At 62.1% G+C, this 271,550-nt stretch overlaps 11 protein-coding genes and 2 long non-coding RNA genes across 32 annotated transcripts; 6 read left to right on the forward strand and 7 right to left on the reverse strand.

The window, feature by feature from the left end:
* The first annotated feature begins 2 nt into the window (after positions 1-2).
* PIEZO1 (piezo type mechanosensitive ion channel component 1 (Er blood group)) lies at positions 3-16,272 on the forward strand. The gene is made up of 38 exons (XM_064477649.1): positions 3-38; positions 130-278; positions 350-532; positions 890-999; positions 1,088-1,242; positions 1,396-1,572; positions 2,116-2,241; positions 2,331-2,531; positions 2,978-3,182; positions 6,197-6,301; positions 6,862-7,015; positions 7,235-7,478; positions 7,563-7,659; positions 7,739-7,910; positions 8,330-8,419; positions 8,492-8,586; positions 8,902-8,973; positions 9,560-9,660; positions 9,968-10,049; positions 10,119-10,175; positions 10,255-10,427; positions 10,513-10,619; positions 10,787-10,981; positions 11,064-11,322; positions 11,391-11,579; positions 11,855-12,107; positions 12,270-12,396; positions 12,485-12,632; positions 12,721-12,935; positions 13,027-13,185; positions 13,264-13,411; positions 14,420-14,608; positions 14,729-14,821; positions 14,909-15,081; positions 15,159-15,281; positions 15,356-15,435; positions 15,521-15,710; positions 15,793-16,272. The coding sequence occupies exons 1-38, from the start codon at positions 3-5 to the stop codon at positions 16,040-16,042; spliced, it is 5,682 nt and encodes a 1,893-aa protein (XP_064333719.1). The 3' UTR covers positions 16,043-16,272.
* CTU2 (cytosolic thiouridylase subunit 2) lies at positions 16,245-23,796 on the reverse strand. Of its 6 annotated transcripts, XM_031436665.2 has the most exons (15): positions 23,359-23,516; positions 22,644-22,718; positions 20,378-20,456; positions 20,139-20,198; positions 19,101-19,161; positions 18,618-18,727; positions 18,228-18,499; positions 17,968-18,103; positions 17,659-17,790; positions 17,313-17,404; positions 17,089-17,192; positions 16,849-16,987; positions 16,651-16,717; positions 16,511-16,569; positions 16,245-16,424 (listed from the first exon to the last, which is right to left on the reverse strand). In XM_031436665.2, exons 1-15 carry the CDS (start codon positions 23,421-23,423, stop codon positions 16,349-16,351), a joined length of 1,527 nt encoding a protein of 508 aa, XP_031292525.1. In that variant the 5' UTR covers positions 23,424-23,516; the 3' UTR covers positions 16,245-16,348. The 6 variants fall into 6 exon arrangements, with proteins under 6 accessions (XP_031292525.1, XP_064333723.1, XP_064333720.1 ...); XM_064477653.1 differs by lacking the exons at positions 16,651-16,717; positions 23,359-23,516 and adding an exon at positions 23,686-23,796; XM_064477650.1 differs by lacking the exon at positions 16,651-16,717 and having other exon boundaries at positions 18,058-18,103.
* A 75-nt stretch (positions 23,797-23,871) lies between these two features.
* RNF166 (ring finger protein 166) lies at positions 23,872-31,826 on the forward strand. Of its 3 annotated transcripts, XM_031436672.2 has the most exons (7): positions 23,872-24,224; positions 25,534-25,632; positions 27,778-27,934; positions 29,303-29,415; positions 29,798-29,912; positions 30,001-30,108; positions 30,904-31,826. In XM_031436672.2, exons 1-7 carry the CDS (start codon positions 24,070-24,072, stop codon positions 30,967-30,969), a joined length of 813 nt encoding a protein of 270 aa, XP_031292532.1. In that variant the 5' UTR covers positions 23,872-24,069; the 3' UTR covers positions 30,970-31,826. The 3 variants fall into 3 exon arrangements, with proteins under 3 accessions (XP_031292532.1, XP_031292533.1, XP_031292534.1); XM_031436673.2 differs by lacking the exon at positions 25,534-25,632; XM_031436674.2 differs by lacking the exons at positions 23,872-24,224; positions 25,534-25,632 and having other exon boundaries at positions 25,641-28,018.
* On the reverse strand, positions 31,660-36,632 carry LOC135318954 (uncharacterized). 2 transcript variants are annotated; one of them, XR_010377423.1, is made up of 4 exons: positions 36,397-36,632; positions 35,091-35,201; positions 32,032-34,662; positions 31,660-31,791 (listed from the first exon to the last, which is right to left on the reverse strand). It is a non-coding gene; the product is annotated as an uncharacterized LOC135318954 (long non-coding RNA). The 2 variants fall into 2 exon arrangements; XR_010377422.1 differs by having other exon boundaries at positions 32,032-35,201.
* Positions 36,633-36,817: 185 nt separating this feature from the next.
* SNAI3 (snail family transcriptional repressor 3) lies at positions 36,818-42,392 on the forward strand. The gene is made up of 3 exons (XM_031436671.2): positions 36,818-36,902; positions 39,669-40,259; positions 42,050-42,392. The coding sequence occupies exons 1-3, from the start codon at positions 36,827-36,829 to the stop codon at positions 42,229-42,231; spliced, it is 849 nt and encodes a 282-aa protein (XP_031292531.1). The 5' UTR covers positions 36,818-36,826; the 3' UTR covers positions 42,232-42,392.
* A 9,026-nt stretch (positions 42,393-51,418) lies between these two features.
* LOC116148183 (uncharacterized) lies at positions 51,419-56,567 on the reverse strand. The gene is made up of 2 exons (XR_004131721.2): positions 56,450-56,567; positions 51,419-52,238 (listed from the first exon to the last, which is right to left on the reverse strand). It is a non-coding gene; the product is annotated as an uncharacterized LOC116148183 (long non-coding RNA).
* Positions 56,568-56,735: 168 nt separating this feature from the next.
* On the forward strand, positions 56,736-61,738 carry MVD (mevalonate diphosphate decarboxylase). Its single transcript, XM_031436667.2, has 10 exons — positions 56,736-56,879; positions 57,046-57,116; positions 57,512-57,626; positions 57,877-58,023; positions 58,626-58,825; positions 58,946-59,020; positions 59,131-59,349; positions 59,508-59,623; positions 60,458-60,566; positions 61,083-61,738. The coding sequence occupies exons 1-10, from the start codon at positions 56,810-56,812 to the stop codon at positions 61,161-61,163; spliced, it is 1,203 nt and encodes a 400-aa protein (XP_031292527.2). The 5' UTR covers positions 56,736-56,809; the 3' UTR covers positions 61,164-61,738.
* An 862-nt stretch (positions 61,739-62,600) lies between these two features.
* On the forward strand, positions 62,601-67,737 carry LOC105104683 (cytochrome b-245 light chain). Of its 2 annotated transcripts, XM_010998437.3 has the most exons (6): positions 62,601-62,760; positions 65,225-65,294; positions 65,826-65,900; positions 66,097-66,180; positions 66,752-66,833; positions 67,372-67,737. In XM_010998437.3, the coding sequence occupies exons 1-6, from the start codon at positions 62,703-62,705 to the stop codon at positions 67,585-67,587; spliced, it is 585 nt and encodes a 194-aa protein (XP_010996739.2). In that variant the 5' UTR covers positions 62,601-62,702; the 3' UTR covers positions 67,588-67,737. The 2 variants fall into 2 exon arrangements, with proteins under 2 accessions (XP_010996739.2, XP_064333724.1); XM_064477654.1 differs by lacking the exon at positions 65,225-65,294 and having other exon boundaries at positions 62,610-62,760; positions 65,768-65,900.
* A 2,094-nt stretch (positions 67,738-69,831) lies between these two features.
* IL17C (interleukin 17C) lies at positions 69,832-75,489 on the reverse strand. The gene is made up of 3 exons (XM_064478138.1): positions 75,352-75,489; positions 70,974-71,392; positions 69,832-70,571 (listed from the first exon to the last, which is right to left on the reverse strand). Exons 1-3 carry the CDS (start codon positions 75,487-75,489, stop codon positions 70,310-70,312), a joined length of 819 nt encoding a protein of 272 aa, XP_064334208.1. The 3' UTR covers positions 69,832-70,309.
* An 887-nt stretch (positions 75,490-76,376) lies between these two features.
* On the reverse strand, positions 76,377-122,937 carry ZC3H18 (zinc finger CCCH-type containing 18). 4 transcript variants are annotated; one of them, XM_031436645.2, is made up of 19 exons: positions 122,759-122,936; positions 115,929-116,521; positions 110,017-110,101; positions 109,285-109,353; positions 102,022-102,170; positions 101,605-101,697; positions 100,608-100,765; positions 96,112-96,229; positions 94,903-95,171; positions 85,754-85,945; positions 84,872-84,997; positions 82,479-82,580; positions 81,159-81,305; positions 80,793-80,852; positions 79,767-79,891; positions 79,402-79,601; positions 78,999-79,095; positions 77,876-77,972; positions 76,377-77,193 (listed from the first exon to the last, which is right to left on the reverse strand). In XM_031436645.2, the coding sequence occupies exons 2-19, from the start codon at positions 116,505-116,507 to the stop codon at positions 76,983-76,985; spliced, it is 2,877 nt and encodes a 958-aa protein (XP_031292505.1). In that variant the 5' UTR covers positions 116,508-116,521; positions 122,759-122,936; the 3' UTR covers positions 76,377-76,982. The 4 variants fall into 4 exon arrangements, with proteins under 4 accessions (XP_031292505.1, XP_031292504.1, XP_031292506.1 ...); XM_031436644.2 differs by having other exon boundaries at positions 79,767-79,927; XM_031436646.2 differs by lacking the exon at positions 109,285-109,353 and having other exon boundaries at positions 79,767-79,927.
* Positions 122,938-128,666: 5,729 nt separating this feature from the next.
* On the forward strand, positions 128,667-135,439 carry LOC116148182 (uncharacterized). Of its 7 annotated transcripts, none has more exons than XM_031436643.2 (2): positions 128,667-128,792; positions 130,723-135,439. In XM_031436643.2, exon 2 carries the CDS (start codon positions 131,731-131,733, stop codon positions 133,087-133,089), a length of 1,359 nt encoding a protein of 452 aa, XP_031292503.1. In that variant the 5' UTR covers positions 128,667-128,792; positions 130,723-131,730; the 3' UTR covers positions 133,090-135,439. The 7 variants fall into 7 exon arrangements, with proteins under 7 accessions (XP_031292503.1, XP_064333725.1, XP_064333729.1 ...); XM_064477655.1 differs by having other exon boundaries at positions 128,678-128,792; positions 130,249-135,439; XM_064477659.1 differs by having other exon boundaries at positions 128,678-128,792; positions 131,699-135,439.
* A 16,074-nt stretch (positions 135,440-151,513) lies between these two features.
* On the reverse strand, positions 151,514-217,638 carry ZFPM1 (zinc finger protein, FOG family member 1). 2 transcript variants are annotated; one of them, XM_064477662.1, is made up of 10 exons: positions 217,191-217,638; positions 191,570-191,686; positions 188,930-189,064; positions 168,472-168,605; positions 159,479-159,581; positions 157,426-157,635; positions 154,262-154,495; positions 153,891-153,986; positions 153,659-153,805; positions 151,514-153,459 (listed from the first exon to the last, which is right to left on the reverse strand). In XM_064477662.1, the coding sequence occupies exons 2-10, from the start codon at positions 191,670-191,672 to the stop codon at positions 151,688-151,690; spliced, it is 2,934 nt and encodes a 977-aa protein (XP_064333732.1). In that variant the 5' UTR covers positions 191,673-191,686; positions 217,191-217,638; the 3' UTR covers positions 151,514-151,687. The 2 variants fall into 2 exon arrangements, with proteins under 2 accessions (XP_064333732.1, XP_064333731.1); XM_064477661.1 differs by lacking the exon at positions 217,191-217,638 and adding an exon at positions 216,584-216,716.
* A 7,418-nt stretch (positions 217,639-225,056) lies between these two features.
* Positions 225,057-240,199, reverse strand: ZNF469 (zinc finger protein 469). The gene is made up of 2 exons (XM_031436641.2): positions 240,137-240,199; positions 225,057-237,981 (listed from the first exon to the last, which is right to left on the reverse strand). Exon 2 carries the CDS (start codon positions 237,852-237,854, stop codon positions 226,329-226,331), a length of 11,526 nt encoding a protein of 3,841 aa, XP_031292501.1. The 5' UTR covers positions 237,855-237,981; positions 240,137-240,199; the 3' UTR covers positions 225,057-226,328.
* Positions 240,200-271,550: the final 31,351 nt, after the last annotated feature.

The raw sequence follows: 271,550 nt of genomic DNA on the forward strand, positions 1-271,550 counted from the left end.
ACATGTTCCTCTTCCTGCTCTGCCTCACCCTCTTCCAGGTGCGTGGGCGCGGGGCGGTGCGCGGGCGGTGCGGGCCGTGTGGGGCAGCCTGGGCCTTGCCGGCCGGCCTCACCACACCCTGTCTGGCAGGTCTACTACAGCCTGTGGCGGAAGCTGCTGCAGCTCTTCTGGTGGCTGGTGGTGGCCTACACCATGCTGGTGCTGGTCGCCGTCTACACCTTCCAGTTCCAGGACTTCCCCGCCTACTGGCGCAACCTGACCGGCCTCACGGATGAGCAGTGAGTCTGGGGCGGGGCGGGGCGGCGGGGCGGGGCTCCCCGTGTGCTGACACTGCCCCTCGCCTCACCAGGCTGGGGGACCTGGGCCTGGAGCAGTTCAGCGTGTCGGAGCTCTTCTCCAGCATCCTCATCCCCGGCTTCTTCCTGCTCGCCTGCATCCTGCAGCTGCACTACTTCCACCGGCCCTTCATGCGCCTCACCGACCTGGAGCGCCGCCCCCTGCCCGGCGCCCGCGCCCCACACTGGGCCCGCAGGTGCGCCCCCCGCCGCCTCTGAGAGGCGCGTGCTGCAGTCCCCGCTCCTGAGGGACCGGGGGTCTGCAGGGTGTTCCCCCCGCTTCCCCAAACCAGCACAGAGGACAGCCTGTCTGGTGGGATTTGGATGGGGGACGTGGAACAGGGTGACAGCCTGGGCTGCTGCCTTCAGATGAGGGGCTTCAGGCACTGGATGTCCTCTCTGACCCGCAGGGGTCACGGGGCCACAGGCTCATCTGGTAGCTGCAGCACCGACAGCAGGAGTCCCACAGATGGGGGGTGGGGCAGGAATGGGAGGGGCCTGCGGGGCCACCCCATAAGTACAGGTGGGAAGGACACTTTGGGGCCCTGTCCTAGGCAGGACGCGGTGAGTGGGACCCCACTGCTGCAACAGGAGGAAGAGGAGGCCCCCAGGGACGAGGGGCTGGGCACAGCAGGCCCCTCCCAGGCCTCGCAGGCCCCAGAGGGTAAGTACAGGACGCAGACACACCCCCCGTGCCGTGAACCCTGAGAGTCTCCGTCCCCCTCCTCACTGTCCTCCCCAACCCACCCCAGCCAGCAAGTGGGGCCTGGTGGCAGAGAGGCTGCTGGACCTGGCCGCCGGCTTCTCAGACGTCCTCGCCCGTGTGCAGATGTTCACGCAGCGCCTGCTGGAGCTGCATGTCGTAAAGCTGGTCGCACTGTACGCTGTCTGGGTGGCCCTGAAGGAGGTGAGTGTGGACACGCACCTTCCTTGTCCATAGCAGGGTCACTCAGGGACCCTCGCTGGCCTCCCTGCAGCCTGGGCTGCAGGTCGCAGGCACCACGGGGAGGGTGGGGCGCCGCTCCGCCCGCCCCCAGCCCAGCCACCCGCCTGCCGGCAGGTGTCAGTGATGAACTTCCTGCTGGTGGCGCTCTGGGCCTTCGCCCTGCCCTACCCACGCTTCCGGCCCACGGCCTCCTGCCTGTCCACTGTGTGGACCTGCGTCATCATCGTGTGCAAGATGCTGTACCAGCTCAAGGTCGTCAACCCGCACGAGTACTCCAGCAACTGCACCGAGGTACAGCTGCCGCCTCGTGGCGCCTGAGTCACACGGAGTCTCCCGCGCCCCTAAGGGCCGCCACTCCAGCCCAGGGCGGAGGACAGGTGCAGAGGGCCTGTCCCTGGGGCCAGGGGCTTCCCGGAGGAGGTGACCTTCCACCTGGTCTGCGGGGGACCACCCCCAGTACCGGGGCGTCTGGGTTCAGAGGAGTGTACTGACCTGGCTGGCTCCCTGATGGACATGCGTGTCATGGCGTGAGGGGCACAGAGGCCCAAGGTCTCCTGGAGAGAAGGGGGAGCCCTGGGGAAGGAGGGGGTCGCCCAGGGAAGCCCCACCCATCACTTTGTCTTCACTCCCCCCAGCTCCTGCAGGTGGCCTCCCTGTCCCCAGATACCCTGTCCCCTTCCCCATTAAGGTGGATTGGAGGCAGCACCTCACGTCCCTGGCTGGGGACAGCTGTTCTCTGGCCCAGACCAGTCCCGGAGCTGTGGCTGGGGTCAGGGAGTGAGGCAGGGTCCAGTTCCTGGCGGGGAACAGGTGCTGACGCCAGCCCTCCCTCAGCCCTTCCCCAACAGCACGAACCTGCAGAAGACGGAGGTCCATGACTCTCTGCTGTACCGGGGCCCCATTGACCCTGCCAACTGGTTTGGGGTGCGGAAGGGCTTCCCAAACCTGGGCTACATCCAGGTGAGCATGCGGCAGGCAGGCGAGGTGGTCCGGTGCCTGGGGCATGGGGCGAGGGGGCAGGGCAGGGCCTGACTGCTCGTGCTCCCCAGAACCACCTGCAGATCCTGCTGCTGCTGGTGTTCGAGGCCATGGTCTACCGGCGCCAGGAGCACCACCGCCGCTGGCACCAGCTGGGCCCACTGCCCGCCCAGGCCGTCTGCGCTGACGGCACCCGCCAGCAGCTGGACCGGGACCTTCCCAGCTGCCTCAAGTACTTCGTCAACTTCTTCTTCTATAAATTTGGGCTGGAGGTGAGACTGGGCATCGACCCTTACCCACCCCCAACCCCCCCCCGCCGGACAAGGCTCAGCCACTGGGGTCCTTGCTGCCCTGAGGGGCCTTCGCTGAGCATCTGGGATGAGCAGGCCCAGGGGGCCGCTGGGGTGTGGTGACGGGGTGGGACCACCGAGGGTGCCAGGTTCTCCTGGGCTGAGTGTCAGGCTGTGCTTGGAGAGTGGCCTGCAGAGGCAGGGTGGGGGGCTGGGACTCAGGCTGGAGATGGGGTTGGTCTCGACTCTGCCATGGAACCCCCACCACGGTCCCCACCACCATGGTCCCCCCCTACAGTAGAGACAAGTCCAGCCTCGCCGTCCCTCCAGGAGAGGGGCCTGGGCTGCAGGCCCCCACCCCATGCACGACACCCGCCAGAGGCATTCTAGGCCACCCCCCAGCTCCTGCCTGACTCTGCCACCCCCAGATCTGCTTCCTGATGGCTGTGACTGTGATCGGGCAGCGCATGAACTTCATGGTCATCCTGCACGGCTGCTGGCTGGTGGCCATCCTCACGCGCCGGCGCCGTGTGGCCATCGCCCGCCTCTGGCCCAACTACTGCCTCTTCCTGGCACTCTTTCTGCTGTACCAGTACCTGCTGTGCCTGGGCGTGCCCCCTGCCCTGTGCATCGGTGAGCAGGCACCGGGGTGTGCCGAGCACTGGGGGGGGCACCTACCCTGGGGCCCCTCCCCCATCTGCTGGCCGCGGCCGTGCTGCCGCTCATGGCGGCGGTTGCCCCCTCCGTGGTCACTGCATTCGTTGCTTTCTTTCTGCCCAGCATACTATGTTGAAAAATCTCAGTGGGAAGTTGGGGAAGCGGTGTCTGGACCAGGGGGCAGGACCGAGTCCGTCGGGGTCCGTGCCCAGTTCCCCCGGGGGCCAGTGCCCTCTGTGCTCGGGACGGTGACCCCACACGGCCATCCATTCCTGGATGGTACCCCGGTCTGATACACCGTCCGTGCTCACGGCCTCGTCCTCAGGGCGGTGTCCTGCTGATGGTCTGCTTTGACGGGACCTGACAGGAGGGCTTGGCCGACCTCTTCTCGCAGCTCCTTTGGTCGAGTCCATGCCAGCCCATCTGTGTCCTTCCCACAGTCAGGCCGGGGGGTCTGCAGAAAGCTCTGAATCTGGATTCGCGGGTTGTGCCCCAACACTTAGATGTCAGTGGACACTTCAGCAGGAACGTCCCACGACTGGGGAGCCAGGTGGCCACGGGGCGTCCAGGGCCCCCGATGGCCCCGCCGCGGGGCTGCCGCTCTGCTGGGTGTCCGTGCCCTGCTCTCTCCCTGTGGCCGGTGGGCCTTCGTGAACGGGGTGTTCCCCGTTCGCCATCACTGCTGGTTGGTCGGTTAGTTGGCTTTTCTGCGAAGGGGGACTTTGATTTCTCCCCCTTTTCTGTTTCTTGCTGTCAGTGGAGCCCAGCTGTCCTTGGAGCGGGGGAGGAGCTGGGGGATGAACCCAGGACCTCATGCCTGCTAAGGACGCGCTCTGCCATGGCGCCGCCCCCTCCCCGAGCCCCAGTGGTGCTTTCTGAGCGCGCTGTGACCTGTCCGGGGCTCCCTTGGACGTGCCAAGGCGGCCCCTGGAGCCCTCCCAGACGGCACTTCAGACGCCCTCCACCACTGTCTTCACGTCAGGCTCACAGAGGCTGCAGTCACCCAGGGAAACGCCCTGTTGGGTGTACAGTCTGAGTTTTGAAGAAGGCACGGGCGCGTGACCACTGCGGTCAGACCCCGTGGCCCAAGTCCCTGCCCCTTTGCAGCAACCCCTCCCTGGCTGCCTGCCTAGCGACCTCTGACTTGACCTTTCCCAAAGTGTCCTAGGGACGGACCCACACGGGGTCGCCTTCAGCCAGGCTTCTTCGGCAGAATAGGCTCGAGACGCCCCGTGTTGTCCCATGTTGGTCTTGTTTAATTTTCTAACTTTTCCATAGACTTACAGATATTTACAAAAGCAGAACAGAGCTCCGAATCTCTTCACCCATTTTCCCAGGGTTGGTGTCAGCCTCTGACATACCCGGAGCCGCAGTGGCTGCCAGGCCACCACCTACGGCCGGAGCCCCGGGCCGCGTGGCTCTCCCTGGTCTCGCTCGCCCCTGCCGCTGGGGGTCCCAGGCCCCCGACACCCCTGCTGTGGTCCTCAGGCTGCTCCACTCGCCTCGGGCCGGGGTGGTGCCTCTGTCTGCCTGCCTCTTCATCACTCTGGGACTCCTGGGAGCACCAGGCTGCCGTTCCTCCCCCGGCATCATCCAGTGCTGCTGCTTTAGACCAGGTTACGCACTTTTGGCAAGAGCATGGTGTCACGTGGGGCCAGTGTATCACCCCAGGGGACACGCCTTTGTCACCCGGTTACAGCGTCATCGTCTGCTGCTTGTCACTGGTGCAGGCTTGTTGGGGGACAGGCCTGGAGACCAGGCAGGGGTCTTGTTTCTGTGTGAACTCCTGCCTACTAGCGTCGGCGCCCGAGGCGGGCCCGCCCACAGGGGCGCTCGGGGCTCTCACGGGGACTTCCTGTCTCTGCATTTCTCCGACGGCCGTTGACTGGTGTCTTCCGTGAGCGAGGAGCTGCCCCGTCGCCCACCCTGCTCTGTCCAGTTTTCATTTGCCTGTATGGACTCCGGGCACTTAGGCCTGGGGCTCTGCTCCAGTCCTGTCCCTGGGGCCTTGTCCTTGGCACCGTCCCAGCACTGGCCCTGGAAGTCCCCCCGCCCCTGCCCGGTGGACCCTGCTTTCTTCCCTCCACTGGCGGGTGAAATTCAGACGCCCAGCCCCAGCTCTTGCGGTGTGTGTTGCTCTGGGGAGATGCTGCTTCTCTGACCTCTCGGCAGACAGTGTCTTTCTTCAATCAAAACAGTTTCCAACGTCACTCGGGGTGGCTCCGTTCTTCCCCGAGACCTCTGGAAGGTGCGATGTACATGCACCATCTGGTTCGATTGCTTGTCAGTCTGTGCTCCGCCCTGGGCCCCCCAGCGTCCAGGATGGCTTCGATTTTTAATATAGTAATGTTCTCTGTGTGGTGCCAACCAGCGCGTGGAGGCGTGTCCACCCCAGTTCTCTGCCCCCCGCCCCGTGACTCCCGCCCTGTGGTTTCCCTTTGCCAGGAGTCACCTAAGTAGGGTCACACAGCCCTGGGGTCTGGCTTCCCTCAATCACGAGCCACAGCCAAGGGCTCCGGGCTGCTGCCCACGTTCACCCTTGGACGACATCTGGCCGCTGGGGACCAGGTGTTGCGGACACCAGTCTGTCTGCCACTGCGCACGTGTCTGTGTGGCCGTGGCTTCCGTCTCTCGGGGATGAGCGCCCTGGGAGGCTGTGTCGTCTCTTGTCTGTGCCAGCGTTTTGCGTTGACACCATTTTATTTTAGCTCTTCTGTCAGGTGCGCGATGAAGTCTCATTCTGGCCCATGCCGACCGTGGCCCTCACACAGGGAGGCCTGCCCACCACCCTCCCCAGGCGACCCTTGATTCCTCCCCCAAGGGCTGGGGCACAGTTCGTGTCTGAGACACGCGTCCACGAGAAGCGGGCTTTGGGCCCGGATGCTTGGAGACACGGGTGGCAGGGGTGTGAGGGAGGCTCCCAGTGGGCGCTGGGGACAGGGGTGGGGACGGGCCTGGACACACAGGTGACGCACACCCTCCCCCCGCAGACTACCCGTGGCGTTGGAGCCGGGCCGTCCCCATGAACTCCGCCCTCATCCAGTGGCTGTACCTGCCCGACTTCTTCAGAGCCCCCAACTCCACCAACCTCATCAGTGAGCACCTGCTGCTGGAGCCCCGCCACACGGGGGGCTGGGTTCCCTTGTGGACGGGCAGTGTGCGAGCGGGGACCCTCCTCTCCAGCCCGCGAGGGACGAGGCCCAGGCCTCACCGGCTGGTCCAGCCCTGTAGCTCCCTAGCAGGGATCTTTGTTCCATGAGTGTGCCCAGTCCTGCAGACAGATCCCTTGAGACTGGGGGGCCCACATCACGTGCACCCCTGCACAGAGACACGTGCCTGCTCGCAGGTGTGGACGCGGGTGTGCAGACGGAGGCCGTGAGGCGTGCAGTCAGGCTCCTGTGGGTCTTGTTTGCTGACATGTGTGCAGTGTGTGCGGAGCCACACGTGCACATGCAGAATGTGTACAGCAGGCGTGTTCTCTGATGTCTGTGTGCCTGTCCACACTGTGTGTAGGTGCTGGTGTCCACATAGGTGGATGCTTGCACCACTCCCCCCACACACTGCAACCTCTCTCTGGCCAGGGGCCTGAGGGCAGTGCCGGACGTGCCTGGCACTCCCCAGGGTGCAGCCCAGCAGTGCCCCCGTGTGCCCGCAGGTGACTTCCTCCTGCTGCTCTGCGCCTCCCAGCAGTGGCAGGTGTTCCTGGCTGAGCGCACGGAGGAGTGGCAGCACATGGCTGGCATCAACACTGACCACCTGGAGCCGCTGCGGGGGGAGCCCAACCCCGTGCCCAACTTCATCCACTGCAGGTGGGTGTCACAGCGGCCAGGACCGGGGCCCCTGGGGCTGCAGAGGCGGCAGTTGGCAGGGCGGACGGACGTGCCTGGGCTCCAGCAGGACTGAGCCGGGCAGGCCCTGCCAGCGGCGTCCCCGTGGCCAGGACGAGGGGTGGTCGCTGACCCTGCCGAGGAGGGGGCCTGCAGGGGAGGCCGTAGTGCCCGGGCCCTGCAGTGACGCCCTGCCCACAGGTCCTACCTCGACATGCTGAAGGTGGCCGTCTTCCGCTACCTCTTCTGGCTGGTGCTGGTGGTGGTGTTCGTCACGGGCGCCACGCGCATCAGCGTCTTCGGGCTGGGCTACTTGCTGGCCTGTTTCTACCTGCTGCTGTTCGGGACCAGCTTGCTGCAGAAAGACACGCACTCCCGCCTCGTGCTGTGGGACTGCCTCATCCTCTACAATGTCACCGTCATCATCTCCAAGAACATGCTCTCGGTGAGCCCCGCCCCACCCCCACCCCCGCCCTCGCCTCGCCTCGCCTCGCCTCGCCGCCCAGGCTGACCCTCCTGCCACCCCCAGCTCCTGTCCTGTGTCTTCGTGGAGCAGATGCAGAGCAGCTTCTGCTGGGTCATCCAGCTCTTCAGCCTCGTGTGCACTGTCAAAGGCTACCACGACCGTGAGTGGGCGGGGCGGGTGTCCAGGGGCGCAGGGGCGAGCGGCTCCCAGGCCTGACCTGGGCCACTGTCTGTCTGCAGCCAAGGAGATGCTGGGCCGGGACCAGGACTGCCTGCTGCCCGTGGAGGAGGCCGGCGTCCTGTGGGATAGCATCTGCTTCCTGTTCCTGCTGCTGCAGCGCCGCGTCTTCCTCAGCCGCTACTTCCTGCACGTCAGGGCCGAGCTCCAGGCCACTGCCCTGCAGGCCTCCAGGTGGGCCCCTGCCTTGTGTCCCCTCGTCACCACTCTGCAACATGACACGCCACCCACGGGAGGCCTGAGGACCTTGTCACGAGTGTGGTGGTGCGTGGCGTCAGCCCGGATCTGCCACTGGCTGACATTTAGGCCCCATGTGGCTGCCACGTGGGCCCAAGGGTTCACTCCTCCCTGACTCTGCGCTTTGGTCAAGGAGCCAGCTAACCTCCTGTCCCCCGATTTCGACCCCATGAGGCTGGGGGCTGCTGGAGGGTCTCCCTCTGACTACTGCACCTGGTGGCAGGGGGTGTCGAGTGGGGGCCGGCACCATGGCATGAGCAGCAGGCCTGGGCAGCTGGGCTGAGCGTGGCTGGTGGGGCGGGGAGGGTCGGGGATCGAGCAGCCGGCACTGAGTGCCCCATCCTCTCCCCTCACAGGGGTTTCGCCCTCTACAATGCTGCCAATCTCAAGACCATCGAGCTTCACCGCAGGGCGGAGGAGAAGTCCCTGGCCCAGCTGAAAAGACAGTAGGTGCCGTCCGGGCGGGGCCCTGCGGGCTCTCTGGGCAGCCCAGCACTGAGCCGCCTCCCGGCCCGCAGGATGGAGCGCATCCGGGCCAAACAGGAGAAGCACAGGCAAGGCCGGGCCGGCCGCAGCCGCCTGCAGGACTCGCCAGGCCCCGGGCAGGAGCCAGGTGAGCGTGGATGGAGCCTCGGAGGGCCCCGCACCCCCTGTGTCCCCGCCCGCCGGAGCCTGCCCGCGTCTGTGCCGTGAGCTGTCCCACGGGGCTTCCAGCCCGTCCGCCCTGTGCTGTGTGGTTGCTCTGGCCCTGCAGGCCACATAGCTGGCCGTCAGTGTCTGTGCGCACTTGTGGGCTCTCCTCTGCTCCCCAGGGTCTATATGTGGCCCCTTCGACGCCTCACGGGCTCTGCGTCTGTCTCTGCTGAGGGGCCACCTCCCCGGCCCTGCCCCTCCCTGCTGGCTCACGCTCCCCCCTGCCCTCCCACAGGGCCCGGCAGTCCAGGGGGCTCCTCCCCGCCACAGCGACAGTGGTGGCGGCCCTGGCTGGACCACGCCACAGGTACTGCCCCAACCTGGCCTGCCCTGCCCACCCTCTCAGAGCCGCTGTGTGCCAGGCAGCCCCCTCTTGGCTGCCAGCTACCCTCGGGCAGAGGGAGCTGACCTGGCCAGTGCACGCCATCCCTCCCTGCACCTTCTATGAGCCCTCCATGCGAGCTCTCAGCCTCACATGGTGAGGGGCCCGGCCCAACCACAGACTCTTTTCTTCCTCCTGTGCTTTTCTGACTCAAGTTGGAGTTTTTGTTGCTAATCGGCAGTGTCCCCCTTTTCCTGGCCCCACCCTATACGTCCCCTCGTCCGGTCTGGTCTCGTCCCAGCTCTGGCCTGTGTACTGTGCATGTGCCACCGCCCCTGCCCACCACTCTCTGCCGCCCGCCACTGTGGCTGTCTCTCGGGTGAGGGTGGCATGTGGGCCTTGGCCCCGGGGGCCACGGGCTGCTGGGGACATCCAAGCTGGACAGCACAGCCAGGCCTGTTCCTGGACCCACCCCAAACTGAAGAGATGGTCTAGGGGTCTGGGGGGAGGAGGAGGGGACACAGAGCCCCATCCGTGTCGGGGGCCGGCTCTCACTCCACCATGCCCACAGTCATCCACTCCGGGGACTACTTCCTGTTCGAGTCCGACAGCGAGGAGGAGGAGGAGGCCCAGCCCGAGGACCTCAGGTCGTCAGAACAGAGTGCCTTCCAGGTGAGTGCCTGCTCCCCTGCTGCTGCGGAGGCCTGGGCCTGGGCAGGGTGGCAGGAGGAGTCACACCCAGCACCCTCGAGCCAGGTGGGCAGTCCCAGGCAGCAGGGAGCCCTTTGCCCAGCGCCTCCCAGGGACCCAACCCTGGCCCCCCAGGCCTGTGGTGGCCTGGCCTCCGAGAAGGACACACAGTGGCTGGACACCTGTCATCTTGTCTGCCTCTGGGCCCTTGGTTCTCAGCGTGGGGCGTGGGGCTGAGTGACTGCCCAGGACAGTCGGGGCCCTGGTGCTCACTCGGCATCCCCTGCAGATGGCCTACCAGGCGTGGGTGACCAGCGCCCAAACGGTGCTGAGGCAGCAGCGGCAGGAGCAGACGAGGCAGCTGCCCACGGGTGAGTCTGGCTGCATGGGGTATGGGGGCCCTCAGGGTGCAAGGCGCTGACCAGCACTCCTGTGCCCAGGAGGCGGCCCAGGCCAAGAGGCGGCACCGGCGGAGGGCCTGCAGGACCAGATGGCAGGTGCGTGGGCCCCGGGGCAGGGGGCCGGGGTCAGGGTGCCCACGGGCCGCCCTCCAGCACCGCCCTCCCACCCTCGTAGGCCGCAGGCATGTGGTACAGCGGGTGCTGAGCGCCGTGCAGTTCCTGTGGGTGCTGGGGCAGGCACTGGTGGACGGGCTGACACGCTGGCTGCTCACCTTCACACGGCACCACAGCGCCATAAGTGACGTGCTGCGTGCCGAGCGCTACCTGCTCACGCAGGAGCTGCTCAGGGTGAGTGGGCTGTCCCCGCGCCCCCCTGTACCCTACCCCTGTGCCTGCCCCGCCTCAGCTGCCCTGAGCCCCCGGTGCCCTGCAGGGCGGAGAGGTGCGCCGGGACGTGCTGGACCAGCTGTACATCAGCGAAGTGGAGGCCACGCTGCCAGGCCACTTGGAGGCCCGCGATGCTCTGAGCACAGCATCAAGGTAGAAGTGAGGGTGGGGGCTCAGGCACCCCCCCCCCGAGCCCCACCTGGCCTATTTCCAGGCCCAAAGTGAGGTCCAGCCCAGCCGCCCAGCCCCTCGTCCACCAGGGACCTCGAGGTCCTACCCTGCTGCCCCAGAGCCCCCTGGTGACCAGCCCCCTCCCACAGTGGGCTGGGGGCCGAGGAGCCACTGAGCAGTGCGACTGAGGACACCAGCAGCCCCCAGAGCACCGGCTACCACACCCGCAGCAGCGGCAGCGAGGACACGGTTGTTGAGCCTGGGACGTCCCTACTCGGCTCCCGGGAGCTTGCCACCGGCGGCCGCGCCCAAACACGCACGGCCAGTGAGCTGCTCCTGGCCAGGTGGGCGGCGACGGGGCTGGCGGAGGGCCCGGGGCCCCGGGGCGCCCCCAGTGGGCGGCGCCTGAGCCTTGTGCCCCCACAGACGCCTGCACGTCCCGGAGCTGGAGGCGGCCGAGCAGTTTGCGGCACGGCAGGGCCGGGCGCTGCGCCTGCTGCGGGCCGGGTACCAGTGCCTGGCCGCCCACTCGGAGCTGCTCTGCTACTTCGTCATTGTCCTCAACCACATGGTCACGGCCTCAGCCGCCTCGCTCGTGCTGCCCGTGCTGGTCTTCCTGTGGGCCATGCTGTCCATCCCGCGGCCCAGCAAGCGCTTCTGGATGACGGCCATCGTCTTCACGGAGGTGGGCGTTGGCCAGGCGGGGCCGGGTGGGGCCGGGGGCCGCGCCCTGCTGACTGCTGTCCCCTGCAGGTCACCGTGGTCACCAAGTACCTGTTCCAGTTCGGCTTCTTCCCCTGGAACAGCCACGCGGTGCTCCAGCGCCACGAGAACAAGCCCTACTTCCCACCGCGCATCCTGGGGCTGGAGAAGCGCGACGGCTACGTCAGGGGGGATCTGGCGCAGCTCATGGCGCTCTTCTTCCACCGCTCCCAGCTGCTGGTGAGCCCGGCAGAGTGCTCGCGCAGGGCACACATGCACTCACACGCACGCATGCACACTCGTGCACTCACATACACACTCATGCGTACACACAGTACACTCACACACAATGTATGCATATACACACACAAAAACACACTCAAGTCGTTTTGTTCCAGGAGGCAGATTGGACATCTTACAGCCCAGGATGCACCTGGCCATCTTCTTGGTCTGAGCTCAGCCCAGCGGCACTACGTGGCCTCCTCACCCACCTCCCTCCCTCTGTCCCTCCACAGTGCTACGGCCTCTGGGACCACGAGGACGACCCGCTCTCCAAGGAGCACGACAGAGGCAGTAGGAAGAAGGGGGCTGAGGAGGAGCTGGCCCCACTAGGACCCCAGGAGGAGCCAGGGGTGGCCAGGACTGAGGGCGACATCCAGCTAGAAGTAAGGGACGGGCCCCCTGAGCCCCAAGACAAGAGGCGTATCAGCCTGCGTTTCCGGAGGAGCAGGAGGGAGAGCACAGAACCCAGAGGACAGGCAGCCGTGGGTACGAGGGCCCCCCTGCTGCCCCCCGACCCCGGACACCTGGTGACCCTCTGCTGGTCTAAAAAGTGAGGCAGTGGCAGCCCTTTGGGAGGTCTCAGGAGGGTCAGGAGTCCGAGCCTGGCCCCACCCCGTGGGCTCTGTTAGCAGCAGTTGCTCCCCACAGACGCTGAGGACCAGGAGGAGGACGAGGCGGAGGCAGCGGCAGCCTCGAGGAGGAGGAAGCAGCGGAGTCGCCCCCGGGAAAGAGTGAGGGAGGCGGGGGCCCAGCTGCGGAGCTGCTGCCTGTCCCTGTGAGTGACCCAGCTGGGAGCCCCGGGCCGGGGGGGGGGGGCGGGAGGCAGCAGGGCTGCACTGAGCCGGGCCTGCCCACCCGCCCAGGGCCCAGGGCGTCTACCGGCCCCTGCGGAGGTTCTTCCAGGACATTCTGCACACCAAGTACCGCGCGGCCACCGACGTCTACGCCCTCATGTTCCTGGCCGACGTGGTCGATTTCATCATCATCATCTTCGGCTTCTGGGCCTTTGGGGTGAGCCGGGTCTCAGTGCCCCCGGTGAGCGCGGGGCCCGGGGGCCACCCCAACCCAGCACCCCTGACCTCTGCTCTCCTGGCCACAGAAGCACTCAGCGGCCACGGACATCACGTCCTCCCTGTCAGATGACCAGGTGCCTGAGGCCTTCCTCGTCATGCTGCTGGTCCAGTTCAGCACCATGGTCATCGACCGCGCCCTGTACCTGCGCAAGACCGTGCTGGGCAAGCTGGCCTTCCAGGTTGTGCTGGTCCTGGCCATCCACGTCTGGATGTTCTTCGTCCTGCCCGCCGTCACCGAGCGGTGGGTGTGGGCTCGGGAGTGGCCTGGACGCGCGTGCTGTGCGGAGCTCAGGGCTCTGCGGGCGCCCTGACCTGGCTCCCCACCCGTGCAGGATGTTCAACCAGAATGCCGTGGCCCAGCTGTGGTACTTCGTCAAGTGCGTCTACTTCGCCCTGTCGGCCTACCAGATCCGCTGCGGCTACCCCACCCGCATCCTCGGCAACTTCCTCACCAAGAAGTACAACCACCTCAACCTGTTCCTCTTCCAGGGGTGAGCGTGGCCGGCCCGGGCACCAGGGGCAGGGCGGCCCTCCCTCGGGCCCTCCTGACGGTCCCTGGCCTCGCACAGGTTCCGGCTGGTGCCCTTCCTGGTGGAGCTGCGGGCCGTGATGGACTGGGTGTGGACGGACACCACGCTGTCCCTGTCCAGCTGGATGTGCGTGGAGGACATTTATGCCAATATCTTCATCATCAAGTGCAGCCGCGAGACAGAGAAGGTGAGGGCCGGCTGCTGCCCACGCCAGCATGCGTCCAGTGCGCGCCTCTGAAACTTCCTGATGGCCAGAAGGGGCTTTCTCGAGGGGACGGTGGGCTCAGCCATGTCAGGGCGGCCACCCACAGAGAGGGCCCCCAGCCACAGGCATGGGGAGCAGGCTGCGTGGTAGAACATGAACCAAGTGTTTCTTCTTAGCAGCTACTGATGTAATTCACGCAGCTGCCCCTGTACCGCGCGCAGCTGGGTGGTTCCTGGTGCACCCAGGGCTGCAAGCCCGCTGCACAGAAAGAAGCCCCACTCGCACGGGCAGCCACCCCCTCCCACGCGGACTTGCCCCTTCCTGGTGTCTCACGTGCACAGCAGCACACGGCACGTGGCCTTTGGTGACCATTTCCCTCTCACAGCACGGCGCTCTCCAGGCGCACCCACCTGTCAGTTGTGTCAGAATTCTCTTCACAGCTGAGTAGCTTTCCATTGTGACAAGTCTCAGTTGTGAGATGCTGCTGTGGCCATTCCATCCAGAGCCGTGGCCATAGGTCCCCATGGCTCCTGGGTACACAGCTCAGAGTGGCTGTGGTGCCAGGCCCCTCCACCCCGGGCTCGGCGTCCGGGGATGGGCGGGGCCCTGCGGGGGCTCCAGTCTTGGCGCCAGGCCCCTTCCTGTGCTTGGCCGCTTGCGTAGCTTGTCTGGAGAAGCATCTGTTGATGTTTTCGCCAGGTCTTCACCGGGTGGTGTCTCACCGTTGTGAGAGTTCTTTCTGGATCTTGCACACTAGGTTCTTTCAGATAGATTTGCCGTGAAGAGTTTCACCGTTTTATGGTCTTCTGTTTGAGTTCACTTTGGTCGAGGGTTAAGGGCCCAACTTCACTCTTCGGCGTGTGGGTGTCCGGCCATCCTTCCCTCTGGGTGGCCTGGGCACCTGGTCCCCACGTGGGTCTGGCTCTGCAGGGCCATGTGAGGACAGAGGCCCACTTGGCGGGTGACCTGCATCCCCCCTCTGCCCCCCAGAGATACCCGCAGCCCAAGGGGCAGAAGAAGAAGAAGGTGGTCAAGTATGGCATGGGTGGCCTGATCATCCTGTTCCTGGTGGCCATCATCTGGTTCCCGCTGCTCTTCATGTCCCTGGTGCGCTCTGTGGTCGGGGTCGTCAACCAGCCCATCGACGTCACCGTCACCCTCAAGCTGGGCGGTTATGAGGTGAGCAGCCTCACCCCCACCTCAGGTGCCCTCCCCTCGAGATCGTGAGGGGCTCTGTGTGACGCTGGTGGCCTGGGGTCCAGAGGCCCCGGCGCCACATCACTGCATCCCCACCACCAGCCCCTGTTCACCATGAGCGCCCAGCAGCCATCCATCGTGCCCTTCACCGCCCAGGCCTATGAGGAACTGTCCCGGCAGTTTGACCGCGACCCAGTGAGTGCCCCTGCCACATGCGGCTGCCGGGGGTGGGGGTTGGGGGGACCGGGCTGCCCCGCTGAGGTGGCTGCCCCCCACATCCAGCTGGCCATGCAGTTCATCAGCCAGTACAGCCCCGAGGACATCGTCACAGCGCACATCGAGGGCAGTTCCGGGGCACTGTGGCGCATCAGCCCACCGAGCCGGGCGCAGATGAAGCGTGAGCTGCACAATGGCACCGCCGATATCACCCTGCGCCTCACCTGGAACTTCCAGAGGTGCGTCCAGGCCCCAGGGGAGGGGGGATCGGGGGCCACCCAGCTGCACTGAGGGTCACACAGCACCCCTGCCCCAGGGACCTGGCCAAGGGCGGCACCGTGGAGTACACCAACGAGAAGCATACCCTGGACCTAGCCCCCAACAGCACCGCCCGGCGGCAGCTGGCCAGCCTGCTGGAGGGCACCTCCGACCATTCCGTGTGAGTAGGGGGTGGACGGGGGGGCCATGGTGGGGGGCAGGGCCAGGCCTGACCCTCTGGCCTCCTCCCTACAGGGTCATCCCCCACCTCTTCCCTAAGTACATCCGTGCCCCCAACGGACCTGAAGCCAACCCTGTGAAACAGCTACAGCCCAGTGAGTGAGGTGGGGACATGGGGTGGGGGTGCTGGCCTCAGCCTGGGATGGGTGGGGACTGTGACACCTCCTGGTTCCCACCCAGAGGAGGAGGCTGACTACCTCAGTGTGCGCGTCCAGCTGCGCAGGGAGCGTGTGGGCTCGGGGGCAGCTGGCTTCCTCGAGTGGTGGGTCATCGAGCTGCAAGACTGCCGAGCCAGATGCAACCTGCTGCCCATGGTCATCTTCAGTGACAAGGTCAGCCCACCCAGCCTGGGCTTCCTGGCCGGCTACGGGTGAGTGCGGCGTGCAGCGGGCCAGGCCGGGGCGGGGCCAGGGAGGAGAACGGACTCTCACTGCCCACCCGCCCGCCCGCAGCATCATGGGTCTCTACGTGTCCATCGTGCTGGTCATCGGCAAGTTCGTGCGTGGCTTCTTCAGCGAGATCTCGCACTCCATCATGTTCGAGGAGTTGCCATGCGTGGACCGCATCCTTAAGCTCTGCCAGGACATCTTCCTGGTGCGGGAGACGCAGGAGCTGGAGCTGGAGGAGGAGCTGTACGCCAAGCTCATTTTCCTGTACCGCTCACCCGAGACCATGATCAAGTGGACCCGTGAGAAGGAGTAGGGCCACCCCTCCGGCCAAGGCCACCAGCTGACCTGCTCCCGGCCCACGAGCGCTGCTACTGTGCTGTCGGGAGCGAAGCCGCGGCTCCCCCGGCCTGGCGCAGGACTGCCGCCCCTGCCAGCCGTCCCTGCGGGGCCCGGCGCTGCCCAGCACCACACACGGCCAGAGGCCCGGCCCTCCCTGCCCCATGCGTACTGTAGAGTTTTCTAATTAAAACGTTTTTATTTATACATGTGGACAACCACAGGCAGCCTGCCTGTCCTTGCCTGCCCGTTCCGTGTAGGGTGAGGCCCAAGCGCTCGCACCTCAGCTCCCACCGGGCAGCGCCTCATCATCGCGGTCCCCCAGCAGATACGCTTGGATCTCCTGCTCGCCCCCGGCCCTGGGGGAAGCCACACGGGAGGAAGTCCCACAGGTTCACACACCCAGAAGCCCCCCCTCGGGGCTCCCCAGCAGAGCAAACAGTACCTCTGGCTGCGGAGCTGGGCCTCGGCCAGGATGTAGGGCGGCAGGGAGTCCAGGGAGGGCTGTAACAGAGAGCCGGGATGGGTGTGGGCCGCGTGGGGCAGGGGGGGGCTGGTCCAGGAGCTGGGCAGGCGTCCACTCACCAGGTCCCTCGCGTTCACACGGCAGCCATAGCACAGCTGCCCCACCACACGGGCTCGGGGGTCCTCCCTGCAGGCAGAGCTGGACCTGGGTGCCTGCTCTCGCCCTCAGCGAGTGTCCTGGGGGCCACCCCCACCCCGTGCGGCTGCCAGGTGCTGACCACGGTGGGGACAGGAGGACAGGACGAGGCAGGGACTCACCTCGCACAGCAGCCTTGGGCACCGCCCAGCCCTGGACAACAGCAGAGGGTGGTGGGCGTCCCGGCCTCAGCTTGTGGGCCGGGGGCCTGCATCTGGCAGAGATGTGATGAGGTCTGAGCCCCAAAAGCCGTGGCACTGTCTGGAAGCAGAGAGAAGCTAAGGGGGCCTCGAGGGCTACAGAACCCTAACACACACCCGTGCGTGGCCCTCCCCCGAGCGCCCATGGAGGCCAGGACAGACCAGCACTGTCGACGTCCAGGGTGCACAGGCAGAGCAGGCAGCGGGGGCCAGGGGGGCTGGCAGCACAGCCGTCCCTGGGGGCCTTGACCAGCTTCTCACTTGTCCTGGGGGGGGGGCAGGGGGGCAGGGCACTGAGGCACAGCTGGCTGGGGGCCTCCACTCTCAGCTCCTGTCCCAAGTACCAGGATGGAGGGCTTGGAGCCCACACACCCACACACACACACCTGTACACGGTGCTGACGGTGGAGGGGAACTGGGCCTGCAGCCTGAGCAGGAAGGCCTCCATCAGCCGGTGGATGCTGGCCTTCTCGGGGGCCTGGAGCAGACGGGTTGGGGGCCTCAGTCAGAGGGGCAGCCCCCGGGCCTGCTCAGGGGCCACCACTTCTAGAGACCCCTCACTGTCAAGCACAGATGCTGTTAAATAAAGCACCCAACACAGGTCATCCTGTCCCACTGTCCCCTCGCCCACCTGTGTGACGCCCAACGGGCACCCCCTTCCTCAAGTCTGTACCCCTAGTGTGCGCTCCACTGGGGCACCAGGCAGAGCCCACCCCGCCGACCCCAGCCCACCTTGGTGTCGACGGCCGGTGTAAAGACAGATGGGACGGCAAACAGGCGGTTGTAGAAGGCGACCTCCTTCAGCGTGTGCTCACGCATTGGCCGCACCACCACCACGTCACCATGCCGCTCGTCCGAGAAGCCCTGGGGGAACAGGCGTTCCTCAGGACACTCAGCTGACTGGCTCACAGTTCCTGTCCTTCCCTGCCAGCTGGCGGGGGGTCTTTGGCCCCACCCCGTGGGAGACCCCAGGACCAATTCATGAATCAAGTGACAGGGGACAGAAGGGTGAGGGTGGGGCCAGAGCAGCCGTGTGCACACCGTGTCCCAGGCGAGGAAGGCCCCTCTCCCAAGTGCCAGGCTGGTCATGAGCTTCACGGCCAGGCGGGTGCAGCTGTCCCCTGCCATCACCTTAGAGTAGCCATGAGTCCGGGCCACGTGCAGGATCAAGTGGGTCCTGCAGAGCACGGCAGGAATCTCAGGGTGGGCAGGACCAGGACCCCGGGGGTAGGGAAGAGAAGGTCTCAGGAACTTGGTGGGGGCGATCAGGCAGGGACCCTGGGGCAGTGGAGGGGGCTCACCGCAGTGTCTGCAGAAGCTCCTCCTTGGCCGTCAGCGTCTTCACTGAATCGAACAGTCCGGACAGAGCTTCGGTCTGCACAGCTGTGGGGGGCCCGGCCAGGCTCTGGGGGCCCTGGGGGCGGGGCTGGCTCCAGGGCTCCTCCCCCGCTGCCCCCAGCACACACTGTTGCTGGAGGAAACTGTCCACGGCCGCCTTGTAGGCACCCTCGGTCCCCACCGACTCTGGCTCCTGGGCAAAGCAGCGTAGCACAGACGGTGGCAAGCCAAACACCTGGCGGGTGGGTGGGGAGAGCGTGAAGCCCGGCCCTCCACGTGGGGAAGCAGGCCTTTGGCCCTGTGGACACTGAGCAGGCACCTCCAGGGCCCTTGAGTGGGGACGGGCCGCCCACCTCTTCCAGGGCGATCACATGGCTCGGGAAGCCGACTCTCTGCAGGACCTGCTCCACCTCCACCAGAGTTCTGGCTCTGTCTTCGGGGCTCCGGCCACAGGCTGCTCCCTCTGGAAAATGCGGAATGACCACTTTACAGAAGAGGCGCACGCGGGCAGTCAGGGCCACCACCACTGCGCCTGTGGAGGGGTGTGCAGCAAGTCCTCTGGAGGCCGCTGGGGGCCAAGCCGTCTCCTTGGGGGCGTTTTCAGGGTGGTGGGTTCTCTGACAGTGGGGTGGGAAGGCCCCCTCTGGCCGTGCATTCGGAGTTCTCACCAAGTGCCCCTGATCCCGTGGAGAGACCTCAGACAACAGCAGGGCCGTCCGCTGAACCCGGGCGCTATCTCCAGGGGAACGCCCCCACCAGGGCCCTGCACAAGCCCAGTGCCAGCTGTTGGAGGGGTCGCCCCGAGCGCCAGGGCCTGGGGACAGACAGACACGTACCGTCGACGTAGATGACTCCTGGCACAAAACGCAGCCTCTTGGCAGAATCTCGACTCAGGCCCTGGAGGGGACAGGACAGGACTTCAGCTCTGCGGCCAGAAGCCACAAGACGCTGCTGATGGTCTGCTCCCCGTCTCGAACAAGTACCCTCCTGGACTGCACTGGTCAGGCCGCTCAGCCCGGGTGCCAGGCAGGCCCGGGGGGGAGAGCGCACAGGACGACATGCTTCAGAGCAGCCCCGCCGGGAGCGCAGGAGCCCCACAAGTGGACCCTGCCCTTGACAGCCTCCCAGCAACATCCCCAGAGAGACAGCTGGGTGCACATGCCCCCCAGGCCCCTGCCCGAGCCCCTCAGACCGCTCAGGGGACGGGCAGTACGGCAGAAACGAGGTGTCTCTGGTTGAGGGACGAGCAACGCACAGGGCGAGGAGCCAGGGAGGGGTGCCGGCCTCACACCGCAGGCCAGGCTCAGGGCGCATGAGGTGAGAGCAGAAACCCAGCCACAGAAGCACTGCACTGCCCGGAACCCCTGGTACAGACCGGCACCGCAGCCCCACACCAGGAGTCAGTGCCGGGGTCTGTGTGCCACACCCTGGGCAAGGCCTCGTAAGCAGGAGCCCCCTTGCCTCCAGGGCCCTGAGCTGGGCCTGGGGACACACTGGGCACAGCCCCATGCTCCCCACCAGCCTAGACCTGAGCTGTGCTCCCGGCTCATACCCCTGCACCCCACCCAGCAGCGCCCCTGCGCACGCGGGCCTCCCCTGTATCTTCTCAAGGAAGCCACGTGACCCGCACCAGGGCCCATCCCCTTGACGCCCCCAAAACACCTCAAGCAGCACTCTGCCAAGGTTCCACACCCATTTTCCAGCCACTCATAGTCAAGCAAAGGGACGGCGCCGAGCTGGGACACAGCTTCCAGGTCGTGTGCCTCCTGCATGACCCTTGGGCTCCCAGCTGGGGAGTGGGCCGTCAGTGCCAGCCCCCGACCCTGGAACTTGGCCGGATGGCATCCTGGGTGCAGGAGGAGGTAGAGACTCACCTCCAGGACCTGCCAGACCATGGAGCTGGACGAAGGCCCCCCAGACCATGCCAGGAGCACCTGGGGGAGACAGAACATCACTGGAGACGCTGCACCCACAACATGAAGGCCCACGCTGCCCGTGGACATCCCTCCCAGACATGAGTCCACCCCCATAACCCACAGGTGTGCGCAGGGGAGGGGCTGGAGGGGTGTGGCTGGGGCAGGCCACGTGCAGGAAGAGATGCCCCATACCCTACCTTTTCTCCCGGAAAGATCAGTCGGTTCTTTCCAAGCATGGCCCTGAACTTGTGGACGTAAAACACCTTGAAACAGTCCCTGTAATACAGGCCACCAGCAGCTGTGGCAACAGGGCCTCGACCACCAGCCACCACCAGGACAGGGAAGCGCTGGGCCCCACGTGTGGGGCTGCAGCCCGAGGCTCCACCAAGCAATGTTTTCTTTCAGCAAAGTCAGCTGTAAAAGCAGTGTCTCGGGGGGAGTGTGCAGCTCAGTGGCAGAGTGCCTGCCTAGCGCGCATGAGGTTCTGGGCTCAATTCCCAGTGTACCTCCACTGAGTAAGTAAGCAAAAGCACTGTCTCAGCCCTGAGGAGATCTGGAGCTGAGGGGCTCTCACCAGCTGTGGCTGCCCCACAAGGAGCCTCACGCTATACAGGGAGGCCCGCTTAGGTCCCCGCCCCCCCACTTATCACCAGTGTGAACCACTGCCTGAGGGGCCGGGGGCCCAGGCACCACTTGCACTGCAGCCCTGGGGAAGGGCCAGCTAGTGGGAGAGATGGGCGGATGGACACAGGCTCGTGCAGGGCAAGGCCACCCCGACCCTTCCCTAAGCAGAGCGGGTGACCCCTTCCCAGAGCCCCAGAGGGAAGCACACCACCTTTGGGGGTACAGGGCAAGCACTGAGCAGGCTGTGGGGTCAGGGGACGAGTGTCCTAAAGCCTCACACTGGCCTCTCATGTGGTGAGCCCATCTGGACCAGAAATGCCTGGGAGGCTCCCACAAACACAGAGAATGACAACTTCCAGGGCAGGGCCTGGGACTCTGCATTCTTGGTAAACCTTCTAGCTGACTAGGTCAGAGGCTGTTGGCCTTGGCCCCACATCAGAATTACTCAGGCCGGCAACATCAGGGTGTGTCGGGTGAGGCCCAGGATCCCACAGGTTTAAGTTTCCCAGCAACCCCAACAGGCAGCCAAGGCGGAGAACGTTGCCCAGGACCCCCAAGTCTACTTCCTGCTTCCTGTCCATACATGCTGTCCCCCAACACCAAACACCCCACAGGCCTTTGTGCGCAGTAACTCAATTCAGTGCCTAACAGCAAAATGCCAAGGCCCCAGGTGACCAGCCACAGGAGTGACTCCCAGGTCAGGGCCGGGCAGGCTCCTTCAGCAGACACAGGTGCTCCCAGCAGGCACAGGGGGCCCTGGGGCTGCTGCATCGGCATCCTCCCTGCCCTACCGGACTCCTGAAACCACTCTCTCCCGCAAGTCAGGCGAGACCAGGACCCTCACTTTCACTGAGAAAACCTGCTCAAAACCTAGATTCCTGCTGCCCAGAAGATCAGGTTCCCACCTTTTCTCTGGACCAAGCAAGCGTGGGCAGGGGGGCTGTGGACCCAGAAACAGACTGCAAAGATCGACATTTCTAGATGCTCTTAAGTGGTTAAAGCAGTGACTTTCTTGCTTAAAACGTATCCTGGAGACACACACCAAGCTCACTGGACACCTAAGAGGTGGGCAGAGACCAGAACGTTTTGGGAAAACAACTTACTCAGTCCTTTCAGTTTTTCTTCGGGAAACATCCACAAAACAGAATCCCATACTCTTGAAGACCAATTTAAAACGTGAGCCAGTTGCTCACGCAGGAAGCACTCAATGCTGTAACAGAGCCTGCAGTGCCACCAGGAACAGGGGTAAAACCGGAGACGGGCCCTGCCCTCGGGGAGCTATGAGCCAGTGAACGTGCTCAGACACTGGCCGAGTTAGGATTCAAAGGCATGTCACAGCGCCACGAGAGCGCTTCAGATATAATGCAACACACTCACGCCCAGGCATCTCTGGGAACAGGCCTCTGCTCCTGTCCAGAGGCCCCCAGAGCGAGGGGAGGCTGGGGCCCTCCTTCCACCCCGCCATCTCTCACAAGTAAAACAGGTATCAACTGGAGCGCCTGCCAGAGACACCAGGACGCTCTAATCTGCCCTTGATGTGTTCCAGCTGCCCCAGAAAAGCTCACCTCGCCTGCACCACAGACCACTTTCACTCCCAACTCTCCCCATGAGCTTCGTCAGTGTCTTCCTGTCACCTGTGGCACAGCTCGACGATGTAGTGGTACTCAGAAAGCCGATCAGGAAACCAATCCCCCTCCACACACACAGCACCAGAACGTTACAAGCAAGGGCAAAGTGACGAGACACTTTCAAAGGCAACAAACAAAGCCACAGAAACCGTGGCAGTTGTGGCGGCTGAGTGAGGCTGCATTTGCCGGGTCTCCTCATGCCAGGCCTCACCTGCAGAAGGCGTCTCCTGCTCGAATCACCACCACAGGTGGGCCTTCCTTGCACTTCACACACTTCTGCTCACGGCTTTGGAGACATGCGGGGAAGAGAACAAGAACACAGATTACACCCCCTCCCAGGGGCGTCAGGCACACGGTGGCCTGTTTTTCACCCCACGCTGGCGTACTAGAGAGGTCACGTGGCAGGCTGCACCACACAAACCAGGGCTTGTAGCTTATCTACACTACCACCCTGAGGAAAAGCCAAGGCCCTAGAAAGACCACAGCCTGTTAAAGTTGGCTCAGCGGGCACGTAAAGACCAACTCAGTTTCCCAAGGGCTGAGACAACGAGAGAGAACTTGCTCTGTGCGACCCTGGAGGGGAATGGAGCCAGCGAGTGGAAGCGACAAAAAGGCCTACTTTCCTGTAAGAGTAACGACAGCTTGGTCAGCGGCGGACCTGCCCCACTGGCTACACGAATCGGAGGTGCAAGCGCGCAGATGGAGCTCCTTCCTGGGGCTTCACCGCTGGCTTGACAGACACTCCCCGGGTGCTGCGGAGCGAGGTCCAGCCCCCGCCTTGACTCCAGCGCTGCTGGGCCCCGCCCTCGGCGTTACCCGGGCTTCCCGGAGCGCGGCCCCCGTGACTGACGGAAAAGCGCGGGCTGGACCCTCGAGACAGGGCTCGCCGCCGGCGGGAGCGGCGGGAACGGCCGCCCAGCTCTTACCCGGGTCGTGTCAGCGGCGGCCCCCCAGGCGCGGACTCACGGTAGTCCTCGCCCACCTCGCACATGGTTGCGCCGGCTTGCTCTGTACGCGGCGGCGGGGCGCACCCTGACTACGTCACTGAGGCGCCGGCGCCGGCGTCACGTGAGGCACGGGCCAGGGGCGGGCGCTCCCTGACTACGTCACCGAATCGCCGGAGCCCCGTGACGCACGGCCGGGGATGGACGGCCGCTGACTACGTCACAGAGGTACTGGCGCTCCCTGATTGCGTCACAGAGGCGCCGGCACGCCGTGACGCACGGACCGGGGGACGGGTGCTTCCAGGCTACCTGACAGGGACACCAGCGCTGCCTGATTACATCACCGAAGCGCCGGAGACTCATGCACGGGCCGGGGCGGACGCTCCCTGATTACGTCACAGAGGCTCCGGAATTCTGTGACGCTTCGGCCGCCGGCGAGCGCTCGCTGGCAACATCACAGATGCGCCGGTACTCAGTGACATAAGGGCCAGAGGCGGGAGCTTCTTGACTACGTCACATAGATACCAGCGCTTCCTGACTACGTCACCGAGGCGCCGGCGCGGCCGTGACGCGCGGGCCGGGGGCGGGCGCTCGTTACGTCAACCCCGCGCCGTCGCGGCCGTTACGCGCAGGCCGGGCCGGGCCGGGCCGGGCCGGGACAGGACAGGGGCGGCGCCGCGGACCGGGCCCGGGATGGCGATGTTCCGCAGCCTGGTGGCCTCGGCTCAGCAGCGGCAGCCGCCTGGCGGGCCCGCGGGCGGTGACAGCGGCCTGGAGGCGCAGTACAGCTGCCCCATCTGCCTGGAGGTCTACCACCGGCCGGTGGCCATCGGCAGCTGCGGCCACACGTGAGTGCGCCGGCCTCCGGGAGGCCGCGGGGTCGGGCGCCGCCGCGGGGAGGGCTCTGCAGACTCCCCGCGCAGCGCCTTTTCTGCATCCATCCGCCTCAGCCCAGCCTCCTGCCCGCCCGCCCCGGGTGCTCGATCCGACCCCCAGGTCGGCATATGGGGCCCACCTGCAGCCTTGCCTGGTCTCCGGTGCCCGGGGGTCGTTGACGGCCTCGGTGGGCCTCCCTGGGGACTCAGAGGGCAGCGGGCGCGACCTCTGCGCCGGTTGCTTTCGATCTGATTTCGTGGAGACTGGGGTGGGCAGAGGTAAATAAATAACTTGTGACTTCTGCTGTCAACTCTTTTTCGAATCCGCTGTCTGCTTGTCTTGACTGCAGAGGAGAGAAGTTCCCTAAAGTTTAGGCATCGGCTTGTTTGAAGTCTGGCGCTATTTTGTTTTGATGGAGAACTTGGGTCACATCGGTCACTGAGCAAGCAGGCAGGCTGGCCCTCGGGATACCAGAAGCCACACACTTTGCTAGGGTTTCCATCTGTGCCATGGCCGAGTTGTTTCAGGAACAGACTCATGAGGATGTGGCTCTTCTAGCCAAGAGCTTCACTCAAGTCTGGGAGCTGCCAGCCTGGTTGGGAGGAGGCTGAGATCAGAGTGTCTGCTCTGCAACTCTCCCTAGTGCTGAATAATACAGCTCTTGAGTGAAATTAGCAGGGTGGAGAGAGGGGGCAGGAGGGCTTGGCTGCCAGCAGCTGCTGCGGAGGAGGTGGGGCCGAGGTGCACCCAGGCTGGTAGGAGGCCCTGGAACATTTTGCAAACAGAGGCATCTGACCTACGAGGTTCCTGATACAAAGAGGGAGCAGGGAGTTGGAACTGCTTGGGTGTGTGTGTAACTCTCATCACCCAGGGAGGCAGCAGGGATGGTGTCCGGAGCCAGGAAGGGCACACACGCGTGCACACATACACACACGTGCCGACAAGCAGCCCAGGCACCTGCCCACACCGGGAGACTTGCCTCAAAGGTGCTTTGCCTGCTTTTTCGTGCTGTTCGTGACCTTTCGGTAGGGGTGGCCTCTGAACAACACTTGTCTCTTGTAAGTGGGTGTTTTAAGGTATGTTTAGCATCTTCCAGCCTATCATTGAGAGACGTGTAGGGCATGTCCCAGGCCTACTTTTAGAAAGCCTTTCCTAGGCTTTGGGTTGGTACCAACACTACCCCAGCCCCAGAATGTGGTGTTTCGGGTCTCCTGGTCAGCACAAATCTGTTTTCTCTCCCTTTTTTTCCAAATCAGTCTTTTCTTAAAAGGTGGTTTTCAGATTACAGAACTACAGAAGTTGTGGAGAAAGCTTGATCTACACACCCCCCGCCCCATGCTTTTCTTGGCAGAATCTGACACCTCTCTTTCCGGTTCTAAGGTTAGTTCTGGAGGAACCTCTTCAGCTTCTCCCTTAAAAAGACTTTCTCCCTGGTTCTACCTGCAGGCGTAAACAAACCTCCTGCCTGCTCTGTCTCTGCCTTGCACTTTCCCTAAGTTTCTTGTCCAGTGTTTCAAAGGCATGTGCACAGATGAACAAAAATGACTCCGAGGGTCGTGCCTCTCCTTTTACAAGGTTTGCTGGTGGCCTGATTCTGTCCCTCCGTGGCTCTCTGACTGGAAGCAGTTTCTTTCCACAAGATATGTTTTCTGATGGTGAGAGCAGCCCTGTCTGTGACCGGCACTTCTGCTCCAGCACCAGGCAGAGGGGCCAGGTTGTAGGGAGGGCTTTCGGGCAGGAGGCCGCTGGTAGGTATTGTGAAAGCGCTCCCAGGAACTCCCCAGGGCCCCAGAGGGAGCCAGTTAACTGTCACAGTCAGGGGACACCCTGGGCAGTGAGCCACATCCAGAACCAGACGCTACCCAGCTGTTTTTGACCCTCTGAGGAAGCCTCCCCCGAGGGCCAGTGTACGTTTGGGGTGGGGCTCTGTCCTGGCTGCCTCCGGCTTCTGTACCTCTTGTGTCATTCTCTCTGGTCAGCGTGTCACATCTGTCTCCCCGCCTGAGTGTCCCCTCGTGCTGTCTGTTAATGAACAGAGGTTGAAGAACATTAAGATGCTCATGTTTAAGGGAACCTGTTGGGAACAGTGATAACGGACGTTTTCGGAATCCTCCCTGTTCAGAGGTCCTGGGAGGCAGATGCTACATTATTCTTTTTGTACAAGGAAAATGGGATCAGAGAGGCTGAGTGGAGTTCCCACGCATCCTGGCAAGGCTGCCAGGCCCTGGCCAGTCTCCCCTCGCCACCTTTAGCAGCTGTGCCCACCCCTCAGCTCCCCACGCTCCTGCAACAGAGCGTTTCCAGCCCCCTGCCGGGCTGCAGTCAGGCCAGTGAGCTGGCTTCTGTGCTCAGGGTCACAGGCCTCTGTCACTGCGCTCTGCTTCCTGAGAGGCCTGGGCCCATGGGCGGCTCACCTGCGTCTGTGCCTGAGTGAGCCGAGTCAGGGGGCCAGGACATGAGCGATTAGAAGCCCTTCCAGAAAAGGCTCAGGATGGCTCCAGGCACTGCCCAGCCTGCCAGCTTTCCCAGGTCACTGGTGCAGCTGCGCATGTAGGAGGCTGGGCCAAGAGTGAGGTGCGTTGGCGGTGCCCATGGGCCTCCAGATAAAAAGCTGCTCCGCGCCAGCCCCTGGGGCCGGCGGGCGTTGGGGGCCAGCGAGGTGGTGCTGGAAACTAGGCCGCAGGCCAGGTGCTGTGTGGACACCTGATTCCGCCTCCATCTCCTCAGGGAGGGACACGAGACCTGCGGGCGGGCCAGGAGGCTAGGTCAGGCAGGGCTGTCTTGCTTCTCGAGACATCAGGCTTTTCTGTCTCCTCCCGCTGGGGGCACCCTGCGCCCCGACCCGAGGCCCACGATGGCTTGTCCCAAGTGCACTCCTGGGCCTCACCGAACGGCTTTAGGGAGATCCTGTTCCCTCATTTACCCTCGTCCCTCATGACACAACATCTCCAGGCACAGGGCCAAGAGGAGCCGGGGCAGGGGGGCCCGGGCACCGCCCCTTCTGTCACCATGCCTCTGCTCTGGCCAAGCCAGAGCCCTTCTTGAGTGGGGCGAGGGCACTGTCCCCAGGTTGGTGGCACTCACCTGGCCAACTTTGGCCCTGCCCCATCCAATGAGTCCGCAGCCCTGGGACCCTGCGGTTTCCTCTCTTGCCACTGTTAGCGATTTTACTCGCCAGAGCTTAGTAGGTGGGGGGTCTCCAGGGTCCCCCATGCTGTCCTGGAGCCCCCTGAGGTGTTGGCATCACCACGTGGCAGTGAGACTGGTAGGCTGAGCCCTGGGCCACCTTCTGCAGCGAGAGCTGCTGCTGGGACCAGGGCTGTGGGGCCAGCTCGGGACCTGGGGAGCCACAGCCACAGCTCGGCCTGCATCGCAGGGTCCAGCAGGGGTCTCAAAGCCCACAGCTCGGTGGGTACCTGGGGTCATCTTTTAGCCAGATGGCGTCTGACCGGCCAGCAGGACTCAGGCAGAGTGACCGCTGCCAGAGTGAGCCGCAGCCCTCAGGCCCACGTCCCGCCCCTGCAGGTTCTGCGGGGAGTGCCTCCAGCCCTGCCTGCAGGTGCCGTCCCCTCTGTGCCCGCTCTGCCGCCTGCCCTTCGACCCCAAGAAGGTGGACAAGGCCACCCACGTGGAGAAGCAGCTCTCATCCTGCAAGGCGCCCTGCCGGGGCTGCAGTAAGAAGGTACCCCCCAGCCCCAGGCCCCTGGCGGGAAGGGCTGGATGGGGCAGCTCTGACCGGGTTCCGCTCACCAGCACGAGGAACTAGGTGCGTGCCTCCCTTCCCGTTGAGCAACTGGCCACTCCCCTGGCTTCTGGCGGGCCTTCCCCCACACTGGGTGGGCCTAGCCTAGGCGCTGAGCTGAAGCCCACCCTGGACACCCCAGTGACCTGCCCCCTGCAGGTGATGCCAGAGGGGAGGGCGGTGGGGACAGCAGACGGGGCCGCGGGCAGAACTGGGAGCTGAGGGCTGTTCCCTCCGGCAGCAGAGCCCCCCCGCCTCACTGCTCCCTCCGGGTGGATGCAGTGCCTCCCGCTGGACCCAGCCCAGGAACAGAGTTTGAACTTAGCTTTCAGATTTCACCATCTCTCGGGTTAACGAGTTCTACCATCTTACCACATAGGAAGCAGCCCCTGGTTGCTCAGTCCTCAAGGTCAAAGATCTGATTGTCCAGGGGCTGCCCTGGGCCTCCTTTGAGCTCCGGTGCTGCCCCCTCCTGGTGGGAGAACAGAGCAGGTCCCTGTGTGAGGCGGCCCTGCCCACAGCCTCAGTGCTGTGGGTCTGCCCGGGTGTGCAGGCCCAGAGGGGCAGGCCTCACTTGGTGCCCAGCCCTGTGCCAGCAGGACCTCCTCCTGTAGCCCAGACGCCTGGCTCAGCCCCTCACTGCTTCCTTGGTTCTATGAAGCGGCTTCCTGCTAGTGAGGTGTCTGCCCCCGGCCTCTCAGCACCTTCACCTGGCAGGATCAGTGGCGCCCATCCCCAGGGTGGGCTGACCGGGCCTGTCCTACCTCCTGGCTCCCTGTCTGCTCACGGGAGCCAGTGCCTCTTCCCTGTGCTGCTCTGAGATGGTCCCACCTTCAGCCAGAGTGGCAGCCGAGAAGGTCCTGTTTTATTTGGTTTTCTACTTCTTGGTAAGGAGTTTGACTGTCTACAAGGACCTTGCCTGTTGGCTCCCGTTACTAGGGTATTTTTTCCCAAATAAACACTCTTCCTGGTCCCTCGTGAGCTGCCCCTCCCTTCCGCAGCTCCCCAGGGACCACAGCAGGGCTGCTCCCATCCAGTGGCTGGTGGCCGACTGCCCCCTGCATGGCTGCAGCTGAGAACCGTGAGCACCAGCTTCTGGTGCAGCTCAGTGGTGCGTCTGGGATCCGGAGTCCCCTTCTCCTGGTGTGTCTTCTCCAACAGGGGTGCTCGGCCCCCAAGGGAGCCTCCGGAACCCGCTCACGCAGCACTGCTGGCTCAGGCGTCAGGAGCTGGACCAGCCCAGCTCGCTGCCAGCGGCCCTTGTCCTCCACTGCCTGACCCCTTCTCTCCTCCGCATCCTCATCCTAGGTGACGCTGGCGAAGATGAGGGTGCACATTTCCTCCTGCGTGAAGGTCCAGGAGCAGATGGCCAACTGTCCCAAGTTCGTCCCCGTGGTGCCCACGTCCCAGCCCATTCCCAGGTAGGCCGCCTTGCCTGGCGCCCAGAGTCCCCACCCTTTGTGGGGCAGCTCCTGGCCAACGTCAAGGGGAAGATGGGAGGGCTGCCATGTCCCCTCTGTGGGGGGGATCACCGCCTGCACATAGGAGACCCAGGAGGGCCCAGGCCAGGCCCACGGTCACCTCCCAGCAGGGGAGTGTGGTCCGCAGACAGGCCGGGACTGGATAGACACTCCCTCTCAGGGCAGGAGGCAGGAGGGCCGGTCTCTGCCACTGGCTCAGCCATGTCTGGGAAGGAGAGGGGCCAGGAGGTGACTAGGTGGGAGCTGCAGTGGGGTGCACCGAGGAGGGCGGGCCGGCCGGGCTGTTGGAGGGCGGCACTGCGCTGACCCCGCCCCGCCCCAGTGCCGTGCCCAACAGGTCCACCTTCGCCTGCCCGTACTGCGGCGCCCGCAACCTGGACCAGCAGGAGCTGGTGAAGCACTGTGTGGACAACCACCGCAGCGACCCCAACCGCGTGGTGAGCCCCCACCCCGACCCCTGCTGGGGTGCAGGGAGCCATGCCCGCCGCAGGCCCTCGGGGCTCACCCTTGCCCGCTGCGTTGCAGGTGTGCCCCGTCTGCTCGGCCATGCCCTGGGGCGACCCCAGCTACAAGAGTGCCAACTTCCTACAGCACCTGCTCCACCGGCACAAGTTCTCCTACGACACTTTCGTGGTGGGTGCCCCCCCCGCCCTCTGCGGTGTCTGTGGCAGCCGCCTGCAGGGGGGTGCTGGTGGCAGTCAGATCCGTGTGGCCACTAGGGGCCCCGGGGCTCTGGGTCTGTTCACAGCAGGCCCACGGGGGACCCCTCTGTCCTGCGGTCCCTCAGCGCCAGGCCAGCGAGCTCACCTCACCTGGGCCCATTCTCTGGGAGAGGCACCATCACAGGGGCCCCATCTCCCCAGCTGTGCATGGGGCCTCAGGACAGAGACCCCTCTAGAGGGGATGCGTTCCCTCTGGGGCCTGGTAGAGAAGGTTCCACCAGACTCCCGTTGCCTTGAAAACCTCGGCTCTTCCTCCGCGCCCATGGCCTCTGGCCCACAGACCTGCCCTGGCTGTACGGCCTGGCCTGACTCCCACCCCAACCAGCCTCCGGGCCCCGTAGGGTCAGCACCCCCCCCCCCAATCTGTGCCTGGTCCTGATGGCTGGAGGCCACGGGGAGCTCTGGCTTCTCGACTTGCCTCAAGACCCTGTTCCTGAGTCTCTCATTCCATGTGTCCACCCCACACCGTCCGCTCAGCCCTCAGTCACTGGGCATGGTATCTGTGGGCAGCTCACTGCACAGACCTCGGCGGAAGCCAGACACCGTCCCCACAGAGAGGCTGCCTGGTGGTGCCGGGACCCCGTGACCATGCAGGGCTGGAAGGGAGCCGGGGACCTGGATGTGGCAGTGCTGGTCTGTTGGAGGTGACGGGACAGGGAGGAAGCCCTGAGAGGCCACTAGCACAGCCTGGCTCCTTGCCTTCCAGGACTATAGCATCGATGAGGAAGCCGCCTTCCAGGCTGCCCTGGCCCTGTCCCTCTCCGAGAACTGAGGGCGCAGCCCTGGACGAGCCCTCCTGCTGGAGGGACAGGGCCCTGCCCGCTCGAGGGAAGGAGCCTCGAGGGCCGGGGGAGCCTCACTGTGGCAGGAAGGGAGGCCGCCGTCCGGCTGCCAGGGCTCTGCTAAGCGTCGCTGGCTCTGCGGTGCTTTGAGCTGAGCAGGTGGCCTCGCGGGACCGGCCGCGGGACCGAGCACAGCCAGCCGTCTGCGTCTCAAAGCCATGCCGTCCTCTGCTGCCGGGAGGACTGTTGGGGCCCTGCCGCTGAGCAGGGACGCGCAGAGGGGCACCCAGCCCAGCCCCGGCCTGCTCCCCCCCTGCACTCGGTACTGGCCTCTGCGGTCCCTCGAGATCCTGGCACTTTTCTACATTATCCAGCGCGATGACCTTTTCACGTTTTTAGAACAAAGATAAAGCAGTCACTCTTCATGCTGCAATCTCTGTGTTTGACTAGGAACAATAGTATTTTTATGGAACATTTACAAAATTATATTTTTTAAAAAACAAAAGTGAACAATCGCAGGAATGAGCAGGGTCTCGCTGTGTGTGGGGCCAAGGCGGCCACGAGCCTCGGTCACTGCGACGTCTCCCTGTGGTAACAACCAGAAGAAAGCCCAGCGCCCAGCCACTGGGGGTGGAGCTGGTCTGCTCCTGGCCTCGGCCCCGCTGTCACTGTCCCAAAGTGGACCACGTGTCCCCCTCCCTCGGCAGGCCCGCCTCCGTGGTGGCGGGGCGCAGCGGCCTGGGCAGCGGCGGGTCGGGCCAGAAAACGCTCGTCAGTGCTCCCGTTTCGTTCATGGCATAAGTTATTTCTGTCTTTCAAAAAAATTTAAATAAAACGTTTCAAAGCATCTCTTGTGTCCCGGACCCATGCGTTTCTTCAGCCAGTATTCAGAGCAGAGGGCTGGAGTCCTGCTCAAGGCCCACGGGTGTGCATCCATCCCTGGCGGCCCCGCCCAGGAGGAGCTGAGCCGCCTCCCCCAGGCCCTCTCACCCGCCCTTCGGCCCCTCCCTGTGACAAGCTCAGGCCCAGGTTTGCTGGACAGCAGCTCTCACCTCCTTCCTTGTCTGGAGACGGGGTCCGCCTGAGGCCGGCAGGCAGGGTACCTTCCCACACCTCCCGTTGTCCAGGACCTGTCCCTTCTTCCCCCGGAGCCAGCAGCACGTAGGTCTGGGACACGCAGCGGCTGTGGTTCTGGGCTGTCACTCAGGCTGCATCCCACCCCCACTCCCGTTCCCACTGGGACAGCCCCACCTGCAGGGGTTCAACCTGGGCCTTGAGCCCTCAGAGCGGGGCTGCCAGCCACGCCTGTCCACCCCGAGGGCCGCCTGCCACCTGCCCACCACCTTGGGAAAGGACAGCACTGTTACCACATGCCCTCGTGGCCCTTGCTGCCCTGGAGGAGGCTCCAGGGCTGTCCGGGCAGGTCCTGACCTCACCAGTGCCCTCGGGGAGGTGATGCTCCAGTGACTGTCCTCACCCTGTGGGGCCCTGGCAGCCATCACATCACCACAGCGGGGCCCCAGGAGGGAGTGGGAGGAGCCAGGTGCACCTTTACGTTGTCTGACACAGGAACAGGCTGTGGCAAGTCCCTGCCTCTGCGCGAGGGTGCCTGCCAAGCTCGGCCCCTCCAGGCAGCTCAGTGTGGCCACAGAGGCCAGAGCCACAGGCAGCATCCATGCATGTTCTCCATCTCGTCCCTTCCACCCTGGCACACGGGCACACGCCGCTCGGTGACCAGGGGTCCAGGACAGATGACCCAGGTGGCGGCCATCAGAGTGAACCCGGTGCAGGGGTTGTCCACAGGGGAGCTGGGTCTGGGCAGACCCCACCGCGTCAGGTGGGGATGCCTCTGGCTGAACCAGCAGGAAGCTGCTTTCAGTTTGGATGAAACTGCAGCTGGAGCCCAAGGTTGAGCCCCTGTGGGTGGGGCTGTCCCAGTGGGAACGGGAGGCCGGCACCACTGCTGGTCGGCGCTCCCCACTCCACAGCTCAGGTCACGGGCCACTAGCTCCAGGCTGCCGCTCCTGGAGCCAAGGTCTCCCTCTCACCAGACACGTGCGAGGACAGACCATCCTCCATAGCGCATCTTCGCAGCACAAAGCCAGAAGGCCCTCACGCCCACAAGGCCCAGGCCCCGACACCTGGGTGGCCCTGAGTGAGGGCCACACGCCCTCTCCTCCCAAGTCACACAGCAGCAGGGGGAGTCCGCACACAGCATGCTGCCCAGAAGGCGCCTCTGTGTCCCCGGGGACCTGTGACCTTCACCGTTGGGAAGAGGACAGGCGGGCAGCTCTCCTGGAGGCAGGATGCCTGGAGCAAAGAGCGCCTCCCCCAGGCCGACCAGCTCCCTCCACTAGCCCCAGGACTCCCGAGAACGGGCCACAGTTGTCAATCTGGGTCTTGCAGAGCCACTGACCCAAGCTCTTGGGGCCCCTCTTTCAGGCTCATGCACCCTGGGGGGTGGGCCGAAGTCCCGGCTCCTGTTTCACAGGTGAAGAAAGAGATTCTGAAGCCTGCTGACGTGGCCCACGGCCCACTCATGCTTCCTACTCGCTGACACAGCTGGGGTCAGGGCCCCGGGCACCCCTCCCACGGTGCAGACACCAGGCCTGGCACCTCCTTCCATGAGACACCAGGGTGCCCCCAGCCCTGCCCGCTCGGGGGAAGGAGCCTTCACTCACTCACCTCGAGGCACCAGGAGCTGACAGGCCCGAAGGAGAAGAGGGAGCCCGCAGGGCGGGATGGGCTTCGCGGGGTGAGAGGAAAGACTGCGTCCGGCCTCCCCCACCCCAAGCCTGAGGCAAAGGGCCAGCGACTGGGGTGGGAAGGAGGCCCTCACGGCTGAGGTGCGGGCAGCGGGGCGCTGAGGCTGGGCTTCTCCTGAGCGAAGGGCAGAGGAGGCAGGAGCCTGGAGACCCACGTGGACGCACGTCTCTCGGGTGGAGTCTGCCCCCTGGGACCTCGGGAGGCACTGGGGCGGGGGCGAGCACAGGAGCAGGCAGCTGGGGAGCAATCAGCACCCACGCGGTGTTTTGCTAGAAACTCTTAGCACATTTGGTGCGTGGATTTGAAGGGCTGTGGTCAGTCTTGAACTGACAGCCTCACCCCAAATCACACCCTCTCCTCAGGGCATCCTGCACCCAGAGACAACTGACACGAGGGAGGAAAGCCGTGGACCCTCGCCACAACCCAAGACGACTCTGAAGGTCTGCCCCGGCCCCTGCAGCCTCGGGGGCCTTGGCCGGCAGGGAGAAGCACGGACCTGACCCCCCGAGGAGCCCAAGCTCCAGGGAGGGCAGGTGGCGACGTGGGACCGTCAGGTATCCCATGGTGACAGGCAGCCGGCCTTGCTGCCTGTCAGCAGTTCCCACCTGCTGGGAACGAGGGAGGGCCCGGCTCCACGTGAGGACGGGTAAGAGGCTTGGAGAGGGCGCCGCGGGGTTCGGAGCACATCCTCCCCTCCAGGCCCTGGGCTCACCCGCTGAAGCCTCACTTCTGTGTCACTCAGGAATAGCTCCTGTGACCTCACACACACAGACGTGCGTGGACACACACGTGTGTGCGTGCACACCAGGGTGCAGGCCTGCACGCACGCTGACGCACATGCACACACAGTGTGTCCCTCCTTGGCCCTCAGGTCACCTTCCGCAGCTCAGCGTCTGGGACTCTGCTGTGCGTCACGGCTGCAGGTGAAGTGCCAGTGTCAGAGGCCCCACATCGCACAGGGTGTGCCCACTGAACCCCAGTTTGAGAATAAGTGTCGCCTCTAACAACCGGGCGCCAAACGGGACCAGGCAGCTGTAAGCGGTAATGAATCCCCCTTCTGGGAGTGACCAAGCACACACTGGCCACCAGTCTGGCCACATGTTGGGGGCTGGAGCACTGGGTCCGAGCTTCCAGAAGTCCATGACCTTGGACAGCCACGGAGATGCCCAGGTCAGGCTGTCCCAGCCACGCTCACCCTCCCTCGGCGACCACTCCACACCCTGACACGGGGGCCATGGTAACTGGCGCCGGACCCCGGGACAGCTGAGCCCCACTGGCAAGGCGTGGCACTGAGCACTGTTCCAAGAGTCCCAGGTCAGGCTCACCCAGGGTCTTGTTCTCTCACCCGCACGTCTGCTCCTGAGACACCCCAGGGAAGGGTGTGCCTGGGGCCGTGCTGTCGGGGGGATCCCCATGTCCTCCACGGGTCCTGCTCTGGTCTGGCCTGGACACAGCCCTGTGAGGCACATCCAATAGTGAGTCTATGCGACCACAGGAGGGCAGTTCTGAGAAGTCGGCAGGGACCTCAGACTCCCCTCCAGTGGCTGGCTGAGGCAGCCCTCCGCAAGGAGCGCACCACCCCAAAGGTGCCTCAAGGCCCCTGGAGGCCACAGGGGTGCTTCCAGGGTGACAGAGCAGGCTCTCCTCAGCAGTGCTCGGGCACCCCGCTACACCATGTGTGTCTCTCTGGGGATTAAGGAGGGCACCTTGGCCGGAGGCCCGGCCAGCTATCTGCAAACGTTATCTACATCTCGGGGGGAGAGAAGGGAGAGAGGGTATAAATGGAAAGTATGTGAGGCCACGGAACAGGTGAACAAGCAGAAGCCAGCCACATGGCCTCTGACATCCACACGCATGGCAGCGTGGTGCCAGGCCTCGCCCACGAGAGACATGCGCCTTCTCGTCTGTGTACCGCCTGTCTGTCCCTCCACGCGCCCTGACCAAGCGGCGGGTGGGGTTCACCCAGCAGCCGATGCCTTGTGTGAGGCTGGAAGCGCCCGCCCGGCTCCCACTCCCACCACTTTCCAACCTCTCCAAGCCTGTCTTCTCTTTGGCAAAACCATGGGAACGTAAGACACTGTGACACAGGCCCCCCTCCATCGCTCCACAGCTCTTCTGCCCCCAGGCCCACGGTGGCAAAGGGCACCAGGCTGTCACGTGGCTTCTGGGCCGCAAAAGGCAGGTCTGCTGCACAGCCATGGGCGCTCCTGGCGGCTCTCGGGGGTGGCACTGTGCCCCCTAGCCCAGAGGCTGACCTCACAAAATGGCCACATCAGAGGGAACAGACCCCCAGGCTTGGCTCAGTCTTTACAGCACTGAGGACTCCAAGGGACATCGAAAGAGGGACAAGGCTGCTCCAGGTCACAGACCAGGCTGCTGCAGCCAGAACACACGCTGCCCTCTGTGACTAAACGTGTCTGAACCCCTCCGAATTCCAGAATTCCAGGCCATGCCTTTCTCCTGCCAAACGAGCTTTCTGGAGACCTGGGGCCAACTCCCAAAGCACCTTCTCCTCCTGGCCTTCATCCCACCAGGAGAGGCCACTCTCCTCCAGGCCGGCGGACCGCCCCCGTCCCCCCCGCACCCCGGGCCACTCTGGCTCGTCAACTGGGTCAGCTCTGGAGTTCAGAGCTTGTGCTCAGCAATCCTACCTTTGCGGGTCTGCGCTGGAGGCGGGGAGGGTGCCACGGGCTGGAGCAGGGTTCTCCGTGGCTGGGCTCCGCGCACGCTCCCACCGCTGGATGGACTGCGCCGGGCTGGGCTTCTGCCCAGCCCTGACCTCCGCCCTTCAGTCCACGGCGAGTGGGTGCGCCAGGCCCTGGGGTAGGTGTGACTCGCGGCGCGCGCCAAGGAAGTCCCGTGGGTTGGACACGCGGCCACGCGCTCCCTCCCCCGCGGCCCGCGCACCTGTCCTGGGCGTGGCCCGAAACCCCGCCCCGCGGCCCCACCCCTCCCCGGCCGCGCCGGGCGCTGGTTGGCCGAGGCGGCGCGCTATGCTAATGACCCGACCCTCCAGGCACCTGCGGGCGGCTCTGCCCGCGGGCGCCGGCGGATTCGCCGCGGGACCCGCGCGAGGGCACCATGCCGCGCTCCTTCCTGGTGAAGACGCACTCCAGTCACAGGGTCCCCAATTACGGGCAGCTGGAGACGCAAAGAGGTAGGTGCTGCGGGCTCCCCGCCACCCAGGGCTCCACTCCTGAGCGGCAGGAGGGGCGAGTTCCTAGGGAGCGAGGACACCTGTCCAGGTGGGAGGCGGGTCCAGAGATCCTGGAGCTAGAGGCAGGAATGTGGCCCGCGGGCACCTTGTCCACTTTGGGGATCGGGGCCTCGAATCGGGGCAGACTGGGTAAGGTTTCTCTCTCCACTTAGAGAAATTTCCAGGCCCCCAGTCACCCTGGGGGCTCTCCCCCTATGGCCTCGTGCTCCCATCCCAGCAAAGGGGACATCAGAGTCATTCCTGGTGCAAGAGGTTTGATAGGGTCCCATGGATGTTGGGGAGAGAGACAAAGGGTGACCACCAGGCTGTCCTCCAAGGGCCCACCAGAGCATCCTGGCTTGAGCGGTGAGCAGAGGGGACAGGAAGAGTGACCCTGGGGCCCTGTGGTGCCCAGGCCCAGCTTGTGTTCCACTGGGCTCCTCCAGAGCCTCCTCACACCTTCCCTCCCTTCTCCCCTCACCCCAGTGGAGGTTGCTCAAGGCAGGCTGGGCTACGGGGCTGCAGCTCTCACCCAGGTGGGGAGACGGGCGTCCAGGAACCAGGACTGTCCACTCATTCCCATTCCCTGCTAGGCACAGGGACATGGGAAGGTCCCAGGGCAAAGGCCTCTCTAGAGTGGTCGAGCCGTCCCCCAGCTCTGCAGCTCCTTGGGGTGAAGCCCTTCTGGGGGACTGCCTGGGGACTCGGAGGGGAGGAACATTAGGGAGGCCAGGGCCCCCAGTTGATGCCCGCTCAGAGCCCTTCAGCCCTCTCAGGACTGGGGGGGGGGGGGCGCAGGTGGTGGGGGAGTCCTGGCTGGTGGGTCCCTGAGTCTGGGCTGCCACCAGGGGGCACATTCTAGGGCCAGGATCCTCAGCCACACTTTGAGATCCAGTTAGAGTCACCACCAGCAATCTTATAAAATGAAAAAGAACAGAAGCCATCAGAGCACAGTGCTCATGGTAAAGGAAAATTTTGTTTCAGATATATATGTGTGATGAAAATTAAATTTACACAAGTCATAGTTTTAAAAGTTCAGAAACCATTGTCTGGAAACTGGTCCCGCAGTGTACCCTGCCTTACCCCGAACGTGCTCGTCTAGGCGGCGTGCAAAGCCCAGTGGCTAGAGGAGAGCAGCCTCAGAGCTGCCAGTGCTCCTGCCCCGCTCCCCTCCCTTACCCCCCCACTAGTCGCACCAGCTCTCTTTCTGCCCAGCAGTTACCGCAGGTAGACCTGAGATGCTGGATTTGGGCTTCCCTAGTCTTCACTCTTAAATAAGGGCCTTTTTAGGCCTCCCCAGGGAACCCCTGAAGCCAGAGGGGAACTTTAAAGTCTCTTCCCCCATGGATCTGAGCTGCAGAATGAATTAAAAATCTAGCTAACCCAGGTATCCCCTGGGGAAGCATTTAAAGTACCGGGAGGAGCACGCTGCCCCTGCCCCCGCCTCCTGCTGCAGTCGGCACGGGCCCCCCAGACAGGGGCTTTCTCCATGGTGATGCCTGGGGCCAGGCAGAACCTCAGAGACCTGAGGAAGGTGACTTTTTTTCTCCATAGAGGGGCCTGTTGTGAAGCTTCTCTGTGGAGTGGGGGGTCCTAGACTCTCCAGGAACCCCAGCGCTGTCTCTCCAGAACCTCCTTGAACATCATCTCTCAGCCAGTCACTGTCCAGCCCCCACTTCTGGGAGGACAGAAACCTGGCGTGTTGACTTTGTAGTTGGGAAGACTGGGGTGGAGGACGACGAGTCAGGAGAGTGGAGTGTGAGGACCTTCCTTAACTTTCCCGCTTCTCTGCATCCTCATCAGCGCTTGTAACCGCCTGTTTTCAACCCTACCCGTGCTGGGGGTGTGACGTGGAACCTCCCCGCAGCTCTACGCTGCGGCCCTGACGGCTAGTGGTGTCGAGCGTCGGCTTCTTCCCGCACTTGTTGGCTGCGTGTGTATCTTCTTTGGAGAAACGTCTGTTCACGTCGTTTGCCCACTTAGAACTTGGATCATCTGTCTTTTTATCGCTCAGTTGTGAGAGTTCTTTGTCTGTTTCTGGACACTAACCCTCCCCAGATGTCTGATTTGCAAGTATTTTCTCCATTTTGTGGGTTGTCTTCCTCCACGCAAAGCCTTGGCATGGTTGTAGAAACGGCCAGGGATTGATGTCAACACATGAAGGACAAGAGACGAGCTGAGGGATGTTTGGAGAGCTGGGCTTTGGGGAAACACAGAACTCAGCTCTGACCTGCTAGCCTCTTTGCTTTGGGGGCTCCTGCCACCTGGGTCCAGCATGAGGCGTGCTGGACCACAAATATGGGAGCGAGGCCGGGAGACAGGGGTCCGGGACAGGCCGTCTTGACCTGGGAGTATCCGCAGGAGCTGTGTCCACCCACATCACGACGGGCGAGTGGTGACCAGGAGGTGACTGGAGGCTAGTTAGTTATTGCACACGTTGCCAAGCCCCGTGAGTTAACGCTGCGTGGGCGCCCAGAGGACGCGGCCCGAGCTGGTCCTGAGGTGGGCGGAGGCTTCCTTCCTTGGCCCCTGAGGGCTGCTGCGAGGTGCTTCTCTTTCCCTGTTTTTAAAGGGGAACTGAAATTCCTGCTCTGGGCTGCAGCCCACACCCTCACACGGGGCTGCCCAGGGCTTAAACGGCGGGTGTGGGGGTTCGCTGGGAATGCCAGTTGGGAACACGCAGCACGGGGACTCAGGGCTCACCTGTGTTGTCCCCTCCCCTCCCAGACATCAGTGGTGCCTGTTCTGCCTGCGGGGGGCCGGTGGTGCCCCTCATCTTCCCAGACAAGGTGGCCCCGTCCTCGCCTGGTGACCCTCCCCAGCCCTGGGACCACGCCTCTGTCATCGCTCACACCTCCCTGCCCCTGCTGTGCAACGAGGAAGCTCTGGGGGCTTCAGGGCCAGAAGCCCTGGACGTCAGCCGGGCGGACCCCCGGGCCAGCCGGGCCCTCAGCGCACCCCTCAGAGACAGCCTGAACCACCTCAACCTGCCCCCGCTGCCGGCCCTGCCCATGCGCTGGCCCCCGCTCCTGGGCACAGACGGGGCCCAGACCCCAGGCCGCCTGCTGGGGGCTGAGCGGGCCCTCCATGGCCACAGGCCCGCCCACGCGCCAGCCGGGCTGGCCAGGCGCCGGCAGCTGCGGTGCCCCTTGCAGGCCCAGCGCTGTTTCACCTGCCAGTTCTGCGACAAGGAGTACGGCAGCCTGGGCGCCCTCAAGATGCACATCCGGACACACACGCTGCCCTGCCTCTGCGCCGTCTGCGGCAAGGCCTTCTCCAGGCCCTGGCTGCTGCAAGGCCACCTCCGGACCCACACGGGTAGGCGCCAGGGCACGCGAGGGGCTGGTGGGGCCGGGGCTGGGCCTAGAAAGGAGGGAGGGCCGGGCAGCCAGCCACACAGGGCTTCTGCTTCCCAGTGTCCTAAGGCTGCGGCACAGAGGCCCACACACCGGGGTCTCCCTCGCAGTCTGCAGCCAGGAGTCCACGATCGAGCTGTCGCAGGGCCACAGTCCCTCCAGGTCTTGTGGGGAGGTTCTTCCTGTCTCTCCCAGCCCCTGTGGCCCCAGGTGTTCCTTGTGGCCAAGTCACTCCAGTCTCTGCCTCTGTCCCCACACAGCCTGTGTCCACACTGACCTCTTGTCATAACACCACCAGGCACATGGCATTCAGGGCCCATGTACTCCAGTGTGACCTCATCTCAACCTGACAACATCTGCAAAACCCCAGCTTCCAAATAAGGCCACACTCACAGGTACCCAGGTTGAGGACGTGAACGTATTTTTCTGGAGACATGACTTGGCTCACAACACCTGGCTAAGCACAGGATGGACACAGCTCTTGTGGGGGCTGACTGCTCACAGGCCACGGCCTTCCAGAATTCTGGAGCAGCCGGAGAGGCGAGGAGGCAGAAAGGCCTGGCTTGGGGGTGAGGACCCCAGGGGCCACACAGCAGACGAGGAGAGCGGGGTGGTTGTGGAAGAGTCAAGCAGGGGGTGGAGGGCACATCCTTCACCCTGCAGATTACCAGCAGTGTCCTGGAAGAGCGCAGGGCCCGGCGGTGCCCAAGGGCAGCCAGTGGCTGAGCTGGACCTCAACCCAGGCCACCGTCTTGAGTCCAGGACTTTGTCAAGCACACAGCGAAAGAGTGAGAGACAGGAACAGAGACTCAGCTCTGGGCCTGGCGCTGACGACACACACGCCTTGTCACTGGAGCCTCCCTGACCCTCAGGTCATGGGTCCATGAGTCATACCCTGGCAGATGACAGAAAGAGGGGTTTTGCAGGAGTCTTTTTCCAGGTTGGAAATCCATCCGGTTTTCCTCGACCCCTCGCAGAGGGTGTCCCCAAGCACCCTGCCACACTGTCAGGGCTCCGTGCCCTGGGCTGGGATGCAGGAGTCAGGCAGCAAGGACGCAGAGACTGCAGGCTGGTGCCTCCCGGGACCCTCTAGGGCTGCAGAACCGGAGGCCACTCCACACTGGCAGAGCTGGACAGATGACGGTCAACAACCCTTCCTTTTAGACCTGTCAGGGTCAGCCTGGGGGCCAAGGTCCCAACAGAAGGACCGTGTGCAAATCCCTGGTCGCCCTCATGGAGGCGGCCTGGAGGACACGGGACTCCCCCTGGCCCCGAGTGCCTGGCTCTTGTGCAGGGCCCACTTGGAGATGCACTCGGACCCGGGGTCACTCCTTCCAACTACCTGAGTGGCAGATTCTGTGCAAGCCCCACAGGTCCCCTCCACTGGCCTTCAAGGGGCAGGGCAGCTGCCAGGAGGCTCCCAGAGCACCTGCCGCCCAGGGCTGGTGGCAGAGGCCCCAGGAGGGCTCTAGCAGAAGCCGGGTGCCCCAGCCAAGGTCTGTGCAAGCCCTTCACTCTTGCACGACCCCTCGGCCCCAGCATCTCCCCCTGCGGCAAGTGCCAAGGCCCCCACCCCTTATCTCCGAGGGAGGGGCAAGGAGATAAAGGCATTACAACCTCCACGAGGGACTGAGCGAGCCTCTGCGGTGGGGGATGGGTTCTCACCCGTGAGTCTGGGTGGCCTTCTGCAGTGTTGTCCTGGCCGCTGCAACAGGCCGCTCCAATGGTCACCGGTCCCCTCCCCTCCCACAGGTGAGAAGCCCTACGCCTGCCCTCACTGCAGCAGGGCCTTCGCCGACCGCTCCAACCTGCGGGCCCACCTGCAGACGCACTCGGAAACCAAGAAGTACCAGTGCAAGCGCTGCGCCAAGACCTTCTCCCGCATGGCACTCCTGGCGCGGCACGAGGAGTCTGGCGGCTGCCCCGGCCCCTAGAGACGCGAGGGTTTGTGCAGGCAGGGGCAGGGCCTCGCCCCCAGAGCCCACTGCCCCTGGAGAAGCCAAGCGTCCTGGGGGGTCGGGGCCCTCGCGCAGGAGGGGCTCTCTCCCGGGGAGACTTTCACTGAGATGGGAGCCTCCATTCTGCTCCTCCCACTTACGGCTGCTGGGAGACAGGTCTCCGGCACCAGGATGCCTGCCGTCAGGCTGACGGGCAGGGCTGCCCTGGATCCCTCTACTGCAGATGAGCAGTCTAGCCGTCCAGTCCACCTTCATGGGCAGAGCCGCCTGGAGGCTCACCTCCATCTGCCTCATGTCACGCGTGCACAGACGCACCCCCCACCTCACGAGGCTGTCCCAAAGATGGAGCAGCGGGAGAACTCACAGCGGGGGGGGGACTTGGGCTATAAAAGGAGTCCCCACAGCCTGCTGTGCCGCCCCGTGGAGGTGCCTGAGCGCCGACAGAGGCCCACCCCCGGCAGGACTCGCGGATAATCAAGGCTCTTCTGGCCAGTCAGGGAGCACTGCGCTGTGCAGTGGTTATGGGACAGGGGCCTAGGCGAGCCAGGTGCCTCCTCTGGAAGAAAAGGTGAGGACGAGAACGGGGCATGAACCGGCACTGGGCGTCGAGGGCGCGAGTGTCTGCAGAGGGAGTCACCTCCCCAAAGTCTAATGCAGAGTCCATCCCGCACCTGCAGCCCCTCTGCTAAACACCACACACACGTCTTCACTGCAGCCACCTCCGCGAGGTGCCAAGCCCACGCCGCCTGCCCACAGTGACCCAGCCTCCCGCCTGCCTGGCCGAGGCCGTGTCGTCCCCCAGTCAAGCGAGCAGCTGGCCTTTGACCCTGCCTGAGATCCACGCCTTCCCAAGCTGACTCACATACCAACACGAGACCCCATTTCTTTCTCGCAGGTGGCCTCCCCTCACCCGCAGCCCCCGGGCGGTCACCCAGTGGGCTGCCCCTTCCCCTTGCCAGCAGGTCTGAGCCGCCTGGAGGGTGGGATTCAGGAATGAGGAAGGAGCCCTGAGTCTAACAGAGATGACCGAGTCCTTGATGCCGACAGGGGACACCTGCTCCTCTCTGCAGGAGGGCTGGCCTACAGTCAGCAGCTCCACGCTGGCCCCAGCCAAGTGACAGAGTTAAGCACCCTGGTCCTGGTCCAGGATGGAGCCACATGGCAAGCAGCAGAGGCCCCCTCTCTCCACTCCGGGCCTCCAGACCTGCTGAGCCCACCAGGACCACGCCGGGCCATGGCATCCACTGCTCTGCAGCCCCAGCCCTGGGCCCCCCACCTGACATGTCGGGGCTGAAGCCCTGATGGCTGGCGTGATGACAGCCACTGAAGGGGCGTGGACAAAGCCCAGAGCAAACTTGGCCTCGTCATTGGGCTTCTCTGGACCAAGGGTGACCTTGATGAAACTGTCCACCCCGGAGAGCCCCTGCTCCAGCCTGCATCAGACTGTATCTGCCGGTGAAACAAAGACCCTCTGTGAGGAAGTCTCCCTCACATTCCCAGACCTGCTGCCTTCCCCTTACAGGGGTCAGCCTCCCTCGAGGGACAGAGGGCAGGGACCAGAGGCTGGAAATGTGCCGTGTAGCTAACGTGTCAGTCTGCTGGGGCGGCCATAACAAATCCCACCAACTAAGTGCCTTAAACCACAAAAATTCACTCTCCCGCAGTCCTGAAGGCCAGAAGCCCGAGGCCGAGGTGCCGGCCGGGCTGGCTCCTTCTGAGACCGAGGGGTCCTGTCCCGGCCTCTCCCAGCTCCTGCTGGTTCGCTGGCAGCTCTGATGTTCTGTGTCTCGTAGAAGCATCACCCCCATCGCTGCCCCGTCATGTGGGCAAATTTCCCCTTTCTGTAAGGACACTGGTCGTGCTGGGTGAGACCCACCTGCATAATCTCATCTGACTGACTACAGCCACAAAGACCGTCTCCAAATAAGGCCAGCTTCTGAGGCACTTGGGGGTTAGGGTTTCAATATGTGAATGAAGGGCACCGTTCACCCTGTAACAGCTGATAAGAACACAGTTTGCCAAGAGATGCCTGGTGGGTCCCTGTACTTGGACTGAAGGAGAAGAATGAATCCTTTGCCCCCAGGCTGCAAAGGGTGGGGAGGGGAGAAAGGGGGCAGTCGGCTTCACGATGCATTTGCTAGAGCGCCTCCTCTGCAAGCACCGTGAGCCCCACTCCCTCCCGAGCACGCCGGTGCCTGCCCCCCACCTCCTCCGCCGTCCTGGTCAGGAGCCCAGGTGAGAACGGGCCTCTGCCCTGCACCGTCTCCTGAGGCGCCCGGCCCTCTGCTGTGTGGGGGCGGCCTCTCCGGCCTCTGTAGAAGGCGAGACTCCAACCACGTCTGTGTTGTGCCCGCCCGAGCATCTCACTGGACTTTTTTTTTCTTTTTAATGGCATCCAGATGCCTGAAGGAAGCTATATTGTAAATTGTGTTCTATTTCCGAGCCCCAATATCTAAATGAGGCAATGCACCTGTTGGGGACGGAGGAAAGGAATTTCACAGGCTTAAAATAAAGTCCACGTCTGCACTTCTGTGCCGGCCCATGGAAAATGCTCTTATATTTATATCTGGGCTGGTGGAGGACAGGGTGGCGGAGGATGGGTTGGCAGATGGGGTGAGGGGAGGTCCAGGCACCTGCCAGGGTGCCGACATGGAGTGACGGCGGAGACGCTTCCCTCCGAGCAGGGCGGCTGCACTCAGCATGCCATGTCCCTCCACAGGGCCACTTCCCCACTGGCCACTCAGGCCTCGTTGCTTCCCGCTTCACTGTCCTCGTGATTTTGTCTAATCACCAGCACTGACCCAGGAGGCTCACTTAAAATTCAGGTTTCTGAACCCCCTCTCAACACCCACAGATGGGAATTGAGAGGGGGCCTAACCCCTGCTCACATTCGTCCCAGGTGAGGTGGGCACGGCCAGCTCTTTTCTCAGGGACCACCGTCTGGGTCCCCCACGTACAGGCTTGCTTTTCTCAACCCATTTTCACACATTACATTTCCACTTTTCTCCCAAAAGAAGGCCTTCTGACTGCGATGCCCCAGGCATGCTGCTGGCACCTCTCCGAGGTGGGAGCAGGGCGGAGACAGGAGCCTCAGGACCAGGAGTTGGAAGCAGGCGTTTTGGTGGCAGCCCAGCTACATCTGGGTGACAGCAGGAGCCTAAGAAACCTGCATGATTCTGGACAAGAGGAGAACCACGTAAGGAGCTGAGGGTGGGGACGGCGTCTCCACCATGTGAACAGTGCTCCCAGGAGGCGTGTGATGGGCAGTGGACAGAAACCCGCCGGGTGCCGCCTGTGCCCGGGGCGCGAGCGCCTGGCCCCGGGGCGCAGGTCCAGGAACAGGTGTGAGAGGGACGCCCAGGGTCTCAGAGGCCTGGCTCTCTGCCCCGCTCCCCAGGGAGAGAGACCTCCCCACTGAAGCTGCAGGTGCGCTAAGGTTATGGCTTCCCTTCCAAGACCCAGAGTCTTCTATAAATACCGTTTTGGCCCAGAATATTCTGGGGGTTCTCTGGGAGTTTGAAAATAGCCCACTGGTTACTATCTATACTCGGAGAGCCCACTCCTGGCCTCCACTGGGTGGCTAAGTATAGTTCCCTGGCAAAGTTCAGTGGAACAAAAGTTTCCAACCTCCATCACCTTGTGGACGAGAAGCCCTGCGGGGAGGGCGCCCGGCTGCTGAGGCTCAGGGGCACGTGGGAGAGGCTGGAGCTGACGGGGGTCTGTCCGGGGCCCTGCAAGCAAACGCAGTGACCTTGCCCGATCCGGACGGAGGCCTCTGGCCCCAGCCCGCGGCTCTGCTGGGCAGGACCCGCCACAAAGCCCTGGTTTCTGCTCTGGCCTCTGTTCTAGGATTCAGGAGGGACCTGGGAGACTGAACAGCAGCAGAAATAAGACGTAACTGTTAACTCTAGGGAGACCTGTAACCTTTAACCCCCTAGGCCCACGTCCGACCGCCAAGCACACCTCTCCTCCCAGCTGCCCCTGCCCGACCCGCTGAGCTGCCCGAGAGCCAGCCTGGCCAGCAGAGCGCTGGGGAGGGCAGAAGGGGCGGAGCAGAGCCGGGTCACGCTCACCGACGGCACAGCTGAGCTCGCAGGGATGGCGCGGCCAAGACTCGGCACATTTCCAAAGAGCCACTTGATCCAAAAGCGGTCACAGCATGTCCCTCCCACACAGCGGTCCCCTTCCCACGCAGCCACCAAAGCCCCACATGGAGCAGAGGCAGCAGGGCCGGGCGCCGGCACCGCAGGGCCACGCTGAGGAGGCTCGCGAAGACGCAGCACAGTCCTCACCAAAACCGTTCCAGGAAACAGCCATTGTCACAAGACGCTAACGTGGGATGGGCTCGTTACTGCCTTTAGGTGAGTTTAATAAACATCCTTAAGAAACACCAAGTTTAACTTCTGAAATGGGCACGACGGGTGGAAGCCCCCGCACGAGGTCCTCGGCCGTGCGTCAGGGGTCCTGAGACGCACAGCAACGGCCCCCGAGCTGCACACCTGACCGGCATGTGTGGACGGGAGCCCCGGGGCCAAAGCAGCGGGTCGGGCGGAGGGAGGAGGGGCTGCCCGGGCCCAGCAGGAGACGGTCCTGTGCTCCTCTGGTGCCAACGGTCAGTTATTCAGGGCAACTCTGCCCGCCTGTTTTCTGCTTTCCCCACTGACTCTGGAAACGAGTCCCTCACAGGCGCGTCAGTGAGAGGATGGCCTGGAGCACACGACTCGGAGCCCCATGTTCGCGGCCCCATGTCCAGTCAGCTCCACCTCCGGGGTCTCTCTCAGACCAGCGTCTTCACCTCAACCCTCACGGCCACTGCCAGAGAGCCCACGTCCTCACGATTTCCCAGCCAGACAACGGAAGACCCCTCCCAGCCCCATCTCCATCTGCAGTTCAGCCTCCACTCTGCACCCCAAGCAGCCCCACAACCCACTCCCCCACCCCGTTCCGGCCTCAGACAGGCAGTCTGCCCTGCAGACCCAAGTTCAAGCCCATAAACCTTGGCACCCACACGAGGCCACTTTCTCCCACGAGCCCCCACTGTGTGGTGGCCGCCTCTGTCTCCCACGTGCCAAACTCTGTCTGACCTGGGACAGGCCCCCCACCAGCATCGAAGGAAGGAGGGAACTGACAGGGAACACGTTAGACGTGGCTCAGTCTGAACAGGCCCCCCCCCCATGCCTGGGGTCATCTCACAGTCGTGGCTCCTCCCACCGCTCGAGAGGGGTCCGCTCTCCTGAGCCCATCACCAGCCCCCAGAGGCCCGCAGGCAGCCTCTGGGGGTCTATCCAGGCCACGTGAACCAAGCCCCAGACCTATTCACTGGCACAGCGTGTGCAATGTCTGAAAGCAGGTGAGCTGGCTTCAGGCATCCACCGGCGAGGGAGATGCTTCCTGCGCTGAGCGGCTCCAGCAGGGACTCCAGGGAGCGGCGGGGACTCCAGGGAGCGGCGGGGCCTCCCAGCCACGTGCAGGCAGTAAGCGCCAGCGTGTCCGGGGCCCTTGTTTGAGAAAGCTGGAAGCACAGGGGCTGTGTTCTGAACTCCCGATTTCGCCAGATGCACACATTCCTCTGAAAGGGAGTTGCTCTCACCTGAGCGCTTCCCTGGGGACGGTAACAAGCAGCAGCCACCGTGGACGGACGTGGGCGTGGCTCCAACACAACCCCTTTGCAGCTCTACCCTCCGTGGGGGAAGACAACCTCACCTCTCCCCTACAGGCAGGGGGCTGACACAGAGAGCTGCAGCCCCTCGTCCGCAGCCACACAGCAGGGCCGCGGTAGAGCAGGGATCCAAGCCCTGGCACTCGGGCCCCAGCCTGTAGCCTTGGTCTCTAAACCGCGTCCCTGCTGAGAAAGCGATTCTGAGCTTTCCTTTCTCTTGGAAATCATAAACAGGGCACCAGATCTGGATGGCAGGTACTGTCACTGCCCCAGGGGCCGGGGGTGAGGTGAGGTGGTCAGAGGATGGGCAGGAAAGGGAAGCCGAGGGAGATGGGCTGGAGGAAGGACAGCAGGACCCACCCAGCGCCTCAGCGGTGACCTGGGTCTGGGAAGCCAGACAGAAAGGCACAGCAAAAAGAGGAAAAGGGAGATCAGAGCGACAGGTACAGGGGAGGGTTTGGACAGGCTTCTTGGGAGCCAGCCAGGCTCAGGGACTAAACGGGGTGGCAGTCACCAGCCTCACACCTGACACATGGCAGGTGCTGTCAGTGCTCAGCCTCGCAGCTCTGGTCTCTGGAACCACAAACCTCCAAGGGAAGTTAGGGAGCGGGGTGCTGGCAGATGTGGCTGGAAGGCCCCTTGGGGATGCCCACCACCCACAGTGCCCACACAGGGGCTCTGTGCCCACTGTGGTCACACACACACGATCATGCCTGCTCTGCTCCCAAGACCTGGGGAGACGGTGTGCTACAACCCACGACAAAGCGCCACGACCCAGCGGTCGGAGTCACAGACATTCCTGTCTCACAGTCCTGGAGACGGGCCGTCCAGGTTCAGGTGTCAGAGGCCAGCTCCTCCTGAGGCCTCCCTGGCAGTGGGTAGATGGCCAACTCCTGCCTGGTCCTCCAGTGGTCATCCCTCTGGGCGCCTGGGTCTCCTTTTCTTAGCTCTCCCGTCATCGGGGCCACCCTGCTGGCTTCAGCTTCATCTCCTCAGTAAAGACCCTGCCTCCAAACGCAGTCCGTTCTGAGGTCGTCTCTCTACCGGCCCCTCCTCTGCATCAGCAGTGCCCCCAGGTGACCCTGGCTCCCTGCCAGCCATGCCACCTCCAACAGGCTCTGACAGAAAGGGTTCTGGGGCAAATGGAAGGGTGCTTGGAGGCCAGGACCCAAGAGAGGCCCGGACCCGAGAGAGGCCCATCAGCCCACGGCAGAGAGCAGACCCAAACGCGGTGGGACCTGGCAGCTGGGAGTGGACAAGGGTGGGGTGAGCCACCACAGGAGAATGTCAGGCCCGCGCACCAGTGAACGCGACTCACGCATCAAATACGAGCAGGCCAGGAGGGGCCTCAGCAGCCCCCAGACCGTCTTCACCCTCCTGCCCCGTGTCACCGCCGTGCTCCCACCTCTTCTGGGAAACAAGCTGCTGGACAACAAGCGGCTAGAAAAGAAGCCACTCCTAAATTTCCACGAGCTTAATATATTATATTCACACATGCTTGCTTTGTTTTAGTGTCTGGCGCAATAGATGACCTGTAGCACGTGTCACACTAAAGAAAATGTGTGGCGAGCGATCCTGACGTTGACCGTAAGGGCACGAAGGAGGGCAGATACTTCCTTAGGGTGAAACAGATGGCCCTGGACAGCCAGATCGTCCATTAACAGAACTTTGTTCCGGCATGAAAGCTGCTGCTGAACCCAGGGGAAGTCCTCGCTATCTCGAGATGTCCCGGAGGCAGCGACAGGATAGACTCAGAAATTCTGCACACCCCCAGGAGGGTGACTGTTCCTGGAAGGGATGGCCTGAAGTTCATCAGTGAACCCACAAGCAGAACTTAGCGCTTACCACAGGGATGTCTAAAGCCCCCCCTCTTTGATCGCATTTTTTTCTGAGCTGTGTACCCATAATAAATATGACGTCGACACGGCTTTGGGGCTCTGGGTCCACGAGATCAAGTCCCCTGGTCCCACCTTCGCTCTCTGTCTCTTTGTTTCTTAGGTCTTGCATCACCCGTCCTCAGACACGATCCCGAGCTGCGCTGGACGCAGCTCACCTCAGTTCCAAAAACGAAGGCAGATACTTTCGCAGAAGCGGTCGGCAAAGACAGTGCCTCTGACGCCCAGAGCCAGCCACCCTCAGACAACAACAAGGACCCGGCTCCCGCCCTCCCTGGGCCCTCAGTTCAAACCAGCCACCCACCTGGGCGTCAGACACAACGTCCGCACCGTCCGGCCACAGCCCCTCCATGTCCATCGGCGTCCGTGCTGGATGAGCACCAGTGACACTGTCGCCCCGAGCAACGGGCCAGACGCTTCTCCTGCCCCTTCCTAGTCCAATGACCCCTCCCCAGGAACCGCTGACCTGCCTTCTGCCACTACGGATCAGGCGGCATCTCCCAGAATTCTTACGAGTGGAATCCGTCAGGACCTCTCTCCCTCCATCTCTTGCCCTGGGCCCTCAACGTGCCCCACGCTCTGTTCCCATCTCACTCTTCCGGGCCTCAGACTCCGGTCACTGCCTTCTGCTGCGGGTCCCCATCTTCCGCACAGACCACCACAGTCCACAGACAACACATCACAACAGATAACCAGCGCTACAGACCGTCAGCTCTACAGACGATCACTGACACAGACTGAGTCTGTAGATGGCCGACACCATGAGCTTCCCTAACAGACAACCGGTGAGACTACACACGACCGCCGACAGTGCCGCAGTCTACCCCAGCCCACACCACAGCAGAGGGCAGGGTCACAGACCACCGCGGCGGCCTGTCGGAGGTCCCCCCACGTGCAGACAGTCCTTGCTCCAACTCGTCCTCGTCACTGATGACCTCTGCTCTCCAGACACAGTGACATCGTGTCATTCTCCAAACAGCCCCCACGCTGGGGGGACCTCAGCCTGTCAGCATCTTCAGACGACTTGCTACTGACAGCTGTGCACTCTGCGCGCTCCCTGCTGTGCTGCAGTCCCAGCTCCACGAGGAGTTTGCCCCGACACAGTGCCTGCTGGAGGGGTTCCCAAAAAAGGTCTGGGAATGGGCAGAGGGGCACACACAACTTCAGCAAAATTTAGGGCTTAGAAGGCTCCAGAACCTTCCACTGGGTGATTACAGAGAGTGACTTGGCTCCTCCCTGAAGAGGGAGCCAGGGGGAGTGACCCTGAAGGCTGAAAGGACGCAGGCCAAGCTGACCTCCCCCAGAGCCCAACACGGAGCAGGAACGTCTGTCTCTCCACTCCTGCTACCAACCCCGCTCCCCTCCCCTCCTCACTCTCCCAGACACTCGCAGGTCCTCTGCAGCTGTGTCGCCTCGATGCCAAATCCATCCTGTGAAGAAGAGTCGGCGTGAGAAGGGCGACGCTCGGATGCGTGCAGGGCTGGGCAGGGACAAGGCCACAGACAACAGGCCCATCCATCTCCGAGCCCCGCGAGTGGATGCCGGGGGAGGGTGCCCTGGGGATGGGGGGCTGGTCCGAGTTCTCCAAATGAGGGTCAGGGGCTGGGGCTTCATTTTCTGGTGCTCCAAGTGACCACATGAACCTGTATTCTTTTACGTGCATTAAGCATTTCTTAATAAAAAGGAAGACTTTTGCACAGAAACTATCGCCCTGGAGAAGAAAAGGTCAAGAAGAAAGTGGGAGGGGGGCGCCCCTTGCAGCTACGCCTGGGACGTGGTCCAGCCCAACTGGGGACTGGACTGTCCTCCCTGCGAACACAGCCAGCCCTCAGCTTGGGGTCACTCCACCCAGATCCAGTCTCTCTAGATGGGGATGACTGGGCAGCCTGGGCAGTTCCTGGGTCCTGAGAGGCCAAGCAAGGTGATGCAAAGCTGGGCTCAGGATGTGACTTGGGACCATTATGTTTCAGAGCATGGTCTACAAGCCAGGGCCCAGACCTAGCCCTGCACACCTGTGTTTGGCAGCTCAAGAGCTGAGAGTGATTGTCTGATAAGAAAATCCAACTGCATGGCAGCGTTATTCACAATGGTCAAAAGGCAGAAGCAACCCAGTGTCCATCGATGGATGAAACGTGGTCCATCCATGGAACAGAACATCACTTAGCCGCGAAAGTCCTGATATGCTGAGTGGATGACCCACGAGGACGTGATGCTCAGGGCGGTGCCAGACACAGACAAACCCCGTGATTCCACTTATATGGGGACCTGGAGGAGTCAGGTTCACAGACACAGGAAGCAGACGGTGGGGGCGGGGCTGGGGGCGTCTGTGTTCAGTGGGGACAGTCTCAGTGTAAGAAGATGAGAAGGTTCCAGAGGCTTGGTGGTGACGGCGGCACAACACCAGGAACGCTGTTACGGATGCTTCACCTCTGAAAAAAAACACCAAAAAATCAAAGTCCTGCAAACTCCACGGCGCTCACACCTCCGAGCCTCTCCCTTGTCCTGCGGCTGCTCTCCATGCACTGCCACACAGGCGAGCCTTCCCACTGCCTCTCCAGGTGGTGGTCCACGCCCGCCAGGTTCCAGAAAAGCCTCACTGCTGAGGGTCTCCGGGGGGAGTGAACTGAAACAGAAGGGAAAGAAAGGGGAAAAAAGAACATCTCCAAACGAGCGCATGCCGTTTTTTCAAGGATCTCCTGTCTTGACACCTGGTAGGTCGCACACGCAGGCCAGGCAGCTGAAGGCACCGAGGACCACCACCCAGTGTCCCTGGTCCCCTCTGTGGGTGGGAGGGGCAGGCGGCTCTGATCCTGCTTCACCGCCCTCGGTGCCCCCCAATGCTCGTGCACCCGCACCCGGCTGGGCAAGCAGGAGGCTCCCCCACGTTTGCCTGCCCGCTGCTGCGGGGCACAAATGGCGGTACCAGTGGGGAAGGGATCCCTCGCCTGGAGGTGACCGTCGGCCCCACACCCGGCTCATACACTGTGCACTGGGCTTCCTTCTTTCCACCCTGGGCAGCTCATTCTCATCTCCACCCCCGCATGAGGGGCCAAGCTGCCACCATCAAGGGAGGGGTTGTTTATTCCCTGCCCTTGGCAGTCTGCTGCAGGGACAACTGCTCTGCTGCGGGGAAGAAAGTCACTGCACCACCAGGTCCGCCTGACCCCAGAGCCCCTGGGCTTCCTAGCATCTGTCTTTGCAGCTCAGCGGCCCTGGCCCAGCAACTCCTGTTGGCGGCGCCCAGGGCGCCAGCTGCACAGGCGGGGTCTCAGGACCCCTGACCTGACTCAGACCTGCTCCTAGCAGCCAGCATTTGAGAAACACCATCCCATGTACTCTCTCATCAACACTGGGAAACCACCGCAAATAAAAGGAAATCTGGGAACGCACATCAAAGTCACAACTGGCACTGCACACCCTTTAGGGTGGCAACCGTTAAAAAAAAAGATGTGGAGAAACTAGAAGATAACCACGTGCTGTTGGGGATGTAAGACGGTGCAGCTGCTGCAGAGAACAGTCTGGAGGTTCCTCAAAAAGTTAACCAGTCACCATACGACCCAGCAATTCCGCCGCCACACATTCACCCAAAAGGACAGAAAACAGGAACGTGGAGGCCTGAAACCTGTGCTCACAGCAGCACTGCTCCCAGGGGCCAGACGATGGACCCACACGGTAGAGTAATACTCAGCCTCAAAAAGGAGACTCTGAAAGGTGCCAGTGTGGACTAACCTCAAAAACACGCTCAGTGAAATAAGGCAGACACAAAAGGACAAATCCTGCAGGACTCCACTTCCATGAGGCCCCCCGAATAGACAAACTCAGAGACAGACAGCAGAAAGGTGGCTGCCAGGGGCTGGGGGAGTCAGCATTTGACAGGGACAGAGTCTCACAGTGTGAAGGTGCTTAATGCCACCGAGTGGCACACTTAAAATGGTTAAGATGGTAAACTTCATGTTATGCGTATTTTACCACAGTAAAAAAAATGCTTTGAAATCACGACGGAAATCTGAGGGAACCGTGGGAGGGGCTCCAGGCGGAGGCAGGAGCGGCCCCTGGTTTTCAGCCTGCATCTCAGCCTGGATACCTGGATCCTGACCCCTGGGCGTCCCACACCTCCCACCGCCCCCCAAAACACTGGGACAAATCCGGAAGTGTGAGTGCATGTCTTAAAGTTTCTGTCCTTGGTTTATCACACCCATAGTTATTACTCACATCAATTTGACAAAAAAACAGGAAATAGAAAAAAACATTGACTTCACAGTTATTCACCCCAGACACCCTGTGATGAGTCTTGCACACGTGTATAGGCTGACCATTCTGGAGAACTGGGGTGATGGTGTCCACCCTCTTCTATTCAAGGTTCCCTATCAAACGAGGGAGCCTTTGCCCACATGCAAACGGTCAGGCGTTTACACCCACATGGCTCACCCAAGTGCATGGCTCACAAGATCGTAACAATGAAAACATTTCACTGCATGGGGGAGGGAGGACTGTGGTCCTGATAGAAGAGAATTCCTCATGTCTACTTGGTGGTATGAACAGATACCTGTCTTAACAGGAAAAAAGGAAGGAGAGAAAGGAAGAGAAAAAATAAGCTGTTTACTTAGAAACATGGAGGGAAGTGAGAGATTTGAAAGTGGCTGCCTTTGATAACCTGGAGGTGGGTGGGTGTGTGTGGGGGTCCTTGTAATTGCCCCCTTAAATCACATGCAAGGGGGAGGGTCTAGCTGAGTAGCCCTGGGTTCAATCCCCAGGACTGCTGTTAAAAAATAAATAAACCTAATTACCTCCCCCCAAAACAAAACTAATAAATAAATCGTGTGCATGCAACTCGGTCTTCGCCTGTTCCGGTCGCTATAATGAACAATACCCCAGACGAGGGGGCTTCAACAACCACCAGCGAGTTCTCTCAGTTCTGGGGCTGGACGTCCAGGATCAAGGCGGCGGCAGGTGCGGTGTCTGGTGAGCGCCCCTTCCTGATTCACGGACGGCGTCTTCTCGCTGTGTCCTCACATGGGGAAGGGGCGAGGGAGCCGTGGGGTCTCTTTAGGAGGGCTCCAATCCCATTCACGACGCTCCACCCTCATGACCCCATCACACTGGGGCGTTAAGTTTCAACGTATGAATTTCAGGGGGGACACGTTACTTATAAACAGTAAAGCTGAAGTTACCAAGGGGCTGCAGGGTGACGCACCTAGCACACCATCTGCCACCAAACAGGTGCAAAATGAACGTGTGTGCTGGCCCTGCCATCATCACCACGGCAGGACACAGATCACCGAGGTTCACGGGCGACCCAGCCTCTGTAGCTCAGAAAATACACGATGACGCAGTCCAGAGCAATCTACCAGCAGCTCTTCAAAAGAAGTTTCAGTGTCTTTGCATGAAACAGAAAAGTGATTCCAAGAAAAACTTGAAACAATAACCATCAGAAATGCAACTGTAAACAGTGAGATGCCATCTTTCAGGCATCAGACAGACGAGGTCTGCTGTGCGAGGAAGGTTCGCACGCCTGTGCTTTGGTGGCTAGACTTCAAGCATCCAACGAACTTGCGCAGATGGGACTTGCTCAGCTATCAAAATTACCTCAGGCACATCCTGCAGGGCCCACAACTCCAGGAGTTTCACCTGCAGAAGGACTCATACTTGCACAAAACAGCAGCTTGTGCCAAAAAATTGGTAACAACCCAGGTGTCCACCAACAGGGGATGTGTTGGACAAGTTACAGCAAGTCTAGATCATCAGAAATGACTTCCAAGAAACCAGTAAGTGGGAAAAAAGCTATTTGCTCCTATGACATATAAAACATTGATGAAAATACACAGAATTCATAACACTAGTCCTTCCAGGAACAGAACTGGGGGGGCTAGGCCCAAAGTGGGAGACCTTATGTTGCATACTTTTACCTTGACTGAAATCTGAACCATTTTAAAGCTAAAAATAGGGAGAGAGGGTACAGCTCAGGAGTAGAGTGTATGCTCAGCATGCCTAAGGTCATGGGTTCAATCCCCAGTATCTCCACCAGAAAAAAAAAAAAAAAGATGGCAAAAAAAAGTGCGCTTGTGAAAAAAAAATAAAGCTGAAAATAAATTTTTATAAAAGGAAGAGAAAATTGGGCGTTACTGTTCATCGGGTTTTGCGGTTTAGGATACTGGATGAGTTCTGGAGACCGAGGGTGGTGATGGCTGCACAACACTGTCAGTACTTAATGCCACATAATTGTTTGCTTAAAAGTGGTTGAAATGGTACATTTTATGACAATAAAAGAGTCAATATAAACGTGGCAACCCGCATTTCAACCGTGAAAAAGTAACTCTTGCTTATAGGCGCTTCAAAAACGAGAGTGGGGCTTTAAAGCATCTATCTCGGAAGCAGTTCATCCCTTAGCAGCCCCCCACCCAGGCACTGTTCGGCTCCAGGACTAAGACCTCAGGCTGCGGGGGGACCTCGGGGGGAGAGGAAGGTGGGGACTTCGGGCCGCGGGGCCCGCGTCCAGCCGCGCTGGGAGCGCCTGCCCTTCGGCCGGGCAGGTCACGACGTCTCCGGAGCTGCCGGCCCCGCCCAGTCCGCTCGGGCGGTCGGCCACCCCCTCCCTCGGCCCAGGACGGACCTCGGAGCCCACGGCGCTTACTGCGCTTACCGCGTCCGCCCGGCCGGAGCTCCCCTCAGCTGCGCGAGCGGCGCGGTCCCAAAAAAAACCCCACGCTCCTGCGCCCACCCCGCGCCTGCGCAGAGCGACGCCTGCGCGGGCTCCGCGTACGGCCCGATCCCGCGCCTGCGCAGAACCGGAGCGCCGCCGCGGGCTAGCGGGGGCGGGCTCAGCGTCAGCAGCCCGTCGTCCGATCCAGTTCATTGGCTGTAAAGTGGAGTGTGGGCCAGGCCCGCCGCTGATTGGGCGGCGCGCGGACAGATGGGGCGGTGCCGACCAATTGCTCGGCCGGCTGCGGCGCGGGTTGGAAAGGCCCGCGGTCGTGGGCTGGGGTCGCGCGGTTCCTCGGCCATGGCCGCAGAGAAGCCGGTCGTGGCGGTGACCTGCACTGCGCCGGTCAACATCGCGGTCATCAAGTACTGTGAGTATGCGGGCCTGGGGGCGCGGTGTTGGGGGGCCTGCGGACGGGGAAACTGGGATTCAGAGGGGCCGGTTTGGGCGGTGGACCCGCCCGCGGGGCGGGTGGGCTGGGCCCCGCTGGCCCCTCGGGTGGACTGACTGGCTTTGCCTCGGGTTGTCTGTTCCAGGGGGAAAGCGGGATGAGAAGCTGATCCTGCCCATCAACTCCTCTCTGAGCGTCACTTTGCACCAGGATCAGGTTAGCGTGGACTGGCAGCAAACACCAAAAATATTTACAGAACCTTTGTTTCCGAATGGTAGCAACAAACCCGCCGCCAATGAACGGTGTCCGTTCCACCCGCCGCTGTTAGGAATGCTCATCGTGCGCACACGCCTGGTCCTCCTCTGGGGGTCCCTGTCCTTCATTCCCTGTGCCCGGTCCAGTGGCCCTGATGTGGAACGTGGAAACAGGCCGTCCCCTGTGTAGTGGACGCCTGTGTGGCATCCCCACCGACCGAGCCTGGCCCGCCTGGGCCTCCACCTCCCTGCTTTCCAGCAAGGCCACTGTCCTGGTTGGGTGACCAGGAGGGACCCTCAGAGAGGAGTGCTTGGCGGGCACCCGCTCCTGAGGTGGCCTTGCGTTTCCCTTCCTAGTTAAAAACCACCACGACGGCCGCCATCAGCAGAGACTTCACGGAGGACCGGATTTGGCTGAACGGCCGCGAGGAGGACATTGGGCAGCCGCGCCTCCAGGCCTGCCTGAAGGAGAGTGAGTGGGGGCCCGGAGCTGCTGGGTCTTCAGGCCGCAGGGGTCCAGGGCACAGATGGTGCTGCTGCCACTTTGCCCGCCACGTCCCATGCCCCAGGGACCACGGTCGCCTGTCAGCGTGGCCAAGTCCGGGCCTGGGGCCTCCCAAGAAGGAAGTCACGGGGAGAGGTTCGGGTGGAGACCAGTCCCAAGGGTGCTGGCCCACGACAGGCGGGCGGCTCTGCCCAGCGCCGACTCCTTCTCCCTGTAGTCCGCCGTCTGGCCTGCAAGCGCAGGAGCGGCAGCCCGGAAGACCCACTGCCCCTCAGCCACAGCTGCAAGGTTCACATCGCCTCGGAGAACAACTTCCCCACGGCTGCGGGCCTGGCCTCCTCAGCGGCCGGCTATGCCTGCCTAGGTGGGTGCCCCTCACACCCGCCGTGGCCTGGGTGATCTCGCATGTCTGAGTGCCGAGATCTCCCAGGGACCCGTGGATGGGACCCTGCACATGGCAGAAACCCCCCAAACCGGCTTAAACTGAGTAGGGGGATTCTGTGGCTTACGTAGTGGGATTCCAAGGGGGTACGGCTGGCTCCAGGTTCTGGTCCTCCCACCGGGAGTCCATCCCTCTTGCTCTACACCCCAGCTCTGCCCTCCCTGTTTTGGCTCACCCTCCAGCAGGGCCCCTGGCCCCTGCCTGGGGGCAAAGCTGGTCACCACAGCGATGGGCGGTAGGGGTCACGTTCTCAGAGTCCTGAGACCAGTGACCCAGCAAACCCCCTACACCACCACCCCTCAGAGCTCCTCAGAGAGCTCTGCCTGCCCAGGCCCCCGGGCACGGGCCCCCAGGTCCCTAGCAGGCTTCCGGGGCAGCTGCTCCTTTTAAGTCCTGAGTGCCTGAGCCCACCGTGGGGGATGCCCACCTTGGGAGCTGGGATTCCTTCTCTCCCATGGCTCTGAGCCCAGGACGGACCCCAGCCTGTCTGAGCCTCTCTGCCCTGCCTGCTCCTGTGCCTGCAGCCTACACCCTGGCCCGCGTCTATGGGGTGGAGAGTGACCTCTCGGAAGTGGCCCGCAGGGGCTCGGGCAGCGCTTGCCGCAGCCTGTACGGCGGCTTCGTGGAGTGGCAGATGGGAGAGCGGGCTGACGGGAAGGACAGCATCGCCCGGCAGGTGGCCCCTGAGTCACACTGGCCCGAACTCCGAGTCCTCATCCTCGTGGTGAGTGAGACGGCTGTGGAGCGAGGGGCCCCCTCTGGCTGGCCCGGCTGAGCTGGGGGTGCAGGAGTGGGGAGGGCGGGGCTTCAGGGCGCGGTCCAGGCCATCTCTCCCTTGGGGCAGGTGAGCGCCGGGAAGAAGCTGACGGGCAGCACCGTGGGCATGCAGACCAGCGTGGAGACTAGCCCCCTGCTCAGGGTGAGGCCGCGCTCAGCGGGCGGGCCGCTCCCTGGGGGCCCTGGGAGCCCAGCCCCTCAGCCCCGTAGCCCCAGTGGGCCCACGCCATTAGGAGACTGTCTGCCTTGCAGTTCCGCGCCGAGGCGGTGGTGCCGGCCCGCATGGTGGAGATGGCCCGCTGTGTCCGGGAGCGGGACTTCCAGGCCTTCGGCCGGCTGACCATGCAGGACAGCAACCAGTTCCACGCCACCTGCCTGGACACCTTCCCGCCCATCTCCTACCTCAATGACACGTCTCGGCGCATCATCCACCTGGTGCACCGCTTCAATGCCCTCCACGGGCACACCAAGGCAGGCTGGCCGGCACGGGTGGGCTCTGTCTCACTGCGGTTCATTCGGCTGCGTGGCCCCACGTCCAAGCCCCCTGTCCCGAGTGGGTGGGAGCTCGCCTGGCACCTGGGAGCGGGTCTGAGCTGTGGTGCCTGGTCACGCTGAACGCATGGTTCCAGGTGGCCTACACATTTGACGCGGGTCCCAATGCTGTAATCTTCACTCTGGACGAGACCGTGGCTGAGTTTGTGGCTGCCGTGAGGCACAGCTTCCCACCTGAGTCGAATGGAGACAAGTGAGTTGTGGGCCGCTGTCCGGGAGGCAGGGGTGGGAGGCGTGGGTTCTCCTCCTCAGGCTGTGGTGGGGGTTGACCCGTGGAGACCTCAGGCGGTGTATCCTCAAGGACGCCTCCGTGTGACCTGGACGCTTCTCCGCCCAGCCCAGCCCACCCACACCCACACCCACGTGCACGCACGCCGCCAGCGGCTTCTGTGCAGAGTGTCTGCATTTCTTCTCTCCAGCTGTTCTGAGGGGCCCTGTTCTCAGCATGGGGACACCTGCCCCCTGGGGGTGTGGGGGGCATGTGGGGTCCTTGTGTCCATCACTGTGAGGGGGCAGTGCCCCTTCTAGTGGGAGGGGCTGGATACTACATCCCCACCAGATGGGACAGACCACAGGACCGAGGACAGACCGGCTGGTGTGCCCTCTGGGGGCTCATTGCCCTGGTCACCCTGTGGGTGGTTTGTAGGTTTGTGCTTGAACTGAGGTGTTTTCTTAAGCTCTGCTACCCAACGTGCGTGGCAGTAGCCACAGGCCAGGGCAAGGGGGCAGCACCGAAACCTCCCCTCAGGGACCCCACCAGGCCCCTGGCGTTCCTGCACAGTGCTTAGCACACGTGGTGAGACACAGGTGACATGAAGCGTACCACCAACCACTTGGGGTGGACAGCCTGGTGGCACTAAGAATATTCAGGGCGGGGCAAGCAGCACTTGTGCGTCAGCCCACAAGAGCCCATCCTGGTGGCAGTCACAGCCCAAGCCGCGCAGCCACTCTGGGGCTTCCGTCCTGGAGCCACCTGTCCGCACACCTGCGTCTGCGGACCCCGGGCCAGCCTGCCGTTCTCTCCCAGGTTTCTGCAGGGGCTGCCTGTGGAGCCTGCCCTGCTCTCGGACGAGCTTAAAGCTGTGCTGGGCGTGGACCCCGCTCCTGGCGGCATCAAGTACATCATTGCCACCCAGGTGAGCCCCGGCTGCACCCGTCACAGGCCTGTGGGCTCGGCCAGGTGGGGGGCCACCTTGCTGAGGGTCAGTCAGGTAGCAGGAACCCTGCTCCTCGGGTTTCAAAGCACCCAGCGTTTCCCTCGCTCACTCACAGTGGACTTGTGAGGGCCCTGGGGTGCGTGGGGCAGCGTTCCCGTGCTGGGGAATGTGGGGGCCTCCAGGTCACCCCACCAGACCAGGTCAGGGTCCTGCTCAGTGGTGGGGCTGGGATTTCCCTTAGATCTGTCTGATTCCAAGACCCGTGACCTTGTGCCCCCGGACACAGCCCCTATCTTCCATCCCAGAACCTGCTCTCCACCCCAAGTCTGGGCTGTGGAGGCAAGTGCCCGCGGGACCCCAGCTCTGCCTGAGGCTTGGGCCCAGGGCCAGCGTCACCATGGGGTTGTCATCTTCTGATCTGCACTTACCCGGGAGGGCAGGTGCATTCTGCCCCTCCCTGTCACCTGCCCTGACATTAATTTCTGTGCCCGCCAGGTAGGGCCTGGGCCTCAAGTCCTGGACGACCCTGGTGCTCGCCTGCTGGGCCCTGATGGTCTGCCGAAGCCAGCCGCCTGAGCACCTTAGTGGAGCCCCAGCTGCCACTGGGTGAAGGGGCCACTTCACTGGGACTGGGGAGCCGGGTGTGGTGGTCGGCCCACCCTGCTTGTTGGGATTGTGGGTGGCTGCCTCACTCTGGGCCCGGCAATGTGCCGTGGCAGAGTTGGGGCAGTGGAGAAACACCTGCAGGCACCCAGGCGGTCAGGAGCCCCCCAGTACCTCATCTTCCCCACCTGCACCTACACTTTGCTGAGATGGGAGCCCAGATCAGGAGACAGACGTGGGGGACCAGCCAGCCAGGTGGAGCTGCCAGTGCCTCTACCAGTGAAGTGCTCTCTGTCCCTGAACTTGGGCCACCCCCACTGCCCCAAGGAGAAGATGGCCAATCAGTGTCCCCCCTGGAGGACAAGTCACCGTGCAGGGAGCAGCCTCAGGACACCTCCGTGAAGTGTTCCTCCAGACCCTGAGCTTAGGCCCATGTGCCTGCAGTTTATTCACAGAAAGACCAGCGGTGTGTCTGGAGCGGGGCGGGGAGCAGCACTGAGAGGTGAACGGGACTCTGTCTGGCCCCAGAGTAAAGGCAGTGAGCTGACTCTGCCTGGTGTGCTTTCTCTGGGCCCTTGCGGTCATTCTGCAGTGAGGACTGGGAAGGGGCTGCCGTGGGCTTGGCAGGAGGGGCTGAGGACTCACCTTCCCCCCAGCTCGCCCTCTTGCTCAGCTTGCCACCCCCCACAGCCCCGGCCACACTGTGACAGACCTGGTCACTAAGGCTCATGGCCTGGGATGTGGTTTGGGTCCAGGAAGGAAGGCGGGCAGTGCTGATTGAGAAGCTGTGGGTCTGTGGGTCTGAAAGCACTGGGTCGCTCCCTCCTTTGCGTGACCTACTCCATCCGTGTTCCTAGTCCCTCCCCACTGTCCCAACCAGGCTGGGAGGAGAGGGGGTGGGCACTTGCGCCCTCTGACCTACCTCCTGGCTCCCCTCATTGTCCCAAAAGGGTCAGCTTCCTGCTGCTGGAGAGTCCTGACCTTGACCCAAAGGTAGGGTAGAGGAGGGAGGTGACAGGACAGGACCCTGCCCTCCTACACGCTGGGTTTTCCCAGAAGCTGCACCCTGGGGGCCCCCCAAGACAGTGCTGGTGAGCAAAGGGGCTGCAGCTGCCCACACCTGCACTAGCCCAAGGCCAGATGAGGCGGAGCTGGGCCTGCTCTGACTGCCAGGGAGGGATCCCCATGAGGCCTTAGGGGTTCCTGGCCTGAGGCCCTGCTCCCTCTGCAGGGGGGCACCACTGAAGCCAGGGTGGCTGGGTCTCTCCCTGAGCTCCCGGGGGCCCAGGCTCTCGTGGAAGGGGTAGGGGGCAAGGCTCCTGGGAGCATGGGCCCGCCTGCCTGCTGGTCTGGCCAGTCACCTGGAGCCAGGGTGGGGCGGAGCGAGCAGCAAGGCGGCCCCGGAACTTGGGAAACTCTGGGCGGGGCTGGCAGGAGGCAGGCGGAGCTCGGGCCGCGGGGTCCGAAGGGTCTGAGCCAGTCGGAGGAGCCCTGGGGAGACGTGCGGCCGCCATGGGGCAGATCGAGTGGGCCATGTGGGCCAACGAGCAGGCGCTGGCATCTGGCCTGAGTGAGTGGGCACCAGGGCTCTGGCACTTGGGGTGGGGGACACAGGGACGGCTGAACCTGGGGTGAGGGGCGCCGAAACTTAAACCCTCAGGATTGGCCAGGGCCCAGCAGAGCAAAGCTGAGGGCCAGGAGTCAGCCACCCTAGGCTGCGTGCCGGGGAAGGGGGAAAGGAGCAGGCTGGAGACGGGGGTGGGGAGCAGGGTCCTGACCAGCCAGAGACCCCAGACTGCAGGTCAGGAAGTGGGAACTGAAGCCTGGGGGTGGGGGCCGAGTCTGGAGCCTTCTGCCAGGGACCTGCAGCCCCGTGGGAAAGGGCCTGGGGCCAGTGTCAGGACAGGCTGCAGCCCTCAGGTTGAGGAGATGGATTCATTGCCCTCCTGCCCTGCAGACACATGCACCCCACCTCCCATCCTCTGTCCCGCTGCCACAGCTGTTCCTACTTCACTCCTCCACTCACCCCCTGAAAAGAGGAAGTTGCAGCCAGGGGAAGAGGCGTTTCGCCCCTGGTGGTTTCCGGAGAGTCACCACCCATCGGGTTGGAAAAACCCGGCCTGACCCGCCCCTGTGGCCCCTCCTGTCCTGGTGTGGAGGCTCCTTCCCAGGGGCCCTGGGGTGCAGAGGTGGGCTCCTCCTGCCTCCTGGCCAGGCGCTTGGCCCACGGAGGGGTGACCCTCTCTCTGGGGCCCAGCCCTGGGTCTGCTGAGAAGGGCCCTGTGCACAGTGCTGTAAATGGCCCCCACTGCCCCTCCCTCCCAGCTCCCCAGGTGCTCCTCGGAGGGACGGCAGGGCCCCATCACCCAGCCTTGCTCTGGTCAAGGAGCAGTGGGGTCTGCACTGTACACTTGGAAGCGAGACCCAGACACGCCCACCTCACCCACCAATGCCAGCTGGGGGCAGAGGAGCTGGCCAAGCTGGGACGGGTAGGGGAGCAGAGACGGGTGAGGTATCCGGCCTGCCCACAGGGCAAGGTCACATTTTGGAGGGTGGTCTCTCCTGGGTCTGGAGTGGCTGAGAACCCAGAAGGTCAGTAGATGGCTCTCCTCATCTCATTTCTGCCCAGAGCTGTCCTTGGCAGACCCCCAGCCCCCAGCAGGAGAGGGTGACTGCAGGCTCTGAGCGTGGGGCTGAGAGGCCTGGATTCCTGTCCCAAGGGCGCAGATGGTACCCCCGTGGTGGCTTCCCTGTCCTCAGCCAACACCCGGGGGGCAGGGCTGTTCTGTGTCTTCTTTACAGTGATGCCCCGACATCCACCATCAGATGGGGCGGCTTGTGGGAAGGTCCCCCTTCCGACCGGGGCTGCCCTCCCCGACCCTGTGTCGCAAGGACCACTGACCAGGAAGTTCTGGTCCCGGGAAAGGACCACAGAGGGGTGAGCTTCGGCCAGAGCGAAGCTGGGTCCAGGGGGAGGGGCAGCAGCACCAGAGGGAGGACACAGCGAGTCCGTGTTGGCTGTAAAGAATGAATATCACTGGTAACCTGGGGTGAGATCGAAGTGAAACATTCTCAAGTCCATACGTGGTTCAGGAAGAGGGATTTTAAAGTTCCATCAAGTCAGCAAAAGGCAGGCGAAGCAACAAAAGTGCTCATTAAAGAGAAAACATAAAATTAGGTAAGTTTCTCTCTGCAGCCACAGTCAACAAATAAATTAAATTCAATACCATTCATGGTAGCCCCAAACCGGAAGCAACTGACACGTCCCCGAGGTCACAGAACAGGTCACCTGTGGACGATTCAGTCGAAAACTAGTCAGCAAGAGTGACCCACACGAAGGGCCGGGATGACCGCTGACCCCAGAAGAGCCGAGAGAGACTTCCGGGGTGACGGGGACCTTGACTGGGCGAGGTCACATCGGGGGAGTCACACGAGAAGTAAAGTTCTCAAGCGTACGTGTGCGCCCGTCACGTAGTAATTAAACCTCCGTGAACGGCTGGGGATGTGAGACGCGGGGACAGTGGCGCAGCGATGTGAATGCGCTTCCTGAGCCACCCGCTGTGAAACGGCTAAAACGCGGCATTGTGTGTCGTGCTCGTGTTACTGCCCAAACTGCATTACTGGGGAGGAAAGACCGAGACCCTCGTGTCCCTGCAGCGACCAGGAGCACAGATCTGAGCAGAGGGCTGGGAGAGACAAACTCCATCCGAAACAGGATGTCAGCACCAGACAGGGCACGGGGGGGAGGGGCGCCCACGGAGCGGGCCCAGGCCCCGCCCCCCACCCTGCCTTGGCAGCTCCTTCCGCCCACACGCTGCTCCCAGGGGAAGGCATCCTGACCCCATGCCTACGCCCCATCACCTGCCAGGGTCTGCATCCGCCTGGGCCCCTTGCCCAGCAAACACGGTGACAGACTCAAGCACAGCTCCGCGGTGGGCTGACAGCCCCACTGTGGGGGGGAAGCCCGTGGGAGGTGGCCAGGGCCCCTGCAGGGATGGGGGGCACCTACTGACCTGCTTCTCCTCTGCCCACAGTCCTCATCACGGGGGGCATCGTGGCCACAGCGGGCCAGTTCACCCAGTGGTACCTGGGCACGTACTCCATGTATCCTCCTGCTGCAGACCCCAGGCGGGGCTGGGGGCAGACACACCTCACAGTTTGCAGAGGGCTGCTCACACCTCTGCTCCTCTGCACTCCCAGCGGCGATGGGGAAGGCAGGAGGGGCTCAGAGCAGGAAATGACAGATTTGCCCGGGCCGGGTTCTGGCAAGGATGGGAGGTGTCAGTGGCCCCCAAGGGCTGACACTGAGGCCTCGGGGATGCTCAGATCCCCCTGCACCCCCTTCTATAAGCCACCCTCCCCACCCTGCCCAGGCCTGTCCATGAGTGGATGGGCCTCACTGTCCTCTGCCGGCCAAGCGGTTCCAGGTCCTTGGGAAGCCAAGGCAGGTGTAGGGGAGGGAGGGGCCGGGACAGGGAAGGAGGCAGCAAAGTGGCCAGACCTGCTCGAATCCCTCCTGGCTGCTTCCTGGCTGTGTGACTTCAGGCAGCGGCTGCACCTCTCTGTTTTTCTATCAGCAAAGGGGGCTCCCTGTGGCCCGTTAGTCAGCGGGCTCTTCCTTAACTGCAGCTTCAGTGCGGCAGGAGTTCTCATCTGCCTGCTGGAGTACCCCCGGGGGAAGCGGAGCAAGGGCTCCACCATGGAGAGGTGGTAAGTCTCCCCGGCCTGCTCTGGGGTCCTTCTGGGAGCTGGGCAGAGCTCACAGGGCTGGGTGCCTGGCCAGCCACCATGGAGGAGCCTGGTCCCGTCCCTCTGGTGCCCGCTCAGCGGGGGTGCTCTGGGCTGGGCGGGTGGTGCTGTGTGCCGAGTAGGACACGGTCTGTCTGCTTCCCTTCTCTTGGCCTAGTGGACAGAAGTACATGACCAGAGTGGTGAAGCTGTTCGGGCCCCTCACCAGGAATTACTACATCCGGGCCTTCCTGCACCTTGGGTGAGTCCCCGCGCCCTCTCAGGGTCAGGAGGCCCCACCTGCGGGCTGCCTGCGCCGCACTGCTTGGGTGGACTGAGGCCCCTCCCGGTCCAGATGCTGTTCCAAACAAGAACCCAGGGCCCAGGTTCTGCCAGAGGTTCCCCAGCCCTGTATCCACTATAACTTGCGGGGTCACCATTCACCCCAACCTCAGTAGCTTAGACCCGGAACCTCAGGGTCCCAGGTTCACTGGGCTCAGCCGGGCAGCTCTGCTCAGCTGCGTCGTATGTACGCAGCTGGGTCGCTGCTGGGGAGGTCGTGGCACCCAGCCATTGGCAGCTGCCTGGGTGTCTTCCCAGCGTGCCGGCTGGGGGCCAAGAGCCAGTGTCCCCAGGCTTGTCAACAGACCTGGCTGAGAACAGCTCGGGGGCCCCGAAGTGAGAAGACCAGTCTTTGGCAGGTCAGGGGCCCCCCTGAACACGCTTACAGTCTGCTTCGTCCTGCAATTCTGTGGTCTCTGACCAAGGCCTGGGGCTGTGGACCCTCTTCTGACCGCCCTTCTGTCCCCTGCATCCACCCTCGCCCCCGCCAGGCTGTCGGTACCTGCCGGCTTCCTGCTTGCCACCATCCTGGGGACAGCCTGCTTGGTCATCGCCAGTGGCATCTACCTGCTGGTGAGTAGTGTCCCCGTGGTCAGCCCCATTGGTCCTCAGCAGCCTCGGCCTCGAGGCCGGCCGTGTCCTTGCTCAGGTTGTGGTGGGGACAGTGATGGTGTGGCCTCCGTTGATGGCCCATGCAATGTGCTGGCTGGTCCCCTACACGCCTCCCGTAATCCACGCCATGGCCCTGTAATGGGGGGGTGGCAGGGTCCCAACCTTACACAAGGAAGCGGAGGCTCAGAGGGGCCTGGCCTGGCCTGGGAGTCGTTGATCAGACTTCCCTCTTCCAGTCCAAGGTGCTGTCAGGGGCACTTCTCGGAGCCTGTTAGCCAGGCAGATGCCTCGAGAATGCTCTCCAAGACCTGGGGCTGGGTTTGCCTGGAGCAGAGCTGCAGCAGACGGCCCTTGAGAGGCCTCAGTCACTTACCCTCTCTGAGCTGCAGTCCCTTCAGTCCTGTCCTGCCCCTCTCAGCTGTGGGGAGTGCGGGGATGGTGAGATGGGGCGGAGGCTGCCCGGGAGGACCCTGTGGCCCAGCCCCTCCGTGTCCTGCAGGCGGCCATCCGTGGCGAGCAGTGGACCCCGATCGAGCCCAAGCCCAAGGAGCGGCCGCAGGTGGGGGGCACCATCAAGCAGCCGCCCAGCAACCCCCCGCCCCGGCCCCCGGCCGAGGCCCGCAAGAAGCCAGGAGAGGAGGCGGCGGCAGCTGCGGGGGCCCCCACGGGTGGCCCCCAGGAAAACCCTGTGCCAGTGACAGACGAGGTGGTGTGACCAGGGCCGGAGCTCCGGCAGCCCCTACGCCCGGGCACGCCTGTGGCTGCGGCCCCTTCCCCGTTCACCCCTGGCTGCGCGGTCGTCTCCTGAGCTGCACTGGAGCCTCAGTGCCTCGCCTGTTCCCTGAAACACGTATCTGGAACCCCTCGTGCCTGAGTTTCTCCTCTGGAAATGAACGTCCAGGCCTGGGGGAAGGGAGTGTGCGTCCCACGAGCCCCTCGACCTGACCTGCTAGGGCTCTCCTGCTGGAGGACTCCCGGGGGCCAGTGTGCCACGGGCATGTGCCCACTCAGGTCCCCATCCCACCTGGGCACCAGAATTGTTACCAAACCAAACCTGGGTCTGCCCGCCTGTGCGCAGAAAGCCAGCCTACTGGCACTGGGCTGCGGTCCAGGCGAGTGCAGTGCTCATTGCAGGCGCCAAGTAAGGAGCCAGACGGCTCATGCTCAGCAGACCCCAACTCCCCAGTGGGTTTCAGGGACTGGTTTTTATTTAATTTTTTGTTGTTTTTTGGGGGGTGATTAGATTTATTAACTTATTTTAATGGAGGTCCTGGGGATGGAACCCAGGACCTCGAACACACTAAGCACACGCTCTACCACTGAGCTACACCCTCCCCCTACCTGGAGGGGTTTTTAGACAGTGAGGGAGGGGGGCTGTGGGATGTGTGATCAGCAGGCCAACAGACCAAATGTGGTTCGGTAACACATACACACCGCCCCTTACAACCCCCCCCAGCACACACCGCACACACTCACCAGCCACGGCAGGCCCAGGCGTGGGCCTCCTGGCTCCCGCCTGTCCCACCCCAGCCTGGGAAGCCCCCTCCTCCCCAGGCACCCACTGCCCCCAAGTCTGGAGAAGTCCTGAAGCGGCTCACCTGCTGCTTACCCCGCTCTGCTTCTTCCAGAGCCGGGGGTCCTAGCCCTTCAGCCTCTGGCCTGGCGTACACCCTGCCCAGGCAGCCAGCACTCAACACTGTACCAGCATCTCAGTCTGGCCCCACCCCAGGGATGGCCACTCCGGCCTTCCAGAAAGTCAGCTAAACTTCAAGCCCCCCTGACTGCCCCTCACGCACCTCCCGCCCAATCCTGGCTCCACCATCAGCATAAATCCAGTCGTCCCACTGTTTCTCCCCCACCCCCAGGCCCAGCACTGCCCTGTCCCGTCCGGTGCCCAGCTTAGGGCCCACAAGCTCCCACAGCCCGGGACAGACACCATCTCCACCCCGGCTCCTACTGGGCTGGCCCCCATCACCCCTCTCCCAGGGCTCCAGCCACACGGGCCTCCCTCCACCCCTGAGCACAGGCTCCCCTCTGCCTGGAACACCAGGCCCCGGATGGCCACCATGGCCGTTCTCAGGGGCCACCTCTTCCCTGCCTGCATCACTGCCCCTGGTTCCTTCACCAGCAGGCCAAGTGCTTTGCTGCCTGCCTTGGGCTGCCGGTCACCCTCAGGGCGGGTGGGGCTGTCTGTTTTGTTCACTGCTCTCCTCCCAGTGCTGGACACACGGCACCCACTCAGCAAGTAAGTGCAGAGTGAAGAGCCCTCCAGGCTCATGACAAAGGCCACCTCCTCCGGGAAGCCTTCTCTGAGACCCTTCCCCTCTTCCCAGGCACTTCCACACAGTGAGTGTCAGTCAGTGGGTGAGACCGGCGAGGGGTGCAGACCACTGCCCTGCAGCGCCCCAGCCCCACATCAGCCCTGAGTCTCGCCGGGCCTGGGCGCACTGGGGACATGGGGGCTCCACGGAGGGTGGTAGCAAAGCTGGAGCTGCTGAGGCCACACGCTCTGGGCCCCTGAACCAGATGCCCCAAAATGCATTCGGCCTCAGGACACTCTGGTGAGGGCAGGCTGGGCCCCCGCTGCCCCTGCTCTGGCAGGTCACAGTGGTGGATGGAAACCCGAGGGGGCATCCAGAGCTGCCTGGGCCTCTCTGCTGGGGCTGTGGGAGTGTGACTCAGCCAGGATGCAGACGGGCCCCCTGAGCCGACCACCTGGGAAGTCACCCTCAGGGCGCCCGTCCACGGGGCAGGGGGGTGCATCCCCGGGGCCACACCCATGCCCATCAGGAGAGGGCTGGGCTTTGAGAGCAGGGCCCACCCCCTGGCCCCGGAGCCGCTGCATGGCCAAGGGCGTGTCTGGGTTCATGCACAGAACCTTCTGGTGTGGCCCACACCAGACTCTGGGTCAGTAGCTGCCGCTGGGGGACCAGCTGGGTGTGGAGGACCAGGAAGGGGTGAGGGCGAGGGGTGTGTCCTCACCCACTGCCCCCTGCCATCCAGCACTGTGCTCGGGGGCTGCTCCTCAGTTTAATAACACGGACTCATATATAAAATAATCACTTTAAGAAATACAGGGTACTTGTGTCTCCCGGGGGCTGGGGAGAGGGAGGCTGAGACCAGGGAGGGGTGGGGGCGAGGGGAGCCCAGGGGGCTACCGAGGTGGAAGCAGCCATCAGGACACCTTTTCTGTTGTTGTTTTAAGAAGTTCTAGAAGAGCAAAAATATTCCAGGGTAAACCGTGTCTCCAGGTGGGGACTGGCCAGCGCAGAGTCCCTTCTGGGCCCCATCTCCACTGTCACCTCAGAGCAGAGGCCTGGAGCCTGGGGACCTGCCCAGGAGCCCCAGGGGCACATAAATAACCAATAAATACACATAAATAGGAGGGGCCTCTTGGGGAGAGGTCCCGCTGGCCAGTCCGGGAGCCGAGCCGGCGGTCACCTCGCTGACCTGGGCAGGACGCAGGTGCAGCCCACGGGCACGCGGATGAACTCCGCGTGGAAGGCGAAGGCCCCGGGCGTGGGCGGCCCCGCGGCGGCCGGCGGGCAGGGCCGGCGGCGCAGCACAAGCAGGCTCTGGTGCAGCAGCACAGAGTTGAGTGCCGCCGTCTCGTGGCCCGTCTTGGCGTTGATGCAGCCCCTGCACAGGCACTCGGCGAAGGCCAGCTTCTGCGGGTAGCGGCTCTCATCCATGTCCACGCTGTCGGGGCGGACGGGGTGTCAGGGAGCCTGGGGCGCCCTGGGCTGTGGGGTGGGTGGTGTGGGGTCCCCAGGGGGCTGGGCACACAGCCAATGCTCAGTGGGTGACTGCCCGTGTCGCCTGCGGCTCTCCCAGGGCACAGGAGACCCCCCTCTCCACACCAGGCCCAGCCCAGCCCCTGTAGGGGCTCAGTAGGGGCTCCCAAATTTCCCCAGGGGAACCTGGTGGCCGAGGGCTGGGGAGGAGCTGGCCGGAGGAGCCCTGCCCCCTGGGTGGGGGGCTGGCCGGACCAAGGTCTGAGGTCCGATGCTGAGCCTATTCAGCAGGTGAAAGCACTGAGGCCCAGAGAGGGGAGGGAGGGGCCCAACGCCACACAGTGCCCAGGGAGCCCCCAGCTCTCACCGGTATCTCCAGGGAGAGATGGAGCGCTGGTGGAGGTCAGCTTCCAGCACCTCCTCTGGCTGCAGCACTGGGCACTGGGCACCAGCCGGGGGCCCCGAACGCCGCCTCCTGCGGGCTGCCGCCTCCAGGCTGGACACGAGGGCTACTGGCAAAGCCTGCTCCCACCTGGCAGCTCGAGCCAGCAGGTGGGGAGGGGCATGGCCCAGGGGCAGCTCCTCCGGCAAGTAGCAGCGCGGGGTCCTGTGGGCGTGGGCGTGGGCCCCTGCCCAGAGCGGGGGGCTGTGGCGAGCCAGGCTGGCGGGCAGCCAGACCAGAAGCAGGAGGCCAGGGATGAGCTGGTGGAGTAGGTGGTGGGTGGTCAGGGGGTGCCCAAGGAAGGGGGCTCTGCTCCCTGTGGAAAGGCAGGGGACAGCCCCCCGCTACAGTGGGGGAACTAAGGCTCAGAGGGACTAGCCCCTCAGCCCACCCGGGCTCCTTGACCCCCTTTTGCCCCCAGATTTGGGGGTTCCCGGGACCCTATCCCAACATCTTCAGCCTGGGGTCAGTGAGCCACCAACCATCCAGGGCCAGGAGGCTCCAGCTCAGTGGGCACGTGGGGGAGGCAGCGGCTCAGGCTCACCATCGAACAGCGTCGACTGGGCTCCGGGCTTCGAGCGGCAGTGCACCTGCCCAGGGTTCCAGGCGTAGCTGCAGGCTGACCTGGTGTGGCGGCTCTGGGTGCTCACACGACACCTTTATACCTCAGGCCACACCTGGGGAAAATCCGGGCGCCGCTTCCTCCTGGGGGAAGCGCCTGGGCCGGCTTCCTCCTTCCCTCCTGCCGCTGTCCCCTCTGCCCAGCCCAGGGTGGGCCATACCCACATCCCTTGCCCTCTCCTCACCCCCACCTCCCTCCCCCTCCTCACCCCCACCTCCCTCCCCCTCCTCACCCCCACCTCCCTCCCCCTCCTCACCCCCACCCCCCTCCCTTCCCTTCTTACCCCATCCCTACCCAGAGGGACCCTACCCCAGGCAAATGGAGCTGAGAAGGGGTCCTGCCCATTCTATAGAAGGGTTTCAGGCTGAGTATCCTTCTGCAGCCTGCTTCTTTGATTGTTGCTTCTGATTCAGCTTGTATGTTTTTGCTGCTCAGACCTGGTGACCTGGGGCAAGGGGCTCGCCCTCGTTAGGCGGCTGACTAGTCCTCCACCAGGGTTGATTCTCTGTCCCTGTTGGTGGACATGAGGCTGGGTCCAGTTTTCATCCGGTGCACCTTGGTGCCTGCCTCCTCTCGCCCACCAGCAGCGGGTGGTTCCAGAAGACTTGGGGGCTGAGGGCCAGAGAGTGTCTTCAGGATTCTACTTTGGGCTTCTGTGGTTTTAGTCAACAGAAGCGCAAGTCTGAGACGGAAGGCTTGGCAATGCCTTGGAAACTTTGAAGTGCCGTGCCCCCTAAGAAGCGTTACAAGGAGACCCCAGGAGCCCACCTGTGCCAACTCAGTGCTGCCAGCTGGGGATGCTGGAGGTGCCTTCGTTAATCTGAAAAGGAGAGAGTTTGGATCAGATCTTGCAAAGTTTTGAATGCCTGAGGTTTGGACACCATCCTGGGGAGGGTCCACTGGTTCCCAGCCACCCTCCAAGGCTGAAGGCCCTGTCTGCCCTGGTCCTCTCAGATCAGTCAAACAATCAAATACATGTCCAGCTGAGGAGGGTCTGGGGTGGGGAAGGTGGAGTCAACCCGCCTACTGGTCTCTCCTCACCGGCTGGCAGGAGCCAGAGCATACACCATTAAGGCCCCAGTCTCCATGGACAGGGAGACCTGAGATGGGGCTGGAGAAGGTGGTGGGACGCCTGGGCCCTCCCAGTGCCTCGGCTCAGCAGTGTGACTCTGGCCTCAAGCCTGCACCTGTATGGGGGGCTGCCCTGCCCTCCCGGGGCCCAGGTGAGGCAGAAGATGGTTCCCGGCCTCAGTCTGGAGGAAATGTTCCCGCAGCAGGTGCTGTGTCCTGACGGATGGATGAACAGACAGATGGATGAGTCCCCAGGGCTGCTCCTGCCCACAAGGTGCCTGCCCACCGCCATCCGCCCTCTGCTCGCACACCTCCTGCAACAGGGAGCTCACCACCTGTATTCGCTTCCTGGGGCGGCCATAGCACAGTACCACAGACTGGGGGGCTTAAAACAACACAAGTTCGATGTTCCCCAGCTCTGGAAGCCAGAGGCCCCAAATCAAAGGGTCAGTCGGGTTGGCTCCTCCTGGGGCCACTGAGAGAGGGTCCTTCTGCCTCTCCCCCAGCTCGCGGTGGCTCCTGGTGACTCTTGGGGGGTCCCTGGCTTGTAAACGCATCAGTCCAACCTCTGCCTCCATCTTCACGTGGCCTCTTCCCCCGCGTGTCTCCTTTTCTGTATCTTCTAAAGACACACACCGAAAGCCAGGATGACATCAAGGCCCTGGCCCTGATCACACCTGCAGAGGCCCTTTTCCCAAGTGAAGGCACACTCTTCACAGGCACCAGGGCTAGGACAGCAACATGTTTTGGGGGACACAGCCTAGCCCCTCACCCCCTACCAGGACAGATGCTCAGGTTGAGGAACACCCTCCTCAGGCTGAGCAGAGGCCTGCCCTCCTGCAGGAGCACCCCTGGCTCTAAGAATTCTCAGCCCCTCCTGCCTTGGCCCAGAAGGCCATGAGCCCCCAGGGAGGAGGGAGGGAGTGTGTGCCTGCCTCACCCCGTCCCAGGTGCGGAGCTGCCTCACAGTGGAGGGAAGAGGGCCACCTGGACACCCATTCCATGCCTGGCACCCGTGCCTGGGACAGAAGCCAACGAGAAGGAAGAACCTGCAGGCTGGGGAGGCGGCCCTCAGCCACACATTTGCCTCCCTTGGGGCTGGGGTCCCGGCACAATCTTCAGGATTGAAAGACTGCAGAGCTCCCTTGCAGGGGGTCCCCACTCAAGGGGCAGGGCCTCAGGTGTCCTGTGTCTGTTCTGAACAGCCCAAAGCAAGTGGGCACACTGGGGACGAATCCAGGGGCTGGTCTCGCGCCCCTTCCTTACCGCTGCCCTGAGCTGCTAGGCGGAGTCGTGGCAGCCACTCTGGAGGACAAATTTCCGGAGGGCACTGGCGCCCTAGCGGAGGTAGAGGGTCCCGCACTGACAGGAAGGACACAGGGTGGGGCCCAGGTAGTGCCTCATTCCTTCTGGCAGCCGAGGCAAGTACCAGCCCAGGGTTGAGCAAGACTGGAAAGGTGGCTGCAGGAGGAAGGCTGGAGGGTGTCCTGGAGGAGGTGTCATGGAAGACTCCACCCCTCAAGCCACACCCACTGCATCCCTGCCCATACAGACCACACCCATTGGCCACACTCCCAAATCCCCGCCTGGGGAGATGCTGGAGGGGGATGGAGGTGGGTGGAGGTGGGGTAGGAGGGATGGGTGGAGGCCAGACCTCAGGGATTGGGGCACAGGGCTGGTGTAGAGGCAGGGTGAGGGGACTGCGGCTGCTGTAGATCACCAGGGGGCGGGTGTGACCCCCACCACAAGAAACCCACAGGAACTTAATCTTCATACGGAACTGAGCTGTCTCGTTGGTGCAAGGCATTCATTAATGACACTGAGTGAGAAAAATTGTGAGTTGAAACAATGGTCTTTTTTTATCCATTCAAGAGCGAGAGGAGAAGAGGCTGAGATGGCTGCAGACTTGAGCACACACGGCTGGAGAGAGGCCGGGCTTGGGGAGGACACCGTGATGGCCCAAGTGCCCGGGCCCTGCTCTCGGCCAGCAGGATTTGCCGACACCATGACCACGGGCTGGACTGTGGAAGACCTGGCCCCTTCCTTCATGAGGAGGAAACACAGAAAGGGTGGGGCCAGGTGCTGGGTGCTGGGTCAGGCACCACTGGTTCTCACCTGAGGAAGGCCCACTGGAGGTCTGCACTGCGGGGGCCACTCCAGGAGCACTGGGGCAGCTCACAGCTGAGGGCCGGAGCGGACGGGGCAGCCCTGGCCTGAGCTTGGAGAATAAATATAGGGCTCAGCTGGGTCAGAGTTCCAGGAACAGGAAAGGGCAAGTGCAAAGGCCCTGGGGTGGGAGGAAGGCAAGCAGGCCTGTGCCCTGGAGGAGGAGGGGGAGGAGGAGGACTGGAGGGGCAGGGGGTCTGGGAGCAGTCTGTAAGCAGAGGTGTGGGACTTGAGGAACTCTGATCATTCCCAACCTTTGCATGTGACCCCCTTGCCAGGACCTCAGCCCTCCCAGGTCAGGTGCCTGCCCCTGGATGGAGAGCTGCTAGTTTAAACTCAGCTCGGGTCCAGGGACCCAGGACTGGAGCTCCCACCCAGGCGTCAGAGGCCCAGTCAGGCCAGCAGGGAATGGGCTGAGTGCAGAGACCTGCGAGGTGGACTCACCTGTGGGCTCCCGGCTTCAGAGGCCGTCACTGCCTGGCTGGCAGATGGGGCCCAGTGGCCAGGGGGTGCAGAAGGCAGGGACAGGCTGTCACCCGAGGTGTCCTGGATTCTGACTCCATGTCCATGAAGGCCACCCATTCAGAGAATGGGCATTCCCTTAGCACCTGGCTTTGACCCGATGGCAAATCAGATTTGAAAAATTGCTCAGCACACGCGAGGTGGGTGAGGCAAGAGGCATTGCGTGCCAGGCCAAGGGACCGGCGAGGCTGGGCCCTGGAGACCGTCCCTACAGGAGGCCCCTTGGCACGGCCACCTCAGCGGCACTCCCTCCCACTCCCTTCTCCTGTCCCACATTTTACTGGCCACGCAGCCTTGGGACAGAGCGCCTCAGAATGCATCCCGTAACTGGACACAGCTCCTCGGGCTACAGCACCAGGCCAGGACCCGGGCTGCTGCCTCCTGACACGGCCTGGCTAGGCTCTGGGGGGACCACCCGTCTGCAAGTCAAGTCACCCAAGGGCAGAGGAGCTCCGAGGCCCCTGGCCCCACTCTGCAAGTTCAGTCCCCAAGGAAGGGATCTCCTGGTAGTCCTGTCCTGCTGGGGCTCTCTGGGGTGGAAAGAAGGGGCTGTGGTGGGCGCCTGCTCCTGCCCTGCAGCGAGACAGCAGAGTGGCCCAGCCAGGGTGTCTCACGTCCACATGTGGTCGAACCGTCCGCTGAGGCGCTGAGTGTTGAACTGGGCTTTAGGGCTGTGTGGGGGGGTCCTTGCTCAAACGCAGGCACCCGGCATTCACGAAGCCCCGCCAGACCAGGGCTGGGGGCAGAGGCCCCACACCGGGTTAGGGGAGCTGCGCCGGGCTGGCGGCTCCAGGGAACCTCACAGGGGTCTCCCAGCAGGAGCCCCATCCTCAGGCTCCGTCAGCCAGGGCCCAGGGGCTGTCATGGGGTGGCCTGGCCCTCGCCAAGGGGAGGGTGGAGGTGGGGGGCCCAGGCCCGGGCAAACATCACCACGAGGGCAAAACCGCTGCTTATCAAAATATTTTATTTTAGGAGACCCCTCAAAAAAAGACCCTCCACATCTGAGACGCCCAACAATACTCTTGGCCTTTTTTTTTCCTTTTCTGTATTTTTTTTCCTTTTTAAATCAACTAAAACAATTTGATGCTTAAAATAAAAGACAGGAAGTATTTCCCAATCAGACTTCAGTCAAGAATATATATATTTTTTGATCCTGGGGTGGCAGGGACAGGCAGGACGCTCAGCAGCACTGGTGTTCCTGGTGACGGTGGGGGTGGTGCGTCGGGGCCCCACATGGCAGTGGGCACCCTGACGAGCAGAGGGAGGAAAAGAGGGTGGGGCTCACGTGGGCGCCCTGGACTCGTAAATTACGTAAAGTCGGCGCCAGTCTGGCAGGACTCCACTCTGGGAGGGGCTGGTTCAGTCTGGGGCTCAGCGTCCTCTTCATTCCGTGTGTGTGGCTTCTCTTCCAGCTGAGGAACTTTTTTTTTTCTTTTTCAATTTTTAAAAAGAATCACAGCCAAAATAAGACATAAACTGCAAAATCCAAAATGGCTGTGCTTACCCTATTTATAAAAACAGGAGCGTCTGTGCCCCAGGAGCAGAGCACGGGCCTACACCTTCCCGGGGATCTTGGCCCGCTTGCGGGCGATGGCGTCCTCCACGGCCTTCAGCTGCTTGAGCAGCTCCTCCCGCCGGGACAGCGTGCTGGCCTTCCCTGACTTGGTGCCGGCGGAGGCGGAGGCAGCGCTGGAGTCCGAGGCTTTGCCAGGCACACTGGTGACCTTGCCAGAGCTCTTGGACTGGGGTGACAATGGGCGCTTCCTGCAGGGGCCGGGAGGCCGTCAAGAGGGCGCGGAGGGCGGCCAGCCCAGGGGCCTGGACCCCAGAAGCTGTGCCCAGGTGGAGGGCACCCCTCCCCAGTGAATGGAGGCCCCCAAGGTGGAGAGCACTGCCTCCTGACTGCAGCCCTGGTTCTGGCCATGGGGGGTGTGGCCTCCCCACACTCCCTCCCACTCCCCGGTCTGTGGTGCACAGACCGGGGAGGGTGAGGGGGGCGTAGCGTCCAGGCTCAGCTGGGGCTCCGCTAACTCATCCCCGGCTGCAGTCCTCATCTGCGCCCTACACTGTGGCGAGCTGAAACCCCACACTGCTGTGGGCCAAGGGCCAGGGATGTGTGGGGGGCGCTTTGCCCGCCGGCCTGATGTCCCCTTCAACCCGGCCCTCAACCCAGAGCTGCAGGTGGCAGGGACTCCGAGCCCACTTCCTGGGAAAAGGAGATCTAGGCTCTACTTCCCATGCCCTGCCCTGCCCTGCCCTGCCCCTCTCCCGGCCCTGAGCCGTGTGTTCCAAGACCCACATGGGGGCAGAATAAGACATGAGCTGGGCCATACTCTTGCCTCTGGATCAGAGCCAAGAGCAACAACCCGGCGGCCTCTAGGCCTGCCTGTCTGGCGGCAAAGAAGCCAACGTGGTTTGTGTGGGGCGCAGGGTGGGGGGCACTCACCTGTCTGGCGGGGCCACGGGTGCCTTGGAATTCTGGCCCCTCTGCCGCTCTGGCTTTGGGGAGCTAAGCCTCCCACCTGACTTCCGGTCCCGAGAACCTGGGTGACACAGGACGAAGGAAGACCAGGGTCCCAGTTACACGTGACGCCAGCAGCACAGGGGCTGGTGTGGGCCGACAGGGATGGGGTGGCCTCACCGGGACCAGCGACCCCACCCCAGAGGACTGTGCCAGCTCAGTTCAGTGCCCTTGTTGTCACAGAAAGAGGAAAACGGCAGAGCCAGTAAGAAGGAGGGGAAGGGGAGAACTAACTACGTCAGAAAACACTGGAGCTGAGGCCCAGTGTGGGTGCTGGTTTCTGGAGCAAGAGTCCGAACAGGCTGTGGGGCTCTCACCAGCCAACAGCAGGCAGACTAAACCCTCCTTCCCTGCCTCGAAGGAACTCGCTGTGATCCTCAAACAGGGAACAAAAAGGTGTGAGGGCTTGAAAAATACAAGCAAAACTAAGAAACAGGAGTGTCTGCCGCAGCACCATCCTGCGAGCGTGGCGTCCTGCGTGAGGGCAGATGGGGCTCGGGACCACAGTGCCTGGGGGCAGTGGCGCCCTCCTGCTCCTGACGGCCCAGGACCTGCACCCCACCTGCCCCCGCTCTGCTGGGCCCTCGCCCTCTGTCTTAGAAAGTAAAGACAGCTTGGCTGAGTCAGATTTTTGCTGGACTCGTGAGAGCCAGACAGAAAGATGCTGCCTGGGGCTGGGCCAGTGCTTCTGCAGGGGTCGGCACCGCCTCCGCGGCACAGGCTCACGGGCTGGCCTGGGGTTTCCCAGAGGGCGTGTGCTTTGAGAAATGGGATCCCAGCCGCATCGGGTTGTGGAAAAAAAAAAAAACTAGTGCCGCTTCTGCTAACTTCTATTTCGGAAAACAGTTATTTCCCATAAAAGATGTTATTTGTGTCAAAACCCAACAGTTCATCACTGTCTCTTCCTTAGTTTGAGCCTCTCACGGATGGCGGCGGGCGTGGATGGACACGCCCCACCTTATCGGAAGCCCCCCAGGGCCTCAGCACTTCTCAGGGGTGGACGGGGTCCTGGCGCCTGTGCCCTGTCGCCCGGCTCGGGGCGGCTCACCTCGGTCCGGGGACAGGTTAGCCCGCTTGGCGGGAGGGGGGCTCTGCCGGTCCTTGTCTGAGGGCTCGTAGCGCTTCCTGCTTGCTTTGTCAGCAGCCTGCAGCAGCGGGGAGGGTGGCGGTGAGGATGGCCGAGGGAAGTTGGGCCCATGGGGCGGGACCCCAGCAGACTTTGTCTCCTGCCTCCCCGTCCCTCAGGGCATTGTGGACACCAACTCAGAGAGACCAAGCCTGTGGCGCCCCGGCCCAGGGCTGCCGTGGCCAGACCCAGGGCAGGGAGCGCTCCCACCACCCCGGCACTCACTGTCTACTTGTGCCCACGCGCTACTGCCCACGAGGCTGCCCGCCAGGGCAGGACCAGCCATGGGGTCCCTGGGGCCCTGCACCACCACCTGCGGCCTCACCTTGTTGAGCAGGGTCAGCTTGATCTCTTTGTGGGCAATGAATGTGCCCTGCTGGGGCTGCCCGGGAGGTGCCTGCTGGGGGGCCGTGGGCTGCTGGGAGGGTCTGCTGCCTGCGCTGGGCCTCGAGGGTTTGGGCGGCTGTGTGGACGGATCCCGTTTCCGCTTATCTGCTTTCACACCATCTTCCTTTTTAGATTTTCCTGCCAAAGAGAAACACCCCATCACAGCCTCTGTTCCGGTGAGGCGGCCTCCATGTGCCATTTCGGGGGGCAGGATGGGCAGCACGTGGTCACTGCACATGGACACCAGCCGCACTACCACGCACCCTCCTCTGGATCCATGACGCCCAAGACACAGACGCGTACCTTTCTCCTTCTTCGTCTGGGCTGGGGTTGGGGACCGCGAGCTGGCTGAGGACACGGGGCTGGCCAGGTCCGCGTACATGTCATCCGAGTCCACGCTGTGCGCTGAGCTGCTGCTCGACGTGGCACTGGACACCGAGGAGACGCTGCTCACGCTCAGGGACCTGGACACACACGCACGTCTGCGCCCCATGGCCCTGACCCCAGACTCCCTAAGTCCTGTTCCTGGGGGGTGTGCGCCCACCGAGCCTGAAATCTGGGGAGCTTTGGGTGGTTCCCGGGTGCCGTGTGGTGAGGGGACACCCATACAGCCGAGCTGAGGCCCCTCGCACTCTTGAGGACTGTGCTGTGTGCCGGGCAGGGACACGTGATGGGAGTGTGACCCAGGGCCGGACACAGAACGGAGTCCTGGCCCAGGGGAGGACGACTGCCTGCATCCACACAGCTCAGGGCGGGACAGACACGGCAGCCAGGCCCCAGGCCATCACAGCCCATGCTACACAAGGACTTGAGACAAACCGCCGAGCCAGCCTCTGCCGTGTCCAGTGACCCGCCCTCCGAGAAGACACCCGTCACCGGGTCCCGAGGTGGGCAGACGCTGGAACGGGGAGGGAACAGTCCAGTTTTTTTAAGGTTCAGTCTGTAACGCATCCCAGACCTACTTACAAGGACACGGGCAAGTGTATGAACTACCTGCTGCACGAAAATGAGAGGAAGCTGGATTCGAGGGACCTAGAGCCTGAGCCCAGTCTTCTTTCTAAACAACTAAACAGCAGAGCTTTCTTCTATCTTTCACAGACTTTTTCCATCGGCTGTTCCCCACGTGCCTGTGCTGGACAGGCCGGGACAGGACCCAGCCCTCTGGCCGGGCTGTGAGCATCGGCCCGGCCTCTTCTCGTCGGGGCTGCTCCGGACCAGCGCCTGGGACCAGTGAGGCGGCCGCGGTGGGCCACAGGCGCCCGAGGGTGGAGGCCACTCACACCCGAGGAGGCCTCTCCTGGCCCGACGGGGGGCAGAGTGGATAATGACCTGGATCTGGAACTGGAGCCGCTGTAGCTGCTGCCGCTGCCGCTGCCGCTGACAGTCCGCCTGCAACACAAGCAGAGCCCCGCTCTGCTTCCATGGTCTTGGCACACGGCGTTCCTCAGAGCCAGCACACTCGCTGGCTCGGGACGAACGCTTCACCAGCAACTGGCCACCAGCTGGGCCACGAGCAGGGCTGCTCTCTTCTAAGTGCCACTTTCCCAAGACTGGCACCCCCAGTCGGCTCCCCACTCCACCGCCACCCTCCCATGGAGCTCCCAGGGAAACCGAGGCTTGGTGGTGAAGGGTCAAGCCTCGGCTGCCCGGGAGCCTCTCCCCAGCTCTGGAAGGGCCTGACATCAGTGTGCTCACCTCCTGGGGGGGGTCCTGGCCTGCCGCTCCCTCCTCCTGGCTTCCCGAGGGTCTCCGGGCTTGGCGGGCTCAGGGACAGGAGCAGCAGTGGTTTTGGGGGCCTGTGGTGGGGCTGGAGCTGGGGCTGGCTTCTTCACCGATTTCTCCCTGTGGTGTGAGGGGGAGGTCAGACCAGCCGGGCAGATCTTAGGACGTGCAGTGCACGCACACGCTCCCCGTGAGACCCCACACCTCACGGAGCTCACGGCATCATGCTACCTCCTCACCAAAGGCAGGGCTGGGAGGAAGATGGGCATCTGAAGAGCCCTGGAGGGTCAAGGAGAGCCGGGCAAGCTCCCTCAGCAAGGGCCACACCCCACGGCAGATGCGCACTCCTGGCCAGCCCAGACCTCCCAGCCCATGTGCAGCGGGGTCCTTGGGGGGGCCAGGCACACTCTCACACGGCACAGTCAGGAAAACGGCCACCTAAGCCGCCTGCAGTGGGTAGGTGTTCGGGTTCCCTGACCACTTGGTGTAGATGGGTCACAGCAGGGCTGACACCAGCAGGAAACAGCGTCTTGGGCGAAAGTAAGCTGCTCAGCACAGCCTCAGGGCTGAGTCGAAGTCTGTGCTGACCAAGACACAGACGCGCGGGCACCCACGTGACACCACCCACGTAAAGCCTGCGTAGGGCGCAGCCCCGAGGGCTTGAGCGTCCGGGGTGGTGGCAGCCCACCCGGAAGTACAATTCAGACGGCTGCGGCGCCTGGGATGTTAACACGTCAGCACTGGTAACTCTATCAGTGACCTGCTCAAGGTTCTCTAGGCCTGAAGCCTGGAGGCCGACTCCCTCAGGACAGAGACCTGCAGCAGGGCCGCGCGAGACCTGTGCAGGGACGGCCACTATCAGGCCGGCCCTCGCGCTCGGCAGAGCTTCAGGAGTGGGGCCCACTGTCACCCCGGGGGATTGGGGTGGAGGCTGCACCTCGACACTGCTCACAGGTGTCGTAAAGTTTGTGTGCTAAGTTCTAGACGATTCTGATTCTTCATGTCGTCACATCTGTTGAAAAGGATCAAGGTGACCAACTCCAGGGGCAGCAAAGAAGATGAAAGACGAGGAGGCTGGCAGGGCCGCTGCCGCCGTGCCCTCCCCGACTGGGCAAAGCACCGCTGGCCCATGACCCAAGGGGCTCCTACCTCCGGGAGCAGGCTATCCCCACAGCCACGCAGGGCTGCTGAAGCACAGACACGGCACGTGGCCCACAGCCTCCAGAGCCCAACCCTGGCACCCTGCCCACCTTCTGGGGCCCGACTGGCGGTGGCACTGGCGGGAGCACTTACCCTGCCTTGGCGGGAGGCGGAGCTGGCTCCCCCTTGGCTCTCACAGGTCTGTGCGGGGAGGGCGTCGGGGACGGGGATGGGGATGAGGAGAAAGACCGGGACCTGCGGAGTGGATGGAGGCGTGAGGGGGCCCGAGCGTGGCTCCCAGAGAAGGCCACTGCGGGCGGCCTCTCGTATGCCTCAGCCAGTGTCTGGTCATCTTCTGAAACGCACTCCCAGAGGGGAAAGGAGGTGCTGAGGGACAAACAGGAACGATGCGCCTGCGAGGCTCCAGCAGGCGCGCCAGCAGCCGGGCCTGGCTGCGGGCCGAGGAGAGCGGGACCAGCAGCGGCCTCCGCAGCCCTGGGACGCGCCGCCACATCGCACAGGGGGCCGCCTCCCGGGGCTCCGGGGCTCGCTGGGCTTTCCCCGCTTAGAGCCGCCTGCAGGGTCTGCAGCAGCTTCAGCGGAGCAGCATCAGCAGCTGAGATCAGCACAGGCCTCCTCCTGCAGCCACACCGCTGTGACTGCCACGGACGGAGCCGCACAGGAGAGACGCCCGTTCCCTCTCCTGCCCTCACGTCGCCTCAAGTGGCCACGCTGCCTGTGCGGAGGCAGGAAGGCAGACCCGAGGCCCTCCCCGCAGGCTCGGGCGGGGCTGCCCTCGGAGAGCGTGGGGTGGGGCTGGTCCCGGGCATCAGCAGGGAGGTTAGGCAGGGACGCAAGTGCACCCAACTCTGAGAACACTGGGGACGCCTACACGCAGACGGATGCGGTTCTGGAGCGCAGGGCTGGGTCCCGGGGGACTTACCAGCTGCTTCCCTCAGCAGGGACGGCCCGACCACGCTGGGATGCGGACCCCCTGGGGCTGCAGCCCGGGCCCTGACCCCAGGGCCCGCTTCCTGGTCTTTCCCGGTCTCATCAACCGCTCACTCAGAAGGACGACCGCAGGTAAGCCCTGCCACACCCTGGGATTTCCAGAATCCCCGGATTTCTCAGCTTGGCTCCAGGCTTCTTCCCCATAGCTCACCAGCCTTGTTTCTCACGCGAGACCAGACACGGTTTCTCCTGACCTCAACGCTCTGATCAACGTCTTTCCCGTCTTCCACCCTGCCTCCTACCGGCAGCCTTCCTGGATTGCCCCTGAACCCCCGGGCAACTGTGTAAACACTAGGCAGGAAGGCTGTGAGGCTCTGGGCCCCAGCTGGCCCTCGAGACGTCCCTAGAAAGTGGCCCACCTGCCATCTGACCCTGCAAGACAGAGGCGTGGCCACCAGACTCAACAGCTTCAATGGTACCATCCTGCTGTCCCAACGCCCTCTACGCTGTCCTAGAGGGGTGCTGCTGTGGGCCACAGCCTCGCAGGAGGACCCATCGCTTTACCCCAAGAGTGCTGGCGAGGCGCTCCCCAGGGAAGCAGGTGCGTGTGTTGTGTGCAGTTCTGTCCTGTGACAGGATGTGAACGCCTCCTGTCCACACCCCGCCGCAGCCCTCTGGGGCAGTAGCGCCCGATCCGGGACGTGGGGCCAGGGCCGAGGCAACAATGGAGCTGGAGGGGCGCAGCCCGGGCAGAAGCTCTGGAGTGTCTCCGGGCTGTCGAAGGGAAACAGCTGCACAAGAGGCCCCCCTCTGGCCTTGGGCCTCCCCTGGGTGGGGTCCCCACATGGCGTCTCAGGCTGGCAGGAGGCAGAAAGGGTGAGCAGGATAGGGGATGTGGGTGGGAGTGGGGCAGGGGTGTGGCTCTAGGTCTGTGCCGGTGGAGTGCGTGTGGAAGCGGAGGTGTGGCGGGAAGGGCCAAAGCAGCCACTAGCCGTCAGGACTTCTCCCCTCCTCACACAGACCAGGGCTTGTCCTCCCTCCCAAATGACAACCAGAAATTCTCTAAAATTCCCAGCAGAGTTTGCCCATTTTCAGGGGGGAAAATGTACACATTCTGTGATCTTCCTAGAACGGAGCAGCAGCACTTTCTGCAAAGATGGAGATGTTCCGTACCTGAGCACGCCAACCAGGGCTGGTGCACCCTCCCACCCCTCCACTGTGCTGGGATGTGAACTGCCACATGTGGTCGGCGGCCCGCGGTGGACAGTGCAGGGCCGCAGGGGTCACCAGGGCTGGCGCTGACCCCATAGCTGCCTCCTTCATTTCAGCACACACACCTCCTGAGCCAGGCGAGGGCAGAGTGGCTCCTGGGCCCCCTGATGTGTGGCCCTGTGTCAACAACCCCAGCGCCTGCTGCTGGCGACTCGGCCCCTTGTTGTGTATCCTCCAGAATTCACCACTCGACCCCGTAACCCAACGACTGTTCTGCAAACAACTGAGGACCCAGAAGGGCCCTGTCAAGGCAGACCTCCCATCACGCAGGCAACTATGGATGAGCCCATGCTCCCTGCACCTGCAGGACCTCAGGGACGTACCTGGACCGGCTGCCTGAGAACGAGCTGTGTCTGGAAGAGCGGCTGGAGTAGGAGCTGTAGGACGAGGACCGGGACCGGGACCGGGACGAGCCAGAGCCAGAGTAGGATGAGGACCGCGAGGACGACCTGCAGCCCCGAGGGGACAAGAGAGGACAGAGGCCGGTTGTCCGCTGCCCGTCCCACCCCCGGCACCAGCCCTGCTGCCCTGTGCCCAGGCACAGGCCTGGAAGGCACAGCCACACACACAGACCCTCGGGGCAGCTTGTGGACACACTGCAGGCCAGTCCCCTGGTCGTGGGAACGGTGTTTAGAAACCAAGATCTGGGTGGCAGGTGTGCTCACTCTTGCTGGTGACGGTTCCTCAGCCCTCAGGGGCAGCGCCAGGACACCTGTGCCCACACGTGTAGGCGGGTGTGTCTGACGCGGGCAGGGAGTGAACACTCTGAGTCCACAGACACCTGCAGTTCCCGTCCAACTCGGCAGGCTCCTCCCGGCCCTCTTCTGGGCGAGACCCAGCCCTCATCACTCACGGCATTCCCGCTAATTTGTGCAGACCCAGTGCACTCCCAGATTTCAGAGCTGCTGACCCAAACCCGCAGGAGAAGCAGGTGGACTGACGAGATGCCAGGGTCACGCTGGTTCTGGCCTCCTACCTTGCAGTGTCTCTCCCCTGCCCAGGTCTGGGGTCCGTTCTGGGTGGCCCGCATCCTGGCTGACCTCACCGTTTATTCTGGGGGTATGTGAGCCTCACCAACGTGCTCAGCATCAGACCTGTTTATGCCGACACTGCCACCCAGCTACCCCACACCCCCGCTGAGCAGACAGACGCCCGCTCTGTCCTGCTGACCCCATCTTTGGGCAGCGGCCGCCAGCGCTCCTCACCTGGAGGAATTGGAGGCAGAGGCCGACGAGGCTGACGTTTTCCGGCGCCGTCGTGCCCGGCTAGGGGAGACCGACACTCCGAGTTTCTTCTTGGGGGACTTGGACCGGCGCCAGGGGTCCTTCCACTCGTCAGCTCTCTTCACCTGGGGCCCCGTGGAGGCCGCCTCCTTCTTTGGCAGCTCAGCTTGACGGCTGAAATCACAGAAAGGTGAGTGGCCTCAGGCCACCTCCTGCCAGACAGCACTGCTGTTTGGTTAGAAAAACTGAGGAGAGACCTGGAGCTCAGTGGCCTGCCCAGGGGCACCGATGGACGGCAGAGCCCACCACGAACAAGATGGGCAGGCCTGCTCCACGAGGGGCGTCTTTCCATGGGAACACGGCCCCTGACCACGCTGGCACCAGTCCTGCCGGTGCCCGAGTCCCACCTTCCCCGCGGCACATGCTCTGGGAGGGACAGGGACAGGGACAGGGCAGCCTTCTCTCCGGGGTGGCACCCAGTGGGTGCACAATCAGCGTTCAGCAAGTTCAAGGTACTGAACAACTACTTGTTTTCAAAAGAGTTAAATACACAATCCAAGCCTTTGACATTTCTTTTGTTCTCTGAAGTTCTCAAACTCACCCCAAGAACATTCCGATTAGACCCCAGGCCAGAGAGACCAGCGCGGCCCAGGGCGTCAGTCACTGCATGAAGAGTGTGTGCAGGCTGAGGGCCAGCGGGTCAGACCCTGCTGGGCCTCCCAACCAACCTGCCCCCACATCGGCTGCCTCCGTGGTGGTCACCAGTGGGGCTGCACCCACCAAGGCCCACACAGGAAAGCCTCTGTGGTGCCCGCCCCCGCGCTGCGGAGCGGGAGCCCCCAGGCCCGAGGGTGCGAGCGGGGACTGGGCCCGGCAGCAGCTCGCAGCACAGCTCTGGGGACGAGGCTCTGCTCCGAGCCACGGTGGCACCCCGCCCCTCAACACCCCTGCTTTACAAGCCAGAGCACAGGGCCCCACAACCACCACACAGCTCAGCACCAAGGTACCTAAGGTACCTGCTGGCCTTGTGCCATATTTGTCATCAATTAAAAATCACACACAAAGTAAAAAGGAAGTAAAAGCTTGTCATCTTGCTCTCCGGGGACAGCCGCTGTTTAGCACCTCCGCATCTCCTTCCCGCCTTCTCTCTTTCCTCGATGAACACTTTGAGCACAGCTGGGCGCCCTCCGGGACTCGTGGGCCTCCCGACGGTGCAGCACCCCACTGTCAGGGGCTACACCGTCCGGACATTGCTCTACTGCTAGCTGTTTCTAACTCTGTGTTTAGAAAACACAGAGATTAAAGCGACCCCTTACATATGTCTTTATGGACTTTTTTTTAAGGGCCAATTTTTAAGATGTGGAATCAGTGTGTGGAAGGAGGTGAGCATTTTACAGGTTCTTGCTACTGTCGAATTTTTTCCCTGAGAGTGAAGCCGACTGACACTCAGCACGGCACGGGGCTGGTTTCTGTCCCTCTAACAATTCTGGGTGTCGCGCAGGGTCTGAGGGGAAGCCGTGTTCCCGCCCCGCCTCCGTTTCCTGAAAGGCTTGTGGGCGATGCCTCTGGGGTAGGTATGTTCTGAGGGGCCGGGCTCTCCCGTTCCTGTCTTATCTCACGCCAAGAGTCCTGTCTGCAGGCAAGACCCCAGAGAGTCACAATTGCCAGTGCAGAGGCCTCAGAGGCGTCTGGGCGCAGCCTGGCCGCCCGACCGCAGGGCAGCTCCAGCCGCTCGGCCGCCCGGCTTGCGAGGAACAGTGTCCTGTGTTTACTCACCTCTTCTCTGACGGGTGTCAGCAAAAGATCAGTTTTCTTCGTAAAAAATCCTGTTGCTTGGGGGTAGGTTTTTAGTTACTCTAAGTTCTCCAAGACCACCATCTAGTTACGTTACATCATAACTCATAAAAATCAACGCCTACTGACATTTTCAGACCTATTCAATCAATCCACCAACTAGCAGCCTCCATGCCTACCATCTGTTAAGGGCCCCACACCAGGAGCAACACTCAACATTTAAAGTCACCCTAAGGACACACTAAGTGAGGCACAAAGTCCCTGACACTTCAGCCCTCAGCCCCGAGAGTCACGGCCCCTCCGCTCATAAGCGTGTCCTGCTGGAGGCGCTGTCCAGGAAGGAAGGAACCCTCCTGATGACTCCAGGTGTCCTAGCCAGCCACGCTGCTTCCACCTTTGCACTTCCTGAGCTGTTCTCATTCTAAACATGCAACAAGAAACGGAACACCTGGGTCACTAGCTTCTCTTCATGAGTCATCAGAACGGCCCAGTTCTGTCGACCTGCTGCCCTTCCAGCACAGCACCGAGACCCCGCTGCCGTGGTGGTGGGCAGGACAGAGCCCTGGCCCCTGGCCCCATGACAGCCAGGGAACGAGCACCACTCGTGGCCACAGAGAGGCGGCCACAGCAGGCCTCCACCAGCCTTGAGAGCCAAGGTTTCCACGCTCACTCTGGGGCTCAAATGAACTGGCGGTCTTAAGAGCTCCAGGACGAGGCCAGGAGACGGCTCCTCTGGGCTGGGGCCGCGGGCGGACCTAGAGCTCCCATTGCCCCTCGGGAGGGCTGGCGCCAGCCTGGTGGTGACCGTGGTCAACAAGGGACCCCACGCAGCAAGTCTGTGTTCCCCAAAACGTAGCCAACTGGGCTCCTGATTTTAATTAGTACAAAGAAAACCGGTTTTGTTTTTGACTCTGTTTCTACTGTGATTTACTAGGACAAAGCACCTGCGCTTGCCTTGCTGTGCAACAAGGATGTCAAATTGCCTTTTAAGACGGATTTAAGGTTAAAAGGTGGAAACGTTTTTAAAGTATATAAATGAATGGTACAAGTGGTCCTGATGTAGAATCACACGGCGGTACAGGAAAAAAGTGGGGTTGGGGGGTCACTGTGTGAAACAAGACGCTCCTGCAGACAGCCAGAGCTTGGTGTTAATGAGTTTGCTGAGCCCGGAAGGGCTCCCCCAGATGTGGGGCCCAAACCAGGAAGAAATGGTTTCAAACTTGGAGGCAAAATGTGACCCATCAGTTTTAGATGGCAGCTGTCTGGGAAGGATGACTGAATGAACAGGCAACGGCAACAGAGTTCACTAAACACCACTTGGGAAACCTGTTCCTATACTCCTGGGGAGGTGGGAAGAGGCAAGGTCGGGGCGCTCCCAGGTCACTCAAAGGACCAGGCAGGAGCCCCACTCTGCCGACTGACCCCACGAAGGGCTCACTCGCTGCCACTGTCCTCACCACCCCCAGCTCAGCACCCTTGGGGGCAGCAGGAGAAGGTGTCCTGCGCCAACCAGTAAATTGAACACGACCCAGCAGGAGGGGGGCAGTGACAGAGGACACCTCTGGCCTCGGTGCCCACGGCCTGGGTCAGTGGGCTGGCGCCTGGCGGCCGCAGAGAACCAGAACTGTCCCTCTGCTGTCTCACCCCACTCGGGAGAGCCTAAAGGGACTTGGAGTACCTGGGAGACAGACAAGCCAGCAACCACACTGAGACGTAAAGCCGCAGGGGCGCCACGCTGTCCCCACAGGCCTCCCACTGAAGCCTGGTGCGCAGGCCGGCCACTTCACAACGGGAAGCTGGAGAAGGGCGGGAGGAAACCTGTGTGAGTGGGACAGCTGGGAGGGAGGGCCTCGGTCAGCCAGGAATGCTGGCATCAAAGCTGGCAGACAGATTTGGAATTTGCATAAGCCCTTGTGAACAGAAAGGGGAAAACCCCGATCATCTCCGAGCAGAGCCTTGCAGCACACCAGTAACAGAGCCTTATCTTCCTGGCCCCTGTTCCTTTGTTCAAGGCCACAGGAGGCAGACTCCACGGAGCAAAGGTCAGCTGTGCTGGCCAGGCAGGCGCAGTCAGAGCAAACACGAGAAAGGGCCCCAGTCCCCGCACAGCACCAGGGCAGCGGCGTGAGGCAGCCACGGGCAGGGCGTCTTCAAACTCTGCCCTGAGCAGCTGCCTAGTTTGGGGTTAAAGATAAGAAGAGATAAAAAGGAGGAAGGTTCTCTCCTGAAACGGAAGGATGACATGTCCCGCAGGGGGACAGGGAGCAGACCTGGCAGCATGGGGCTTCCCTCCGCCAGGCCCTCCCACGACTTCGCTGGGAGTGGACCTGCTTCTCCTTCCCACTGCTGCATCAGGTTGCCCACAGGTCCCCACGCCCAGTGGCCCTGGGCAGCCTTCATGACCTGCCAGCTGTGAGCAGCCCCTTCCAGTCCCCTGCACACCAGGGATTCTCCCCAGGAGGCCACGCAGACCCGGGCGAGGGGCACCAGTGCGACAGACCTGTCTGTTTATTCCTTGGATTTGAAAACACATTTGCACTTTATCACAAGTGGCTACAGCTTAGAGAAATGTCACTGCCAACAAAGCTGATATGTAAGTGCCACCTACTAAGACTTTAACTTCCGAGTGAAGAGAAGAAAAAGCCTCAAGTGGTGGGTGGGGCCATCCAGGCGCTGTTCCCCTGGGAGGGCCTGACACCCCTGAGAACCACCGCGGCCTCAGCCTTCTGCGCCCCACAGCCGAGACTGACCTCCCGCCGGCTCAGCAGAGCTCCCTGATCCAGGACGGCTTCTGTGAGGCCTACTGCACGGCACTACTTAGAGCTGAGCAGGAGGGAGACCAGTGTTATCCTCTCATCTTTGTCAAACAGTCAGGCAACTTCTGGACAATTCAGTGGGTAAAGAGTCAAGAAGCTCAAAAACAGGATACACCTTTCCTTGAAAACACCCTGGGCACAGTGACTTTCACAGAGCTGGGCAAGCCATGACCAGGACAGATTAGAACGAAGATGAAAAAGAGAAAATAAGGTTTATTAAGTTCCTAGGGGGTGAGTTCTTCGCTAACAGATGAGTGAGTGTTTTAAAGTGGCACCTCACTGCTGGGGCTCCGACCCTCGGTGACCGCTGCCAGGAGCACTAAGTGTGGGGGTAGAGCTCTGCTGCTGGGAGAGGAGGGGCCAGGCTCCGCAGCCGCCCAGGTGTGATCGTCCAACACACTTGGGGTCAGCGGAAGCGGCAACGCCACCATGGGGGTCGAGATGGAGCACAACTCGTGGTGGTCAAATTCATGAAATCCCTGAATTCCACACAGAAGGTGTGCACATCACCGGATGGCACTGAAGGTGGTGGCGAGCCACTGCGGCTGGAGGTGAGGCCGAGGGAGGGGCAGCCGCACTCAAGGAAATGGGGAGGAAAAAAGTCTCCAAAAGCAGAGGGAAACCTAACACATATTTTTTGGCAAAAAGACAGCAGAGTCCCACAGACCCGCCAAAGCAGGCCTGAGTGACCATCACTCTCCTCTCCAGGGCAGCAGAAGGCCACACAGCAATCAGTCCTCCGCGGGCCACTGGGAACAGTGGTTCCTCCCTGCTGAGGGACACACAGCCCTCTGAAGAGGGCCCCTAACCTGCCAAGACCCCAGCATGTCTCCAAAAGGAGACCCCCAGGTTAGCACACTTGAGCAGGGCAACTCCCATGGCCCTGGAAGTGACAGTTCCCCAGGCTCCCCATCAACAGGCACCCTGAGACGCTGGGCAAAGGCCAGGCTTGGACGAGGGTGAGGAAATGGGGAGCAAGTGCTCCCTTAGGAGGGTTAACTGATCTCCAAGGAGGAGAGAAGTCTGCTGGACCCGCCCCAGGAGGCACCGAACCTCACACTGCCTCTGAACGCTTAGTAAACAGCTTTAAAGATAACAAGCAGTCTGGACAATTCCTGCAGAAAGGCCCCAATTACTATTTATATCTGGAATGAGGTTCATTTGCCTGCGCTGAGGAACAGCCTGATCACTGCCCCAGCTCCACCCGGGAACGCACACCCACTGGCCTGGCTGTAAAGACAAGAGGGAGTTCCCCTATGACGCAGAAGCATTCCTCTACAGAACTGGCTGAAAGGTTTGACTCTAGCCTAAAAATAGCCCAGATCTAGGAGCAGGCAAAATGTCTCAAAAGGTGTAATTACGAAAGGAAAACCTGGACCAGGGAGTGATGCAGTTCCTACAGAAGCACGGCACCTAGCCTCGAGGTGTAGGGAGGAGCTGACATTCCACCTACTACCGGCCTGAGTGCGCCCAGCGCTGCGGGTGAGAGCGCGAGGTGGGGGGGTGCCTGCTGTCCCGCCAGCACCGCGCAGCCAGCGCCCACCCTGCTGCCTGCCGCGCCTCCCTCACCCTCTCCCGGGGAACAGGCGGGTTTCAGGAGCTCTTGCTAACTGCGGATGACACGGGAGACCACCCACATGCCCACTCCCAGCACGTCCGCTGGACCCTGCAAGTGCTGTTTCCGGCAGGGCGCTCACAGACGGATGGCAGACAGAAGTCTCCCAGGTGACTCCTTCCGGATGCAGTTAAGCCCATCTCTTACTTCAGGTGAGCGGTTCTCTCCGTCAGGCTGCTGATGAAAAACTCCCAACCCGTCAAAGGCTAAGTAAACAAACTCTGCTATAAAAGGGCGATGGTATAAAGGGAGCACTGCGGAGACTGAGCCGCCTCCTGCGGAAGTGGCCACACCAGCTCTGCTGGTCAGAGGGAAGGAGGTAGGAGGCCCTGCTGGAAGCTCTGCCCTGGCGAGACCTGACCCTTCAGGCTGGTGCTGGGGGGGGGTGGGGCGGGCGGCGGGGCTCCAGCCAGGACCGCACATGGACTGCAAGACTCCCGAGGCCAGTGAGACAGGCTGAACCCAGACTGAGGGACGAGAGCTCCTCTCTGCTGACGGCAGGAGGTGCCGGGGATAGAGGCGCATAGGAGACAAACCAGGCCAGTGGCCAGCGGAGCAGACGGCCCGGTGTGGTGAGCAAAGCTGCACCCGATTTTAGGAAGAACACAGGAAGTTGAGCTTCCGGCGTCCCGGCCTGCAAGTGCAGCCATGTTCTCAGTGACTCTCCTTCACTTGAGGATCTGTGGTTGTGCAGACACAGTGATCTGCCGCTTAGGGGGCCGAGCCAAGACATGCCACAGCCTTGAAGAAAACCCTCCTTTGGAATTTGTATGTACTTCCCTCTAGAGAGGCCAGGCAGCCCTAGAACTGTGAACACAGGCCTCCGTCCCATGAGACAGATTGGTGCATGGCTTACGATGGCGCAACTCTGAGTTTTTGACTTTATGATGGTGGAAAAGTCACATGCATTAAGCAGAAGCCACTTTTCGAATTTTGCCCTTTCCTGGGCAGCAAGCCATAGCGCCTGTCAGCCATGTGACCAGGAGGGCAAACAACCAGTACGCTTAACAATCCTTCTGGACCCAGACAACCACTGTCTTGTACCTTCAGTACAGTATTCAGCAAATCGCACGAGAGGCTCCACACCTGATGATGCCCAGTACCTTAGGAGTATTAGATGCATTTTCCATGTACGATAGGTTTATTGGGAGGTGACCCCTCGAAAGTTGGGGAGGATCTGCGGTGACACACAGAGACACAGCTAGCCTATCCTCCACCAGTCTCTAAAAACACACTTGTGGACAGAAGGGGGCCTGCAGCCAGAGTAAGCATGCTCATAAACCCCAAAACCACAGAAATGGACGTGCTGATGTGACTCAGGAATCCACGCGTTTACCCGCAGGGACATCTTAGCTGTCACCTGTCCAACCAGGCATCTGGATACACATGGAAACAGAGCCAGTTTATGACTCTGGAAAGCAGAGCACCCAGTTATGTCACCTGAGGTAAAAATGCAGGCTGCCACTAAAGCCAAAACTCACTGATGGCATCTGTCAAATGTTCATGAACGCCCTCTGTGCGGGGCTCTGGGACTGCAGTGCCCTCGGGGCGGGGATTCGATTCTACAAGGGAAAGAGATGATGACGGACAAATGAACACCAGAGGGCTGGGGATGATGAGAGCTGTGAGGAAGGAGTGTGGGAACCTCTCTGAGCAGCGAGACAGCCCTGGAGGCAGAGGGAATGGCAGAGCAAAGGCTGGGGCCCACACAGGGACACACAGTCCGTGAGCAGTGAGGAGGCGCAGTGAGGAGGCAGTGTGGCTGGCTGGTGTGAACAGAAAGGCGCTGAGTCTCCTCCTCCTGGCAGTGCGCCCCCAGGACTGAGCCTAACTGGAGAGGCGGTGTATCTTAGGGGAAAGGGCTTCTATCAAAAAGGGGCTTCAAAGGGACCAGACCAGATCAAAATCCACTCAAATGAATGTATAATTTCAAGATAACTTAAAGTGTGACTACTATAATATAAAAAGACTCATCGAAGTAATCTTTTAAAAACTGAACTAAGAGTTTCACTTTGCCCAGTGCTAGGAAAAAATACAGCAACTTCAGGGAGGTCATTTCACTGCCATCCAGAGGACAGAGAGTCAACACTGGCGCTGACCACAAACTAAAATGGAAGCCTGTGGTCCTGACATTCACTCTCAGAAACACAACGGCACACGGGACAGGAGCCTGTCTGATGAAAAGGACAAGAATTAGGGATGAGAGCCTGGTTTCGTCAGAACTAACACACGTGTCCAGCACAACTGCAGGATACAAGGTAAGCATACAGAGACCAGCTGTGTTTTTAGACACTAACAACAAGTTATCTGAAAAAGAAATAAAACAATCCTATTTATAATAAAAATAATCAATGGCTTAGGAATAAATTTCCAAAGTGGTGAAAGACCAGTACATTGAAAATTGTAAGACGCTGATGAAAGAAACTGAAGACACAAAAAAAGGAAAGATATTCCACGCTCATGACCAGGAAGAACTAACACTGCTATTAGAGCATCGTCCGCACTACCCAGGCCAACCGGCAGAGCCACCGCAATGACGCAGTCCCGACCCTGATCCCACAGGCGCCTCTCACAGACACAGAGAACACAACCCTGAAGTCTGTACAGAACCGCGAGAGACCCCGCAGCAACAATCTGTGGATTGTAAATGGGCGCGCGGCCTGTAAACTGTCTCAACAAAGTTGTAACACACACGCAACTTCCTCCAGTTCTACAATTTTCGAACGAGGACCCCCTGTCCCGGCCTAGTACTCAAATATGTTTGGGGGCGTCCTGACTGCACGCCAGCCCGCATCCGCGCCGGCAGCTCCCCGGGGTCCGCCGGGCAGAACAGCGCGGTGCCAGGAGCCTCCTCCGGCTGCCGCAGCGCCGTGCAGCCCGGGGCGGACGGGAAGCGAGGCCCCTACCTGGGCGGCTGCGGGGAGCGGGCCTTGGGCTTCTCCTTCTCCTTCTCGCGCTCCTTCTCCCGGTCGCGGTCGCGGTGCTGTCGGTCCTTCTCGTCCCGCTTGGCGCGCTCCCGCTCCCACTCCTCCTTCCTCCGCTGCCGCTCCTTGTCCCGCTCGCGCTCGCGCTCGCGCTCACGCTCACGCTGCCGCCGCTCCCGCTCCCGGTCTCGCTCCCGCTCGCGCTCCCGCTCGCGCTGCCGGTTCTCTCGCTCGCGCTCCCGTTCCCTTTCCTAGTTGAAAAGCCAAACATGGGCACACTTAGGACCGGAAGCGTTGAGAAAACGCAGAGGCGCCGGCGGAGGAGACCGGGACGGACCTGACGCCAACCCAGAGGGACTCCAGGCTGACCACGCCCAGGCCGCGTGCCCAGGCAGGCCTCCCTGGCCTGGCTCTTGTCGCGGGATGCACAGGACCGAGCCTCCACAAAGGCCGAGGCCGGTGGGGACCTGGGCACACGGGGGTGAGGGGGCACGTGGTGGTAGGGACCCCCCCCACAGGTCCTGCTACCTTCAAGGCTGCCCTGATTGGGACCAGGCACCCAGAGCCCCGCAGCACGACCCCGGCAAGAAGGCTGCTCTGCTGGGGACGGGGGGCATGGGAGGGTCAGCCAGGGGCCAGCTCTGGCCACAAGCTCACCATGTGATTTGATGGGTGCCCCAGCCAGTCACCTCCCTTGGGTCCTGAAAACTCACGACTGTCACTTTAGGCTTAGCACAAAACCCACTAGCTTGCTGCTGACTCATCTCTCCCCGGGTGCAGCTCCTCCCCAGCACACTAAAAGCATACCCTCAGGGACTCAGAGGCTGAGGCACAGACCTGCCAGTTGCAGGACAGTCCTCCGTTAGACCTCCAGGCCTGGCTGGCAGTGGCCAGGTTATGGCAGCTCATGAGGGCAGCTCCACCCCGTAAAGGTGCTCCCGAGGGGCCTGGAAGAGCCACGCGCTCAAGGAGGGGCACAGGCCCCGCAAATGGTGCCAACAAGCCGATCGGCAGCTTCAGCGCAAAGACAGCAAGAGCACCGACCACTCTAGGACGGCTCCGCTCCCGTCACCACAAAGGCAAGCCGTGGATCAGAACCAGCCCCCCAACACCGGTCCGTCTGGGCTTGAGATGGGTCCACGTGCCCACACAGGCCACAGACAAGAGGGGGCGGTCTCGCCGGCCGCGTACCCGGTAGCTGTGGTGCGGCTCGGCGTCCGAGTACTGCACCCGGAAGTTCTCGTACTGGCCGCTGCGCCAGAGCCGCTCTACCTCGTAGTCGTAGTAGGGGTCTGCGTACGGCTCCAGCCTGAAAGAGAGCAAGCAGAAGCCAGGCTCGTCACTTAGGAACACGGATGCAAAAGTACTACATGGAATTGGGCAAAAAGATACTCACACCGCCTCAAAAAATAACACAGCAGGGCTAATTGGGATTTATCCCAGGACTGCCAGGCTGAGTCAAGAGAAGAAAATTCATGAACACACTACATGCCAACACAGACCTACAGAGGCCAGTCACAGGACCACACCTAAGGGTGATGTGATGAAAACACTTGTGACAAAAGCTCAATACCCCTTCACAATGAAAACAGGAATGACACTTTCTTCACGTGACAAAGAACACGTATGCACTTTAGGACTCAAGCTGGCACCTTACTTACTACGGACAGGGGAAGCGTCTCCATTCAGGTCGCCCGGTGCCTCCAAGACAGCCCACCAGCGTGCTGGGGCACTGCCGTGACCAGACAGAGGAACCCGTGAGATTGTCTCATTTTGCAGATTAAATGATGCTACACATGGAAAACCGAGACACCGTGCTAAAGCGAGTCAGACGGTGAGAAGAGCCCAGTACGGCAGACGGAGAAAAATGAACACACAGCAACCAACACCCTCGTACACACAGACGATAACCGGTTAGGAGATGGATGGTAGAGAAAACCTCACTTCCAGTAGAGAGAAAAAAAATACTCAGCAGCAAAATACATTCAACCAGAAATGTGTAGAACGTATTTGAGGAAAATTTAACACTCTTGAAAGACACGAGAGCACGTGTGAATACACAAGACGGTGTCTTCGGACAGGACGACTGGATGTCACCAAAGCCAGCTCTCCCTGTGCTAGTTCACAGACTTAGGGCAGCCAGTAAAACACTGTCTTCATGCAGCTAAGACAACCGATCCTCACATGAAACCCAAGACATGCAAGGCCAGCCAAGGAAACGCTAGGAGAGACACCTTCCGAGGTGTCATGACGTCAGGGGAGGCTGGCGGGCGCAGGGGGGTGGCCAGCAGGGAGTCTGGGGCAGGACCGCTGGGCAGCCCTGAGGAGGGCCGAGGACGCATCTTCCCGCAGGGCCAGAAGCTGGCACACCCACCCAGACGGCCTGCACGGGGGAGCTCTGAGCCCAGCAGCAGAGGACAGGGAAGTGCACTCCCTGCAACAGACGACTGGAGGTTCTTTCGAGCATTTCTGGCCTCCAGACCAACCCTCACGCTGGGTGAACGGGTGGGGAAAGCAGAGGTGCCCTCCATGTCCCATGGTGCGTGTGGCCTTCGGCTGGCTGCTTCCTGGGAAACCTCTCCTGTGCTGCCAGGGCCCAGCGGCGAGCCCAGGGCGGGCTCTGCCCAGGGAAACAGCCCTTCATGCCCAACGGCCTGCACGCCCCGCAGATGGCACTCAGAGAGAACACGATCCCTAGGCAGATGTCCCCCGTGCCCTTGAGAACAGAACCGGTACCACTCACCGCCCAGAGCACCCAGAAAGCACTCTCCCCAGTGGCGGTGAGCCACGTGCTCTCTCAAGGAGGGGCGTGGGGGTGAAAGGCCTCTCTGGGTGTATCTCCATCTCGGGAGACAGCTAACGGGGACGGGCTGAAGCATTCCCCCGCTACTGCCCCCAGAACCGAGCCCGGCTTCCTGGCAGCCCGTGGGCCTGGGTCTCGGGAGCAGGTAAGAACCACTGCCGTGAAAGGCAGGCGGGCAGCAAGCCACTCCTCAGAGGCCAGGACGGGAAGGGCATGTCCACACACAGTTAGCCCCGGGCACGCGGCCGCAGTCTGGCCCATTTACTGACAAGTGCTGCTCCTGACAGGGCCACCGCCAATGACAGACTCCTCGCAGGGGACACCCCAAGCGTCCCAGGACCCTCGTCTCCTAGGTGGAGACCCCTGGCAGCACCCAGAAGCACCTCGCAGAGACACAGGAGGCCTCACAAGATCGACAAGTCTGAAATAAACGCCTGAGGTGGTGGAAAAGGGGAACTGGGCAGTGTCCGGCTATAAAAGCATTATTTTCACCAAGTGACCTTGTCAGGAATTCTGTTTAATTCCCCCAAGCCCCATTTCCCCAGCCTTCACAGTATCTCAGGACACCCCCTGCAGAGTTCCCGAACAGGTGCCCTTTCCCACGGCTCCCCCCGGCCTGCGCAGCTGCGAGGTACCAGCACCACCGCACCGAGGAGGCCTTCCACAACAACACTAAGAGCTCCCACCCTCAGAACTCACCGTCAGGCAAGAGGGCAGTGGGAGAAGTGACGGCCCCGCAAGCGACATCAGTGGCTCTCAAACTTTATGGGCAGCACCTGAGTCACCCAAGGGCTTGTTAAAAGCAGCAGCTGGCCTCCACCCCCAGGACCTTCAGGCCAGGTGTGTCTCATGAGCCCCCATGGGCCACACCCGGAGAACCGCGGCCTGCAGCCCTCCCCTGTGCAGAAGGGTAAGGACTGGGTAAGGACGCCTGGGCACAAAACAGGCCACGCGCAGGGCCCCAGGAAGCGAGAGCTGCTGAGGCTTGGTCCTTCTGAGACTTACGCTGATGGCCCTGGAGCCCCGGCATCCTTGGCCACCTTCCCACACACCCTGCAGAGCGCGTGCTGCCACCAGCTGTCCTTGTGAGGCCAGCCTGAGCGGGCACTGCAGGGCTGGGGAGGCTGGGGTCTCCCCTTGGCACCTCCCTGCCAGCCCTGCAAGCCCAGCCTCATCACCCTCTTGGGAGGTGCCAGCAGCCCTCCTGAGCCACCCAAGCCGCAGCCCTTCTCCCAGCTCCCGCAGGGACGGTTCCAACCGCCTTCCTCCCCTCACCCTGGGGGGCAGTGGCCTCTCTGCTCCCGCGGTCACCTAGAAAGCACGTCTTTAGGTTGAATACTCCCCGTTAAAAGAGCCGGGTGGTCTCTGCTGAGCGGACCCTGACTGACACAGCCCTTGCCCTGAGCGTCGTCAGAACAGCTTTCCCGCCAGACACATGCCAGGTCCCTGTTCCCAGAGGTCTGGACTTCCCGGGCTAGGCATGTCCTATCACAAAAGCGTGTGGTTAATTCTAAAACACAGCAGATGTTGAACAGACAACCAAACACAAGTGAAAACCTGGCTCTAAGGTGGTCTGATCCTCGGAGGCCCCTGCCTGGCGGAGAGGCTGTGGGTGAACACGGGCCAGGGCTAGAGCGCGGTGCCTGGACGGCCGTGGACCTGGGCTGCAGACAGCTCCGTCAGGCACACTCTCAAGGCCCCTACTCCAGCCAGGCTGAGAACAGTGTCAAGGATGGACCTTGAGGTTCCAAGGCCCCTCCCTTCACCACTCACAGCAACCGCACAGTCAGAGAGTGAGGTCCCAGACCGCAACCCGATACGCTGACTCCCAGGACGTGTACTGACACCCCCCCCCCGGGGGGGGGCAGCACTGTCACCCAAGTTTTACACAAGAAAAAGCCGAGACCTCAAGACTCAAGTCAAGCGAAATGCCCACAGTGACCGGCAGACGCAGCCCTGACTGCGGCCGCACTACTGCACACGCAGAATTAGAAAACATCTGAGTTCAGCTCTCACGTCCTTGGCCTCTAATCCTTCCACCTGAGCCACGACAGGTGTGGCCCTCCCGAGCTTCCTGCCCGCGGAGCGCCTGGTGGGGTGTGGCCTGGGATGTAAGGCCTTGAAACAGCCTTGTGGGTCTGGGTCAGCACAACTGAATCTGGAAACACAGGCATGTATGCGTCCCTCTTCCTGAGCCTTTTACTGTCATTTCAGCCAGAAATCAGTGGTTTTTGTTTTCTGGTAGCAAACCCAAGTGCACAGAGTCACTGCAAGACTTAAGACGATGCTGAAACTGGCTGGTGACCAGAGCCCACACCACACTGGCCGCTCAGGAGAGACGTGGCCTGTAATGCCCCTTCCCGGCAGCTGGACTGGTTACGCTACACATTTCCTCGAGATCTGACCCAGGTCTCCAACCACATCAACTTCTGCAACCGTGTTTTAAAAAGACCAGTAATAAAATGTCTGGAAGAAATGAGGAAGACGGCATTGACGATGAGGAGGGTCACACCTGTCACACTCTCAGATGTCAGTGACAAAGTTTCCTGGGTCCTGGGGAGCTTGGGGAAGGGTGGGGAGGAGCCTTGTGTTACGGGGCTCCAGCTGTTAAAGAACAGCTGTAAAGACTCTCAGATACGATAGGAACCCAAATGGGTGGAAGCCCACCCCAGGCACATGTCCTCCACGGAAGCGAGACAAGGAGGAAAGTCAACTGCACAGCGTCTGAGATGGGTCGGGATGCCGCTCTCAGTGCAGGGAGAGGGACAGGGCTCGGCCCCCACACGCTGGGGGCCACGTGCTGCTGCTCTCAGAGCCCGAGCCCACACAGCAGGGGACAGCTGCGTTCTCTGTCAACAGGGAGGGGGGCCGCAGTGTTCCTTACGCTGTATCTCTGACATCTCTCGTGATGCGGTAATTCCAGTCTCGGAAAACTTCATTTTCTTTGTCAAACTCCCGTTCATCTTCGCCAATGGTCACTGTAAACCTTTTCTCTTCAAAATCAGGTTCCTGTTCTTTTCGAATGGTTGCTTTTTTTAAAACCTACCATTGTAAGAAGAAAGAAGCCAACACGAGTTACTGTTAGGAACACAGAGGGAGTCCTGTCCTGACTTGACCCACGAAGCCTGGGCTGGCGTGGCTGGAGGGCCTTGCAGGAGAGCACGCGTGGCTGATGCGAGCCCAAGCTCTGTGCTGGGACGGACACGGGATCCACGCGCCTCTCGGGGGGACGGGAGCACGCCGTCTTCGCAGGCACAGCTGCAGCAGCACTTGGGCAGAGGGGACGGAGCGGTGACTCCCTACTACTAGTCCAGGTACTGAAGCAGGGGCTCCAGACACGTGCCCTGGGAGGACAGAGTGGAGAGGTCGGTGAGCACGCTCCCAGCAGGAGAGGCCCCGGAGCCAGCTGGCCTCAGAGGAAAGGAGGGCCAGGGGCGGGTGGGGCTCTGCTCTAGCCCGTCATCCTGGTGGAGAGAGCAGGCCTGGAGACCGTGAGCCTGGACCCCCGGGACCAGGAAGCAGCCTAGACTGGGGGTGGGACGAGGGGTGTTCTCTAGGGAGACAGGACCGCGTGCCAGATGCACAGGCCACTCTGGGGAACACTGTGTGCTCTCTAGGAAGCGGCCCAGTGCTGGCCGAGCCACATGCAGGCAGCAGGCCGGGCTCCTGACTGGGCCTCCCCGGCCTCCGGGGCTCTGTCATGGCCCAGCAAACCTCCAAGACAGGCAGATGTCGTTTTCCGCCCTCCACCTCTTCAGAGAAGTGACAGAAACACGCCCTCTCCAGAGGCCGCACTGAGCTCTGACCGCCGTCCCGGGTCAAAGGCAGGCTGCTTTCGCGCACCGGCCGCCACCACTGCCTGTCTGCGCAGGCTCTGTTACCTCCTTTGCGTGCCGGAGTCCTCGCTCCCAGGCGCTCTCGGTGGGGGGCTCTGGAGGGGGTGGAGGCAAAACTTCATCGACTCCCGGCCCGCCCTGTTAAGGGACGAGAAGGGAGGAGTTAAGGGATCAAGCAAACTTCCAGATCTATGAAGAACCAGAGGAGCAGAACACCAGCTAACACGCCAGCGGCCACACTGCCCGCTCTCTCCTCCGGGCCTCGCTCTGCCCGACACGGCTGCCCGGGGGCCAGGGCGCCCTCCGCTGCAGACAACCTGAGCACCGGGGGTGGGGGGCGGCTCTGGGGCCTGGCACCACAGAGGTCCCTGAGACACAAGGCGTATGAATGTGCTTCATGTTGGAGATTCACAAACAGAGCTTAGATGTGATTTGCCAGCAACAAAAGAGGCGTTCACGCACCCAAGGGCTGGCAGGCATCAGAGGGTGCGGTCCGAGGGGCGGGGCGCCGTTGGGCGGGAAGGGCTCCGCCTTGGTGATGAGAGAGTAGTTGCCCTTGTCGTTGACTCCGGGGTGGATAAACCTGCAGTTCATCCCCCAGGTGCAGTTCCCTACGGAAACAAAAGGCAGGTCAGAAGGGGCCATGGCCCAAGCACCCGAGCACACAGGTCAGCTGCCCACCTGCTCTGCCTGCCGCAGCCTGGGGCGGGACCAGGAGTAGCAGCCACGCGGGGGGGCTTGGGACGTGCCAGGCTGCCAGTGGAACCCTCTCCACCCTACAAGGTGCGTGAGCCTGAGCGGGGACGGACCCAAAGCCCGACAACGTCCCATGAGCGCAGGGCAGCAGGCCTGCGAAGTCTGGGCCGACCTGCGAGGAGCACCTCCTAGAGGGGCCGGGGTCCCTGCTCCGTAGTCACCATGTGCACAGTTCATTCTCCCGAAAAACAGCAGAGTCTGAGAGCCTCCCAGCCAGCCAGGGCGGCCTGAGTTCTGGGCACTGCCCAGCACACACACGGCCCGGGGAGGCTTGCAGGTGCGCCCACAGGGTCGTTGTTCTGGCTCAGAAGACACTCGTGCTGACACAGAGACCGACAAGCTCTGCGACCTGAGGCCGGCGGTCTGCGCCAGCTCTGCGTGTCTGCGCTTCCCCTATCAACCACGCCAGGGTGTTTCTAGTACTTCAAAAAACGTGTCAGAGAGAAAACACATGGACGACTATAATAAATTGGGTGTTTACACTTTACAACAAATGATAAAAAGGTCGACTTTTAGCATTATTCAGCAACAGAGCACCAAGATCATTAAAAAAAAACCACTTGACTTTTTAGCACAGAAGGCAGGATGCCTAGTTTTAATTTAATATGTGAGTGAATCACTGTTTTTAAAATTTAACTTTTTGAATAGGTAATATGTACACAGGTTCAAAAATAAATATGGCATACAATATCTAAGTAGTTTTAAAAAATATTTTCGGAGGGTGGGTATAGCTCAGTGGTGGAGCGCACGAGGTTCTGGGTTCAATCCCTGGTACCTCCTCTAAAAAATAAATAAACCTAATTACCACACCCCCCCCAATTTTTTTTTCATTGGGTTAGCATGTAGTTAAATTTTAAATTATCTTTTAATATATATTCACTTTCAAACATGATACTCCACTTGAATATTTCTGTTTGTATAGTGTAAATTAAAGAGAAATAATCATTTGGTATTTAGGGAAAACACTAAATCTTACCTTTTAAACATTACGAGTGTTTAAATTTGTATTAAAACCAACTTAAGGGGGAGGGTATAGCTCCGTGGTAGAGTGCATGCTTAGCATGCATGAGGTCCTGGGTTCAATTCCCAGTACCTCCTCTAAAAATAAATAAACCTGATTACCACCCCCTAAACCCCCCAAAACAAAACAAATAAAATAAAAAACAACTTAATAATATACTGCTCTAAATTAAATATGAAATAAAGTATGCTTAAAATTACTTCTCTGGGAATGCAAAAATGACTGATCAACTTTTAAAATTACTAAAAGTGTCTGAGAGATCACATATCTGTCAGAGGCTGGAAAATATACTATAGGGGTTTCAAAATCCCGGAGACCCAGAGGTTTTAAAGAAAAAAGATTATGCAGTCAATACATCTCAAAAACGAATTCCAAAACATTATGGGCTTCTTCACCACTTGACTCTTAAACTAGTTGAAAAAAATAACAAAAGCTCATTGTACAAAACTTGCAAGTTCAGAAAAGTATTAACAATATAAACCACAGCTTTTCTATGATTTTAAAATCTAAAATATATATGTAGGTGGTGGACAAATGAATGCTATTCTGTTCTTTTTGTATTTAAAACACTTTCAAAACAAAACAAAAACCTCAGCTGTGAGCCCACCGATGAGAAAGAACTCTCACCACCCGTGCTGGCCGGGCAGGGGAGGAGGGGGAGCGGGTGGGTGCGAGGGTGAGTGAGGAGGGAGGGAGGCCCCCACCCCAGGCTGTGCTAAGGACCACGCTGTGCATATGTCCTGACCCTGACCTCCCAAGAGGGGAGAAGACTGCTCCAGGAAGGAGTGTGGGTGGCTGTACACACGAGGACAGACGTCCCGCAAATGCAGGCAAAAAGAACAGCAAGAGCAGTACAATCCCATCAGCCTTTTAAAAAATGAATTTTTAACTGTGTAGAAAAAAGTCTGGAAGGACACACCCAAATGGTTACTGCCTCGATTCTCTATCAGTACATGCTACTTTCGTGATTCAAAAAAGCATCTGTTTGGGGAAAACATTCTCCAGGAAATGGAAGCAAAAATACATAAACTCGTTTTAAAACCGTATCGTTTTCTGCTTCTAAATGAAACTTCACAAACACAAAATTGATGTGGACTGTGATCGAGGCTAGACGAATAAACAGACTTACAATTCTGTAAGGACGCTACACGGGCGGGCGGGAGGGCAGGAGAGGAGGAGCGGCTTGCCTGGCGGGCGAGGGGCCAGGCCTCTTCCCCGCACGCACATGGGGCTTCAAAGGCCCTGATCGGGTTCTGTTTCTTAACGGAAGTGGGGGGCACATCAGAAATCGCCTTTTTCTTTTATTATTCTTTATGTCTGTGTGGATGTATTATTTTACATGTGAAATATTTCATAATAAAACTAATAAAAGGAGCACACATAAACAAAAGTACCCAAATACTCTAAGAGGCACTCAGTGGCCTCCCGCCTGCAGCGCGCCCCACCAGCCGCAGTGTCACCCTGCCAGGGACTGATCCATCTATCCGCCCATCAGGGCCCCATCCCACTTCTTCCTGCTTACACCACACACTCTGATGAGTCTTGCTTCTTTTCACTAAACAATATACCTACAAAAAAGGAACCTGCATGCTCAAAAGCAACAAACCCAAAGTCTATCAGTGAGACAGACACAATCCAGAGAAAGCTCACCTGGGTCTCTCAGCAGAAACTAAGGAACCCAACACAGAGGCGACAGGAAAGGAAAGCACACCCCACACCGCAGCCCCAGGAGCCCACCTCGCTCACCGAGTGAAGCGTCAGACAAGAGAAAGTGCCCGTGTCTGCGGGCACACGTGTGAGCGTGGGTGCGAGTGGCTCCAGACACACGCCCAGAGCCTGCGGGTCTGACTGCCGGCCTGCCTGGGCCGCAGCGCCGAGCCTGAAGGCACTTACACGCTGCACATCGCTGCACTCCCAGCGCATCCTACAGCAGCTGAGATAACTTTACAATATCTGCTTTCAGTGCAAAACACTTGCTTCACACTAACATTTTAAACAAAGCCTTTCTTATTTAAATACTCCTTGGTCCTGTTTCCTGTTAGTCTGAATCACTCAGAGTAACAGATACAGGGACTGTCAAAATGAAGTTTATAAAGTGCTTCATGGTTTTAAAAAGTACTTCCAGGGGAGGGTGTAACTCAAGTGGTAGAGAGCATGCTTGGCAAACACAAGGTCCTGGGTTCAGTCCCCAGTACCTCCTCTAAAAAATAAATAAGTAAACCTAATCACCTCACCCCCCACCAAAATTTTTTTTAAAATACTTCCTACAAGGAAAGTAGAATATATAAAAATCTAATAAATAATGAAGGACCAACCCAAGATCTACAAACGCTCACTCTAACAGGCATAAAATCCAACGAACCACGACAAGCGAACCTCGAGCGACAGAGCAAAGGCACTCAAGCACTCTCCCCTTCCACAGAGAACCGCGGCCAACGGGCAGGCACTGCGGGCATCTCCAGCAGGATCCTGACGTAGTTCAGCTTCTTTAAGGAATGTGTTCACTGTGGCAGCCAAAATAATGAAAACAACTTCTGGGCTGCTTCTTTTACAAAGACTTGAAAGCAGCAGTTCTCATAACTTTTTGGTCTCAGGACCCCAAAGAGCCTTTGTTACGATTATACTTGATATTTACTGTGAAAATTAAAACTGAGAACATTTAAGGGCATGAAATATAACATATGTAACTAACGTTAACAATACTTGTTAACATAAGTGTTTTAGGAAAAGATACTTTAAAAACACTCAGGGATGAGCGGCATTATCTTCCTTTTTGCACGTCTCTTTAGTTTTGACGTGAGAATAGGACCCTCAAGCTGGCATCTGTGCTCCATTTGCTGTGATGGGCTGTGTGGTGAAGCAGGCAAGGAGAAGCCAGCCTCACCCAGAGGCACAGCTGGATGGGGTGGGGCGGACGGCCTTTTCAGCAGCCAGCGTGTTGTCTGAGGCTTCGTCATGGTCAGCCGCAGCCCTACCACTGAACTTCTCCGCCTCTTCCACTGAAGTCCACTGGTCCCTCGTGGCCCGGGAATGGCCTTCTCCCCAGGAATGATTTTGTAACATCATGTAACAGTCATTTGGAAAAGTCCTCAAACTCTGTGAAGCTGTCACACTCTCCAAAATTCTGATTTCACTTGAGAGCCTGAACTTCACCAGCACAGACTGTCAGCTGGTCTCCCGGGTGTGTCCTGGAGGGACCTGGCCCCGAGGCGTGTCCTGGCTCCCATCAGACGCCCCAGCACCTCAGTGAGAGCAGAGGGGCTCCGTGCACACTTGTAGTTTCATCACATGGAATATCAAAAGACGTGCTGAGGGGTCTGGCTGAGGTGACGGAAATATTCTAAAGCTGGGTTGAAGTGACGGATGCACAACTTGGTGAATTAATAAAAATCATCGAATCGTACACTTAAAATGGGTGAATTTTATGGAATGTAAATGAGACCTCAAAAAGTTATTTAAAAGAAGACCTGTACTCAAAGGTAAAGTCTACCTGTGATTCTTCCTGCTCTACCACAGACACCGCCAAACGAGTTCTGCCACCGGTGTGGCCTGAGTCTCACGAGACCTCTGACCGCAGGGGCCCTGAGTCTCAAGAACCTCTAGGGGTCCACAGAGCACACTTTGAGATCTGCTGCACTGAACACAAAAGAGAATGCAGGGGTTAAAAAATGGGCAATAAAAATCCCTCCCAAGAAGATACACAAATGGCCAAAAAGCACATGGAAAGATGCTCAGCACCACTAACCACAGGGAAATGACACCACCTCACACCCAGTACGACACTTCCCATCACAAAACCAGAAAACAACAGGAGTTGACAAGGAGGAGAACCTGAACCCTGGTGTGGTGGTGGGGTGCAAATGGTGCACCACCATGGACAACAGTGGGGGGTTCCTCAAAACATTAAAAATACAACTACCACATGACCCAGCAACCCCACTTCTGGGTGTGTACTCAGCAGACTTGAAAGCAGAGTCTTGAAGAGACACGTGTGCACCCACATTCGCAGGAGCACCACTCCTGACAGCTGACAGGCAGGAGCAAGCCCGGTGTCCATCGGCGGGTGACGGGTAAGCAGAAAGCGGCCCATCATACGGGGAGTACTAACGGTCTAAAAACGAAATCCTGACGCCTGCTATAGCAGGATGAACCTTGAGGACACCATGCTGAGTGAAAGAAGCCGGTCACAAATGGACAAACCCTGCAAGACTGCACTTACACCGGGCACCTAGAGAAGTCAGACACAGAGACAGAAAATGGAAGGGCAGGTGCCAAGGCTGGTGGGGGCGGGTGCCGAGTCCACGTCTAATGGAGACAGCTGCAGTTTTCCAGGATGGAGAGTTGTGCAGGTGGGCGGTGACAGGAGCCACAATATGAAGGTGCTCAACGCCAATGAACCGGACATTTTAAAATGGGCAGGATGATAAGTTTTATATTGTGTATTTTACCACAATTTTAAAATAAGGGGAAAGGGAAAGGGAGACTAGGAAGGAGCAGACGCAGGAGGCCGGCCCACAGAACGGGCTGCGCGCTGCCGACAGCCGGAAGATCGGAGACTCCAAGTAGCACCCCCTTGAAGAAAGTGCTGTTTGTGCCTCTTTGGATAGAACGTCACGTCTTGATGACTCAACCTGAACACATGAGAGGTGAAAATACGTCCTAAACAAAGCACTGGTGCTTTAAAATGTTCCACTTTGTACTCCTCAGTGTACTCTGTAGTCAATGGCCACGAATAGCACTGTGTCCACTCGGGCAAAGCAACGGTTAATCTGCAGATCATAACATGTAACAGAAATATAGCTAAAACACTTTTTAAAAACAGAATTTTCAAATTAAGATATAATTCACCTATCCTAAAAGACCCCCACTTAAGTGCACAATTAGTGGGTTTCAGTACTTCCACAAAGTTGTGCAATCACCACTAATTCCAGAACATTCCATCACCCAAAAAGGAAACCTTGTACTCAACGGCTACCTCTTCCCTTCAAGCGCAGACAGTGATGACCTACTCTGTCTCATGGCCCTGCCGGCCCTGGACGCTCACGTACGTGGACGTGCAACAGGGGCCTTTGAGACGGGCTTCCTTCAATGGGCACAGCCCCCCAGGGCTCCTCCACGTCATGGGGTCAGGCCTTCCACCGCACACGTGGACCGTGCTCTGTCTCTCCCCTCACGAGCGGAGGGACGCCCGGACAGCGCCCACTCCGCGGCTGCTGTGGACACTCGCGCCCCAGCCTCCGGGAGGCCTAGGCTTCCGCTCCTCTCCCGACCACCAGGCAGGGGCCGCTGGGTCCGCGGCCGCTGCACGCGGCATGCTGAGGGGACGGGCCCCAGGCAGCCGCACCACTGCTGGCTCCCAGCAGCAGGCGCGCGGCTCCCTTCTCCGCATCCTCACCAAACACAACAGACTTCATTGTGTTCCTAAAGTGACTCTCTTGCTGCTGGAGGGAACCGCAGTAGTTTTCTTTCTAGAACGTACTGTGCGCTCATCGTGTCCTCAGGCTGGCTCTGCGGCCTTCCTGCGTGCACAGGGCACTGGCTACACAGGGAAGCCACCATGTGGACATCTGACTCAGACGAGCCAGACTGTCCCCACGTGGCAGAAACAAGCAGCATGGAAACAGCACAGCCAAGAGGACGTGCCCCAAGGATGAGCTGCCCAGGGCCCCCAGTTCCCAGGCATCCTCACCACCAGGCCATCTCAGCACTCAGGACAGGTTCATTCCAGGGCCACCCACAGGATGGGGCTCCAGCGCCCAACGTCCCCGCCCTCCCCGGGCAGGCAGCCGCCCTCTGGTGAGCCTTGGCGTGACCGCTCTCTGTCCCTCAAAGCCTGCCCCTTCCTTCCGACTTCACAGCAGGACTCTGGATCCAGGAGAAAGAAGTCTGGCCTCTGGAGCAGAGGGGCTTTGAGGTACTAAAGAGAGGGAACATCGTATGTTTTGTACCTTTAACCTGGCCTCTGAATGGTATGGAATTTGGTATTGGTGGAGCAGTGGACAATGGTGTCACAACGTCTGGAAAAGAAGTACAGGAAGCTGTGGTGAGCGTTAGGCCGCACGGGGGGCCGGCTCAGCAGGCAGGTCGTCTAGGGTCAGGGCGGACCACGGGCAAGAGCAGACGCCTTCCGCCAGCATGTGTGGGGCTACGGCAACGTGCCCACCAGCGCTGCGCCCAGAGCAGCCCTGACACACAGGCTGCCGTCCCCACGCCAAGCCTCCAGGACTTTAATGCCCACTGCTCACCAGCCCTTGTCACGGTGCCACCTGTCACAACTACTTGACTCACTCTGTCCACTTTTCAGGATGCATGGCTGGCTTTCAAAGGCCTCAGCTATTCCGAGATCCACGCCAGATGAAAGATACGCTTCTGAGACATCTTGCAGCAAAGTGGGAATTGTCCTCACAGAGGTGGGAAAATGTCAAAACTGGCAGCTTGGGGCATGTGGCCTTCCAAAAAGGACCACTTAGAAAGAGCTGACATTGCCTACACTAAAGAGGGGGTCTGCGCCGGGCAGCAGGGCCCACTGTCTGACGTCAACGTGCCGCCGCCACCAGCACAGGTCCCGAGGACAGCCTGAGCAGGCCCCGGGGCGCCCGACCAGGCTGAACCAGCGCCCGTCCTGGGAGAAGCCAGGCCACGTGGACTGGCCGTGCCAAGGCTCTCACCCAGACAATTACCTTTCATGAAGAATCGGCAGGTGGGACGAGGCCTCACCTTCCTGTCACTGGGGTCCTTCACTTCACCCTCTTCCAGGTCATCATCCTGAAACAGAGGACAACGTGACTTGAAGAGAGACTCGTCTTAACAAAGGGAAGAGGCGGGAGGGGCATCTACCAACCGGCGTGCTTTCACCAAACCAGAAAGGGTGCGTTCCCGAGGTCCGGGTCCTGGCCACTCAGCAGTTCACCTGCATTTCCCAAACCTCATCCACACAACGGGGGTGTCTCAGAGCTCACCTCCAAGACTGAGGCACCACACCAAAGAATACTCCTTCAAGTTCTCTTGTTGGCAGTTCTGAGCAGGACGTGGTTACCCTTCAGGTTTTCAATATTTTGTACATTTAAACAAAGTATTATATGTCCTTTAAATTAGATGCTACCTCCCTCTAATTTAAAAGCCTAAGGGCAGGGAGGAAGAAAGTTAGGTGGCTCAGGCCAGTGAGTGGGCCCACCATTAGCTCAGACCTGGGCCCTTCTCTTCTTGTTCTTGGTCCAGAGTTCCTAACCCTGGCTCTAGAGTGACGCAGGAGACTTTAAAGACCAAAGCCTGAGTGGGTCTCTCCCCAGGGATTCCAAAGAGCAGCAGAGAGCTTAGACAACTGCTCTGCACACCCCCAGCCCCCACCGCCCCAGGGCCATCTGCGCCCCAGAGTTGAGACCCTGCACCCCTGGGATGGCCCCTAGCAGACAAGCATCCAGCCACCTGACTGAAATCTGTCAGTATGTCCAGGATGGGGCCCCTCACTGCCCCTTCTCATCCTGTCCAAGGTACCCTAGTGCAGTCGATGAAAAGGATCTCAAGCAGTGCGGACCCCACTCCCCCATCTTCCTCAGCACCGCCTCGTCCGAACTATCGCTCCGTCCCAGCTGGCCTGGGGACACTCCCTGACAGGGGTCCACACTTCTGAGCTCTCCACATTGCCGTGACCTTCTCAAGTCCAGCCTGGCCACATTCTAGCCTGGGATGAGGAACAGAGTGACTATGTGTCAGCAGCCAGGATGCACAGGCAGGGCACCAGATCGGGGCGAAGAGCTGTTTCTGCAGAGATGTTACTCTCCATGTTCACAAGAGCAGAGAGCAGAGCCCCCTCCCACCTTAGCTGGGGAGCAGTCACCGGGGCCGCCAAGGGTGCCCTGGGATACTCCAAGGCCTAACAGACAAAACCAGCAATAAATCACTCAGGAGTAGAAGGTCCTCACCTGCCAGCTAACTGTGCGTTTAGCACGATGGCCTTTCAGGTGATGACAAATAAAAGGAGTACCAGAATCTTAGAGAATTTCTTGCAAACACAACTCAAGAAAGGGATCTCTGAAGCCAGACTGCCAGCACTTAGCTGTTCCATCAGGTCAGGTGTGTGATTAATGGGTAGGAATTCTGACCTGGCGACCCTTGGCGATGTGATCGAGAGCAGGGGCCCTAGCGGTCCAGTCAGAAGCAGGCCCGTGGGTCTACAGAAGGCCAGGCGACAAGGGCACTGATGACTAGCCTGGGGGGAGAGCGCCAGGCCCGCCACAGTGTGCAAGCCTGGGAGGAACTCCAGCCCACTGGCAGCGTGCCGCTGGGGTGAGCACAAACCAGCATGTTCACCTTGAAGGTCCTTATTTATAGCAGACACGTGGTGGGGAGGCCTGAGTTTGAATCCTGCCTGTGACTGCAGATGCCCCGACCCCAAGCCTTGGTCTACCCAATGGGCTGTGCCAGGCTGAAGCCCACCACACCTGGAGCTTGGGCGCAGGGCCCCATGTACACAGGAGCAGAGAGAGCTCACCCTGGCACAACCACCAGATCCCACCGGAATCCCCTTGAACCCCAGATTCTGCACCTGCAAAATGCAGTGACAATACAGGCTGTAATCCCTCACTCAAAACCCCTGGAGCCAGACGTGGTTTGGGAATTCAGACGTGTTCCGGCTTTAGAAAGGGGTCTGGAGCAGCACCCTGTCCCTGTCCTGCAGGGGACAAAGCCAACAGCCTGGCACCACTTAGTCCCTCAGGGGCTGCGCCGCACGGCCTCCTTCCTTGATGGAGGCGCAGGCAGCGGCTTCCTTGGCTTCCTCAAGGGGACAGATGCTGGGAAGCATCTGAGTGGCATGCAGTGGAGTGAGCGCAGTGACGTGTCCCCAGGAAGCCTGAGTGGTGTGGGAAGCCCTTTGGCAGAAGATACTATGTATCCAGACACAGAAAGAGCAGGTGCTTCTGAACAGGACAAAACACAAAGTACCACCTGCAAGGAAAATGCTTCAAAGCACTTTTATGTGGGTGGACCCAGAGCTACCACTTCCGACCAGGCCACTGTCCTGCCATCTCTGAGAGCCCAGCATACAGTGTGAGAGTCACCAATGAAAGGAAGGGAACAAAACATACTCCACCCTCTCCTGGGGGATGGCATACTCTGGGGGCCGAAGTTCTGTTCACCAGATGACAAGATATAAAAACAGAAACCAAGGAATTGAGCAAAGGAGAGGATGGGGAGACCAGACGGTGGGGCTGGTGTCTGTAAAGGCAAATCAAAGACCCTTGAAGAACATTCGATCTACTCAGCAGCCCCCGAAGGAAGTAGTAGTTCTGGTGAGACGAACCGGAGGCGCTGGTCTAAGAGAGGAAGACCGCGCAGCGCAAGGCCATGGTGGTGGCTCCGGCGCTCTTCTGAGAGACACGCAGGGAGCAGAAACAAAACCACACGTTTCTAGTCCTTCTAAGTGTGGCGTCCTGCACGGGCACGACTACTGATTAGACAGGGCTCACCCGTGGTTCAGGCGTCAGGGTCCTCAGGTCCCCTCGACGCCCCCTCCACAAATAAGCCAGTGCTGCTAACAGCTGGCCCACCACCCTGTTTGCAAAATCCCATCCCCACCGCACAGGGAAGTAGCATTTCCAGAAAGGCATCTGCTTCTGAGGGCAGCACACAAAAAACATATAAAGGTAACTCAAGGCCTGAGTTATAAACTGTGGTTTAGACAAAAAAATTTCAAGGGTTTATTGTACAAATTGATGTCATTATCATGGAAACTCTCAGCAGACTAGAAGAGTTGGGGAGGGTGGGGGTGACTCCCTCCCAAACCAGTTCACCTGTCCCAGTAACCCCCAATCTAACCCTAACCTACAAGGAAAAGTGCTTCTGAGTTAAGAGGAGAATAAATTGCAGGGCCTTTTAGACTCTTCCACTCAGCTTGCTGTTCCCAGCAATTCTGGGCCTGATGCTGTGGGCAGGAAATTGGCAGACTGGCAAGAGGGGCTGCTGGGCACGGAGAAGCTCAGAGGCTTCCGTGAATGCACATCTTCGAGGTATACACTAAACTACACATTTCCTCCTCACAAAAACATCCAGGTAGTTCACCTCTGATACCTGGAAGGCGACGGGGAAAAAGCCCTCTGGGATGGGTACTTCCCACTAGGACCAGAAGCTACCTGGCAGGGACTTCAACTAAAGGGGACTATACCAAAGCCTGCTAGAAGGAAGCAGGCTGTTCATGGACCCAAGCACACAGCTCTAGTTCCCTCTCCATCTTGGGAAAGAAAGATATAAGTGTGTGCTTGCGGATACACGGGATCCTGACAGGGAAGGAAGGGCCAGAACCGGGACAGAGAGAGCAGGAAGACAGCCCAGCAGCAGCGATTCAGATGCCTGCTGACGCGTGTCTACGCCGGGCTCTGCCAACGCAGGCTCAGGCTGGTGCTGGTCACCCACACGCAGTGCTAGACTGCCCTCTGTTCGGAAGGCTCTCCAGTGCAGACGTCCCGCCCACTACCACGCCTCATCTCGATGGCACTCAACTTGGCATGCCCCAGAGCACTGCCTCCAAGGTGCCAGGTGCTGGGGATGGAGGGAGCCAGCCACACAGGGGCCGGACTCGGGAACTCGTGTTCTTGGAGGGGCAGGTGCGGGGAAGCAGCAGAGACACACGCACTAATGGCCCGGTTACTTCAGACTGTGTGTGGAAGCACCACAAAGGTGCCCAGGCAGATCTAACAGGAGAGCCAGGGGCGGCAGGCAGGAGGCCTACGGAAAGGAGGTGACACTGAGGCCAGTGATTACAGGGTGTGGAGGAGCCCGCAGTCACAGGCACAGGCAAGAGCAAAAATAACCCAGAGGAGCTCCTGGAAGGCAGGTGCGCTCCTGCGAGGGCCAAAGTCTCCATTCACAGCGCCCAGCCCCATGCAGGCCCACCGGTCCCCAAGGATGGGGGACAGTTACACCCCCAGTGCTTCACAGTGAGCCTGGCACACCGCGGGGCCCGCAGAGCTGAGTGGAGCTGTTCCAGTTGGGCTGTGGGGGCCTCACTGGAGGTGCCAGGCAGGCACAAGTCCGTTCGACCGGCCGACCAGGTGGGGTCGGTGGGCAAGGAGGCTCCAATGCTGGCCCGGGGGAGACCAACAAAGCTGGATGCAGCAGGAACGCCACTGCGCAGCAAGGCTCATGTCCCTGCGACTGAACACAGGCAGCAGAGGCGGCGAAGTCTGCTACCATGCGTTCAGCAGTGGAAGCAAGAAGCATCTGCAGCTGGGCCTTCCTAACGGGACACACAGAACCCAGAACCGCCGGCCACGGTGCCCCCGTTGTCGGGACCCCTCACCTTCCTAGTGGCTTTTCTCTATGTAAACTGAAAAATCAAACTCACAGGTGACCTCAACCAGTGACTTCATCTTCCACTCCCAAATTCCACCCAAACTGATTCACTGGAGTCTCTTGGCATCTCCTTCCCTCTGGCAACCCTGCCGTCAGGGTTAACTTTCTAAAGGGAGCTTGGAAAGGAGGTGGAGCTGGCAAAACCTGAGGACAGTTGCATGATCAGGTCTCGACAATACCACTTTCAATAAGATAATATTAAGCAAAGGCTATTAATACATGAGACCACCTCCTAAACTTAAGTTATGAGAGTACCTAACCCCTAAGCTTTAACTACACACGCATGCACCACAAATTCTGTCCCTGTGAACCGACAAGCACGTCTTTTAAGACCAGGCACACGCGTGGCTGTGCGGCACTGCCTCACCTTCCAGGACGGAGCTGCCCGTGAAGCTGCAGCTGCGCGCCTGGCCAGCAACCTCTCCCTCCTCAATACAGGGCCCTCCTGAGGGGTACTCCCCAGGCCCACCTCTCTCCACAATGACTCAACCAGGATCGGCCCCCAGGATACTTAACACTCCAGATCCTTTCCCTCTGCTCTGCCTCCCTCTCCCCTCCTTTGAGTACAAGCTTTACTCAGTAGGGCTTCAGGCTCCGCCCCCCAAACTCAACCTCTTAAACGATGGTGATTAAAGTTCTTTCAACAGGATCATCTGTCATAGAAACCCAAACAACCCACATCTAAGATGATCATTACCAGTTACCTTCTCCTCACCCTGAAGGCCAGATGAATGTAAGTAAGTTCTAAGGATGCGACAGCTTGGTCAAAACCCAAGGTGTTCTGATGCGCAACCCCATTTTATCCAGTGAGGGTCTTTTTAGGGATACTTCCATAGAAGATGGGGCCCGCATCAGAGAAGAGGCCGTGGGGCCAGGAAAAAAATGAATAAAAGAACAGACGAAACTGGAAGGAAGGAGTTTTTCAGCCTCAAGAACCTAACAAGAACTGAAACCCACAGAGGTTCTAGCTGACTGCTAACTCAAGTACTACTCTGAGACAGCGAACACAAAGGGTGAAAACTACTGCCTATTAAAAAACTCCAGAATTTTAATACAACCAGACGGATGAGCGAGGAGGGCCTGTGGAACTCCCGCCAGCTACCGACTGGCAGTTTCTCAATCCAGCCTATTTCTCCTGGATTTTTAGCACTGTCTGACCCCCACGGCAAGTGCTCCCAGGACAGCCCTCCCCTGCCCCGCAGCCCTCCAGTGTGCTCCTCCCTGTCCCTGTCCCCACACTCACGTCGATCTCCCCGTCATCGATCTCCCCGTCGTCATCCTCTTTCTTCCTCTCCTTGGCAGCCTCCAGGGGCTCCCTGTCCTCCACACCAGGGGCACCTGCCTTCCCCTCCTCCCCGGGGGCCCCGTCCCCCCTCTCGTCATCATCCTCGGGCCCGGCCTTCTCGCCGTCGTCCTCCTGCAGGGCGGGGGCCGGCTCCTCGGGGACCTCCTCATCGTAGTCCAGCTCATGCTCGTCCAGCTCCCTGGTGACCGACGAGGCCTCGTCCCTTAGGTCGCTGGTGCAGTCTTCCTCCCCGCCATCCCCCTCCTCCACACGCGGGGGGCTGGCCGGGCCCCCGCTCAGCTCTTGAGCCTCAGAGTCCTGGTCCTCCTCGTCGGAGCGACTCTCTTCTTCCTCCTGGCTCAGTCCCGGGGCACCGGGGTCCTCATCCTCCAAATCAGAAGCCTTCCCCCCAGCTCCGTCCAAGTCCTGGTCAGACCCACTTTCCCTCAAAATGTCATCGTCCGAGAGCCCCTGCTGCTCCTCTTCTTCGTCCTCCGGAGAGCGAGGGTCCCGTTCAGGGCTCTCGGCCACATCCATCGGTACCCACACTTCTGCAAAAGACAGAGACACAGAGTCACAGCATTTAGCAGAATGGAAAGGAAATCTCGCCCTGGTTTCCCTGGCCCCACACTCATTCCTGACACGCAGTCTGCTGGGCCCTGCACAGCTCCTCCGGACTACACTGCACAGACCACCGCTGCTGGTCACCGCACACAAGGCCTCCACGAGGCGGGACCAGCCGGGAAGAGGCCCGCCTGCCCGCTTTCACAGAGCAGCCCGACAGCTAACAGAAAGTGAGAAATAAGATGTGAACTGCAAGGGCCAGCTTTCTGGATCCCTAGAGTGAATTAATTACTTCTGCAATTCAGGAAAACTTGCATTATGCATGAGCTGGCCACACTGAAGGCACGAGCCTGGCCATTGTTCTGAAGAGTCTGAAGCAGAAACCGGGCCCATCTTTAGGAGTCCCCGAGATGCGGGCTGTCTCCCGTTCCTGAACACACTTCTCCAAGTATGGCCCTGATGGCCACGTCAGAACCCCTCGGGATGATCTTTAGAAATGCAGACACTGGGCCTCCCACACACCTGTGTACTGGGGCTGCCAAGGGATGCCCAGAGGCCTCAGTGCACCGTGATTCTGGTAGGATAGCTGAGAATCACCATTCCAGGACAGGCACGCCGTGGGAAAGGACTCTGGCAGAAAACTTTACATATTTAAGTAGTTTCTTTTTAAAAAGCAAACAAACAAAAAACCTGTCATTTCAGGTTTCATTTCTAGATTTAATTACAAAGTGACTGTTTCCTGCTCTTCCCGCCTCAGTGTGCAAAGACAGGATGCTGTTCCATTAGCTTTAGACGCAGGCCGCAGAAGTGGGGTAGGAGCGTGTGCGCCTGAAATCAAATTGCCCACAAGTAAACTTTTACCATCCACCATTGCGAGGTGTAGCGAGTAACCGTCTAACCAGTGTGAAGTAACAGGAACAGTGAAGGATTCAGTGTTCACCTGATTCTTCAAAATTTTTTATTTAAAATAATGAGTGCCACAGTCATGCTACTCGGTACCTCAGTTGAGATGTGGACACACACACGTTTGTGTACTATATAAATAATATAAAATTATTGTATACATTTATATAAGTAAAGATTAAAAATATATCTTTTAAACTTATACTTTCAAAAGAAACTGTGTTTAAAGATGCACATACCGAGAGTTGGTATTTGAATCCACAGTTACATTTTTTTTTTGCTGTTAATGGAAATTATTTAAATTCAGCACACATTAGGACAAATCACTTAAAATCCATCATTTATAAGTAAACCAAATGGTTAGCAGTAATAGAAATTTACAAGCCATTCAAAGTCACTTAAAAGCAGACAGTTTTGAAAAGGATTCGCTTTTCAGTCTTCCCACTACCCTATGCAGAGGTAGGACTACTGGAAAGAATCGTTACAAACTTGGCCCCAAAGAGGTGTATTTTGCTGCCCCATGGCTTCCTGGCCTCCTTGTCACCACACATGTCACTCTCGCAGCCCAGGGCAATGAGCAAGGGGAGAGTACTACTGAGACAGGGCCGGCTAATGAGGGTCCACAGCCTCAACTCTCACGGACGGCCATGGGGCACCGCAGCACCGGTGCAGATGGGTCCTGGGCTGTGTCACGCCGGACTCAGGAACTCTCAAAGAAGGGCAGGGGCTTCCGCTGCCTGGTTCTTAGGCTGGCAACTGGGACCCTGTGGCCCGGCAGTCATGCCAAAATGCACCGAGCCCCATCACACCACTGCTGGGGATCTGGCAGGTTTAATCCTCACAGTGTGCAGTCTAAAGGCAACCCCAGAAACCAAGTTACCTCTTCAGTCAATCAACTGGTAAAAAAAATTAAGCGTCCCCTTAAACTAGTTTAAAACCCACACAACTGACACTCAAAACTCGCAGCACACCACCTGCTCACAGCACAGAGGCTCGCTCCCGCTCGCTCCCGGTAACTTGATAACAGCCCCTTCCTGGGGCCCAGGTGCCAACACGTTTGCACTTGGGTTTCACCGTTATGATTAGGTCCAACCAAAAGGCGCTTTCTCTCCTGGCAAACTGGAATTTAAATTCTAGGGTAAGAAGTGGAAGAAAAAGATCGCCTAACTTCAAATACGTGAGCTCACAGCTGTGGGCCAGCAAAGCGGGCAGTCCATCTGGCAGATGCCGCGTCTTTGTGGGACACAGGGGCAGTGCAGCGTGGGGCTCCCGAGCAAGAACCAGAGTCCCAGCTCTCCTGCCTCCCAGCCTTTGGGTCTTGGACGAATGACGCAAACTAGCCAGACCCCAGCCTCTTCATTCGAAGTATGTGGACAGCAGCAGCCGTGTTAGCGTCCTCACGCCCGTTCGATGAGATGAGCCCTGTAACACGCTCAGCACGTGCTCCACACAGTTCACGTGGGATTAACATGCACACAAGTATCGGTAACCCTCAGCGTGTGAAACCCACACCCCTTCCCCTCATCAGACTGAGTTCAACTCTCCTGCGGTGCCTGGGAGCAATTCACCCAACAAACCCCAGAACCTACACGTGCAAGACTATGTCACTAAAACAACCTCTGCAATGAAGTCAACAGGCTCCACATCTGCTGAGAGACTCGTCCTCTGCCAGACACCTGACCCACTCCGTCACAACAACCTTCCAAATAAGTGACGTTCCCCCCAACAGAGAAGGAACCTAGGCCACATGGCCACTGGGCGTGGTCCCGGGACTGCATCTCCGAGCTGCTGCCAGAGCGTGTGCCCAGACCCAGAGCTGGACCTATGCATGAACGGGCTCCTGCTGCCTGCTAGGACCCAACCCCAACTGACTGCCGTTGTTTCTATAAAATGGGACCTGAATTCCAAACTGACTTTGCAAATTCTTTTCTGGACCACAGTCCTCACATAAACTGGGGGCTTCTACTGAATCAGGAGAGTCTGCCTGTTGTCCTTTCCTCCCTTCTGAAGGTTTGTGCTGAGCAATCTAGCTTCCTACCACAGCCTTTCCAGAACCAAAACCACACATTTTCAGAGATGGGAAAGTGTATGACCTATATGGACTATTAGTAAAAAGGAGTGATGACCACATGGAAATTGAACTTGGGATGCCAGTCATTAATTTTTTAATTTTAAACCTGTCTGAAGTTTGAACCTTAGGCACTTAAACTAAAGATGAATCAAACAAAAGAAAGCCCCCAAAGGTGCACACCTCTATACTGACACCACAGGAAACGCTGACTCAAATGAAAATCCAAGGCCGCTGTACTGTGCATGGAAAAGAAGTACCCTGAGAGCCTGTTTGTGCCCCCAGTTTGAATGATGGAAACCATGACAGCAGTCCAAGCACAAGAAAACTTCCCTGCTCTCAAGGGCAGGTTTCAGCACTGACCAGAAAAGAAGATGGCGGAGTGCACAGTCCCGAGTATACCTGCTCCCGTCAAGGGGGCAGGGGACCGGCGCTGTCAGAGGTGCTCAGCCTTTCAGGGAGCATTGGTGGCTTTGAGAATCTGATGACTGGGATGGTTCCTCTCCCTAGAAAAACCTGGAGGTACACCATTTATCTTCCACTTCAGAGAGTTTAAAACTTCTTGAGGTCCACCGTCACCCCCAGATAAAGAACTCTTACCCTTAGCATTTTGTACGTTACTCTATTACATATCCATACTCACCACACTGTACTTTGACTATCTGTTTGCAAAGTCTGTTGAGACGCCCCCCTGCCCCTCACGAGGTACCTGTGTGGAAGGGCTCAGACTCACATGCATTCCGCGAGCTCAGCAAATGGCTGGCACTTAGTAGCAGAACTTACCACATCCATAACTCATTGTCTAAACTCGGGGACGGGTTTGCGACTGAAAGGGGCCACTGTTACCAACCACAACAGGCATGAAAATGGGCTGTCCTGGGCACACCAGAACACACAGGCACCCACAGGAGGCCTGGACAATTTCCTGAGGAAAGGAGTCACATCTCTTTTCTCTATGGGACCTCCTGGGATTTTACAATCTGAGGCCACACATAGGTGAATATCTCACAGAGGAGACATGTCAAAGAATCTACCTGCTTATCAGAAGCAACCTGAGTCACACTGGCTGCAAACAAGAGGAGTGTCACCGGGGGTCAGGAGATGGTTTCTGTTCCAGGACTCACTCTGAGCAAGTTAATTGGCTCTCTGGGCATCAGCGTCCTGCTCTGAGGTGAATTCAATCTGGCACACATCTGAGTACATGCTCCCTGTCAGGTGCCAGGAAAAACATGTGGTCTGTTAAGTGCACACAACAAAATGGGGGGTCCTCTGATCACATCTTCACCAGCTCCCAGGCTCACGATTTTTACTCAGTTTGTTCTTCTCACACAATCACCCTGTAACTGAGCATTCTTGGCCAAGTTTAAAACTCTTTAGTCCTTTGATCCACAAGATAGTGAACTTGCCTGGAGAAGAGACTAACACATGTCCGTCATCGTGCCTCTAAAGCATACTATGTTTGGCAGACAGTGACCGGTAAATGCTTCCTGAACAGATGACAAAGCCTCATTACTTGATAAACCACCTGTTGCACACCAGGAAGAAATGTGAAATAAGTGCCTAGCTTTCAGAAGACTGCCCTACGCTCAGACCCAGAGCGAGTGCCGTCTCATTTCCCAGCAGGCATTCTGGGAGGCACCCTGACTCCCATGGCACTGCTACAGTGCAGAACATTTGGGAACTTTTCTTTCCAAGTGACCTTTAGAACCTGCAGAACACTGCCCTGGCACTCTCAGTGGCAGCAAACCTTCCTCCTCTCGAGGTGGGTCACTTTGAGAAACTGCAGGAGGCTGTTCAGAGCCTGGTCTACTAAGTAGGGTGAGTTCCCAAGCCAGATGAGATGATTCTTGGTCAAACATGGGGTGTGACTATTGAATGAGACTTGCTTCCTCAGATGGCTTACATATTTACCTCCTAAACAGGACTTCTAAAGAGGTTCTGGCAGAGGAGCACCAATGAAATACAAGCATCACCTTCCAGGGTAACAACTTCTGACAGAGCAGTCCCTACGTCAGCGCCCAAGAGCTGGTACATCTGGTTAGAATTCGGATTCGTAACTTCATAGATTTACAACGTCCAGAGGAAGGAAGTCAAGGTTGGTGATAGAAAGCACCCCAAACTGACCAGGCCTGATATCAAACAACTCCTTGGGGAGGAAGCACTCACCTTGAGATGACCTGTAAAAAAGGGAGAAAACTTTTGCTCTCTGGAATTGATTCCACAGAGCTTTCTTACAATGTTTGATGGTTTCCCACCCAAAACTCAGAAGAGTTCCAGCCTCTGAGACACATCTGACTGGTTTCCAGAGCTGGCTGGGCTCCACACATGTGCTCAGACTGTAAAATCCTCAGGCAGAGACTTCCCTGCCAGGGAGGTGGGAATCAGCCTGGCTCCAGGCTCACCCTGAGAATCCCAACCTCTGCTCTGGGAAAGGACGGCTCCACAGGCAACATGAAAGAGATGAGCCTCAAAACATAAACAATGAGAGCCATTGTTATGCTTCTAACACTCTCTTCTCCCATTCTTCCCAACGGATCTGAAGACCGACCTACTCTTTCAGAGGTGGAGCTGAACAGCTCATTTAAGATGATCAGCCACTCTACCCGGCAAACTCAGCTGTTATAAAGTATTCAGGAAAACTTAAGTTTTAGCAGGAGCAAGGCTGGAAGTCCTGAAATCTTCTCCCAGCAAGGACCCAGCAGCCTCTGGGCTCTTAACCAAAGGGGTAAGGAAGTCACTCTGAAGAGTGGCGCGCGTCTTAGGCCACAGCCAATACGTCCAACTTGTGGCCGCCAGGACGCCGAGGGAGCAAGTTGCAGGAGACTAGGAAAGCTCAAAGCTCCCGAAGAGCCTATCCCCAGCTCGGAGAACGAATCCACGCGCCTCCCTCTGCCGCCCCACGTCTTTGTGAGCGGCAAAGAGCGCCACGCGAATGTCCCGGAAGAGGAATGACAGCTTTGAGAGAATCAACCCCACGGCAGGGCGCGGAGGTAGCCGCCGGGCGCTTGGGCTGAGATTTCAGGGCCCCTGGCCAGGTCGCCGCGGACGGGACGCGGGATCGTGCCTGGGTCGGCCTCCCGTTCCCGGGGCCCAAAAGCCACGCTTCGGCCGGTGGGCAGCCTGGAGCGCTCCCCGGAGGCGGAGGCGGCAAGGCTCCGCGGCCTCGGCTCCGCGCAGCCGCCACGCTCCCCGCTCGGCCGCCTCGGCCTCCTCCTCCCGCCGACCCGGCCTCCCCGCCGCCGCCACCGCTTACCTCAGCGCGAGGACGGGGAGGGGGGCCACGGCTCCGCGGGGGTTGGGGCGGTGCGGGGAAGACGTCCCTCGGTCCTTCCGCTCCTCACAGGCTCCGACTGGAGGCGCGACGCGGGCGGAACAAACGGGCTCCACTACCCTCGGGGGCCGGCCATTGTGCGACGTCATCAGGCCGCGACGGTTGTCCTGCGGCCCGGCGGGCTTCCTTGACTCGCCCCGCCCTCCGCCTGCTTCCTTCCGGCCTCCGCGCTGCCGCCTCCGCGAGGCCCCGCCCCCGCGGCGCGCGCCCGCCCGAGCCCGCCACGGCGTAGGCGCGCCTTCGGCCCCGCCCCCCGGGGGGCGGGTCTCCGAGCGCGCGCACCGCCCGATGAGCCGCGGGGAGGGCTGCCTGCGCCACGCGGCCACTTGACGGGCGAGCGCGGGTTCGCGCCTGGCGGCTGGCGATGCGGGCGGACCCCGCGATCCCGGGGCTCCGAGCTCATCTCTCCGGCGAGCCTGAGGAGCTCCCGCGCTACGGGGCGTGCGCGCCCAGCAAAAAGTTAATCCTGTTCGAGAAATGAGCTTAAAGATCAATGATGAAACATTTTAAACTGTTCCCGTGGGATTGGCTAGCTCCTCACTCTATTCCACGTATCAGTTCAACACAAACTGACTGTTTTCGAGATACTGAGTTTAAGTGTCAAAGCCTAAGCATTTTAGACTGTTTCTGGGCGACTAAATAGCTCTTACTTTATCAAATACAATCAGTTCAACACAAAATCTGATCATTTTTTGAGATGCTGAGTTTAAATGTCAGAGTGTAAACATTTTTAACTGTCGCTAATGTTGTTAAGAAACAACAGGCCCAAAGCGGAGTCACTAACTCCACCAAGACTTAACACCTCACCTGATGGAAGTTTCAGCCTCTCCCAGGGGTGGAAACTGAAACCCATCATCCTGGAACTTTCTGGTCAGCACCAAGGAGGTGATCTGCCTGAGAGCCCCTGCCTGCTCTCCCCCCAGGGGAAGGTGACTTTGTCTGAACAACGGCCCTCCTGGCGCCTGTGAGAACCTCGGCTTTGCACAGCTCCTAGAGGCCTTTCCATGTGCTAGGTGGGATGCTTTCTGGTTCATAAATTGTTGAATAAAGCTAATTAGATCTTCAGATTTACTCAGCTGAATTTTTTTTACACATCTTTCTTAAAAAATAATCAGCACAGCGTAAACCTTAATCATTTTTGAGATACTGAGTTTAAATATCAAAGGTTAAAGCGTTTTTGAGTTAAAATTTTAAAAAACATTTTTTACACAATTTTAAGTTATTTGCCATTTAGTTATTACAAAATATTGGCTATATTCCCCATGTTGTACAATACATCCTTGAGCCTGTCTTACACTCCGAAGCTTAACATTTTAAACCATTTCCGTGGGAATATACAACTCTGCATCTTGCTAAACATGATCAGATTAACACAAAGTCACCTTTCCTCAACCAGAAGGACATCCTGTGGCATTTGGGGCATCTTTACAGCCTTCACAGCCTCACAGAACCGTCCCACAGAGGCTCAGACTCTCCATGCTGGAGGAGGGACCCACACTAGAGGGACCCGGGCTTGGTCAAATGCCCTGCTTTCCTTGCTTTAAAACTCTTGGTCATTTTTGAACGAGGATCCGTGTTTTCATCTTGCACTGGACCCTGCAAATTCTGTGGCTGGCCCTGGGGGTACCTAGGGGTTTGAGAGCCCCATCTCTCTGCTCCAGAGAGCCCGCAGTGAGCACTAAGAAGATCCCCTCCTCAGGGCAGCCTGCCCCATCCAGCCCACTGATGCAAGTGTCTGCACACAGAGTAGTTGACTGGGCTCCTGCATGCTTGCCCGTGTTATCCATATGAATGCATGAGCAAGGGAAGAAATGAGCGCGTAGACAGAGCTAACCCATGACCCGGCCATGCCACCCCCCAGAGCAATGAAATCCTGTACAGGAACGTTCCGGCAGTGTTATTGACAACAGCCCCAGAGTGAAAACAGCCCGGATGTCCTTCAGCAGATGGTGAATCAACAGACTGTGGTCCGTGCATGAAGCAGAATGCTGTTCAGCCCTATGAAAGGGCAACGTCTGTGTAAGAGGAGACACCAGAGGCCAGCCCCAGTGGGACACAGAAGGGGGAGGGGCTCTCGCCACGCTGGCACCCTGACCCCGGACTCCCACGCGCCACAGCCATGAGAAGTCAGTGTGAGTTGTTTAAGCTCCCCGGTGCTTTCTGCTGGTCCCTGCAGTCTTCCCCAGGTGGGCGCTTCCCCTTAAGCCCCAGCTGGTGAGCCTTGTCTCCTCAGCTCAGCAAGGCTGTGCCTCCTGCTTCTGTCCCCAAGGCCAGAGTGGTGTGGGGCTCACTTTGTCCCCTGCCTTCCCCAAGGCTTTCCCAGCCGGCCCCCAAGTGCGTCAACGTGTGTGTCTTGATGGGTTTGTCCAGCTTTTGTGGTTGTCGTTAACACAGGTGAGCTCGACACAAGGGCTTTTGACTGAAAGCCGCTCTTGGGGAAGTGAGTTATGCAGGACGAACCCACCAGAGGACTCACCTCTCCAAGCAGCCCAACGCCCACCAGCCTCCACTGCTGTCTGCGGCTGTCACCAGAGGGCGCGCCAGCCCAGGGTTCTGGGGCCCCGGGCCGGGTGGGCCTCAGGCTTCTGGACTTTCACAAGCCATCTGTCCCCTGCACTTGCTCCCGGTCGAGTGGTGAGGGGCACGGGAGGGCACCGGCTCGTGCACACACACATACCCCTTCATCCAAACCGCCCCTACCCAGAGGCAGTGAGAGGCTGCGGAGGGGTGGGCTCCACCGTTAGGAGTGTTGACCCCCATGGGACCCCTGTCCCCTCCAGGCTCCATCCCGACCTCCAAGGCGTCCCAGCACTGATCCCACCCTGCCCCCTTCCCTCCCTGGAGACGTTCGGGGCCACTCTTAAGACCCGCAGAGCAGTGGCCACCTGCCCCCGCCTGTCTGATGAGGTTTGCAGGCCCCCAGGAGGCTGGGGAGGGACTCCCAAGACCCCTCACTGGAGGCTTTCGGCTTCGTGTGTTTTTGCCGCCCTGGCACTCGGCAGCGCCTCCACACGCTGGCTCTGGTGAGTGAATGAATGAATGAATGGATGTTGAACTAAGGGGTGAAGGGCAGCCCAGCTCCCCCCTCGCAGCCTTTAGCAGCGGCCGGAGACTTCTTCCCACGGTGACAGCTTGCACACGGCACTTTGACACCCTGACACCCTCCTGCACCTTGGCCACCAGTAGAGCCCACGGGGCCCATGTGCCACTCCGAGGTGCAACCAGCAGCTTCCTGTCTCGGAAAACAAGTTGCCTGTGGTGCTCAGGCTCCAAGACAGCCGCTAGGAACCCCACCCGCCTGCCGCGGGGTTCATGGCCTTGGGGACCGAGTGTGGGAAGGACCCCGTGATGCAGGTGGCCCTTCTGTGGGGCGTCTCCGCACATTTTCTAACTGCAGAGTCAATCCACATTTACTGATGCAGACATAGAAAATAAGGTGGCCCAGGATCTGGGTGTGCCCCTGTCCTCCCGGTGACTCTGCAGTCACAGGGACAGGAGTGGCTATCCAGCCTGTGGCCGAGGACACCTACTTTGTAGAAGGAGGGATCTGGGTTCAAAGCCCAGCTCTGCCGTTGACTAGCTGTGTGCTTTGAGCAGCTTCCTTGCCTCTGTAAGACTCTGCTTTTTGTTCTGAAAATTGGCAACAGTAACAGTGGCCTCCAGGAGGGGAGGGCTGTGACTGCCACAAGAGGCCGAGGACCGTGCCCCACGCGGGCCACTTGCTAAGCTCCTGTTGGCCTGTTGCTGTGAGACTTGAACACATTTCGCAAACGAGAGAGAGCACTTACCCGCCACTCAGAGCCCACCGTTAGCTTGTCGTGCTGCGAACGTCTTTCTGTGCTGATTGATTCCTCCTACAACATCAGTTTTAAAGGCTAGACTTTCCGCTGTGGGGACACAGCACCAAGTCCTTTCCTCTCTGAGTGGACAGCTAAATCGTCAGAGAGCTGGCTCACTGGGAACAAACGCTCCGTAACCATGCTGTGCCTGGGGGGCGCCACTGAGGGTTTCCATGCTGCTGGTGGCAGAGGAGGCTGGCTGCACCTGGGGCACCAGGGGGTGGGGACGCAAGAAACTCTGTGCGATGGGGACTGTCCACAGGCGAGTTAGTACGTGAGAACTTAAGGCGGAGGAGGCACTCTCTATGTAGGTGCTGGTCAGCGATGCCTTTGCCCCTCTGGCCGTCTTTTCTGTCCGAGAGAGGAGGAGGGCCTGGAGAACGAGGGCAGTGTGAGACCAAAGACGGGTACTGGTCCCAGCTGGGTGACTTCAGCACCAGCCAGGAGGACCGCAGTTGGGAGCTGTCCTGGGAGCTGAATTCCTGGGGGAGGACCATCCTAGAGGAGGCAGGAGAGGAGCCAGAGGTGGGCTGGGCGTGGCAGCAGCAGAAGGGGAGAGACAGGCAACCCTCTGTCCACCAGGCACCGCTGAGCCCCACAGGCCCTCCCAGTGCTCCGGGGAGCCCTGTGGGGGCTGGGGTGCTGTGTTGGGGGCATTGGAAACCACAACCTGCCAAGTGTGCCGTCTTTCTGCCACCCTTTGCCCTCCCCACCGGTCCTCCCCCGTCTCCACTCATCTTTGTGGTCCTGAGTCCAGCCAGGTCCCGGAAATCGTACTTTTTGGATCAAGCTGATGAAAATGCACTCAGCCAGGACTCTTGGACAGGAGTGTCCACAGCAGTGGTGTCTGTGATTCCCCCAAGCTGAGACCCCCCAAAGTCCATCGACAGCCTGTGGTGCGTGGACACACTGCAGTCCAGTCCTCTGGGGGAGAGTCACACAGCTGAGGGAACGGTGAGCTACTGCACACATGGCCAGGGTGACTCTCCGCCTGCTGACCTCAGTGGAGTGAGCAGGACGCCATCACGTGTGGATCTGGTTACAGAAGCTCCTGGATGGCACAGCAGTGGAAGCCAGCCAGGGTAGGGGTGGTAACCGCGTGCACACTTTACTCACCAACCTTCCTTCATGTTCTGTGCGCCTTTCTCTGAGTGTATTCTGTTCCAAAATAAAAATGTAAAAATCAGAAAGACAGCAGGTGTTGTCCTTCCTGGGAGAGAAGGCCACTACAACACGCGTTCAAGGGCCTGCTCCTAGATATTCAATTCAGTGGTCAGGAACCTGCATGCTTACGGGTCCCTCCCAGGTCCTGGGGTGCATGCCTGTGACACACAGCCTGGCCTGGAATCTGCGTTTTAAATGCCTCTGAGGAGCCAGGCCCCTGGCCATTTGGGGGAGACAGTTTGGGGACATTCCTGCTGAGGGGCCCCTTCAGGGTCTCTTCCCAAAGGCTAGCCCTCATGGGTACACAGCAGCCCCACCCCAGCAGGAAGGGTGGGGCAGCCCTGCTCCCTGGAGCCTCGAGGCCTGGGCCCCTTCTCTTGAGCCGCCACACACGTCCTGAGCCTCGTCTCCCTGCTGGCACGTGCTGCGGAGGCGCTTAGGGTCCCTTCCCCTCCAGATCACGGTGGAGTGTCCTCGGGGCGGCCCCCACACCAGAGTCCCTTCCAGATTCCAGACACCCAGCAGCCACCAGGTAATCCCAGCCTGGCCACTCACGGGTAGGGAGACTGGTCCGCACCCTCCCCACCTTTGCCCTGGGTCTCTGCCCCCTCCCGTCCGGCCCGGAGGGCTCGGCTGGCTAGCCCGGTCCTTCCCAGCCTGCCGAACTCGTGGCCCGGGGGAGGCAGGGGGTGCTGTGGTCCTGGGCTTTCTTCTCACGGGGCTGCCTGCTAGGGCAGCTGCATCGGCAGGCGCTGGGCCCCACGGTGTGGGCGGAGGGGCGTGGCAGAGCTGGGAGAAGCTGCAGGGCCCCGTGTCTGGGTGTGAAAGCTCCCAGCACGTACGTACAGACGTGTGTGGCGTTGCAGCTGCAGGACAGGAGCCTTGCCTGTGGGATCGCCTTTCCTCTCTGTCTCCCTCCGGGAGGAGGAGGAAGGCATTGAGGCTCTTCACCAGTAAGTTCTCAGTGCTGCCAAGTTTCTCCTGGGGGCGGGGCTGGGCTGGGAGACGATGGTCCCAGCTGCCTGGCTGGTGGAACGTCTTGTGGAGAAAGGCTCGCATGCAGGCAGGAGGGAAGAGGGAGGTGGGGAGGGGGAGGGTCCCAGAGATGCCAAGGCGCAGGGATGGGTGAGCCCCCTCCCCCCGCTGCAGGGGGCTTGCACAGCAGGTAGGGAAGCTGCTGGGTTCTGTTCCCCGGGCCACGGGCCTCCAGCAGCCGAAGGGAATTGGAGACTTTGGGGGTCACAGTGGCTGCTGGGACCCTGCGGTGATTGTCTCCTCCAGCTAAACAGGAGGGAGGCTCATTTTCAGGAGAGTGAGGGGCCACAGGCCACGTGGACCAAGTGTGGGGAGTGCCTGCAGGCGCTGTGGGCACAGCTGTGTGGTGTGTTCTGCATCCTAGTGCACCTGGGCGTGTGAGTGTGGACAGTGTGTGTCTATGGTTACAGCAGACACCCGTGTTGTGGGGGTGTGGGCGAGTTGTGATGTGCACTTATGTGTGTGCGTTTGGGTCCCTGCGTGTGGGTACAGGTGTGTGTGTGGTGCCCACGTGTGTGTCGTGGACGGCTGGGTGTGTTGGGTGTGCTGTTCAGGGAGGGGGGTTTGGGTTTGTGAGTGGTGTGTTTCCACATGTTGGTGTGCACAGGGAGTTGTGCTGTGTGTGTGTTATGGCATGTTGTGTTTTGTGTGTATTGTGTGTGTAGTGTGTGCGCACGGGTGTGTGGTCTGTGTCCTGGGGGCCACCCCTTCTCTCCCAGCCCTGCCCTGACTCGTGGGAGCTGCAGGGGGTGCCGCTTCCGCTGTGCTGCAGGGGCCTCGGCTCCAATCGGGCCCTGGGTCGGTGCAGCTGATGGGGGGCGGGGCTGCGGAGGCGGGAGTCCAGGCTCTGACGGAGCTGGCATGTGGTCCTTCTGGCCAGTGACACCAGCAGGGTCAGAGGGCAGAGGGGTGGGTTGTGCATGGTGTGGGACCGTGCGGGAACCACGACAGGTGGGAGGCTGGCTGGCTCTTCCCGGATCAGGAGCAGAGCCTGCGGGGGCCGAGGCCTGGGGCTCCCGGGGCCCCCGGGCACTTCTGTCTCACTCAGTCCACACAGCTGCCGGCAGGTGGGGAAGCAGGCCCTGCGTGACTGAAGCCTTAATGTTACCAGTAATAGCAGACATGGGCCCGGAACCAGCCTCCAGGCCCAGAACTTTCCAGGCCCCGCCATTTCGTGGGAATCTCACCACGTCCCCGAGAAGCCGGTGCCTCAGTTCTCCCATTTCACAGCTGAGCTAGCTGGGCTTAGAGATGCTGTGTGGCGTCCTGACGACAAAGGGCAGCTGGGCCAGGGCTCGCCGGGCGTTCTTCCGGGTTCAGCCTCCTTGCGAGCTCATGGCTTAGGTCCGACCGTTGTCTGTGTTTATGCACCAGGAGACTGAGGCTTGCAGAGCGGCTGACTCGCAGACACTATTTACAGCAGAGCCCAGAACAGGCACTCCTGGTCCTCTCTCAACCTGGCTGAGAAGTCCCGTCCCAAGTGCTGGGTCCCTGCGTGTCCCCAGAGCTGGGCTCTCAGAGCAGGCCGGTGTTCACGGAGGCCCAGCCGCGGGCAGTGGATGCCTCCTGGAGCCCCTCCCCCTCCAGTGCCTGCACAGCCAACACAGAAATCGGGAAGAGGCCGGGCAACCCCCAGCAAGGTGTCCCTGGCTGTCAGGGACACTGTCCCAAGCCCTGTCGTGTACAAGGTGGCCTTGGTCTTCCTGGTGCTCCTCGTGTGCGCTGTGGGCATTGTGGGCAATGCCGTGGTGGTCCTGGTGGTGCTGACCACATAGGACATACACACACCCACTGACTGCTACCTGGCCCTCCTGGCCCTGGCTGACCTTGCCATACTGGTGGCCGCAGGGCTGCCCATCGTCTCCCACAGCTTGGCCGGGCAGTGGGTCTGTGGCCGCATCGGCTTCCTGGGCATCAGTGCCTCCTCTTGCTCCGTCCTGGAGTTCACCGTGGAGAGATTGGCGCTCCCGGCCCCTCCTGCATGCCAGGGCTTCCTGGCCGTGATCCTCGGTAAACTGAGGCTGCTCCCCATCTATGGGGGGGAGCTTGTGGGACCCTGGAGTAACCTGGCATCCAGGGTGGGTGAGGGGGCAGGCGCCAGGAAGCAGGTTCTCGTCTCACCACAGCTGCTGACTTGCTGCGGGACGCCAAGGCACCCTGCACTTCTCTGGGCTCAGTTTTCCCGCCCGGAATGTGGGCGCTGGACTGGGCACCCTCTTGGGGCTCTTCTGGCTCTGATCTGTACCCCCGAGAGGGAGCCCAGCTCTGCTCTTCCGACTCACCCCCTGCCCTCTCCTCTCAAGACTGGCTCCTTGTGTTCTGCAGCCCCTGAGTCTCCCTCAGCATGGCCACCTCGCTTCCCAGATGGTCACGGCCCTCCAGATCCCTATAAAAGGGCCAGTTCAACCATCGAGGCCACATTTGGTCCCCAGCGGGGAATCTGATTGGCTGAGCGGGGTCAGTGTCCCCACTGTGGCCCAATCACATGGGCAGGTGGGTGGGTCACATGACCCTGTGGCTCGCAGGTACATCGCCATCTGCCACCGGATGAGGGCACATACTGTGTGCACCTTGGCGCGGGCCAAGCGCATCATGGCAGGAGTCTAGGGGGCCACATCCACCTACTGCCTGCTCTGGTTCTTCTTGATGGACCTCGATGTGGACGGGGACCGGGGCCTGAGGTGCGGCTGCAGGGTGTCCCGCGGCCTTTGCCTGCCTATCTACCTGCTGGACTTTGCGGTCTTCTTTGTCACACCCTGCTAGTGGCCACCACCCTCTACGGGCTCATGGCAAGGATCTTATTCCCCCCGCCCACTTGCCCCAGCACAGGTGCCAGCACGCGGGCAGTGAGGCCCGATGGGAGGCAGGAGCCTGAGAGAGGCAGCCCTGCAGGCCTGGTGGGGACGTGACCGGCAGCTGCCCCCGGGCCAGAGGCTTCCCTTCTCCCAGGAAGCAGGTACGAGGTCTCCTGGGATGGGAGGGGCTGGTTTGCCAGAGATGGGGGATGTGGGAGAGGTGTGGGTGCAGCACCCGCCCCCCGCACTGGACGTCCCCCTCACAGACATCCCCCCACCCCCCACCAGAATGGGTGCAGGTGGGGCCATTTGGGACAGTGGTGAGCACGAGCAGGCTGCAGGAAAAGCTGGTTCATGGTGTGCGTGCTGTGTGGTCCTTCCCCCCGAGCCCCTGATTTCTCGTCCTTCAAGTGGAGGTGACAACAGCACACTGGGGGGCAGGCCGATGCAGGGGAGGCAACCAGAGTGCCAGCAGTGGTGCCGTCCATCCGGGCCTCACTGCGGCGTCAGGGTCCCAGGGCCCCGTTCCCAGCATCCAGTCTTTGCTCACTGGGAACCTGAGAGGCCTGGGGGGCAGGGTGCACAAGAGGCTCAGGGCGTGGGTATTTACCACCGGAGGTGGGACTGTTTCACGAGCGTATCAACCAGCACAGCCTTGAATGCCGGCCCTGGGTCCCTGCACGGGAAACGTTTAGCACAGCGCCCAGTGGACACGCAGCAGTCGTGTGATTATCTCAGTAACGTTCTCATCTCTTACTCAGCAGCCTCGTCCTGGGGCAGCAGCCATGGCTGTGGCTCTGGTGGCATCTGCTTGGCCACCAGCCATGTGGTGGGCCCAGCACCAGTGGCTCCCCAGCCCCGCCAGCCCACAGGCCACCGAGGTGCGCATGGTGGTCGTGCTGCTCTCTGCCATCCTGAGGACGCCCTGCCACACGCTGGTGCTGCTCAGCCCCCTGGGGGCCCAGCCTCTCCAGGACCCCTGGGTCCTCCTCTTCTGCCGCACCTGCGTCTACACCAACAGCCCCATCAGCCCCATCAACCCCATCACCTACTGCCTCACGTCCCAGAATTCCAGGGCGGTCATGCGGGTGCCGAGGAGAGGAGCCCTGAGGCGCCCAGCCTGCCTCACCACCACCAGCCACGGTGGGGTCTGAGAGACCCCCCCCCCCGAAGATGCAGATGGGCAAGAGTGGGGTCGTGGGCCATCAGGCAGCTGGGCGCCCACCCCAGCAGCAGGGGCCTGGTTTCAGCATCGTCTGAGGGCTGCCCTCCCCCTGCCTGGCTCCTCCTGCCGCCCTTGGTCTGCTCCCTGCTGGGTCCTGTCTGCTGGCGGCTGACAGGGCCAGGAGAGGAGCAGACACCCCTTTGCCAGTGGCTCTTAGCTCCCAGCTCCCCAGGGGCTTCTGTCCCCGTGAGCTAGGACCTGAGGGTGTCCTGGCCAGGGGGGTTCCATTAGGGTAGTGCTCCCGCCTCCAGAAGCGCGGGAGGTGAGGAACGGGAGGCTGGGGGTGCCCCAGCCTCCATCAGTGTAGAATTATGACCTTCCACCGCTCCTACTTACCACTTCAAGCACTTTTTCGTAGGTATTACAGAAATGCGCTTCCAGTCTCTGGTGACACCCCCTGTCAGTCTGGCTGTGGGCAGAGCCAGCATGTGGCATTTTCTAAGGTGGACGGTGCCACACAGAAAGGGCACCCAGCCCCACCACCGACACCCAGAGACACCTCATGCTGCACCCCCACTGGCTCGGAGGTCTTCTCCAACTGGCCACGCACGTGTGCCAAGGACAGCCGGTACCTAAGCCTCCTGCCTCCTTCCCTTTGCGTTCAGCCTGGGCCACCGTCGTCGACAGAGCAGAGTGCTGTGTTTCTTCCAGCCCCTTAGCCAGAAGTAGGAAGCCGTTCCTGAGCCCCTCGCCCCCAAGCGTCCAAGCTCTGCTCCCGTGAGGCCGGCTTTGACCACTGCCCCCTTCATCCAGGGCCCATGGGAGAGTTCAGGGCGTGGGCAGGCTTCCACCTCCATCTCTTATCTGGGTGGACACTGCAGCCAAAGGCACTGACAATTCAGGGGGCAGGTAGTAGAAAACGCCCCCACCCAGCAGCGAGATGTGTTTCTGGGCCAGCTCGGGGGGTGCCCATGGCACTCAGAACTTCAGGCCCGTTTCCTCCCCTCACTGCCCAGGGACCAGGCTCCCTGTGGAAGGTGGGTTCAAAATGGCAGCTGGGACCCAGATCAGCGGTTGTCACCTCTGCTGTGACTTCAAGCGCTAGCAGAGCCTGGGCCGAGGGCCTCATGGGGGCAGCCAGGACCCGGCAGCGCTGGCTCCTGGGTCAAGGGCCCAACAGGCAGCCTCCTGTGTGCTGGCTGGTCTGGCCCCACGCGGGTCGGGGAAAGCAGTGCCTTGACCCGGCCTGGCTGTGGTGGCCAAGCTGGATGCACCGATGCTTGGCCCTCCATAGGTGCACGTGGCTGTCAATCCTCCTGATCCACCAGTGAGAGGAGAGTGCATGGGTAAGTGGGCATGGCCACTGTACATGACAGTGGCAGGACAGTGGCCACCTAAGGTGACCAGGGACCCTGCTGGCCTGTCCACACTGGACCCTCCTCGTGGTGGTCCCTACTGACATTCAGGGGCTCCAGGCCTGGGAAAAGCCCAGTGCACGCAGGACTCACGTTTACCCCAGTGACGACCCGGTCGGGGGGACCTCCACCTGTCCCCCTTTTGCGATGAGGACCCTGAGCCCGGAGACCTTCAGGCGCAGTCACCTGTCCCCCTCTGCGATCGCGCCTCTGCGATCAGGATAAAGGCTTGGGGCACTGACCCATCCACATGCCCTTTGAGATTATTTTCCCCTTGGGCTCCTGCGACGCTCATTAAAACAGATTTTCCGTGGACACCTGGGAGGAAGTCTGTGTGTCTAGAGGTGGCCCAAATGTGGCCTGTGCAGTGGGGCACCTGTGTGGGGCGGAAGCAGGCGGGAATGAGGGAGTAGGCGGGGCGACACAGGGGCTGGGTGCAGTGGGCACCTGGGCGTTAGCGTCTCCTGTGGCCACTGAGGGCCCGGGCCAGGCCTTGGCGTTAGGAGGCCCGCCCTGGCCTCACTGCTGACGGCTCCGAGCCCTGCAGCAGCAGCCGCGCTGGGCGGCGTTTGCTGCTGACTCTGCTCCTGCGTCGTGCTCTGGCCTGGACCCTTCTTAACGGCCTCCTGGCGCTGAGGTTGCCTCTCCAACCAAACCAAGGGCTAGGCTAGGCTTCGGGTCTCCTCCTGGCCTTTCTCGGTACCCCTCCCCACCACCACCCACACAGGGCTTGGGCGCCCCCGCCTCCAGTGAAGACAGGGTGGAGGGAGGCTGCTCCCACCAGGGTTCTGGCTGCATTGCCCTGCCAGTTTTGCTGCCTGAACTGTTCCTTTTCCTTTTCTTTCATTGTGTGTGTGCACACAGGAACATCTCATCAACAGGGAGATTAACTGTTTTACTGAGCCTCATCCAGGACATAGATGACCGTCGGAAAGAAGTTAATTTGGGCACCCCTACCCCCAACCCGCCACAAATGATTAAAGGGAACTTCTGAGGGTTGGAGAGGTCCCCGAGCTGCTGCTCTGACACCCAGGAGCGAGCCCTCGGCCCCTCGATTTATTTTACGTGCTGCTCTCAGGAGCTTTGCTGGGCGGTCCCGGGTCCCCAGACCTGGTCTGCAGCAGCCTCTCCCTCTGTTTCCGTTACTTCTTGAGAGCGAAGCCCCTCTCTCGCTCTACTTCCTGGTTCTCAGGACAGTGGTTCCCACATGTCACCCCCAGGGAGCATGTCAGAACTACCAGTGCGGGGAGGCGGGGTGGGCCAAGCCCGGAGGTCTGGGTGCCTGAGGTGGAGGGGCCAGGGGCCCCTCAGAGGGAGCAGTGCCCTGGGGAGGGACACAAACGCCGTGACTACCAACTCCGTGCTTAGGGGAATGGCAGGGTGGGGGCACCTGGGCGGGGGACATCCCGGCCACCTGGCTGGGCACCCTCACCCCTTACCTGGGACAGCGCCTGTGACAGGCGGTGCTCCCTGTTTACAGCAACAAGGACTGGGCGGTCTGCTCCAGATTCCCACCCCAAGGGGCTAAAAGTGAACGCGCTGGTATGCAACAATGCACACCAGTGGTCCTCTGCCACTGGGCCCAGAGATCCCCCGGACCTGAGTGAAACACCCCTGCTGTGCCTAAGAGGTGGAGCCGTCCTGGACGCCTGACCATCGGAGCTGTCGCTGCCACGTGGAGGTGATGCAGCAGCCAGCGTGCGTGCTACCCAGGAGCAGGCCCACAGTGCTCAGAGAGCGTGCGCAGAGCCGCGGGGCCCCGGGGACCGTCCGCGGGTGTCCGGTGTTGGCTCAGCGCCATCCAGAGCTCCCCCTCAGCCTGGCTGTCTGATGAGTGTGTGTGGCCCCGAGGTAAATGCCCTTGGATGTGGCTGCCAAGGGGACAGCGCCTGGTGCTGGCTCGTCTGCGGTGAGCAGTGAACCCTGGTGCCTCTTCTCCTGAGCTGTGTGCCCCACTTCCTCCCTCTCTCGCAGGAGGCCGGTGGGGCAGGAGCAGCCGCGCGCCCCGGCTCCACGCTGGGTCCCGGGGCAGTGGACTCCTCTAGGAGATGCCAGAGCAGCCGGGGTCCCTGGGGAGCTCCCCTCTGAGCCTGTGCTCCCAGAAAACAGGGACTTAGGAGCCCCACAAACTTCCTATTTTCCGAACACCCTGAGAGACGGCATCCTGCAAAGACCTCCCTGAATGATGCGGAGGAAGCCCCATCTATGTTCCTCGGGACTCTGTAAGACCCCTGATCCCCCTCGGTGACCTGTGACCAGGCTGGACCCTGACCTCCAGGGCCCTGTTTTTTGTCTCATTGTTGAGTAGCTGCAAATAGAGCTGTTTGTTCCCCAACACCAGCTAGACCGAGAAGCAGTCCTGCTCAGCTGACTGAGATCCCCCTGATTGCCAAACAAGCCCAGCCGTACCCCGGCCCGTCACCTGCAGACCACCTGCCTGCCACCTGTCTCCCCTCCCCACAGAAGCCCCTGCCAGGACGCCCCCCCCCCCGCCCCGGCCCTGGGTCTGCGGCTTGGCTGTCACTGTGGGCCGGGCGGGCCCCAGGGCAGCCTGCGTGTTTCCTGTGACCCTCCCCCGCCGCCACGGGGCCTACAGGTGCGCTCGCTCGGGGTCCACTCAGTTGCTCGCCTTTCTGTCTCCTCCCCGAGGCATCCCGGCTCTCCCCTACTCGCCTGCGTGCGTCGTGTGTCGGGCGCCCTCGGCGCGTGGCTGGCCCGGCAGCGTCCCGGCTGTCACGGGGCTGGGCCGAGCCGCTGGCGCTTGGAGGACGGCCCAGGGTGGCCCGAAGCCCCCGTGCGAGCCGCTGGGCGGCCGTGGAGGTGAGACCTTCTTCGCGGTTCTTGAGCTGTGTGTGCAGACACGAAGCCCGCTTTGCGGTTGTCTGAAGCCGCCCTGGCCGTTCCGGGGAAGCGGCCGCCGCGCAGCTGAGGAGACAGCTCGGCCCTGGGTGGCGCCTGCGCGGGCCGGTCGCCGTCTTCGGGCATCGCGTCCTCATAACCAGCCATTTGGGCTTGGTCCCGGGGCAGCGCACCTCGTAGCTATGGCCTTCACTGCGAGCCTCCTTCTCCAGGAAGCCCTGGGGGCCGCCCCCAGCTGGTGGCACCCGTTCCCAACCCCCTTCTCCTCTCCAAACCCCTCCTCTCCCCATCTCTCCCCTCCCCAGACCCTAAGACGTCCCCCTGGGGCTCAGCGTTGACTTAGTGACCACACTGCACACGGGTCTCCAGCGCTCGTGGGCTAGTGGCACGTGTGCAGTCAGACAGCTGGTGGGTGCGGGCCGTCCGGCGTGAGCCGTCTCGCCCGGGGCGGTGGGTATGACGGGGGGCCCCGATGCCAGGCGGAGCTAGGCAGCGGTCAGCCCTGAGACCCGGGCACAGGGAGGTGAGACCACTGGGTCAGCAGCCCTGGGGTCCTCTGGCCCTGACCCTGTCAGCCCCCCTCACACTCGTGGTCTGGTTGTGGAGGACCAGGGGGCACCGGGAGTCACATATTAGAGAAATTGTAGAGAAAAACGCCAGGGAACTATCTCCACCAGGGAGGCTGCTTAACGACATGCAAATGTGTGTGGACACAGGTGCCTTTAACTCAGGGTGGGGCTGGCCTGGGCGGGCTGGGTTCTGGAACATTCTCAGACCACCAGGTGCCTGCCCTTCCCATTGCAGGCACAGCACTTTGTCTTCCTCCGACCCCAGGCAGCTTCAGAGCGTCACCCAGGGCACCTGGGGCTGGCCCTTCCGGGTCTCATGTTTCCGGGAGGCTCTTGTCCCCCTGAACCCACAGTCTGCTCTCGTGGGGGTTGCATCTCCCTCTGTGAGGACTGGGCGCCCACTCCGGCTCTCCCGCCCGCACGTGACAGGAGATGGGGCTCCCGGCCCAGGCCACAGGGCAGCCGCTGGCTCTGCAGGGTGGGAGGGAGGGGGCACCCGGTGGAGTGGCTGGCCGGGCGCCGGGTTGCAGGTGTTCTGATGCGCGCGTCGGGACCCTGGCTTGGAAGGGATTTGGTGATGGAGCAGGAATTGTCCGAGAGGTGTGGCGCTGTCACCCGGCACCCTGGGGAGGGATCCCACCCTGGTGGTCGTTGGAGGGGGCCTGGTGCCCACCCGACCTGTAGCCCGTCCTGTGGTGGAGGGGGGGTGCGGTCTGCTGGTGGGGGGGCCCTGGAGCCTGGGGTTGTGGGCTCCCAGCAGAGGAGGGAATGGGGCCAGCAGGCACGGGGAGAGGTGCTGTGCGTAAGAGCAGGAGCGCTAAGCCTGCCAGGGCCTGGCTGCTGTTGTCTGTCTACCCATCTGAGAGAGCTGGGAGCAGGAGCGTCTTGTTGAGCTGGGAGTAGGGAGGATGGTGCAAAGCCCACAGCATCGCGGGGTGTGTGTCCCTGAAGCCTGGAGGGCAGTGAGGAGGTGAGGCGGGGGAACAGAGCCATCTGCACACCCGGGCTCCATCCCGTGGAACCCGCCAAGATGCTGTGGGCACTGTCTTCCATGTCCTTCCTCCAGGGACAGGTGCACTTGCCCCAGACTCCTGCCCTGTCACGTGTGGGCTGCCCGGGGAGTTTACTGGGCCCCCAGGGCGAGTGGGGTGGGGGCTGAGGGGACGGAGCACAGGCCAGTGAGAAGAAGTCACACAAAACGTGCGCATCTGCCGCGGATGGTGGTGCAGTGATAACACAAGGCCGGCGAAGGAGCAGCAGTGTCCTGGGTGGGAGACTGTGGGGGCTGCAGGCCGAGGCTCAGGGTCGCCGGCTGGGGGCAGGTGGGGGCACCAGGTCGGCTGAGCCGTAGGAGAAGCTTGACCCCGGGGTGTGGCGCTGCTGGCCAGGTAGCACGTGACGGGCCCCTGGGCGAGGTCACTGCTTCCTGGGGAGATGACCCCGCTGTGTCTCCTGTCCCTGGGGCAGGGGGTCTGCCCTGGGCATCATCCTAGGGCCTAGGACAGGAAGCAGGAGAGGCCACACTGCGGGGGCGGGGGACTGACTGGGCTCACATCAGCCCCTGGGGTCCTGAGCTGTCTCCGCCCACAGCCCACTAGGACAGGCAGACGCCCTGCCCGGGGGTGGGTCAGCCGGGCTCAGCCTGGGCACACGGTGGAACGGGGACCTTAAGAAGGAGTAGGGGCGGGACCCATGCGACACTGTGGAAGGCCTTGGGAAGGCGCTGAGTGAAGGAAGCCAGGTGCAAAGGGCCCGTGCGGTGGGATTCCACTCAGGAAACGTCCAGAACAGGTGAGTCCCAGAGGCGGCAGGTGAGTGGTTGCAGGGGTGGTTGGGTTTGGGGGAGCTGGGGTACGAGTGTGGATGGCTCGGTTTCCTCAGGGGCGATGCCTGGGGCTGAAGCAGAGAAGGGGGTGGCTGCATGTCACCACGACCACACTGAATGCCACTGAACTGTCACATGAACTTTACCTCGATTAAAATAAAGAGATGGGGAGAGTGGGCGGGGAGCCCAGGGGACTGAACCCGCCCGCTCCGGGGCTCAGCTACGCGAGGTCCTGGCGCTGGAGTCCTGCCTTCTGCTTGCCCTCGGAGGGTTTAGTGCCTCCAGCTTGTCTCGCTGGGAATAAACTGGGATGTTCGGGGACCCTGGTCCCCTGGGCTAGAACTGGTTTGGGGAGGCTGCGGTGTAACGAGCGTCTTAGGTCCACAGACGGCTCTCTGCAGGTCAGCCCCGTGCAGCGCCTCCCCTCTGAGCTTGGGCCCCGACTCCCGTCTCCTGGGAGTCCGGCTGCGGAGGACGGGCACGCGGCAGCCTGCAGTGGTCGTCAGCCGGGTCCAGGCCGGAGGGACGGCTGCCCCTGCTTCCCTGGGGTGAGATGCCCCACGGGCCGTGGGACTTTCCCGGCCTGGAGCCTGCCACCCACCCTGCCCAAGGCCGGTGGTGGAGAGAGGTGGTCCCCAGGCCCGCCTTCTGCTGCTGCAGCCCCTCCCAGGGCGCTCCCCTAGAGGCCCCAGCTTCTGCTTCCCGACTCACTGCTGCGGGGGCTGTCCTCACCTGTCCCCCCAGAAAGGAGGAGCCCCAGCCCCGGGCCTGCAGCCGCCCAGGGGGCCCCGGTGCCCACGCCTCACTCAGGGCTCAGGACCCAGGCTCCCTGGCCCACTGGGGGCTGGCCATGTCTGGCTGCGTTCACCTGTCTGGGGGCAGAGTGGACTTGAGGGGGCCCTAGTCCTGGGGTGCAGGGGGTACCCCAAGGCGGACCACACTCCACGGCAGTAGATGGAGGGGCACAGGGGTTGGGGGCCTTGGGGGGGCGGCAGGTGTGTGGGCGTCCTGGGAGGCTAAGAGGGCAAGAGTGGAGGTGGGGGAGCGCAGCTGGGGCTCGGCAAGCATGGGGCTCTGGTTGGGCAGAGCTGGCTGCCCACCTCGGGAGGAGGGGGGCTGCTCGTGCTTCCTCTGCCGGGTATGGCCCACTGGGCAAAGCTGCGCGGGGGGCAGTGGGCTCTGACCGGAGGCGCCCTGCCCCCGCCTGGCACGCCCCCTCCCCCCAGGCACCAGAAGGTCCCAGAAGTTCTGCTGCTGTTTAATTGAGGGTCCGCCCAAGACGAAATCCCTGACGGCTGACACAGAGTGAAGTGATTTGCCACTTGCTTGACTGAGCCCTGTTAAAAATCAGCGCCCCGGCTCGGCGAGGGCTTCGGGGAGAGCACACTTTCGGTGGGGGTGGGGGTGGGGGGCAGGGGCAGACGAGCAGGACTGACATCATAAGGGAGACACGGGCAAGGAGACAGGAGCTGTGAGTGGGTGGACTCCAGGCTGCCACCTTCACAGGGCGGGCTGTCCTCCCGGATCCGGGTCAGGTGGAGTTTGGTTGCCCCTGTGGGGACGCAGTGGGAACACAGGGGTTTGTGGGGGTTCTTAGGGTTGGGATCAGGAGGGGCCTGCTTTGGTGGTGAGTTGTGCGCCCAACGTGGGAGGGACACGAGCCTGGCCGTGGTGGGGGTGGTTACTGCAGCCTGGCGGGGTGCCTGCCAGCCAGGCGCTATGAGGCCGGGAGGGTCTTCTGTCGCAGGTGTACCCAGTCTCCGGGGAGAGGGCAGGGCTGACTGGTGGGTTCGCGTGGGGGGGGCGACGGGAGGCTCTCCCCAGCACACTGTCGGGTGGGGTGTCGGCTGAGGGGCAGAGCAGACCGGCATCAGGGCGTGGGGACCAGAGTCGCGGGGTGGCTGTGTAAGGCAGGAGGACGCCCGTGTCACAGCTCGAAGAGAGTCAGGTTGGTGGGTTCTGAGGAAGCGTGTGGAGTCTAAGAAGAGCTAACGGAAGAAGTCGGGTCTGGGAGAGTTTTAGCTCTAGAGCCAGTACAGTTCAACGCCGTTTTAGCAGGGCATTGCCCCCGGCCCCCCCCCCCCCCACCGGAGGACTGGGGCCTGTGAGGGATATGGACCTTCCGGGAGGTGTCCGGGGCTCTGATGGGCTGTTGGGGGATCTGGGAGCTGAAGGCTGGGCCGCTGTCTGTGGGCTGGCTGGGAGTCCGAGTCGGGGGGACGATGTGTTGTCACGAGACTGAAGAAACAGCCTGGGCCTTTCCTGATGCGGATGGGAAAGCCTCAGTCCAGCCAGCAAAGCAGTCAACTAAGGTCAGAAGATACTTAAATTTTTTGTCGGGGGGCATGTGGGTGAAATCCAGCCGCCGGCCGTGTCCAGGGAGCTGTTCTCGTGCTTGGTGTGTGGGAACCGCTGACGGCCTGGTGGCTCCTTAGGGGGTGCTCTGGAACAAGTGCAGGCAAGAGCGACTTGAGCTAAGGTGGTTTAAAGTGGGGGACAGGGAATGCAGCGTTACTGTCTGGTGGGGGGTGACCAGAGGGCAGCTGAGAGTGGATTTGCCCTAGGATCTGGCTTTCTTGTGATTTGGGGAGCACGATTTCGGAATTGAGCACGAACCATGCCCGAACTGGAGAGCAGCCCTGACTTGGATGTGTGTGTTGCTCACTGCGGGTGTGTGTGGGCTTGGTCGGCGGAAAGGCGGGGAGGAGTCGGGGTGTGTTCTGGGGTTCGATGGCCTCCCTGCAGCCTGCTCTGCGCTAGCTCTGTGAGGGCGCTGCCTCAGGCTGTGTCGTTTTCTGGGGCTGGGCGTCCTTTGCAACGGGGCATAGCTTCGGCCACCGGAAGGAAGGCTGCCTCTAAGAGTCTGTGAGTCAGTTTTCCATTAGAGACGGGGTTCCGTGTGTGTGGAGTCCCCTTCTTGCCACATGGCGGCGTGGGTGCGAATGACACGGGACGCACATTTAGGGTGGGTGTGGATGTTTCCTTGCTCACCTTTTGCTAAGGTGAGAGCTCTGGTAAGTGTGATGAGTTTAGCTTGCTGTGAGGTAGGGCGAGGGGCCGGGGGCTTAGCTTTGAGGACGGTGTCCTGTGTAACGACGGCATAGCCTGCTTGGGGACGAAGGTCCTGGAAAGAGCTCCCATCGATAAACCAGGTAGGGGCCTCAGGAAGGGGAGGTCAGAGAGGTGAGAGAAGAGACAGGGAGGGGAATCTAGCACCTTGAGGCGTGAGTGGTTGGTTGTAAGGGATCCGAGTGAGTTGGTACAAGGTGGTGGGGTTAAGAAGGTACAATGCTGCAGGGACAGGGAGGGTCCTGGAAGAATGTGGCATGTATTTGTTGTAAGCAAGAGGGAGGGAGGTCGAGAAGGGCGTGATGGCCGCGTAGGTCTGTGAACTGCGTGAGGAGGACACGAGGAGGGGCTGGTGAAAAGGGAACATTTTGGCTTCGGCTGCCAGGGCTGCAGCGGCACCGAGGGTTTTTGGGCATGGGGACCATCCGGCCACGTCGACAGGCCACTGTGCAGGGAGTCTCTCCGAGTGTCTGGCACAGGACACCCAGGGCAGGCTCTGAGTGGCAGTCAGGTAGAGGTGAAAAGGCTTTGTAGGGTTGGGGAGCACTCAGGCGGGTGCATGCGTTCGGGCCCGCTTTAGTGTTTTGATCGGGCCAGAAATGGGTGTGGTCGGGTCCAGGGGTTCTTGCGGGTCTCCCTCCGCGGCCTGGGAAAGGGGTCCTGTAGGAGGCTGAAGCTGGGGGTCCAGATTCTGAAGTAGCTGGCCAGGCCTAAGAAGGAGAGGAGTTCGGGTCTTGAGCTTGGAAGAGGCGATGTGTCAATGAGGGCTTTCCGTTCTTCGGGAATGGCCTGGAGTGACGGGGTAATGGCGAGCCCAGGATGAGTGACCTGTGGCTGGAACACTGGAGCTTTGGTGGAGGTCACTCGGTACTTGCGGTCGGTGAGGAAATTTAGTGGTTGGGTAGTATGGGAAATGGAGTGTTGCTTTGAGGGACTGCATAGAAGTAAGCGGTCCACATATTGTAAGAGAAGGCGAGGGGACGGATCAGGGAGGGAGAGACCATGGCTTAAGGCTGGGCCAAAGAAGCAGGGACTGTCCAGGTCAGCTGTGCTGATTGTGTGGTGTCTGGATCGGGCCAGGTAAAGGCAAACAGCTCCGGGGAGGAGGGACTCAGGGGACTGTGAAGGAGGTGTCCTTGAGATCAAGGACAGAGAAGTGAGTGGCTTGAGGAGGGACATGTGAGAGGAGGTACAGGGACTAGGCACGGTGGGTGGATGGGGACACAGCTTGGTTGGGCCAAACAGTGGGTCCCATTCATTTTTCATGGCGAGAATAGGGGTGCTGTGAGGGGTTGTCGGCCGAAGGGGCCTGGCTCTCAGACGACGAGCGATTATGTCTTTAGGCCCCTGAGTCCTTGGAGGCCAGAGGGATCTGTCTGACAGACTATGGTTGAGGGTCTAGGAGGGAGATGGAGATGGGGGTGTGGTGGGAGGCGACCACGGGCTGTGATGCATCCCAGGTGACCGGGGTCGCCTCAGGAAGAAAGAGAGACGGAGCAGGTATGCTTGAGTTGGGGTGTTTCTCAACAGTAGAGGAGATCAAAGTAGGAGGGGTAAAGATGGATCGCCCCCCATGAGCGTTCGGAGGGCCTCTCAGCCCAGAACGGAGGCTGGGCAAGCGGGGTCACTAGGAGGGCGTGGGTGAGCTGGGCTGGGCGTAGGGAGCGGAGGAGGGCTGCTTTGCCCTGGTCGTGAAGGAGTGCCGTCAGCGCCCACAGCAGAGGTGGAGGACCTGTGCAAGGTCCTTGGGATTCTGGTAAAACAGAATAGGTGGCCCTGTGTCCAGCAGGAATGATGCAGGTTTACCAGATACCGTCAGAGTTACCCGCGGCTCATCGTGAGAGGTGCGGGTGGGGCAACGGGCCCAGGGGCTTGTCGGTCTTCAGTGGCCAGGCCGAGGAGCTGAGTCACGGCAGAGTGGACAGGGGTCGGGGTGTGCTCAGGCCGGAGGGGTTCTGCTGAGGACGGTCCGGTTTCCAGTGTCCCTTTTGCTTGCAGGGCGGGCAGGGCCCTGGTGGGGGCCTAGGGCTGGGGCAGCGCTTGCCCGACGGGCAGTTTTGCCACACCTGAAGCAGGCGCCGGTGGCCCCCGGGTCCTTTGTCTTTGGGAAGACGCTGCCCCTTCTTGTGGGGCCTTCGCCAGCACCTGGTGTTTGGCCTGGCCGCGCTTTCCCTTTCAGGCTTTTTCCTCCTCCTCTCTGCTGTTGGAGACCTTGAAGGCCAGTTTTATGATGTCTCGCTGAGGGGTTTGCGGACCGCCTTCTGGTTTTTGTGGTTTTTTTCTGATGTCTGGGGCGGACTGGGATGTGAAATGTAGATGAAGGTAAATGCGGACTTCCCTGGAATCGGGGTCGAGGCTGGTATATTTTTGCGTGGCCTCAGCGAGACGAGGAAGGAAGAGGGCAGGGTTTTCGTCCAGACCTTGGGTGATCTCGCCCTTTTCATAATTAACGGCTCTCAGGGCCGCCTTTCCCATGCCTGTCAGGAGGCAGGTAGCGGGATGGGCACGCCCTGGGCGGCCCAGGGAGGCTGCCTGACAGTCTCAGTCAGGGTCTGTCTTGGGGACCGCTGCCGCCGCCAGGGTGATTGTTGGGGCTTTGCTGGTGGAGAGTGGCAGCATGGCCCGCAGGGGACACCCAGATGCGCCCCGGTCCTCGCGGGAGCGAAGTGAGGGAAGTGAATGTCACGCCAGGTCAGGCCACAGGGCCGGGTGAGGTATAGCAGTTCTTTTCTGGAAGGTGACAGGGTCTGCAGAGCATGACCCGCATCGTTTCCAATGGTTGAGAGGTCGGAGAGGGAAAGGGGACACGGACTCAGAGGATGCCATCAGTGCCGGCCACCTCACGGAGGGGTTGTGGAGTCGGGCTGAGGGTTGGGTTCGAGATTTCATGTGTTGGGGGGGGGAGGGGGGCCTCGGGGGAGAGGGTCGGGATTGTGGAGAGAAGGAGGGGGTTTGTTTTTGCAGCTGAATTCGAATGAGAAAGGATTGGTGGGGGTGAGAGGATTTTCGGGGTCGGCTTTTGTTTTGGGGGGCTGGGGCTGCCGAGGAGGGGGTTCACATAGGAGGGGGTCTGGTGGGGAGAGCAGGACCGGCAGAGGGAGCAATGAGATCGGAGGTACCAAAAGGCTTGGAGATGGGGGCCTCTGACCATTTTCCATGGCTCTGGAGGAAACTGTCAACATCTTTAAGAAGGTGCAAATCAAAAGTGCCGTTTTTGGGCCATTGGCTGCCATTGTCAAGTTTACGTTGTGGCCATGCAGTACCGCCAAGGAAGGTAAGAAGTCTGGGTTTGACCACCTCCTGAAGGTGGAGGTCTCGAATGTGTTGAATCAGCCTAAAGCAGTGTCCTGGGGGCCTTAGGAGGGGCCTGCCCATCGCAGGTGAGCAGTGAGAGAACCCCAGACCGCAGGGGGAGCCCGGCGGCCCCGGCGCTGTCACAGGCTGTCAACAGACAAAGGCAAGAGCGAAAACGAGGGTGTCCCCACGAGGTGTGTTCTGCCTAGGAGCAGAACAGTCAGGGACTCGTGGCGTCCCCAGAGAACCCTGACTGTCAACCACCCAGTGGTAACCTGGAACGGACTCCCGTCCGGCCGCGGCTTCAGTCAGAGGGAGGAGAGGAGGGGTCCTGGACCCGGGGAGGGGCTCTCAAGTGTTACTTATTGGACAGAAGAGGCCGAGTCACGGACTGCTGCCTGGGGCTGTGCTGCGGTCCATGTGTCACACTTGCCTTGGCCTTTGTGCCTCTTGTGCAGCTGCGGTCAGAACAGGATCTTGGGGTGCACACTCAGAGCCGCTGGTGTAAAAGCACAGGAGGGGTGTGCCCCCTTCTCCCCCCACCCCGCTCCCCTGCCCGGCCTCTGCAGGGGCCACTGCCTTCATCTCCCCAGGAGGTGGCTGGAGGGGGGCCGGGCGGCAGCGCCGGTGAAATCCCTTTACCGTGGTTCTCAAACATCCGCCAGGCGACCTCACGCTGCTCTCCCCAGGGTGCCCTGGGGCTGCACTCTGTCCAGTGCAGATGTGAGACATCGCTCAGGGAAGCCCCAGAGAGAGGGCTGAGTCTGGGTGTGTCCAGGTCCGGACCTGGCACACCGGCTGTGCTGGGGGATTCTCAAAATCCGGGGCTCAGTCCTCTGCCGCTCCGGCCAGTCTGCCCTGCCCGCTGGTCTTGCTCTCTGCATGAGCCTGTCCCTCTGGGATCCGGGGCCAATCTCAGCGTCACTGGATGAGCACCTTGATTCTCCTTTGCCCGGGGGAGAAAAAGGCTCAGGTTCTGGGGCTTAGGACGTGGACAGCTTTGGGCCATCACGCTGCCCTCATGCTGTCCGAGCACAGACGGGCACCCTTGTGAACCCACAGTTAGGCGGCACCTGCGTGCTGCATGGCCTCCTGGCATCCTTGCTGAGAGTTCTCGGTGCTGGCTCACGGAGCCAGCCTGTGTCACCCTGAGTGTTGACATGTGATTTCCAGGGAGCTCGGAGCACCTCGATTTCAAGCAGGACCTGATGAGGTGGCGGGTCCAGCTTTGCCTGCACCTCACCATGACACATGGTGTTCCGTCAGCTGCAGGCGGCCTGCGGGGACGCCGGGATCTCTCACGTTCTCATTGTTAAGTGGCAGAGACCTGCCTGTCAGGGATGTCCCTGCAGAGGCCTTGGGTGCGGGGAAGGCGACATCCAGGGAACCCAGAGAAACCAGCAGAGGGATGTGTCCCAGCCCCCACCGGGGAACTCCTGTAAGGGTGCTCTTCCCGTGAGATCGCACCGTCAGTGCACCGTCTGCACACGAGAGGCAGGGTGCATGCGTGTGGGTGTGCAAGCGAGTGTGTCTGGCTAGAAGCTTTCCTCCTGCCCAGCATCAAGTCACAGACCTGGGAGACACCCAGCTGTGGACAGAGGACAGGGGCCGCAGGTGTGTTTCAGGTCTCAATCTCCTGCCAAGCCCTCGCCCCACGCCCTGTTTTCCGCCCAGCTGAGACAGGCAGCTAGAGATCTGGCCACCTGGGGACGGCAGCTCATCCAGGCAGGCAGGGAGCAGCCTGGAGGCACAGCGTCACGCAGGGTCCCCCTCCTCCTGGGGGTGCTGCCTGGAGCCTCTATGTGGGATTGACACTGGGTGCGGTTCCCACTTGCAAGTCCCTAGGTAACTAACGTGATGGGACCCTGTGAAATCTTGGCCGGTTTTCCCAGCGTGTGCCCTTCGGGGGTGGGGAGCCGGCAGCGCTCTGCACGGGGTGCCTTCCATGTTGGTGGTGGAGCTACCGCACGCACCCCCCACCTTGCTGTTCTCACCAGCGTGGCCTGGGCTTAGCTAGCCAGGGCTTCCAAGGGCTCATCCGATGAAGGCTGAAGGCAGAATGGTGTTGGGATGGAGTGTCTGGAACACCGGGTGGTCAAGCGCGCATCCTGAGGGGGGAGGCGTGGTCTCATCGTCCCAGCCAGGCTCCCAATGGCTGAGTTCCGGCCCAGCTGACAAAGGTCCTGTGTCAAGTCTGTCTCTGTTAGGTTAGAACGGCTCAAACAGTGTCTGAGCACCTGCTGCGCAGGTGTGTCTCAAACTTGCCAGGGAAGAATCTGCTGGGAGCTGATCAACACAGATTCCCAGGCCCCTTTACCAGCTCGGGTGGTGCTGGTGCTGCCGTCTTGGAAGAGTGCTCTTGGCAACCGGGACCACCCACATCCCAGAGAACCTCTGTCCTCAGTGTCCCCCACAGTGGTGGGGAGGCTGTCCCCTAGAGGGAAAGCGGCCAGTCTTGGCTGCCCAGGAGCAGACGCCCTGGGTCCGCTGCTCTAAGCTGCTCCCACGGAGGGCCCCAGGTGAGGGCAGGTCTGTGTGCAAGGCTGGGCCCTGGGTGGGCGGAACCCTGGTCAGAAATCCGAAGTGGCTGAGGCGGCTGAGTGCCTGGCAGGGCAGGGCCGTCTGTGCACCAGGCTGCAATGCTCCTAGCAGTGACTGGAGCGGTGGGAAGCCACGCCCCTCCCTGAGCCGGTTGCGCCTCCCTGGAGGACAGTGGTGGGAGGGTGGAAGCTGACTTCCAGGGAGGCTGCAGAAGCATCATTCCCAGCACCTAAGGCCAGCTGCGGGACACCCGCAGGAGGTCAGCACCGAGCTTATTGCCGCCTGGTGCCCGCCAGGGCCCTGCCGGGGGCCACTGCCTGCTCCCATGCACCCTGCACCTGGGGCCTGACTGTCAGGCCCCTCCCGCGCTGGCCGGTCATCTCTGCTGCTCCTCCCCTTCTGCGAAGACCAACGCACCTCCGAACTCTGCCAGGCTGCCTACTAGCACATAGCCCTCCTCCGTGTTCTCACTCCTTCCCTTTGCAGCTGTGATCCCGCCACCTCCCACCACTACCTGCCCCACCTCCCTTCTGCCTCCTCAGGAGACAGGGTGGGCAGCTTGGCCGGCCTGAAGCTCCTGTCCCCTTGTCTGCTGCTGACCGCTGGTGCCAGGAATGACCACCAGCGCTTCCTAGAGCCAGGTGTCCCCAGGGGTGTGCAGGGCTGCTGGGAGCAACGACCTGTGGGAGATCTGCACCCAGGACTCTGGGGTTGGGTGGCGGGTGGCCTTGAACGTGGACTGTGTGTCCTGTGTGCTGAGGACCTGTGACACGGTGTCACCTGGTCAGAGCTGGCCCCGGAGAGGTGCAGCTGGCACAGCATGGGGGGCAGTCAAAGGCAGGAGACCAGTGGAGAACGGGATGGAGGAAGGCGGGGGGAGGGGGCAGCAGATGGGCAGGGCGGGCTTCAGGCGGGCGGCTGTAGACGAGGGGGCTTGGGGGAGGGGAGGTCACTCGTTGTCTCTGCTAGTCCTCTCACTCCCCAGTGACCATGTGCCACTCCCTGGGGCCAGGCCATGGATCAGGTGTCCAGGAGGCAGTGGTCAAGGCTGCGAGGCCCATGGGGGAGGGGCAAGAGGTAAGAAAAACTAGGAGATCCCAAGAGGGAGAGCCCTTACAGGAGGAACGAGCCAGGTGGTAGGACGGGGGGTTGGGGCAGGTCTCCAGACAGGCCGCCTGACCGGGGAGCAGACTGGGCCGAGGTGCCTACAGGAGCAGCACAAACCAGCAAGAAGCCCAGAAGGCCTGCAGCAGGGTGGGGCACCACCTGGTCTCCCGGCCACCCAGCCAGGGCCTCTGACAGGGTGCGGCCAGGGCGGGGGAGCAGCGGCAGGCGTCCCGGCAGACAACCAGACGTGCTGGCAGGTTTGGAAGTGGTGGTGGAGAGAGACCCAAGGGGACCTGGGAGCCAGACGGTGGACGGCAGGTGGGCAGAGACGGGTCTGGCGAAATCACAAGTTGCTTTGGATGGTGAGGTGTGCATACGTGAGGGTGCGCAGACATGGGGAGAAGACACAGGGGCGAAGGGGGCTGGCTAGGTCTTGGCTTGAGGAGGCGGCAGGGTGTGTGGGAGACGGGGTCCGAAGAGGGCGAAGGGGTGCTGGGGGCTGTGGGTGGGCGAGCCCAGCACAGGGGACCTTCAACTGGACGAGGACAGTAGGTGCCTGCCCTGCATCAGTGGGGGTGTCGGGGGATGGGACTCAGAGCCCAGCTGCAGGGCCCGGGATCTCCCTGGCACAGGGCTTGGCCTGGCCAGCAGTTCAGGCCTGAGGAGAGCGTCAGGGGTCAGCTCTGGCTCCGGAGCTGCGCTCTCAGAAGGGGCTCCAGGATGGTAGAGCCCCTCCTCCCCCACTAAGGGCATGGAAACTGAAGCCCTTTTCAGTGCAGCACTGCCTCCCACCCACTGCCTGCCTCCTCTTCCCTCCCCTTCAAGCATCTGTGTGCACCAGCAGCCAGTGACGGACATGCACCTTGCCTTAGGTTTAACGTTTTGAGAACAGAGCGATGTTGGCCTTTGGTGGCCAGACTTGGGGGTGGAAACTCCAACTCTCCACGCAAATTAATGCAGAACAATGCAAACGAGGAGCAGGACTGAGGGGTCCGTAAGCCTCCCAGTCCCAACCCAGGAGGGCAGAGTCAGGGACGGTCCTCACCAGGAAGGCAGCTCAGCTCCCTAGGGCCCTGGCTTGTCCGGTGGCCCTGCCTGGTCACGGCCTGGTACTCAGGGCCAGCGGAAGGGAGTGTCAGATGGGCCTGAGGACTGTGCTTGTCCAAACCCAGGCTCCCTGGCCTCACCTCTGAGGGCTGGGTGGGAGGGAGCTTGCCTTGAGCTAGAGAGTGAGTCTGGGTACGTGGCAGGAAGCACCTCTGGTATTTGGGGGCAGAGAAAGTCGGTCAGATTGCACTTTAATCTGCAGTAAGGTTCCAAGTAAGATTATGTTTGGAAAAGACACTACTTCAAGCTAAGGGACACCGGGCTGGAGGGTGCCCACTGCCACCTTGTTGCCAAGTGGCAAGACAAGTTGTGGCTTGGTCGTGACTTATGCTGCCCCCGCAGGGCAGACTGGGGGTGTGTGACATTAGTCCTTGTGCCCACTGCCGCCCCGACTCTAGGACGGGCTCCCCCTGGCCCTAGGGGTCGCTGTGGGCCCTGGTGCCCCTCCCTGGTCCACTCTCTTTCCTGGGGCCTGTCTGCTGTTTCGCCCTTCTTCCCCCATCAGCCGTGACAACCACAGGGCTGCATCCTCCCCCGTGATGCTCCCATTCCCGGAATCCTTGGTGGCCTGTGGCTGCACAGGTGACATCCAGGCCCCAGACCCATGCAGACAGGAGAACTGTAGGCTGGTTAGGATCCAGCTCTTCCCTTTGGTGTCTGGTGATCAAACCAGAGCTTCTGGCTGCGTCCTGGGGTGGTGAGAGCAGTGGACCTAGAAGGGCCGTGCCTGCCCTTCCTGTGCCCCCAAAGGGGCCCAGGGCAGTGCCGTCAGCCTGGAGTTGGGCTTGTGACTCCTGTCTGCAGTGGCCTGTGTGTTCTTGGTGGTGGTGCTGGCCATGCGTGCGCCTACCCTGCAGGGCCCCTTTGCTTAGAGAACTAGGCTGCTCCACCACTGTGCTCATCAAACTGAACTTCTTTATTAAGTGCCAAAGGTCCAAGCGGGGTCTGCCCCCCGCAGCCCCTGTGCTGAAGCCTGTGCTTGGAGCGTTTCCCAGGAGCAAGGGTGCCCGGGCCCGTGGAGGCCCCTAGAGAGCAGGCGCGCAGGTTCCGCCCTCCGCGCGCGGCGCTCACTTCACGTGCTCGGCCGCGTGCGAGGAGCAGTAATACTTCTTGTGGGCGATGAAGGTGGACAGACTGCTGAACTTGATGTTGCACAGGCGGCAGTACCTGTGGTTGCCGTTGGGCACGGGGGCCGCTGACCCCTGGCTGGGGGTCTGCACACCCTTGTCCGAGTGGGAGGGGGGCGCCGGCACAGCTTCAGGGGACGGGGCCGGGGGCGGGCCGGGCCGTGGGCTGCTGGCGGGCGGCTCCCGCAGGTCCTGGCCGTTGAGGCCGTCGCGCGGCACGGCGGGCGAGGGCGTCCGGGCCTCGGCGCCGGGGCCGGCCGGGGGCTTGCCCAGCAGCAGGCCGTGCGCCAGGCGGAAGTGCTCAATGAGGTCGCCGCGGACCACGCCGTTCGGGGGGCAGTAGGGGCACACGACGGCGGGCGGGTCCTCGGGGGAGGCGCGCAGGCGGCGCAGGGCGGCGGGGCACGAGAACTTCTTGTGCGCCAGGTAGGCCTCGAGGCTGTGGAAGCTCACGCGGCAGGCCGTGCACTCGTGGTAGTCGGCCAGGGCCGGCAGGCCCGGCGTGGGGCCCGGGGTGGCGGCGGCCGACGTCTGGCGCCGCGGCTTCTTGCTCAGGTCGATGGGGCCTTCGGCGGGATCGGAGCAGCTTCCACCTCCGCCTCCACTTCCGCTTCCGGGCCGCGGCGCCGGCGCCGCGGGCGACGTGGGGGCGGGGCCGGGCGGCGTGGAGGCGGGGCCGGGCGCAGCGGGAGGGGCGGGGCCGGCCGGCGACGGGGCGGGGCCGGCCGCGTGCAGCTCGTAGAGCTTGCGGCGCCTGCGCGTGCGCACCGGCGGCGCGGCGGGCGCGGGGGACCCGGGGGTCCCGGCAGGCGCCGGCCGGCGCGGCGGTGGGTCGTGGCGCGAGGCGCAGTAGTAGCGCTTATGCACCGTGTAGGTCTCGTGGCGGCTGAATCGGATGTTGCAGGCCTCGCACAGCGTCCGGCGGGGGTCGTCGTCCTCGTCCGCCCCGCTGCCCGGGCTCGGGCTGCCTTCGCTGCCCCGGCCGCAGGCCTCGGCCTCGGCCTCGGGCGTGACCGCGCTCCTGGCCTCGTCCTCTCGCGTCCCGGGGCCCGGCGACGAGCACGGTGCGTCGGCCTCGGCAGGCGGCGGGGCTGGGGGCGCGCGCGGCGGGGCGGGGGCCGCCTTGGGCCTGCGGGCGGGGGGCCCGTCGTCGGGCGGGCGGCGGCCGGAGCAGTAGAGGCGCTTGTGCACGTAAAAGTTGTTGATGTTGTTGAAGGTGATGTCGCACTCGAAGCACGTGGCGCCCTTGGGAGCCCCCGCGAAGAGGCCAGCCGGAGCGCCCACCCCCGCGCCCGCCTGCAGCCGGCTGTGCACCAGCTCAGACATCTTGGCCAGGATCTCGGAGGCCGGGGGCGCCGCGGGCAGCTGCGGCAGAAAGAGCGCGCCGGGCCCCGGGCTGGAGCCGGGTGTGGGGCTGGACAGCTCCGCCTTGACGCGCACCGGGCTGGGGCTGGGCGGCGATGGCGTGCGCGACGGGGCCGGGGGCCCTGGCTCCGCCTCGGGCTCCTCTGCCGCCTCCACCTTGATGCTCCTGGGGGCCGCGGGGGGCTCGCCGCTGCTCCCGTTCTGGGGGGCCGCTCTGGCCTCTCCGTTGGTGGCCTCGGCCAGCGCCTTCCTGTCCAGTCCAGGCGATGGGGCAGTAGCCAGGCCCAGGTCAGCAGAGGCCAAAGGACCGTGCAATGCCGTATGCTGCTGGAAGCCAGCCAGGCTGTCTGCAGGAAGACCCCAGGGGCCACACTTCAGGGCTGGAGCAGGACCTGCCTGGGCCAGACCTGAGGGCGGGGGAGGGCAGGAAGGGATTGCTGCGCTGGGCAAAGGCTGTGGCTGCCAAGGCCGAGACTGACACCAACCCCCTCTCACGGACAAGCCTGCCTCCCCCTCCCCGGTTCTCAGGGGGCCCCCGGGGCTCACCTGGGGGGAGCTTGGCAGTGGGGTGCCCGGCCCCTGGTGAGTAGATCTCAGCCTTAGAGCCCGGCTGGCAGACCATGTGGTTGGTCACCAGGTGGCTGTAGAGGATGTCCCTTGTGGTGGAGATGAAGCCACAGCTGTGACAGACCCCTGCAGGCAGGCTGTGGTATCAGGACCCTGGGTGGGTGGGCCCCAGAGACGCCCCCTGTCTGACCCCTTCCTGGCTCCCACCTACCGGTCAGTGTGTCTGTGTGCACCTTGAGGTGCCGCTCACAGTTGGCCTTGGTGGTGAAGGCAGATAGGCAGATGAGACACACGAAGGGGCGCTCTCCTGGAACACAGGGCCCGTTGAGGGGGTGGGTCCCAAGCCCAGCTGGCCGGGGACCGCAGCAGGCCATGCGGAGGGCCCTAAGCTCAGCCTCCTTGGCCCTTATTCCCAGGATCTGGCAGGGGCCCAGCCCCAAGCTGGCTGTCCAGGTGGTTGGAGATGGGCCAGGTGCCCTGGGCAGGTGGGAGGACCCCCTCCCAGCACATCCCCGGCTGGTGGGCGACCCCGGGACAGGTGTGTCGAGCCCACATGGTTTCGGTGGGGGTGTGGGGCCTCACCGCTGTGGCTACGCATGTGGATCTCCAGGGAGCTGGCGCTGGGACAGCTTTTGCGACATTGGGGGAAGGGGCAGATGCGCTCATTGGGGTAAGTCTCCTTGGGCTTCTCGTCGGGGGCGGCTGTGGCGGGGGATCCGGAGCCCTGGCGGCTGGCACAGTAGTAGAGGAGGTGGGCTTGCAAGTTCCGCTCGCTCCGGTACCAGATGCCGCAGTCCTTGCAGGGGAAGACGTCTTCTATGGGGGCGAGAGGCAGGCATAGCCTGAAGGGAGCACCCTGGCAGCAGAGGGGCTGCCTACAACCCGGGGCAGGGCAGTGGGCCCCCTGCAACACGAGGGCTGTGTCTTCTCCCTTATCCCTGGATAGCCCTGCATTCCCTCTCTAGGATGCCAGGGGGACAGGTGGGTGGGGTCTGAGCAGCCCCTAGGATGGCCCCCATGCTGTCTCCCCACAGGCTTTGTGGGGGGTGCCCACAGAAGGACACACTAGTGGACGCCCAGGGGAACGAGGCTGGGGTCCATGTCGTGATTCTTTCTGACCGGGTCAGGGTGAGCATGTGCACGTGAAGGTGCACTGGCCGTGGGTGTGAGGGATGGCGTGGAGCTGGCTGCCCGTGGAGAAGACAAGCGTGTGCACACGGAACGGCATATGGGTGGCCAGGTGCACGGGTCCCCAAGTCCTGGGGCAGGAGGATAGGAGGTGAACGTGGCTCTGGGCAGGCAGAGGATGGAGAGCCTCCCTGAGCCCCCTTACGCCTGATGGCTCCTTGTGTTACTGATAAGGGTCAACATTTGCTGAATGGAGCACATTTGCCCAAGCGGGCTGCCTCTGACTTTTCAGTTTACAGGATTTCGGGTTGCGGGGTCAGATTTGCCAGCGGTGAGGATTTCTCTGATGGGGGCGCACTCGCCCTCTGGTTCTCAGCAGAAGGCTAAGGGATGCTCTGTTGTCTGCCCCTGCTCCGTGGGGCTGAACCCAGGGCCTGCGGAGGCCTCGCCCTGTGTCTTGACCTTGACGTGGACTTGAGGGGCCTGGGACTCCTTAATTGTGTTCTAACTTCTGCAGGTTCTCATCCCGCTGGTCCGCAGTTACTCAAGGGGTGGTCCTCCTCCACTGGGGGGCTGCCAGGTCTCCGGCTTCTGCCTCCTTCAAGGAGCCTAGTACCTGTCTGTCAGGAGAGGTGGCCACCCCTCACGCTCCTCTGCCTGCTGTTTTTCTGGCTCAGACCTCCCCCCACTGTGTTGTTTACTTCTGGTTTTCAAGTTCCCTTTTATTTGAGGGCCTCGAGGCAGCTCTGTTCTCTACCAGCTGAGGCCTTGAGGTGGGATCCGGATCCCAGGGGCCAGTGGGGGGGTTTCTGTTCATAGCTGCAAGGTCAGCGCGGCAGCCAGCAGCACAGGGCGGGGCCCGGAGCCTCAGCTGCAGGCCTGAAACTTAAGATGCCACGGTCCCACCCGCCCTGAGCTGACAGCAGGCTGACCACCGGCTGGGGCCTGGGGTCCTGCACGGACGCCGTGAGGTTGGTATTACCTTTACTCCTTTCACGGGGAGAAAACTCAGGCCCAGAGTGGTGGAGTGTCAGGAGTTAACCTGGGTCTGATTAAGCTGATTAACTAAGCTTGAGGGTCTTAAGGCCCTTCTGGGCCACCAGTTGGGGCGGGCCCACGCGGGGTAGGGGTCAGTGTCAACAAGACGTCTAGCCCACGGGGACTTCTCAGGTGAAACGCTCTTGGGATGCTGTGGCTCCGAAGTCTCAGACAAAGGGGAGGGAACTTAAGGCCCGGTGAGGCTGCTGGGGCCGGGGCTCCCTGCAGCCCCCAGATGGGCGTGGGGGCAGCCACCACGGGTGGCCTGAGACACCCTTCTGTCTGCGCTTGTCCCCACCCCCTTCCATCTCAGCTGCAACTGTTTGGGTCATGGTAGTAGCCTCCATGCTGACCAGTCCAGGGGTCACATCTCTGCCCTTGGTGTCTACACAGCTGGGCTATGGCAGACTCCTCCCTCAACTCCCGGATCTGGTGTCCGCAGGTCCCGTCTCTCTGGGGGCCTTGTCCTGCCCAGAGCTGCCCTGGCTCTGACCGCACTCTGAGCCCCAGCACATGTCTCCAGTTGCCGCCTGGGCTCCGCTCTAGTGCCTGGCGGGCGTCTCAGGTCAGAAAGTCAGAGCAGGCTCTCCCTGACTCCCTGCCAGCGACAGGACGGACCAGTGTCCACCCGCACAGCTATGCCAAAGCTCTGGGCCTCGTGCTGCTGCCCCCGCCCCCCGGTGGAGCCCTGTTGGCTCCAATGCCCCTCTGTCCTCTGCCTTGGTGCCCCCACCTGGTTCAAACCGTCATCACATTTGACTTGCTTCAAAAGGTCACTTTTTTTCCAATTTTGCAACCCTATGGTCACCACCTAGCAGCTGGGTGATACTAAAACTAAACTGGATCATACCCTTTGCTGCTTGAAAGCCCTTGGTGGGGTCATTTCTCTGAGAAGTCCCAGCCCTGGCTGGTCTGCTCTGGCCACAGTGACCACTGTGTAGGACCTGGCATGCAGATCTCAGCTGGCTGTCCTGTCCAGTGGCTTTCCTGAGCACCCGGCTGAAGTACCCCTGGCCACCGCCCACGGTGATGGATGGAGCCATACCTGCTCCTGCCTCTGCACCTCGGGGACCCAGGGCCTCACCACCTGGTTGAATATGGACATTACACAAGTGTTTGGGGAACAAGCGAGTTCTGTCTGATTCTCAGACCCGCCGAGGCTCCTTGTGAGTGAGCCCCCACCCCAGCTGTCCCCCCCACCCCTGGTGGCTTTGCCGCAGGGGCACTTGGCCCGTGCTTCACGCCTCATAGGTGGAGGCGGCACTGGTGTCTATTGCACGAGGGCAGGGCTGCCCTGGGCGCCCCCATGGTGCGCGTGTCAGACATCGAGATGAGAAACCTGCTTCCCGCCCTCCCCGGGAGGCACCGGGCAGCTGTGTGCTGGGCCTTACCCTACGTCCTGCCCCGGCAGTGTGTGCAGACCGACCACATGGCCCCTCCTGGGGCCCCCACATCTCTGTTCAGGTCCCAGTGGTGACAGATCTCTGCAGATCCTGAGCTGGGTACCACCTGCAGCCCTGTGTCTGGGCTGTACTGGCCCCCCGGGAGTGGAGGTGGGGGAGACACGGCAGGTTACTCACTGTTGACGACCGCTGTGGCGAGGATGGACGCCATGCCGGCCTGCTGGGGCAGGAGCTGGATGTCGGTGTGGGAGGGGGCCGGGCCCTCGGGCTCCATGGGCTCCTTCTTCACAGGGTGGCTGGGGGCTCCGTGGGGCTCGGCCGTGAGGCGCACACACAAGTGTCCACCTGCTGGCACCGGCTTGGTGACCCTGCACCAGAGGGCTTCACCTGTGGCGTAAGGGCATCCGTGATGGAACAGCCACTAGCACCATCCACCACTGCCACTCATCTGCGAAGACCCCCTACCCAACCATCCACCTACCCTCCGGAACCCCTCCACACTGCCTCATCTTAGAGATAAGGGTTTTAAAGGCTGGCGTGAGGGACGGGCCAGGGAGAGGCCACACCTGGGTTTGCAGCTGTGGCCCGCTGGTTTCCATGGTGCACCCTGCGGCAACTAGGTGGTTCCCCAGGTCTGCCTGCCCTGCGCCCATCTGAGCAGTAGGGCCCTTTTCCAGGAGAGGGGCTGCAGAGTGGCTAGGGAGGGCCTAGTAGCCACTCGCCTGGCCTTAGAAGGGCCTCCCCACTCCTTGCATCTCAGCTGGCGTGGCTGTTCCCAAGGCGGCCTGCAGAGGGCAGCCTTGGCCAACAGGACCCAGGCTGAACTGCCCACAGGTCCGTCCACCTCCAGTGTCCGGCACCGAGGCTGCCAGGATACTTCCCCGAGAGGTGCAGGCCTCGCCTGGGCACTGCAGGGACCCTCGTCCTGCCTGGTTAGGTGAGCCTCACTGACCAGGCCAGAACACTGACTGGGCCACGTCCCAACCAGGTGGACAGACCCCCCAGCTGATGACCTGCTGCCAACGCCAGGCCCTGCAGTACCTTCTGGCTGCTCTCCGGGTCCTTAGAGCACCCCTCGGTGGGGAGGAGGGGCCGGGGTTCTCTCCCCTACGGAGGGAGAGACAGGCACGTGGGCGCCATGCTGGCCCAGGCCTCTGGGGGCGATGGCAGGGCAGGTGGGAAGCCTGGGTCCTGGCTGTGCACCTGCAGCGTGCCAGGATGTAGGCCCCCAGATGGGAGGGGCGGGTGTTGGAGCAGCAGCCTAGCTTGGCTCCCTCCCACCCTAGTGGCCTTTGGCTTTGTCCCAAAACAAGAACGCCCCAGGACACTTGGCCCAATGTGCTTGCGAGGAGATGGTGAGGGTGGTGCCCCTAGAACATCCCCTGAAAGTGGAGCCCCCACAGGGGAGTGAGGAGGACTTCCTGTGGGCAGTGGGCGCACGGCCCTCCCCCCACACTGCAGCGCATGCCCCTTGCTTGGCTGTAGAAGCTATCATGTCTTGTCTACATCCTCCCCTGGGCCCTGAGCCTCCTTGTCTGTAGTTGGGGGGTCCCTGCAGCCCTGACACCCTGGTCCTCACACGCTGGGAAGGCCATGCTGTGATTTCCTCAGGAGTCAAACCACCGGGGCCGGCAGGACCTCGGTGTAGACACTGCCCCCGTCCCCATCTGTGTGGCTTAAGCTTTCAACTGAGGAGGTGAGGGGTGGTGAGGACCCCTCTGCTCTCCCTCCTCCCTCCTGGAAGGTGCAGGGATACAGTGGGGACGTGGGGACGTGGGGACGTAGGGGCGGGAGGGCCCAGCTGAATGCCCTGGGTCTGATCAGCTCTTTCCTAGGCCTCATGAAACAGAGGCCCTGAAAGGTGCAGGGACCTGTCCTGGGCCCCATAGCCAGATTTGAACATGGCCCTCATGATCACTCCCTGAGGGGCCAGACTACACCCCCAGCCTAGCCCGCCAGACCCCACCAGCCTGGGTTCCTCAGTGCCCTGGGGAGTCTCCCAGACGCCCTGAGGGCAGACCGGCTTCCTGGGATGCCTGTCCCCCCTCCTGAGGGCAGATGTCCATCCAGCCCAAGACTGGCATTGATCAGGGCCCTGGGGGCGTGCTGGCTATGGGAGCCAGCCCCTCAACTCAGCCCAGACAGGCCACTTTCTCTTTAAGGGCCACCCCAGGGAGAGCCAGCGCCCCCCACATTCCGGAAGGCTGCGAGGAAGCACCAGGATACCAACCCTTCCTGTGGATCTCTGAGTTGGCTTTGGCCTCTGTCAGGGCATGGGGCAGCTTCTTCAGCCAGCAGGCCTCGTCCTCCAGCAGCAGGGTCAGGGCTGGGCTCTGGGGGACAGGAGGGGGCAGTCAGCAAGGACTCAGTCGTGCCCTTGGAACACAGCAGGGAAGGGGGGGTCCATGTGGGGGAAGCCTGAGGGTCTGCCTGGGGGGGTGGCCAGTCCGGGCTGCAGGCCTGAGTCTTGTCAGGTACTGTGCTGGCAACAGAAGCCAGGGTGTCTTCCACGGGTTAAGTGCTTGGTTCTCATGGAGCTTAAGGCCCAGAGAGGTCAAGCAGCTTGCCTGAGGTCACACAGCCAGTGAGCAGCAGAGGGGATTTGCACCCAGACCTCTCTTCGCTCCTTGCTGCCTCATCCCTGGTGGGCCGCTCGGTGCTGTGGTGCAGCCCATGGGGTGCCCGGACCTGGGCAGGGCACAGGCTCCTCCCACACCCCCCCCCAGAGGCCCCCAGAATGAACTCTGAGGGCTGCAGCCAGGATCAGCCCAGATGGGTACTTGCATGTCCTCCCCAACAGTGCGGCCCCTCTCCCTGCTGCAGGTCCCCCTTTGTCCAGTGCATCCTGGGGCTGGCGCACCTCAAGGAACACCTGCCTGGGCCCAGCAGTCCTCTGAGGTCCCCAGAATCAGCATCTGGTCTCCCTGTGACTCCAAGACCCATGTTTGCATGCAGGGTCAGCCCCTCACCCACCTGCCTCACTGGTGGCCTGGAAAGTGGGCAATGTCCTCCCATCTCACAGGTGAGGAGGCTGAGGGGAGAGGGGCAGCTCCCTTGGGGTTGCTGGAAGACCGTGGAGGGCGGTGGCCTGATTTCCGGATCCCTGGCCCCCACCAGGCAGCAGAGGAAACACGCCCCCTGTCCCAACATAGCCTGGTGCTGGGAGGGGGCCAGCCCTTGTCACATCAAGGGGACGAGGCACAGAGCCTGGCCCTGTGTGGCCCCAGGAGTTTGGGGTGACCACTGCCACCCCTCAGGCCCAGCCCCAGGGATTGATGGGTTCTGGATGGCGCCTCTGCCTGGAGGTCCCCACCCTCAGCTGCTGGGCACTGTGGGAAGGCACAGTGCGTTCATGTCCGAGTATTTTCTTTGTTTTAGGTAAATAAATGCCTTTTACTCAAACCTTGTTTATCAGGACCTCTAATGGAAGAACCAGGGTCACTTGGGGTCACCTGGGGGGGGCGAGAGTTGTGCACCCCAGGGACACACGTGGCAGTCAGCCAGGATGCTACCATGGTGGGTAGGCGGGGGCAGGCAATATGTTTCAGGGCGCTCTCTGATGGGTTCTGGCCACCTCCCGACCCAGTCCAAGCCCATGGCGTTACTAGGTTTTGCCTGCAGGGAGCATGTGGGCTCAAGAGCTGGGCATCAGCTCCAGCCCAGGCTTGGCCTCCCTGACTGTGACTTTGGGTAGGGCACTGCCCCTTGACCTGCAGCGGCCTCAGTGCTCCCTGTGTCCTGTCCTCATCCCGTGGCAGACTGGGGCACCCTGGCCAGCGGACCAGCTGCACAGCTCAGTCACGGATCGGTCAAGTGAAGAACAGCCAGCCAGGGGGCCGTGGGAGCAGAGCCCTGTGGTGCCAGCACCGTGCCTGCCTCCCTGCCCTCCGCATCTCTGCACACAGTGATGCCCCAAGCCCGTGTGCTCCCTCGAATGTCCTGGAGCTGCCACTTGCTCCTGGGGGAGGTCGTGTCCCTCTCTGTGACTCAGTTTCCCCCAGGGCACTGAGAGGTAGCAATCTGGGTGAAGCCGTGCCTTTGATCTGTGCCCACCTGGCACATGACCTGCACAAGAGAAACACGAGTCTCGTCCCCTCGCTTCTCCACTCCCTTTGGCCGGCAGAAAACAGAGGGCAGTGGCTGCGTCTTTGGGCCCAGGAGGCTGGTGTCCACTGGGGCACCAGGCCAGCCATCGCCAGATGTCCACTTGGGACAAGCGTCTCCACCAAGGAGGCTGCACAGGGCAGGCTGGTGGCTGGTGGCACCTGCTTTCACAGACAGCTGGCGATTCTGACAGCTGCAGAGCTGGGGGTCCTCACCAGCTGGGGACAGGCTGGGGGCCAAAGTGGAACCAACAAGGCTGGTGCAGCAGCCAGTGACCGGTGGCTCCCCCAACCTGGCTGGCCGGGGCAGCCGACCAGCAGCTCTCAGCCAGGCAGAGGCGGGGGCCTCCCCGAGTCCCTAATGAATATTAATGAGCGGAGGAGAGAGAAAAAAATTAATCTGCCTGATTCTCCGATGGGTGCTGCGGTAACGATATGAAATCTAATTATTCGTCCCAATATTTCTAAACCTTCAAACCGAGACTGACAGCCTCCCGGTCGGTTTAATGCTTATCACTCCCGGGAGCGGCCTGTTCGTGGTGTGATAAAAGCGCCCGCGCACAGCTCTGCTGACGCTGCAGAACCCCTCGTCTCCGCACACGCCCGCCCGAGTGCAGGGGAGATGGCCGGCCGCGCTCCCCCGGCCCTGTGCCTCCTGCCGGGAGCGGCCCGTTGCCGGGGGGGCTGCCCCGGGCGGGCTGGGTGCCTGTGAGGACAGCCGAGGAGGAGGGGACGTGGGGACCTGGGGGAGCTTGCACCCTGCACCCCGGGCGGGGAACAGGAGATCCAGGCTTCGACCCCTTAGCCCTTCACCCTCGTTCCCTCAGCCCTGAACACTGGGAGGGGCCTCCCCCTCCCACTTAAATGGGGAAGGCTGAGACCACCATCTCCAGCCTCCCAACCTGCGCTTGGCTCTAGGGGTGCAGGGTCCAGCACCCCACAGGGAGGGGAGCCGGCCCCGCCCAGCCTGCCGCTGCCCTGTCCCCGGGGCGCAGCGTGCACAAGCCAGCTCTGGTCCTGGGCAGCTGGACCGCAACACGCGGGGCTGCTGCAGCCCACCCCCTGCCCCAGGAGCCTGCCTGGGGACCGAGGGCAGATTTCAAACTCTACTCTCCTGGTGGAGAGGCTGCCAAGTTATTTACTTTCTCCCCTGCCCAGCCCTAGTACCGAGCAGCCCTGGAACAGAAGCCCTGTTCTCTGGTGTTGAAGGCGCCAGGCCAAGGTGGGCCCCCTTCCCGGCTCTGCCATGGGCAGCGGGGTGCGAGCCTGGCCCTTCTGCCGAAACTATTAAAGATGTGTGGCCGCCAGGCACCTTCCCTCCATGGTGCCCCCAGGCTCACTGCTGGTCTGGGTCCAGCTTGCCCTGGACAGGCCATGTCCAGGCTTGGTAAGAAACTCGGCTGCCTGCCTGGCCTGCAGCGCTCGGGGTCGCCGTCCCTCCCTCCTGACTGCAGGCAGCCCCACCCAGCCCCCGGGGTAGCAGGCGGGCACTTTAAATTCTCTGGGTGCATCTGAGAACCCTTGTTGTTCGCCAACAAAGAGGTCAGTGTCTGGATTCTGTGACTGCCGATAACCATCAGAAACCCTATCTCCGCCGCATCCGCTGTGACAGCCGCATCTGAGGCTGTTCCCAAACTCCGTTGTGCGTTGCTCGAAGCAGTGTCGCAGGGAGAGGGTGGCCCAGGGAGCCAGACAGCCCTGCAGAAGCCCTCCCCCAGGTCACTGCAGGCACGTCCACCAGAGGTCAGGACTGGGGCTGGGGTGGGCTCTGATCCGGGCCCCACCCATCTGTCCGTCAGCCCATCCTGAGAAGCCCCCACCTGCCTCCCACTGACCATCGCGGGAGACAACCACCTCCACCCTGTCTCCCCCAGACCCTGTGAAGAACCCATTTCCCAGGCAAGGAGACTGAGGCCCACAGAGGTGGTGACACCCAAGGCCACCGGAAGCGGCTGCATGCCCACAGGCCCAGAAGCCAGGCCTGAGAGACCTTTGCTGCATCTCTGCAGACTCCCTGTTCCCTCCATCCACTCATTCATGCATTCATCCCCTCCCTCATTTGGTGAACAGCCCCGAGGGCCTGCTGTGGGCCAGCTGCGGGGGCAGTGTGAACAGAACGTGGGCAGAGCTGTGTGGACGGCGGGGCGCGAGGACACCTGGGGAGGACGTGGCCCCAGCCCCTTTCCCTCGGCTCAAAGCAGGGGCCACCGAAGGATGGGCCTCCTCAGTTCTCAGCTGGGGTCTTTCTGGAGTAGACTCCGGGACCCCAAGAGGCCAGTCTGAGTTGACGCTGTGGCCAGAGCCCCTCCACACCCGCAGGGCCTCCCCAATCCTGCGGCACCCCAGCCCCTCCGGCTGCAGGCAGGAGACAGGTGTGGACAGGAAGGGGGCCAGGGATCCAGGGAGGCCAGTGGCGGGTCTCCTGTCTGGGGCTTGTCCCCAGGAGGGAGTCCACCTCTCAGAGAGCCCCACGCTACCCTCTTCCTGGCCATGGGGCTCCAGCCAAGCCCAGACCTGACCATCCCCCAGGGACTGACCTTGGCTGGGCCTGGCCCTACACCTGTTAGCTCTGCAGAGCGGGCTGAACACGGCCCACAAAGATGTGTCCACCTGGAGCCTGGGAACGTGACCGTGTTTGCAAAAAGTCTTTGCAGGTGTGATTAAATGAAGGCTAAGCCAGGTGAAACCACCCCGGGTGGCCAGGTGGGCGCTGAATCCAATGACAAGTGTCCTGAGAGGAGGGGGAACACAGGCAGAGGCTGGGGCTGATTCGTCTCCAAGCCAAGGAGCCCCAAGGATCACCAGGGCCCAGAAGCCGGACACAGGCCTGGAACGCACTGTCTCCTCGGAGACCCCAGGAGGAGCCACTCTGCCAACACCAGGACCAGGAGAATGTGACTGCGTCAGATGCCCACGTGGGGTCCTCTGTGTCAGCAGCCATACGTGCTGGCCCTCTCTGCCTCAGTTTCCCCATCTGTGTAATGGGGCAGTCGGAACAGCCCCTCACAGCCAAGGAGGGTCAACAGAGTGTCAGTGTGCAGCTCTAGCCCAGGGCCCACTGGGGAAAGACTGCTGTGGTCCTTGGGACAGTTGGTCTGGGCCAGGCCACACCCCAGTTAATGTGGGAGGGGAGGGGGCACAGCTGCAGGGCCTTGCCCGTGGGGCCATGGGACCCAGTGGGCTGCTGGGTCCCCTGGGTGGGGGACATGGGCTGCGAGAGGCTCCTGAGGGCTGGCAGAGCCGGTGAGCAAGGAGGCAGGGGCACGGGCAGGACTGACCGGCAGACCTGGTCCAGGGCCAGTGCCCAGGCCTGACGGCACTGTCAGGGCACATCCACACGTGCTGGGCAGGAACACCGAGGCTGGACGGCTACGGCCAGCAGCAGGCACCCTGGCACATGGGGAGCAGGACCCCCCGACGTGGAACGCACAAACGTCCCAGCAGGCGAGAGAAGCAGGACGCAGAGGGCTCACAGTGCCACCCCGTCCCATCTGGCGAAGGAGGGCCCGCAGCACCTATCCTGGGCCGGGTGTCTCTGCTGCCCTCTGGCCAGGGCTCAGCCTGCCATGAGGTTTGGCTCCACCAGGCAATGATCGCGGACACCAGCCTTTGGGGCATCCCGCTTGGAGGGCCTCTCAGAGCCCCTGGTGCCCAGGAGGGGGCTGGGGAGGCCCACCAAAGCCCCTCCCGCCATGCTGAGCCCTGGGCGAAGGCTCACCTGAGGCCCCACGTCGGCCTCCCAGGCAGGGGTGTGCCAGCCAGGGGTCCCTCCCAGCTCTCACTGCTGTCACGGCGGCCTCGTGGCTAAAGGGTGAGCCACAGGGGACGACAGGACAGCCAGGTGGAACAAGGCTGGGGGGCCCGTTTGCTCACTTGCTCACTCATTGGCTCGTTTGTCCGCCCACCCGTCCATCACACATCCGCTCCCTGCCCCCGACATCCACCCTGAGCACTTCTCTTGTATCTGAGCACAAGGTTTAGAGCTGGCTGGGTTTCCGGCAGTGGAGGCCACAGCTGGATCCAGGGCGGGGGTCCTGCCCCAGGTCACAGCACACTGGTGCCAGAACCCACTCTCAGCCCTCGGCCAGGCTCTGTGCACTGTGTCCGTCCAGCATGTGTGGGGACTGTGGGGGGAGCCGCCCTGTCCCCCTCTGGCCTGCAAGTGGCCTGGGCCTGAGGGGACCAGTGGAGAAGGGTTACCAGGCCCCATGGGCACCCCCCACTTCCCCCTCCAAGCAGCAGAGACAGGCGGCCTGGGGGTGGGCGCAGGACGACTTGGGGCGGGGTGAGTGGGGGGCGCCAGAACCCACCCGCTGGGCTTCATAAGGGGCCTGCTGAAACGTTAGCAAAAATATTTAGACAATAAATGAAGTATCGGGAAAGCAGGCATATCTTTAAGAAATCAATCATCTTGTACGTGTGTCTGGACACTTGGCGCCAAGGCGGAGATAGCGCCTGCTGGGGAGATAAGGGTTAATCAAGGATTTAATTCTGTGCAGATAAAGCCACAGGGAAGAGCAGGCAGGCCCCTTCCTCCTTGGCTCCTATGCACACGCCTCAGAGGCCGGCTTCTCTGGCCCCAGCTCCCTCGGACGCTATCTCTCTGCCTGGAGAGGGTTTCCAGCCTCGTGCAAGTCTCCCCAGGCTGACCTGCTCCCCAGGCCCCATGAAGACAAAACCTCCAGAGAGGAGGCTGCAGGCTGGAGGGGAGGCCCAGGCGGGGCCCAGGGGGGCCACGGCGGGCGTCCTGGGACTGGCGCGGGTGTCTCTGGCCCCCCAGCCCAGCCCTGCAGGGGTCTCTAGGGCTGGGCAGACACAAGGGCCAATTCTCCCTCTGCCATTTGATCCCAGTGACTTCAGCAAGTCACCAAACCTCTTGGAACCTCAGTTTCCTCATTTGTAAAGTGGGAACAGTGGTGCCTGCCTCATGGGGGTGGGGTGGAGAAGACAGGGCCAGGTGTGAGGATGTGTGCACAGCAGTGTGTGTGGAGTGAGTCTGGAACACACTCCTGTCCGTCTCAGAAGGGGCCGATTGTCCCCAAGGAGGGAGCAGAGGTGAGAGGTGCAGGCCTCACTCAGAACACGCCGAAGTTCCCAGTCCTTGACCATCCTGCCTTTGTCCAGTTACTGCTTACGGTTTTCTTGACACTCTGGGGGTTCAGGGAGGAGCCACCGAGCTCCCATTAACTGCCCCACAACAGCCTGACTGCTGGTTGCATATCTCCAGTGACGGGGAGCTCACTGCCTACAGAGACTGCTCTCAACACCACAGCCTCCCGAAATCTCACTCCTTCCACAGAGCTGAAACCCCTGGGGTTTCCGCTGTTTCCTCCCCTCTTGGAGCCACGGGACAAGAGGGTCACCCCTCCCACAGGGCTGCTGGCTACACTGCCCACCGGCCAGGCCCTGTGGCAAGCACCAGTGCGGGTCACTGCATTTAATCCGCCCGTCTGCCCTGGGCCACCAGCTTCCCCACTTCACAGACAAGCTGCAGCTCTGCCCACCCTCTCCTCTGCGGGGAGAGTGGAGGGTCTGCAAGCTCAGGCCTCAAGGGCCCTTGAGGGCTTCCTGGGACCCCTGAGTTCCCAAAGGCTGAGGAGACAGAAGCTTGGAGAGGTGGGGCCTGCCTGGGGGCACATAGCAAAATAGCCACAAGGCAGGAGACCCAGGAATCTGGACCCGGCGCCGCAGGGACAGCCTGGCTAGAAGGTGGGTGCCCTCGGAGACTCCCACCGACTCATGAGTGGTCTGGGCAAGCACCTGCCCCTCTGAGCCTGGCCACTTAGCTGTGACTGGTGCCTGGGTTGCACGTTTGGACACCTTCAACCTCCTGAGGCCCCAAGCCCCAGCTCCGAGATTCTGACTCAGCATGACCAACAGCCCAGGTTTTAGTGCACACAGGAGTGGGTGGGGGCTGGGAGCAGCAGTCTGAGGGTCTGCAGCTGGGGATTCTGCCCACGGCTCCCCACCAGCCCCATGGACACTGCTGCAGGCTGAGCTCCAGGGGCCTCGGTTTCCTCGGCTGAGTGATGGGGGCTCTGACTGCCAGGTTGGAGCTGGTTAGAGATGTCAGGGCAGCACTTGGCCTCCAGGTGCAGGGGAGCTCTGCCGTCACAGCCTTGCCCCTGCCACTGAAGGCCAACCACAGGCCCACGAGACCTAGCACCATGGGGCGCCTGCCAGCAGTTCGTACCCTAGATCCGGCCACATCTGAATGCCACATCAGAAATCAAAAGGCATGGTGAAGGGCGCCCCCTGGATGTTCGTCACGCACGGCTCCTCCCCGCTCCCAGCACAGCGCAGGTGCCCGCTGCACTGCCCCACAGTTTGCTTCCCATACATTGATGCCTTTCTTGACTGAAACGTTTTCTAGAAGGAGCCTTGACACCCCTGAAAGAGGACGCAGGAACTGCCTGCCACAGAGGGCAGCTCAGAAGTAGCCTGGGGGGGACTGGCATGTGCCGGCGGTGCTCAGATGCCAATGGCGCCCTCTTGCTGTCATCAGGAGGACCCACAGGCACAGAGACGGAACGGATCTCACCTTCTGTTGCAGCTGCCCCCAAGCACCCAGAAAACCACCTTGCTTACCACCAGGGGTGGCCCCCCCCCGTGAAGTCCAGTGCCAAGGGGCAGTCCCTGCCTGCCTCCCGCGCCACAGGCCAGGTCCAGCCCCCTCACCCCGGGCTCCTTATTTCCTCCCCTTGATTGATTTTTTCCTTCTCTGCCCCACCAACTTCTACTCAACCATAAGGGCCTGTTTAAAAAATCCCTTCTTCCAGGGAGCCCTCCCTGCATCACGTTCAGGTCCCGTAGGCCCCACATCATCTCCTCCAGGCAGCCCTCCCTGTGTTACCCTGAGGTCCCATAGGCCGCACGTCGCCACCTCCAGACAGCTCTCCCCATGCTCTCAGGCAGTTAACTCCTCCCGGCCCTCCTGGCACCAACACCTCATGCCCACATCTCCTGACACATTTCACACGGACGGGCAGGAGCTCCTGGGCTGGAGTCCAACCCGGACTTGGCTCAAGGGAGATGAAGGGGCCTGTGTCCTCGGCTGGACACTGTCCTGGCCACTGCCCTGCGGCTGGTAGACTGACTGGCTGGGATCGGGGCTCCTTACCAGTTCTGCCTGCCTGGGGGACGAGGCTCTGGTCTGGATGCTCCCACAGAATGGGCCCCAGGACAGGCCCTCGGCGAGGCTGCATCGAGCCTGCACGCATGTCTGTCCGTCCTGCAGCACCAGCTCCAGCTCGTCTGTGGGGAGAGACGTCAGAGGTGTGAGGAATGCCTGGCTGCTCAGGTCCGGTCCAGCCCTGCAGCCCTGTCCCCCTGGGAGCAGTCAGGGCTGAGGGCAGAGGAGGGAGGGCAGGAGGGAGGGAGCGCCTGGACCCAGGTTATGGGGATGGCGGCTGGTGCGGGGTCTGGGGACCAGGCCAGCCCCTGCAGTGGGACTTTTTCTGGGGGAGGACAGGCTGCAGACGCAGGACAGCGTGGGGCTGCAGCTGGAGCAGAGCAGGTGGGCGCGCACCTCAGGGGCCAAGGCTGCTCTGCTGGAACACGTGTGTCTCGTGCAGCCCAGGGTGCACAAATGGGGCCAGGTCACCCTGCTGCTTACGTCAGTGGGGGGCACAGAGCAGAGGACAAGGACATCGACGAGACCTGCCTCCCATCCCCCACCCCCAGTCCTCCCAGCCCCTTCCCGTTGGCTTGGGCCCCGAGTCTGCAGCAAGCCTGGGCAGGCAGCCGGGCCTCGGTTTGCCGGTCTACAAGATGGGGACCCCACACGCCCTACTTCTGGGGCTGGTGTGAGGATTGAACGAGTTTATCCCCCTAGCATCTCAGCACAGCACCTGGCAGAGGGGACCAGGCCCAGAGCCACGCTCCCCCGACAAGGCCCTCAGGACAGCCAGCCTGCGCCTGGGCAGCTCTGAAGTCAGCCCCGTTCTCTCCCTGCAGATCAGCAGGGCCCCAGCATGCGGCCCCCCCTCCAGGCCCTCCACGTGCTCCTGGGGAATGTGTGGACCTGGCTCCAGCTGAGGCCAGCCGCCGCCTGTCTGTGTGGCCTGTCGCCCCGCTGAGGGTGTAGGGCTGTCCAGGGGGCACAGCTGCCTTGCTGTGGGTGGGGCCGGGCTCCCAGGTGCCGGCGGCCTGGCTGGGGTAGCGGCATCTGTGGCAGGCCACGCGCAGGACTCTGCCACGTTTCTGTGGACAGATGGGCCTCTACCGTGAGCCCCACCACTGCCTTTGCAGGGGGCAGGGCCGTGGGGTCAGACAGGGTCTGCAGTCGGGCCTCACTGAATGACCCACGTGATCTTGTGATGAAGGCTGAATGGTGGCCCCCAAAAGACACACTCGCCCAGAACCTGTGAATGTGCCCTTATTTGTAAAAAGGGTCTGTGCAGCTGGGGTTAATATGGGATCTCAAGATGAGTGTCTGGATTATCTGGTGCGCCCTGAAGCCAACGACAAATGTCCCCGTAAGAGACACAGTAAAGGTGGCCACGTGAAGGCAGAGGCAGAGGCAGAGACCTGGAGCGTCCAGAGGGAGTGCAGCTCTGCCCATACCCTGATTTGGGGCTTCTGGCTCCAGACCGTGGGAGAACAGACTTCTGATGCTTTAAGGCACCCAGGTAGTGCACATTTGCCCAGGCCGCCCTGGGAGACTCACACCTGGCAGGTTACCTGCCTCCTCGAGCCTCAGCCTCTTCATTGGACAAGGGGGTGATGGTGGCCATGCCCTCAGAGGGCGGTCCCTCCCCAGGCAGGCGGGGCCACCTTGTGCCCTGGGAGCCACCTGGGCCCACAGAGGCCTCACGTGGCCTGGCCTGGGCCCTGACTGAGTACTGCTGTGTTGGCCCCACTTCCTGGATCCCCAGTCAGGCAGGCTGTGGCCTTAATGGGCCCGATTATCAGATAACGGCCGGCCTAATGGTAGAGATAACGTGTAAATATGCCAGGAGGCCCAGCTAAAATGTCTAACTGCGTCCTTGTCTTCTCCAGGGCAGATAAGATGGCAGGGGACCAGGACGAGGCTAGGAGGCGGCACCCTTTCTCAGCCTCGCGGAGAGGCCCGCCCACACGGGGCTGTGTCTTCTGCCAGTGGAGCCAGGATGCCTGGGTCCCGGCCAGGACTCTGCCCACGGGCCAGCCCCTCCCCGGGCCCTGTAGGGTGCCCAGTGGGCACGCGGTCACCTGTTCCTGCTCAGACGGCCCTGTGACGCCCCCCCCACCGACAGACGAGGAAGCCGTGGCCCCCAGAGGGCCTGCCGCTGGCAGCAGGGTGCCAGAATCTGAACCCAGGCCCCCTGGCTCCACATGCTGACCTGGGCTTCTGGCCCCTGGCATCCTGGGCGGGTCTGAGGCTCTGGTCCCCCAGCCGGCTTGCCCCAGGGGATGGGCATCTGTAGGGAGAGGCTTTCTAAAGGCAAGCTTGCTGGGCACTCATTTGCCTGTCCAGACGCCTGATGGGCCCACGCTGTTTCTGAGGCTGGCGAGGAGCCCACCATGGGCTGGGCTTCTGCCCCGCCCACCCCCTACCATTCTGCCAACTCCAAGCAGAGGGGTCAAGGCAGAATCATCCAGAATTCTAACGCCGTGCCCTGCCCCCATCTGGACACAGCTCCCTCTGAGCCTCATGGGAGGCCCTCACTTGGGCCTCAGAATTGGGGTGCCCACATGCCTCCCTGGGGCCACAGACAAGCCAGGGACAGGCCCTTTCCCTTCCAGTGCCTCGGGCCTGCTCCTGGTCTTGTCGGGCACGAGGCCCCACCAGGAGCCAGTGCTTTCCTTCGGGGGGCCAATGTCCGCCTTCCCCGAGGTGGGGGACTTGGAATTCTGTTCAGTCTTCCCAGACTGGGGGCCAGGGGATGCAGGCGGCTAGCCCAGGTCACTCTGTGGGCAGGAAGGGAAGTGGGTGCAGCCCAGGGCCCCCAGTCTGCCCCTGACTCGGTGCACCTGTGGGATCCCGAGGCCCCTCAGAGCCCTCACGGCCATGGAGGAAAGGGGCAGAGCCAGTGAGCACCCCCCAACCCTGCGCACCCACAGGCAAACCGCCATGTTCCCTAATCAGAACCCCAGGCTGGCGGCCTGGCCCCAGATAACAGTATGGCTGCCACTCCATCTTCTGGGTATCACGCACCACCAGAGACGGGACAGCTTCTGATAAAGGCAGCCGTTCTGCACAACTGGGGGCAGAACCCACCCATTGGGTTGCTGGGGGCTGCTCAAGGCCTGGGAAAGGCAGGGAGACCAGGGATCCAGGGGATGTGGGCTGGGACTGGGCACTGGCCATCATCAGAACCCACCCTCTGGTCCAGGGGAAGCCATCTCAGAGGGGCTGTGCATTAGAAAGGTGGCCCTCATGCAGGGCCACAGCAGGTGCCTGGCTTGGTGAGAACACGTCCGGATCTTAGCCGCAGCTCTCCTAGTGCCCTTGTGTGGTGTACAACCTGTGTAACTGTCCATGGTGGCTCTGGTGATGTTCCATATCCATCCAGCTCCCAGTTCCTGCCCAACCCCTTGCGTAGTTAAGCAGGTGTTGAAGCCCAGTTAGCACCTATCCAGGGCTCTCTCCCAGTCAGAAGCAAGAATGTATCTAAAAACCAGGCTGGGGGTGGGCAGGGCCACCTACCCATGCAGATTGGGTATCTCATGAGGGCTCAGTTCAAAATTGAGAATGAATGAAAGTATGAATGGGCCAGGAAGGGGCTGGGGGCAGGAGACGCTGAGCTGGGGGCGGGAGCTGGCAAGGAGAGTGACAGACAGGAAGACGGCTATTTTTAAATAGCCTCAGAAAGAGCCGGAGGACCCAGACCGCAGTGGCCGTGGAGATGGTCAGCTCTCAGCCACATCGACAGGAAACCTGGGGCCCAGGGAGGCCCGGGAGTGCTCACGTCGCACTGCGAGCTGAGGCCAGAGGTGGGACCAGAACCCGGTCTCTGGACTCATGGCTCAGCCAGTCACAAAACCCCACGTGGGTGCCGAGGACAGAGATGAGAGAGGCACAGCCTCTGCCCTCAGGAGCAACCAGGAAGCATCAGTGTGGCAGCTCCCATGGTGGGCCAGTCGGTGACTTCCCAGTGGAGGCGGCCTCCACTCTGGCAGCCTCCGGTGACCCACGTCTCCGTCTCCTCCTCCAGCTCCAGAGAGGCCCCGGTTGCATCCTCCCTGCTCTGCCTCCTGTGGCCTCCGTGTCCGCAGGTGGAGAGTGCGAGGGGATGCCATTCACCCAGGGAACTCAGTACAAACACAATTCCTGGCCTCTGTCTACAGAGTCTTAGCCAATAGCTTGGCTTACTTTGCAGGGATTCCTCCCAGCCACACTGAAGTTACTCTGCCCAGCATACAGAGTGGGAGACGGGCTCAGAGAGGTTAAGCAATTGGCCCAGGTACACAGCTGGGAGGTGGGATTTGAACCAGAGCCCCAGAACGCTTGTGGCCAGGGCCTTGACACCCTTTCTGGGTCTTTCTGGACTGAGGCAGGAGGCGACAGAGACGAGAGGGTGGGGAGAGGCTGCTGGAGAGGAGGTGGAGGGCAGCGGGCGGCCAGCCCCTCTCCTGCTCTGTCCTCACGTTCCCATCTGCAGACCGGTCTCCTCTGGTAGAGAGGGCACCCCACGCAGCCAGGGTGGACCTCCCCACGGCGGTCAGGCTGTCACTGCGGGCACAGCACTGGGACAAGGACCAATTCATTCCGGCAAACACCCCCACACGTTATTTCCAGAACACGCGTGCCAGGATTCAGTCTCACCCCAAAGCATCTGCGAGGGTCCAGAGGAGAGGCTCATCCTTTGCAGTTTATATGATTTAAACCTCTGTTTAGGTCTCACAAGCCTCTGCTCGTGCCTGGGCGACAAGGGGGAGCAGGCAGGGCTGGCAAGAGCCACTCCTGGGAGCCCCACGGGGGGCGGCGGCGGGAGAGCTGAGGTCTGGGGTCAGCGGCGGGCGGTCCCGCCTCCACCCAGGGTGCGTGCCGGGCTAGGGGCTGTGAGGGCAGTGAGCGGGGCCACCCCTGCCCTCGGTCCCCGGTGTACCCAGACGCGAGGCCCTGCTGGGGCTGCACTGAGTCGCCCTGAGACTCAGCCTCGGCCCCAGCCCTGCCCCGGCCCTAGAGTGACCACCTTCAACCGCACGCATGACGAACAGCGAGGAGGCACTGCTCGGCCCGCCCCGTCCTGCCGCGGAGGCCCAGAGAGCTCAAGCAGCCTGCTCAAGGTGGCGCAGCAAGGGCTGCAGTCACCCTTTCAGACCTGAGCTCCTTCCTGACAGCAGGTCCGGGGCTCCAACCCAGACCATCTGGCCCCAGAGCCCACCGAGCCCAGCCAGTGCAGGCCTCAGTCCCCGCCGTGCAACGGCCCCCGGCAGGCTGGCTTGCGGCTCCGCCCCGAGGCAGCCCTGCTGGTTTGCGGGAGAGTCCCTGAGCTTGGGGCTGCCTCCTGCACCCTGCTGGCTGGCCCCTAGAAGGAGGGGCCAGCCTCCTTGCTAATGGCCAGTAGCCTTCAGCGTAAAAGGCCGGCCGCCCTGCGGTCCCTGCCTTGAACAGTGGGCTCGGGTTGGCAGGTGGGCGCTCACCTCAGGGTCCCTGCCAGCACCCACTTATCTAATCGGCCTCATCGCCCCCGCCCGGCCTCGCCCTGTGGCTCCCGGGGGCCAGCTGGCCCTGGCTTTGTCGGGAGCCAGCCCTATCTCATGGATCACACTGTTTGCCTTTGATAAAAGTCACAAAAAAGAGAGAGAAAAGGAGCGAGAGGGAGAAAGGAAACCCCCCCAACGGTGAGCAGGCCCCGCCCTGCAGGCTTCTAGAAGTTTCTGAGGACCTGGGCCCAGACTGGGGCAGGCTGGGCGGCCGTGGGCCCGGAGAATGTGTGTGTCCAGCACGTCTGGCACCAACGTGGAAACCAGGCCAGAGAGGGCGAGTACCTCTCTCAAGGTCACCAGCAAATGGGGCAGGCCCTCTTTCCCCACCTACCCACACGCTCACTCAGTCCCTCCCACTCCAGACACACCTCACCGGCTCCCATGACCTGGAACCGAGGGTGGCCCCTTTCCCGCAGCCAGCTGGACTGCCCTGCAACTGAGCTGGCCCAGCCCTTCTAGAGGCCTGCACTGTGGGTGGGGGGGCTGCCAGGGGACGACGCTGAGCCCCCCGTTAGCTCTAAGCTCCAGGACCGGGCTGGTACTGGGTCATGTCCCTCCCTGTCTGTGGTTTCCTCTCATGTTAAGTGGGGATAGGTCAAGGTCAAATGACATAATGGGAGAAAGGCTGGAGGGCAGGCCCCGCACGATGAGTGCTCAGTGACCAGGGCAGCCAGCGGGGGTCCGGCTGGGCTGCAGCCCTGCGTGATCCTGGCCAGGCTCTCGGCCCCCCGGGCCTGGGGCTTTAGCCCTAAAACAGACATCACCAGTGCCCGCTTTCCGCGGTGACGGGGTTTCCTGCGGCCCAGGTGCGGCGCCACACGGCCAACGGTCCCAGCCTCCACGGCAAGTACCCAGTCCACAGCAGCGGGACGCGGCCGCAGCCACCATCAGCTGCCCACCTGGGTGGCTCTGGCCCCGGCACGCTGGGGCTTCTGCCACCTGTAGGCGGCGGAGACCTGATCATGTGGATACACCAAACAGGGGCCGCGGCAGGCACGGAAGCCACCTCCTAGATGGCTATTGTTGAGGTGAGAGTCGAGAGCCCACCCAGGTGGGGTGGGCACCACTGAGGCCTGGGGGACACCTCCCTTCTGCTCTGTGGCCACGGAGCCTCTGGGCCAGGAGGGAGGGTTTGTCTGCGTGAATGCCATGGCCCTGCTCATGTGAGCTCGCTGAAGGGGGCACATCGGGCCTGGAGAGAAACAGCTGGGGACGGCAAGTTCCTATCAGCTTCTCGGAACATCCCCCCTCTGGGCCCCACCCTGCTGGCCCTGTTTTTGCTTCCTGTTTACAGATGTGTGACAAGGCCCGGGAACTGGGGACGGAGACCCGAGGCCTGGGGCATGAGGAGGGCTGTGAGGCTGAGCCCGGTGTATCAGTGAGGTCAAAGTGCACGGCGGCAGCCAGCTCCACAGGAGGCCCACACATCTGCTGGAGTTGGAGCTGGTTCCCCTGCGGGGGCAACCACGAACACCCTGCCAGGCGGCTGACAGGCTCGCTGCTGGTCTCTGAGCGGTCCCACCCCCCATGGCAGGAGGAAGGCAGAAGTGCCTGTGCAGCCTAGGGCCCCATGACCTGGAGGCCCAGGGCCATAGGGCACTACCCCGCTAGTGCGTCCCCTGAATCAGGCCACGCCTGAATGCCACATCAGGAAGCAAAAAGGGGTGGAGCTTGATCCTAGCGCTGGCTGTCACCAGCGGCTATGGCACCTTTGGACAGACTCAGACTCCCCGTCACAAATCCCAGGCCTCAGGCTCCCACCTGTGAATCGAAGAGGACTCGTCTGAAAAGGCTTTGGGGCAAAATCAGGTGGGGTGTGTCTCCCTTTCCCCTGCCAGGCGAGGAAAGCAAGTCTTGGAGAAGTCGAGGGGTTGTCTGAGGTTACAAGGCCAGCAGGCCACACAGGGGAGTGAAGCCCGGATCCCTCTGAGCTCAGACCCATGCCCTCAGCCTGGGCAGTGGGCACGCACTCCCAGCCAGTCTTGGAGCGCTCCGGGCCCTAAGCACAGTCCAGTCCGCGCATCCCAGGCGGGAGCCACCAATCTGAGCGGGGCAGGAAAAGTCCCGATGCCCGGTCTGCACACAGGCGGTGGCCCGGGACCCTGGCCCCGCGGCAGGCAGCAGGGCCAACATGGAAGGGATGATCTGACGTGTGTCCTCCAGATAAGACGGGCGCACACGAATGCCGGCTCAGAAGCAAAGCCACTCGAGTGCTCAGAGGATTAGCGGCTCTTGGGGGCCAAGGTGAGGGTTTCCACCCGGCCTCCAGCCTGAGCATCGGGGGAGCCGGGCCCTGCCAGGAGGGCCCGGACCTGGGAAGGCAGCTGGGGGAGCTGGGGACACATATGAAAATGAGGACTGGCTGTCGTGGTTTGAAAATCAGATTTCACGTGTAATCTGGGATCTCTGGCCTCATGGGGAAGATCGGATGCTGTGACCCAGTGCCATCTGCTGCCCACTGGACAGAGGACACCTCTGCCTGAGATGACAGTCTCTCCCACGCCTATCCTGGGGGCTGGCCGCAGGGTTGAGCCCCACCCGATTGCTACGGCACTTGTCCGCGCTACCGAGTGCCCAGCACGGGGGCTGCGACAGTGGCCATGACCAAGAGCCGGACGGACGCCCACTTCACTGAGGGGAAGTCAGAGGAGTCCCCATAGCGACCCCAGAGGCCCCCGTCAGTCCCACCACCACCCGGAGAAGTCTCTGGCTTCTCTGCTGGCCCATGGTGCCACTGCCCAGTGCCCAGTGCCCAGTGCGGCTCCCGCTAGCCTCTGCTGGCACCCAGCCCCTGGGTTCCAGGCTGGGGGTGGGTGCAGAGCCTGGGACTCCCTGGAGTAGGGCGTTCACCCTTCTCCTTCCAGGCCAGAGGTTTTCAAAGGGCTTCAAGCCCAGAACGTTCCTTCTTAACAAGTTTCCCACAGACCTGCACTCACAGTGGCCAGTGGCGGGCACTGGGTTGGAGAGGGTTCCAGAGCTCAGACCCCAAGGACTCCTCTCTAGACGGCCCCTCAGGGTGGGACACACCTGCTCACTGCACCTGCCAGAGGCTCCCTGCCCTGGGGTGGGCTGCCCTCTCTGCCTCCCCTCTGCTGACAAGCTCTGCTCAGCGCCGCTGCGTCACACAGGGCCGTCACACAGGCCGGCGAGCCCAGGCTGAGCCTTCCCGGGAGCTGACGGCAGAGGGGGCTCTGACCCGGGCCAGCGGGTGTCAGACATGGTGCCCGCCACAGGGTCTGAGCTGGGAAGGGCCCTCCAGGGGCATGACCCCGGACGCCCTGGCCGGGGACCTCGGTGTTCCCGAGTCCCCTCACTCGTGCAGCAGGGGGACCCATGGGCCGGCCCCCTGTCCCCACCAGCTCCACTGTGTCCCAAGCACCCCCCACCTCTAGTGCCGTATTTTCCCATCTCTCAGTCTCTCCAGGAGAGTGTCTGCGGCCCCTGATGGCTGTGTCCTGAGAGAGCCTGGGCCCTGTACGCCCCATGAGTACCTGTGTCTAGAGGACAGTGGCAGGAGGCCGAACTGGGGTTGGACACCCGGTCCTGCCGACGAGCCGCAGGCCTGGGAGAAGGGCCAGCTGGTCCTGCTGGGGCAGGTGGGGGAGGACTGCGCCGTCCTCTCTGCTTCTGCTCTCCCTGCACTGACTCCTGGGATGCACACAGGCCCAGAGCCTCCTGATCTGCAAAGCGGGGACCTGGGGGTGGGCACAGAGGGGGACAGCGGGCTTGCCGGGGAGCACAGGCAGGGAGGTGGCCTGGCACTGGAGCCCCGGCCCGGCCTGCACCCCCGCCAGCTGGGGCCTGTGAACTTCTCTTCCTATCTCTGAGCATCGCTGGAGACTATTGATTTTTTGACACAGAACAACAGCCCATCTTTATCGGGCTGAACCCTGGCCCCAGCTAATGGCGCTGGGACTGCCTGGGAATAACCAGCAGTCAGGGTGGGGCCCGCGCCCCCCTCCAGGGACCTGCTGGATTTCTGCCGGCCCCTTCCCCTCCCCGCCCTGGTCGGAGCCTCCCTGGGCCCCACAGAGCCTGAGAACCACAGCTCCCGGTGCCTCAAAGTGCAAGGCCTCATGGCCTTTCCAGCCTTCTTGAAAAGCTTTAAAAAAAAAAAAAAAAAAGCACCCTGGGTCTCTGGGCCTCAGGCCCCCTACCTGTGAAATGGGGAGAGGGCCCATCAGCTCCTGGGCCCTGGTAGCTTGGTCTTGGGAGACCCTGAGGCCTGAGAACTGGGGTGGGGGTCCCTGGCCCACCCCGCCCTGCCTCTTCCCGGAGGGGGCGGAAGCAGGGTGTCTGATAAGGTAAAGAAAGCACCTCCTGTGCAAACAGCTTATCTGGCTATCGGCCTGGGCGTCCCGGCCCCTGCCCGTTCTCCAGGGGCCAACACCACCGAGGGCCCTTCCTTCCCATCCCGCTTCCTGCTCACCCCCTCTCCACCTGGCTGGCCCATCCTGCTCCCTGTGTCCCTGGGCCCTGCCCCCAGCCTCAGGCCAGTCTTGTCCTACCCAGCCTGGCGGGCGCCCACCCCCACCCCAGGGGCGGCAGCAGGCACAGAGGTCAGCCAACCCCATGGAGATGTCCTGACACCGCACCACCCCCAGGGCCAGCCCCTTAGAGAGTAAGAGACGCCTTCCAGGGAAGGCGCCAGGCCCTGAGCACCAGCAGGTCCTTTATAAACACCCTCGGCTGCTCCGCCCACAAGGGAGGCGTGGGCACTTGGGGAGGGGCCTGGGCCGAGGGAAGGCTATGTCTTGCCCAAGCCCCCCTGGCTCTAAACGGGTCCCTGAGGATGACGCAACATGAGGGGAGTCCCTGGGGATAGCTTTGCCCCCCTCATAGGCTGTGTGTGCTCGATGCACTGCATGGAACCAGCAGACACCTGCTCTCAAGGCACAGATGACTCAGTCCCTGAACCACCCCATGCCCTGGGGGTGGTTACTCCCCTCCTTCTCAGACAAGGAGACCGAGGGTCAGAGAGAACCCAGCCACACAGTGAGGTGGGCAACTGAGTTCAAGCTCAGGCCCATGACCCCTGTCCAGTGCTCTGTCGTCCTTCCTGCCCCTTGCGGGGAGGCAGGGAAGAACCATGCCTGGGCCAGGGCAGGGGCCTGGGAAAGTAGGCTTGGAGGACAGAGGGCCTGCTGCCTGCACACAGTGAGCCCAGGCTGGTTGCCACCCCAGACACAGCTCCCTTCTTCTGTGCCTCTGCCCAGGAACCCCCAGGGCTCCCCACTAGGCCCCAAATCAAGCACTCTGCTGCCAGCCCAGCCGGGGCCCGTGGTCCGCTCCAGTAGGGGCGTCACCTCTGGACGTGGTGCTCACTCCCACCTCCACATACTGCCCAACTCTCAACTGCCAAGGTGATGGCTTGCGCTCTCTGAGACCCAGCGAGTCCTGGGCCTCCAGGGGCGGGGCAGGCAGAACCAGTAAAGACTCAGGAACCAGGCAAGGCAGAGGCGGTGGTGGGGCTGTCTCAGTGTTAGCCCCCATCTGCCCCGACTGCCTGTGGCCTCGGGTGCTGGGTGTGGGAGCTGCTGGCGGTGGGTGTGCTTGGGGACAAGCAAGCGTGCAGATGCAAACACACACACGCACGCACACACGCGCACACGCACACAAACACACACTCACGCATGGGCACGCACACGCACGGGCACACGCATGCACACGCACGGGCACACGCATGCACGCACACACGCACGCACGGGCAAAGAGGCAGGGGTTGTGTGTGCAATTTGCTTCTTTTAGAATCATTTCTCCCCTTTCTTGTAGAAATTCTTCAGGCTAGCAAAAATAAAAACTAAATGGCTTGCTGTCTTCAACACGGCCGCGATGACCGCCCCCGCCCCCTGCGCCTGTCCGAGCTGAGAATACTTTTCTGGGTCAATTCCTAGAAGCTGAACTGCTGAGTCAGGACAGGGGCTTCTCAGCACCAGGAGGGGCTCGGGTGGCCCGGGGCCTGGGCGGCTCCAGCCTGAGCACCTGCACCTGGGGGAGCGCTCCCCGGGCCGGGGGTGGACGGCCCGGAGCCCACTGCATCTGGCAGCTCCCAGCCCCACGGAGACCACAGGTGACCTGGGATGGCCCAGACAGATGCCGGGGCCACCTGCCTGAGGGAGGAGGGGTGGGTTCAAGGAGGGGCGGCCAAAGAGACTCTCTCCGAAGGGGCGGGGGCCCCCGAGGCAGCGGGACCCCTCCCCCACAACATACAATAAGCCCCCGATAGCATCGCTCATTTCAGGCCCTGCTTGGCCCTTTCGGGCAGGATATGACCAGCCCTCAAGCCTATGGCGGCCCCTTTGTCCCATCTCCAGGGACCGATCTTATCGGCGCGTCCACCGCCGCCGTAATGGAAACACACGGTGAGGAAATAAGTTCCACGCAGAGATAGAGGACGAATACTAAATAAATAGGGAGCCAGCACGCGTGGCGTGGGGGCCCAGGGGACAGTGCGACATCGGGGTGGGCGGGGCGGCTCCCACCCCGGGGCTGGGAGACCCTCTGCAGCTCTCGAGCCTCGGTCTCCCCACCTGTCAAGTGGGCCTGATGGAGCTCCCTGCTCCCTGCAGGGCTGTGAGGAGGCCTTGCCTGCAGGAGGGCAGCGCTGCCTCAGTCTTCCTCCCAGGACAGGGAGAGCCAGCCCGTGTTGGGGAGGGAGCGGCCTGACAGTGGCCCTGCAGTGCCCCAGGGCCTGTACCATCATGCTCTGCTGGGAGACAGCCACAGCCTCCCACACGCAGCCCTCCTGGTTTCTCCAGACAACTGGAACGTCCTGCCCCTGTCCCACAGGGGAGCAGCCTGGGCCCAGAGAGGGGCGCAGTGGGCCCTGAGGACCCCACTGCAAGAGGTGGCAGCTAGAAGCCAGGTCTGCGCTGGTGCCGGTGGTGGGGGCCCCGCCAGCCAGGGGGAGCAGAACGGTAACAGTGCTGGTCCCGGGGACCAGGACACACAAGTCCTGGTGACAGCACTGGTAACAGGGCTCACTCTGGTCCCGCCAGCACTAGCAGCGGCACGACAAAGGGGGCAGCCTGCACTGTCATCCCCTGGGGTCCTCCCAGTGTGCGTCTGTGGCCACTTAACCGGGAGAGGTGAGCTGATGTGCCCTGGGCCACATGGCCAGGTCCTAGTGGGTGTGGTTTGGGCCCAAGGGGAGGACGGGGAAGGAAACTTCTGGAAGGGGCAGCAGGTTCCAGAGGTCCCGGGGGGCTGGGGGGGCTGCGTCCCTCTGATGTCCGGGAGGCGCTGGCAGGGCAAGGGCGGACACCCAGACGCCCAGCCTGGGGCGGGGGGTGGGCTGGCCAGGGCAGGAAGCTGGCCGGAGGGCGGAGGAGGAAGCCGGCTTGATTAGCGCCCGTGGCTGAGATAGGCCTTCCCGGCCACAGATAGCCACTCCCGGAAGGCGGGTGAGGTCAGCGGGCGGCGCAGGCCTGGGCCCCCACCCGCTGCCAGGGCAGCCAAGGACCTGCACCCTGGCTGCGCTCTCTGCAGGGCACCTTGCTGCCTGGAGCCTCTGCCAGCGCAGAGCCCACGCCCCCCAGGAGGGGCCCAGAGAACCATATGGGGCTGGGCCAGGAGGGGTGGGACTGCAGGCTTCATCACTGCTCGATCGCCCCAACCTCTCTGTGCCTCAGTGACCACGTCCGAAACACCAAAATACAGTCTCAGCTTTTTCGTGGGTCTCCTGTGTCTGTCTTTGAACCTCCACAGTCCACTCACCACATGGCTACCAGCTCTCCCCTCCCTTGCCCCCTTTCCCAGTCATCCTCACCACAGGGCCTTTGCACTGGCCATGCAGGTGAGCGGTTTTCCCAGTGTCCACAGGGCTGGCTCCCCCAGCCTGCTGAGCTCTTCATACGAATCCCCAAGGGTGAGGGGCTCTCCACTCGCTTCTCAGCCTGTGCTCCTTGCTTAGCCCCCGCCCTCACTGACCCCTCCCTCTGAAACGGGCTATGGCTCCAGGATGGCATCAGCTGGTCTGTTTGGCTCATGCTGCATCCCAGGGTCTCTAATGGGGGCCAGCACACAGTAGGTGCTCGATAAATGAAAATGCAAGTGGGTGGCAGGGCAGTCTGATGGGTCGGCCCACTGACCGTCTGCCCCTCTCCAGCTTCTGGCTGCCTGTGTGTCCCTGAGGCCCAGGCCTTTGTCAGGGGTGGAGGTCGAAGTCAGAACTGGGCCAAAGGGTGGCTTCCATCTGGCCAGGGCCGATGGTGCCAGGCGGTCAGCACCTCCAGGGTGAAGAACTGCTGACCACAGCGAGGGGTCAACAGCCTGGCCCCCAGGGAAGCCATGGCCAGCTCCAGGCCCCAGCTGCCCCTCAGGTGGGGGAACGGGGGGTCTCACTGCGGAGGCCCCTCTGCTCAGGGCTGTTCTGGGGTGTCGTGTGTGGCCTGGTGCTCGGGCCCCTAGTGCCCACCGGGCAGTGCAGGAGGTGGCATCTGTGTGGGCCCGGCCAGCCATGGAGAGGCCATGGGCTCACAGCCCCCGCCTCAGCCCTGTCCTGGGGGCTCTGCCCACAGGGCCCTGCTCAGAGATGGGTGGCACTGAGCTTTGGCGGTAGACACCGGCCACGGGTTCAGGCCCCTACCCTTGCCTGGGGACTGCTGGCCTGGGAGGGCATCATGGAAAGAACTCAGGGCCCAGGGACATTGGTCAGCCAGCCACCTATGGCCTCTGCTGGCCAAAGCCTGTGACCTCTAAACCCCATTTCCAAGACAACCACCTACAGAACAGGTCCTCCCCCACCACAACCCACCTCCTCCCTCCCTGCACTGGCCCCAGACCCAGCCAGGCACACCCGGGCCTCAGGGCTCTCTCCTCTGCTGCGCCCTCCACCTGGCACATTGTCCCTAGATGGCAGCTGGCTCCCCCATTTCTCTGGTCTGTGCTCAAACGTGGCTCAGCGAGGCTGGCCCTGGCCACCCTACTTATTAGAACTGTCCCTTCTTTATTTTATCCCGAGCCTCACCCCCTCGGACATGTGACATTTTTACTGATTATTTAATCTCTCTCTCACTGCCCAGAACAGCAGCTCCCCGAGTGCCTGGACTCTGCTGGCGCTGAGCAGGCACTTGGTGCACAGGTGTTTGTTGAGGGCATACACGACCTCCTTCTCTTGCCCACTCCTGGCTGTAGACCCCACTGTCCTTTGGTTCTGAAGCATGTCACACCACAACACAGTCCCTATTTCTGCCAGCACCTGTCCTCAGCCAACACCTGGGAAGGAAGGATGGCTGACTGTGGGGCCACACAGCCCCCTCCTTGGGACCCCCCCCGGTCCTCAAGTCTCGATCTGCACAGCTGTGAGGTGGGGAGGTCGGGATGGGCGTAGGGCCTGCTGGGGGGCCTCAGGGGGCATCTGGTGTGGACCCTCTTCCCTGGGACACCCAGAAGAGGTAGCTCCTAACCAAGCTGCTGGGCCTGGACTCCAGAGCTGGCCCCAGGCTGACCTGCCACCCGCCATCGCCCCCTCCTGTGCCCTCCCCCTGTCCACTAATCTAAGATAAGCAGGCCTATTGGGCCGCAATGCCGGGCCGGCGACAACGCAAAAGCGCTGAAATGATTTTTAACACCCACACACATGCCGAACTGGCAGGAGGGGCGCGTGGCCAGGCTGTATCGGCCCATCTCCCCGGCTGTCCGTCAGGACAGGCCGTCCTGCCTCGGCCGCCTGCCCACCACCGCCAGATAACAAACCTTGAGGTTTGCGGAGAGACTCAGGGCAGTGAGATTAGCCAACCAAGAGCGGCCCAGACAGCCAGCGATGGCCCTGCTCATGCTCCAGGGGCCAGGATCCCCGGCCTCCAGGAGGTGCCCTGGGCAGGGGGGCAGTGGGCTTTGGTCCCCAAGCAGGGAACGGCAGACAGACACCTCCTCTGGCCCCTCACAGCAGGACTGACCCCCGAGCTCCAAAGATGCCCTTCCCCATTCTCCGAGCAGCAGCTGATCAAACGCCTTGCTTAACACTCTGTCCCCACCTTACAGCCAAGAAAACAGAGGTGTCTCCCTACAGTCTATGGCCCTGAGCCCAACCCTGGCCTTTCCATGTCCTGTCCTCTCTCCAACCCTACTCTAGCCTCAAATGCTCCAGCCATGCCCATGCTAGCCAAACCTCAGGACCTTTGCACATGCCCACTCCATCCTGAACACCCTCACCCCACTTTGACTTATCCTTTGGGCCTCACCTTGGGGATGGAGTAGGGGAGGTTTGGGGTCCTCCTATGTTGTTGCCCTGGCCTGACCAGCTGGCTGTCCCCTCTGCTGGCCTGCAGTGCAGGGGGAACATGGCCCGCCTTCCCATCTCTGCCTCTAGGGCTAGAGATGAAGCTGAGGACAAAAAAGGTGACACCTGATGTTTGGTCAGTTGGATTCTGTTTTGTAAACAGTAGTCACCAGGGAAGAGTTCCAGGTCCCAAGACAGGTGAAGGGGACCCCACTCCCAGGGCCCTGCTCACACAGCCATGTCACAGCCCTGGCCACACCCTTCCTTCCTGGCCCCACGGAGTGCATGCCACCCTCACAGCCACTGGACCAGCCCCTAGAGCTGGTGGGGAGTCCCTGCGAGCCTCTGGGTTCACCTGCTCAGTCCCCAGCTATGCACAGCATCCCTGGTGGACAGCTTTGCACTCAGGAGTGCCTGGACCATGCTACCTCCAGACAGGCAGGGGAGAACCACAGAGATGTGCTTGCCCTCGCCTCCCTGGGCCGGGCACGGCGGGCGGGGAGGGCAGAGGAGTGACACCGTCTCCGTCCACCCCCAGGCAATGCCGGACCAGTCATGGGCGGGGGACTCCCCGCCAGGCCTGGCTACACAGGAGGCTCCCAGACCCCTGGGGGCCCAAACCCACTGCAGCCCCTCCCTTCATCTGTTTTCTCACAACCCAGCCAGGCAGGCTGAGGTCACACTGATTGCCACTGTGCCACAGGACAGAGGCTCCGACGGGTACCATGAGGTGGGTGACAGGCCCGGGACCCCCAAGCAGTCAGATGGGACCCTCAGGGCTCTCAGTCCTAATGGGGGCTGGCCTGTCTGCCCGCCCTCTGCTTTTCCGGGATGGTGAGTGGGGAGGCTGTGGGATGGGACTTGGTGGCCCCCGCCCTGACGGCCACGGCAGCGCAGCCACCCTCCCAGACGTGCTTTGAGGATCATAGACGATAGCTCTCAACCATCCGCACAGCAGAATTTTAAGCAACCAGCCCCTCTAGCGAACAAGGTCATTTCAAAGATAAAAATACCCACTCTCTGGTCCCTGCTGCCTGCCCGCTCCCTTCTGGCTGGCGGTTCAAAGGAAGACGAGGGCAGGATGGGGCCAGCGCAGCCTTCAGCCCAACACCCTGCTTCCCTGGGGCTGGTGGCCATCCCCCATGGACCCTTCTCTGTCCTCATCCATTTCGAGGGCGAGGTGGCTTCTCCTTGTTCTGTGGCCACACAGCTTGGCCGGCCACAGGATGTGGTGGCTTTCCACTCGAGAGCGGAGTTCTGGTCATTCAGAGAGCTGCTTCTCCCAATGAACCCACCTGCACCCTCCCCCTGCTCCCTTGTACAGAGAAGCCTGGGCCTCCCAGAGGGATGACAACACTGAGGGGGGGGGGGCGCTGGCTCTGCACCATAGAGCACATGAGGAAACTGAGGCCCAGAGAGGTCAAGTAACCAGCAAAGCTGGACCCAGGCCCGGGCAGGCAGGTTCCTGCCTCTCAGGACAGCTGGGGCCGGAGGGTTCCCACTAGAAGCAGCAACACTGGAGAACTAGCCACCAGCAGCTGACGATGCTCGCAACGTCTGAAAATGAAGACAAGACCCCAAGCACCTCCTGGCCTGTTTTTGGAGCTCTGGGGTTGCCAGGTCGCAGATGGGGTGGGGGGACCTAGTGTGGGTGCAGTGACGAGGCCTAGAGATAATAGGCCCTTTGCACATTCCGGGGCTCGCACTCCAGTGTTTATAAAGTCCTTGCGGGTCCAGCACCTCAGCAGGTTTGCAGTGTGTGCCGAGGGCCTCCGGGCAGCAGGGGGCTTGGAGGCTTCCCTTCCGCCCGGTGCCGTGCGGGCGTCTCCCCAGGGCTTTGTGGCCATCTGCCTGGGGCCTTGACCGCTACAGACAGGGCAGCCTTGCTGCACCCACCGTGCAGTTGGAGAGAGGCACTGAGGCCCAGCCTCCCAGCCGGCTGATGTCACCTGCCCCTGAGCCCCTGTCATCTCAGCACCCTTCTCAGGCTGTGGGTCTGACCCGGGGAGGGATCCTTGGAGACCCATGAGCAGATGCGGCCAGAATGGAGAGGCAGCGGCGAGCACCTGTGTGGGCCGAGCCCCGGTCTCTCTGAGGTGGCCAGGCCCATCCTCACACCGCGCAGATGGGGAACCGAGACTTGGGGCCAGTCACCCCCCAGAGCCAGGCAGGCTGGGGCAGGCCTTCACTTGTCCCCACGGGATGGGGAGGCGGGGGCAGCAGAGATGGACGGACAGACTCAGACAGGGAGTGGGCAGAGGTGCAGATGGACAGGGAGGGGCTGGGGAGCCACGAGGAGCACCGGGCCTGTGGCAAAGGCCCTGGTTGCACACCCTGTCCTCACACATACTGGCCACTGGGCTGGGCGCTGCCCTTGGGGACACCGACCCTGCCGCCCCAGCACCAGCACGGCGGCCCCTACAAGATAAGAGCCCACGGGGCGTCTCTGGCTTTCCGGGCTGGCGATAAGTGTGGCCTGTTCAGGGTCTGATAGGGGGCGGCCACCACGGCGGTTGGCTGGCGGCTGCTTATCGGCCCATCGCTGCCCGCTGCACAGAAATGCCTATCTGTGGGGGCCGATAGGGAGCCCCCCAGCCCCCGAAGATGCGAATAGAGCTGGAAGCTCCACGGTGCACCCCAGCCCAAACCACGGCCCCCACAGCCACTGGGGGCCAGACCTTGCCCAGAGGCCTCCGCTTTCCTGTCTGTGAAATGGGGGTGGTGCTGCTAGCCCCACAGGGTGGACGGGCCAGCGGAGGACGGCCGTGGCTGCCACCAACATGGGCGTGCCGCTCCCTTTGTTGCTCTGCGTCTGGGTCTCTCCACAAAGGGGGGGGTCGCCTTGCACCTGCCGCCTGTGACTGCCCGGCACACTTGTCCCCATGGTCACTCTGTCCAGCTGCGGCTTCCTCAGCCCCACCGCCTGCCCAGGGGCCTATCAGGGTCCCACAGGCATCTGGGTTTCCCTGGAATTCGGGAGCCCGTGCCGGAGTCGTGCTGACCCAGTGTCTGGGGGCCTCGCTGCTACTCCATTCTAGAGCTGGGGAGACTGACGGGGTCAGAGCAGTCTGACCGCAGGGCCCCAGCCCCCACTGCACTGCCCCTGCGCCCAGAAAGGCCCTGCTGCCGGTCCCGGACCCCAGCAGGTGGGCGTCCGGCTCAGTTGTGCCGACTGGGCTGGGAGGGCCCCGTGCACACGGGGCCTGTGGCCCGTCTCTGGCCAGGCGCTCCTCGGTGGGGGTGGGCTTGCTATTGTCGCATCCCGGCCCATCGCTGGGACCCTAAGGTGGGGTGGGGTGGGCAAGACATCGCTATGCTCAACCCGCTCCCAGCCTGGGGACGGCAGAGGGGGCCCCCAGCCTGCCATGCACAGGATGCTCCACACCCAGGCAGCACCACGGCCCACCCAGCAGGGAGAGGCTGTCAGAGAGCTCAGACTCCCGGTGGAGCAGTGTCGCCAACTCGCTTGTGCCCACCAGGCCAGCCCCTCCCTCCCTGGGCCCCAGACCCCCACCTATGGTGGGGCTGTGTTGTGTTAAATCAGCAGGGGGACTGGAAGGCACACAAGCCACCACCCCCACGCGGCACCACGCAGACACCACACGTCGGTCCCAGTACTCTTCCTGACTCCTTGGGATCCCAACGAGGGGTCCACACGGCCACTTGCATTGGACACCTCGGGGTGTCAGAGACCATCTCTGACACCCCGAGAGGTCACAGGGGTCCCCTCTGCCCTGGTGAAGTCTTCCCTGACCCCCCAGCACGGTGAGGCCCTCACATGTGCTTCCTCCCCACTGGCCACCACCCTCACTTGTGTGAGGGCAGCTCCAGGTCGGTGCACAGCAGGTGCTCAGTACATGCTTGCTAGGTGTGCCCACACGCCTGGCCTGGGTGTGCAGCCTCGGTGCCGCCCTCCATTCGCCAAGGACCACGCCCTCCCTCCTTCACCCAGCAGCTCCCATGGGACCGCCCTCAACGACCAGTGCCCTGAGTGGCAGCCCTGGGACCCCACCCCCAAGCTGCCCTGGGTCCCCCAAGCGGCACTAGTTCTAATTAGGAATCACAGAAAGAGCAGACACGCCCAGCCTGCCCTGTGCTCATAAGTGGGTGGAACTGGGGAGCTGCTGGGAGGGGACATCTGGTGGGCCCTCCACAGTCAGAATTCTGGCAACCTGGGCAGGGGGAGTGCTGGGAGGTGAAACCTCCGTCAGAGACACTCCCTGTGGTCCAGGGCCTGGCAGACTGGAGCCACCTCCCTCCCACGTGCTGCAGCCACTCCAGGGGTGGGTCCTCTCCCGCCCTGCACAGACCTGAGCTCCTGGCCTGGCTGGGAAGGCCCGGGCATCCTGGTGGCTCCAGACACACACCCCTACCTCCCTGCCTCCTGCTCGGGCTGTTCCCATCTCCCACATGCCCTTCCTCGCCCTCACAGCCTGCACCGCTCACCCAGCCAGGCCGGACTCTGCCGCCTGAGATCATCGGCAGCTTGTCTGCTGCGCGGGGCCTACCTCCAGGGAAGCCGCTGGCCCCACAGGCCGGCTGGACGTTGAAACAGGCAGCGCTGGGCCCGGTGGTTCACTATCGACCTCCCTGGCCAACAGGCCAGGCCTGTCCCACCCAAGCCATCAGGGTGGCCGACTCCCAGGACTCCCACAAGGCAGGGCCCCCAAGCCACCCAGGAGAGGTGATGCTGGCAGACCCCGAGTGCAGGCGTGCTTACCTGGCCCACCCCAGGGGCTGCTGGCCTCCTCCTCCTCCGCCTCCAGCCTCGTCTCCGGCTCCTGACTCTCCATCTCCTCGGGGCCTCCTGGGGACATGGGGGGCTGTGGCAATGGCCGGGGTGGAGGACTAGCGTCTGCAGAAGGGAAGACACCAACATGTTCCACTGAGCCTCTGGGCACCAAGTCGCCGGCTCTCCCTACTCTGTGGCCGGGAAGGACACCAAGGCCCAAGGCCGCCCCCCAGGCTTGCTCTAAGCAGGGGCTGGCCTTACCTCCCAACTTCCGCCCGCCTTGAGAAGCCCTCGGCCTGCTCACCGGCTGCGGCAGCTGCCGTTAATGATTAGAGCGCAGGGTGGCCTGCCCGGCACGCCCAGGCCAGCGGGCACACGTGCGGCCCCGGCTCGCCGGGCTCCCCGGCCGGCAGCGGGGGCCCCTCCGCCAGGCCCCGCACCCAACTCCAGCCCAAAGGGCATATTTGCCTTCCGCACCGGCCCGATAACCACCGCGGTCCCCGGTCGATGAGCTCCCATAGCAGCCCCCCTGGTGACGTCACGCACCCGGCAGATTATTAATCCCCAAGATAAGGGCCGTGATTAACATCGAATAAATCAATCACACAGTATAAAAGTCCTATTATTTTTGGCTATAAATCAAGTGGCTGGCACCCGAGCTCCAGCCACTGCGCGGGAGCCGCGCTGGGCCCGCCTGACAAGCAGATACCGCTCCCGCCGCCTTATCGCGCCCATCGGCGCGTTATCACCGCGGCCTGTGCCAGGTGCAGCCCCGCTTGTTTTTCTCCAGCTCCTCCCCGCCCCGCCCCCACCCCCACCCCAGCAGCCCGGCTCCCAGATCAGATAAGGGGCCAGGCTCCTGGGGGCAAAGTCCACCCAAAACCAGCCATTGCCCTTTTGAGAGCGCCGCCCCCCCCCCCCCCCGTCAGTGCGCAGCACCGGATGGTGATGGTGACAGTGATGGGGCCCCCACTGCCTGGGCCACCGGACAGGTACTCCCCCAGTTACGGATGTGAAAGCCGACAGGCTAGGGAGAGGCTGCCTGCAGCATGGTGGTGGTGACAATGACTGCAGAGATAGTGAGGCCTACAAACAAGCCCCTGAGGCCAGGCCCCTGACCCTCCACCCTGCCCGCTGTCCCGGAGGAGCCAAGGGTGACTGGAGGCCCGGCTCTGGGTTCAAGTCCCTCTAGCCTGGCCTCCTTCTCACTGCACTGCCCTGGTGACCCCAGTGGGCCTGACACTGGGGAAAGGGGCACGGGCCAGCAGGTGTCAGAGGATGGGGCTTGCTGGGCACCTGTGGCCATCCTGAGGCGACTGACGCTCTGACATTGGGACATTCTGGGGATGGGGTCCACAGGGAGAAGCCCCCTGTCTATCTGGGATCTCGGCCCCCCAGTCCCAGCCCTGAGGGGCTCTCCCGCTGTCCCCTGTCTGTCCCACCTCAGGGCCTTTGCATGTGCAGATGTGTGCAGCACAGGCTCCACATGTCCTTCTCTGCTCAGTGCTGCCCCTACCCCATCTCTCCTTTGCTCCTGGTCAAGCCACCCACTTACCACCCTCCTAAACAGTCCCGCTTGTGGCCATGTCTCCCCTATTGGACTATGGCCCAGGGCTAACTCAGCTTCTGTGCACAGGGCTTGGAGGGTACTGGATGGGGTGGGAGCTCGCTGCCCACTGCCGACAGGGGGGATGGGGCAGAAGGGGGCTGGGGGCTCACGGCAGGTGACCGGGCAGAGCCCAGACCTCTTGTCCTCCCTCCATGAACCCCTCAGCCTCAGCTCCATCTTCTGGAAAACAAGGGTGAGGCTACTGACCTCCCCCACTGCCTCCAGCTCAGTGAGGCCCCTCCTCCTGGGGTCTTCGGGGGGCACAGCCAGCCCGAGAGGCTGGCCCAGCTTCGAAGTCCCGCCAGGGACCCGGCTGGAGCAGGCCTCCTGATGCCAAACTAATTCACTCTCTGGTGAGCTTGAGGGTCTCTCCTTCCAAGCCCTGTTCTCAGCTTCAGAAGTGCGCCCCTACCCCCCAGGGAGACCGCTACCAGGAGGGCCCAAGGAGAGGCTCCAGGGGCCCGAGGGGGGCAGACAGAGGGGAGAGGGGCCAGCCTGAATCCAGACTTCGGGTCAGATCCTGCTCAGGTGCTTGCAGGCTGTGTGACCCCGGCCGAGTCACTTAACCTCTCCGGGCCTCATTCCCGTCTGTAAAATGGGCTGAAGTGCCCTAACAGGAGAACCTGCTATGTACTGAGCAGCACGTGTGCTGAGGCAGATGACCCTGTTTCACAGTGGGTACACCGAGGCTGGGGGCCGTGATCCTCCCGAGGTCACTCGGTGCCCTTATGACTCCCCGACAACTCTGGACTAGACCTTCCCCATCGGGCCTCGCTCTCCCCTCCTGCACCACGAAGACCCTCCGAAAATGTGTGTGTCACCTCTTCCAGGCCCTCTCAGACCCCTCCCTGGCCCCAGTGGGCATAGCCAGCCCACAGACACCCGCAAGCTCATGCCCATCTCACAGGTGTGGAAACTGAGTCCACAGTGGGAAATGGCTCCAGCAACGTCACAGGCGAGGAACGGGGAAGGGGTGGGGGTGCCAGAGCCTGGTCTGTCGCACCCGCCACCCAACTTGCCTGGGCTGGAAGGGCTCTGGAGCTCCGGCTGCCCCGTGGTCTCTGGCTCCAGTGGCTCCGGGAGGCTGGTGTCCACGGCCTGGGCCTCTTCTCTGGCCTCCATGTCTCCGAGGGAACCTGCGGACACAGCCCGAAGGGAGTCATGAGGCGGTGTCTGCTCACGGCGCACCCCCGCCCGCCGGTCTCCTGACCCCTCCCAGCACAAGCACAGCCCCGGTACCAGGCACAAGGGGGCACCGGCAGGGCTCGGCCGCCCCGCATGGTCAGAGGTCAGAGTCCTCAAGGGGGCGGCCATTAGCATGGGGGCGACCTCGGGGTACCCCAAGACTTGGTATGTGAACCTCACCCTTGTATCAACCCCAACCCCTGCACCGGTTCCAACGCCTGGGGGTCACCCTGCCTCCCACCCAGCTCACCTCCTCTGCAGCCTCTGCTGGCCCCGCGGACCACTCTTCCCTGGACGACGCTCCCAGCCCCTCCCCTCTGCTCCAAGCGTGGGAGCAGCACCGGCCTCCTCTGGGCCGGGGCCCCTGGGGGCTGCAGGAATGCAGGTAGGCACTTGGGCTTCGCGGGGCCCTGGTGCACATCCACAGCCCTGGGCCTCTGCACAGCTATGCCCTGTGCCCGGGACCCACCTCCAGGAAGCCCCACACTCAGGTTCAGTTCTGGGAGCTTGTAGGGGGCAGGCCTGGGGTGGGGGCTGACAAACAGGAAGTGCTCAGAGAACCTGATTAAAGGAATAAGTGGTTGATGGGGCACAGGTGGGCGCACAGGTGTCTGCATTCAGCCTCTGGGGCTGGAGCCCGGCAGGCCTTGGGCCCCCTAAATCCAACCTTCCCTTGAAGGCTTGTGCAGGAAGTGCCCCATGGAGCCCACCCCACAGTGAGAGGGCAGACCGAGTGCAGGCGGCCTGAGCCCAGACCACCTGGGAGGGTCAGAGGGACCCGTGCCAGCGCGGTGGGCAGAGAGAACAGTGGAGAACCGCTGTCCGTCCTCAGCCTGCTGCGAGAACTCCCTCGTGCTCCGCTCCATCGCTCTCAGCTGGGTCCTCGGGCCCAGACAGGTCCTGGGGGTGGGGCTGCCTCCTGCCCCATCACCTTCCCCAGCTCCACCTGCCCTGCCTCCAGCACCCCGAGCTCCCAGCCGGAGCCCTCTGAATTCTGTCTAGTTCTGGACCCACAGACCCACGGACCCACGGACCCACGCATCCCAGCCTCCCCGGGACACCGCGGAGCTGTAATTACAGGAGGCAGCGGGTGGGCTGGCACTCCCCTCCCCTCCCCGTGGCCGGGCTCAGACCACACCGGCCAGCCCTGGGTTGAGCTGCATGCTCTCTCGTTCATGTGCCCACACGAGCAGGCTCCGCGGAGGGCTGGGTGCACCCCAGACCAGCCGGACTCGTGCCCCCGGGGCAGGCGGGAGGCCTGACCCTCTGTGGCCTCTGGCACGTACTGGGCCTAGCCTCTGGCCTGTGGGGCCAGCCCAACCAGGCACTGCCGGTCACCGTGGCCCTGGCGGACAGCACACAGGCCTGGGGTCGGCCTGATTGCGGCCTTTTTCTAGAAGCCCTGGTGTGTCCGTGCCTTGCTCAGAGCTGGAGAGGGGATGCCCTGGAGCTGCGGGCCCCTTGTTGATGCCATGGTGCTTCAGGACCTCGGGTACCAGCTCTGGAGAATGGGCGAGAAGCCCCTGCTTCAGGGGCTGCAGGGAGCAGGGCCCTGGGGCACACAGCTGACGCTTCCCCCACTCACCCAGGTGGGCCTCAGCCACCCAGGGAGGCCCAGAGCTCACGGCGGGTACGTTTATGGGAGAACAAAGACACCCGCTCCGCACAAAGCGTGACAGGAGCGTGGAGAAAGGCTGCGGCTGCGGCGATTATCCTGATGCCGCTAATTCATCCAGCACAATCAACCGGCTCTGATAGTGCAGGAGACAGCTGCCAACTGGCAAGCGGCTGGGGGCCCACAGGCAGGATGTGCCGGGGTGTGACCGGGCAAATCCCGCCCCGTGTCCGACTCAGCCACTGGAGCCCCCGTGACACTCCCAGGGCCACACGGGGGCACCTGGGTCCCTGCTCCAGCAGGGGCTGGACAGGAAGGTTTCTCCACTGGTGGGGTGACAGTGCTAGGAAGGACCCTGCTTGGCCCCTGTGGGACCCAATCTGCCCACCCATGGCCAGGCAGATGGTGCTCTGGCTGTGTGACCGCGGGTAAGTCACACCACTTCCCTGTGCTCAGAAACCTCAGCAGCTCCTGCCCCCCAGGACGATGTTCACCTGTGCTGAGCTGTGCTCAGGGCCGGGCGTCACCACCACCAGTCACCACCACCCACCTCCCAGCAGGGCCTGGGGGGTGGGCCTGCCTGCCCTGCCCTGCCCTGCCCCGCCCTGCCCCATAGCCCGTGTGGAAGGTATGTGCGGGGAGGGGCGCAGTCCTGGGCAGGCGGATGGGGTGCACAGAGGAACTGTGGAGGGCAGTGGGAGGCGGGCCCTGATGCCAGTCACGAAGGGCAGGTGCCCTGGGAGCCCCCTCAGCACCCCAGAGGGGTGTCACACTCACTTTGCAGGTGGGTCAACGAAGGCCCAGCAAGGTGGACTGACCTGCCCACGGCCCTTGGCCGGAACCCCCTCAACATGCTGCCCTCCTGGACTCTGATCAGGCCATTGCCTTCCTCTGCACCAGGCATTCCCCATGCCTCCCCTACCCCGCGGACGACCTGGGGTGAGGGCGACACTGGCCCTGTTGCCTGGCGGGGTGAGAGGACCGGGCACAAGGCCGAGCACCTGGCTGGGGGTATCCATGGGTGATGATGGTGGTCAGGGAGGCCGGGGCAGTGCTGGGCGCGGCCCCCGCTGCCCGGAGCCCCCTGGTTATCACGGCAAGCAGACGCCCCGCAAGCCAACCCGTCTCCCGCTCGTTAAGCCGGACGCCGAAATGGAAATGGAAACATAATAGCTATTTGATTGGGGGTGAGATATTTTGCATATTGGCTTGGCACTGATAGCGGAATTTCATCAACTCCCTTTTTTCATGCTTTAAAACTGCATTACGGAGACAGGCTCCGTGCCGCACGATGATCCCGAGTCCCTCCCAAGTCCTGGGCTGGCGACTATTAACAGCCCTCCTGCCTCTGATGCCGAGGCAGCTGGGGGTCCTCCTGCCCCAAAGACACTGGAGCTGTGGCCGAGGAGGGGACGAAATCCCCTGACCGTGGCCCCTGGGTGGACCTGTCTGGCAGGGTGCAAAGGGGGTGGCTGGGAGCACTGGACGGGCGGGAAGCCCCCGCTGGCACCTGCAGACTGCCCACCCCCTGCCTGGCCCCTGCTCCCGACCCCGAGTGTGGGTCTTTCCCCGAGGCCCCGCTCTGCGCCTGCCCGTCTCACAGCCACTTACGCCTCTCGGGGAAGGTCCTTGTATTCCCGGCGCACAGAGGAGGAGCAGCGGTGCGGGCACCTGCCATGCCTCTTCCTGTGTCTGGGTCCGATCCTGACCACAGGCCCGCTGGTGGGGTGGACTGTGGTGGGCATGCGGCCCTGCTCCTTCCCCACGTCCTGGCCTGCCCGGGGGGCTGTAGAGCTGGGAGGGTGGTGCTGGGCACAGCCTGCAGTGTGCAGCCCTGAGCACCATGGTCTCTTCTCAATCACTTGCTCACTCCTCATTCTTCATTCACTCATGAAACCGCCCCTGAGTCAATCTCCCTGCACCAGGCCCTGGAGACCCCGCAGTAGCCAAGACACACCCTCCAAGAAAGAAACACGAACAATGCCAAGTGTGGCCACAGCTACGAAGGAGAGGTGGAGGTGCCAGTCAAGGAAGGCTTCCTGGAGGAGGTGATGAGTGATGATCTAGAGCAAGACAGAAGGTTGCCTGCAACTGAGGAGAAGCATTCCAGGCAGAAGGAACAGCAGGACACCGGGGCCCACGGCCTTGTGCAGGCCACACCTCCCTGAGCCTGGTCTCCTCACAGAAAGGGGGCTTGACAGCAGCCTGGGGTCAAGGGTCAGCCAGGCGGTGCTGTGGGTGCTGAGCACAGACCTGTGGTTATTGTTATAACTTGTTATTGTTTCCACTCTCCAGGGAGGTGCTGCACCTGCCCCTCTGGATGGGGCTGCAGGGCCCAGGGGCCTGGCTGGAGGGAGCGGACTGGGGCACTGGGGCCTGGGGAGGCAGTGCAGGCAGGAGACAAAGACCTCCCCCAGGCTGGCCCTGGTCAGCTAGTGGGCGGGAGGGGGCATGGCGCTGCCAGGGAGGACCCTGGCCTCTGGGCGGCACACAGCAGCCGGATAAGGGCCCGATAACAGCGGAATTAGCAACAGATCCAGACTTTCCCACTGCCGGGCAGCGGGGCAGCTCGGGCCATGGTGGGGACACCCCACTCTCCCTGCTTGGCACCCCCAGCAGACTGGGCTGGGTCTGAAGCCTGACCTCGCGGCGGCGGCGGTGGACCGTGAGACCTCTGGTGATGGGGCCCCACCCAGGCCCCAGTGGACAGGACTCATGCCAGGCTGGGAGGGTCTCTGGTCCAGCTGGTGCCTAAGGACGAGGAAACCAAGGCACTGCACACAGAGGCAGCCTGGCCCAGACCGCCCGTTGGCTGCCTCCTGCCCTGCGGCCTCACCTCTCGGCCCAGGCCCCTGGGGCCGAGTGACTGGTGCTTCATGCCCGGTTCTAATCAGGAGCCAAACAATTCCAGGCAGAGGCAGATGGAGAGAAGCGGGCAGGGGTGGAGAGCCCTCAGCAGGGAGTAGGGACAGGGAGCCCAGTGTACGGGGCCTTGGTGAAGGGCAGGGATGTCCCACGCCTCACAGCCTCAGGCCTGGCAGAAAGGTGCAGGTTCTGGGCCCAGGGAATGTTACCAAGGCCTAGGAAGAGTCCCATTGGATCAGAGCTTCTTAAAAACTGAGGACACTTAGGGAGGTGGGTTCCCCAGAGCTAACACAGGCACTGCGGGAGGAGGCTGAGGGTCCGGAGGCCTCCTGGGCGCCTGAGGGTCCTCTCCTGCCCACCCCCCTGCTAGGACGCTGAGGCCCAGCATGAACGTCAGACAACCTCGGTGGGTCCACCTCGTGTCCACTCCCTCCAAACGTGGCCTGATGCTGCCCACTTCTCTCCCTACTGCTGCCCACGTGGGTCCAGGCCCATCAGCACTGGCCCCTCTTGGCTCCCAGGGCCCCACCCCCAGTCCCTCCACTGGCACCCCCAGGAATGATGACCAAAGTCCTTCTGTCGCCCCCACCCCTACAGCCACAGGGCCTTGACCCACGCTGTGCCTCTGTGTGCTAAGGGGGTACTGACGGCTGTGAGGACAAGACTCAGGATCCCAGCCGAGCCCAGAAGGGTCTCTGGGCCCCGGGAGGCTCAGGTTGGGAGGGGCCCTGCAGGTCCCCACTGTGACCCACCAGTGGCCCTCATCACCCCAGGATCAGTCCCCACTGACAGCCAGGGCGACCACAAAGAGGACGTTGGTGAGAGAGTCTTGGTTTATTTGAGCGGGTGGCCTGCCCCACGGAGGGGAGGGTGAGCATCTGAACTGTATGTGTGCTGGGAGCCTGGGCCCAGACAGCCTCCCATGCTGGTCCTGCCCCCTGACTGTGGGAGTGGCCCTGGGACAGTGGAGACATGGGCTGAGCAGCCTAACCCCCGACTTCTCTTGGGTGGCGCTCGATGCACCCTGCAGCAGAGGCTCACTGCTCCTCCCAGAGGAGCGGACACAAGCCCAGACTCTCTGCCTCTCAGGCCTTGGGGGTCAGGCCCCCGTCACGGCTGCAGCTGACTGTTGGCTTGTCTGCCTTTGCTGCCAGGCTGTGAGCTGGACCTGATGCATGCGGCTTCCTAGCCCCGCATGTGCGCAGGCCGAGCCCAGAGGTGCTGGGGGACCCGCTGTCCCAAGTAAGCCAGGCCGACCACCGTCACAATGCCCTCTGGGTCGTCTGAGGGCCTGGGGAGCCCGCGGCACCGAGGAAGAACCTGGGTGCTCGGAGCAGGGCCCAGCAGGGGCCCCATCCTCCAACAAGCAAGAGTGCTGTGACCTACTTCGGCATTGAACAAATTAAACGTTTTATGGAGCAGTCATTCACACACAATAAAACACGTGCTGTCAAGCGTCACTCAGCTTCTGGAGGTGTGTTCACTGAAAGCTGGGCGGGACAGTCCCATGTAACCCAAGGAAGACGCAGGCCCTCTGTGGGCCAGGCTCAGCCAGGGAAACGCCCACAGACCAGCCCATACCTGCTTCTCTCTGAGAGCTTCAGGGGCATCAGGGGCTCAGACTCTGGCATCGACCCCCTTTCCCAGCCAGTCCCCCAACACCCGCAGCGGGCCAGCCGTGCACCCTGCTCCACTGTGACCGTCCTGGCCTCCCTGTCCCCCTGCAGACCCCTTCCCTCCTGCCCTGTGAGGGTGTGGAGGGGAGACCTGGGTGCGAAGGACAAAATGAAACATTCCTCCAGGAGACGGCGGACAGGGGACAGGGGACAGGGTAAGACTGGCAAGCCGGCTCCTGGGGATCCGCTGTCCCGAGTCCCCAGGCTCCTGTGTGACGGCTGAGCTGAGGGCCACCTCCCAGGGCCCAGGACTCACACTCCTGCCCTCAGGCACAGACCCTAAGACTCACTGGCGGTGCAAGTGATTGCCGACCCCCGTCCCCCCGCTGTGCTTGGCTTGCTGGTGGTGCTCACCAGAACCCTTGCGCCGATCCCCCCACCCCCGTCTTCTGCTTGGGCGGTCTCTCAAACTCTGACTGGGGGGCCGAGGCCCACCATGACCTGACCCATGCCAGCACCTTCCCTCCCTGGCTCTGGCGAGGCCGTCCTGGCCTGAACGCTCACCCGGCTGGCACCCCCGACTTCTCACAGCACGACTACTCCACCATCACGTTCTCCGTGTGCGCCCCTGAGAGAGCAGGGCACCCCCAGCCTGGAACAGCACCGGCACACAGTAGGGGCTCAGGGAATACTGGTGACCACGTGACACGGTGGGGCTCAGAGCCACCATTGGATAGGGGCTGGGGTGAAGTGGTGGGGGACCCGGGGGAGTCTGGTGTGGTCCCAGAGAGGAGCCTGGGGTCTCAGCCTGCATGCTGGGGGTGTGTGACCAGGGACGGAGCCCCAGGAACAATAAGAGTGCCACTGCCCCCCACCAGCAGAAGATAAGCTGCTGGCCCTGCCTGGGACCTCCGAGGCCTGGGTGAGTGTGGGGGGCTCCAAGCTGGGAGGGACAAGATGTGGGGAGATAGGGCGCTGACACCCAGGGGGTCCTACACCCGTATGCCACCCGCAGCCACCATCACTTTCTTCTTTGGCCAGCCTGCAACCTACGGGTAGAACTTACGGAGCTTAACTGCCCCAGCCCCACGGCCACACCCAGACTCCCTGCCCGCATCACCCCTTGGAGCCACACAGGGCCGGAGGGACCATGAGCAGCGCTCAGGGCAGCCTCTGCACCAGGCCCCGTTCTAGACAATGGCCCGTGAGGGACTTTTGAGGCTCGTAATGACCCTGACAGTGTTACCCCCTCATACAGATGGGAGACCGAGGCACAGAGAGGTCAAGAAGCTTGCCCAAGGCCTCACAGCTAGGAGAGCGGACAGACTGCTCCCCTTTCCTGAGCCCTGCGTTCCCCCGACTGCTCCCACACCTGCTGCCCCTGGTGATAGAGGTGGGGGTGTCTGCTCCTGGGGGATCCTAGGCCTGAGGCCTTACCTCTCCCCTCACTGCCTCAGTTTCCCTTCCTGGCTCTGCATCACAGACAGACTGCGGCTCTGAGAAGGCCTCCCTCCCATTCAGGCACCACCCCTCGTCCCTTCCCTAGGAGTCACTGTGGGATTGCCATTTGTCCCCCTCTGACTGTCTGTTCCTTGAGGCCAGAGCCTGGCTCTGTCTGCTGCTCACTGCATGGCCTGGCCCAGGGCCCCCTCTCTGCCATGTGGGGGTGTTCACCTGCCTCCCTAGCTGTGATGGGGGGGTCAGCAGGGCTGTGAAGAGGTGGGCACCAAGGACCCCCTCCCCACGGGAGCTGGGGCTCCCTCCGGCTCAGACCCCAGGACACTTGTGCACAGCCCTCAACAGTTTAAGCTCTGCCAGGTCCCTCATCAGCAGTAGCCTATGAGGAAGCCAGCTCTGCTGTGTAGATGGGGAAACTGAGGCAGAGAGCAGCCACACCAGCCTCCACCCAGGGCCATCACGGGCTGCTGGCCACCTGCCCACATGGCTATCCAGGACAAGGCAGAACTGAGACAGTGCTAGGCTCTGGGACACATGGCTCTGAGCCCAGGGAACCTCCCAGGCCTTAGTTTACCCATCCGGCAAATGGGTATAAACCCACCAACCTTACAGCGCTGTTGTGAGGGTCGGTGGGAAAGGGTTTTGCAGCAGGTACAGATGCCTCCCAGTGTGACTCCCAGGAGCACTGTGACTTCTTCCCCCAGGGTCCTGCGTGCGTGCCCGCCACATGCTGGGTTAGCCATGACCAAACAGGTCCCCGATGGGGGTGAGTGGTCAGAGTGGGGGGCGGACACACTTCAGACATCATGAAGGGCCAGGATGGGTGCAGGATAGAAAGCGGTGGGTGGGCAGTGGAAGAAGTCACTGAAGGCTTCTTGGAGGAGGCGCTATTTAAGCTGTGAGCAGGGAAGAAATCCAGGCAGGCAGAACTGCCAGTGCAAAGTCCCAGAATCTGGAAAGAGTTTGGAAGGTTTGGGTGCTGCAGCTGAGGACAGCGTGGGTGGAGAGGCCGAGGGGCTGGGGCACAAAGGCAGCTGGCCTGGGGTTTATTCTCGGCACCGTGGGAAGCTAAGCACAAGAATGTGGACGCTGGATGGCAAGGAGGGCCCTGGCCTGTGGCCTCTGTGGCCTAGCCACCACCTCCAGGCAGTCCCCAGCTCTGTGCTGCCTCTTTGGGCCGCCTCAGGAGCCTCCCCTGCCTGGAGCCTGCCCCCTCTCTCGGGCCAGGGCCAGTGGGCCGGTCCCCAACCTGGGTCCCTGGGGGCAGGGGCCCAGGCGGGGCGAGGGGAGGGGAGGCGGAGGAGGCGGAGGAGGGGAGGCGGAGGAGGCGGGAAGAAAGCGCGGGGCCTGAGAAAGCCCAGCCCGGCTGATAGGGGAGAGATTGGTTTCAGCCGGAGCTGCGGGCCTGCCAAGTCCACATCCTATCGACGGCCTGCCCTTACTCCACATTCATCAGCGCTGAACTCGGAGACTTTATCAACGGGAGAGGTTGGCGCCATCTCTGGGCCTGGCCACTCCCGGCCCTCCGATGGGCCCGATAGCCGCTGACAGATTACCCGAGATTGTTTCACTCCCGAGAACCGATTACTAATGCTCCGGGGTGGGGGTGCGGGCCGCGTGGCCCGGGTGGGGTGGGGAGTGGCCCGGCGGCCAAGAGCACACTTGGGGTGTGTGGCAAAGACCCCGGGCGTGACGGCGGGGGGAGGTGGCAGGGGCGAGGGCGGCAGTCAAGGCCACGGCGTGCGGCAGGGGCGGCCGAGGCCACGGCAGAGAACCATGAGTGCGAAGGTGGCCGGGAGAAGGAGACGGGGAATAGTGCCCGAGAAAACGGGGGCCGCAGGCTGTGGCGTGACGCTGTCTCCAGATGGGCTGATAAGGGCTGACAGATGGAAGCGGGGGGCCGCGGCTAATGGAGCCATCGCCGCACGGCCTGCTCGTCAGATGGATGGAGGCAGATTGCTTCCGGGAAGGGGACGGGGCTCCAGTGTGACAGGGCCCTGCCATCTGATAGGCAGGGGCTGGAGACCCCGAGGGGGGACAGGCCAGGCGCCAGGGCCCTCCTCGGCTCTCACCCCCAGGGCAGCGGCCTCTCAGGGCCTGTGGCCAGGCACTAGGAGGGCAGGCCTGCCCGGGCTCGTTGCAGACCCAGCCTTCGGGCACGACTGCCCTGGGTCCTGCACTGGGGCCACTGTGACAGGGCCCTCGCATCACGAGAACTCCAGGCTCCACTCTGTGCTCCGGGTTTCATTCATGCCATGGTGCTGTGGCCCTGGGGTGGGGGGGGGTGGTTATCTCTCCTCCTCCAGGCAGGCCTTCCTGATGCACTGCAAGTCAGGAGTGGGATGTTCACTGGGCCTGGGAGACTCTAGTGTCCAGACTTGAAGCCACTAGCCCAGGCAGTTCCCCAGTGCCCTGGGGATGGTGTGCAGCAGGGAGGAAGGAAGGGGCAGGGTCCTTTGGACGGGCCTCCCCCTGGGGGATGTGGTTGGGTTCCAAGCAGCAGACCTTCTCTATTTCTACTGAACAGACTGGGAGACTGAGGCCCCAAGTGGAGAGGCTTTCCTGGGCCCACGGGAAGTTGGTGGCTGTGCAGGGCCTGAGCCCAGACCTCCTGGCCCAATGTGTCTCTCATCCCCATGGGGCCCAGAGCCACAGCGTCCAGGAGGCTGGAGGAGGGGGACACCTGGGCTCAAATCCTGTCGGGCAGGCCCCTCCCCAGCCTGAACCTGTTGGCTTAAATTCATACATAACAGTAGAATGGAGGCTGCAGGGGTTGGGGAGGGGGTGTCAGTGCTCGACAGGGACAGTGTTTCTGATGGACGATGGAAAATTTCTAGCACTGCGTAGTGGTGATGGTTGCACAACCTTGTGAACGTACGTATTGCCGCTGGTTTCACACTTGACGTGGTTAAAATGGTAAATCTTGAGTTACGTACATTTTGGCACTACATTTAGCACACACACATACACACACACGCCCATGAAGCACACAGCAGGTGCTGCATAAGTGCCTGTTCCCTTCCTCGGATTCAGGGACACATACCCCTACTCACAGCGACGCCTTCCCTGCCACGCTGCCTCGGGCCATTTGCCGAATTCAGAGACAGGCCAGGGCTTGCTGGGGTCCGGTCCTGCGTCCACAGATGGGGGCCGGAGACACTGGGGAGCGTGCTGAGTCCAGGAGGGACGCCAGGCAAGCTGACCGGTCCCGGGAACGGTCCCAGGTGAACCTCTCCAGTCAGGGTCCAGCCCTGCTGGTCTCCCACCAAAAGGGTTGAGGCTCCCCTGGTCCCACTGCACTCCCAGCAGCGCAGTGGCCCTCCCCGGCCTCAGGAACCCCCAGCGAGCCCAAGGCGAGCACCAGGCCTGGCCTCTCTCCCGCCATCACACCTCATTCCCTCCTCAAGACTCGCCTCTGCTGCTCCCTCTGCCAGGGATGCCCTTCCCCACACACACTGCCACCTGCCTCTGCCCTGTCTCTCTTCCATCCCTGTTCCCAGGCGGCCAGCCCTGAAGCGGCAGCCCTCAGCCCTGCCTGGGGGCCAGGGTCCTCCCCGGGCTGGAAGGGCTCTGCCCACCACCCACGACCCACCACAGCGCTCACTTGGAGGGGCTGAGTTTTTCTTCCAGCTCCTTTGTTCCTTGGGTTTGCTCTGCTCCCCTGGGACAGGGCCTAGGGTAGGGAGCAGATGTAGAAATCAGTCGAGGGGATATTTATGGAGCACCTACTGTATGCCTTGCGCTGTCCTGGGGGAGACAGAGCTGTGTTGAATGCGGGCCCCTCATGGAGAGACTTCGAGGCAGGTGCTGGGAGGCCCCCCCCAGGTCAGGCTGCCCTGGGGCTGTCCTTTCACTCTTGCGTGCTGAGTCCCTCTGACCCTCACACCTCCCACCCCGTGGAAGGACCGTCACCCCAGAGGTGAGGGGCTCAGCCGATGTCTCACGGTGGCAGTCTGGTTCTGGTCCGATGGCCCCCTCCCCGTTTCCTCCACCTTGATCTCAGCCCAAACTCCTTCCCTCCTCACCCCTCTGCTAGTTTCCACTTATGCATTTTTTGAAAAACGCCCACGCCTGTGGCTGGTTTTCAGGTCACAGAGCCCTGAGGGTGCTATGGGAGCTGGGGGAGCCTCTGGCCGGGCTCCAGGATGGCAGGGCCTACCTGGGGCCCCACTACGCTGACAAGACATCCCAGGGGGTGCAAAGTGCCTTGGAACACCATGAGAACCTTCCGAAGTTTCATGAAGGCTTCCTACAGACATGGTCTCCTATCACGTAAAGTCCTGAGAACGGGAGCCCTGGAGGACCCCCAGGTTCCAGAATACGTCACAGCCACAGATCGAGCAGGACCCCCACCTGAACAACAGAACGTCGCATGTCAGCCCTTGCTGTATGGATGGGGAAGCAGGCCCAGGGAATGCACAGAAACCCTGGGTGGCAGACAGGGCCCAGATGGGGAAGCAGGCCGGGCAAATGGGTGGGGGGCCGTGGTTTGTGGGGATGGCGCTGAGGCCCCAGCCCCAGCCTGTGCTACAGGGCCTGGCAGAGTGAGGTTCCAGATGGAAATCACAGTGGGGGGAGGGCAGAGACTGAGGGGACAGCTCACACAGGGTCTGGAGGTGCCCCAGACACGCAGAGTGGGAGGGGAGCTGGATGGCCTTGAGCCAGCCCGTCCCGCTCTGGAACTTGCTGTTCCCATCTGGGAGTCAGAGCTGGCCACACTGATCTGTCTGTCGGGGTCTGGGCTCTGGGGTCCAGCAGGAGGTCACCCAAGGGCCTGCCTGTCCATCCCCCCGTGCCCAGGCCAATGCGAGTCCTGGGCCGGGTTTCCACCACTGGGCAGTGTCCCCACGTATTAAGGGTGCCCCTGGAAGAGGCTCCGCCCCCACACAGAGCCCAGCCAATCCCTGGGCCTCACTCCTGCTCATTTGCATGTCCTGTTTCCATTGGCTGAGGACAAGCACAGGTTAGGACCTTGGGACCCTGGCTGTGGTGGTGAGGCCGGGGGCGGGGCCTGGGGCCAGGTTCTGGGGGACACTGGGTTCTGAGGGCCCTGGGCTGGCTCTGGGGGAGACTGGCTTTGTGGGACAGTTGTGGGGAACCTGAGCTCTAAGGGACTGGGCTGGTCTCTGGGGAGATCAGGCTCCGGGGAGCCGGGTTATAGGGGTGCTTGGCTCACGGTGACGTGTCCTAGTCCCAAGTCTGGGTCCAAAAGGGCCACCTGTCACACGGGGAGAACTCTGGTTACAGTGCACCCTCTTCCTTCTCCTCTAAGGCTCTGTTTAATCCTTCTCCTTCACCCCATCACAAATGACTCAGGGGGGAAAGACACTGACCCAAGGCCGCACAGGCAGGACGCAGCAGCGCAGCTGGGGCCTCCCCCCAAGTCCTGGCTCCCCACCCCAAGGCTGGGTCCTGCCCTTCAGGGAGGGCCACTTCTTATTTTTAGCTGCCTGGCCAGGGAGGGCTGTTTCCAGCTTCCTCTGCAGAGTGACAACACACCAGTGATGATTTTAAGAGGACCTGGCTGTCCCCGTTTCGCCCAGATCTAGTGGCACCATTTTCGTGGCTCTGAGTTGGAGGGTGGTGGGCCCACGGGCTGTGCGTGTGCGTGAGTGCGTGTGCATGGGCTTTTGTGCCTGGCATCTTGGTGGGTGAGATAACAGGAAACAACAGAACTGCCCGGAGCGGCAGGCAGATAGCGGCAATAGGGCTCACCCATCACCAGGGTCGCCGTTCCCTTTTCTTTCTTTCTGGCTGTGGGCAGGGTGGAGCACGCCGCCACCCCCACCCCAAGCTGGGGGCCTCCCTCTCAGGTTCCCTCCCACTGTGGCCGACATGCCCAGCAACCGGCCCAGAGCTGCCGGCTGGAAGGGGTCCCGAGGGTCACAGTCACCACTGAGACAGGGCAGGAGAGCATGGGTCCCTGAGAGAGGACCCAGCAAGTGCGTCGTGGGGCCAGGAGTTGAACCCAGGCCTCTCTGGCCTTGAGGCTGGTGGCCTGGAGAGCACTGAGCTTCTGCCTTGAGAAGTCCTGAGAGCCCTGGAGGACACGGCTAGGCGGGGACAGCCCAGGGGAGACAGCCAGTGTGGGCCAGTGACTCTCAGCCCAGGGTCTGCAGGGCAGGTCTTGGTGTCTCCAGCTCCATTTTACAGATTTGGAAACTGAGGCTCAGAACAGGTGAACCCCAGCGACGGGGGCAGGCTGGGCCCCTTCACTCCCTCTGTGTTTTCTCTGGCCCTGATGAAAGCAGAGGGTTGTCTAGGGCCATAGGAGACATGTTCTGGAACCACCCACATCACCACGTGAGAGCATGAGGGCCTGGGCCCCTGCAAACTGGAGCCACCTGCCAAAACCTGCTGAGGAAGAATGCTGGTGGGATCTGAGGAGGGAGTGCAGCAGGCAGGGAAGGCCCTGGGGACCCTCACCCCTACCTGTGTCCCCTAGAGAACCCTACGGCCCGAGGAAGCCCATCACACAGTCTGGAAACAGTTAAGTCACTTGCCCAACCGCCCACCCCCCAGCCCAGGGGCAGGATTCAAGCCCTGGACACCCCCTTACACACCTGCCCCCTCCCCCGCATGTGCAGCCATTTTACTGGAAATAGCTGACTTCCTTTAGAATACTGAAAGAAAATAAAACCCAAAAGACAGAAAGAAACCAACCTTATCACCCAAGGAGCCTGTTTTCTGGGGCAGATGAAATGGCACCTACCTCCTTCACCGCGCTAGGACAGGGCTGTGTGGCCCTGAGCAGTCACTCACCCTCTCTGTGCCTGGGCATTTCTCTCCAAAACAGAGGAGGCAGTCCCCTTGGGGCAGTGGAGGCCTGTGGCCACCAACACCCCCGGAACTGCCAGCCAGGATGGAGACCCAGCCCTCGACCAGGCCTCTGAGCCAGGTCTCCAAGGCTCCCTCCCGTGCTGTGGGTCCTGGGCTGAGTTCACCCAAGGCTCCCTCCTGTGCTGCGGGACCCAGGCTGGGTTCAGGCCATCTCGGAGGCTTGAGTCCTCTGAGGATAAACGAGGACAGAGGTCCCCTCCCGGGGCTGCTGGGAGGGCCCTACAGGGTGATGCAGGTCAGGTCCACGTGCTCAGGAAGGGAGCGATCCACTCATGACGGCTCTCTGTGGGTTACTCTGACTGGGGAGTCCCAGAGCCACCCAGAAATGCCACCAACTGCCCACACCGGTCTCCTGCCTCTGGGATCCCAGAGAAGCTCATTTCTCAAGGGTAAAGGGGACGGGGGTCGGGGCGTGGATATGGCCCCGAGCAGCCCCTCAGCCGGGCGGGGCTTTCTGCATCATGGGTGGGCTCGGCTCAGCCACGGCTCCAGCGGGACTGTCACGGCCACGGGGCCCTGGCTTTCCCTGAGCGGGCGCCCGACCCCCACAGCTGCCGCACCTGTCCCTCAGCGGGAGGATTAGCCCCACGCAGGCCCTAATCACTCTCATCGCAGCATCAGCGCCGGATCTCGGATCAGCTGAAGGAGGCAGCTTTATCCAGACAGACGCAGGGATGTCCCCTCAGCCCCATCTGGGCGTAGCTGTCACACGTGGCAGCCAGGCGGGCCTCCGCAGGCAGGGTGGCTGGGGACTGGGCAGGGAGAGCCGGGAGCCCAGCCCTGCCCAGCCCCAACCGGCAGGTGGGGCTCCCTTTGGTCCCTCAACATTTATTGAGCACCCACTGCATAACTAGGCACCGCTGGTTCTAGGGGCCAGGGAGAGAGCAGAGACCCAACTGGGCCAAATCCCGGCATCCTCTCTCCAAGCCTGGGCCCACTGGACAGATAAGGGCACTGAGGCCCAGGGATATGTCCCAGCAGGGAGAGCCCCGGCAGCCGGGTCCAGACGCTGGGCCCTTGTGAGGAGCGGAGGAGGCTTTAATTCCCCGCAGAAGGCTCAGCCCCCAGCCCTCACTCCCTGCAACATGGTTCCTGCCCCTGCTGCTGCCTTTCTGTGTGGAGGCCTCTGCCTTCCCCTCCCCAGCCTGGCCCCTGGACGCTGTCCTTGTACAGAGGCCTGGGAGGTGCAGGCTGGACGTGCCAAGGTTCACAGCGGGCCCGGGGGGCCAGGAGAGGCCCGGAGAGACGGCCCCCGCCCTACCCACCCCCTCCCTACCTTCTTTTTCAAAAACATAATTTATCTGTGTATTATCAAGAAATCCAGACACTTTAATCAGTGAGCTATGAAGTCAGAATTTCCATTCTTATCTGCGGGAGGAGTGGAAATGGAGGAGATAGGCTGGAGCGATCGCTGGTGGGGAATGTTAATGGGTGGAGAGGCTGGGCTATTGGCCACGGAGACGCCGTATCTCCCCCATTATCAGGGCCGTATCTCGCCCACCATCTTGGCGCAGTAATGGGGCCAGTTCAACTTTCCGAGTTATCACAGGGGCTGAAACCTGCGCCCGCCAGAGGCCTGGACCAGGAGGCGGTTCCGGCGGACCAGGCCTTGGCCGGCAAAGCCAGGAGGGAAAGGGGGCCTAGAAGGGGCCCCCGAGGGCCTGGGTGCCCACCAACCATCAAGGCCATGGCAGTGAGTGCGGAGGGGCCCTTCTGCTCTCTGGGAGAATGTTTGGTTTTGTGGAGCTGGGTACGGGCATGTCGTGGGAGGGCAAACTGAGGCAGGAGGCCACCTCAGGGTCCCAGTGGGTCTGTGCCAGGCCCATGAAGTGGAAAAGGTGGATGGTGTGGGGGTACTGTGAGTGGGGCTGGGATGCGAGCAGCCTGCCCTCCTGCCTTTTGACCCGAAGGGTCCCCCGTCACCTCTGCTGGAAGACTTTTCCAGACCCCAAGCCCCAGGAACAGGAAACACAGTAACAAAACAGCCGGGGGGGGGGGGGGACCATCCTGGGGACGCTGTCCCTGCAGGCACCGGCGGAGGCTCAAAGTGTGCTAGGTGCGCCTCTAAGATGCTGAGGCTTCCCGCCTGCCCTCAGGGCCCTATGGGCACGCCGGGGGTGGGTCCCCAAGGGCCATTAATGGAACACCTCTGTCCACTCAAGAGGAAGGGGCCCTCAAATCCACTCACTCCCTGGGGAGCCCTGCAGTTGCGGCTCAGGGCAGGGCCTCACCCGAGGACCCTGCTGCCCAGATGCCCCGTCTGACCAGGAGCTGCCCTGGCAGGTTTGGCTGCTGTGCGCTCCCTGGGTCCAACTTGCAAGGTGGAGAAAAGAGAAGTTAAGGCAGGGGGCTGTGGCAGGTGCAAGTAACCGGGGCAGATCGGGAGCGCTGGAGGGACCGAAGTGACGCACCAAGGGGGACCGGAGGGATGCAGCCCTGGGGAGACTGGGGAAAGGAGAGGTGCCCTCTGCCCTCTACATTGTAACTTTGTCAAGCAACACAGATGACTCAGGGGCTCTGGGCCAGGCAGGACCTCTGCTGTCAGGGCTGACCAGCCTCACTGCCCCGCGAGGTCGGCATCATGGTTCCACTCTGTAGGGGAATCGAGGCCCTGGGAGGCCTACTGACTTGCACTCAGCCCGGCGTCCCCTCAGCATCCCCATCTCGCAGAGGTGGAGGCTGAGGCTTAGGAGGGCAAGGTAACTTCTGTACACCCACAGGGTCTAAGAGCCTCCACCCCAGGATTCCAGCCGGTCCTGGCAGTGGTCGTCCACGCGGAAGCTCCTGCAGCCACCCACATTCAGAGCCCCCACTGTGGCTGGCCCTTCCTCTCCAGGAAGCAGAATGCCTGCAAGGTCTAGGGGTGCCTGGGACATAGGCACCCAGCCCAGGAGCTGGGGCGGGGATGCATAGATCACCCCATCGGTCCCATTTCTACATTGTTCATGTGCTGTGTGATCCTGGTGCAACTACCCACCCTCTCTGATCCTCCATTTTTCAGGGTGCAAAATGGTTTGAGAACCCTGACCTCAGTGGGTGTTCGCAGAATCACAGGAGCGGATGCCTGCAAAATGCTTAGAGGGGAGGAGGGCTCCGAGGCTGACTGGCTGGGTCTCTGTCCCCACTCCAGCCCTGGGGTGGGGACTGAGGGAACCAGGAGCACTGGGATCAGGGCTGAGCTCTGATCAGACCCGGGATCATGGAAGCTGCACACCATCACCTCTTTACAGGAGGGGAAACCAAGCCTCTGAGAGTCCATGGCCGCAGGCGGCCCGGGCGGCCCCGGGGAGGCAGAATGCAGGGACTGGAGGCAGGGGGAGGGGCCTGCCTGTCTGTCTAACCCAGCCCTGGCCCAAGGTCAGCTACCGCATTCCTGCTCCAGCAGGGCCACTGCCTTTTCCCAAGTGGGAGGGAGGTGGTGTGGTGGTGCTGGGCTGAAGAGGCCTCGGAGGACGCAAGGTGACTCAGGATGGCAGGGCAGGTGGCTGGGGGCTGTGTGGGCACTGCCCAGAGAAACCTCGGCCCACCCTGGGGTCTACACACCCAGGTCCTGTGTTACAGGGCTTAGAGCACATCACTGTCTCCCAGAGCCTCAGTTTTCTCACTGGTAAAATGGGTCAATCCATAAGGATGAAGATCCTTGGACAGGAAGGGACTGATGAGACGTGGACGTGGGGCCAGCCTAGCCCAGGCTGTGGCGTAGTCAGGGCACCCCTACCCACATGTCCCTCCTTCCAAAACTAACACATGAAGGGGAGGAAGGTGGGAAACAGGACTCTGAGTGAAGTGTCCAGCCCTTGGGGCTTCTGGCAAAATATCAGTAATGCAACCAGCAGCTCCCAGAGCCACGACATCCACACGACCCTGGACTGCACTTTACAGTTTGCATCTGGGATCTCACAGACCCCACATACAGGCCCCAGGAGGGAGGTGCTCTTAGGAAGCTCCTGCTTCAAAAGCAGAAACTGACGCATGAGAGAGGCCACTTGCCCACAGGGTCACAGCAAGGCCAGGACTTAAGGCTGAGTGGCAGCCCCCCATGCAGTGGCCTCCTGCTCTGGAGACGAGATCTGGCCTGCAGCCCAGAGGCCTCAGAGGACAGCCCAAGCCGGGATCTCCGAGCCCCCATGCCATGCTTTTGGGGATGGGGTGGGGATGGAATCGGGGTCCCAGAGGGAAAGGTCTCTGTCCTGAGCCTGCCCAGTGGCCCCAGGGACAGCTGGGGTGGGTGGGAGCAACATGCCACCAGCAACCAACAGCTGGGGCCCCCATCTGACCTGGGACACCAGGGGTGCCCGAAACACACTGCTCATTAAGCACCCTCTGGGTCCCAGGCCTCCATGGGCGCTGACGGGCCTCCAGAGTATGCACCCTGTTCCACAGACAGGAAAGCAGGAGACAGCCCCGAGGTCACTCAGCTGGGAGCCGAGGGGCTGGAGCTGAAGTCAGGCCCGCAGTGCTGAGGTGGAAAGTCGGGGGGCAGTGGAGAGTGAGACCAACCACCCCCGTCTCCTCCTCCTCCTCGCCCTGGGGCAGCACTCAGTCCTGGCCTCTTGCCACCTTCACATCCTCATTTGAAAAATGGGGTGTCAGACTGCGACGTGCCGCTGATCTGTGGGCAAGCTGAGGCAGAGAGGGGTACTTTCTTTGACACTGCCTGGGCCCTGCCAGGAACACCAAGATGTCCTTCCCGCAGAGAACCCCGCTCCTCCTGGACCCACTCCCCCGGGCTGAGCGGGCCCACTGCTCTCCTGACCTGCCAACTGCTGGCCAGGGATCTTGGGCAAGCCCCTGTTCCCTTCCAGGCCTCCAGCTCCTTATCTGTGAAATGGACCCAGGGACACAGGAGTCTGGGGTCCCCTCACTTGGCAGCCTGACCCCACAGCCCTTCACCTCTGGGCTGGCTTGGTCCAGACCCATCCAGAGCTCAGGCAGGGAGATGATGAGGTGGGGTGTCTTAGACAATTCCCCAGTGTAGCCTCTCCTCTCTGATGAGGAGACCCCAGCCCAGAGTGGGCAAGCAATGTTCCAAGGTTGCACAGCCTGGGTACCCGTCTGGCAAGTTGTAGTGGGAACGGCTTGGGGGACAGGCCGGGCAGGCTGAGGGGCCCACTTCCAGGGCAGGGGCTTTGCATGTGGTTCACTCTCTAATGAGAGTTTGGGAAAAGGGAATTGTCCATCACAGATAAGCTGGAAACCACAGATCTGACTTGACTGATTGACCACAAAGATACTGTTCCTGAGGAGGACGGGGATGGTGACAGCTGTCTTAGGTGACATGTAATTCCTGTTGATTCTCACAGCCATGCCCGGGGGGGCCACCAGTGTCCTTATCCCCATTCTGCAGATGGGGAAATCGAGGCAAAGCCACTGACGCTGGAAGGGGCTGGGCATTCAACGGACTAAAAGAAGGCAGGGAGAAATCCTCCAAGGGTCAGCTTGAACACACGCCCTGGTTGGGGGTCAGCCCTGATGGGAGCTGCCCCCGACCCTGAGTGCAGGCTCCCCCTCCTCACAGGAACACACGCAGTGCAGCCTGATGACAGTGGAGCTCCTACTTGTCGGGCCACCTGCCTCGTGCCACAGCTGAGGTCACAGAGGCCCAGCGGCCAGGACGCATGGAGGCCGGCACTGCAGATGTTGCTGCCCCCACTTCTGCAGCCCCCTTCACCTGGGCCACTCCTCCCAGATGAGGTCCCGAGAGCGGACATGGATGATGGCCTCAGTCTCCCGCTCTGTGAGATGGGGCCAGGGGGCAGTGCCAGGAGGACCCAGGGCTATGTGGCCAAGTGGGCAGGAGCCCAGCCAGGCTATGTGCGGGCCCAGGCCTGGGTCTAGGGCTTGGTGATACCAATCAGTGAGGCAACAGCTGCCTCCAGGAGGAGGCCTGTCGATGGCAGATAGGCCTGCCGGGAGTATTATTCACGAGCCCGTCAAGCCCCAGGAACGTCTGGTTGGCATAGAAACAGGAGATAAGGGGTACAATTAATGGCATCGCATTCCCTCCTCCTTTCTTCCCCAACTGACCCATTTAAATCCCAGGTGGGGCTGGTGCCATGCTGGGCTCCCAGTGACCTCTGGGGAGGGGCTGGGCAAGTGGGCCAGATGAAGCTGGGGCTCAGGCCCAGGGCAGGGCTGGATGAAGCCCCTGGGACCCCCTCTGCCCGGGAACATGGTAGGAAGGAGGCCGCGGGAGACTCGTGAGGGCAGGGCTGGGGAGAGGCCCCTGGGAGCCTCTGTTCTCAGAGGCCCATTTCACAGATGTGCAGACTGAGACCTGGGGAAGCCCGGGGCAGACAGAGGCAAGAGGGCTGTGGGAAAGCAGCATGATGCTCAGAGTGGGGAGTGGGGTGGGGGAATTTCAACTCTGGTTGTCATTTTCTAGGGCGAGAGCCTTAACCTCTCTCTGCTGGTTTCCCCAAAATGTCCACGGCGATAAAAATAGGACCTGCTTTAAGCTAATATGTGGCCTGGCACAGAGTAAGCACTGTAACTATTAGCTACTATTAGTATTATTATTACTATCTAATGAGTGAATGAACTGTCTTCCCTGAGGCCCAGGAATGCAGGAAAACCAAGAATGGCCTGGAGCCAGAGAGAAGCCCCAACCTCAGGGGGCGAGGGCTGGGACCCCAGTGCTTGCCCACCAGAGCTCTGCTCAAGGCCAGGTTCAGGGGCTGGCGGTTGTAAGCAAGTCTCTCCCATCTCCAAGGCCCTGGTCCCCGAGGCTCATGGCAGCTTGGCCCCTAGGGCTCTGAGGAGGTGGCCGAGGCCTGTGGAGGCAGGCTCAGGCCCTCCGTCCCCACCCCCAGATGGCAGGCAGCATTACACCCGTTTCTCAAAGGGAAACCGAAGCTGTGGAGGGGAAAGCAGCTTGCCCACGAGGGCCCATCGGGGAGCCAAAGCCCCCTCTTCCCTGCTTCTCTGCCAGCACAGCAGGGCGGTGGGCTGCAGGGTGGCCCCCGGGAACCAGCAGGACTCCCGGGGCCTCCCACTCTTGGGAGGGGAGTGTGAGTGGCTCTGTGCAGATATTCCCCCTCAAGTTCATAAAAAGTCAGAGAGAGACCACCCCCCCTCCTTCCAGCCTAACCCAGGCTCTCCCTGGGACTGGCCCTCCTCAGGTGGCGCTGCCAGCCCCCAGGTGGGCGTCGGGCTGCTGGGGAGAGCAGGCAGGTGCTTCAAAGGTTGGAGTGAATGAGTCATCCTGTGGTCACCAATAACGTGTTTAATCAAACTCTGAGAACGTGAGAAAAACACCCTTGTAGGAGATGGGGCAGCTGTTGGGGCTGGGACTGGTGGGACTTCTGCTGGGAGCCCCTTGCCTGGCTGGCATCTGAGATCCGTGGTCCCCGAGGGCCCTCCCACTGCAGAGGGGCTCTGTGACCCCCTCAACATCCCCAGCCTGACCTGGGGTCTTATTCCTGTTCCCATTTTTCAGTTGGAAGTTGAGACTAGCCTACTGTCCCTGGAGGTGCCCTCATGGCCAGCCTCTTCCTGACCTCACTGGAAGTCCCCCCTTCCAGGTGGCACCCCACCTGCCCACATCCTACTCCGATTTTCCACACGACTCTCAGCCTGCCCTGCTTAATTAGCCCACCCCTCCCCAGCTCCCCAGGGACCCAGTGCTTGCACACAGCAAGTGCTCAGTAAAGATTTGCTGAGTGAATCAAGGCAGGTCTGAGAAGACCCTCCCTTCTGATTTGGGGGACCTGCTGAAAAAGATGCCAGCACACTGGGTTCCCCCAACCTCAGCCTGGCAATGGAAACCACTTTGATTTTTTTGTTTTTCCAAGAAAACTCCAAGCAGGTTACACCTACTACTTGCCAGGAACAACACCAACCCCAAGTTGATTCAAGGGGGAAAACACCAACGGTCCTTTTGGAGGTGACAACTCCGCCTCTGGCTATCTCACACCATCTAATAGGAATCAGGGGCGAGGTGTCCTCTCCCCTCCCCCTCCGGGCCGGTGCGAAGTCAGTTTTCTTTCATTTTGATGGACTGTACCACCCGCAGGGGGAGGATCAACTTCTTGGCAATTAAGTGTGTTTGGGATGAAAACTCGCCCAGAGGGACCCAGGCACGCACGCCCCCTCCCCGCCTCCCCCACGGGTCCGAAGTCCCCACTCGCCCCAGCCCCAACGCCCCCGCGCGCTGTTGTTGCCTCGAACCTGGCCGGGCCTGGTGGCCATAGATAAGGCCTCTTATCGCTCTTAACGATCGCCATCCGGCCGACCGGCCCGGCGCTTATCTCAGCTCACATCGACCCGGGCGGGAGGAAACCTCGGCGGGCCGGGGGCGCCGGTGGTCCCGAGCTGTGCTCCGCCCCGCGCTTCTCGCCAGCGCGCCGGGCCTATCGTCGCAGCCATCTGGCCGGCCAAGGCCGCGCTCCCGCCTCGCCCTCCCCGGCTCCCACGTTTGAAGTTAATAAATGGGAGCGCCTATCGTCGCCGCCATCGGTTGTGCGCCTTATCAGCGCGGCACATCTATCTTCGCGCGGAACAAAAGGCGCACAGAGGCGCGGGCAGCTGCGCCCTGGCTTTGGTGGGGGCGCGGGGGGCGGCGGCCTCAAGCGCTCGGCCCCCTCCCCTCGACACCGCGGCCTCATCGCAGGTGAGGCCAGCGCGGCGGGCACCCAGCTGCGAGGGCCCTACGCTCAGCCGCGGGCAGAGGGCGGGCGCGCGGGCGCCGCCGCTTGGTGGCAATCAGCGATCGCATCTTAACGCGTCAAGATCTGCCAGGGGGAGGAGGCGCCCGGGGCCGCGAGCTGCAGGGAGGGTGCGCGTCCCCGCCTCCCAGGGCTGGACCCCTCCCCTGTCCTGTTACCGGGAGTGCTGAAAGTGGACAGCGGGGGTTTGCCCATGCGCCCGCTTTGGTCCCTGTCCTCAGTGTACACCGTTTCGTCGACCCAGCTGAGCCCCGGCGTTCGCCCAGCTCGCGACCTTATCGGCGCTGGCGATCGGTTCCCAGCCTGCGATCTCCCTGCCCGCGCTATCTGCATTTCTCATCAGGCTGAAACACATACACACACGCACACACGAGAACAGACCGAACAGAGGCGCACGGGGAGGAGGGGAAAAAGAAACCAGAGAACCAGTGCAGATCGGGACCTGTGGGTGGTTTTAATACTTGAGTTGACTTGATAGAAGGCGACTTTCGGAAAACAGGTCCCGCTTGCACATTGAGGAGTCGGGTTACGGGAACCCGGATTCATGCTTGCCTTCCCCCTCTGGGACCTCAGGAGTAGACACTCCCCCAGCAGCATGCACATGGGGTCCTGGTAGCAGTGGTCACGTGGAGAGAAGAGGCAGTGCTGGGCTGCATGAGGCCCCCCTCTTCGCCTCCTGGCTGGCCCCCACGACCCTCCCGTCTGGCCTCAGAGATGTGGCCCCCTAAAGAAAGCACAGTGCCCTGCCCCTGGCTGCAGAGGCGCGAAGTTATGATTGGCGTGGGGTGGGGAGCCTGCTTCCTGTGCACTGCTCTCTCTCCCTCTCTGCCCCTGCTCACGCAGCAGAGCGGCCTGGAGAGTGCGGACTGTTCTTATCGCAGGGCCATGGCAGTGTGGACACAGTGGCTGCCCAGCTGCCCAGGGGAGTGGCCCGTGGGCCGGACGAGTGAGAAACTTGGACGCCTGCAGAGGCGACCCTGGCCTAGGACTGAGTCCTAGGAGACCCCTCCCTGACTTGAAGCAGCCCCTCTGTTTTTTTTTTGGGGGGGGAGGGGTATGTGCCCACAAGCCTCAGACGGCATGGCACATGGCCGGGGCACAAGGAGGGTCAGACTTTCAAGAGGCTGTCCCCAGGCACGGGAGGCTCCAGTTGGAAACGCCAGCGACAGGGCACCGGGGTCTGAGTGGCTGGAGCCTAGCGCACGGTCTGTGGTAGCTGCACCCTCATCCCCCAAGACACCGGGCTCTGCGGTCAGCAGGAGTGGTGGTGGGCGCAGGCTGTCCCTGCCTCATGGCCGTGCACTTCCAAGCGGCCCGGTGCCCCCTCTCCCTCCCAGGTCTCTTTCTCCCTCTAGATACAAAGCCTGAGAGAGTCAACCTCCCGAGATAAGATCACAATTTCAGCCCGTCCCGACAGAGCGATCTTATCAGGATGGGACTTGCAGAATGGAATATTTTAAACTTTATCTGAGCCCAGATCCGGGTCGCCTTATCGCGGCACCATCTCGGGGATGTAGGGGAGGGACAGGTCGCGAGGTGGTCGCGCCCCCAGCCACTCCGTTCCAGTCCCCAGGCGGCCACCCCCTCCAGGCTGGACCCCCGGTGCCCGAGCCGAGACACGGGGGCCTGGCCCGCCGGTGGAGATTAGATTACGGCGCGCTTGGCACACAGAGCGGGGGGCGCGGCGCGGGGTGAAGGTCGCGGGCGCCGCGGGCCGAGGGGGGCGGGCCGGGGGAGGGCCGGCGGGGGCCGGTGGGGGTCGGGGACAGCGGACAAAGTTTGACTCACGCTTGATCTGCCGGGGGTTGCTCTGTTTCCTCCTGGACATGTCTCCGGCGCCGCGCGCGCTCCCGGCGGCCGCCTCTAGCCCCTGGCGGGCGGCGGCGGGCGGCGGGGGCGCGGGGCGGCTCATGCCCCCGGCCCCCAGGCTCCGCGGCCGCCGCGGCCGGCGCCCCCAGCCCGCCGCGTCCGGCCCGGTGCCGCTGCGGAGGCCGGAGGCTCGGCCCTGCGCTGAGGGCGCGCGGCCCGCCCGGGGCGGCGGGCGGCGGGCTGCTGCCGGCTCCTCGGCTCCCGCGCAGACGCCGCCGCCGCCGCCGCCGCCGCCGCTCGGCTCTTCTCAATGGAACCTGAGGGCAGCGCGCGGCGAACCGGGCGGCCTCCTCCGGGGCGCTCGGGGCGGGCTGGTGGGGCCTGCGCGTCACGGGTGCCCCGCCTCCGGGCCCGCCCCCACCCGCTGGCCCCGCCCCCGCGCTGGCCCCTCCCCCGCCCGCACAGCGTTGGGCCCGCCCCTGGGCGGATCTTGCTTCCTTGGGGCCCTGACCCCGACCCGCCGCCTGGCTCCGCCCCCAGAGAGCTGGCCACCCCCGCGAGGCCCCGCCCCCGGCTCTGGGTGGACCTCTGGCCTCCTCGACTCCTCCTTCGGCCCTGCGGCTTTGTCCCCAGGCCCGGCTCAGACTCGGCGACCCACTGCGTCCCGCCACCCGCGGCACCGCGTCCGGGCCTCTCTGGACCCGACCCCCGGCGCCAGCTCCGCAGTCAAGCCCGACCTCACCTGGTTGGCCCCTAGACACCGAGGCCCCGCCCAGACCACGCCCCAACACCAGGCTCCGTCCCCGCTGCCCGGGACTCTGACACTCCACTCTGTAACTCCGCCCCCAGGGCCTCAGTCTCGCCCAGAACCCGCAGGCTGTGACCTCCCCGTTCCGCCGACGGATGGGGACAGGGAGGGCCAGATGAGGAGGTCCGAGGCCTTGACGCCCCACATTGTCTTGGATCAGATTTGGGGTGTGGAGCCGGCTCTGGCGGAGGAAGCAGCATCCCTGGGGTTCGCCACCTCTGGTGGCCCCCAGTGGATAGCAAGGGACCGCGGGTCTCCTCCCCTGGGCTCAGATCTGGCTAGAAATCTCGGAGGGCGCGGAAGCCAGCGGCCCTGACTGCTCCCGCCACAACAGCCCCTCAGGCTTTGACCCTCTGGGCCTCTTCTCCCCAGGCCGTGCCTCTCCAGGGCGCCCCTGCTGGCCGCCCAGGAAGGAGGCCCTTCTGCGGACTGAGCGAACCCCCCACGCCCCTCCCTGATGGGAACAGTCAGAAGGGAGCGAGGTTCCCAGAGGGTCAGAACTGCCTGTTCCAGCCGTGGAAATGAAGACCTACCCTTCTGTCCTTTGGGACGTGTTCAGGGGATCCTAGGGGTCCACCACTTTCCAGGGAGGCTCAAGGTCACACAGCATTAGAATTGGCCCTGGGAGCCCAACTGTGTTCTTTAAATATTCTTGGCCTGCATTTGGTCCCTGCCCCCATCCCCTATACTCACAAGAAATAGGAAGTTAGCAGAGCCCAGGGGCTAGTGGGAAGACATTTGCAGAGAGGACGCCTGGACGAGTGTCCAGGAGGCTGGGCCCACCCCACTGAGGACAGATAATCACCACAGCTGTTACATGTGGAGGCTGACTGGGTGCTGAGCACACTCTGCGGTAAGACCCTCCCCCTCCTTTCTGACTCCTGTGATCTTTGCCCCTGCCCCATGGAAGAGGAGAGGGGTTGCCCTCAGAGACTGGGCACTCTCCCCTGCCCTGCTGCTGCTCTCAGGAGGGCCGGAGACGAGCGGGCAGGGCAGGAGGCTGAGGGCTGCCCCTGGACAGACAAGAACACTCAGGCTGGGAGGCCAGGAGACCTACTCCCTGCCCAGGGCCAATGGGTGCAGCCTTCCTACAGCTGCCTGGTGCTATACCCCTTCTCTGGGGAGCAGGGCCCATGGCTGGCTGGTTCGCTCAGCCCAGGGCTCTCACAATATCTGTCAACTGGACAAGGGACCCTGCCTGTCTGGGTTTCCCACTGGGCCTGCTGTCTTCCCAAAGAGGGGCCTCTTCACAGGATGAGGATCTGGCAGTCAGGCCCTCAGGGGGATTCCTGGAGGCGGTGCCATGGGCTGGACCTGTGCTGGGTTTGAGGCTCCATGCACAGCAAGCGGCACCCAGGTTGGTGCTGCTGGAGTGGCTGGGGATCTGTGTTGAGGAGGGATCCAAGGGTCAGCAGGATCGATTAGTGATGTCTGTCTAGGGTGCAGGAGGAGAAGGCTGGCATCACTTTGGTCACTTTAGGCTCCGAGGGGAGAGACACACCCAAGTTGTCCAGGGACTTAGGGGCAGAGGCAGGTCAGAAACAGAGCCTGCTGACCGGGACCCATGACATCATTCTCAGAGCTCGGTGAATAATGAAAAGGTGGGGCCCCTTTTCCCAAAATTAAGAATTTCAGGGCAGGGACAGGAGAGCATTAAACCAAGGGTGGGGCTCCATGCACGATCACGGGCCCAAGAAACTCTACGACAGCCCTGGTCCAGGCCTGAGCTGTTTCTGGAGCACTTTGCTTCCATGCTTTGCTCCCTCTGTCTGCCCTGCAAGGAGCTGCTGTTACCTCCAGGTACAGGTGAGGGAACTGCAGCTTGCTTGTGATGGCTGGCCTGGCCATGTCACAGGTCCTCTCACACAAGCCCCTATACCCTCAGGGGAAGTCTGCTAATAATGACAATGAACTGAGGAAACAGGAGCAAGAAATTCTGTGGAAGGGAAGGCCTGGTTCAGCCCAGAGCAGGAATGACCACCTTTGGAGAAGTCAAGGAAGTCAAGGAAGAAGACTGGAAGTCAAGGAAGGCTGACTGGAGGAGGTGACAAGTGAGAGGGGTTTTGTAGGAGCCCCTGATCAGATGGGAGAGGAGGAGCAGGGTGTGGGGTTGCTGACGCTGTCCCACTCGGACACCTGTATCCTCCACGGGCTGCCCCTGTGTGTCCGCGAGGAGTGCCGAGATTCACATCCAAGTGTCACTAGTAGAGAGAACAGAATTGCACTCAATCCGTGTTGGGGGCTGTCAGGCCCACCAAGAAGCTGGGCTGCCCTGACCACAGCCTAGTTATTTCCTGCTTTGCTGGATTTCAAGGCATAATAGCAGGCTCCCTGGAGGCCCCCAGGGAGGTGCCAGGGTTGTCCAGGCCCAGGAAAGCTTGCTGGGGACGGCTCTGGGTGCCCACTTGGGGGCGATGTCATCATCACCATCACCAGCATTTTTTCAGCCCTTTTTGTGGGCTGGTTCACAGTGTCTCAGGATGTCCCTGTGCAACTCTGCAGTGGTTATGATGTCACAGTCACCCAGGCAGAAGGCGGCAGAGCTGGATGGAGGACACAGCTTCCAAGGCTGCAGTGGTGGTGATGAAGACAATGAGCCTCAGAGTGGTCCTACAGCGCCTCCATGGTTGAGCTTCCTGTGATCCTGGGCAGTCAGCCCTGGCCTGGGCGCCGGGCGAACTGGGTTCAAATCTTGCCTCTGCCATTTTGGAGGGTGTGACCCTGAGTAAGTTCTTTGGTTTCCTCACCTGTAGGTGGGGGTAGGGGACACAACCCCTCAGGGCTCCTCCAGCCTTGATGCCTCTGGTTCTAGGCTCGTGTCTGGTCCCTCTCTGCCCTCCGACCTGTAGGCTGGCAGCCTGTGGGCCTGGCTCTGTGCTGACCCATCCCAGGAGGGCTGCCCAGGCCCATGCAGTGGCTGCGGGTGGGGAGGGGGCTAATTGTGGCTCTGCACTGGTTGTTAGGCTCTGCCCAAGGGAGCCATGGAATATTCTAGAAACTCAAGCAGGATATTGAAGAATGAAGAGAATACTCGAGAAAGAGTGGTGAGAGGAGGGCGTTCTTGGCTGAGAGAAGAGCAGATGTGAAGGCTGGGAGGGCTGAGAGGTGGGTCCCGAATGCTTGGGGCTGGGGCAGACTCTGGAGGAGCCTGTCCTGAGCCCAGGCCAGGTGAGGAGCCGCTGACTGCCAGGCCGCACCATGCTTTCTGCTTCACTGTCCCCAGCAGTGTCCTTAGCTTCACCTCCTTACAGCTCTGAGACGCCTGTGGGACGCTGTCATCACCCCCAGCCCTGCTCCGAGCCTCCCTCACCATCACCCTGACCACTGCTGGTCGCCCACATCCACTCCCGGCCCTGTTGCAGGCTAAAGCCAGTGGGACCTTCCACAGAGCAACTATGATAATCTCAGGCCCTGCCCTCCCCTTACCTTCTTCTGAACCTCCTTGTCCGTGGGTCCAGGTATCCTGTGGCCACAGGGCCCTTGCATAAGCTGTTCCAGCTGCCAGCTGCTCCCCTTCCTCCCAGTGCCTGGCTCACTCACCCGTCCTCAGGGAAGCCACATTAGGCCTCTCCTCTCTGGCCCAGGTGCCTTGTCTACGGCCCTCAGCACTCTGTTACCTTACACTAGTAGTGACAGGAGTGACATCATGGACGGTTCCTCTGTGTCAGGCCCCGTGCTGAGCCCTCACGTAGGTCAACACACTGTCCATTCATGAGGGCTCTCTAAAGAAGGGACTGTTGGATTCCCATTTGCCAAACAAGGAAACTGGGGCTCAGAGAAGCGAGTCACTCCCCCAAGGCCACACAGCAGGTGAGCAGCAGAGCCCTAGGAAACGCACACCTGCTGCTCCAGAATGGACCCTGGTGGCTGTGCTGGGGGGGAGGGGCCCAGGCCTTGCTCCCCCCGCTGCCGGTCAGCCCAGGGCCCTGGAGCCTCCGGGCAGCAGTGCCAGGGGCCCATGCCGACGCTTGTCAGCACCAGCTCTGTGAAGGGTTTAATTAACTTCCTGTTTCAATGGGGTTTTAATGAGTTTTAAGCACCACGTGACTCCATAAGGAGGTCAAACAGCAGCAAAGATGTCAAAATAAATTAAGAGAGGAATCGGAGGCAGCCTGTGGGTGGAGCGGGGTTAGCCAGGCGATACGGTGACAACTAGCGGCTGCCTGGGCCCCCGGTGGGCGGGCTGCTGCCCGGGTAGCCCCCGCGGCGGCTGGGGCTGGCTCTGGCCTTGGAGATGGGGCTCCTGCAACTGGGGACCTTGTCTGATCTCTACCAGCCATCCCTCAGACGTCTGGGGGAAGCAGAGGGAGTGAGAGGACAAGCTTGTTCTCCTCCCTGCTCAGTGGTCCTCTCTGAAACCAGCAACTCTAACAAGCTGCACCCTCTGAGACCCCGGGACACAGAGGCTCTTGCCCGGAGACTGTCCTCAGTGTGAGCACTGTGCATGCGGCTGCCCAGGTGTGGTCTGCTTACCAGCCGGACACAGACAGGAAGAACTATCCGGACATTTCCCAGTGATGAGAGTGGGGGTCAGGTGGGTTACATCAGCAGACAGGACGCTATCTGCACTTTCTCGTCCTCTCCTTCCTTCCTCCTCTCCCCCTGCTCCCTCCCCTCCCCCTCCTCTCCTTCCCACAAACTTGGTTTGGGCTCCTACCATACCATGAAGGTATAACCGACTGGGAACAGCACACATGCATCACTCAGAGTCCAGTAACGGGACAGTAGGATTAAGGAGTGGGCTGTGGGGCACATCAGAAGGTCAAACGTGCTGTAACTAAGCAGGCTGGGTATGGGGCGCTCTGGGTGCAGCTGCCATCTCAGCAGTGGGTTAGGGGGGCCGCAGACAGGAGGTACCACCTGAACAAAGACCTGAGGAGGGGAGGGAGGGAGGCAAGTGGACGGCGGGGGTCAAGGGTCTGGGCTGAGCCAGTGAGAGCCAGCCCGGGTCAATGGGCCACAGACTTACACTGGGAGGGAGCTCCGAGTGTCAGGGCTGCAAGGGTTTTTGGTGATTGTTGTGCCCATTTAATAGGTGGGAAAACCGAGGCCAGAAGGGATAGTGATGAGCGTGTGTCTCTTGCCCCAGCCCAGAGCTCTGCTGTCCCTTGGTGCTCACCGAGCCGGCTGAATGCACCGTGCTCCTGCCTGGGGCCCCAGAAATGGTCCTGGGGCCTCTCGGCGGCTGAGATGGAGGTGCGGCTTGTTCAGGGCCTGGAGAGCCCCATCTGCCTTCTCTCGCTGCCTGGTGTTCCAGGGAGGAGGCCTTGGCCTCGAGCTGCAGCCCACAGGGCCGTGCCAGCCAGTTAGTGAGGCAGACGTTGCCGTGTGGGAAGGGGCTGTGACCCTGGGCACCCAGGCGCAGGCGGGCGGAAAGGAGCAACGCCCTGAAGCTTGTCATGGCTGCTCTGGGGCTGCCATCCTACAGGCACAGCAGCAGGACCTGGGGCCACTGCCCCCCGCAGGACGGGTGGAGAAACGGGGTCTGCGGGTGTGTGGCTTCAGGGTCGGACCTCCAGAGCCCACCTGCAGGTGGCATGGGCAGGCCCCATGGCGTCCAAGTCCTGTCCTCGACCACGGGAGGTGCTTCAAGAAGCCCTGACACTGGCCGCTGGTGGCCCTTTGCTCCTCTGAGACTCTCTGGGGGTGCTTTAGATGCGGATTCTTCCACCTGTGTGGGAGTGGCCATCTGCACGCTCTCCCTGGGAGGCTGGGTTCTCTGAGGCAGGTGTCTGCGGCCTGGAAGCCCAGGGAAGCCTGCTGTAATATGGTCCTCCAGTCGTCCTGGGCGGATGTGCCCCCAGCAGCGCGGCAAGCCTCCCTGCGGCGGGGCCTGGGGGACGCAGCCGCCCGCCTGCCGCTCAGCACCAGCTGCTCCCTCCCGCCGCCCCCCCGTCGAGGCAGACCCCCATGTGCCCCCCAGCCTGGCCCCTCCGCCTGCTCCCAGGCACTGTCTTCTCTCTCAGCCCGTCTCCAGGTGGTGGGGCCGAGGGTCGTGGGGTGTCTCTGAGACCTGGTAGGGGACGCAGTTGTATACGCAGCCATTTATGTGGCCTTGCTGCTGACACAGCTGCCGTGGGGCAGCTGGGGGTGCCCTGCAGTCTGGGGTGAGGGGCACTCTGGCTTCCTAGATGGGGCGAGCTAGGTCCTCAGGCCCAGGCAGAGTGGTCCTGCTCGAGGACATGGGGTGGGGAGGTCCTTCTCAGCTTCCTCAGGTCCTCAGGGAGCTGTGGTCCCTACACGGGGTCTGTGCCCACCCAGACCCTCTCCTGCCCTGTCTGGCCCACTCCCATGGCTCATATGGGGCCTTTCTGGACCCCCACCCTGGGACCCCTCGAGGGCCAGGTCCCCCAGATGTGCCCCGAGTCACTCATGTGGCTTTGTGTATGAGAGGCGCGGAGGGGTGCACACGCGTGTACAGTAAGCATGTGTCTCTGGGCCTGTTGGAAGAGTCTGGGGTTTGTGGGTGGGGCTTGGAGGCCAAGGGGGAGCCGTCGGGGCCTGTGCCAGCGAATGCTGCCACCTGCTGGCCAGGCTGGTGTGGCCCACACCATGGGTCTCGCAGCCTCAGTGGGGACTCAGGGCCCAGGTGGGGTGGGTTTGCTCACATTTGCCCTGGGAACATCTTTGTCCCCGACGTCTCTAGCCTCAGACCCCGAAGTGAGGTGACGGCACAGAGTGCCCGGCCGCCCCAGTGTCTGATTCACAGTCAGGAACTGCACTCTCCAGTGTTTCCAGGGACAAGGATGCTGGTCCCCGGCAGCCCAAGGTGTGGTGAGCTGAGCGGGGCCTCTGGTGCTGTGGACCCAGCTGACCCCACGGTGTCCACCAAGGCCCCAGATGGCCTTTCTCAACTCGGCTCGGACTCCATCCACCCCAACCCCATTCCCCAGCCCGTGCCTCCTTGGAAGCCACGGGCTTGCTCCCCAGTGCACTGTAGGTATGCAAATGCCAGGTGCAGCGGGGCAGCCCACCTGGGCGGGGACATCGCTGGGACAGGCTGTGACTGACTGAGAGGCTCTGGGGAGGCTGTTCCTGGTGGAGGGAACTGCACGGGCAAGGGCTTGGCAGGAAGAGCGAGAGCGAGCAGGCAGGGCGGGGCCGCGGCTTGGTGTCACGGTGGCACACGTGGGACCCTCTCCCTGTGGAAGGGCTTGGCGAAGCTCCCCCCCACCCCCAGCACGTGTGGTCAGGGACCTGCTCGCAATGAGAGCCCCCTCGTGCCTGGGGAGCTGTCAGGGGCGGGGCAGGGCTGGGATTGGTACCTAGCCCGGGACAGCCCCTTCTGCTGCTTGTCCAGGACCCTGGGGTCTTCGAAGGGGTCTTCAGGGCACACCGCGCCCCAGGGGCCTGAGCCCTCCTGCTGCCTCTGCTGCCCGCCGAGTCTCCCTGCGAGCTGTCTAGTAGCTACTCCCGCCACTCCGTCCACGGCTCTGCTCTAGAGGGCCCCGCCCAGGGCCGTGGCATCGTCCCTCTGTTGACCAACCTGGGGGGCTGGTGGGACCGCTTCCTGCAGAGGGCAGCTCTGCAGGGCAGGTGGCTCAGGTGGGGCAGGCAGGGTGGGGCTGGTGGAGGACAGATGCCACAGCAGGAGGCTCCCTGTGAAAATCGTGCGCACACACTGACAGCGTGAGGTCACTGCGATTTTATGTACAACCCCAGAGTCCCTCAGCTTTTATTTATCAGCGCTAAGGAGGCTCTCTGAGTGGCACACACACCTTCTAGAAAGGCAGTTTGGGCCTGGTTTGGTCTCTTTTAAAATATCAAAATAGAAACTTTTGACATATGCATTGCACCCAAGGTAGAAGTGAAAAAACAGAACCAAACGAACCACGAACCTCAGAGATACCTAAGAACAGAGGAAGCCTCCCCACTCTCCTGCCCCGTGAAGACACGGTTCTCAGTAAGGATGTGCGGACTGACCCCTCGGTCCCGTCAGTGCATGAGACGCCCCCTGACTGGGGCAGCGCCACAGCCCGGCCTGAGGGTCCCCTCCGGCTGCTCCAGGAGCCAGCGGAGGACTTCTTGGCCTCTGGTGCCTGTGGGCCACACGCACATTCCCTCTGGCCCCTGGGCCCGACCCCATCCCCCAGGGAAAACAAATCAAAGAAGCCTGTATTCACATTACAACACGAAAATAGCACCAGAAACTTCAGAGTAAAATTGCTGATACGTGCAGCAGAGAGCTCTGTGCAGGAGGCAGGCTCTGGAGAGGGCAACTGTGGAGGCTGGGGGGAGGACCGGCGGGAGTGGGCCGGGTCCCCAGGGGTCAGGGTGCCTGCTTCCCCATCGGCAGCGCGGATAAAAGCTGACATGGGCCTGTGGTCAGAGAAGGCCTGCTGTGCTCTGTCGGGGGGCAGGGCAGGGGGAGGGGGCAGGTGGCTCGCAAACGGCTCTTCTGCCCCCGCCCCGTCTGATGTCTAGCATCACTTTAGAATTCCAGCAACAGCAGCAATGAGACTAAGAGGAGGCTTGCCGTCATCTGACCTGCGGCTGCCTCGACTGACTTCCCCGCTGGACGATATGGGTGGGAGCACCCTGTGCAAACCTTCACCACAAGGGGTTCTGTGGCATACCAGGCCCCGGAAATGGGGCACATGGGGCAAGGTGGGGTGAGTTGCTCTCTAAGTTCTGGATATTGAGAAAATAGCTGTGTGGTCTCAAAGAGGCTGCAGCTGGCCCGCCCCTCACCCTTGCCTTCCAGATAGAAAGGTATTGCTCTCCATCCCAGGCCCAGCTCAAGCATGTGTCTCAGCTCTCACGCAAAGTCTGAGCATTTGAACTATAAGCCAAGTGGGTTAAGATGTGGCCAGCAGGCCAACTCTCTCAGAGGACTGGAGCTCCTCACGTAGACAGGGGCCCATGCACTGGGTGTGTTCCCAGCCCCACTCCCAGGCACTCACTGGCTCCTGTAAATTACTCAGGAGGGTCCTTTTTTAAAGGGATCTTGAAGCTGGTTAGTCTCTGCCCGAAGAGTTGGCTGAGGAGGTGGCTCTGGGACTCTGCTGTCCGGCAGGCCCGGGGGTGGGTGGGTTCAGTGCCGTGGACAGCCCCGCCCATCCTGGGGGGCCTGTGCAGGGGTCTCCCTTGGGGTACGGCCTTGCCCAACCCCTCCTTGACACGTCTGGTATCCCCATGGGTGTGGCTGGGCTCCCCCTTCCGCAGCTCTGAGGGCTGGGGGGGCACTGTGCTGTTCTGGCTACAGGGCCTGGGCTTGGCGGGAAGCACACGGCTGGGAGTTGCCTGCTTTCGAGGTGCCCGGTAGGGTCTGTCAGGGACAGAGGGGCCCCTCCCCAGGCTCCCCACACCTTCACCCCTGGTTGGCCCTGGGGCCCGGCCCTTTCTCTTCTTTTCACTACTGTCCCTACCCTCCCTGGGGCCCAGGCTCCCTCGTGGCCCCTGCTCACCAGCTTCCCTTGGTCCCTTGGGGTAGCCTTTGGTTGGGGCTCGAGGTGTGGGCTTGTCTGGGGCGGGGCCCTGGCCTGGGCAGCTGGGCTTGGCAGGGGTGGTGGCTGTCTCGCTTTGGAGCTGCCCACTGGCTGGCTGGGGCTGGCTGCCACCTGCTGTCTTGGTGCCCTGCTGGTGGCCTCCAGCACCTTGGGAGCTGGGGCCCGGCTTGGCTTTGAGGGTGGTGGGTTTTGGCCTGTCCTCAGTGCCACGGGCTAGCTCTCCGTGTGTTGGACTGGCCGCCGCCTTCTTTGGTTGTGCTGGGAACCTGGGTGCTTTGCTAGGGGTGGACGAAGCTGACCTGTCCTTTGATGAGCTCCGGCAGCCCCCAGGCTTGGTGGCACTACCTTTGTGGGAGGGGCCTCCCGTGGCCCCCGAAGGTGCCACGTGACATGTGGACACCTCCTTCTCCTTCCAGAGCAGGGAGGAGGCCTCTGGGCGATGGTTAGGGGCACATTTGCCAGGGGCGCTCGGGGTCCTGCGTTTCCCTGAGAATGGGCCAGCAGCCCTCTTTTCCCCTACATCTTGGCCTCTGGCCCCCGGCTGGGGCAGAGAGCCCTCTGACGGGGCAGCCTCCTGGAGGAGAGGCTCTGGGCTGCCAGGGGAAGCCTCGTCCCCGGAGCTCTCCAGGGCCTGGTCCAGCTTGTGGCCATCTTTGCCATCAGGTGAGGCTGCTGGGAAAGGAGACAGGGATGGGGGCAGGAGCTCCTGGAGGTCAGAGGACAGATCACTGCCCCTGACCGGATGGCCCACAGGGTCTATGGGCCTCTCTGGGGTCCTGGGCTGCCCTTCCATGGTGCTGGGAGCTGCCTCTCGGCAGGGCTGGAGCAGGGCTGGGAGGGACCCCTCGCTCAGGGTGGGGCTGCTGCTCCGGGACAAAGGCCGGTCCACACTGGACCTGGGGGGGCTGCTGGGCGGGGCCACCCTGCGCCGTTTGCTGGGCAGGGAGCCCTCATGGGCGGGGGCCTTCTGCCCGAGGGCTCTGGGCCTCCGCACGCCACGGAACGTGAAGGGCTGCTGCCCCCTCCTCCGGTGTTTGTCCATGTGCCGGTCGAACTGCTCCTTTTTGGCGAAGGTGTAGTTGCAGGAGCTGCAGACGAAGGACCTCCTGCTGATGTGTGTGACGTTGGCGCAGAGCTCGCAGGCGTACAGTGGCGTGTGCTGCAGCTCCAGCTCCCCGCGCAGCCCGTGCTCGCCGCCCAGGTGCGCGCGCAGCTCCCGGTGCTCCGGGTAGACCCGCGGACACTGCGGGCACAGGTAGACGCGCTGTGGGCTGTGCACCGCCAGGTGGCGCTGCAGCTTGAACGGCTTGGGGAACCGCTTCCCGCAGTGGTGGCAATCGCGGGCTGGGTCCTTGCAGTCCTGGTGTACGGGGGCCGCCGGGAGGAGGGGCTCGCTGCTGGAACGGGCTTCGGGGGATGAGCCGCCGGGCGGGGCGGGGGTCGCGCAGGCTGACGGGCTGCCCTGGGCTGAGGCACCGTCTGGGTCTGGGTCTGGGTCTGGGTCTGAGCTGTTGCTGCGGGCCTTGGGTCTCGGCCTCTCCCTCGGGAATTCTTTCCCAGCTCCGGAGTCTTGTCCCAAGGCGTCTGCAGGGCCCCTGCCTGCCTTGCCGACAGAACGCTTGCCCCTGTGGGGTTTGGACGCCTGCCCCACCACACCACTCAGGAAGTGCATGACCGCGCCGTCCCCCTCCCAGCCTCCAGGCAGGTCCCCCAGGGTCCTCCGCGTCTGCCCCTTGCGGGCAAACCGCACAGCATGCTCCCGCAGGTGCTCGTTGTACATCCACACGTCAGCCACCTCCCGGAGGCACATGCCGCAGGCCCACGGCCCCACCTTGCTCTGCACATGCTTCTCCTGCAGGTGCTCCCGCAGCAGCTCGCGTGAGCCGAACCTGCGCTCCACGCACATGTAGCAGGTTGGGGGCGGCGAGGGGCTGTGGGCCAGCCTGTGCAGGTCCAGCTCGCCTAGGCCGCGAAAGCTCTGGAAGCACACCCTGCACTTGTAGGACGCCCTCCGGGCCTTGGCCAGCCGGCCTCTGCCTGGGGCCTTTCTTGCCCTGGCTGCCTCCACTGTCCTGCTCCGTGGGCCCTGGGAACCGGCCATGGCTGTGAAGCCCAAGCAGCTCACGCTGGAGAGACCCTCAGGGAGGCACAGGGCCTGCACCTCCAGCTTGGCGCCAAGCGTCTCCAGACCCACGGCGCTCCCCGGGACCCCACAGTCGTAGAGCTCCTGCTCCAGGTCGGGGGGCTCCGGGCTCACGTCTCCCAGAGGAGAGGTGGCATTGTTGGCGGGGGCCTGCAGCTCCAGGCCTCGCCAAGCCGGCGGGACCATGTGCAGCTCAGGGATGTTTTCTGATGGGTGGTCCTCAGTGTGGCGGGGGTCTGCCTCCAGGTCAGGCTCCAGGGCCAACAGGCTGGGGCTCGGGGCCCAGGGGTCGATGCCAGGCACCTTGCTGCTGAGGAAGCCTTCCAGGAGGAAGGACTCCGGCAGACCTGCGGCCGCACCCCCCCACGGGTCCTCGTGGGACAGGCAGGGCGAGCCTGAGTCGCTGAGGTCTGTGGGCAGGCGGGCGGGGCTCAGGGCGGCGCTGTCCCCTGCCTGGCCGCTGGGCTCTGGCCGCAGTGGGGACGTGGGCTTTTTACAGCGCTTCCCGTAGACACGGGGGTTCTTCTTCCGAGTCAAGCGGTCACCTGGGGGGAAGAGCTGGGAAAAGGAGGCCTCATCATCAAACAAGCTCAAAGGGTCCCCGAGGTCTGGGCTGGGGGCTCCGGGAACGGCGCTCTGCTGCTCCTGGACCCCGTCTCCTGGGCCGTGCCGGGGAACCTGGGGGCGACTGCCGCCACCTGCCTCGGAACCACAAGCCCCAGGAGCACCTGGGGGGCCGCAGGGGGGCTCGCGTCCATCCCAGGCACCTCGCCCCGACCCGCTCTCAGCCACTCTGCCGTCGCCTGCAGGCTTTCCCCTAGCCGCCCCGGGCGGCTCCTTGCAGACACCCGACGTCCTGGTCTCTCTGGGCCCCCGGCACCCCCTTGCCAGGGCTGCCTTCCGCCCCCCTGGCTCTTCCCCCGGAGGCGCCTCCTCCACTACCCGATCCCCGGGTGGCTTCTTCGCGGATGTCTCCTCTGGGTCCGTGGCCAGGGGAGGTGGCTGTGTGGCCTGGGTCTCCCGCTCTGCCTCTGGCGAGAGGTGGTGGCTCGGGGGAGCGGGGCAGCTGGCAGTGGTGGGTGACGGATTCCAGTTGCTTCTATCTGAAACCCCATCAGGAGGGACCTGGGGACCGCTCTCCTCCCGGAACCTTCTCGCTCGCGGCTTCCGCACTTTCTTGTTGACTTTCCCCTCTGACTTGCTGGGGAAGTCTGCGGGGGGTCTGCCCCGCCTCTGGCCCCTTCCTTTCTCTGCCCATTTGGGACAAGGCTCATTCCTCTCCAGCTGGTCCCGTTTCCTGGGCTCTGCAGGCCTCACGTCCACCCCTGGCTTGACCAGGCCTGGGGGGTGTGGTTCCCAGCCTGGGGGACAGCCTGGTCCTCCCAGGACGCTGAGCCCCTTCCTAAGCCTCTCTGACATCTCGGAACCCAGGGCGTCTTCGGCGCCCCGGACGGGAGGCGGCCCCGCGGCGAGGCTGGGGCCCTCCAGTGAGTGCCTTGTCTTCTCCTTCCCGGGTGCCCTGCGGCTCTTCTTCCCGGGGGGGTGGCATGTCTGGGCTGTGGGCTTCCCAGGCTTGGGGGCAGGTGTGGCCTGTGGGCTTGGCTGGGAGGCAGCATCCCGGTGCAGTCCGTGCTTCCGGGCTCGGTGGCGGCTCAGGCCCGGCCCAGAGCGGAAGGAGGCCAAGCAAACCTCACAGGTCACAGGCCTCCCACTGGGGGCTCTGTCCCTCCAGTGGCCGTTCTCAGTGAACGCAGGCTTTTTTCTAAACCTGTGAGGTGTCTGTCTGGGGTCCTGGGGACTGAGGGGATCCCCTTGGGGTCTCTGGCGGAGGAGGTTTCTGACGTTTTGGGGGGAGTTGGGTCTGGAGTTGCTGGCTGTGCTGCTCAGGGACGTGGCTCTGCCTGGGTAAAACTCTGGGGAAGGGCAGGTGACCGTCAGGCCGCTGGCGCCTGCTCGCGATGCCTTTGCGATGCCAGGGTGCATGGCCCCAGGTGTTTCCAGGCCTTCTTGTCCCTGGCAGCTGGCCTCTGCCTCGTCTTCCCAGCAGGTGTGGAGGTCTGGCCCTGCAGTCCCCAGTGTGGAAGGGTCAGCGGGCACAGCGGTGACACCCTGGCCCTCCCTGTTGCCTGGGGGTTCGGAGGACGGGCCCTTGGGGCGGGTGTGGGCCGAGGCTCCCCTGCAGTGGGGGTCTGGCCACTCGGCCCTGGGGCCTTTGTCTGCCCCCAGGCCACCGGTGGTGGGAGTGCCAGGCAGGGCAGAGGCCTTGATGGTGGCTACTGTGCAGATGGTCCTTGCTGAGTGGGGAGGGGTGGCGCAGGCAGGAAATTGCCGTGCCCTTTCTTTTCTGGAACTTTCTGGGGCTCCTGACATGCGACCTCCGGGGTGGTCCCCTTCATGGGTGGGACTGAGGACATGGACGGAGCTGGGCTGGCCCTTGGGAGGGTCTTCCAGGGGGCTGCAGTCCCCCAGGAGAGGGTGGCAAGTCTGGCTTTCCTTGGGGCCACAGGGGCTTGTCCTCAAAGATGGGGGCACTGCCAGGGGCGCCCCAGCCTCTGTGGGGTCTGGGGTGCAGTCGGCCCTTTGTGGAGGTGCCCAGGCAGGAGAATGGGCTGGCAGAAGCTGCGGGCTGGTAGGGTCCCCACAGGATGGAGACTCTGGGGGCGGCCCCCTTAGCTCACCTGAAGGTGCAGCAGGAGGGTCTTCCCGGGGCAGGGGCTGGAGGCTGCAGGGACCGAGGGTGGCTGCAGAAGTAGGCAAGGAGGAGCAGCTGGCCAGGGCCCTGATCGGGGGCGCTGGGCTCTCCCCAGCAAAAGGCAGATGTTCCTTAAGGCCTGGGCCAGCTGCTTCCTCTGGAGTCTGGTCCTCAGGCCCATTTCGGGTGTGGGCTGCTGCCAAGGCTAGGCCTGAAGGGTCTGCCTCAGAGGAGGTGGAGCTGGGGGTGGCCCGTGTCTTGTTCCAAAGGCCTACGGCTTCCCTGCTTCCTTGGCGCTGCCCTCTCAGCTGGTCTGCAGCCCCCACCAGCCAGGCCGGTGTGGTTTCAGCATTGGCACTGGCTGTGGCAAGGTCGTCCGGCCCCCTGGGCCTCCCTTGGTCACCTGGCTGCAGTGAGCTGGCCTCGACTTGGTTCTCGGGCTTCTTGGCCTGGCCCTGTGAGCCCAGATATCCATCTCCCTCTGGCCCCAGCTGACACCCGGCCGTAGCAGGGTCAGCTGTCAGCTGCACAGCCCCTGGGAAACTCTGGGCAGGGCTGCAGGCCATTTTCCCACGGCTCACACTGTCCCCTCCCAGATCGGAGGGGCCGCCGTGCTGAGGGCTCTGGGTGTTGGCAGTGGGGGGAGCCTGTAAGCTCTGGGTGCCGTCTTCCCTCTCAGCTGCTCTGGCCACCAGGAGCTGGAGTTGATGAAGGGGGCTCGTGGCTGGGGCCGGGGGCTTCCTGCTGGGGCTGGGGTCAGGCATGCAGGCAGGACTTGTGGAGGCTCCTGCTGGCACAAAGTGCTCATTACGCTCGGGGCCAGGGCCCCCCGCCACAGGGCGGAGGAGCCTTGCTCCTTCTGACCCACCTGTGCTTGTCACAGAGTGTCCCTTGGGGGCACTGCTGTGACTGGCACCAGAAGGTGGGGTGGCACCCAGAGGCAGAACCCCGGCACCCCGAATTGCCAAGCTAGGTGTCAGATGGGCAACAGGGCTGCCAAATGCTTCCAGCTCAGGGGGACCTGGACAGGGCACATGTGCCTTGCAGGATCCCGGGGAAGGCCCTCCTCCCTGTGTGCAGGGAAGGAGCAGTGGGGGGGCTTGGCTGTGCTGTGTTCTGGTGGTCCTGTTACTCTTAGGAGGTGAAGGCTCACGGTTGGGGCTGCACTTTGCTAAACTTCCCACATCTGATGGGGGTGTGAGTGGTTCTCCAGGGTCCAGCAGACAGACTTCCAGAGGGGCCCCGATGTCCCCTTCTGTGCGGAGGAGCCCTGTCTTGGAGACCCTGGCTTTCCGCACTGGATGGAAACTGAGGCTGGCCCCATTTCCGTGGGTGCTGGGGGGCAGGGCTGCTTCTGGGTGGAAGGAGGGCCACTCCTCCTCCGGGCTCCCCAGAGTGCCCCCCACAGCGGCCACAGCTGTCTCCTCCCCTTCTGGGTGTGGGCTCAGCTCCCCAGGACCGGTGACGTTGGCTGCGGAGAGTGCATCCCTGCAGGGCGAGGCGGCCTGGAGGATGGGCGCAGGGCTGGCGGTGCCCCTGTGCACGCTGCCTGCCGTCTGGACTCGGGACTGCTCCCCCGGGGCCTCCTGGGCACCTTTACTTAGCAGCTGACTTTCCAGTTCAGTGACCAGCCTTTTGATCTCCAGCTCTTCCTCAGAAAGGCCTCCCGTAAAAGCGGAGCTGCACTTGGCAACCTTACCTGATAATGCAGGGAGGCTGCTGGCCACTGTCCCTTCACTGGGACACTTCTGACTGAATGCCTTTTCCCCTGAGGGGCCAGGAAAAGGGCCCAGATGGCCAGGTGGCATCGGAGACTCTTCCTCCAGCAGGGACCAGCCCTTCTCGGGCAGAAACGAGGGGTACGGTGGATCTAACTGGGGTTTCCTCAGAGGAGGGGTGGCACAGGCAGGTGGCACGTGGGTGTCCCCATTCCCAGACAGGCTGCTATAGACGGGTGGGTCAAAGCTGCCCACGGGCAGCCCCGAGAAGAGAGGCGTGGGCTCTAAGGCCAGTGGCAATTCAGCTTTGCCTAGGCCTGTGACGACGGTGTAGGGTGGGTTCCTGGGTGGCGCTGGCTCTCCAGAACTGGTGTCCACACCGTCTTGGTGGAGGCGTGCCCTGCTGGCTGGCAGACTGTCCGGGGCTGAGGGCTGGGGGCACGGGGCTTCATGGAAACAGCCAGTCAGGACTTTGAGTCCGAGGAGCAGCTCGCCGGGGGGGCTGGAGTGCGGCTGAGGCTCCTTTCTGGCAGCTGGAGCCCCTGTGGGGCCTCCGTGAGGAAGAGCAGGACCACACCTGAGGCCAGGGGGCTTCAAAACGAGGGCCGTGGTTTCGGGGTGGGCTGTGTTGGCGGCGTCAGCGACGTGCACTGGCGGTTCTCCTTGTGGGGAGGCTGGGGGGCCCTCTCCCCTGGGCTGTGGGCGCACTGGGGTTGGGGGGCAGGGACTTCCTCCCTCACAGGTGTCTGCAGAAGCTTCTCTGAGAAGTTCTGTGGTGTCAGGGGGCAACTCTTCTGAAATGTCAGGCTTCCTGGCATCTTGGGGGAAGCCCAGAGGTGGAGGGTTTTCCTCTGGGGTCTCAGCACCGGTGAGAACCTGCAGGAGACGCTGGGGGCCTCTCTCCTCAGGGCCCACTCCGTCCTCTGGGCTGTGTGACAGGCCCGGCCCAGGCCCACCCGGCTCCTCTGGGTCCAGCAAGACCCTGTCCCTCGCGGCACCCTGCCTCACGACCTTCCTGGGCTTCCGCTGCTGCCCATCCTCTCTGGGACCCGGGGTCAAGTCCCCCTCCTTCCTCTTCTCGCCCCGATGCCACCGCTGGCCGCTGGGGCGGAGCTGGCCTCTGAGGCGGGGGCCGCGCAGCCTCGGGCCATCCTCCTCCTCCGACTCGGAGTCGCACTCCTGGGGGAAAGCACCCGCGGTGCCCCGTGGGGAGGATGGTGTGGCCGGGCCCTGCGGCGCCTGGGGCTCGCGAGCCCTGTTCTTCTGCTGCACAATCCTGTGGATGAGCTCCTTGCTCCAGGTGCCGCCCCGAGCCCGCCGTCTCCAGGCCTCCTTGCCGCCGGGGGACAGTCGGAGGCGCTTGGAGCTCCTGGTCTCCACCAGGAGGGCCCGTCCGCCGGGGTCTGCGTGGCTCTTCGGGGCTTGGGTTCTAAGGTCCCGGGGGTGGGGTGGGGGCGGCTCAGCCCGGTCACCTGTCCTCCTAGGCCTCAGGCGGGCGGCTCTGGTGCCCTGGCCTGGCCTCCTGGAGGTGTCAGCCTTGTCCAGCTCTTTCTGGAACAACTTAAACCGCTTTCCTCTCCTCTGCTGGCTGACCAGGCCGACCCCATCTGCCTCTGTGGGCGCTGGGCCCAGGGAGCGGGTTTTGGGCCTGCCGGCCGGGTAGTCTTCATCCTCAGGGTGCAGATGCTGGGGCTCCAGGGGGGTGTCCACAGCTTGGAGCGAGGGCTTGGCTTGGCTCTCTGGCATGGCGCCCACCCTGGTCTTGGGGGGCTCCCCAGTGGTGGAGCCCCGGGGGCCGGAAGGCTCCTCGTCAGTGAAGACATCAATGAAGCTGCTGTCGATCTCAGGGTTGTCCGACTGGTACCCCAGGCCGTTGAGCGCCTCTGTGATGAGGCTGTCCAGCTTGGCCTCGTCCTCCAGGTCCAGGTCCGCGGCAGGGAGCGGGAAGGGGGCAGTGGCCAGGCTGGGCAGGAAACTCGTCCTCAGGGGGTCGTCTTTGCCATCTGGCCGGATGTCTCCGCTCAGCAGGAAGGGGGCTGTCCTGGTGTGGCTGAGTGGGCTCGGGTTCCTGCTGGCTGGTGCTTTGGGGGCAGCCTGTGCGGAGGGGACGGCTGGGGGCATGGGGAGCGCTGGGGGCTGCTGGTGGCCGTCCTTGGCTCTGGCCAGCAGCAGGCCGCAGAACTGGCGGTGCCCCAGGAATGCGGCCAGGCTGCTGTAGTTCCGGTCACACTGTCTACAGGTGAGCAGCACGTCCAGCTGGTCCAGGCTGGCACTGCTGAGGGGGAAGTGGTGGGCAGAGTAGGGGGGTGGCTCCTGGGGGAAGCTCTCCAGCCCCCTGCTGCCCACCTCGAGGACTGAGCTGGGGAACGGGGTCTCCTCCAGGCATTTGAAGGCACCTTCGGCCCCCAGCCCCTCTGTGGGGAAAGGGAAGGCCTTGACTGGCTCTGGCTGGTAGTGGATGGGGAGGGTGTGGGAGGGCTCAGGGGACGGGAAGGGGCTGCCAGTCTCCTGGGGGTGAGGAGGTGGGTGAAAGAAGGCCGAGGGTGTGAGCGGGCCGGGGAGCTGGCTCTCCTCCGAGCTGGTGTTGGCTGGGCTGCTGGACAGTGGGGACAGGGATGAGCACGTGCTGCTGCTGGCCGTGTGGGTGGCTGGTGAGGGCAGTGGGGACTCGCTGGGGGAGGCCCCCACCACTCTGGGTGGGGGAAGGCCGGGGGTGCCCCGGGGTGAGACCTGGGGCTGGGCCACCGCAAAGAGCAGGGGCTGGGCTCCAGGGTCCTTCAGGCCGTTGCAGGTGAACAGCCCAGGGGAGCTGCTGCCTTGCTGGCCTGGGCTGGTTCTCAGGACCACCAGCTTTTCCCCCGGCCCAGGCGTCTTGCCAGCAGCACCCAGGGCTCCCTGGCTGCCCCCCTGCCACTCAGGGGTGCCTGGGGGGAAGGGAAGCTGGTTCAACAACTCCATTCGATGGGGGCTAGGCCCGGTGGCCGGTAGTACCTGGGGCCAGGGCAGTGGGGGGCTCTGGGGGAGGCTGAGCCGCCGGCCTGGGCTGGGCTGGGCTTCGAAGAACACACTCCTGGCGGTGGCTGGGGGTCCCAGGGGAGGCGTGGAATAAGTGGCTGAGGCGGGGTCCCACAGCGGGGGCAGCATGGCAGCAGGAGGCCCCGAGACGGCCAGATCCGTGTCCAGAGGCCGTGGGCTGGAGCCCACCCCGCTGGCTCCTGGGCTTCCAGACACCTGTCTGGAAAAGTGCCTCTGGGGCAGAGAGTTTGGGGGCTCCCTGGGGCTCCCCAGCCCATCGTGGGCCGAAGGCGGTCTCTCAGGGAGCACATTAGTCATGCTCTCGTGCAAAGTGTCCCGGAAAGTGGCTGCATTTTCTGAGAAGGGGCTGGGGGCCAGGTGAGCAGCACCAGGTGGAGGGAGCGCACTGCTGAGGTCGCTGTGGGGGTCAAGGCCACCGGGCCTGCCCGGGTAGCAGGGCAGGGGTGGGGGAGCCGGCTGGGCAGGCAGCGGGTAGGCCGGGCCCGTGCCCACTGGCTCCTCCGGCCATGCTCCCCGAGGCTGGTGGAAGGCAAACACCAGTGCCCTCTCCGAGTACTTGGGCCCAGCGGCGTCCTCGGGGAAGGGTTTCGGGCTAGCCCCATGCAGCTCTGGGAAGGGGTGCTGGAAGGAAACCACCCTGGGGTTGCCGCCTTTGGGAAAGGGCTCCAGCTCAGCTTGGGGGACCCCGAAACTAGCACCTGGGAAGCTGTTCTCAGCCAGGGAAGGCCAGGCGTCAGCCCCGCTGGCCTGGAATTCCACATAGGGGGCAGCCTGGCAGGGGCTGGCGCCGCTGCTCTGGGGGGCCCTGAGGGGCGGGGGCCCGGGGGTGGCGCTCGGTGAGGTATAGTTGGTGGAGGTAAAGCTGGAGGGGGTCTCCTGGAAGCACTTTCGGAAGTTGAGCTCCTCTGGGGCTGGTGAGGCCTCAGCCCTGGGGTGGCCCTGCCTGAGAAGGGCCCCGGTTCCAGCCTCTGGGGGCCAGGGGGTCTCTCGTTGGGGGTTCTCAGGGGTCTTCTCGGCCAGGGCGGTCTTGGGCCTTGAGCTGGTGATGCTCAGACTGCAGAGCTGCTGGGGGCCGCTGTCCGCCTGGCCTGCCCGCCGCACACGAGCCTGCACGAGGTTCTTCCCGGCTGGGGCCTGGGGGCTGCTGCCCTTCCTGGGGGTGCTCAGGGACTGGGCTCCGGGGAGTGGCGCCTTGGGCCCCACCTTCCCAGCCTGCCGCACCTGGGTCTCAGTGGGGTGCGTAGCCTGGGCCCCGCTGCCCGTGGCTTTGGTGGTCCTGTCGGCTGGGGCACCGACCTCGCTGGGGGGTTGGGCAGGGCCCCCCGTGCCACTGGCCGCTCGGCAGGGCTGCATGTCTCCAGTCATGGTGGGAGGTGGCACTCTGAGGGGCTGCTCCCCAGGCATGGCCCCTCCGTCCTGGGCGCTAGGAGGATGCTGTGGTCCGATGCGGGCCGTGGGAAGTGGACTGGGCGGGCATCCTCCCGCCTCGGGGGGCCTGGGCAAAGCCTGCTCTCATGGTCCTCGCTGGAGCCTGCAAGGGAAGGATGGAGTGAGTGGGGGCTGTGGGGCTCCGAGGCTCCCGTGGTGGCATGGCAGGCTGAGAGTGGAAGCAGCGGGCACATAACCCCCACTTTTAGGGGAGAGGGCTTGGCTCTGACGGCACCTTGAGAGATGAGAGGGGGAAAAAAGTTCCTGCCAGACCGTGAAGGGGGTTGGTGGGGGGCGGGCTGTTGGTGGGGAGGACGAGGAGGAAAAGAGAGAATGCTGTTTGGGGCCTGAGGTCTGAGAAGACCCCTGGCCACCCCCAGCAGCCCTGCTAGGCTTCCTGAGCAGGAAGGTCCCTTGTGGCAGGTGGCTCCAGACCCACAGTGGCCCCACTGTGAGGAGTGATGGGCCCCTGGTGGCCAGGGTGGAGAGCCCAGGAAGGATGGAGGGGGAGCCCAGTGGAAGGAAATAAGAGACTGCACACCTGAGTCCGGTCGAGGCTCCCACCTGGTCCTTCACCTGCCCGACCCCCTGCACCTGGAATTGCACAGGACGGCTTTAGGCCCCTTGCTCTGCAGACCCCTAGCCTCTGGAATGTGCCGGCTCCTTTCCTGGGCCTCTGAGCCTGGCTCCTGTTTCAGGTCACACGACTCTGGCCTGTGCCTGTGACCCTAGCCCAGAGCACAAGCCCCACGTCTCTGCAGAAAAGCCCCCCACCCAGAACGTGCTGAGCTTCTGGAGCCTGGGGGAGACACTGGGTGAGGGGAGCCCTCGCCCCTCCCTTCTCCTGTATCCACGACCCCACTCCTAACCCCCCGCAGCTGTGGGGGTCTCAGGCACAGCTATTCTTGTCCTCAGAGCAATCCCGGAGCTAGCTGTTAGCATCGCGTATTTTCCTGGTTATCCCGAGACGGTTCAGGGAGCTCAGCCATCTGCCAAGGTCCCCAGCTCCAAAGTGGTGGCCAGGGTGGGCATGGTTCCAGTGTCAGCCAGCAGGGGGCGCCAGGTCACCCCACTGCTGCCCCCTCCTCTGCCAGCCGGACCCTTCCCCACCCCATCAGCCTGGGGGGCCCCCTCCCCCCTGAGTAGTTGCCTGGGGCCAGTCCTCAGTTCCCCTTTCTATCTGTGGGCTGAGAGCCCTTGGGCAGGCTTGTGGGTGAAGTCTGTCGAATGAATAAATGACAGTGGTAACAGCAGCATGTCCCCAGGTGAGCAGCAGCCAGCAGCCTGGGCAAGGGCGGCCTGCCCCCTGGTGCATTCCGACCTCCTGGAGCGGCCCCCTTGCTGGCCGACTCCCGGGACGCCCCACAGCAGAGCTCATCACTCTGCTGCAGGGTGGAGACCCAGTGCGTATCAGGCTGGGAGGGGCTCTGAGCCCACCTGGGGCTGGTGTCCTCCCCTCCCTAGGAGTGAGCAGGGCCTCTTGCCAGTGGGGCCTCCCCTCCTTAACCTCCTGGGCAGAGGAGCCCAGAAGTCAGGTGGGCAGTTGTGCCAGGGCCTCCTGACCTCCAGGGACCTCCCTCACCACCCGAGCATGCTGTCCCGGACGCTAGTGAGAGGAGGGGCAAGGGCCCGGGGCCTGGCCTCCCTACAGCTTTCTGAGCTTTACAGGGATGGCAGGTCAGGCAGGAGGAGCTGTCAGACACATGAAGGCCCCTTAGGTCCAGGCTCTGAGCCGTGCCCCTGACAGGGGTGGGTGGGTGGGGGAGGTGGACGGCCCTGGTCCTGATCCCCTGTGCCGTAGCGGGAGCCCGTGCACTTTCCGCATTCACACTGCAGCTGCTAAGCCCAGTCACCCCTCTGAACCCCATCTTCTTGCTGGCGCCAAGCAGACATAGAGAGGTCACAGGGAGGGGCTTGCGGAGAAGGCCGCGTGGGCTCTGAAACAGGACTAAGAGGTGACTGTGCTGGTTTGAAACAGCTGTGCTGCCGGCCGCCCCTGGAGAGGGGGGGTCTGGCCTGAGTGGCCTGGACAACGTCAGGTGACAAGCCTGGCCCAGGGCTGTGGTTCGGAGCCGCGTGCCGGCCCTGATGGCTGGCTCTGGGCGCATCTTTCGGGGAGGCAGCTGGCAGCCCGGATTACTGCCTTAGAGACAGAAGGAAATGGGGTAGGGCTGACAGGGTAGGTAGGGAGGCTGGGGACAAGGCACCTCCTGCCAGCGCAGCCTGCCAGCCCCCATGCCAGCTGCTCCTCTACATACCTGGGGAGTTGGCCCTCAGCTGGGTCGCTGCACAGCTTCCTCGGGAATGGGGACTTCTTGGCTGCAAGGAAAATGGGAAGCAAGTCAGCGTGGGTCTGGATCTGATGCTTGGCTGGGGGCCAAGAGCCCGGGGGAGCTGGCGAGGGAGTGGCTCCCAGTGGAGGTCCCCAGCTACACAGAGCCACAAGCCCCAAGAAGCCAGCACAGGTGAGGGGAGCTGGGTGAGCCTGGGAGGCCCCGCAGGGGTCGGGTCAGCTGGCCACCTTTGGCACGGGCTGAATGGAGATTCACACTTCTTTCCGTGATGTTATGTGTGCCTAGATCGCACGGTCCCAGGGTCCGAAGGTCTGCGGTGAGAGGTCTCAGCCCCACCTGGCCGTGGATCCCCCTCCCCTGTCCTGCTGTCCACGCTCGGGGCAGTGTCTTGTGTGTCCTTCCAGAGTTTCTTGATGCAAATACCAGCAAATATGAGTAAGTAGTCCCATTTCCACCCCTTCTTCAACAAAAGTCTACGACACACACTGTGGCTTACTTTTTGCATTAACAGATTATCTTGGAGGTAATTCCCCCCAAAGTGTGCACCCCATAAAGAGGTTCTGAGGTCTGCCCGTCCGTCTCTCCACCCACACGCACTGTGGAACATTCTGCAGAACGGATGGATGGCTACGCATGTATTCAGATCCCTCCGGATGGAGCGTCCTTTTCAGGCCTTTAAAATAGCAGAGCAACAGATATGTGTGAAGTGAGACCAGCGGGGTAAACTCAGAGAAGACATGGCAAGTGCATTTGTGGTTTGGAGAGAGACTGTCAAGGTAGCCTGTTGTGGTTTTAAAATTTGGCCACAAATTCTTTGTTCCTCCTTCCTCCAAAAGGTGGGGCCCAGCACCCCCCTTACGAACAGGGGCTGGACTTGGTGACTCTCTCCTAAGTAACAGTGTGCGCCCCAATTCCGGAGCAGCGGAAAGTGTAGCTGGTAATGGTTTGTAGTTCCAGGCTGCCGGCTGTCGCCTGGCGTTGGGGAACCGTCGGTACAACTCTTGGGGACCTTGAGTTCCTCCTAGTGATGAGGAGACTCCAAGGCTTCAAGTGAGCCTTGGCATCACAGGGCAGGAAGGTGCCCTTACCCGGCGTGGGCAGGCCGAGGCCTGGAGAGGGCCTGCAGGATGGAGAGCCCCCTTGGCTCCTTCTTATTCATGCATTCATTCATTCATTCATTCATTCATTCAGGGGACTTTCCCTTTCTGCCAGATGCTGGGCCAGGCACTGGGCACACACTGGTGAGTGACTGATTCACAGCCTTGGCCGCAAAAAGTCAACAGAAACAGTGGGTGAGGAAACTGAGGCTCAGAGAGGTTGTGTGATGTGTCCAAGTCACACAGCACATAACGAAGCAGGAAGGGATGGGAAGCAGGCCTCTGGGGACCACGCTGGCCCCGTGCAGGACAGAGAGCAGCTCTGTCTCTCGGTCTCACCTCAGCGCCTGCCCCATCCCTGGGGTGGCCCTGCCTCCACGTGCTGACCTGTGGGCAGAGCTCAGTCCCCATCACCCTCGCTCCTTGGCCCTGGGACGGTGGGCCCGACGCTCTGCCTGCGGCACCCCAGGGCGCTCCATGCCAGCCGCCCGTCCAGGGGCTCAGACAGCGGGGCAAGTGTGGGCAGCGTGTGCCGAGTCTCAGGTTCCTGTCCCCGCCCAGGCTCTTGGCAAAGCCCCGTGGTGCTCATGGTGTGGGTTTCAGCAGGCCTGGGGCTCCTTTGAAGTGGGGAGATCAACGCTTCAGATCCCAGCCTGCCCCCGGGAACCCCGGGCCCGCGGGCGTCTCCTTGTCCCTCAGAAACACTACCTGGGCCCGGCCGCCGGGAAACTCAAGCCCACACCGTGCTGGCTGGCTCCGGCCCGGGCTGTGGGCAGCAGCTCCTGGCGAGGAGCAGTCCCTCTGCAGGCCTGGGCCTCTGCCCTCCCTGCAACCCCACCCCCTCACGGTGCCTGGCCTCTGCTTCCCCACCCTCTCCCCTCACCTCCCCTTTTAACCTCCCTGTTTCAGCCAAGGCCTCTCCGTTCTTTCTCTGCTGGGTTCTCCACTCCCCCTACGGCCCCATTCCGGCCTTTCCTCCTGAGCCCCTCCTAGGGCCTTGGCCTGAGCGGTCCCCTCCTCAGGATGCCTCTCCCCTGCCTCCCACCTTCCTGATCCCCACCCACTTCCAGGGAGTCCCTGCAGGGCGGGACCAGCTGGGTCTGGGCTGGAATCTTCACTCTGGCACTTCCTCGGGTGAGCGAAGCTCTGACCTCCAAGGCTTGTGGCAGGGAGGTTAGACGGTCAGCAGACCATTCACACGGCCCAGCGCTCGCTGAGCCCCGCAGCCGTGAGCTCTGAGTGTGGCCACTGCTCTTCCAGGCTCCTCTCCAGCCCCCTCCTCTGAGAAGCCCTCCCAGGCATGTGTGTGACCACCTGCGAAGCTGGGATCGATGACCTCGAGAGTTCTCAGGGGCAGGGCTGTCCCACATCCTGGCGGCCAGACAGCTCCGCACACAGATGGTCCTGTCCAGTGCCCTGACCCCCACGTGTGACCCTGGGCCTCCCAGCCTCAGATTCCCCAGCTGTACATGAGGGGCTGGGCCTGAGAGACCCTCAGACCTGCCCCGGCTCCCACCTTCCATGACACAGTCACATCTCCGCTGGAGGCCCCTGGCCCGCACCCATGCGCTCTCACTCCGGGCCTCCTCAGCCTCCCTGCCACAGACCTGCCCAGACGTGGGCGGGTTTACCTCTCCTTATAATGCTTCTCTGGTCAGGCCAGGCCGCACCGTCTTCACAGGCAGGGGCCCTGGCCTCCTGTCTCCTGCCCTGCCAGAGAGCGAGGGCACATGCCCCGCGGGGGAGGCGGCATCTGCCCTGGTCCCCTTGTCCTGGCTGTCACAGGCTGCACGCTTCGGCCCCGAGTACACGGGCTAAAGCCCTGGCCGCCGGAGCCTCTGGGAGGTGGTCAAGGTTGAGGGTGGGCTGTGTGCCCTGGTGGGGCGAGGACCTCGCAGCCCCCTCCAGCCCTGCCCGCTCCATCCTGGACTCGGCCTGGTGGTGCCCAGGTGTGCACTTCTCTGGCCGGGCGGTGGCGCGGTACTGGGTGGCAGGACAGGTGTGGAAGGAAGGTGTGGGTCAGGTTGGACCCAGGCGGCCCTTCTCTGTCCCTCACTGTCCAGCCCGCCCCGTGGAGCCCTCAGCTTTAGGGGATGATGACAGAGGACGGTGTGGACAGGGCCTTGACCTCATAGCCTCCCTGCAAGGTTAGCACTCACCCCCTTACAGATGGGGAACAGGCTCCAAGGGGCCGGGCAGGCCCAGGATGGAGTGTGCAGCTGCCGGGCATGAACGGGGCAAAGGGAGCCAGTGGGGTCTGGCTGAGGGTGGCGGGCACGAGACCTCACGGCCACATCACAGCCTTGCCCCGTGCGTGCTGCTCTCTTGGTGCCCCCATGCCCATCTCAGCCCCTGTCCCAGCTGGCTGGCCGACAGGCCCCAAGTCCTGGGGAGCGAGCGCTGAGGGGCCGCGGTGGCGCTCATTCTGACATTCATTTGACAAACATTCCCCTTTCCTTTTGCTTCAAAAGCTGCCGCTTTGCTTAAAAACTATCTGTTACCCCAGCGCTCAGATAAAGCTTTGCGGGTAAAATTATATCTGAGGTATGGCCCGAGGGCCTGTTTAAGGAAACTGGGCAGATTATCAGCTGCATTTATCTTAATTACTTCGGGAGAAAGTGGCAGCTGGCGTTGCAAGGGGCCGGGAGCGGGTGTGGGCTCCACCTTACCGGGGTGCATATTTGAGATCCTTTAGCAGGAGGGAGATAAGCAGAGTGCGTGGGGGGAGAAGGATGACTTCGGAACTGACAGGGAGGCAGCTGCGGCGGCGGCGGGGATTCGTGCTTAAAGGCAGGACCCACTGCCCACGGGAGCTGCCAAGGGCTCCGGCACTGGCCGCTCAGAGACCAGGACACAGGAGGGTGGGTGTGAAGCCACCCCTGACTTCACTCTTGGCCCCCCTGCCCGCACCGTCAGCTCTCTGGAAGGCCGGCGTCTCCGCACACGCCCTGCCCGAGTGCCCCCAGAATAAGCCCCACGACACGGCCGGCGCCACACGAGATGTCGCTCTGGACACGAGGCAGAGCCAGGGCTTTAAGTCTGAGCGTGGTGGGAGCCCTGGAATTTCCAGCAGGGTCTGGAGGGTCCGCCCGATGCTTTGCAGGGCCTGGCGGGCTGGGGCGCAGAGCGGTCCCGGGGCAGGGCGGACGCGGGAGGAGCCGGGGGCTGGCTGGCCTCTGCCCGGGCCTCACAGCCGGGCCGCAGGGCTTGCCGGGCGCACCCCAGCGGCCCCGCTGGCCGCCCGGCAACAGGAGGCGGCTGGAAGCTAGCGGCAGGGTCTCGGCCTGGTCAGCACCCTCTGACGTGTGCCACCGTGTGTCGTGGAGAGAAGCACTGGTCTGCAGGGAGCTGGGACCCAGGTGTTGGAGGGGAGCGGCAGGGACACCGCAGGGCTGGGTGGTGACCCTGGAAGGCATGGGGCCTCCCTGCGGCTGGGCTCATTCCGTCTGCTTCAGGTCTCAGGATGAGGCGCCCTCAGCCGGTCTCCTCACAGGCTGGCCAACCTGGGGGGCGCACCATTTTACAGGAGAGGAAGCTGAGGCTGCGAGAGGTAAATGAACTGGGACATGGCAGGGGATTCCCACTGTGCACCCCGGGACCCCTAGAGGGGTTTGGAAACGGTCAGTTACCCTGAGTGAGGCCTCATGTGAGAGCTGGGGACCAGCGCGGAGGTCACCTGGGGCTCCCTCCTGCACTCGGTGGGGACGTGGGGATGGCGGGGTTTAATGAGCTATCTTCGGAGTGACAAGATTAATGAGCTTCCTTAGCTGAGCTAATTACTCTCCGGCAGGTTCACAATCCTATCAGCCTCCTTTCTCAATTAAAAGAGATTATGATTTCATTTTCTCAGGACGAGGGGATTAGTAAGTCCCCAGGCAGCAGCCAGGCAGGGAGCCATCAACACATGGGGTACTGCTGAACTGGGGGCCCACTGTGGGAGCAGCATCACCGAGTGCCGACTGTGCCGGGTGAGATGTTCCCAGGCCGTGGGTCTTGCTGCCCCTGCGCCCAGGGCCACACCCCCGGGAAGCAGGCGGGCACTCAGCCCAGTTTACAGGTGAGCAAACTGAGGCTTGGAGCAGAGGGCAGGCTCCAAGTGGTGGGCTAGGATTGTGCCCTGATCTGTCCACTCCTGTTGTCTCTTGTCATCCCCGGACAAGCCGAGCCCATGTCCTGAGAGGGACTGCCCGGGTCACAGATGTCCCAGGGGCTCACTCGGCCCAGAGGGGCTTCTGCTGTGTCCCACTGGGGCTCAGATGAGACACCAAGGCTCTGAGAGGGGACATGACCCTCTGGTGGCCCACCACTGGAAGCAGCACAAGGATAGGACCGTCCCCCTGGCGTTTTTCTGCGAGGCTGCCGAGGTCCTGGGCCAGCTGGGCCTACTGTCCTCTGGCAGTGCGGCCTTGGCCTGTCTCTGGGCAGCTGGGCTCCGAGGGCCTGGCCAAGCTCTCCGCGGGCCCGCCTGATCCTGAGAAGCATTCTTGAGGGTATCCCTGCCATTGGGCGGGTGACTTGGGCTTGGGAGGGCCTGAGCTGGGTGGCCGTGGTCCCAGGGATGTGGGGATGCAGCAGCCTGGCTCTGAAGAACCCCAGACCCCAGGGGAGGCTGCCCTTCCCATGGTGATTGGTGGGGGTGGGTGGGGGGAGGAGGGGGAAGAGGTGTGTGTGCAGAGGCGGCTCCGAGGGTGGCCCCCCCCATCCCTGCACCTCCTGGCCTTGCTCTGCTCCTGGAAGGCTCTGACCCCCAAGGGCCTCGCCCGGCCCCCGCTGCCCTCCCGCAGGAGTATGTGGCCTGGCCTGGCCAGTTCACTCCGGCTCCTTGGAGTCCTGGCCTTGGGCGACTCAGCAGCCTCCTGCACCGCCTGGCGCTGGAATTGCTGGGGCCCCGGGTCTCACAAGCAGTGACAGCCCTTCCTCAGCCCTTCCTCGAAGCTGCCCAGTCCCCGTGGGAGGAGGGAGGAGGGAGGAGGGGAGGCGAGTTCGAGGGAGACCTCTGGGCCGTGCCGCTGACCCCTCCCCACCGCTCCGGCTGTGCGTGATTCAGCACTTGGCCCCATCCTCTCAGACACACCGAATTTGGCCATTTTCCCCTGTGGACTGAGCTTTTCATTAGTTTTGTGCGTTTCCGTGTCCCTGGTGCTAGAGACCCTGCCTGGATCAGCACGTTTCTTCAAGGAGGGGGAGGGGCCACATGGCTGCCCCCTGCCCCCGCCCCACCCCGTGACCCTCCTCCCTGCTGACAGGCTCCGTCCGGCTGCAGAGTGCCAGTCGCCCGCCCGCCTGCCCGGCAGCTGCTCCAGCCAGGAAATGCAGCACAGAGGCAGCTCTCTGATTTTTCAGGAAAAGACAGAAATCCAGGTTTTAAAGTGAAATCTCCCCATTTTAAAACTTTGGCAACAAATTCACATAAAACAAAATAGGTACTGTGAAGGCTGAAGCTCTCGGGGAGATTGAGCCCGTGGTTGGTCTCGTGTGACCTTGCTGTGGGCGGCGCCCCTCCCAGGCTGTGCCCACCTGGCAAGGCCAGGGCTCACCCACTCACTCACTCATTCAGCATGGAGAGCAGGCTCCCTGCCATGTGCTGGGGTGGGACTGTGGACAGCACAGGACGGACATGGCTCCCACTCCACGGGCTGCCGTCCCAGGGGCCTGGTTTGGGGCAGTCAGGATGTGAACACAGGTCTCTTGATGCCACATCTGGGGAAGGTCTGGTGTGCCCTGGGAACCCCTAGTGGACTGGGAAAATCCACCACTGGCAAGAGCCCGTTACACCACGTGCCCAGGTCACACAGCGGGCACTGAGAGGTCCAGCTAGGGGGGTGGTGCTGTGTGGATGGTGGGCAGGGGCAAGCTGAGCTGTGTGCCTGGCAGGCTTCTGATGGAGGGTGGGGGGGTGTCAGGCCCACACTCAGGCACTTTCTTGGCTGAGGCTGGACTGGGTTCCAGCAGGGACGGAAGCAAGACTACAAGGAAGTCAACCGGCCAAAGGGGTGCCTGGCACAGGGAGGCAGCCCCCCAGCCCTTCCCGAAGTGTTCTGGCTCTCCTCCTGGGTGGCAGAGGCTGGCAGCCTCCTGTCACCCGACCGCCCACAACGAGCACATGGACCTCGCCCTTTCCAGACACATTGCCAGCTGCCCGTCTGGTATGGGTGGGGTCCCTGGATACCCTGGGAGGGCAGGGCTGGCTGGTGGTGGGGCCTTGCTAGGTCCCGAGACCGTGGAAGGGAGGAGGGGTCCGAGACCCTGGGTGACACTGTGGCCCCGTCCGGCCATGGGACAAGTAGGGAAACTTCAGGTGGGTTGCTTCATCTGCACTCTGCAGATAAGCTCAGAGGGGTTGAGACACCTGCCCATGAACACACAGCCCACTGGACGCAGGGCCCAGAAGGCCTGATTGGCCTCTGTCCAGCTGCGTCCCTGGTGCCCTGTCTCGCTGGGCCAGGCCACCATCTCCTGCCAGGAGACTCCAAAGCCCCCACCTCTGGTTTCCCTGGTGGATGCCCGCACCCCATTCTCCCCAGAGCAGCCAGGAGGTCTTTGCAAGCACGGATAGGGGACACTCCTGTGTAAACACTCCACTGCTCCCCTGTCTGGGAACCAGGCCCCACCCTGACCCACGAGCCCTGGCACCATCGGGGTCTCACCTCCCTGGCCTTCTAGAACGCCGCCTGCTCACGCGTGCCTTGGGGCTTTGGCCTCGAGTTCCCTCTGCTGGGACCACCCTGCCTAGACCCTCCCACACCGGCTGCTGCCCTGGACGCCTCCTTGGAGAGTGAACGGTTGGGGGGGGGGTGCCCCTACGAGTCTGCGTCGTTGCTGGTGTCTCCTCCGCCGCATCGTCTGTCTTCGCACAGGCAGCGCGAAGGGCGGGAAGCAGCGGGTGCTGGGGGCTGAATTGTGTGCCCTCGGAAGGCACGGCCAAGCCCTAACCCTCGGCCTTATTTGGAAATAGGGTCTTCGCAAGCACAACTGAGGTAAGGTGAGGTCCTCTTGGAGGAGGGCGGCCCTGAAGCCAGTGAGACTGTCCTTCTAAGAGACAGGACAGGAGACACAGGCACAGAGGAGACACCATGTGAAGATGGAGGCAGGGACAGGAGCGGTACGGTCACCGGCCAAGGACACCTGGAGCCCCTGGGAGCCAGAAGAGGCAGGAAGGACCCTCCCCCAAAGCCTCCAGAAGGCATGTGGCCCTGACCAGTCATCCACTTCTCCATGAACGGTCACTCTGGCCAAAATGCTTGGAGTCACACTGCCCCCTCCCCTTGCCTGTCCCCCATAGCCCATCCAATCCATCAGTAGCTCCTGTGAGCTCCACCTTCAACCACGTCCAGAGTCTGGCCTCCTCCTGGCACTGGCACCTCAGCAGTCCTGCTTGGACCTGCTGGACAACTCCCCCTGCGCTCCTGTCACCACCCCCTAATGCTGTTCTCCCCGCAGCCGCCAGAGCAGGGCCCCCATCCAGAGCCCTCACACCATCCTCCGCCAGGGCCTTCAACTCGGCCTCTGTCTGCCCGGAGCCCTGCTCCCCAGACAGCTCACACACTGGCCACTCAGGGGGACCTCTGACCACGGGTCCACCTCGACACCTTTCCCCTATCTCCTTGTCCTGCTTTACCTATTTTAATGTAAATTTCCTCATGAAATGCATCTCACATAGAAAAGCACATATTTACATATATTCATAGAACACACACACATACAGCACGTGTTGGCGTGTCCACGTGTCCACACACACATACACACACGGCTGGCGAGAGGGAGCATCTTCACCTTGAAGACTGTGTGCCCCCACCGCCTCTGCATTCGAGGTCCTCTTGCCTGTGTGGTGGCCTCCCCATGAGGCAGGTAGCCAGCCTCCATCACAGACGCTGGTTTGGCCCTGGTGAGATCAGACCCACCATCTCGTGTCCCCCACTGTCCCCCACTCTGGCTGCCAGCCTCCCACCGTTTCACGGCTGGGACCAGGGTAAACCTAGTCACGGTGAGGTTGGTTGGGGACGTCCGTTCTTAGCATGCTGACCTGAGCGCAGGTTCTCTGGGGGCCTCCGTGGACCACACTCTGGGGGTCTCTGGTGGCATGACCCCCGCCGTGGACCTCAAAGGCTCAGCTCTGGTCCCCTGTCTCCTGCAGAGGGGCCAATGTGGAGGGCTGGCCAGAGAGAGGGGCCCCGGCCCCAGGGGGTGCAGCGTGAATAACACAGACATTCATCCCAGACAAGCCCTGGCTCTGTTGGTCTCCGAGGGTGGTGCTGGCTGAGACCGGCGGAACGTCCCTCCCTCCCCGGCCCGCGGGTGTTTTTCTTTCATCAGTTGGAGGAAAAGGAGGGAAGAAAGGAAGAAAGTGGGAAGTTTGCCAGGGACTGAAAAAGGCATTGTGACCATTTCTATCCTTGCTGGCTGCGGGGTGCCTGGCCCAGCCGGGAGTCCCCTCCCTTTGGCCGCTGATGGAGAGGTGGAGAGAGAGGGGGCCAGCCTCGAGCCAGTGAGGATCTCTGGGGACGGGTCAGACGGGCAAGGCCAGGCCAGGAAGCCTGTGTGAGCCAGCCAACTGCTGGGGACCGGAAGGAGGCCTGGGAGAGACAGAGAGAGAGATGGAGGAGAGAAGATTCTGGAAGGACACACGTAGAGCCATGATTCAGTGCTATGTATACAGGCGGTGCTCAATGAGCACTTCCTGGAATGTCTTATGGGTGGCTGGCAAAGCCCGTCCTCGCACCGTGGCCTGACGGCAGCAGCCCCCTCCGTCTCTTTCCTCAATCTTTAATTCCCCTCCTCCCAACTTTGTTTCTTTAAAACTTGTATTTCTGCCCCAGAAAGGACCTAAAGGGGGCTTAGGAAAAATGGTGTCTACACCACAGGTGGTCAAGACAGAAACCAAGAGCCAAAACCTCACAGGAGGTTCAAATTAAGCCCCGAGGTTCCTGGCCACCAAAGCAAAAAGGGAACAAGTCACAGTGAGGTGGTTGCTCCCATCATCTGACTGAAGGGGAGCACGCATGGTAGAGTTTTCCTGGAACTTCTACCCCATCCCTACCCCAAAGCTCTGTGGTGAGGTTAAAGAGACACCAGGTGTCTTGCCCGGTGCATGGTGTTTGCTCAGTGGCTCTGAATTCCCTTCCCTTGTGTTACAGGTGAGGAAACAGGCCCAGAAAGGTACATGAATTTTGAGGTCATTGCACAGCAAGTAAGTGCAGGAGGCCGGGCGCTGAGGCTGGTGGCTACTTTCTCATCTTAGGGGGGGAGGGGAGCCCTGACCCACGGTGCAGCCTGTGTCTGACTGTGTGCCTAGCTGACGTCTCCAAGCTGCCACGAGCCTGGGAGCGCCACACAGTTCTAAAAGCATGTGGGGTGGCCCTGGGGCTGTGGGCATGGGGTCCTACACCCCCAGGCCCCCGGGGGCTTCCTATCTCACTAGGAGGGACCACTGGAGACCAGGATTGTTGGAGGTCCTTGAGTGGGGAGATCGCAGGGTAGGGAAGGGTGTGCTGGTGTACACCTTTCTGCAGGAAGGTGACTCTCCAGAGGTGATGCCCACCTGGGAGTGGACATGACCTGGGAGTGCCCCTGACCGAGAATGACCCTGACTTGGGGGTGACCCTGATGTGGGGTGCCCCTGATCGAGAATGACCCTGACCTGGGGGTGGCCCTGACCTGATGGTGCCCCTGACCTAAAATGACCCTGACCTGGGGGTGACCCTGACCTAGAATGATCCTGACCTGGGGTGACACTGCCCTGGAATCAAGGCTGCTGGATGCCACAGCGTGCACATCTTACTGCTCTGGGATGAGGGACCAGAGCCCTGGGGGCTGATGGAGATGCTTGTCGTGGGCTCTGCTCCAGCAGACGGAAGAGGAAGGAGACACGACACACTCATCCTGCTCCCTGCCCAGCTAGCGTGTCCCCACGGTCCCCTCTCCGGCTCCCAGGACAGCAAGAGTGAGCCCTACTTCACGCCCTAGAAAGCCAGGCTCTGTCTGCTCTTGACCCAGGGGCTCTGTAGCCTCCTGGCTGTGGGATCCAGGACCCCACCCTGGCCGATGTCTGTCAGGGCGAGTGGGTGTGAGTGGCAGCCTGAGGTGGGTCAACCCCAGAGAGAGGGTCCTGGCCCCACTCACTAGCTGGGGGCCACAGGCCAGCGAGCCCCTTCTCAGGAGAGTGGGACCGAACAAATATCACATTATGGTCAAAGCACAGGCACCCCCATCTCCTTGCTGTGTGACTTCAGGCAAGTGACCTAACCTCTCTGAGCCTCATTTACTCACCTGTAAATGGGTCTGGCCTTCATCCTGACCTCACAGGGTCTGTCTGTGGGGGTTTATCAGACAGTGCATGAAAAGCACTGAGCTCATGAGATGCCTCAGGGAAGATGAGCTATTATTTCATTATTGTTATTTTTATATTAATTCATCTCTCCCATTGCCCTGAGCCTGCATGGACAAGTCTGGATATAAGACACAAATTTAGATATTTTAAAGGTGACATTATAAGAATATCTCTCTGGGACTCCATTTCCCCATCAGAAAAACGGGTCTGACATCACCTGCCCTGCCCACCCTGGGGTGCTGCTGGGAGGGTGGTGCCTTGGCTGGGCTGGTTCTCGGAGGCCTGGGGTCTTGGAGAAGCAGCAGGTGACTCCATCCCAGGCCGTGCCCCTCCCCTGCCTTCAAATGTCCAGCAGATGGGGCCTGTTACCAGGTTCCCCACTCCCCGGCAGGCTCTGAGGGAGGCAGGAGTCAGGGCAGGGTGCGCACGTGTATCTGTGGGTGCACACGCATGTGGGGGCTCTGCTGTGCACGCACATGCTTGGGCACGGGCACTTGCATACATACGCAGGTAGCTCTGGGCCAGCTGCTTCTGCCCAGGGCCACCCGGCCCCCAGGCCCTGCGGCCTCCTCGGCTGAGGCTGGACACGGGCACCAGGGCTCCTCGCTCAGCTGAGGGCCCTCTGGGGTCTCAGGGGCAGGGGAACGGAGGCCCAGCACCACCCAACAGGGTAGCCTCGGGCGCCCGGAGGGGCCAACAGACACCACCACCTCCAGCATGTAGACACATGCTGGCGATCTTTCCTTCCCCCGAAAATAATGCATTTATGCTAATTTTAAAGTAAGAACAAGACAATAGAAAATTAAGAATAGCAACCTGGCAACCCAAAATGGCATGGTTGGGATGCACTCAGTTACCAGGCCTGGCCCCCAGGCGCCTGTGGACAAGAGCGGGGAGCCAGTGGGCTGCAGACGAGATGCCCACCCTGTGCCCGCCCGATGGGAAGCAAGTGGCCACAGCCCGCGCTCTGTGATCCGTCCTGTGAAAAGCAAACTGAAGCAGCTTAGGTGCCAGAGCCCGTGCACACGGAGAGGATTCTGGAAGTTTGCAGAGGGGATTGGAGTGGCTGGTCCTGGCCTCCTCCATGTCTGAGTTTCTGACATGGAGCAGAAATTGGTTTGATAATGAAAAGAGTCCAAGAGCTACCTTCTGAAGCAGCTCGCTGCCCTCCGCTGAGCAGGAGGCGAGCAGCCTCCTGGGCCCCCCAGGCACCCCTTCTGCTTGCCCTCCCGCTCCAGCTCTGCATGCTGCTCTGGGCCCCACGCGGGGCAGTGCCCGGGTGGGGTTGTCACTACGCCTTGCTGGACACCGTGGCTGGTGGTAGTGGCCAGTTGGCTCTGGTTTTCCCTCCCAAACCCATGGAAGGTTGTCCCTGGCTCAGGCCACCTTCCAGCTTTTCGCATCTCAGCTGGTTTTAATTAGTTTCCTTCAAAGTCCCCAAAAGCAATTCAGCCACGTTAGCGCTCACCAGCTGCCAAGACGCTCGATGTGTGTGTGTGCGTTCTGGGGGCCAGGTGGGCGGGAGGACGCAGAAACCACCTTGAGCTGTTAAACCATAGGGGCTTTTCTGCTTCTGGGGCCAAGAGCTGCCGGGCTGCAGGGCATTTCTGGCCTGGGCCGTGGGGCGGGCCGGCAGGGATGGCCAGGAAGGATGCTGTGGCTCCACTGGGGCGGCTGGGAGAGGCCAGCCTCCACTGCCCGAGACTCCAAACCTTGTCTGCGTTTCCTGGGGGCCTGCAGCTCTCCCGTACCTACCGTCTCCTCTGCTGTTCAGCAAAGCCTTCTTCATGCTCCCGGGCTAGGGCCGTGCCCACTCTCCCCCACCTCTCCCACCCACGGTCTCCAGGCCCCGAGGTGCAGAAGTAAATGCCCCACGGGGCTGGGTGAGAACACAAGCGGGAGCGTGTGGGGGCAGTGGGTGAGAAGGCAGGTGCGCCTGTGGCCTGCGGCCTGCGGCCAGCCGTGGGTCCAGGCCCCGCTCCCGGGCCCGCGGCTGCTCAGCCCCGGGTCAGGGGCCCAGTGCGGACACTGCTCTAGGGTTTCCACTGGACGCTTGAATACCCGTGTGGATTTCTATGATTTACAAAACAGCCGTGGCCAACTAAGCACTCCTGCTGGGTGGGCCTGACCCAGGGGTCGCCAGTCTGCTGCCCTTATCCTGCTTGTGGCTGCACCCCAAGGTTCAGGGCTTGATTCTTCTTGCTCTGCCCCATTTCCGCCTACGGGCCATCCTCGCAGCTGCAAATGTTCCCTCCACGTGGACATCTGCTTCTTGTCTGCCCAGCACCCATCCTCCTGTTCCTGTCCGTAGCACCTTGGGTTTCCTTTGGGAAACCACTCTCCCCTCCCCTCTGAGCATGTGGTTCCAGTGGGGCTGACCTTTCCCTGCTCTCTTAGACTGGAGCTTGATGCCGCCATTTGTGCACCTGGATCCAGCTATGCCTAAAGCATGCCCTGCATGGCCCAGTTATGTGCGCCAATACTCTCCTTCTTACTTAACCTATTTTGAGTTGAGTTGTATTCTCCTGTGGTTGAAAAGTATCTTGACCAATATAACCTCATGGGGGTGAGGGGGCTCACAGGTGATCCTGCCGGGTGTCAGCTTCGTCCTGGGTCAGCCGCTGGCTCTCCTGAGGGGCCTGATGTGCCCTGCTGTTTGCTTGTTACCTCTCTTCACTCAGCCACCTGGACCCGCCTCTCTCCCTGTGGTCCGTGCCTCCTTCCTGCATCTGCCCTCTGCCCCCCACCTGCCGTCTCAAAAGAAATGAGCCGCTTGCGAGTGCGTCTGTTCACGCACTGGCTTATATCGCCTGCCTCCGGTGGCCGCAAAGCAGTGTCCCGCACCAGAGATTTCCAAACTGTTCTGGTCCACACGCCAGAGACCCACAGCTTTCGGACCTCAATCCTACCCCCGTCTGAGAGGGCCCAAGAGGACGAGACTGCAAAGGGATACGGTGACAGGACCACCTCGAATTCATTCTAGTTTAGGCTAAGAAGGCAAACAACCACTTACACTGAAACTCACACACACCACTGCAAACGCCTGCACGGCGGCGCGCTCGCTCGCCCTGCCTGCCGGGCTGCCTGCTCTCCCGCAGGCTTCAGGGGGAGGAACACAGCGCCTGGGGTCTGCCTTAAAAAAAACGCAGCAAGGGTCAGCGTGGGGGCGGGTGACCAGGTGTTAGTGACCATCACGGTGCGTGCCGGGCAGGAACTTGCGATGCTTTCTTGCTATCTTTGTTTATGTTTAGAAAGAGTCACCATAAAAACGGTTGTCCTATAAAACAGCTACCACCACAAAAAAATCCAGCTGTTTTTCTAAGGATTCCAGAATTACAAGGGAGCCTTGGGCTGCTTGACAGCAATGTGGACATGGTCAGCTCCAGGAGGAGAGGTTTTTAGAGAGAGGGTCCCTCAGCAGGGTGTGGGCAGTGGGTGGTTGCTCTTGGCCTCTAGGCAGATCAGAGAATCGGTGCCCCCTGCTCAGAGAATGTATGGTCTGCACCAGGCACTTCTGCAAAGTAAGAGGGCAGCGGAAGTATTCAGGTGATAATTTATAGTAACTACAAAATAGAAAGGGTCCCCAGTCAAGATGGTAAATAAGCAGATTGACACCGAAAACAAGCGGGCTGCAAGCGTGGGGCGCCTGCGCCTTGCCCGGAGGCGGCCCCGCCACTCACCCAGCCCCCACCCACCACTCCTGGGGCTGCTCTCCAGCTCCCTGACTCCAGCCCCCTGCCCTTGCATCTGGACCTCGCAGAAGTGGGGTGTCCTGCTCTTCACAGACCTCCCACATATTTGAACTGTGGTGCGTGTGACTGGGTGCTGGCATCCACGGTTTTATCTTCCCAGGGTGAACTGGCCTTTTTATGGGGTCTTCTGCTCCTCTAGGGCTGATCAGACAAGACAGCCGGCATACCGTGGGAAGGCTCGACAGGTGTGTGACCCGGGCTCACCCCCAGCGCCCTGCCCAGCTGGACTCAGCAGGGAAACAACCCGGGCTGGGGACACAAGGGGTACGCGAGCCCGCTCAGACAAAAGGCCCTGGAGACAGGAGCCTGAGGCCCTGAGGCAGGCGGGGTGCCCAGCCCCTCTCTGTGCCCCCTGCTCCTGGAGGCCTGGGGCGCAGATGTGGACAGACTGTGGGGAGGCAGGCCCCCCCACGGTGCAGAATGTCTGTCTCCACGGGGCCCTTTGAACACTACATGTCCACACAGCATCCTCATCCTCACACCTGGGCTCCTGTGACTATCACCCTGCGCAGGGCAGTGTCCACTCCTGGAGCTCAGAGTCCTCCATCTCCTGTCCACCTGACTTACTCAGCCTCCTGAGCTGTATGGACAAGCCTTGTGTCTGCTGTTTGGTACAGTGCCTGGCAAATTCAGTCATCCATCCACCCATTCATCTATCCATCCATCTACCACTCATCCACCACCTGTCCACCATCCATCCATCCACCATCCACGTCCATCCATCCACCCACCCACCCACCCATCCATCTACCATCCACCCATCCATCCGTCCACCCATCTACCCATCCACCATCCACCTGTCTGTCCATCCATCCATCCACCATCCACCCACCCATCCATTCGTCCATCCATCCATCTATCCATCCATCTATGCACTATCCATCCATCCACAGTCCATCCATCCACCACCACCCATCCAGCTCCAGGACTAGCATCTGAATCTCAGGGCCCTGAGTGCTGTGCTCTTCCCCCCAGCTCACAGCAGGGCTGATGGTGCTGCGATGCCTTGGAATAAACAGCTGCCCCCTGCCCCACCACATGAACCCCCTCCCCTGAGAGAGGACAGCTCTGTTGCAGGGCTGGGAAGGGGACACGCCATCCTTCTCCCTGACGCTCACTCCTGGTCAGCTATGTGGTCCTGCGTGGGGAGGGACCTTATGCAGCCAGCTGGGGTCTGGGTCCCTTTTCTGCTTGAGGGGATGAAGGGTTCCTCATGGGCCAAAAAGCTGGCAAATGGCCGTGGGTGGGGGAGCCAGGCCTGACGCGGGACAAGGCCCGTCCTTCTCCTCGGGGGACACCCCTGCATCCCCTGAGGGAGGCACTGGCTTGCTGACTTGGGCCCCCTCCCATCCCCGTCCCATCCCCGGCCACCTTCCCTGGGCCGGCGCAGCCCCGGCTGTGGTAACCCGCTGTGCTGGGTCCCGGGAGCAGGGCTGACCCTGCCGTTACCAAGGTGCCGAGGGGCACAGACAGAGCTGGGGTGCGCTCCCAGCTCGCCCTCAGTCTCTGCCAGGGGCCCCTGCACTGCGGCCACCAGCTGACCTGACCGCGTGGGGCCAGCCCCGCTGCTGCTACTGCTGTGTTTTCACAGCTGAGAGGAGGGACTGATCGCGAGGCCGGGCCTGGGCCCCAAGGAGGCCGCTGGGCTTGGAGGTTCCGGCAAGCAGGCATCAGCAAACCCTTCCAGGAACCACAGTGGCCACAGAACTGTGCTCCTTCCTGGCTGGCCCGGGTTGGGTGCACCTGGGAGAGCAGAAGTCACCCTCAAAGGCCTGAGCGTGGGCCCCTCTGCTAGCAGGCTGGGCCTCAGTTTCCCCATCTGGAGAATGGAGCCGTCACCCCTGCTGGCTGATTTTTGAGCTGCCAGACCCGGGAAGAAGCTGGGGTCATGAGGATGCTGGGGTTAAAAGTTCACACTATGGGCTGGGGCAGAACTGGGACTCGGGTACGCCGACCCTGGAGGTCAGGCTGGTCCACTGGTGCCCCCATCCCCTCCCACGATGAGGAGTGAAGGCTTCCTGCTCCCAGTGATGGCTAGGATGGCAGGCTGATGGGAGCAGGTGCCTTGACCCTCCTCTCACCCCAACAAGCTACCCTACGCCTCGGGCTGATGCCCGCGCTGACCTCTGAGCTGGCAGAATGACATCACCCCACCCCTCACTGAGAAGTAGGGGTCCAGAGAGGTGGGCAGGACTGCCTGGGGTTGCACCCGACTTGTGCCACCCTGAGGCTGACGGGGGTGGGGCCTGGAGCATGGCTCCCACTCCTGGGTGCCTGTCCTGGGGGCCCCAGTGCTCCTGGGGGCACTGCCTCGCCCTGGGCAGGGCCCTGGGGAGGGGACACTTAGGAGAGAGGGCTGCTTGGCTGGGGTGTTCTGAGCTGGCCTCTGCCAAGACCACCAACTGCCAGCCATGTGAACACAGCCAGCTGGGACCAGCCCACCAACCCGATGCTGCCCCCCACAGGGCTCTGGCAGGACCAGCAGAAGCACCACTGCCAACTCGTAGAATCAAGAAAGACGATACATCGCAGTAGTCTGGGACCTGGAAGTCGGGGCTGCTTGTTACACAGCAGTCATGGCTGCAGTCCTCAGAGTGTCCCAGCTGCAGCTTTCCTCTCTGTTCAGTGGGGTGCTGGGCAGATTAAACGGATGGTGCAGCTCAGGCTCTCGGCACCGTGAGAGCAGACCAGTGACGGCTGCTGAGACATCACCACCGGCTCTGTCCCTGGACCCAGGAAGACGACTGTTTTCCTGCGGTAAAGCAATGCGGATCCCATCTGACCATCTGGTCACGGGCACCATCCCAGATGCTCTGGGCAGCTGCCAAGGCGGCCAGTCCAAGTCCATCCACACAACTCACTTCTCCCCTCCTTGAGGCCCTGTCTGCCCGTCCTCCTCCCCGGCGTCCGTGTCTCGGCACCCAGATGTGTCCTGAGCCACAGGACCACGGAGAGAAGGGAGGGGAGGACCCCGTGTGCCTCCCACTCCACCTCCCGTCACTGTAGGAGCTGGACATCACAGAGGGGGCCCTTCTGACTCCGCAGCCGGAAGGCAGGGATCAAAGGCCCCGTCTGAGGACAGAGAAGAGTTGCCTCTCCAGCACTTTCTTTATTTGCTGATAGAAAGTGCTTTCTGAGGCTTTGTTTGGTTTTCTCTGATGTGGCTTTATCCCGTGTGCTGACCGGAGCGACACCGTCTGCCTTGTGCCACCCTGGCTGGGACAGAGAGGCCTCTGACCTGTGCCCCAGGGTCTTCACCCCAAATGGGAGACTGGGGGCCGAGGGCCAGGTTCCACTCTCGACTGTCAGTCTCAGACACCCGGACGCCAGCACGTCTGGAACAAGGGGTCTGAGGCCATCCTAGGCTGGGGGTTTCTAACTTTTATAGGCACTGAAACCTTGGTTCACGTCTAAAAGCAGCCTCCCAGGGAGTATCTACCCGTCTGCCTATCTCACACGTATGTACACCACACCTATGGAAACAAATGTTTGGATTCACATTTCTGCACCAGAGTAAAGATTACTAACCAAGGAAGACGCACAGCCTTGTCCTCCCCACCTTCTGAGAACCTGAACTCTGCCCACCTCCCCCTGTCCTCACCCTCCCTTCCCCAACGCCGGGAAAGGGGCTGGCAGAACCCGGTCAAAGGGACGGAGGATTGGGGGAGGAAGGGCCCGGGCCGTGAGCTGCGGGCCAGGCCGCTCCCACTGCAGGGCCCAGGGTGGGCATGTGACTCAGACCTGCTGCAGCGCATTGTGGGCTTGGGCCACGGAGACTTGGGGACGGAGGGCATGGATCCACCACGGAGAGAATTCCTGGGGCCTTTTGCCAGGCTGGCAGGGGGGGACAGAGCCCTGAGCCGTGGGGGCTCTCTGTCCCCCGTCAGGAGGGTCTCCTGAGAGAGGAGCCAACGCGGCAAAGACAGAGCCAAGAGGCGTCGCCTGGGGCCCTGATGGCCCCGTGGCCTGCTCAGCCCCACCACCCAGTCCCAAGCTCCGTTTTGTCACGTGCACTCAGGAGACTCAACACATAAGAACACGTAGAACACAGCTTGATGGCCGAGCTAAAAGTGGGGTGACAAGGAAAAAGGACCCAGAGTAGGGGTGGAAGCTGGGAACTGAGCGTATGGACGGTGGGCATCCCTGTGGGTGCCTCTGCCCCTGCAGGCGCCTGGGTGGAGGGACCGTGGCCCGTGGTGGGACGACCAGTGTGGCTGCGGCTGCAGTCCACCCGGGACAACTCAGAGCCGTGGCCTTCAGGGACAGGTGTCAGGGGGAGGGCGTCCCAGTGCAGCGAGTGCTCTCCCCGGTGGGGGCCACACGGGGCACCGCCAGACAAGCAACCGGCTCCGGGGGTATGGGGTGTGGCCTGCACCTGTCACTGGGCTGCAGATGACCAAAAGCAGGTGAGGAAACAGAATTTAGATTCGCACACTTGGGTGCCAGTCCCTACGCCTAGATGGGTGTGCAACCCCGGACAAGCTGTGGCAGCCTTGGAGTCTAAAATGGGAATTATAGTATCTTAACATTCCCTGCCCGGGGGGAACACAGAGTAACAGCAATCACCTGGGCAAAATCCTAGTGTGGTGTCTGGCACATGGTACCCAGGGATGGCACCCGACTCCAGAAACCCAACTATGCAACTTATATGATATGACATATATGTACAATCACACATTTAACACAATGTTATGTATATAACACTGTGGCACATCACACACGTATGCACACAACATACTACATACAACACCGCGTGTCTGTATGTGTCTCATCAGTGTTTCCCTGCCCACCTCCAGAGCTCCCTAATGGGCTGTCTGTGGGTATAAGAGAAACTTCTTCCAGCAAACAACTTTCTGAGCCCCACCTACAGAGCCTGCCCCCAGTATGGGGGTCCCAGGGCTGATCCACTCCTGGAGGCGCCGCCTGGACCGGTCTGAGGCTGCTCAGGGGAGGCATCATCCAGGGGGGTAGGGTGGGGCGGGGCGGGGCGGGGCGGGAGGGGGCGCAGGGCAGGTGGAAAGGTTTGGGGGCCCAGAGTGGGCACAACTGCCAAGGGGGACCACAAGGACGGAAACCACATGGAAACCATGGTGCTGGGAGGCCCTGAGGACACCACGCTCCTTCTGCACTCACTCTCTGAGGCCTGCACGTCCCCTGGCTTCCGGGGCCATGAAATGACCAGACGCAGCTGGGCTCCAGGACATACCCAGCATGACCCAAGGGAACGAGACAGAGCTGGGATGGGAGTGTGACACCAACCCCCTGCCCTGGCCCCCCGAGGCCACCCTGCGTGCACGCGGTGTGCTGGCCTTCGAACGTGAGCCCAGGAGAATACAAAATGCCTCTCTGATCGCTTTCACAGACCGCGCACTGAGATGCTGGTTACGTCGGGTTAGATAAAACATCACAAAAGTCCAGGCCACCTGTCTCTCTCTCTCATGTGGCCACCAGAAAACCAGAAGTGTTCCTTGTGGCTTGGGCCCCACTTCCCTCGACAGCACTGCTTCCTGAGGTCCCACTGCTGCTTGACACTTCTGGCCCCAACCATCTTTCCTGAAGGCACACGTAGGAGGTGCCTGGCTGCCAGAAGTCGTCCCCTCCACCTTCTAGGGCATCAGTTCCTCTGGACACCAGGCCTGGCCCGTGGCTGGCACTGCACTTTCAGACCAGAGGCCGGCTACACAGGTTCTCACCCCGTGCCGGGAGGCAAAACGGTGCTGCTGGGGACAAGGGCACAGACTGAGGGTCCAGGAGGTGAGACACTGACGACGGTCGGCCTGGCGGACCCTCACTCTCGGCTCTTTGTCATGCCTGACACGAAGGGGTCCCCGGCCCCTACAGGGCTCAGCGCAGAGCCGCCTTCCGACTCTTACTCAGCAGGCTCCGGACAGCGCGGCCAGGAGGGCCTCGGCCCGAGCACGCAGACCCAGCACCTCCAGCAGCAGGCAGGCCCCCCTGGAGCCTCTGAGACTTCAGTTACTCCCCAGGCACCAGCCCGGCATAAAAACAGCCCAGACGGCCAAGAAAATGCACTGCCGGTGCGGGGAGTCCTTCCCAGAGCTAAATGCAGCCTGGGCCCGGGCTGGCCGGCGAGCGCGCTCAGATAACAAGCAAATTCCGCAGGCCCTGAGCTGACCCGTGAGCGGGCACGCTCCCACCGCCGGAGTGACCACCATGGCCAGGCGTGGAGGGCCGCCGGCTGCCTTTCTTCCGCTGGGAGGGCACTCCGGGGCGGGGAGCAGGAATGCATGTGGGCTGGTCCGAGTTGAGAATGTATTTATAGACGGGCACGGCTGCCAGCTGAGTGGTACCCTGGAGGTCAGCTTCCTGCCAGGCCCTGTGGCCAGATGTTTACTGAGATTGCAGAGACCGACCTGCCCACGCACGCCCGGATTCATTCCACATCCATGCTTGGGGCTTGGCTGGGCTCCGGGAGCTCAGAGAGGAGCTGGACCCAGGTCCCAGAGCAGCGGTGACTTGAGACATAGAACCATTGTGCATGGGGTGGAAGCAAAAAGAAGCAACGGAGGGGAGGGGACTCATGCTCCCTTAGGAGGCAAGTCTTCTCAAACGAAAGGCAGGGCAATGTTGGAGGTGGGTTTTGAAGGATGAATAGGAGTTCACCAACTACCCCAAGAAAAGAAAAACAGCATGTGCAATGATATGGCACTGAGCACGGAAGTGGTGCGTGTGGGGACAGCTGCTGTCCAGCGTACCTAGAACACAGCAGCTAGGGACAAAAAGATAAGGGCTTAAGAGAGCCTTGACCTTCCACATAGATAAAGTCACCAGGGGAGTTTATTAAGATGCAGGTCCCAGGCCGTCCTCCAGTGGTTCTGACTCAGAAGATCTGGGTGAGGTGGAAGTCTGATCTGGGGTCAAAGACCCCACTTTGAGAGACCGAGGCTCAGAGACGGAAGAGCAGTCTGGAAAGACTTCCTAGAGGAAGCAGGCGAGAAGGGTGAGGAGGACTTGGATGGGGGAGGGGCACTGTGCTGGGGTGGGCGTTGGGGATTCCACAGCTGAAGGGCACTTAGAGACCACAGGGGCCACTGGCACACACCTCACCTTGAGATTCTAACTCTCTTGCTGACTTTACACTGATCAAATGATGGAGTGGTGGCATTTCCAACATACTGTATTAAATATAATTAATTCCACCCGTTTTTCTGTCTAAATGTAGCTTATAGAACATTCTAGAATATTTAAAATGACGTGTGTACTTTGGTTATATCGTGTTATCTGTATACATGCACATACTCTTGACACAGGCACACACATGCATACCCACATGCACACAAGTGCACACTCACATGTACACTCTCGTGCACACTTACACATGGATTGCACACATGCACTGAGCATGTGCACACCTTGCAACACACCCCCACATGCACTCCTAGACACGTACACACGTATGCACACACATGCACGCAGGCGTGCTCACACAATCTAACATGCCTGCCTGCTCCGGTGGCTGCCCACGCCCACATGCTGGGACCAGCCCTGGTCTCTGCTCCCTTGTGTGAAGGCAGCGCCGGCCTTGCGTGGATTCTACTGGCCAGGAGGTGAGCCGGACACATTCACTCACTGCCTGACCAGCCCAGGCCCTTGGGGTCCTGACGACGGGGCCAGTTCCTTCTCTCAGTGCCTAAGTCTCCTCACCTGTAAAACGGCACCAGCAGCCCCATTTCCTGGGTGAGGGCAGATGCGGCACCGCCAGCTGCTCGGCCACCTGCCAGGTGCCACCTGCCTTCCCATCGTGGTGCAGACCAGCCCCGGAGTGGGCAGTGCGGCTGACTGTGGGGGGACCCCTGCCCCTGCAGTCCTGGCCAAGGGCTCCATGAGGGTATCATCCTCTCCTTGGCAGCTCCCCTATGGGCCCCATCAGGCCCCTGGGACAAAGAGGGCTGCAGTGAGAACGGGGTGGGTTCAAACCCCTGCTCTGACTGTCTAAGCCGTGTGAGGGGGCAGCTTCTTCACCTCGCCCTGTTCTCCTGGAAGCGGGGGCTTGAGTCCCGCTCTCTGTGTGGGGTCAGCCCCTGGAATACCTTCTCCTCCCAGCCTCACCTGGAGTGCAGCCTGCCCGGGTGGCCCTGTGCACACCGCTAGACGCGGACACGAAGTGCATAGGGGGCCTGGCACCCGGCGGTGTCAGCATTGTGCCGCTGGGGAGGCTGCCTCCTTCAACCCGCTGCCCAAGTCACCAGGAAGGAAAAGCCAGTCTGTCTGGAGGTACTGAGTCCCAGCACCCCTCTCCCTGCGGAATGTCCAAGCGCGACGCGCCGGGCAGGGCATCTGGGAGTGCCCAGGGCAGGGCATCCTGGCTGATGGAGGTGGAGAAGGCACCTGGCCTGGGCCCCCCGACCCCTCTGACTGCTGTTTGCTGGGTGGACTTTGGGCAAGTGTTGCGACCTCTCTGGGGTGAGAACCATGGACCCTGCTAGTTGTTGGGTTGTCTTTTCCGATTGTGTATTCCAGAACTGTGGGAATAACCACAGGACAGGATTGGGGACCCACCAGGCCCACTGTGGGAGAGACCAGAGCCAACACTCCACAGATCACCTGACCTCAGTAAGTGATGGTTCGGACTCCTGGGGTCAGTGTCAGTTCAGAGCCAGGGTCCTCGAATGAGGCATTTGTTTCTCTCCGAGGACACTGTCGTCCCAGGAAAAGGCCTCTCAGGGAGGCTGGGGGACGGGTGAGCAGTGCAGCAGGGTCCTGCCTTGAGGGGCCCGGCCTCACCTTCATTCGGGGGAAGACAAGGGGTAGTGGGGGAGAGGCACAGAGCCTGGTGCGCACCGAGTCCCCAGGAGACAGCTCGGAGAAAGCCGGGACCAGAGCCTCCTGCGGGTCAGACTGTAAAGACAGGCCTGGGGGCCGAGACTTCTGCCCTGTCTGCCTCGACTCCCAGCTGTGGGCTCAGAGCCCCGGCGCCAGGCGGACCTGGAGTCCCGGGCCCCACCTCCCGGCCACGTGAGCCTGAGCCGGCGCCTGACCCCCGTCTCGCTTCTCTCATGTGCAGAGGGCGGGTACACGTCCCCCCCGCGCACCCACGGGTGGGAGTGGGAGATGGCGTGGCCGCCGCGGGGAACAGACTGACAGCTCCTTGAAAGGTCAGAGTAACCACGTGACCCCAGGGATGTCTGCCCAGCACTAGTGAAGACACATGTCCACACAACGCCTGGACACGTGTGTTCACCGCAGCCCGAGGGCTCACCGACAGGTGACGGATGTGCGCAGTGTGCTCATCCACACACTGAGACACTATTCAGCCTCAAAAAGGGACAGAGCGGCCATCCAGGCTGCCGCGCAGGTGAGCCCGGCGGCACCGCGACCAGGGAAGGGAGCTACAGGAAGGAGACGCCGCGATGCCACCTACGGGAAGCGTCCAGAGCAGGCCCGTCCACAGAGGCAGGAAGCAGCCCAGTGGTCACCAAGGCTGGGGGGGGGCACCAGTGGGGACTGGCTTGCTTTCTGTGGTGACGAGAATGTTCTAGAACAAGACGGTGGTGATGGTCACAACTTTGTGAATACACTAAAGGCTCCTGAACTGTGCACTTGAAAAGGGTGAATTTCATGATATGTGAACTATATTAAAAAACAAAGCAAGGTTCCTGCTGTGTAGCACTGAGGTAGGACGTGGGATGTCCAGCAGCCAGCAGCCCACAGCCTCGGCCAACGGGGCCGCGTCCTCCAGTACCCATACCTGGTCCTGCTCCCTCGCCCTGTCCAGCCCTGGTCTTGGCAATTCCGCACTGACCACCCCCTGGCCCTGCCCCTTGCCGGGAACCCAGAGAAGCCCCACTCCGCGGCGTCTCCAGAGGGCAGAGCCTGGCTGGCCACTTGCAGGGCCCGGAGGAGCAGCCCTGTTTACACACGGCCACCTCGGCCCGGCAGCCCCGGAGGAATGCGGAAAATGCTACGGTCACATTCTGCAGGGCGGCCGTGCCCAGGCCTCCGGAAAGACTCAATGGCTGCTCATGAATGTGGATTCTGTTCAGCCGCTGGCTGGGATGCCGGCCTGTGAGCAGCCCAGAGTCAGGACAGAAGCTGTTAGCAGATGGCAGGGGGACGGAATGTCCCCCGTCCTGCTGCTGGCTCCTGCCTGCCCGCCCGCTGGAGGGACTAAGGGTGGAAGAGGAGGCTGCTCTGGGCACGGTTCCCCGTTTCATTCACCTGCGGCACAGTCACCTCCTGGTCTCACCTGTACGGTTACTCACTCAGCTCCCTCATCCACTGGCTGCTGCCTCTGAGACCAGGTGGGGTGGCCAAGCCCAGGACAGGCAGCTTGAAGGCTGGCCTCACCTGGCCCTCTCTGTAACGCAAACTGGGCTCCCAGGGGCCACTGCCTTGTCCTGGCCTTGTGGGAGGCTATGTGTGACTTACCCAGGGCTCTGAGTACCCCCAAACCCAATTTTTTCACTTGAGAGACTCTCCCCCCTCAACCTGGGAGGTGGGCGCTGTGGTGGAGGGGCTTTGGGAGCGGAGAGGACACCGCGCATCGGCTTCTTAGCGGCAGGCGGGGACTCCTGCTGCTTCCGAGCTGGGTTGGGGGGGCCTGGGACCACCATGTCAGGGTGTGGCAGGTAGGCCCCTAGGGCCCCCTGGGGAAATCCTGCCTTCAAAGCCCCCTCCTCAGGCTCCCACCACGGCCATAAAGGGAGCTTGTATTTGGAACTGTCCTCCGAAAAGCCAGCTCCACTTAGACAAGGATGTGATTCTCAGAGACCACTTCAATCTCGACAGGAGCTGGGGTGCGTAATGAGTAGGGGCCTGTAGTTGGATGCTGGGATCACAGCCCCTGAGGTCCTGCCAGTGCAGTCACTGACCTCACTCTTTGGTGGCGGGGAGTCAGGACCAGCAACCGCAGGCCGGCCGTGCGAGGTGGGGGGGACCGCAGGCTCGGGGACCATCTGGAGGCAGGAACTGCAGTGCCAACCACGGCCAGGCCCCAGTCCCCTGTCCCCGGGGACCCTGCCCAGCCCACTACCCGGCCTCCTGATCCCCCAAGTTGGCTTGGCTCGCCCGGGCCAAGGAGGCATCTGCGAGAGTGATGTGGACCCAGAAGGCGGAGGGGCCTAAATGCCTGACCGCACCCAAGGGGAGGAGGGAATCCCAAGTCACAAATGACAGAGGCCTCGGCTCTCTGGGAGTCTGGACGGCAGCTTCCAGGGCGCACACGTGACGGGGACGTGTGTGGAGTCCCCGGGAGCGAGCAGAGTGGGCCACACACGACATGCACGTCTAAGGGAGCCCCCATTCATGCTTCCAGCACCTTCGGTGTATGGAACAAGGCACCCCCAGGGTGGACACAGCCCCAGGAGGGTGGGCTGGGTACCCCTACAGTGAACAACCTGCCCAACTGTACAGGCCCACCTTTCCTTCCACCAGAGAAAAGGAAGGACTGAACTACAAGATCGCATCCAGCCCCCGAGGACAGCACCTGCCACCCTGGCCATGGCCACCAGGCGGAAGGCAAGGACGAACCAGCCAGGGAGCGTCCCTGAGGGGCTGCAAGGATGCCTCACAGACCTCACCCCACCCACTGCCCTCCAGTGCCACCAGGCTCCGTTCAGCCCCAGTTCCACCAGAGAATGAGGCTGGCAATGGACCCCTGAAAGTGCCCCAGCCAGGGTGTGCCGAATGCTCTGTGCCTGACACGGGGGGACAGGGCTCTCACACAGTGTCACCTTCCCGCTCCTGGGGGCGCAGCCCAGCGGGGGAGACAGGCAGGCCCACAGGTGTGAGAGGTAGGGTGCCAGGAGGACCAAGGGAGGAGCAGATGGCGGGGCATCCTGACGGGGAGGATGGGACAGTCGAGATGGGAGCCAGGATGCCAGGGGTCCAGGAGGTGGGAAGGGGGAGCCAGGCCCTGAGAATGGACCAGGAGGGCTGTCCTGGGAGGGACCAAGGTTGGATGGTGGCTCCAGGTCCGGCTCTGTCTGCCATGGGCAGAAATGTGGGCTGGTCACACGCTTTCCAAGTTCTCTGCCACACTGCGCATCCAGAATGAACCAAAGCAAAGGTGGGCCGGCCAGCCAGGGTGGGCTGTGTGCTGGGAGGACTGGGAGAGGCAGGCTCACTGGGACCCAGGCTGTGTCCTGCCTCGGCTGCGTGACGGTCCCCTACACCCTCCCTCTCTCCTGGACTTGTGGCTGGCACCTCGCACCCCTCCATCTTCTTCAGGACCCCTCCTGCAGACCCCACGGGTCTCTGCCAGCCCGAGGGCAGTAACCACGTGGCACCTGCAGGCTGAGCGTGCCCGTCTGCGCTCGGGCGCTCTGCTCACCCCAGGATGCCCTGTGGGTCCCCCACTGTCCTGGAGCTTGCCACACAGCCCCTGGACTGCTGCTCCTGGAGCCTGCACTCTTAACCTGCACCACCTTCCCCTCACTTTCAGTCCCTCCTTCTGGATGAGGAAGCAGAGGGTAACTGAATTCTTAGAGTCAAAACCAGAAGGGATGGGGTGGGGCTTGGCTCGGAAGTCTCAGGGCTCTGGAGGAAGCCACAGAGTGAGCTGAGGTTCAGGAGCACACGCGTCTTTGGCTCCATCAACGGTGGCAACTTTCCAGAAGAAAGGAGGTGAGAGCAGGTCTCTGCTTCCAGGCCGCCCTGGTGTTCCCAGACGTCAAGATGGCAGAGACCCCCTGACCTTTTCCCAGGGAGGGGGCAGGATGGGGCCCGATCTGGAACGTCAAGCTGGAAGAGGCGCAGGTCCTGAAGAGGTCAGGCTGAAAGGGGACACAGTCTCTCCACAACATCCTCCAACCGCGCGTGAGAGTTAGCCTGCCGCCCGCGCTGCCCCAGGAGGACAGGAGCCTGTTCACTGAACAGGCGGCAGCACTTTCTCAGAGCCCTCGGGCAGGTTTCGGGGGTGCGACCTGGCTGCTATGAGAGAAGTGAGTGTCCCATCGCTGGGGGTATTCCAGCAGTCAGTAACCTGGAGGCAGGGCCTGGTGGAGCCTGAGCCCGGACGAGGGGCTGAAGCACATGACCTCTGAGTTCTCTTTGGCTCTGAACTCCTGGGGCCCACTGGCTTCTGCAGTGGCTGGAGAGGTGGCCAGCCTGCGGTCCATGTGTGGGGCCCACAGACCCCTCACCTGCGTTCCCCAGGCCGAGATGCTGTAGGGGCCACAGTCCCCCTGAAGGTGGCCCGGCCTTCCAGTTTGCCTCAGACACACCTGCCCCTCCTCCTGCTCACAGGCGAGGCTCCCGGCAGGCTCTGCCCAGTGGCTCCAGACCTGCCAGGCTGGGCACAAGGCACACGAGGGCACGCCCTCCCTGGCCACCTTCTCAGAGGCTGCCCTTCCTGAAACTGTAACTCTGCCCCAGCCTCCCACCAGCTCCCTGTCTGACACCATCCTGGCATTTTACCCATTATCTTGCTTGTTATCAGGGAAGCAAGGGTCTTCGCTGGGTCAGGGGCTGCCTGGCACAGTGTAGGGCACAGAGAGGGCTCGATACACATTTGTTCAATCAAGAGGCAGATGTGGACTGGAGTCTATCTGATGGAACAGAGTCGGGGCTATCACCCACTGCTGTTCACTAGCTGTGTTGCATAGGTCCAATTCCCTAACCTCTCTGACCCTCAGTTTCTTCATCTAGAAAATGAGGCACCACCCGTCTCATGAGAAGAGGATTAAACGCAGTAACACGTGGCACAGTCCCCACATAGCACTGAGTGTCTGTTCAAGCGCCAGTCCAGAAAGGGTTAATGACCTCAGCAGCTCCCAGGGTGCGAGGGTCCCCCACGGCCTGCCTCTGCTGCCCTCAAGGGCCAGTTCCTCCGACCCTACTGCCACCAGGGTGGAGGGTGCAGGGGCAGGGGCTGCTGGCCGCGGGAAGTCCCCGCGAGCCCTCTGGCCTTCCCTTCCGGCTGCCGCCGTGCGGCGCCGCGTCCCCACGGCTCCCTCTGGCCCGGCTCCCTCGGCGCCTGAAGCCAGCCAGGGGTGCGGGCCGGGTGGGGGCGCCGCGTGGCCTCCCCAGCAGGAGCACAGCGGTGCGGAGCCCCTGTTCCGGAAAGACCCCACCCCGCTCCGCGTGCTGCCTCTGCCGCCCGCGCGAACTCCACTGGGTCAGCACACCCGGGGGCAGCCCGGAGGAGGCGGCAGCTCGGCTCTGGGGCGACTGCTGTGATCTGCAATGAATGGCTGGCCTATGGCCGCTCGCGCCCCTGCCCAGTCCCCGCTCCCCCGGAATCCCCGGCCGTGCATCCCTACTCCTGGCAGTCGGGCCCGGGGACTCCCAGCTCCCCGGAACCTCTGCTTGGCAGCCCGGCGGGCACACAGTTCCGGGCACTTGGGCTGCACTTTGCAAAGTGTCCCGCGGAGCTGGCCCGAGCTCTTCCAAGGGCGCCGGACAGGGCTGAGGCCGGGATGGCCGCGGCCCCAGCCGAGCCCCCGGCGCGCCCTGGCGTCTGCAGCGCTGCATGTCCCGGGCTCGGGAGTGAGGTTGGGGCAGCAGGGCCGCCGCGCAGCGAGGGCCGGGAAGGTCCGTCCGGCTCCGCCGGGGCGCGCCACCGAGGGCGCGGGGATGCGGCGGGGCACAGGCGGCCAGGTGACCCGCGGGGCCAAGCCCCAAGCCCCTCAGGAGCCGCCTGAGCTGGTGGCGCTGCCCAAGAGACTCACCTCCTGCTCCCAGGGCCCCGCGCCGCTCGCCGCGCTGGTGGATATAAACGAGCTCCCGGAACGGCAGCGGCGGCCGCCGGCGCCCGGCCCGCGCGCAGCGCTCTGCGGCACGGAGGCGCAGTCCTCATCCCTGACCGCAGGCCCGCCCGGCCCGCGCGGCGCTCTGCCCCTCCGGGGCGGGGTGGGGAGAGGAGGAAAGGAACTTCCACCCGCTTCCCAGGTCGGCCGCGCGGGCCAAGTCCTCCCCAGATGAGCTCCCGGCAGCCGGCTGGGTGCTCCGGAGGGCCCTCCGCCCAGCCCCGGGTCGGTCCCCCAGGCACCCGTCGGCTTCGGTTACCAACCTCGCCCCCCCTCGGCACCCCCCCCCCCGCTATTTTTAGCACGCTTCTCCTAGGTGTTTGTTTCATGGGACCCACCCTAGTGATGGGTCCTGATGCGGAAGGTCTGTAAGCCAGCAAACCCGGCCCAGGCCCCCTGCCAGCCCACCCCCAACCTGGCGGGGCTCGCTGCTGCTCAGAGGTAAAGGCTGGATTCTGCACGACTCTCCAAACTGCTGGCGGAAGTGTGCTCATGTGGTTTCCAGTCACCCCTCTGCCTCTATTCCCGCCGGCCTCTCCAGCCCTCCCCAGGTATCAACACAGTAAAGTTTCCCCTGCCATCCTGGCCAGGAGAATCAGGGGGGCCACGCCACTGTCGCTTGGCACCTGCTTGGGGAACTTCAGTTTGAGCGATGTTCCCTAAAATCATGGTGCCTTGGCTCTGGGCCCCCCCACCCAGGCTCTGGGCTGTCACCGGCTGGGGCACAGGAGTGGGGATGGGGACCATGCAGGGCCCTGGAGCAGGCGGGGCCCTTAGAGGTCATCTGCTCAGTGGTTCATTCACAGATGAGGACCTCGAGGCCCAGAGAAGGCAAGGGACCTGTCCAAAGCCACACAGCCCAGTGCATGTGACACCAGCCATTCTGGGACGGGAAGGAGTGAGAGGCCGGTCCCGGGTGTGGACACGTGGGCTCTTCAAGACCAGGGGGCAGCCTGCACGGGAGGCATCCACTGACAGATGCAGCCCCTCCCCACAGCAGACGAACCAAGGCATGGGCTTAGGGCGCCTCTAAGAAGTGAAACTGGGGGATTCCTCTCTTTATAGAAAGGCACCCTTTCAGAATCAGTCCTCTGAACACCGTCACCCCCACCCCCCGCCCCGAGAGTTCTGCCAGCATGCTCTAACTACAAAGTTCAAGTTTCATACCCTCTCAGGAACTCCTTTATTATGTAAAGCAAGATAAAGGTAATGCAGGGCCTTTGGCCCAGAGCCCTGCACACTGGCTTGGAAATGCGTGAAGGGGCCGAGCTGGCCCGGCCTGTGGCCTGTGGGTCTGCATCAGCGGTCCAGCCCTGAGCCCTGCATGTGCGATTCACAATCAGCGAAAACAGTGTGAATCGAAGTCCATTTTCCTACGGCTGCTCACGACAGCATCTGAGAAGGTTCCAGAAATTACTGCCAGTTGTCTTGAAAACTTGAATTGAATGAGGGGCGAGGGGCGAGGGGCTCAGAGGCCCCGCCGCCTGGCCCTGC

Source organism: Camelus dromedarius, chromosome 23 (assembly GCF_036321535.1).
Source record: "Camelus dromedarius isolate mCamDro1 chromosome 23, mCamDro1.pat, whole genome shotgun sequence".
In the NCBI taxonomy this organism is placed as follows: domain Eukaryota; kingdom Metazoa; phylum Chordata; class Mammalia; order Artiodactyla; family Camelidae; genus Camelus; species Camelus dromedarius.

Excerpts from the sequence above, each read along its gene's own strand:
- PIEZO1 (XM_064477649.1), top strand. The coding sequence starts at position 3 with ATGTTCCTCTTCCTGCTCTGCCTCACCCTCTTCCAG. Across the intron at positions 7,016-7,234 it reads CCCAACTTCATCCACTGCAG|GTCCTACCTCGACATGCTGA; the intron begins GTGGGTGTCACA and ends CCCTGCCCACAG. Across the intron at positions 12,108-12,269 it reads CAGAGGACAGGCAGCCGTGG|ACGCTGAGGACCAGGAGGAG; the intron begins GTACGAGGGCCC and ends TGCTCCCCACAG.
- CTU2 (XM_031436664.2), bottom strand. The coding sequence starts at position 23,423 with ATGTGCGAGGTGGGCGAGGACTACCGTGAGTCCGCGCCTGGGGGGCCG. Across the intron at positions 18,104-18,227 it reads GAGCTTCTGCAGACACTGCG|GACCCACTTGATCCTGCACG; the intron begins GTGAGCCCCCTC and ends CGTGCTCTGCAG. Across the intron at positions 16,425-16,510 it reads GCCCAGCTCCGCAGCCAGAG|GGCCGGGGGCGAGCAGGAGA; the intron begins GTACTGTTTGCT and ends GGCTTCCCCCAG.
- RNF166 (XM_031436672.2), top strand. The coding sequence starts at position 24,070 with ATGGCGATGTTCCGCAGCCTGGTGGCCTCGGCTCAGCAGCGGCAGCCG. Across the intron at positions 29,416-29,797 it reads ACGTCCCAGCCCATTCCCAG|TGCCGTGCCCAACAGGTCCA; the intron begins GTAGGCCGCCTT and ends GCCCCGCCCCAG. Across the intron at positions 29,913-30,000 it reads GCAGCGACCCCAACCGCGTG|GTGTGCCCCGTCTGCTCGGC; the intron begins GTGAGCCCCCAC and ends GCTGCGTTGCAG.
- SNAI3 (XM_031436671.2), top strand. The coding sequence starts at position 36,827 with ATGCCGCGCTCCTTCCTGGTGAAGACGCACTCCAGTCACAGGGTCCCC. Across the intron at positions 36,903-39,668 it reads GCAGCTGGAGACGCAAAGAG|ACATCAGTGGTGCCTGTTCT; the intron begins GTAGGTGCTGCG and ends CTCCCCTCCCAG. Across the intron at positions 40,260-42,049 it reads CCACCTCCGGACCCACACGG|GTGAGAAGCCCTACGCCTGC; the intron begins GTAGGCGCCAGG and ends CCCCTCCCACAG.
- MVD (XM_031436667.2), top strand. The coding sequence starts at position 56,810 with ATGGCCGCAGAGAAGCCGGTCGTGGCGGTGACCTGCACTGCGCCGGTC. Across the intron at positions 57,117-57,511 it reads TCACTTTGCACCAGGATCAG|TTAAAAACCACCACGACGGC; the intron begins GTTAGCGTGGAC and ends TTCCCTTCCTAG. Across the intron at positions 59,624-60,457 it reads CCTGAGTCGAATGGAGACAA|GTTTCTGCAGGGGCTGCCTG; the intron begins GTGAGTTGTGGG and ends GTTCTCTCCCAG.
- LOC105104683 (XM_010998437.3), top strand. The coding sequence starts at position 62,703 with ATGGGGCAGATCGAGTGGGCCATGTGGGCCAACGAGCAGGCGCTGGCA. Across the intron at positions 65,295-65,825 it reads TACCTGGGCACGTACTCCAT|TGCGGCAGGAGTTCTCATCT; the intron begins GTATCCTCCTGC and ends CTGCAGCTTCAG. Across the intron at positions 65,901-66,096 it reads GGCTCCACCATGGAGAGGTG|TGGACAGAAGTACATGACCA; the intron begins GTAAGTCTCCCC and ends CTCTTGGCCTAG.
- IL17C (XM_064478138.1), bottom strand. The coding sequence starts at position 75,489 with ATGGGTGGCCTTCATGGACATGGAGTCAGAATCCAGGACACCTCGGGT. Across the intron at positions 71,393-75,351 it reads CTGAAGCCGGGAGCCCACAG|CGGGGGGCTGTCCCCTGCCT; the intron begins GTGAGTCCACCT and ends CCCCCACTGTAG. Across the intron at positions 70,572-70,973 it reads ATCTCTCCCTGGAGATACCG|CGTGGACATGGATGAGAGCC; the intron begins GTGAGAGCTGGG and ends CCGCCCCGACAG.
- ZC3H18 (XM_031436644.2), bottom strand. The coding sequence starts at position 116,507 with ATGGATGTGGCCGAGAGCCCTGAACGGGACCCTCGCTCTCCGGAGGAC. Across the intron at positions 95,172-96,111 it reads AGCCGCACCACAGCTACCGG|GAAAGGGAACGGGAGCGCGA; the intron begins GTACGCGGCCGG and ends CTTTTCAACTAG. Across the intron at positions 85,946-94,902 it reads CGCTCCCCGCAGCCGCCCAG|CCGTCAAGCTGAGCTGCCAA; the intron begins GTAGGGGCCTCG and ends CTGTGATTTCAG.
- LOC116148182 (XM_031436643.2), top strand. The coding sequence starts at position 131,731 with ATGGGAGGCAGGAGCCTGAGAGAGGCAGCCCTGCAGGCCTGGTGGGGA.
- ZFPM1 (XM_064477661.1), bottom strand. The coding sequence starts at position 216,707 with ATGAGCCGCCCCGCGCCCCCGCCGCCCGCCGCCGCCCGCCAGGGGCTA. Across the intron at positions 189,065-191,569 it reads CCAGAGCCCTTCCAGCCCAG|ACGCTAGTCCTCCACCCCGG; the intron begins GCAAGTTGGGTG and ends TCCCTTCTGCAG. Across the intron at positions 153,460-153,658 it reads CACTGCCAAGCTCCCCCCAG|ACAGCCTGGCTGGCTTCCAG; the intron begins GTGAGCCCCGGG and ends GTCTTCCTGCAG.
- ZNF469 (XM_031436641.2), bottom strand. The coding sequence starts at position 237,854 with ATGCCTGGGGAGCAGCCCCTCAGAGTGCCACCTCCCACCATGACTGGA.